Raw genomic sequence first — 288,358 nt, 5'->3', positions numbered from 1 at the left:
AGCCTTTCCCCGGCTTTTTAATTTTTACTCCCTTGGGTGTGTGTGTGTGTGTGTTCCCAAACATGCTCCCATTCCTAAATCTGTTGCTTCAATATGAGCCACTCATCTTGGACCTTCTTGACTTTCTGGTCCCCTTGCTCTGCTGCTGCTTCGTTTTTGCTTGTTTACAATGTCCTTCACAGCTTCTTTTCCTGCTGTAATATCTATCAGCTTCTAATACACGGAACACTGAGTTATAATACTGTTTCTGGGTCTGCAAGTGAACTCCACAGCTCCGCTACAATTGGCTAGTTTGAACCATTGAGGAACTGAGGCCTGGTGGCAGTTGACCAAAGGACAGAGCTGCTGGTGGTTGCGATGGGAGAGGCTGAGGGGGATCTGCAACAGAATCTTTGTGGGAGAGGATACATAAATATTCCTCTTCAATGTTATAGCAGCTGTTTTCAGCACCAGGCATTAAAAGGAGAGCAGATTCCTGTGTATGGACATGTACAGAGGGAAGCCAGGGTGGAGCAGGTGACAGGATGTTGGACTTGAGCCCAGATGGAATATGGCCCAGATTCAAATCACCATTTATCTAGATGAAGCTCACTGGGTGTCTTTGGACCAAATCCCTCCCTGTTGTGATCAGTAAAACTACATATATACTGACCTTTGCAACCTCCCCGCTCCCCATGGCATAGCTCTGAAAATGGCGAATACATTTTGCTTCCAATATCATGAAGACCCACTTAATAAATCCATTCTCTCCTTGCTTTCCAGAACACACCCACCCCACGCCAGCCATCGATTCTCCTGCAAGTGACCACAACATGGGATATATCTGAGTTAGTTCGCTTTTATTCAGCCATAGGCCAAACATGCATGTGTGGAAGACCTTTACACAGGTTTATCTGACAATGCTAGAGGAAAATCTTGAGGTTGCACTGCCATAGGCCATCATTTTTTACCCTGGGATTTCTCCACGGTCCTCTGGGTGAACTTCATAGGGAGGGCTTCGTGGTAAACCATGCAAGTGAAAGGGGTTCCATTGTTCCAGTCAGAGGATGGAATTGTCAGCTTGCTGTAGATGAAGTGGGAGTCGTTCTTGTTGTCCTTCATGACTGGCGTGTTGACATGGTGATCTTCAGGCACGGCGTTGTGATTCTTCAGCCACTGGATAGAAACTTCTTTTGGGGTGAACCCTGTGACCAGGCAGGTGAGCGTCAGCATTGCTGGCCGAGCACGGATTTCCTCGTTGTGTGGGGAGAAGAGGAACACTTTGGGAGCCTTTATCTTTCCTTTTTTGGGATGGGGTGGGAGAATGTATGAGAGAAAAGTGATTAAGATTAGAAACAATTAGTGGATGCCGCAGTACATTCCCAAAAATTGATCCCAAGAGGCCCGTCATATTATCTGAAACCGCATGAGGATTTCCCCAGAGTCTACCTGTGCTCTTCTTTCTGGTCAGGAAACAGTGCTCCCCACCCCCCGGGGGTATTCAAGGGTACACAGTACCAGCACCTTTTCTTTTGCCTTTAAAAAGTGTGGCACTTACTGTAATCACTTAATAACAGCACTGCTTGTCTCCATGATATACACAGGCACCCCGTTTCTGGGCACAATTCAAAGTGTTGGTGCTGACCTTTAAAGCCCTAAATGGCCTCGGTCCAGTATACCTGAAGGAGCGTCTCCACCCCCATCCTTCAGCCCGGACACTGAGGTCCAGCTCCGAGGGCCTTCTTGTGGTTCCCTCCCTGTGAGAAGTGAAGTTGCAAGGGACCAGCCAGAGGGCCTATTCGGTGGTGGCGCCCACCCTGTGGAACGTCCTCCCATCAGATGTCAAAGAAATAAATAACTATCTGTATTTTAGAAGACATCTGAAGGGAAGTCCTCCCCAAGAGAATCCTGGGGCTTGTGGTTTGGGCAGGAGTGCTGATTATTATCTGCTAAATACCTTGAAAAACAGTTTCAAGTACAGCAGTAGACAGAGTAAATCCTCAGCGACAACATTAACAAGCTAGAATGCATTTAGCTGAAGCCCTTGTGCACGTGGACTTCGGTAGGAAGAACTGTGTTGGGCTTCTTCGAGCCGGATGAATACATAAGATACCAAACCAAGATAGCAGAGATTTAAGGTAAATTTACACAGCCTCCTTTCTCTTAACAGATACACAGAGAGGGGCCCATAGCACACAGAATCCCAGCCTTTCCCGAGAAGGTATTGGTATGTTCAAATTCCCACATTGTTCTTTCTAGGTAGCTCCTTAAATGCACGGATTAGGCCATCAGGGCAAGGATAATGAACTGCCCTCAAAAGAACTGGCTCAATCCTTCATCTAGCTCAACCTATCAATAGACAGATTCAGGAGTTAGAAGGATCCTTAGCTGCAGATGGAAATAGTCCCAATGTTGCCTTCCTATAAAAAACATGCATAGCAGGTTTTTCAAGCACCCTAAAAACCTGTGAGCAGAGCCATGTGAAGGCGGAGACCTCCAGGTATCCAGCCTGGGGAGGATGAAGCTAGCCTGAATTACCAGGAGCTGCACTGGGATCCGGGGGGGGGGGCTGCAGGCGACCACGCAAAAGGCGCCCCCATTTGATTTGGGGAGCAGTCATTCCTGCTGCAACACAAGGCCACCAGCCCCAGGATAGGAGACCAACCCTGTTTCCCTCTTACCTGTCATCTTGGCAATGGTCCTATTGATGGGAGCAGCTAAGCTTGGATATTCCACCATGCAGGTGAATTCCTCACCCTGCAGCCACGATGTGACAGGGAGGGAGCTGGTAGCAGTGTACTTTCCATTAAGGTCTTCTTTCACTTCCAATACACCTGGGCTCACGGGTCCTGAATCTGCCCGTGACCAGGTGACTTTCAGCCCATCTGCATTTTCCAGATTCTCCACCACACAGGTGAGCGTGGGGTCTCTGTTTACGTACAAGTCTTTTGGGGTTGGGGGCATGATTCGCACGCTAATGCCAGCGGAGGTGCAAACAGTATCATCTGGGGATACAAACGCCATGTTACTTCTCCAACCACCCCTCCCCTCTCTGCTGTTTTAGGGGCTTGCATGCATCCTGTTAAGGAGGGCATTCCATGCTCCAGAGTAAAAGGAATCAATAACTCCACACCTGGTACATGTATTAAAGGAAGGAAGCTGGCATTTGGTGCCCGAGAATCAATAAAAGCTTCATATTCTATTGTCAGTAACCAAGCCAAGAAGAGGAAGAGGAAGAGGAAGAAGAAGAAGAAGAAGTTCCCTGTCACCCTCCTCTACAACTTCAGCTTCTGCTATCAAGACTATATTGTTTTATGCAGGAGTAAGTGTACACCATTGAGTCAAACTACATGTTGTAGAGGAAGGAAAATGACCTCTGATCCCACCCCCCCACCACCTGGAGAGGATAGCATATTAGCCAAGACTTTTCATGGACATTTGCGGCACTCTGGTGTCCACTATGTCTTCCAGAGTCCTGCTTCCAGTAGAAATGGAAAACAACCACTCTACCATTAAGGTCATGTGTACATTGCAGTCAATGGGAAAAAGGCTTATTTCAATGGGCCATAATAGAAAGCAGCGTGTGTGCACATGCGCGCGCACAAACACACATATGAATGAATTAGGAAGGACACTGTCTTGAAATGCTTAGTGCTTGAGAGGAGGAGGAGGAGGAGGAGAGGAGTTTGGATTTGATACCCTGCTTTATCACTGCCCGAAGGAGTCTCAAAGCAGCTAACATTCTCCTTTCTCTTCCTCCCCCACAACAAACACTCTGTGAGGTGAGTGGGGCTGAGAGACTTCAAAGAAGTGTGACTAGCCCAAGGTCACCCAGCAGCTGCATGTGGAGGAGCGGAGAAACGAACCCGGTTCCCCAGATTACGAGTCTACCGCTCTTAACCACTACACCACACTGGCTCCCTGTGGAGGATCCTCAGTAACGTCAAAGCAGTTGTCCTCCTCCCTCTTGCATTCCAGTCCATGCCCACCAAAACAGAGGACAACCCAAGTGCCAGCTCAGTCAACATTTCCTACCTTCGCATATCTTGGCTTTGCTTTTCACTTTGGTTTGGGTTGCTTCGTGGAACACCTGGCAGTGGTATGTATTCCCAGCCTGCCAGTCTTCTTTGCTAACGTTGACCGTGCTTGTGGTACTGAAAGTGTATCCACGGGCATCCTTCCTGGGTGGTGCTGTGACAGAGGATAGCATACCAGGTTGCCCACCCACTAGCCACTCTACCGTCACCCTACTGGGGTAGAAGCTGGAGATAATGCACAGCAGCTCAATGGTGGCATGTCTGGGATCGCAGGAGGAATGGAGCAGGCGGATTTCTGGGGCCACCGGTGGTTTTGCAGGAGAGTCTGGAGCGGTATAAGTTATGGGAAGGCAGGGATGGATTAACTTGTCAATTTTGATTTCTCTCAGTTTCTCCACCCCCCAATTCTCCATATCTCTGTGCAAATATTTCTAAAATAAGTACTTATGACAATTCATCTGCACTTTAATCTGATTTTCTCCTAACATGCTATCTTTGTGTACTATCTTGCCTAATATAAACATTTTTGCTAAGCAGTGCTCCCAATATAATGCCTTTTTAATATATTATTTATACTAATATATCCATTTATGTGCACATCTTTCCCTAGTAGATGCATTTTTATACACATTACTTGCCTGGAGAACCCCTGTGCAAAATTCGGATAAGTGTGAATTTGAAAGGATGGCTGTGTTTTCATTCAGGTGTTGTGAATTAGGTTGATTCATATTTAAATCAGAACTGAACTGATATTCTCCCCCATCCATATGTGAGGGGAATTAATACAACTTGTCTGTGGTCTAACCCCCTTCCCCGTCTCTTAGTGATCTTCACTTTGCCACCTATTTCCCTCTCCATGTAAGCTTTGAGATCTCAGTGGCTACTAGTTCATCTGCAATTCGCCTCTTTTGGTTCTCCTGTTATCATCCTGACATGCTGATCCCAAAGTTATGAACAGCCTCACCTTCTCATCAAGGAACTCCCCCCCCCCCATGGATCCCTATTCAAAGCTTCCCTCCCCCCTGTATTTATCATGCTTTGCCTTGCCTGCTTCAGCACAAAGGATGTCACAGGGTGATCAATCCTAGCCATTCCTTCCATCATTACAAGTGAGTGGGCCGTAGGAACACCCAACCACCCCAGAACCTAATTCATTCCACTGGTTCTGCAGGTTGACAACTCATATAAGAAATTAAAATGAGGGGTCATGAATGCCATTAGCAGCAAACACTGTGTGTGTATGTTTTGTGTTTTGGTAACATTGCTCCAAAATAAAGAAGAATGATCTATAAATGGCCACAAATCCCTCTAAATCAATCTAGCCTTGAAATGTATTCCAAAAAGTTGCTGCTGGCAACTGAAATCTGAAATGGTACAACCTGACTTTTTCTTATACCATTGTTGGTACTGAATGGAGGATTCCAAACTCATTCCCTTCACCCCAACCGTTATATTTCATCTGCAAGCCTTGTTGGGCAGAGACGTTTTTCTTTTTGGTGATGCCTGCCATGCTTCATGTGCCTTGGAATGAGACAATAATACTACCCCCCAAAATTGCATCTATTGCTCCCCTCTCTCCACCCAAGTATTTTACTTTACTTTCTTTAACTGCATTGATTGCATGTTTGAGAGTTAAAAAGCAAGCAGATAACCAAGGCCCAGAAGGACTCACGCTCAATGCCTTTGTTGGCTGTAAAGCCGGTAGCTGTGTGTGTGACATTGCATTCGAACTTCTCTGATTCCCAGGTGCTGGTTGGGATGGTGAGCTGGCTGGTGATGGTGTAGAGGCCACTGGATGAATCCAATAGTGCAGGGAAGGTCTGGATGCCGCTGGATATGGCTCCCGAATTCCACTGTACTGTGACTGGTTCAGGAAAGTAGCCAGAGACCAGGCAACCTATGGAGACCTGGGAGGTAGTAGAGGAGTCTTGGCTACAGGGAGGCAATGGGAAGACCGTTGGGGCTGTGGCACTTGCTGCAATTAAAGAGAGAAAAAGACATGTTGAAGATATGCTGTCCAGCAAATGTGTGTTCCATGGGCTGACTTTGGGTTACACGATAACATGATCTCATTCCTGCCCTCATCACAACGTAATAAGTGGTAATAAGTGTCTCTAGCACCACATCCATGCCAACTTAAAAATGGAAAGTGTAATTCTGGTGGTCAACAAAAGAGATTTAAAGACAAAGGCAAATCTAAAAAAAAAAGTAGTATAAACAATGACAACTGGGAAACACTGCCCTGTGAGTGCTCCAACTGGAGAACAGCCTTTACCAAAGGTATCATGAGCTTTGAAGACGCTTGAAGTCAGGATGAAAGGGAGAAATGTGCTAAGAGGAAGGCACGCTTGGCAAACCCTCACTATGATCATTTCCTGCCTGGAAACCTAGGTCCCCACTGTGGAAGGATGTGTGGATCCAGAACTGGCATCCACAGTCACTTACGGACTCATTTATTGTTAAAACCGTGTTTATGGATGACAATCTTACTCGGCCACAAGTGATCACCAAAGAAGAAGAAGAAGCTATGTTTGGGCCTGTGCAGAGCTTGTCTGATGCCCCGGGTGGGATTCTTCTTAGAATTAAGTTATGAACTCAAACAAAAAAACAGCTGGTACCTGGGAGGGTCTCCCAGTGGCTTAACCTTCCAAGGCCTGGAGTGAGTGTTAGTTTCCATAGGCAACAGTTGTCCTGGAGATCTCTACCATTTATGGCTAATTTTTAAGTGTTTTCCTTTACACAAGTCGACAGTGACTTCCCTGGTCAGGGAAACCATACATTTGTACATTTCACTTCACCACTCTGCTCACCCATATGTATCTCCCAGACGCAACGGAACACCATAACGGAAACCAGAGTGCACAGAAATGCCGTTTACCTTCCCGCCGCAGCAGTAGTACCTATTTATCTACTTGCGCTGGTGTGCTTTCAAACTGCTAGGTTGGCAGGAGCTGGGGCAGAGCAATGGGAGATCACCCCGTTGAGGGGATTCAAACCCCCGGCCTTCTGATCGGCAAGCCCAAGAGGCTCAGTGGTTTAGACCACAGTGCCACCGGCATCCCTCAGTTCATCCATAGTTCTGCTATTGCCAACCATTTCCAAACCTACTGGGCATGAAGAACACTGCTTAATTGATCTCCTGGCCATTTGTTTGAGAGAGGGAAGGTATCTATTGCACCAAAGCAGTAGCTTCAAACTTATTTTCTTAACCACAAGAGCTAGAAACTTTCTTGAAAACACTGAAAGCCTAGGATGGTGAATTATTTGCAGAATGCAAACAGCCCTGTTTAGCACCCACCAGCTGGCTGATTCTCTCCAAATTTGCCAACTACTTGACACCTGGCCTTGAGCTGCATTTGCACTGTTATTCAGTGAATTCCGCATCAATTTTTTTTGGCTTCAAGTTCTTAATGTATAACCAAACCAGATACATTTTTATTTTGAATTCTACATTTTTTTTTATTTTTAAAAAAGTTGTGGAGGGATCTTACATCCATGAAAAGGGGGCTTTGTGGTTTATGGAAAGCGGTAAGTAGGAAGTGTGTGGTTTTTGCCTAGTTTTCCCTGGTGGCAAAACTGTGTCTGGCCTAGGCCTAAAGGAAACTATGTCAGGGAGGAAAAATTCTAGCAGCAGGGTGGGGAACATTTGTAACCCAAGGGTCGCATTCCATCATGAGCAATGTTCTGGGGGCACATGCTAACTGGAGCCATGTTCAAAGTCAAAAGCAGCAAAGATGAGCCGAGCAAAAGATGGAAATCTTACTTTTGCACTTTCTAGCTTTAGAAAATTCAGAGGATTCTGTGCACACATAGATTCCCCCATCTAAGTTAAGCAAGAACCATTGTCATAATTCAAGGACACTTCCCAACCAGGCAAAAACACTCAAGGAATGGGATGTGGTAAGTCTGGGGAGGCTTGTAAAAGCTGGGTGGAGAGAATGGAGGGGCAAATTTGTCCCCTAAGCATGAGGTGCCTCACTTCCCCCTGGTTCACTAGTTGAACAACAACAGTGCTTTTTACAAATAATGCAGGTTGAAAAAATGAAGGCATTATCAGCATCTGAGACTTAGGTCTACTACCTCTGTGGGAACAAGGCCTTGCTGTCCGTTAGAGGGTGCAGAGCCTTAGGCCAAGAGGGTGCTGCCGGTCGTCTGTCCCATGAGAAAAACTTCAGGTTTCTCAACAGCTTGCAAATTGTAGACACGTTTGCACATAGCCAGTTCCTTTCCCCGCACAGGTGCCACTGAGAAAGTTAGGAGAGGAAGCTTTTCCTGCCATGATGGGAAAAACTTTAACTGCTTAGATACCTTGTTTCAGCAGTAAGACCAAGGAAACAGCCGTGTCTCTCTGGTGGCTGACTCACCAGGCAGCATACATAATAAAACAGACTGCAGTATGCAACAATTCAGTAAAATGATTAAATCAAGAACAGACAACCCAGCCAGTAGATAAAATCCAGGCATAAAATGGGACTGCCCAGCAATCTTTAAAAACCAAATATTGTGAGAAAGCATGAGTCCAACAACATGTTCTCAAATGCTGAATGTGAGTGTCATCAGCATGTGTGAGTGTTAAAGATGAGGTGTGTGAATCGCTGTCCACATAGAGATGTTTAGAAGTCTTGGGGATGCTGCTGAACAAAAGCAACTCATAATAAAGACAGTTTCAACAAGGCCCATCCCAAAGGCAAGGCAGGGACAGTGCTTTGCCAGAGGCAAGTTGCAGAAAGTAGGAACCATTCCTGTTAAATAATAGTGACAACTGCCAAACATCTCCTACTCTAGCTACAAGACCTGTGATGCCTTTCAGCCCCATGGAGCTTCCTTTCTGACCTTGCACAGCCCCCCCCTGGGGAGTCACCCACATCTTCTCTACCTTCCCCTCCTCAGCCAGAGCTGATGATCAAACCTAGGAGTTCCAGCACATGCTGACTCCAGCTTGCAACCACTGAAAACCACTCTCCTAATGTGGGGAGTCCATGCTTGTTTTAAGCTGCTATGCCCCTCTCTCCTCCCCGAGAAGCATGAGCTTCCCCAGGGCTGCCACTCTCAGGTGCACCAGATCCCACATTCCTTGTTCTCTAAACCACTCAACTACTCTACTATGGCTGGGTACACACCTCTGTCCTAACCAGCTCCGCCCCACTCATCCATTGCAGCCCACTCCAGAGAGAACCCAGGGCTCCTGTCTACTTCAACCCTTGCAGCCTAGCAAACCTTAGGGGTCTTTTTGCCCCAAAGAACACTTTCTGAGCAGGGAGTAGAACTTAGGCTCCTCAAAGCCATTTGTTTCCTAACTCTCTTGTTCCTTGGCTGAGCTGGCAGTTTCAGGTCTCAAAATATAAAGCCCTAAAGCATTACAGCTCAGGCATTGGGCAGGCATTCAAGTAGCCGAATGGCTCCCCCACAGCCCCACCAGCTTCTCGTATGGCTTCCCTGAAGCCAAAACCTGAGCTGGGAGCCAAGCTAAGGTAGCCTACTTGATCCAAGACAGCTTCCTTGAAGCCTACTATTCAAATAAGAATTGGGGGGGGGGGTCCTCCAGGCTGAGATTCACGCCTGGAGCAGATCCAGTCCCCATGAAGCCTGTTAAGCGTTTGAATGGTCGGGAATTTCCCAGTGGAGCATCAGGCTTGGACCAGACTTTCAGAAAGCACCTCCTGTTGTCTACCAGCTTCCTACATCTGAAGGGTCAGGAACCTCCTAGCCCTCAGCCAGCCCCTGCCCCCTTTCGGCTTCTTGCAGCTTGCTCTTGCTCAGGAAAGTTGGCACAGGCTTTAAGATACTTCCTTGCTCCTGAAGCCTGTTGTGGATCTGGGAGGCCAAAAGCACCATAGATGAGCGTCAGGCATGGGGACAGGCTTTCAGGCAGCTCCTCTGCCCCTGACAGGCTGGAACCTCCTGCTCATCTGGGTGGGGATGGTGGTCAGAAATCTGCCAGCTAAGCATCTGAGTAGACTTTCAGTCACCTTCCTTGCCAAATGAAGCCTAACATTCATCTGGGAAGTTTGGGAAACTCCCAGCTAGCATCAGGTTACAGCACGCTCTTCAGGCAGCCCCTTGTTCCCTGCCATCTTCCCTGAAGTTACCTCCCAGTTGAGCATCAGGCTAACGGCAGACATCCAGAGAGCTTGCCGACTGCTTCCCACTAGCTTATGTGAAATCTTACATTGATCCGAGTTAGCAAGAATCTTCCCACTGTGTGTTAGGCTTTGGGCAGACTTCCAGGCCTTGCTGCTCCCTACTAGCTTTTTTGTGTGAAGCCTAACACTCAGCTGGGTGGTCAGAAATCTCCTAGTCGGTCACTAGGCTTAAGGCAGCCATCCCCTCTCATCTGCTGCCCACCAGTTTTTGTTAATTCTAATGCTCTACTGGATAGTCAAACATCTCCCAGCTGAGCTTGGGACAGGCATCTAGGCTGTCCCCTCTCCTGGATGCTCCCTACCAGCTTTTGTGAATGATAGCACTTGGGTGGGTTGTAGTCACATACCTTCCAGCTGTACACCAGTCTGCTGATAGTCTGATAAGCCATGTATCTCAGAGCTGAGCACTTGGCTTTTGGCATGTATCCACATAGCCCTCCCCACCTTCTCAGCTGCTCCCCTCCAGCTTATGTGAACAGCTAGGTTGTTAAGAACCTCGTAGCTGAGTATGAGGCTTGGGGAAGGCACTTGGGCAGCCCACCCACCCAGCAGCACCCCACTAGTTTTGTGAAGCCTAACTCTTAACTGGGTGGTCAAGAATCCCCCAGTTGAGCACCGGGCTTGGAGCAGGCAATTGCAAAACCTTACACGTAGCCCTGCTTCTCAGCTACTTCCTCCACCAGCTTATGGGAAGACCAAAAGCTAGGTGGCAAAAACATCTCCCAACTGAGCATGCGGCTTGGGACAGCCATCCAGGCATTCCCCTCCCCACCAGCTTTCGTGAATTGCACCACTTGGGTGGGTTGTCAAATACTTGTGCGTAAAGCTTGCAGCAGGCATCAGGATGCTGCTCCCTACAGCTTTTGTGGCTCCTAGCACACAGCTAAGTAGTCAAGAATCTTCTAGCTGAGCATTGGGCTTGGGGCAAGCATTTCAGCAGCCCACCCACCCGGCTGCTCCCCACAGCTTTTGTGAAGCCTAGCTCTCACTTGGGTGGTCAAGGATCCCCCAACTGAGCATCAGGCTTGGGCCAGCCCTTTAGGCAGCCCCACTGGCAGCTCCCAAGCACCTTACATTCAGGGCTGGCTTCAGCTTTCCTCTGCTCCAGAATTAGCTTCCTTGAATCCTAATACTGAACTAGGTATTGAATCGTACAGTTGTGCATCAGGTGGGGCATAGCTCCAGTTCCCCTCCCTTGTTCCCCTCCAGGGTTCATGAAGCATACTGCTCAAGTATGAAACCAGGCGTCTTACAGCTGACATGGATTTTAGAGCACTCCTTTGCACTTGTCCAGCTTGTTGCAAGCCCTAGTGCTCAGCTGGGTCCTTGCTATCCCAGCTGAGGATCAGGCTGGGACAAGCTGTTGGGGTCGCTCCCTTCCTCCCCACCAGCTTCCCATAAGCCTTGCACCCCTTCAAGAGAGCAGGAGTCATTAGGCTTGGAGTAAGCTTTCCTACACTTTCCCTGGCCCACTAGTTGAAAGCCTGCTGCTGAACTGTGAGGTGAGGAATTTCACAGCTGATCTTTCAGTCTCCTCCTTCCACCCAGCCGATTCCCTGGAAGCCAAATGTTCATTGGGAAGTTGGGAAACCCCTAGCATTTGAGCAAGCTTTCAGGCAGCCTTCTTCTGTCCAACCTACCTCTTTGAAGCTCAACATCCCTCTGGGAGCTCAGGAGTTTCCCAGTAGACCATGAGGCTTTGGCCAGACTCCCAGGTAGCCCCCTGGCCCTCCTCCAGCTTCCTAGCATAATCCATAGCTTGGATGCAAGAAGCAGCTTGGCAGGTAGCCCAGCTGGGATATAGCTGAGTAACAAGCCTGGGAGAAGTTAGCAAGGAGCCCTGGGGCTTTTCTCACCTACCTTCTTAAGGCTTCTCTCTTCATAATCCATTGACACCTTTGCTACAGAAGCTGAAAAACTCTCCTACTGCCTAGGTAATAAAGGAATCTCCAATTCTTAATTCCATTCTTTTCTCAGAGTCTTCTTATCAAATTAATTTATTGATACCAAATATGTATAAAAAATAGTAACCAGCTTTTTGATCTCAAAGGATTTAACCAATTGTTCTAATATTTCTGGTGTCTTTGGCACTGGTCCAAACAGGGTTATTAACAAATGCTGCCATTGCAAATACTGCCATTAGGCCACCTCTGGAAAGTGGTACTGTAAGTATCTTTTAACGCAGCATATGTATAAAAGTCATCTTATTCAATTGGTCCAGAGTCAATGTACCTGCATCCACCCAACCTTCCATACTACAATTCCCCTGCCCCTCAACATAAGAACAAACCCTCTTTTGAACTCACCGATCCCAAGGTTGGAGATGATTGAAGCAACCAGACCTCTGTTGAATGACCCACAGTCTGTTTCTGCTGGGGAGTCATTTCCGCCACAATGAGGCCTTCAGAGTTCCCCCCTATGTTCTTAAGAAGTCCCTTTAAAAAGAACACTGACATCCTGAGAGCTGAAGGTGTGAAACTAATAATAATCAGAAATGAGGTCCAGGGGATATATTTGGGAGCCAATCACTTCCTCTTTTTAATCATCTGGTTTAACACCTTTTCAAAACCCAAAAGTTCCATTCCTCAAGGCTATATGAAGTACCGGAATTGGGCTGAATTTGGCCTGCAAAAACTCAAACCACTTTTTTTTCCTTACCTATGCACACATTAATTAATTAATTGATTAAACTTAACAGGGTTGGTTTGTTTTTTGACCAGGGGCAATCAAGGTGATGTATAAGACCAAGGTGAGGTAAAGATATACAGGATTCCAAAGTATTAAACAAACAGTATACCAGTAAATGGCCCAGTATACCTGGAAGAGCATCTCCATCCCCATCGTTCAGCCCAGGCACTGAGGTCCAGCTCTGAGGGCCTTCTGGCACTTCCCTCCAGGCGAGAAGTGAGGTCACAGGGAACCAGGCACAGGGCCTTCTTGGTAGTGGTGCCCACCCTGTGGAACACCCTCCCGTCAGATGTCAAAGATTATCTGACTTTTAGAAGGCATCTGAAGGCAGCCTTGTTTAGGGAAGTTTTAAATGTTTTTTGCTTCTTTATTCTGTTGGGAGCCGCCAACAGGGGAAACCCAGTCTGATAGGTGGAGCATAAATAAATAAATAACGATTTTGCAGGTAGTCAGGCCTCCAGTAACTCGCCTCTTTCACCAGTGAGTTCAAAATCCCATTGAATCAGTGAGGATGACTTCTGAGCAGACAGGTATAGGGTTGCGTGGTCAATTTTGGTGAACTTACTGGGTATGACGTTGTTGTAAGTGGAATTATTTCCAGCTATAAGGATGGCATTGTCAAAGCACCAAACTCAGGCTTGAGTGCCATTCTAGGCCTCACCCTCATTTAGTAACCATTTCTGTATCACACTTCATTCCCACTGATGGTTTCCAATTCTTACTTGGGATAGATTGAATTGTGAGGGCAATACGTGGTTTTTTGATGGTGGATATTCAGTGACATCCGCCTGCTTGTGAAACGTAAGACCACTTGTGGAACAGGACCTCTCTGGTTCCCCTTCTCCTGCCACCAGCCCCAACATGGCCCCTAAAATCTGCTCTGGAGAGTCCCTCAACCTTAAAGTACAGATTTTGGGGCATATTGAAAGCTGCAGTGGGAAGGAGAAGACCTGTCGTGTGGCCAGGTGTCTGCTTGCATCCTGCCTTCAATCGATAGGAAAATATACAAGGCATTATGCCGCATTTTATAAATCATCACCATCTATGACACATAAAACGCCCATCAGCAGTGGGAATGTAGGATGCTGCCTTATTTAGCCCAGTAATGCCCACACTAACTGGCAGTGGCACTCCAGGGTCTGGCTGGCAGGGGTCGGCCTCAGCCCTTTCTCAGGATACCAGGGACTGAAAAAAACAGACTGGCATCATCTGAGTTTGCATGTGCAAGCTGTAGCCAAATTACACATATTGTGCACAGAAAACTAAACTCCACTGGGAGTATTTCAGGGCTTCCTTAAGCCAACAAATTGAAAACTGGGAGAAAAGAGAGGGAAATATGCTTTCAGAAGCCTTATGAAACCAGAAAAATGACAAACCCACACTGTAGTTCCATGCAGTAGGGTAATTCCAAACCATCCTATAGGGAAAGCCCTAAAACTTCTCATGATGTAATCTCTCTCTCTCTCTCTCTCTCTCTCTCTCTCTCTTTCTCTCTCTCTCTCTCTCTCTCTCTCTCTCTCTCTCTCTCTCTCTCTCTCTCTCTCTCTCTAATATCTATCTATCTATCTATCCATCTATCTATCATCTATCCAGTACTTTTTTTCTGGGGGGACCCAGGGGTACACATATCTCTAAACATTTTGTGAATCTTTATACTTTTGTCCATTTACTGTATTTATTTTCCCCGATTTCAACTATAAAATGGCGATTTTCTTGAGTCAAAATGAGAGTACCCCTAAAAAAGCACTCTATCATCTATCTACCTATCATCTATCTATCTACCGTCTATCTATATCATCTATTTATTTAAAACTGCCGTTGTAAAAGCCTCCACATATAAGGACCTGCCCTTCTTTTTGTCAACTGCTTTGAGTTATTTTTTCTTACAATCAAGCACATATGAATTTTATGAAATATACAGGTTACCCCTAGAAGGAAAAATATGTGGGAGTGGGGGTGGGGTTAGAGCCTTTCAAATCCTCATGGATAAAAATCCCGAGAGAATTGGTGATTATACACTTATTTGTCTGTGACTTTTCAAAGGGTTTTGCCTTCTTGGAAATGCTCCCCTGACCTTCCGAGCCTTGAGAGAGAAACATTTAGATTCTGGCACATTCATGGGGGTGGGGAAAGAAAAAGGCAGGAAAAAAACCCCTCAGCTGGAAGATTGCTCCCATATCTCTGCCCCAGTTTGCTCACATCCCTGTTGTTCTGAGGAGAAGCCATCTAACCTCCTTACAGAAACCATCCGGCAACTTGTTAGCTTCTTCATCAGGCATCTCACATCTTAAGTTCCTTAAGTCCCTTAAGTCTGTGAGACAGGAGGGACCTCCACATAGAGGGAACACAGTGATTGTCCGGAAAACCACTATCTGACACGCCAAATGCATACCCTCCAACATTTCTCAGATGGAAACAGGGACGTCCTAAGGAAAAGCAGGACATTCCTGGGTCAAATCAGAAACGGGGACGGCTTCTGTAAATCCAGGACTGTACCTGGAAAATAGGAACACCTGGAGGGTCTGAAAATGCGGAGAGTGAACTATGTAGAGGAAGAGGTTGCAGACTGGAGGTCAAATGAAATGAGGTTAAGAAATCCACAAAATATTTATTGTGCGTACAGGTAGGGAGGGTTCTTGTGCATTGCCAGGAAACAACTGCAAGTATTTATTTTCTTTCACAAACAGCTACACAAGTATCCGACTCCTCTTCTGTATTTGGGGTTATACAGTGAGTTGCAGCAAATTCTTCCATGCAACCATATTTGAAATTGGAGACCTGAAGTGGAACTTCATCTACAGTAAGCTATTAACACGCTCTGTGCTTTTGCTAGAAGGGCTAAAATAAACCCTCAGAAGAACAATCTTGCTTAAAGTTGAAACCCCGCTCCCTCTTCCTCAGAAAGGTCACCCTTTCTCTTCTTATCTTTGAAGGCTAATTTTCAGCAGCACCATTGTCCCTCTCCGCACCTTTCTGAGCTGGCTCCATGATGACAGAAGAACATCTGCTGGAGAACAGGGCAGGAATGGGACCTCACAGGAACTTGAACATTTGTGAGATCCCTTTTTATGTCTCCTAAATGGTGTCCGTTCTTTCACTTCTGGGCTTTCTCTGAAGAGCTGTTCTTTCTAGTAAGAGCTGTCTGACAGTGGAATGGTCTCCCTCGTGAGGTTGTGGACTCTCCTTCCTTGGAGGTTTTCAAGCAGAGGTCGGATGGCTATCTGTCATGGATGCTTTAGCTGAGATTCCTGCATTGCAGGGTTTGGACTAGATGACCCTTGAGATCCATCTCAACTCTACAATTCTATGATTTTATGATCTCCCCCTGCTGTGTTTACTATGAAGGAGTCCTTTGCCTCTTAGTAAGGTAAAGGTAAAGGTAAAGGGACCCCTGAAGGTCCAGTTGTGACCAACTCTGGGGTTGCGGCACTCATCTCGCATTATCAGCCGAGGGAGCCGGCGTACAGCTTCCAGGTCATGTGGCCAGCATGACAAAGCTGCTTCTGGTGAACTAGAGCAGCACATGGAAACGCCGTTTACCTTCCCGCTTGGAGTGGTACCTATTTATCTACTTGCACTTTGAATTGCTTTCAAACTGCTAGGTTGGCAGGAGCTGGGACCAAGCAACAGGAGCTCACCCCGTCGCAGAGATTCGAACCGCTGACCTTCTGATCGGCAAGCCCTAGGCTGCATCCCTTAATAAATGCCTCTTTGTAAATGGAGCATATTCCTGAGAGGGAACTCCCCATGATTGACATAGAAAGCAGCATTGCTCACCTCACTTGTACTACAAGTAGGTGAATGAGAAGCTCCTGCCTCCTGGGCTCTGCCAGAGGAGGAGCCATTGGAGTCTGGCTGGTCCCTTGCAGGATGACCACCTTGGGCAGAGGTGACAGAAGCAGCGGGCAGACATAACAGCTATGGCACATCTCGGGGTTCATCCACAGTTACCTTTGCCCCACTCCTACCAAGCATAGATAGATGCTTAAAAGCTCCAAGTTTTTTATTTTTTTGTTTCGTTTTCACCCCAGAGGTTTCCCCACAAAATCCACTCTTTAGCGCTCATTTGGAAAAAATGTCCATTTGGGTTGCCGTGGAGTACTGCTTGCTCCAAATGAGCTTTAAAGAGCGAGTTTTAATGGAGAAAGCTCTAGAGCAAAAAGAAGTGTTCTCATCTGGGAGGAGTAGCTTCTATCCTATGCCCAGGTGGGGGCTACAGCCATAGCACCCCTCCAATGGGGTCCCCTCGGGGGTACCCCTTTTTGATGTAGGTCATATCCCCCCCGACGTGGTTTACCCTTAGATGCATTCCCAGCAGATGGGCTGAAGTGAAATAAACTGGTTTCACCAAATGCCTATGCCAAACTGTTCACATCTGTAACCAATAAAAGTTGTGGCTTATTTGAAACCAAAAACCAGGCATCCCCAATCTTCAGCCCCCAGATGTTTTGGACTACAGTTCCCACCATCCCTGACCACTGGTCCTGTTAGCTAAGGATCATGGGAGTTGTAGGCCAAAACATCTGGAGGGCCGCAGGTTGGGGATGCCTGCCATAAACTATATCCTGTTGTATTATTTGGTAATTTACTCCCTGGAGAACTGCGGGGTCACGGGGTCTTGGCATGCAAGGTGAGGAAACTGTGGCCCTCCAGAGGTTGTTGGACTACAAGACCCATCATCCCTGACTATTTGTTATGCTGCCTGCGACTCTTGTGAGTTGGAGTCCAACAACACCAGCAGGTCTGCGGGTTCCCAAACCACTGGTTTTAATGGGAATGAAGGACAACAAGCGGAATTTTCAAAAGAGGATGAAACTCCTTCCTGAAAGTATGTGAAGGAGGAGCATAAACAAACAAAAACCTTCAGAAGATGATTTTATTTATTTATGTTTTTTATTAATGTCTAGTAAATATAGTTATGACCGCAAAACATCCAATATATGAAAATAGCAGAAACTAGCTAAAAAATAGCTAGAAAGTAGCGGTGGCGCCGAGAGGACAGGAAGGCCCCTGGCAGCGGCAGCGGCAGGGTTGGCTTGAGCGAGGAGGGGCAAGTGCTCATCGGCTGCCTCTAGCCCGACAAGAGGAGGAGCAGCAGTCCTGTAACCTCCACCACAGCTGCCCCAGACTCCCCTCCCCAGGGAGAATGACGGAGCTCCAGTCTGCGCTGCTACTGCGGAGACAGCTGGCATGTCCATCCGTCTGTCGGTCAGTTGGGGCAAAACAAAATGTTTAGGTGTATGCGTCCCGCTGTGCCTGGTTGTGACCACAAAACATGTAATATTTAAAAGAGGATAAATGTCCTCAGTGCCAGTCATGGGGCTGAGGAAGAACAAATTGTTGGTGTTGGGTGGGTCTTAAAACTGATGGATCAAAATATTCAGTATAGGGAAGGACAATATTCAGAATAGGACATTCATGTAGAGTGCTTAGGTGGATTTGGCTAAAGAAGGACAGGTCAGTGTGTCCAATAGCTGGTTGAGGCTGGATGCCTGCTAGTGATGAGGGTACGTTGGATGAGCAGGCACAGTATATGGCAGAACATGGGGTTGAGAGGAGAAGTGAAGCTCTGAAATGGGGTGGGTCCAGTGGATACCCAGGCTGCAGTCATATGTATACTTAGATGTATGTCCCATTGAACTCAGGAGGACCTAATGCTGAGTAGATGCCCCAAACTCCTTTCTCAAGGCCTGTGTGACTGTCTCCACACCTTGGGTTGGGAGTCCTGCTTGCTCTTCTTGACAGTCACTGTGGAAAACAGATGTATACATAGGGCCAGTAGGCTTCCTGTCTTGGGAGTGCAGTCTCAGCAAATGACATATGACGAGTCCAGCTCCAAGTTCTAACAAAATTGCCTCTCTGTCATTCATTTGATGGGGTTTCATTGTCCCCCTACCAGGGGAGAGAAGCAGACAGCAGAGAGAAGCTTTGGTTGTTAATGCTGGAAACGGAGTCCCATCTCCAGCCAGTGACTTCTTCTTTGCACCGCTCAGAGTATAGGACAAGAGCTCCCAGGGAAATGCTTCTAGGACACTCATTGGAGCACATTCTTATAGTCAGGGCCTCCTGGCTGTTTTTTCAGGACCACCACAGCGGAGAAGAGCCATTTTACCTGAAGGAAGGAACGAGAGTGAGCAGAAAGGAAGACACAAAACAGAAGTGAGTGTGGAAGAAGAAAGATCTGCATGTTCTATTTGTCATTCGTGGTTCTGTCCTCCCTGTTTCCTGACAGCCACAGGTTGCAAGTTCTATGATGTATTATTACTTACCCTGTACTTATTACTTATAGTTATTTACTTATTTATTTATAAACCTCCAGCTCACAAGAAAATGTAAGAACATAAAAGAACCCTGCTGGATCTGGTCAAAGAGTGTACATGCAGTCTGGCCTCCTGCTCCCACAGTGGCCAACCAGATGCTGTAGTGGGTAGCCCAAAGGCAGGATTTGAATGAAACTGGTACTCAGAGGAACACTGTCTTGAACAATGAAGTTGTGGAACCTAGCCATTGAGGTTGGTAGCCATTGATAGTCTTTATCCTCCAGGAATTTGTGTTATCCTTTCTAAAGCCATCAAAAGTCTGGGGTCATCACTACCTCTTGTAGGAACAAATTCCATAGCTTAACTGTTTTACACTTTAGAATATTCATTTAAACAACCTTAAAATGTCAGTGACTTCCCTTCTCTTTCCATGGTTCATTTTGCATATCATAAATCCCTGCATATTTTACATAAACTAAACCATTCAGTTTTCCATTATTATATCCAACAAAACTTGTTTACAGTGTTGAAGTTTTCTTAATGCTGCCAACGTTTTCAAGTGTACACAACCCCCCCCCCCTATATTCAATAAACGTTTTCCAGTCTTCTTTAAACATATGTTCTTCTTGTTCTCTTATGCTATATGTTAGGTCCGCAAGCTGCACATATTCCATCAGTTTAAGTTGCCATTCTTCTTTCATTGGGACTTTGCTCGTTTTCCATTTGGGGGCTAACAAAACATGGGCTGCAGTGGCGGCATACGTAAATAACCTTTTCTGACACCTGAGAATTTCCGTCTGAATTATCCCCAAGAGAAAGGACGCTGTTTTTTTTTTTTGGGGGGGGGGTACTTCTAAGTACTAAGTACTTTTTTTCAATTCATTGTGGATTATTTCCCAATATGCTTTTAACCTTTTACAGGTCCACCACGTATGAAAGAACGTACCCTCAACCTCATTGCATCTCCAGCACCTTCCTATTCCCTAAACTTCTCTTGCAAACCAACAAGTCAAATATTTTCCTTCATCCCAGTCTTCTGATTTTAATGGGATATCTAATTGACTATTTGGCATCAAGGATAAGTAAAGGTATGTGCCGAGTCCTCCACAGAACCATTCACTAATGGACAATAAAGAGTACAAATATTTCAGCCTTATCCTTTGTTTCCACCCCCCTATCCCTGCGGTGTTTATTCTGCCTCTGTCACTCCACATTGTAAGATTCAAATGTAGACATATAACAGACCTTCCTCTCTACTCACTTTGAACAGTGTAATGGTGGCACTGTAAGAAACACTGAGGAGGAAGAGAATGAAGAAAACAAAGATGGTGACCCAGAGACGATCCATTTCCTCCTCTTTCTCATCGCTATAATCATCCATTGTTGACACAGCCACCTCTGTGAGGGGGAGAGAGAGAGAGGCGTCATTTCCAGTGTTCAACATAAAATATCCCATAACTTCAGTCATCCCTTCACCCAACACTAATATCTAATTGTACACATAGAATTATGCCAAATTATGTACTACTAATATTATTCCTTCTTTTTCATACAGTCTAGCATAGACTGCAAAATAAAAAAAATCCTTCCAGTAGCACCTTAGAGACCAACTAAGTTTGTTATTTGTATGAACATTTGTGTGTATGCACACTTCTTCAGATACACTTAATTCAGTGGGCCCTAATTGGAAGCTTCTTGGGAGAAAAGCAATGACAAAACTAGACAACATCTTAAAAAGCAGAGACATCACCTTGCCAACAAAGGTCTGTATAGTTAAAGCTATGGTTTTCCCAGTAGTGATGTATGGAAGTGAGAGCTGGACCATAAAGAAGGCTGATCGCCGAAGAATTGATGCTTTTGAATTTTGGTGCTAGAGGAGACACTTGAGAGTCCCATGGACTGCAAGAAGATCAAACCTATCCATTCTGAAGGAAATCAGCCCCGAGTGCTCACTGGAAGGACAGATCCTGAAGCTGAGGCTACAATACTTTGGCCACCTCATGAGAAGAGAAGACTCCCTGGAAAAGACCCTGATGTTGGGAAAGATGGAGGGCACAAGGAGAAGGGGACGACAGAGGACGAGATGGCTGGACAGTGTTCTTGAAGCTACAAACATGAGTTTGACCAAACTACGGGAGGCAGTGGAAGACAGGAGTGCCTGGCGTGCTATGGTCCATGGGGTCACGAAGAGTCGGACACGACTAAACGACTAAACAACAACAACAATATCTATATATCTATAAATGAACTGGGAAGAAGCTGCAATCTGGAAGCAGCCCTCCCCCTCACATTCCAGTCCATGCCCACCAAAACAGGAAAACCCAAGTGCCAACTTAGTCAGCTGCTCTTACCTTCGCATATCTTGGCTCTGCTCTTCACCTTTGTTTGTGTTGCTTCATGGAACACCTGGCAGTAGTAGACCTTCCCAGCCTGCCAGTCTGCTTGGCTAACATTGACGGTGCTTGTGGTACTGAAAGTGTATCCGTGGTCATCCTTCTTGGGCTCATCAGTCAATGCAACCAGCTGTCCGGCTTCTCCACCCACCAGCCAATCCACTGTCACCATTTGGGGGTAAAACCTGGAGATAATGCAGAGCAGCTCAATGGGGGCACCACCGGATCTGGAATCGCAGGAGGAATGGAGCAGACGGACTTTCGGGGCCACTGGTGGTTTTGCAGTTTGACCTGGAGTGGGAGACACTATAGGAAGGCAGGGATGGGTGAATCTGTCAGTTATGGTTTCTCTCAGTTGCTTATTTTTCAAGTTTCTTCACACCAATCTGCAAACCAGTCCTCATGAAAAGTCATCTGCATTTTAATTCAAGCTTCTAATCCACACAGCTTTGAATGAAATTTTGCCTAATATAAACATTCCTGTAAAGCAATGGTTTTAACGCAACTCATTCTTTTATATTATTTACACACACATAAAATGTGTATTTTTGTGCACTTTACTTGGCTGATTGCAATTGGTCTTGCTTTTTCCTGTAAGACCAATTGCAGTCGCTAACAGTCGTCAACAGGTTTACCATTCCTATCAGCCAATCACCCATTCCCACCACCCTTCTGAGTAATACCCCTCCCCACCCTCTCACTATATATAATGGTCTGGTGACTTCTGTTTCAGTGTATCTGAAGAAGTGTGCATGCACATGGAAGCTCATACCAATAACAAACTTAGTTGGTTTCTAAGGTGCTACTGGAAGGATTTTTTTATTTTGTTTCAACTACAGCAGACCAGCACGGCTACCTACCTGTAACATAGATTACAAAATCCATGATGCACTAACCCATATCTGCCAAGTCTCCTGTTTTTCGCGGGAAACCCTCGTATTTTGTTACTGTTTCCCACTGTCATCCCGAATTGATTAATATCCTGTAAAACCCCCGGATTTAGCTCCTGCCAACGGTCATATCCCAGCTCCCGGCTGTCTGCGCATATCTGGACATGCACAGAAGGGATTTCTGGTGCCCAGACATGCAGACACGGGCAGCCCGGCACTGGAAGTCGCTTCTGCGCATGTCTGGACATGCATAGAAGTGACTTCCGGTGCCGCTCTGCCCATGTCTAGGCACCGGAAATCGGGCAGCGCCGGCACCGGAAGTCGCTTCTCCACATGTCTGGACATGCGTAGAAGCGACCTCCGGTGCCGCGCCGCTGCTGATCCCGGATTTTTCAATCCGGGAGTTGAAGGGTATGCACTAACTGTATACCTGCAAGATCACCTATGACCTATATAACAATTAATATTATCTAAATTTTGCAATAGTGGCTTGGTGTTGGCTCTTTGGGAACCCTCTGTGTTCACCCCACATAATGATTGTGTCTTGTCCTACAGATTAACTTCACTCTGTTAGGACAGCTCTCTCTCTCTCTCTCTCTCTCTCTCTCTCTCTCTCTCTCTCTCTCTCTCTCTCTCTCCTTCTCCCTTTTCCAGCACTCTGCCTAAAGTACCAGTTCATCTAATTCTCATCAGTTTGTTTAGGAAGAACCTGTTGTGCAATGTGTTTCAACTCATCTGCAGAATGCTATTTGCCTTCCATGTTTTCGGGTAATATATCAATGAGGAATAGCAATATCCAGAGGTGTTCAAAACAGTTGCTTAACCGTTTCACCACAAGACAAAATACATCCTAGTCTTGACAGTTTCAGTGAGTCACAGAAGATGGCTAGATGGAATAATCCTGAATAAATGAGGAGCTGGGGATGTTTTTTTTTTAAAAAAAATGTTTTTATTAGTTTTCCAATACAAACAGGCAATTAACATAAAATCATAATCCATTTAAAAACAATAAACTAAAAAAAAGATCAAATTGTATTCCCAATTATTATTTATTTTCCCCCCTGGGCTTTCCATAGTCTGGACCTCTTGAAGAATCTCTTTCATGTCTTGTTCCTGCCTTCTTCTTGTTGTTCCCCTATTTTCCACATTCCCATTTTAACACTTTAAAGTTCTCCGTTGCTGGCTTTGCAATTCTCAATCATGTCCAAAATCATATATCCTTACATCCATCGAGTACATCTTTATTTGTAAATACGTATTTTTTCCAACTGTCTGTTTGCCAGTGCAGCATTTCCTAACTTCGTTCCCATCTCCCGATCCAGGCTATTATCTAAGTCTTCATTTACAGTTTAATGATGCAGCAACTCCCATGTTGTTAAGTTGTTAAGTTACTCCCATCCGGGCTGTTGTCCAAGTCTGCTGTTGGATGTAAGGCATGCTGTTTGCATATTGCAATGTAAATAGACTGTATTCCACAGATATGAATCATTTGATGATCAATCTGCTTTCAGAGACCACACATTCCCCCCTCCTGGGCCCTAGGAGGGGGGCTGCTAGACATCCATTCAGACTTCTCTCTCGCACTTAATGAAGAAATTCTGCAGATGCACTATATGTTATCCCAATTTATTGTCTCAAATCACTACAAAATCAGCCAACAAGCATCTCCCACTTCCTTCAAAACAGAGAGGAACTCGCATTTTTCCGTGCTGCGTCATATTAACAAGCACCATCTTGTTTCTTCTTTTCTCTTCTTTATGAAGTCTTTCAAACCAAGTAAAGCTGTGCAATTGAATATTTAATTGCAAATAGCGGTCCATCTGTAGTCCTCAAAATAAATTAGGTTTCTTAATGAGGCTTGGCATAGAAAACCAATTATACATATTGTAGAGGGGGAAAAAGTGTACCAATACCTCCGTAATCCAAACATCATGACGAGAATCTCTTTGAAGTCCACGCTTTGAAATCCGAGCCAGGGACTGTACAAATCTGCAGGTTTTTCCTCAGTCTTCTTTGGTCCAGACTATGTCTGTTTATTGTCCAAATCTAATTATTTTTATCAAACAGATATCCCCGGCTATGAGAGTGGCTTCGGAGAGTGCCGGTCATGTCATGCTCTGCAACCCAGTGTCCTGCCACCTGCACCTTGATGCAAGCTGACAATCTTGGACAATCTGCGGGTCTACGAGACAGTACTCCCCCATCCTGGGGAGTCTGCCAGGGCTAATTACCTCCATATCAGCCCTGAATTTCTGGCACGGCTGGGATCCGATTGTATGGGAGTCAGCCATTTCCCACCGCCGGAAACAGGAAGCCAGGAGCTGGGGATGTTTTAGCACAGCCTTAAATTAACCTGTTTTCTGAGGGATGTCCAGAAAGGCCACGCAGTGAGCTTCATGGTTGAGGAGGGATTTGAATCTGGAGTTCTAAGCACCAAAACAAACCATAACCAGTACATTAAGCAGACCACCTGCTAACATTGAAGCAAGGAGTAGCCAGGGAGCAGGTGTAGGTAGGGAATTGGTGTACGTGGCCGAGGCCGCACCCTTGCAGCATAGCTAGGGCAAGAATGCTTAAGTGGAGATGTTGTGTGTTTGGTTTGCAAAAAGAGGGCTGGCTGGGGAAAAGTGTACTTGAAAGTCCCATGTTCTCCCTTCTCCAGTTTTGCAAAATGTCAGAGATTTTGCTCTGTGGGTGGTACCGAGGGGATCCCCGACTATCATTTTGGAAAACATATCCTTTCTCTGCCTTTTTGCATTGTGTACGTATGTGTCTTGACTGGACCTTTCCCCCCTCATAACCCACCCAATAATATATGAACAATCCATTAATATGGCCAGGATATTTTGTGAATTGGATTCTTTCTCATGGCTCCATCAGACTTGTGCACTCATCTATCCAGGGTTGGCTCAGTTTGCTCACCCACCTCAAATTCAGGGTCAAACCAGGTTTATTATTAACCCTCCCCCCAATGTCTTACTGATGTGATGCTAAAGGTGTCAAATGAAATTTCTTCTGATTCTTTTTAACAGTTAATAGCCACTTAGAAGGCCTTTTTTTGTCAGGATCCTGGTGCAAGGGGAGGTTATTTTTTAATGTGGTTCTGGATTAAAATAACCTTTCCCTATGGTGCTTCTATTGTAACCATGGGGAGCAGTAAGGGAGAAAACCTCTCCCTATATAGGCAACAACCATTTTGTGCACATTCAAGGCACATGCGGCCGTGCAAACACTTGCTGTGTTTTGACCTGGAAGGGGGCGTAACGGGGGGCAGGGATGGTAACGGGGCGTAATGGGCTTACATGCATTCCGCTGTTTTGTTCGGTGACCTGCAATGCAGCCCCAGCAGCAAACTGTGGGTTGCCCAACATAATAATAATATATTATTATTATTATTATTATTATTATTATTATTATTATTATTATTATTATTATTATTTATACCCCGCCCATCTGGCTGGGTCTCCCCAGCCACTCTGGGCGTCTTCCAACAGAAAATGAAATAAAATAATCTATTAAACATTAAAAGCCTCCCTAAACAGGGCTGCCTTCAGATGTCTTCTAAAAATCTGGTAGCTGTTTCTCCCTCTCCCTCTCTCTCTCTCTCTCTCTCTCTCTCTCTCTCTCTCTCTCTCTCTCTCTCTCTCTCTCTCTTTTAATAAAGATTTTTTTTATTAATTTTCACATAAACACACAAATTAACACACATAAAGCAAACACACACAAAACTACACACATAACACAACATCTTGCATCTTATATTCCTCTATCTTAATATAATTCGCTCCGCCGAGCTAAGACTTCCCTCCCTCCCAACCTTCGGCTTCGTTTCCCACTCTTATCCCGCAGTTTCTTTTACCTACTTATTCAAAATCAGTTTGCAGGATTTATTTTAGTCCCGCAGGTGTCCTTAAACTTCTACAATTCCTCTCCATATATTCAACGAATTTACTCCATTCCTTTTGGAACCTTGTTTCCCCCTGGTAACGGATCCCGTAGGTCAACTTAGCTAGTTCTGCATAGTCCAACTGTTTTTTCTCTTTGACATCTGATGGGAGGGCGTTCCACAGGGCGGGTGCCACTACCGAGAAGGCCCTCTGCCTGGTTCCCTGCAACTTGGCCCTCCCCCCCATTGCATCACATTATATTTGGCCCTTAGAAACTATTCTTTGCTTTCAAGCCGTGCAGGTGTTTTGCATTCTCTTGCTTCTTAAGCCCTTTCACTGAGATGCACAGTAATCCAGATCAGGTGAGTTGATATGAAGGGAAGCTATATGTGCTGAAGGGGGGAGTGTTCACATATGTTGCTGCTCATTGGCCTCTGTATTGCACCTCCATACAGATAGCTCTGCACCTCTTATTGGAACAAGGTTCCAGCTCTGCGACAGAGAACGCTGCATAGTTTGCAGCCAACGCTAGCCATACTCAGTGTATACCTATTTAAATTAATGAACCTAAATTGCACATATCAATTTCAGTGGGCCTACTCTGAGTAGGCAAACCGATGAGACTTAGTAAAAGCCAGCTTCTTACATCATGTGCCATATATCAATATCTGGGGCAGGCAGAGGAAGGAGAGGCAATGCAAAATATTCCGATATGGGCAGGACTCCCTTCTACATATATGGGTGCCAAAAAAGGCCAACTTTGGGCTTTGATTTTTTTGGGGGTGTGGCAGATTCAAAAAATATAAAGAGCATTGAGCTATAATTATGTCGTTGGAATGCAGTGAACACTGCAGCTCTGCCATGATCTATTGGTTTGAACCACTAAGGAACTGAGGCCTGGGGGCAGTTGACTGAAGGAGGCAGAGACTAGTACCTAAATATTCCTCTTTAATGTTACAACAGCCTCTTGCTGTTTTCAGCACCAGGCATTAAAAGGAGAGCAGCTTCCTGTGTATGGACATGTGTAGATGGAAGCCAGGGTGGAGCAGATGACAGGATGTTGGACTTGAGCCCGGTGGAATTTGACCCAGATTCAAATCACCACTTAACTAGATGAAGCTCACTGGGTGTTTCTCCAAAAATAAGACACCATATTTTATTTATTTTTCCTCAAAAAAACACGCGGTGGCTTATTTTCAGGGGATGTGTTTTTTTTATTTATTAAGTATGGTACACTGCCTACCACTATGGCTTATTTTCGGGGTATGGCTTATTTTTTGGGGGGGGGTATGGCTTATTTTCGGAGAAACATGCAGGGCCTGTTGTGAGCAGTAAAACTACACATATACTGACACCAGACCTTTGCAACTTCCCCGCTCCCCATGGCATAGCTCTGATAATGGCGAATACATTTTGCTTCCAATATCACGAAGACCCCCTTAATCCATTCTCTCCTTGCATTCCATAACCCACCCACCCCACCCCAGTCATCGATTCCCCTGTAAATGACCACAACATGGGATATATCTGAGCTGGCTCTCTTTTTATTCAGCCATAGGCCAAACATGCATGCATGGAAATTATTTACACAGGGCTTATCTAACAATGCTAGAGGAAAAAATATGGGAGAGGCTGTTGAGGTTGCAATGCCGTAGGAGGGATGGCCATCATTTTTTACCCTGGGATTTCTCCACGGTCCTCTGGGTGAACTTCATGGGGAGGGCTTCGTGGATAACCATGCAGGTGTACGCATTTCCATTGTTCCAGTCAGTTAATGGGATTTTCATGTGGCTGTACATGAAGTAGGAATGGTTGTTGTTGTTCTTCATGACTGGGGTGTTGACATGGTGATCTTCAGGTATAGCGTTGTGATTCTTCAGCCACTGGACAGAAATTGGCTCTGGGGTGAACCCAGTGACCAGGCAGGTGAGGGTCAGCATTGGTGGCCGAGTACGGATTTCCTCAGGGTGGGGTCGGAAAAGGTACACCTCAGGAGCACGGGTCGTGCCTTTTTGAGATCAGGGACAATATATGTGAGAGAAAAGGAGAGGCAACAGTAGTTAAGTTTAGACCAAATGAGTGGACGCAGTGTTGACAATGAGAGTCCCTGTGATGTTGCTCTCTTGAACCCTGTCTCCAGACAGGGTTATTGCACAGCGCGCGTCTCACCTCTGGCCTGTTCATATGCACTTCATAACAGCAGTATGTTTCCAATAGTTGCTCCACCTGGCTGTTAGTGTCATTTGACTCTAAATATTATCTGGTAGATTCTTTGAAGAGCAGTTTATGTCTGTGCAGTAGACACAGTGGGGCAAATACTCAATTGCCAATGAGTTGAAGTGCCTTCAGCTGAAGTCACCATCAGTATGTAGATCTATGTGAAGATCTATAGCATGTGTTGGGCCTCTTTGAGCTGGATGAATGAATAGGAGCACACACTGGGACGGCAGAGATATGAGTTATATTTATACAGCCCAGTTTCTCAATAGATATACAGAAGTCACCCAGCCCACACAGAATCCCAGTCTTTCCCGAGAAAGTACTGGTATGCTCAAGTTGCAGCATGGTTTGAAGTTGAAAGGCGAAAATCTTGCAAGCCTCAGGGAGCAAGCTCTGCACAGCTCCTGAATCAGTTACCCATGTGGCTTCTTAAATGTGTGGAGTGGGCCACCAGGGCAAGGACATAAAGATCTGCCTTCATCAGAACTGGTTCAATCCTTCATCTAGCTCAACCAATGCCAGGTAAACATCAATAGACAGATTCAGGGGTTTGAAGGATCCATAACTAGAGATTAAATGGTTTTTATGAGAGTGGAAAGATTAATGGGAGAAGTCTTGTCCCCTTACTTACCATGGTTCCAGTGTTGCCTTCTGGTTAAAAAGAAATGCATTGCAGGTTTTTCTAGCACCATAAAACCTTTGAGCAGAGACAAGGGTAGAAAGATTGTGCAAACCTGCACAAGACCTCTACCAGACTGCCTGAAATTGTAACTTGTGTCTCTAGCGTAAACTGCAGATTTGCCAAGTTGTGTTTTCCTGCTGAACAAAGCCATCAACCCCGGGATGGGAGACCAACCCTGTTTCCCCCTTACCTGTCGTCTTGGCAACAGTCCTAATGATGGGAGCAACCAGGCCTGGATATTCCACTTTGCAGGTGAATTCATCTCCCTGTAGCCAAGTTGTGGCAGAGAGGGCCTTTGTAGCGGTGTACCTTCCATTAGGCTGTTCTTTTGTTTCCAGTAGTTCTTGGCTCACAGGTCCTGATGTTTGCCGTGACCAGCTGATTTTCAGCCCCTCTGTATCTATCAGGTTTTCCACCACGCAGATGAGTTTGGGGTCGCTGTTTAGATACAGGTCTTTTGGAGTTGGGCGTATGATTCTCACGTCAATGCCAGTGGAAGGGGAGACGGTGGCATCTGGAGGGGGAGGCACAAGCTTCATGTTAGTTCTCTATTTGATTCTCACTTCTTCACATCAGATGTCAAGGAGATAAAGAACTATACAACTTTTGGAATACGTCTGAAGGCAACCTTGTATAGGGAAGTTTTTAATGTTTGATGTTTTATTACGCTTTTATATTTGTTGGAAGCAGCCCAGAGTGGCTGGGGTAACCCAGTCAGATGGACAGGGTACAAATATAAAATAATAATAATAATAATAATCTGTTAAGAAGGGCATTCCTTGCTGCAGAGTAAAAGGGAGCAAAAACTCCAGACTTGGTACAAATATTAAAAGAAGGAAGCTGGCGTTTGGTGCCCTTTGGTGTCCTAAAATTAATAAAAGCTCCATGTTCCATTGTGAATAAAGAGCAGGAACACAGTTCCCTGTCACCCTTTTCTACAACATCATCTTCTGCTATCAATACTACATTGTTCTACCCAGGAGAAGGTTTCTCTACATGTTGTAGAGGATGGAAAATGTCCTCTGACCCCCCCCCCCCCCCCGAAGAGGGTAGCATATTTGCCAAGACTTTTCATGGACATGTGAGGCACTCTGATGTCCACTCCACCATGTCTTCCCAGAGTCCTGCTTCCATGAGAAATGGAAAACAACTACTCTACCAGTAAGAGCATGTGTTCAAGGCTTAATTCAATAGGCCCTAATTGAAAGCAGCTATATCTATATATCTATAAATGAAGTGGGAGGAAGCTGCAATCTGGAAGCAGCCCTCTCCTTCACATTCCAGTCCATGCCCACCAAAACAGAGGAAAACCCAAGTGCCAACTTAGTCAGCTGCTCTTACCTTCACATATCTTGGCTTTGCTTTTCACTTTGGTTTGGGTTGCTTCGTGGAACACCTGGCAGTAGTAGACCTTCCCAGCCTGCCAGTCTGCTTGGCTAACATTGACGGTGCTTGTGGTACTGAAAGTGTATCCGTGGTCATCCTTCTTGGGCTCATCAGTCAATGCAACCAGCTGTCCAGCTTCTCCACCTACCAGCCATTCCACTGTCACCACTTTGGGGTAAAACCTGGAGATAATGCAGAGCAGCTCAATGGTGGCATCACTGGATCTGGAATCGCAGGAGGAATGGAGCAGCCGGACTTCCGGGGCCACTGGTGGTTTCGCAGTTTGGCCTGGAGGGGTAGACATTATTGGAAGGCAGGGATGGGTGAATCTGTCAGTTATGGTTTCTCTCAGTTGCTTATTTTTCAAGTTTTTTTCACACCAATCTGCAAACCAGTCCTCATGAAAAGTCATCTGCATTTTAATTCAAGCTTCTCCTAATCCACACAGCTTTGAATGAAATTTTGCCTAATATAAACATTCCTGTAAAGCAGGCACCCCCAAACTGTGGACCTCCAGATGTTTTGGCCTACAACTCCCATGATCCCTAGCTAACAGGACCAGTGGTCGGGGGAGATGGGAATTGTAGTCCAAAACATCTGGAGGGCTGGAATTTGGGGATGCCTGCTGTCAAGCAATGGTTTTAATGTAACACATTCTTTTATATTATTTACACACACACACGAAATATGTATTTTTGTAGACATTACTTGGCTGATTAACAGCTTTGCACAAGTGCATGTTGGAAATGATGGCCATGTTTTGGTTCAAGTGCTGCAAATTATGTAGATTCATCTTTAAATAGGAACCAAATTGGTCTTCTCCTCCCATCCATATGTGAGGGGCATTAATACCACTTCTCTGTGATCTTAGTGGTCTCCATTCTGGGACCTATCTCCTACTCAATGTAAGCCTTGAGAGACCCACTTCAATAGAAGACTGGAGGGTGAGTGGCCACTAATTCATCTGCCATTCACCACCGTTGTTTCTCCTACTAATCCCAAAGTTTTGAACAGCCTCAAGGCACTTCCCTCCTATTAGTTGTGCAAGTGAATATAAGCAGTTCAAAGGAGCAGGTCATGAATACTATTAGCAGCAGTGTGTGGTACACAAGTTGGTAACATTGCTCTGAGAATAAAGCAGCAATAATATTTTTTTAAAAAAACTAAATCACCACAAATTTAACATTGAAGTGTATTTTTAAAAAATGCCGCTGGATGTTTCTGCACCTAGCCCCCGATGACTGAAATCTGAAATGGCACAACCCTAAAATCACTTTTAGTGCTGAATAGACAACTCTGAACTTGTCTCCCACATTTCGTTTGTAAGCCAGCGTTGAGCTGCAGCTGTGCTTAACATGCCTTGGTACTAGACAATAACACTACCCAAAGATACTGAATCCATTTCCCGTCTCTCCCAACCCTCGTATTTTACTTTTCTTTCTTCTGCCAGATTGAATGTCCATTTGAAGGTTAAAAAGAAAGCAGATAACCAAGGCTCAGCCAGACTCACGCTCAATTTCTTTGCTGATTCTGGAGCTGGAAGCTGCATGGGCGACATTGCATTGGAACTTCTCCGATTCCCAGGTGCTGGTTGGGATGGTGAGCTGGCTGCTGAGGGTGTAGAGGCCACTGGATGAACGCGATACTGCAGGGAAGGTCCGGATGCCACGTGTGATGGCCCCTGAATTCCACTGTACTGTGACTGGTTCAGGAAAGTAGCCAGTGACCAGGCAACCCATGGAGACCTGGGAGGCAGTGGAGGAGTCTTGGCTACAGGGCGGCAATGGGAAGACCGTTGGGGCTGTGGTTCTCGCTGCAACAAAATAATAATAATAATAATAATAATAATAATAATAATAATAATAATTTATTATTTATACCCCGCCCATCTGGCTGGGTTTCCCCAGCCACTCTGGGCGGCTTCCAACAGAAATATTAAAATGCATTAATTTCTTAAAGATTAAAAGCTTCCCTAAACAGGGCTGCCTTCAGGTGTCCTCTAAAAGACTGGTAGTTATTTTTCTTTTTGACATCTGGTGGGAGGGCGTTCCACAGGGCGGGTGCCACTACCGAGAAGGCCCTCTGCCTGGTTCCCTGTAACTTGGCCTCTCGCAACGAGGGAACCGCCAGAAGGCCCTCAGCACCGGACCTCAGTGTCCGGGCAGAGCGATGGAGGTGGAGACGCTCGTTCAGGTATACTGGACCGAGGCTGTTTAGGGCTTTAAAGGTCAGCACCAACACTTTGAATTGTGCTCGGAAACGTACTGGGAGCCAATGCAGGTCTTTCAAGACCGGTGTTATGTGGAGAAATACATGTTGAGGGTATGCTGTCCAGCAAATGTGGATCTATTTGTGTTCCTGCAATGCAGGGGGTTGGAATAGATGCTCCTTGGGGGGGGGGTCCCTTCCAATTCTACTATTCTATGATTCCATGAGCTGAGCTACAGGATCTCATCGTCTCATTTATGCCTTCATCACAACACAGTGAGTGGTAATAAGTGCCTCTAGCACCACGTTCACGCCAACCTGTTGGTGCTATGTTATCTCCCATAGGTGACAGTTGTACTGGAGGCTAATCTTTATATGTTTTCCCTTATACAGGGCGACACTGACTTTTCTGATCTAGAGCAGCATAGATATGTATGCTTCATCCCTCTGCTCACCCATTTCTGCCTCCTTTCAGCCAAGCAAGGGAGCCTGCCCAAATTTTGATTAAGATCTTATTAATCCTCAAGACAAATCCTTTCCTCTTAACAATAAGATTCTCAAACCCCATAAGGGGCCTGGTAAACATTATTTGAGGTAGCTCGTTAACCTGAAGACACTTGGGCACGTCCGAGTTCATTCTTATTTTTGCCATTGTCGACAAGTGCTAAGCCCACCTGGAATGAAGAAGGTTCCATGATTGATCTCACTGCTATTTGTTGGGGGGGGGGCAAGGAAATATCTGTTCACTTTCAAGCCTATTTTATCAGCTATGAGATTTATAAACCTGCTTTAAAAACAGCAAAAGCTTAGGATGCCAAATTATTTGCAGAATACACACAGCCCTGTTTAACACCCACTGGCAGGCTGGTTTTCTCTAAAAATTGCCGAATGCCTGACGTCTGTCCTTAAGCTGCATTTGCACTGTTATTCAGTGAATTCCACTTCAGCTTTTGGGCTGCAAGTTCATCATGTACAGTATGACAATTTCTTATTTTACATGGTACATTGACAAAACAGAGAGAAAGATGTGGCAACAGAGAGAGAGAATCGTGCAGCCATTAGATGGGGGAATCCTTTCATGCAAAAGAGAAAGGAATGTGAGAAAGTGTGGGGCTTGGGGAAAAGCAGTAAGGAGAAAGGGTGTCGTTTTGGTCTAGCTGTCACTGTGGTGGCAAACCTGCATCTGCCTATGCCCAAAGGAAAGGGAAGAAAGATTGATAGCAAAGGGCCACATCCCTTGTGGCCAGGCTTCTGGAGGCCACATATCATTGGAAGGCAGGACCAAAGGCAAAAAGGCAACAATGGTGAAGAGAGAAACAAATGCAATTCTTACCTTGGTAAATCCTAGCTGTAGAAAAGTCAGAATTCTGCACACACACGCCTCTCTATTTCCCCCACCCAGATAAGCAAGAGCCATTATCACAATTCACTGGCATCTTCCAACGAGGGAAAAACACTAAAGGAAAGGTCTGGGGTAGGTCTGGGGAGGGTTTTAAAAGTCGGACAGAGGGGCACATTTGGCACCTTGGCAAGAAGATCCCCACCTCCCCAGTGTGCTCACAAGTGGAAAATGAACAGTGCTTAAAAAAACAACACCAATGTGGGGATTTCTTTTGTTTTTTTAAAAGAGCATCAGCTGTGTGTTACCTCTGAGACCTAGGTTTACTACCTCTAAGAGAACAAGGTATTTGTGTCCATTAGGAGGTGTGGAGCCTTAGGCCAAGAGGGTGCTACTGGACTTCTGCCCCATGACAAAAGCTTCCGGTTGCTTAACAGATTGTAAATCACAAGTGTCTAGACTAGATACATTTACACTTGAGGTTGGCAGCTCCTTCCCTGCTTTTGGGCCGCGCTCAGGTGTCCCTCAGAAAGTTAAGGAGGGAAGGTTTTCCTGCCGCAGTGAGAAAGCCTTTAGCTACTGAGTTATCTTGGTTCGGAGTAAGATGAAGGAGAAAAGGTAATAGCCACTTTGGTGGCTGACTCACTACCCATCTGAGACCAAGTCGTTAGATTTAAGCCCCTTTCATCTGACCGAAACCAGTGGGATGAAGCAATCAAGATTTGAATTCTGGATCAAGATCTATAGCTGCAATCCTGAATGCACTTGCCTAGGAACACAATAAAAAAATTCCTTCCAGCAGCACCTTAAAGACCAACTAAGTTTTTTATTTTGGTATGAGCTTCGTGTGCAAAATAAAAAACTTAGTTGGTCTTTAAGGTGCTGCTGGAAGGAATTTTTTTATTTTGTTTCGACTACGTCAGAGCCATAGCTGCCAAGTTATCCCTTTTTTACAGGGATTTTCCCTTATGCTGAATAGGCTTCCTCGCGAGAAAAGGGAAAACTTGGCAGCTATGCGTCAGACCAACACGGCTACCCACCTGTAACTAGAACTAGGAACACAGTCACGTCCACACCATCCGCTCTTACATCACCTTAAAAGCCATGGCTTCCCCCAAAGAATGCTGGGAAGTGTAGCTCTGTGGGTGTGGGTGGGTGTCTCTTCCAATGGCTCCCAGCACCCTTAACAAACTACAGTGCCCAGGATTCTTTAGGGGAAGCCATGAAACAGTGCAGCGAGAGTGCTTTAAATGTATGGTGTGAATATGACATGGCTTCCTTGAACATTGACAGATTTGTGTCTTGAGTCAGCGCATGTTTCTCACTCTCTCGGGTGGCGTTTTTTGCTGGCATTGCCCACATCTCAAAACTCCATGCCTCCTTTTAGTTGTGCGAGTTCTCTCACTTCCTCTTCGTTCAGCACCAGCTGCAGGTGGCCTGCATCCTGCTTAGTGCCGTCTCACATACAAATTCGACTGAAACTTGGTAAGAGGACAATCAAATAGTGCTGGTCAACAGAAGAAACAAAAATGGAGAGGCAAGCAAACTGAGATTTTGAACTTAATTAACTGGCAGTAATAATATGAAGGTGAATCAGTTTATACAGCCAATTGCAACTTGTTTGGAGTTATAAATGTGTAAGATTATCTAGTCTACGGGGTATCAGCAGCTGGTGGTTTAAGGGCCCAACCTACTCAACAAATGTCAAAACATTGACCTGATACTTTCCTCCTACTGGATAAAGTGGATGTTCAACTATTCAGCTTATGAGCAATAAAAAAGGAAAAATTCTCCCAGTAGCATATGCTGTAAAATAGACAAAATTAAAACCAACCATGCAACATCTCAGTAAAATGATTAAATCCAGAAGAGACGAATCCACAACAGATAAAATCCAGCCATAATATGAAGCCAAGTCAGTTTGTATAGTCATTTGCAACGGTTTGTGAGCTCTAAATGTGAAAGGTGGTGGTTTCTGGGCCTAACCTACTCCCTAAATGACAATGCACCGGCCTGCTACTTTCTTCTACCCGATAAAGCAGAGGTTCAACTATTTGGCTTGTAAGTTGTTTATAATAAAAAAGAGCATATTCCAGGCAGTGTACGTAAATTAAATAGACAAAATTAAAATCAACCATGCAACAAATCAGTAAAATGATGAAATCAAAAAAGGCAACCCTACAATAAATAAAACCCAGCAAATTACAGCATAGGAGAACTTTCCTGCTGCCATGTTCCCTATGCCTTTAGTATCTCCCAAGCAGGCAGAAGTTCAGCAGGCATAGCTTTTCAAGCTGCTTTTGAAGGCACTGTGAGGTTGTTCCACCCCACCCCTGCCAGCTAGCAACCCTAGGCAGAATCTAGGAGCTATGGCTCCCAGCTCCCTAACCTATCCAGTCAGTTCCAGCTTTCTGAAATGCCTTTGTCCCAAAACAGGCATAGGCAAACTTGGCCAGCTGTTTTGGGACTACAACTCCCATCATCCCTGACCACTGGTCCTGTTAGCTAGGGATGATGGGAGTTGTAGTCCTAAAACATCTGGAGGACCGAGTTTGCCTATGCCTGTCCTAAAACCCACTACCATTCCAAAGCTAGGGACAAGCCCCTCTTGGTCTAGTCCTGGTTATGTCTGCTTCTCACACAGTAACCCTGGAAGTCTCACCTCCCTAGGAGAGAATTCAAAGGTTCTGGTGTTCAATACACATCTTCCGTATCCTGAGGATCAAACCTAGCTTGCTCTCACTAGGAATCATGCTAGGTTTAAATCACCACTAGGAATCATGCTAGGTTTAAACTGTTATGCTCCTTTTCCATCTCCCAGGAGTGTGCCGTTCCTCAGAGCTGCCTTTCTCAGGTGTACCAGATCGCATTTTCCTGCTTTTCTAAACCTCTTGATTACACTACCCTCCTGGGGCTGGGTACAGAACCCAGAAAGTGGTCTTTCAGTGGGTCTCCTGAAACTTTCCCTGCTACTAGGAGTTTTGACAAGCCTCCTGTCCTAACCAGCTCAGCCCACTCATTGATAGCAGCTCACTCGAGAGAGATTCCAGGGCTTCAGCGCTTGCGGTGCAGCAAAGCTTGGAGATCTTTCTGCTCCAAAGAACACTTTCTGAGCGTGGAGTAGAACTTGGGCACCTCAAAGACACTTGCTGCCTAACCTTCGGGTAGGAATGGGGGGGGGCGGTCCTCTAGGCTGAGCTTCAGGCCTGGGTCAGATTTCCCCCCCATAATCTCCTTGTTCACCCAGCCCCCATGAAGCCTGCTGCTCATCTACATAGTCAAGGATAACCCAGTTGAGCACCAGGCTAGAACCAGAGTTTCAGATAGCACCTCCTGCTACCTACCTGCTTCCTACACCTGAGGGCTGAGGAGCCCACCACTGTAACCTCCCAGCTCTCAGCCAGCTCCCCCATACCCTGGGCTACTCCTGGTTGGCTTCTCTGCAGCCTGCTGTTGCTCGGGAAGGTTGCGATCACTGTTTAACACAGGTTTTGTTTAGCACAGGCTTTAAGATACTTCCTTACTTCATTGCCGCTTTTCTGAAGCCACTTGTGGATCTGGGAAGCTCAAGCCCCACAGATGAGCATGGGGCAGGCTTTCAGAGAGTCCAACAGCAGCTTATTTGAAGCCTGTTGATCATCTGAGAGGTTTGGGGGGTCCCCCAACTGACCATTAGGCTTGGGGCAAGATTTCCTGTCGTTCTCTGCCAGGCTGGACCCTGCTGCTCATCTGGGGGTAGTGGTTTCAGGAATCTCCCAGCTAAGCATTTGGCTGGGGGAGATTTTCAGCCACCCTCCTCCCTGACAGATGGAACTCCTAGCTGGGCATAAGGTGAGAGCAAGCTCTCAGGCAGTCCCTTTGTTCCCAGCCAGTCCTGGAGCCTGCTGATTACATCTCTTGGCTGAACGTCAGTCTTGGGGCAGGCATCAAAGATGCCCCATCTTCTGGCTGCCTCTTACTAGCTTATATGAAGCCTAACACACAGTTGCATGGACAAAATTCCCCCCAGCTGAGCTTGTAGCAGCCACCCAGGCAGCCTCTATCCAGCTTTTGTAAATCCTAATGTTCAGCTGGGTAGTCAAGGATCTCCCAGGCTCAAAGAAGGCCTCCAGGTAGCCTCTCATCTGCTCCCTACCAGCTTATCCCCCAGGTGAGCATCAAACCTGAGCAAAAATCCAAGTAGCCCCACTGTTCAGCTGCTTCCCACACGCTTATGGCCAACAATAAGCTAGGTGGTAAGGACTCTCCCAGTAGAGCATGAGGCCCTTGGGCCAGCAATCCAGGCTGCTGCCCCACCAGCTGCTCCTCACTAGCTTTTGTGAAGCATTTCACTCAAGTGGATAGTCATGTATCCCCCAGCGGTGCATCAGCTTGTGGCAAGAATGTGGGTAGGCATGCCTACCCCCTCCAAGCTGCTTTCCCCCCAGCTTATGTGAACCCCAACACTTAGGTAGGTGATCAAGAATCTCCTTGCTGAGCATCAGGCTTTGGGAGGGATCTGGATGCCCCCCCCGGCTGCTCTCTATCAGCTTTTGTGACTCCTAGCACCTGGCTGGGGCTCAAGAATCTCCTAGCTGAGAACCGGGCTCAGAGCAGGAATAGAAGGTAGCCCCCCTCCTTGATGCTCCCCACCAGCTTACCCGAAGGCCAGCCTTCAGCTGGGTAGTCAAGAACCCCCTAGTTGAGCACTGGGATCAGGGAAGGCCTCCAGGCAGCCCCCCCCCACCACTCCAGATGCTCCCCAGCACCTGTAAAGGGCTGGCTTCAGATTTCCTATTTGCTCCAGGGTCAGCATCCCTGAATCCTGATGTTAAGCTCGTTACTGAACTTGGGCAGAGCTCGTTTTCCTCCTTGTTCCCTTCTAGATTTCATGAAGTCTGCTGCTATTACATAAAGGCAGGGAATCTCACAGCTGAGCATCCGATGGATTTTGCAGAAACTCCTTGTATCCAGCTTGTTTTAAGCCTAGTGCTTAGCTGGGTTTAGGGGATTTTCCTCCTGAGGATCAGGTTTCGGGCAAGCTTTCAGATAGCTCCCTTCCTCCCCACCAGCTTCTCAAAAGCCTTATGCTCCTTCTAGAGAGAGCAGGAGTCTCTCAAATTATCATTAGGCTTAGAGCAAGTTTTCAGGTACTCCCTACCTGCCAGTAGCTTAAAGCCTGCTGCTGAACTGGAGGGGTCAGAAATTTCTAAGCTGAGCATCTGGCTGGGGTAGACTGTCAGTCACCTCAGCCTCCGAATGTTCATTGGGAAGGGAGCTATCCAAAAGCCTGTCCTAGCTGACCATTACATTTGAGCAAGCTTTTAGGTAACCTTATTCTGCCCAATCTACTTCTTAAAAGCTCAACACTCCTCAGGGAGCTTAGGAGTTTCCCAGTAGAGCATGAGGCTCCAGCCAGACTTTCATGCTTTCCTCTGGCTTTCGGCTAGCTCCCTTCCTCCCCACCAGCTTCCCATAAGCCTTATACTGTTTTGAGTGTAAGGGATCTTACAGCTGACATGCATTTTATAGCACTCCCTTGCACTTGTCCAGCTTGTTGGAAGCCTAGTACTCAGCTGGGTCCCTGGCATCTCACAGCAGAGGATCAGACTGGGACAAGCTTTTGGGTGTCATTAGGCTTTGAATAAGCTTTCAGGTACCTTCCCTGGCCCACTAGTTTAAATCCTGTGAGGTGAGGAATTTCACAGCTGATCATCTGACTTTCAGTCTCCTCCTTCCATCCAGCCAATTCCCTGGAAGTCAAAAGCCTAGCATTTGAGCAAGCTTTCGGTTAGCCTTCTTCTGCCCTACATACTTCTTTGAAGCCCAGCACTTTTCTGAGGGCTCTGGAGGCTCTCAATAAAGCACCAGGCTTTGGCCAGACTGTCAGGTAACCCCCCTGCCCTCCTCCAGCTTCCTAGCATAATCCGTAGCTTGGAGGCAAGAAGCAGCTTGGCAGGTAGCCCTGCTGGGACATAGCTGAGTAACAAGCCTGGGAAAAAGCTAGCAAGGGCTTTTCTCACTTACCTTCTTTAAGCCTCTCTGTTGGCTGAGTGGTGGGAAGCTTTCGAGTTGAAAAGGGTGCTTGGCGAAGGCCCATGTGCCCATGTTGCTCCCTGCCAGCTGTTGCTCTGGCCTGGCATCAGAACTTATACTGAGTTCAGTATTGCCTACACTAACTGGCAGTAGTGGCTCTCCAAGGTTGCAGATGGGCTTCTCCCCCAGCCCTCCCGGGAGATGCCAGGAATTGATCCTGGGACCTTCCTCTACCACTGAGCTTCAGCCTTTCCCGTTTGGCTTTTGGAAGGTAGACCAGTCGCTCTTTGCCTGTCCCCTTGAAGTTCTCATTTCCAAGAGTCAGCTGAATGCTGAACTATAGGGAAGCTGGTGGGATACAGCAAGGCTACCTTAGCTGCCTTCTCCGAGCCTCACATGCAGCAGCTCTAAGCCCCATCTACTCCCCCAGCCTCCCTTACATAAAGATGTTCAGTTGGAAGATGGTAGCAAGGAAGACTTGCAACTCAGCATCAGCTAGGAAGCCCAAGGATCAACAGGAGACCCTTGAGTAAAGGATATAACTGCTTCTCCTTTTTCTCAGGCATTTTCTCATTCACTTCCTTCCCGGAAAGGCAACGACATTCCAAGGAGTCCCTTTTCCTGTGGGGTATCTATGTTCCTACCTTCCCATGATTCATAATGTAAAAATAAAGCTCTTTTTTAAAACCTCAAAGCAGTTTTCAAACAGTAAAATCACAATAAATCTACAACTCTTCTTTAAAACATACAGAAGTTTTAATACTAAACAGATTAAAATTACCTCACCGATCCCAAGGCTGGAGTTGATTGAAGCAACCGGACCTCTGCTGAACGACCCACATTTCTGTTGCAATGAGGCCTTCAGAGTTTCCCCTTAACCATTCTCTTATGAAGTGCCTAAAAAAAAGAAAATTTCCAGTTAGTGACGTCCTAATTGGCATGAAGGTGTGAAGGAAAGGTGTGAAAACAAACAAACAATTGAGGTCCAGGGAGCTAATAACTTCCTCTTTTTTCTCTCACATGTTTGACGCCTTTCAAAACCCAAAGATTTCATTGCTGAGAAAAACAGGTCTGTATGAACTACACAGTTCAGGTGAATCTCACTTGCAAAAACTCGAACCGTTTTGTTTTTATTTAGCCACGTTCACACTAATTAGTCATCGTGTTTCACCACATAACCGCCGCGCCCTATTTTCTTGTGTCCAAAAATTGGAAAAAAATATCTTTCATCATGTAATCAGCGCATGGTATAACTGTATTCACCAGCGGCATATGGACACACATTTATCTCTTGCAGCATCCATCCCTTGGGCTCCATTCCCCACTGTGCACCCACTAGGCCTCAGACCCCTTCCTTTCCTCCTCCAGCTGCCGGCGCCCCTACTCCCCTCAAAACCACGTTGAAGAACCAGAAGATACAGAAGTCTTGGTCATGAGCTCCCAGGCTACCCTGGCCACTTTCCTGGGCTTGGCTGGTAGTTAGTTAAGCTTAACAGGTGTTTGTTTTTCTGGTCTTGGGGCACTCAAGATATCAAGGATTCCAGAGGAACAAACAAACTCAGGCTGCAACCCTATGTGGACTTGGCAGGGAGTCAGGCCAGCTGTCATTCACCTCAACCACCGATGAGTTCAAAGTCCCATTGAACTCAGTGGGGTTTTCTTCTGAGTAGGCATGTACAGTGGTACCTCTGGTTATGAACTTAATTTGTTCCGGAGGTCCGTTCTTAACCTGAAACCGTTCTTAACCTGAGGTACCACTTTAGCTAATGGGGCCGCACGATTTCTGTTCTCATCCTGAGGTAAAGTTCTTAACCCGAGGTACTACTTCCGGGTTAGTGGAGTCTGTAACCCAAAGTGTTTGTAACCCGAGGTGTTTGTAACCCGAGGTACCACTGCATAGGTTTGCACCGTCCACCCTGGTGAATTTAGTGAAGTATGATTTTGTTTTGATTGGAACTTACACCCAAGTTATAAGGACAATGTCATCAAAGAAGCTAACTCAGGCTCAAGGGCCATGCTAGGCCTTCCTTAGTGCTAGGCCTCACCCCACATTTATTGATAGTAACCATTTTTATTTGTGGCAGATTTTGCTCCCTCCAATGGTTGCAAATTCTTACTTCTGATCCAATACTTCATATTGATTGAATTGTGAAGGCAATATATCTATTCTACAACAGGACTTATTCTGGTTTCTCTTCTTCCCATAGGAGCCAACTCCTAGGGGCTGAGGGGGCTTTGGTTCCCTCAATAAAATATTTGAGGACCCCCCCCCCAAGTTGATGGGCATTGACGTTCAAATGGTGTGCATGCACTGCATCATGTGATCGATTATGCACGGTGGGGCTTACCTAGGTCCCCCCAATATTTTATTCAAGTTGGCACCAGTGCTTCTTCTGCCCCCTCAGATCTGCTCTGGAGGGTACCTCAACCTTATGGAACATATTTTGGGCCATGCAGAAGACAGAGGAGGCCCATTGCATGAACAGGTGTCTGCTTGGTTCGTGCGCCTCAGTTTATGGGAAAATGTACTCAACAGCTTGAAATTTCATTTATCTATTTATTATTTAGAAATGGAATAGCCAAACAACACATAAAATGGCAACCAGCAGAATGTCTATCCCCCTGTCCCACACTCCAACATATTGCAAGATGTGCTTTTGGAACCAATTCCTCCCTTCTGCAAAAAAATCCACCCCTCTGAGAGGACTCGGGGAGCTGTGGTATTGACCCCCTTCACAGCCTTTTCAGATATTCATGCTGTTCTCCCACTTGCTGAGGCTCCTCATAGGCTCTTTCCCCCCTTCTGTACCTTGAAATTCATTTACTCTGCAATAGCTTGCCCTGGTTCCTGCTGCAAGGTGGGTTAGTAAACAGACTGCAGCAGTTTCCCTTTAAAATAGTGTTTTCAACTCAAAATGCTCTGGGTGCCTTTGGGGTGTGTTTGTAGGGCATGAATTGGCAACTATGTATATTTCCCAAAATCTCATGTTCCAAATTGTGGAGTACAGTGGTACCTCGGGTTACAGATGCTTCAGGTTACAGACTCCGCTAAACCAGAAATAGTACCTCGGGTTAAGAACTTTGCTTCAGGATGAGAACAGAAATTGGGCGGTGGCGGCACTGCGGCAGCGGGAGGCCCCATTAGCTAAAGTGGTACCTCAGGTTAAGAGCAGTTTCAGGTTAAGAATGGACCTCCAGAACGAATTAAGTTCTTAACCAGAGGTACCACTGTACTGCCCTTCGAGGCCCAGGAGTCTGTCCGGAAGGAAAGTTTTGCATACCCGCCAGGCGTCCCGGGAAAAACAGGACATTCCAGTTTTTGCGTGAGATTGTAGTGGCCGTTTTGGGTGCTGTGGTCTCACGTGCTCTCATGCCACGCTCTCACCCCGCAAAAATCACTTCGGGGGGAATAAGATTGCAGCATGGGTCACGTGACTTGCCCGGGAGCACATCCTGGAAGACAATTGTCCCATTTTTCTATTTGAAAAAGTTGAACGGTGTGGTTTTGGGTCTTGAGATGACGCCATAAAAGTCTAGAAATTCTGCTATGTGAGAAGTGGCTATTAACTATTTCGGACAGCAAGGTTCTTATTCTTATTCTAAAAAAAGACTCTCCACAGCAGTGGACAACCTTGTTCAACAGAGCTTTATTACTTATTTCTTTTCAAGCAAGGAATAAAGAGGTTAATTTCATCAAGGCTAAAATCCATAGCACACATTTCATCTTCTGATGCTTGCCACTGATAGCAACATGGCTGAAGGCTGGTATTGACGTTTGGGTAAGTCATCCCCAGAACAGATGTGTCCTGTTTATGCTAGCAAATGTGGCCAGGCATGCACTTCCACTTTCAGCCCAAAGCAAGTGCTGCTAGTCAGATGGAGACAGGCAGGTGTGATGTGTGGGGCTTTCAATAGAAACTCATTTTCCTATGTGCAGTGAGTCAGCTAAAAATGTCATAAGGCATGTGTTTGCTGTGGGAAACCAAAATGAATAGCAAGTTGGTAATGGAAACCCTCCTTTGCAAAAAAAAATACACTCCTTAATTTTGTGTAGCCAATATATGAATTAAAGAGAGGCTGACATATACAAAAATATGAGCCCATCACTTGGTTGACACAATCGCTCCTGAGTGTCCTGTCTAGTGTTTGGGAGCCTGAGATCCTTGGCACTCTGAGGATCTCCCAACTAGTCCTAAATCAGAGTAGACCTATTGAAGTAAAAAGACATAACTGAGTTTAAATGATTTAATAAGTCTACTCTAAGCAGTACTTAAAAGTAAAGGGACCCCTGACCATTAGGTCCAGTTGCAGATGACTCTGGGGTTGTGGCGCTCATCTTGCTTTATTGGCCGAGGGAGCCGGCGTACAGCTTCCGGGTCATGTGGCCAGCATGACTAAGCCGCTTCTGGTGAACCAGAACAGCGCACGGAAACGCCATTTACCATCCCGCCGGAGCAGTACCTATTTATCTACTTGCACTTTTGACGTCCTTTCGAACGGCTAGGAAGGGACCGGGCAACGGGAGCTCACCCCATTGTGGGGATTCGAAACACTGACCTTCTGATCGGCAAGCCCTACCTAGGCTCTGTGGTTTAGACCACAGCACCACCTGTGCTTAGTTGAATACAAAACCAAAAAACACAAACACAAATGTTCACCTGTGGTGTAACACATTTTGTTGGCATTGTTGCTTGCTCTACTGTGGGGATAGGTAGTTCTTTTTTCTATTTGTTCTTGGGAAGCTCTGAAAAAAATGACCTTTCAAGAGATGAAGAGTTTTTTTAAGTATAAAAAGGGTGTTTCTTGAATAAACTGAACCCTTTCTTCCCTCTGGAAGCAGTTTGGGATACACTTAAATATAGATAAGTAGTCACAGTAAGAATCCAGAAGGAATGTAAGATGTTCATGAGAAATATAAGCTTAATGTACAACAGGAGTAAAGGCAAACATTCTATTTGATATACGTAGTACAATACTCTGTCTACTGCATTCAGAGTTGAAATTGCAATATCCTCTTTTTGGGTTTAGACTAGGTAGGCAACAATGGCTAAAATGAAATATGACCACCACAGAGTCACAGCGATGAGTGGTGCATAGCTGCCAAGTTTTCCCTTTTCTCGTGAGGAAGCCTATTCAGCATAAGGGAAAATCCCTTAAAATAAGGGATAACTTGGCAGCTATGGAGTGGTGTGCAATGCTAGTCCTAAATCAGAGTAGACCCTTTGGAGTTAAAAGGGATAATTGAGTTTAATTAATTTCATTAGGTCTACTTTAAGTAGTACTTATTTGAATACAACACACACACACACAACGGAAGCAAAATTATAGCATACATGTTTGAAGGATAAATAACCAGTCCAATAGGTCCAGTTCAAATGGAATACTGGCAGCAAAGGGCCATGCATGTCTCGTCATATATTAGTCCCATTTAGTTTGATAGCACTTGCTCCCAGATACATGATGAGACAAAGCAAGACAGAAATGTCATCTGTCCAGTCAACCTTCCCCCAAAAGTGAATGGAGATATATTAAATCCTCGATTGTGCTGGTGATGAAAGAAACTGAAAGAATGTACAGTTTTTTATGTTAGGCAACTTATTGTCCCTCTTCAGATGACCCTTCACTTTGTTATTTCACCTGGAATTGGAAAACAACCATAATTAATGTCATGGAAGAAAATAATGTCACACAACCCTCCACTGTTTCACAGCCTCCTGTCCTGTTCACCACTGCCATTTAGTGATGTAATAAAGCTGTCTTTGAACAGCATAGGGAGGTTTTTTTTGGTTGGGTGGAAACAATGGTTTGGGGTTCCTGGAAGACTGGAACTGAGAGGAGGGTTATCTACATTGCTTAGAGCGCTCGAACTGTACAGGTTCTTCTTTAAATTGCTGAAATACAGTCGTACCTCGGAAGTTGAACGGAATCTCTTCCAGAAGTCTGTTCAACTTCCAAAACATTCGGGAAACAAGGCGTGGCTTCCGATTGGCTGCGGGACATTTGGGTTCCAAAGAACGTTTGCAAACCGGAACACTCACTTCCAGGTTTGCAACATTTGGGACCCAAAAGGTTTGAGTCGCAAAGCGTTCGACTTCCAAGGTATGACTGTATATCAATGCAGGGAGGGGAAAATGCCTTATCAAAGCTCTGAATATTTAATTTTTGACAAATATTCCTTCAACTTGTATAACCTGAACGCTTTGCAAAATAATTGTCTTTTCTAGAATCTTGGCTTGGCCTACCCCATGAAGACCATAGTACCTGCATGTAGCTTTTGCGTTCTCTCATTTCTCCCTTATCCTGTCTGCTACAAGTGAGGTACTATTGATCATTTTGCTTCAGGCTACCTCCCTCTGCCCCATATATCTTACCTTGAAGACAGTTACAGTGACACCGTAGAAAAGGCTCACGAGGAAAAGGATGATGAAAGTGGAAAGGATTGATGAGATGTTTTGGAGTTCTTCATCGTCATCAGTATCCACGATCACATCTAGGTAAGCTTTGGATGATACATGCAGATCAGATTCTTCTGTAGTTTAGAAACATGGGGAGGTCTCAGTGTAGCCAAGCGACACAGGGGACAAAACTGGGTTACATAAAGAGTGTGAGGAACTGCGGAAAAGATACTTAGGGAGACAAGAGAATTCTTTTTTGGGACAGATATTGATGGTGGTGGGTAACAGGTGGTGTTGAGAAAAGGCAAGGGGCGCTGATGTAGTGAAGGATTGGAATGGTAGCCTGCTGCACCGAGGGGCATCAAATATTGTGAATGGTTTACTGTCTCTTCCTTTGGTTGTGCTGGCAGCATGATGCTGATTTTGCCTACATCTAATATGCAATTAGGGACCCAGCTGGCGCTGTGGGTTAAACCACAGAGCCTAGGGCTTGCTGATCAGAAGGTCAGCGGTTCGAATCCCTGTGACGGGGTGAGCTCCCGTTGCTTGGTCCCAGCTCCTGCCAACCTAGCAGTTTGAAAGCAGATCAAAAATGCAAGTAGATAAATAGGAACCGCTACAGCGGGAAGGTAAACGGCGTTTTCATATGCTGCTCTGGTTTGCCAAAAGCGGCTTTGCCATGCTGGCCACATGACCTGGAAGCTGTACGCCGGCTCCCTCGGCCAATAATGCGAGATGAGCACCGCAACCCCAGAGTCGGTCACAACTGGACCTAATGGTCAGGGGTCCCTTTACCTTTTTAATATGCAATTAACGCAAAGAGCTGAGCTCATGTTGATGGAGCCATAAATCTTTTAGGAGTTCTGTATGGCACGGCCTGCTTGCTGAAGGGAGTCTTATTCAACATGATGCTCTCTTAACCACGAAGAGCCCTCAGGAATTTTGCAATAACTGCCCACCCAGCCTGCGTGAGTTTTGTGTTGTTCTTGACAAAACATTGTACACAGGATTGCATATTGTATTGTATTGTACAGTAAGTTGCAAGCGTATCCTGTCATACTGAACCTACATCTTTAAAGTAGTATACAGCTTTAACAAACCATCAGTGTACATTAAGGATTGTGCTGGTCCCAGGGATTATCCAAGAGGGAAAGTTCAAGTCCAGTCTGTAGGTCGAAGGTTCAGGCAGAGACAGTCCAAAGAAGCAGAAGCTGGGACCAGGACAGGGCAGGGCAGGGTGTCAGGTGAGGTCAGGAACAGGTACAAAGGCCAGGAACTAAGGCGAGTCAGGAGCGCAGCCAGGGAGACGATGCAGGAAAGCAAGGCAGGTCGAAGGCAGAAACACTGGCAGGGTCTGGCAACCAACAATGTTGCTCCCGCAACCTAGGGCGGGGTTTGGCCACCTTTTATCTAGACCGGGGTAACGGGCGGCCCTGATCCCCTGGCGACTCACTCCCTCGCCTTGCCTGGAGCTGAGCACTCCTCCTGCGAGTACTCAGGTCTCTCCTTCTGTCAGCCCTGAGTCTCTGCAGCTCGGTGGGTTACTGGACTGAGGAGCCACTTCAGCCCCAGCCGGCAGTGGGCCAGCTGCTGGTGACGACCCGGCTGCTGGTGACAAGGTATCCCCTGCATCTGGAACCAAGGCAGGTTCAGGCCCCAGACTCAGCTCAGCTGATGCTCATTGCAGGGGAAGCTGAGCAGACTGAGGCTCCTCAGGATCAGGCCCCAAACTCAGTTCAGCCCATCGGGCTGAGGGTCCCAGGCAGAGGGTCTGGTGCAGGTTGTGAGTCCCAGGCCATCACAAGGATAAAATACAATGGTACCTCAGATTACAGACGCTTCAGGTTACAGACTCCACTAACCCAGAAATAGCACCTCAGGTTAAGAACTTTGCTTCAGGATGAGAACAGAAATCGCACGGTGGCGGCAGCGGGAGGCCCCATTAGCTAAAGTGGTACCTCAGGTTAAGAACAGTTTCAGGTTAAGAACTGACTTCCAGAACGAATTAAGTTCTTAACCCGAGGTACCACTGTATATGGGAGGAGATGTCTCAACTGTGAGACACATTTATAAGAGTATTTCTTACCGGTATGAATCGAAGATGGGTATTATTTGGAATTTTCTAACCAATGATTTTCCTCAGAGCATGGATGCCCATCTTCCCAAAATAGCATTCCATTTAGCATTCTGTGTAATGCTTACAGACCTACAAATGGCCTCACATGAGTATCTCAGCTGTCATCAGTACTGTATGTGTGGCAAAATGAGAGAGAAAGTAGCTTGCCCAAAGCCACACTGCTATACTGTACGTGATTTGAGTAGAACAAACAACTCCAGCTACCCGAGGCAAGTGTCTGTGGGAAAAGGATGCTCCTGCTCCAGGAGCACTATCCAATTTAACCAGACTCCATATATGAAAGGAACCTAAGCATGAAAAGCACTCGTCCTCCCAAAAGATATTCCTTTGGGCTGCACCTGAACACCAACCAGTACTGAATAAATCAAAGTGCTCTCCTGGGCTCCACATTCTGCTGTGGCTGAGATGCTGCTGATGTTGTTTTTGGCTTTCTACAGCCTACCAGTACCAAGAAGAATTGGGAAATTGTTATGAGTGAGGAGGACAACTTTTGCTGAATGTGAATGAAAGTATTGGCCTAGTTTTTTTCACAGTCTTGCCTTCCTTAGTGTTGTTTGCAAGAGTGGAAAGGAGGTATGACACTATACCGCCAAACAGACATGTGTGTGTCCCCAGCCTTGTTTATCTTCCTAACTCCTGATATGCTAGAGGCAACTGCAATAAACTTTTGGAAACTCCCCCCCCCCCAATGACAGTGCTTGCTGTCCTGAGACAGTGACTATGGAAAAGAAAATCCTTTGTAAGATCTGCCATGGATTTGTTTTTTTTTGAGGGGGAGCAGATGGTGGGAAGGCAGGAACAATATATTCTATCTTCAGGGAATAGCAGCACCTCTGGGTCCCTCTAATCTTTTCTGTAGTCCTGTGAGTGCCTACATCTCTCTCTAAGGATAGTGGAAGATTTGACCTGGCCAAGGATTCTGAAGATCTGAGTTTGTGTGTGTGTGTGTGTGTGTGTGTGTGTGTGTGTGTGTCTGAATGATTTCAAGAAATTAGTTCATATCAATATTTCTGATTTAAACATAGTAAGAATAATAGAAGAAGACGTCTGCAGGATCAGGCCAAAGGCCTATTTAGTCTAGTATTCTGTTCTCCCAGTGGTCAACTGGATGCATTTGGGAAGCCCATGAGCAGGACTTGAATGCAACAGTGGTTCCCAGCAATTGGTATTCAGAGGCAGATTGCCTCCAATAGTGGAGGTGGAATATTATTATTATTATTATTATTATTATTATTATTATTATTATTATTATTACCCTGCCCATTTGGCTGGGTTTCCACAGCCACTCTGGGGAACATAGCCATTGTAGGTAGTAGCCATTGTCAATGATAACAAAAGCAACCATAACCTTTTTTATTTATTTTGTGCCTTATGTTTATATGCCTTGCTTGTTAATGAAGCTCTAGATCAGGCATCCCCGAACTTCGGCCCTCCAGATGTTTTGGACTACAATTCCCATCTTTCCTGACCACTGGTCCTGTTAGCTAGGGATCATGGGAGTTGTAGGCCAAAACATCTGGAGGGCCGCAGTTTGAGGATGCCTGCTCTAGATTCTTCCATCATGAGGCACCTAATGGACAAAGTGATTTCTGGAAACAGTAAGTCCTGCAAACACAGTCATGGAAGTTTGGGGGTCTAATGCTTCTATCATCCTCTGAAAATTCCAGATCATATTTGAGAAGATGCTCTGGGTGGAAGCTTAATTTCCCATCCAATTCAAAGGGGGGTATAGACCTCATCTCACGTTTGTGTGACTGGGGATTAACAGTAACTCCCTTATCACCATTTCTAACCACAAGACAGAATTATCTTCTTATGTTTGGATAAACTTTCTTTATTTCAAACTATTGCTTTACTTCAAAGAGATGTGGCCAGTTAATTCTACAACATTTAGGGTACATCACCCCTCTTTTCCTCCACAAAAAGGCCAATAATTAAACAAATGGAGACGCAAGAAGGGAAGGCAGATGCTGGCAGAATTAGGAAGCTGTGAAAGATCTGCAGGAGGCTTGAGAAGAATGGTTATTGGCAAGTGCTGGCGGTGTCGGAGAGCACGAGGGAGACGTTGACAATGGTTGGTTTACCCGTATTCTTGTCTATGGTCTTCTGAGACGTCTGGAGGGGCAACATCTCATGCCCTACCACACAAGTGTAAGCAGTTCCAGAATTCCACTCTTCTGCGTTGACGTTCAGCATGCTATAGGCATAATACTGCTTGGGTGTCTTAGACTCCTGGGTGGCTGTGTTGGTGAAGTATTCGGAAGCATCCACGGGCTCACCATTCCGCAGCCATTTGACAAAGAACTCACTAGGGGAGAAATCTTTCATCAAACAAGTGACGGTGGCTGTTTCCTGCAGAGCCAGCTGATCCGGAGGAGGAGGAAGGATGTAGATATGTGGAGCAGAGGGGTTGCCATCTGGAAGGATAAAGGAGGGAGGATGAAGAGAATATAAAATGCATTTTTTTAAAAAAAGTACATTGCTAATCATCTGTTTCCTTCCTTTCTTAACCATGACCTCATTTGTATGGTTTGAGAGAGTCAGATGAAGACATAAGATGAATGGAAGAAGACTTCTAGCAGGTGACCTGGACATTGACCAAAAATGATCAGATGCAATGGCTTTCTAAATCTGGATTTTTATTAAAGATTGTGATGACATGGTCCACTGCTCTGTGTGGGCATGTATGTAAAAAGAGTGGAAGCGCATAAGAGAGACAAAATAAAAAAATTCCTTCCAGTAGCACCTTAGAGACCAACTAAGTTTGTCATGCACACTGAGACAGAGAGACTATGGCTTACGTTCCCACTAAGCAAATGCAGACACATTCATCTCTTCATTGCTAAGGTGGGCTTAGAATGGGAGCTTCATCTACTCTAAGAGCAGTTTCGTATAATTTATGACCCATTAAGCCACATGGACAATACCAAGGATTTCTGACAGCCTGCTAGGGGCTAAATTGTAGTTCTGTTTTTGTTGTCTGTCTGAAAAAGGCACATTAAATGTCACAAAATACATGGCTGGTGGGTTGTCTTTGCCTTCATGGGCACAGCTTGTGCCTAAACTGAAGGCCACAAATACAGTTTCTATGCTGCAAATTAGTGGGACCTGAAATTTGTAAACAGAAGGGGTGAAATATTTTTGCTTTGGAAGTTGGAAACCCACATTTGAATTTCTTAAAGTTCACACTGGTTAGCCTCAGTCAGACCATTGTAACTCAGTTTGGTCTACCTTATTAAACATCCAGTGCAATAAAAGGAACTATGAAAATAATAAGTATGATTTTAAAAAAGTACTAACTGGAATTAAAGCAATTGAAATGGAGACATCTTTAGGCCTGCCAAAGGCTTACACTCAGGTATCAAATCAGCCATTCCCAAAATGCTACTCTCCTGATATTTTGGACTATGAAACATATCTGCTCTATTTAGCATGACCAATAGTCAAAGATGATAGACATTTTAGTCCAGAATAGATGGAGGCCACCAGGTAGGGGGAAATCTATACTTAATGATTGTTAGGGCAGAACAAAACTATTCTGAACACTTTCGTCAAGAAACCAGAGGCCTTCTTACTTGGGACAATGGGGGATGATATCCCCAAGAAAGATGTTGTTTTCTTTTTGCATGCCACAACAGCAGCAAGAATAGTATTGGCAAAGAATTGGAAGAATAAAGAATTACCAACTGTGGATGAATGGCAGAAGAAGTTGATAGAATATATGGAACTGTCTGAGTTGACGGGGAGACTTCGGGATCGGAGTGAAGAAGCAGTGGAAGAAGATTGGAAGAAATTTAAAATTTATTTGAAAAATAAGCACGTAATAGATTGATTTAATGATAGTGAGGGAGATACAAGGAGGTTGTAGATAATACAAGGGTTTGAAAATATGTATTGTTAGAAGATAAAGATATTTTAATTAAGAAGTAAGATATAGACTGAGTGTTTAAAGGATAAAATATAATAGATGTAGTAAAATGATAATATTGAAGCAAATTTAGAATTTATATAAGATTCAGAACTTACTAAATATGAAATATAAAGAAGCGCAGCAGGATGTGGGAGAGGAAGTCAATAGATTAGAAATAAGGTTTATAAGTAAGAATTTTTGTTTTGCATTTTTTGTATTTTGCATTTTTTGTGTGTTTTGTATTTCCTTTTTGTGTTTTGTATTTTGTATGTTTTTGTTGTTTGAAAAAATCTTTAATAGATACATTTTTTTAAAAAAACTATTCTGAGCCTTCTGGAAAGCCAAAGACCTAAAAAAAGTGACATTGAGGGTTGTTAGCCATTTTTGTAGGATGATGTAAAATAGACACCTACCTTGAGGCTTGCGCAGGGATCTGACTTCCATTGAGGGAAATAAAGCTGGGTGAATAATTTTGCATTTGAAAGTTTCCCCTTTGTTCCACTCATCTGCACACACCGTAGCTACTGCATCCTTGAATAGCAGCCCACTGCTCTCTTGTTCTTGGGAGGGTTTAAGGATAGTCTCTAGGGGTTTGTCATCATCTGCTCGTGTCCAGGTGACATTCAGCTCCTTAAGATCTTGGTCATCAGGTATGTTCGAAATTCTGCAGGTCAGAATGGCCGTCTTGGTTTGGAAAATATCAGCAAAGGAAGGCTGGATGGTCTCAACCTTGACAGGGACAGGAAGATCTAAAAAGAAGTAAGAAGAGCATTCAGTTGCACAGTAGGCCAACTTCTATTGGCACCTCAAAACCCATTCACCCTTAATTCCAAACAAATATTGCGGGTTCTCCTTCATGGAGAGCACGTGTTGCGGTGCGGGCCTAACAAACTACCCCTGAGTTGCTGGGGTGGCGGCTATGAGTTGGCCACCGTTCTGATTGGACCCAGGCTGTTGTTGGCGAGAAAAGCATGTTTCAATTTCTGAGGGACAGCCAGGGATATAAAAGGCAAGCACGTGATTTGTTCCTCCTCTTGGCTGCGTTCTTCGGATCACCCACCCTCCCTCCCTCCCTCCCTCCCTCTGTTTAGGCCACTGTGTTGACCTTGCTGTGCCTATCATGGGGTCGTCTGCTTGGCATGGGCCTGGTAGGAATTTTTTCCATTTGGCTGATTGGCTGGTGCCATCTGGTTTTTGCCTACTGCATAGCAAATAGTCACAACTTGTAAGGTTGGCGGTTAGGCATTGGTTATTTGGGTTGTATGAGGGGTATTGTTGACTGTGTTGGCCCCTCAAGTTAATGCCTGAGTGTTGGGGAAATTCCGGTCAGGAATACAGGGGCTCGATATGCAGTGTCCGTAACCTCTGGTTGGGGGCAAGGGCCGTGCGAGAGCCCCTGGGAGCCTGAGGGGAGAGGGGAGGGCCAACGCACCTGCCTCCCTGTCTCTCCCTGTAGGGTTTCTCCTTGTTGACAAGGCTAGTTTAGTTATGTCCTTAGGGGACAGTTGGAGAACCAATGCCTACGCAACCACTTACATATTTTGTATTTTAATAAAGTTGTGGCTAAATTCATGCCAAAAACCCAAAACAAAAATTCTGTCTGTGGTGTGAATTCTTTTGAGGGGTGGTTTTGGGGGACCTCAACACGCAAATGATTCAAACATCCAATGTACACAAGAGTTCTATTTTTTATGGCCAATTGAAATTGAGAATTTCCCCATCCTTTGTGTGCACCACATAGACGGGAGAAGGTCTTGTAGATGGGAGTCCCTGCCAGCAGCTGCACAAGTCTGTTTCCTTAGTGATCCACTGATCTGCCAGATCTAGTGTTTCTACACTGTGCTTTTGTAAAACGCTAAATACACAAAGTCTTCATTAGGGGAAATATTTAAAAAAAAAAACAAGGAGATTTTGTTTCTTTTTTGTCTATAAAAATAATGTCAGCATTGGCTCAGTAGAAAAGAATGGGGGCAATGACTACCATAATATCTCACGTAACACTGAAAACAAGGTTGGATCTACCCCAGCAGTATCCTAGAATATGCTGAAAGATACTGTTGCTGCAGTATGTGTCTTCAGACTTTGCCCTAGAATCTGTTTAGGTAAGATAATTCAGTATTCTAGAGCAAGTCCACCTCTGGTTTAGCCTGTAGGCATGTATAGATTCTGATGAAATCCTAGATGAGTTTTAGCGAATAAACTTGAATCTCTGCCATGTTAGTCAACAAATATTCCCAGAATGCAACCAAATATATCAAGTGCTTCTTCCTGAGGACAAAATTAGATCTGCCCCTGTTGCGCTGGAACGGCAAACCAGTTTCCGGATGGAGTTTTCAACTTACTGCCACAAATAAGGGGTTTGCTGATGTTCCTAATCCCATTGAATTTCTCGTTGAACACGTTGCAGGAAAACTTCTTGCCGTTGTCCCAGTCGCTCTTGGTGACTGTTAGCTCACTCCTCAGGCTGTGACTGCATTTTGAGGTTGAAATGGTAGTGGGGCCATCAGATTCAAGAACTGCTTCATCCCTCAGCCACTGGAGTGTGGTTTTCTGAGTGTGCAGATTAATAGCATTGCAGGTGATGGTGGCATTTAAGGGGGACCCCACAAAATCCGTTAGGCGTGGTGCGCTGATGATAATGTCAGGTGGAGCGGTCGGGTTCAGTGCTTGAGAAGGAAGGAAAACAGTGCAAAGTAACGGTTTCATCGCAGATGAATCCAGCAACCCAAAGGTAAGATATACAACTGGAGGTATTCCTATGTGGAGAGATCTGCAGACCAAATTCATGAGGTTGTCTTCTAGCAGATTGAGTGCCTGGCCCACTCTAGAGAAGCCTTCTCACATTAAATAAACTGGAGCGGGTCTTCATTTGGGGCAAACCAAATGTGAGTTGGGTTCAGCCAGCAAAGGCAGGGCGCAGCCTCAGAACAAATTTAAGAGTAAAAACAGAGCAGGTAAAGAGTTTGTTTCCCATGCTACGGGGTAATCATATGCTAGGGCTCATACAAACTTCTGCTTGTCCCACTGCTTCCCCCCAGGAAAACCCAATCTTTGCTGCTGAATAGGAGGAAACATCAGTCAGGTTTTCGTTGAATTGACATTTGCTCCAATTCAGCAGTGAAGAGCGACTTTTCTCTGGGAATGCAGTTGGGACAAAAGGAAAATTGCTTGGACCAATGCTTTCTAGACATGGGAGAAGGGGAAGGGGAAAGAACCACTATTCCTCATCTCAAATCAAGGGCAAGCTCCTCTCCCCTTAAAATAAATTAATAAATATCCAATGCAGGAATGTCTTAGTTCTGAACTGGACTTACATAATTGTTCATTGTGTCAAGACGATAAAATGACGTATAGCACTTTAGTTAATTGGATGCAAGATACATACTTAATGCTTATCTCCTGGTTTGTGTTGCTGTTGGCTGCTGGGTAATGTTGCTTTTTGAAAGAAAGAAAGAAAGAAAAGACAAATAAATTCACTTACGCTGACGAACCACTCGTACTGTCCTGTTTGTCGCATAGTGAGCAGCCGTGCAATAAAAGGGAACGAAATTCTTCCAAGCAGCACCAGAAATAACTGCCTGGGAGCTTACGATGAAAGCCCCATTGGAACTGATTGAAGGAAATTTCTTAATCTCGATGGTCCCGCCGTTGGCATTGCTCCAGGAGAAATTGACTGGGTCAGGCAGGAAACCCTTGGCCAAACACCCAATGGTGATTTTTGCATCAATGCACTCAGAAGACGGATTAAGTGGGAAAACGGTGGGGGCAACTGGAGAAACTGTGGGAGAGAAGAAAAGGAAAGGATGGAGTGTTTTTTGGAAGATGTAGAATCTTCAGCTGAGATTGGTTATCTGAAAGGCAATGAACCATTGATTTGTAGAGAAAGAAACATTAAAGTATGTTTGCTATTCCTGAGATGAGTTACTCTGATGCTGTTTTTTGACTACAAGAGGCATGTTTCAGGGTCCTGAGGTACCAGCTTATTTCTGTTTTTAGTTCTCAACTGCTCAACAGCTTCTTGGTCTTCATTGTTAATATGGAATATTGGGGGGGGGGCTTGGTCTGCTTTACAGGATTGTCAGAGAGTTTCTCATGACTTTCATGTAGGACAAGGCAAAAAATGTGGTACCTTTCAGATATTGCAAGATTACGAATCCCACCATTGGGCATGTCAGCTGGGAATGATGAGAACTGAGGCCTACCAACATCTGAAGGGCACCACACTGGCTACTCTTAATGTATATTAAGAGTATATAATCTTTCTTATTTTCTTTCTAGCGGACCATTCAGGAGGGCAGTGAAATTGAAGTGTCCACAGACCATGCTGAGACTCCCAGCTATAAAGAAAAGTCTGTAACTCAGGTGATAAACAAACAGAAAACGGAAAAAGGACTGAAATAGCACCTGCCCCCCCCCCACTCCAAAGAGCATTGCAAGGACTAAGAACGTTCGCAGAATGTCTTTTATTTAGAGAATTCTGACCCCCTTCAAGCTCAAAGAAATAATGATAAGGTTTGTAGACAAAGTGCTCCTCTGATTCTAACCCATCACTTCCAGCTACACAGCAGGTAAAGTCTCTAGTGGGCTAAAACACCCTGGGTTGTTCATGTGCAATGGGAAAACCAGTTTCTTCAGCCTCACTATGCTTAAGTATTTGTGCTTTTTTTCAATTTTTCCAATGCCACCTATTCTCTTGGAATGTTTGAGAACCTCCTGGTAGCTGGTAGCGGGGATTCAGGCATGCGATGTGCATCTTTACAGGATGAGCTTTAAGCCAAGGTTGTTGGCTTATGAAAGGTGATGTTGTGTACATCAGGGAAGACTGAAGTTTACGCTGGGGTCTTAAAGGTGCTTGATGTTGGAGTGTTGGAGTTAATAAATTTGTGCCTGCAGATGAAAAGCCAAGTCACGGCTGATTAAGTGTAAATGCTTGCATCTACAGCTCGATGGTCATGAACTCAACAACCTGTGCTGCAAATGACTCAGCCCATGCGAGAGTCTAACTAGCCTTGTGTTTGTAAGAAGTAGTGTGACTTGCTGGAAGCTAACATTCCTGTGTCGGATCTCTGGTGGAAAGTGTTTTTCCTGGAAAGACTTTAGTTGCTCTATCCTGAGAGGCAGGCAGAGGCAGGATCACTTTATACTTGTACATAGTTGTTCTTTTAGCTGTCAGTAAAAATATATTGTTGCTGCCCTTACTGAACTGCCTGGCATATTTTTTCTGCAAACCATGTCCTGGGTTCAATTGCACACTTCGCTGGTGTGCTGAGTGCACTCTGCCCATGGCTCAACAGAATAAAGACTCAAGCGATGCTGTTGCTGACATTCCCTAAACCTCCACCCCAGCCCACTATGTCCACAATCCTTGGGTTTATTTACTCACAAGATTCACTTACGCCACATGTGCCCGCTTGACCCACATGTGCCCGCTTGACCTATTACACTCATTCTGCAGTTGTAAAAAACACATTTAAAATTGGCATCGGACTCCCTTCCTATTGACAGCAGACAGATGCCGTTGCTTTGTAATCTTCATCTAGTAAGAGCTTGACATAGTGCAGCCTCTGAAACAAACTCAGCCCCTGGCTCCCTTCTGTTGATCTGCACCAGGTAAGTATTAATATTCAGGCCTCAGCTTTCCTCTGGTCTTTTCCTCACGGCTCTCTTTTCAACTCATTTTCCTCTAGCTCAGGCACCCCCAAACTTCGGCCCTCCAGAAGCTTTGGACTACAATTCCCATCTTCCCCAACCACTGGTCCTGTTAGCTAGGGATCATGGGAGTTGTAGGCCAAAACATCTGGAGGGCCGCAGTTTGGGGATGCCTGCTCTAGCTCAACAGCAAAAATCAACTCCTCACTTTATAACCTGCAGCCAATCCGAGTCTGCCATCGCCCAGACCAATCAGAATGAACTTACCTAATACTCCTCCTAATCAGTGCTGTTATTATTATTTTTAGAAAAAGAGGTGCAAGAACTTGTTCTCTTAGAACGGCAAAGGCACCCACCTGAAAGGTATCAGAACTGAGTTCCAGCTGAAAAAACAGTCCTGTTCTGAATACATCCTCTTCTCTCAGAGTCTGTCCCCATGTATTTACTTCTAAACGGGCTTGCGGCATAGTAATAATACAAGTCCTTGTGCTTCAACAGTCACAGGATCTCAGAATATATTTTCCTTTCAAAACATATACACAAAGGTCTGAAGATGTGTCCCAAGAGGCACACTTTTTTCATCCCCAAACTCTCCCATGCAATGTACGAAGGGATTTTAAAACACTTTTCATGCTGTACTACTGAAATCTATTTCGGTGAGCAGTATCTTGTGCACTTAGCAGCCAAATGCTTGGAAGAACAGTGCACAGTCCCCTCTGCTGTTTTGGGCCCCAGAGGACCAGCAGAAACCTTGCCAAGAGGGGAATTGGCTGTGATGCTTGCTCACCTCCTAGCTAAGCATTAAATCTCTGGGGTTACTGAGTGAGTTACAGAGCTCAGGTGTCCCACAACCTTTTCAGGGTTGGTACTGAAGGCTGTGTGTCTCTTGGCTGAGTGTGCCAAGCTTTGGGGAGGCTGAGACATGACCAGTTGCTCCTCTTGGCCTTCCTGATGCCATTCATCTCCCTTCTCAGATAAGCATCCCAGACTCAATGGAGAGAATCCCCAAATAGGACTGGAATACACTCCTGGGCTGAAAGTCGCCGCCAGTCTGTGTAGGCAATACTGAGCTAGATGGACTAAGTGGTCTGACTCAGTATAAGGCTGCTTCCTGTATTCCTAGGACACCCTGAATTGCTCTATGTGCAAAGCAATAGGTTTCTGAGCTGGGGGATCTCAGGTGGAGTTCATCTTGAGGCATTGGGGGCTTTCTGTAGGAGCCCCTTTGAATGAGACACTGGGATTCTGTTAAACTCCTTGGCTCACAAAAAAGCTCCCTTTTGTTCATAACAGACACAAACAGCCAAATTTGCTGCTTAGTTGCTGGAGACACCAAAAGATAGGATAAGGGCAGCATTTGGGAGTGAACCAGCTATGCTAGCTAAATCAAGGCTACAACTCCCTCTTAGTAGGCGTGTAGGCTTCAGAACGTTGCCTATGGAAGCATTTTTAGTAAGCAGCAAAGGGCCTACCGAGGGCTGGCACGTCGAGGTGCAGGAGGAGAAAGTGGTACCCAATGGGTTTTTGCCAGCTATCCTCTGCAGATGTATGGGGGCTCTGTATGTATTCTTTGTATGTAAATCCATAAAAAGTCTTGCCGGACAATGCCCAGTGTTCAGATTTTGGGAAATATCCCGCTGAATCAGTTAGTTTGCGCAAACTAATAAACGCTGGTCTCTCTCTCTCTCTCTCTCTCTCTCTCTCTCTTCTCTCTCTCTCTCTCTCTCTCTCTCTCTCTCTCTCTCTCTCTCTCTCCTCTGGCTCCTGAGTCTCATTGGCAAGATCCAGGAAGAACAGGGGTTTTTTTACTGCAGAAACCTGAGTTTCATGCAACTATCCCAGCTGTATGGTGGGATTGGAGGTGTGGGAAACCTCTCTGCACTTTCCCAGCTCTTGCAAAGTTAGCTTAAGGCCTATCCAAAGCAGTGCTTTGGGGAGAGGGGTAAGGAGCACCTAGTGTTTTTCAGTGGGCTGAATGGAAAGGCAAGGCTGAGCTTCCATTAACTGTGGTGAGGGAAAGAAGCGGGTTGCTACCTTATAGATTTACTGAAAGTTACTACTGAGCTCAGATCTTGCATGCCTGCCAGTACCATTGCAGGCTGTAGTTCAGGTGCCGCCTTTGCACTCTCTGCCTTTACTGAAGCCAGGAGACACACATCTCTCCTAGCTGAGTGTTTGATTTCAAGGAGGCTGGATACCCCAGCTCTCCTTCAGTCCTCCTACCAGCCTGGGAGTTGGATGGTGCCCTTCTCTGAAGCCCAGCGCTTAGCTTGAAAGCTTTTTCACCCCAGCCGAGCACAGAGCTTTGGAGAAGAGAAGGGTATCATCCCAGTACAGTGGTAGTTCTTAGCCTCTGCACATTTGAGCGTGGGCCCAACACTTCCCAAGGTGCCCATCAGCTCGGGTGTAGCTGCTGTAGATCCAAATGGCTTGCGTGATACTCAGCTGAGCACTGAGATCCTAGGAGCTTACCCCATGATTGTTCCCAAGGCACGGCTGAGCTGAAGCCTTCCCGAGCTCAGCAATGAGCTTCAGAAAGACACTGGCTTCTCCCCCAACCTCTGCACTATCTGCAATAGTCTAAATAGCTTGCATTTATCCCGGCTCAGAAACCAGTTACAGAGAAGCTATGGTGATGCCAGGAGAATTTCAGCAAAAAACCACCCAGCCCTCTGATACGGAGCCAAAAGAACTGGTGCATCGCAAGGTTGTATGCTTCAGGGAAGCTAGGTGGATTTTAGGACACTCCATTATTTCCAAAGCCACAGCCAAGGGGGGAGGAGAGCACTACCCACCTTTTCCCTAGGTGAGCACTAGGCTTTAGAGAGCCTCTGGTTGCTCTCCTACAGATGCTGCTGCTGTTTGAAAGGTTTGGTGCTGTTTCCGCTAAGCAGTGAGTGACTACCAGAGCAGCTAGAAGGGTGCTAGGTGCTTTCCTAACATTCCAAAGCTGCAAAGGATCAGGGAGCCACAAAGCTCTTGCGTACGCCACCCCCAGCTGAGCACTGGATACTAGAGAGGTTCCAACTGCTTTTCTTGCAGCAGTGCCAAGCTCAGAAGGCTATTTCTCCAGTTACTCTCCACAGTCTCTCTTATGCTCAGCAGGCAGGTGGCAATAAGCAAGCCTTAAAATAGGAAGCAATAATCAATGCGACACACCAGAACTCAAGTGGAAATACTAGTATTTATGCTCAAGCCTATTATAAAAAAGTTCCCTTCAACTTACCCCACCAAAGGCTGCCATTAAATGGTTGAGGCAGCCAGGTTCAAGCCACCACGGACTGTTTCTTTGTGAAAGTCATCTCTGCTGTATGAAGCCTTCAGAGTTTTCCCTAATGTTCACAGAAACTGCCCCCCCCCCCAAAGAAAATTGTAGCTAGTGATGTCCTTGGGACTAACATGACACTTTGAAAACAGATGCAGTACATTGTTGTGGTTGAGAGATGTCTGGGTTAGGGGCTATAATTGGAATCCCAAAGTGCCCACGTGAAAGTTTGGCTCAGAGAGAACTTCCTCTTTCCCTGTTGTCGTTTGTCTTGTCTTGTTTACTTGTTTTCAAACTTCAGAAATTTGGTTGGTGGGAAAATCTGCAAAACAGCCTCCCTCCACATTCACACACCCCACCCTCTTATTTATTTAATAGTTAACAAATAAACATTATTTATTTTAAGAAACGAATCAAATCCTGATTTATCACTTGCTGCAAGGAGTTGTATAAGCAAAGTATATGTGATAAAGAAACAAACTATTCCAGAGCATTAAAAACACTGAAAGCAGATACCCAAGGCGGGACTAGGCCTCACCCCCCAGAGGCTCTGAATTAATTTTTATTAACTAATTCCATATCTCTTTTCAGTGCTGCCAAATACTTTCCAATTTTCATGTCATGGAACTGGGAGGGTGCTATTTTCCCCTGGTTGCTTTGGCATCAAGATGCTCACACAAAGAAATCACATCATCTCCTGTACCATCTGAGGATTTTTAAAAAGTCACTCCTCATGTGAAGGGAGTCCTGCCCTGGGGCAAGTTGATTTTGGGTGCCATCAAAGATGGCAGAATGGCGGATGGAACGATCTGTTTCCCTGAAGTACCATTTGGGGTGACATTTCCTGTCCAAGCATAATCAATGTTAATGGGAGCTGTTGAATTATGCTCCACGCTAACCCACTGGAGGAAAATTACCATTTTGGTTTGCCGTTTCACGAATGCATGCGGCGACGGGGCAGGAAAAGAGCAATGGAACTGGCAATTTCAAAGTGAGGGGCTGGCACAGCGGAGGCGGGAAGTCGTAGTGAGCCCTCCTGAAGCAGGGGAAGGAGGAAGAAAGTGTGTCTTAGTTCTGTCACTAAAAATGACTCTGTGTGACATGCCCTCCAGCATTCCTCAGATGAAACTGTCCCTATTTTCATCTGAGGCATGTTGCAGAGTATGCTATGTACACAGACACAGGCAACATTGCCCATGTGGTCATGAGCCTTCTCTGTGGGGGGGGGGGTGTCATCATGATGAGGGCTGTCGGGGGTTTCCTTTCTAACTACACAACAGGTACATGTTTTCTCCATGCCAAACCTGATTTTTTTGGGGGGGTGGTGGTGGTGGGAATCAGGGCCGGTGCATCCATTTAGAGGAACTAGGCAGTTGCCTAGGGTGCCAAAATGGAGGGGGCATTGGCCAGCCTGCTGGGGGGGGGGAGGGAAAGCGTGCTCTTGCGAGAGGCGGTGGTGGGATGAGTGCCCCGAAAGGAGTGCTTCTTTCAGGGTGATGATCCTGTCACCACCTTTTGCAGGGGTGGGTGCCCACATCTCCCTTCTCCCTGGCTCACTGTGAGACGCGCCCGCCCGCCCCTGTGCCGCATCTCGCAAGAGCAGGCTTCCTTCCCCCCCTTTCCCCTCTCCTTCCTTCCTTCCTTCCTTCCTTCCTTCCTTCCTTCCTTCCTTCCTTCCTTCCTTCCTTCCTTCCTTCCTTCCTTCCTCCCTCCCTCCCTCCCTCCCTCCCTCCCTTCCTTCCTTTCTTCTTTCTCTCTCTCTCTTACCCACCCCTTCCTCCCTCCCTCCCTCCCTCCCTTCCTTCCTTCCTTCCTCCCTCCCTTCCCTCCCTCCCTCCCTCCCTCTCGCTATTTCCCTCTCACCCCCTCCTCCCTCCCTCCCTCCCTTACACTCTCTCTCTCGCTATTTCCCTCTCACCCCTTGGGGGGCACCAGAAGATGACCTGCCTAGGGCACAAAAACCCCTATCACCGGCCCTGGTGGGAATAACAGGTGTGGAGAAAATTTGTCCCGTGTAGAACTGGTAAATCTGGATTGCTCCTCACCAGGTACAGCAGGAATGAGTAATGACTGCTGCTAGTGCGAGGGAATGTGGTTATCTAGGCCTCTATCTGGCCTTTGTGACTCTCCCAAGGCCACCCAGTTATGACCCACCTTTGCACTTTCTTCAGGTGCTTTTGATTGGCTGGAATGTGTGATAAGGTAAAAGCGTATGGTCTGGTCCTGAATTGGGTTCCTACTGGATTGCCATTGAAAAGGAGTGGCACAAGGGGAAAACAGCTCAAATATGTGTTCTCTAGGCATGGCACAAGCAGGAGTGTGGATGCGTCCTAACTTTCAAAAGCTAAAGTATGTAATCTACTATTGAAAGAGGTTAGAAAAGACTTAAAGACTTGGACACAGACAGATCTAACATGGACTGGCCATTTCCCACATTGAAATGGATGGTTGCCCCAATGTTTTTATTTTTGTCTCTCCATTTATTTCCTTTCATCTACCCCCCCCCCCCCACTTGTTCAAAAAGTGGCAAAAGCTGTTCATCCAATTTGTATATTTAGGGAGACATTTGGGAAAAAACCTGAATATTTTTTATTAAGTTTGATCCCAGAAAATATACCCGAAGATAGAATAAATATTTTTTTGTATGCCTGTGCAGCGGCGAGATTATTTATAGCCCAAAAGTGGAAAGGAGAGGAACTACCAACGACCCAGGAATGGCAGATAAAATTAGTGGAATCCATGAATTTGGCAAGGATGACGGCAGCAATTAGGAACACACCAAAACAAAGGTTAAAAGTTGAATGGAAATATGTTGAAGAGTATTTTAAAAAAGAAGGTATAGAAACTAAATTAGTGATTTGTTTTGATTAAGAGAATACATGGGAATATATATATATATGTTGAGAGATGAAGTAATCAATTAATTAGTTAGCTTGGCATTTTAAAATCATAAGAAGTAAAGCAAGTTATGTGCATATAACAAGGGAAACGACATAACAGCGATTGGAAGTTGATTTTAAGACATGGTGAGCATATTGTTATGTTTATATTTTATATATATGTTTGGGGATTTGTTTAGATTTATTATTATGTGTATAGTTTAATTTGTTTAATTTGCCCAATGGATTTGAGAAGTATAGACTTAATTTAAGTTATGTATTAATTTACGTTGGGTGGCTTAAGTTTGAATTTATGTTATTTGTGTTATTTATGTTATTGTTTTTGTATCCCTTTTTTCGTTTGTTGTGGTTTATATTTTTTTTAAGGAATCAATAAAGATAATTTTTAAACTTAAAAAAAAATAGGGAGAAATCTGAGGCTGAGATCCTCAGTCATATACCATTGTACACAAAAATGTTCTGAAGTCCATCTTCAACCCATTTGTTGCAGCCAACTCCTATGTATGGCATAAAACACCTCCAATCTTTCCTCTGAGCCCATTCATACTACAACCTCTGTTCCACTCTGAGAAGGGAGGTTTAATAATAATAATAATAATAATAATAATAATAATAATAATTTATTATTTATACCCCGCCCATCTGGCTGGGTTTCCCCAGCCACTCTGGGCGGCTTACAACAGAAAAATGAAATAAAACAATCTATTAAACATTAAAAGCTTCCCTAAACAGGGCTGCCTTGAGATGCCTTCTAAAGGTCTGGTAATTGTTGTTCTCTTTGACCTCTGGTGGGAGGGCGTTCCACAGGGTGGGTGCCACTACCGAGAAGGCCCTCTGCCTGGTTCCCTGCAACTTGGCTTATCGTAACGAGGGAAGCGCCAGAAGGCCCTCAGCGCTGGACCTCAGTGTCCGGGCAGAATGATGGGGGTGGAGATGCTCCTTCAGGTATACTGGACCAACATATTTAATGTTTGGAAAGATGCAGGGATGTACAGGCGGGAAGGTTTTTTATTTATGATGGGGGCATGCACCTGATAGGCAAGCAAGTTATACATGAATTGGGGAAGAGGAAGATGCGATGACTGCACTTCACTTCATCTTGAACCCAACAATTAGTCCACAAGCAACCATGTCTTTAGCAACAGTGGGAAATTTGACTCTCAACATGAATCTGACTCCAGAAAATATGTTATCTACACAATGCTCAGTGATCTCTAATTAGGTCTGATTGATTCAACGAAACAAGTTTGTGAGTCGGGATTTGTGAATAGAGATGGAGAAAGCAGACAGGTGTAATACGTGGGCCAAAAAATGCTGCTAAGGCCCGTTTCCAGTAATATCAGAGAAAACACACTCAAAATTCTGCATTGATGGTATTTAACTCCACAAAAGGGCAGCCACATGGACCCATCCTCTTCTCCCCTGTGATGGAGTTGGTACACTCCATCAGCCCCTGACTGTATATGATAAGTGGTTGACAGGTAGCAAACATCAACCACTCTGGATGAATATTTTCAAGGAAATAAACCTCATAACACAAACAGACTGTGCCTTGCACACCACAGTTGGCTTTAATGATGAGCACCTTTATTGAGCATTGAGAAAGACCTACAACACAAAGAACTAATTACATTCTACACAAATACAGGATGGTTGACATCTGGCTTGAGAGCAGTACACGTGAAAAGGATCTAGGAGTCATGGTAGACCACAAACTTGACATGAGTCAACAGTGTGACGCAGCAGCTAAAAAAGCCAATGCAATTCTGGGCTGCATCAGTAGGAGTATAGCATCTAGAATAGATCAAGGGAAGTAATAGTACCACTGTATTCTGCTCTGGTCAGACCTCACCTGGAGTACTGTGTCCAGTTCTGGGCACCATAGTTCAAGAAGGATACTGACAAGCTGGAACGTGTCCAGAAGAAGGCAACCAAAATGGTCAAAGGCCTGGAAACGATGCCTTATGAGGAACGGCTTAGGGAGCTGGGTATGTTTAGCCTGGAGAAGAGAGGGTTAAGGGGTGATATGATAGCCATGTTCAAATATATAAAAGGATGTCATATACAGGAGGGTGAAAGGTTGTTTTCTGCTGCTCCAGAGAAGCGGACACGGAGCAATGGATTCAAAGTACAAGAAAGAAGATTCCACCTAAACATTAGGAAGAACTTCCTGACAGTAAGAGCTGTTCGACAGTGGAATTTGCTGCCAAGAAGTGTGGTGGAGTCTCCTTCTTTGGAGGTCTTTAAGCAGAGGCTAGACTGCCATATGTCAAGAATGCTTTGATGGTGTTTCCTGCTTGGCAGGGGGTTGGACTGGGTGGCCCTTGTGGTCTATTCCAACTCTATGATTCTATGATTCCTCCTTGTGGTGGCTTGGCAGCATATTGGGAAGAAATGGAAAAATCTGGGTCATCTTCAACTCTCTCCATGGAGCAGAACATGTGGATGGTAGTGCTGATGGAGTAAGTATGTTAAAGTATTAAATGTTCTTCAAGACTCAGGTGACTTTATAGAAGCATGGCATCCACTCTTAACCTTTTCTAACAACAACAAAGGTATCTGGCATCTGCCAGCTACCCATGTTCACCTGTGGTGTAACGCATTTTGCTGACATTGTTGCTTGCTTTACTGTGGGGATAGGTAGTTCCTTTTAATATTTGTTCTTGGGAAGCTCTGAAAAAATAACTTTTCAAGAGATAATTTTTTTAAAGTATAAAAATTGTGTTTATTGAATAAACCGAACCCTTTCTTCCCTCTGGATGCAGTTTGGGATACACTTAAAAATAGAGAAGTAGTCACAGTAAGAATCCAGAAGGAATGTAAGATGTTCATGAGAAATATAAGCTTAATGTACAACAGGAGTAAAGGCAAACATTCTATTTGATATATATGGTACAATACTCTGTCTACTGCATTCAGAGTTGAAATTGCAATATCCTCTTTTTGGGTTTAGACTAGGTAGGCAACAATGGCTAAAATGAAATATGACCACCACAGAGTCACAGCGATGAGTGGTGTACAATGCTAGTCCTAAATCAGAGTAGGCCCATTGGAGTTAAAAGGGATAATTGAGTTTAATTAATTTCATTAGGTCTACTTTAAGTAGTACTTATTTGAATACAACACACACACACACACACACACACACACACACACACACACTGAACAGAGGCAAAATTATAGAACACGTTTGAAGGATAAATAACCAGTCCAATAGGTCCAGTTCAAATGGAATGCTGGCAGCAAAGGGCCATGCATGTCTCGTCATATATTAGTCCCATTTAGTTTGATAGCACTTGCTCCCAGATACATGATGAGACAAAGCAAGACAGAAATGTCATCTGTCCTGTCAACTTTCCCCCAAAAGTGAATGGAGATATATTAAATCCTTGATTGTGCTGGTGATGAAAGAAACTGAAAGAATGTACAGTTTTTTATGTTAGGCAACTTATTGTCCATCTTCAGATGACCCTTCACTTTGTTATTTCACCTGGAATTGGAAAACAACCATAATTAATGTTACAGGTAGGTAGCTGTGTTGGTCTGCCATGGTCGAAACAAAACTAACTAACTAACTAAATATTCCTGGAGGGATTTTTTATATTTTGTTTCAACCATAATTAATGTTTGCCTGGACAAAAATAAAGCCATACAGCCCTCCATTCTTTCACAGCTTGCTGTCCCATTCACCACTGCCATTTAGTGATGGAATAAAACTCTATTCCAATAACATGGGGAGATATTTTTATTGGGCCATCAGGACTGGCAGGGCTCATCTACCTCACTCGCAGTTAGATGGTTAGATCTGCAGAGGCTCTATATGAAATTGTTGAAATAAAATACCCACACAGTGAGGGGGAGAGTTTAATCTGCATTTCTGAAAAATTGTCCTATGTTTACATGATATACACACGGGGATTGTCTAAGAAAAATAGTCCTTTGACTTATATACGTAACCCTAACGCTTTGCAAAATACAGTGGTACCTTAGTTTACGAACTTAATCTGTTCCTGAAGTCCGTTCTTAAACCAAATCCGTTTTTAAACTGAGGCGCGCTTTCCCTAATGTTGTCTCCTGCAGCCACTGCCCTTCCACTGTTCGGTTTCCATTTGTAGACCAAGGTAAAGTTCGCAAACCAGAACACTACTTCCGGTTTTGCGGAGTTCGTAAACCGAATCGTTCATAAACAGGATTGTTCTTAAACCGAGGTACCACTGTATCATATTTTCTTGAACCTTAGCTTGGTCTCACCCCCATGGAAACCATTGTAGTTTCTTACCCTACCAGCTATAAGTGAGTTACTATTAGTCCTCAGCTGCAAAGCACGATCAAAGGCCTTTTACTTCAGAACCCCCTCTTTCATTTTACCTTGATGACAGTCACGGTGACACTGTAGAAAAGGCTCACGAGGAAGAAAATGATGAAAGTGGAAAGGATCGATGACAGGCTTTCGAGCTCTTCATCGCCGTTGTCAGCGTCTATGAACCCATCTAGGTAAGCTTTGGACAATACATGCAGGTCAGATTCTTCTGGAGTTTAGAAAGATGGGGAGGTCTCAGTGTAGCGAAGTGACACGGGAGAGAAAAGTAGGTTACTTTTGTGGGGAACTGGGAAAGGAATGTGAAAGAGGCACACTGAGAAACAAGACAATTCTGTCCTTAGACTGGGCACAATCCAATCTTGACAACGCCAAGTGGCATGTGGAGTCAGGGATAAGCAGGGGAAAGAGGAGATGATTTAGCGAAGGGATGGAGGCATGCTACACCGAAGGGCAAAATCACAGATGTCGCAAATGCTTTAGTGTCTCTGCCTTTGGTTGTGCTGGCAACATGGTGCTGATTTGGCCAATATCCAACAGGAGCTGAGCTCATGTTGAGGGAACTATAGCACTTTTAGGAGTTCTGCATGGCACAGCTTGCTTGCTGAAGGGAGTCAAAGAGCCATTGCTCCAAATGATGCTCTCTAAACTCCATAGAGCCCTCAGTAGTTTTGCCATAAATGACCACCCGGCCTGAATGTTTTTTTGTGTCGTTCTTGACAGCATTGGATATTGTACTCTACTATAAGTTGCAAGCAGAGCCTATCATTCTGATTTTTGTTTTAATTTTTTTTTACAGTGTAATAAAGTGTTTAGGATCTGAGAGTGGACAGTAATATTGAAATGCGCTCTACAGAGGGAAGAGATGTCTCAGCCTTAAGGTGCATTTTTGAGAGTTTTTCTTATGAATCACACATGGGTTTCATTTGGAATTTTCCAACCAATGGTCTGCCACAGGGTATGAATCTCCACCTTCTGAAATGATTGAATGCTTTAGCATTCTGTGCAATGCTTATGAACCTACAAATTGCCTTCCCATGAGTATCTCAACTGTTGCTAGTAGTGCAGATGAGATGGAATGAGAGATAAAGTAGCTTGCCCAAAGCCACAGTATTCTTTGTGACTGAGCTGAAGGTTGAACTTACATTTATAAATTCAGAACTCAGCTCATTCTGTTATACTGATGTGCTGTATCTTGTGGACATGAGTGCAGTTACTAGCCTCCCATACCCCCTGTAGATTCCTTTCAGATTTTATCCTCAGCAATATGAGTGCACAATCTAAACCAGGAATCCCCAAACTTCGGCCCTCCAGATGTTTTGGACTACAATTCCCATCTTCCCCGACCACTGGTCCTGTTTGGGGATGCCTGATCTAAACCTTGGTTTAACAGAGGCAGATGGTGGGTTTAGTGAGGTAAGTTGTCAACAGAACAAATGACTCAAGTCACATGCTACAAGAGAAGGCAGTTCCCTCTCCAGGAGCACTAACTATTCAATTTAACCTGTCTCCAAATATGAAAGGGAGCTGAGCATCAATAGAACCCATCTGCTGGCTGTTCGCAAAAGAAATTGCATTTGGCTGCAACTCATTACCAAGCAACAATGACTGAAGTAATCAAGGCTTTCTCCACAGCCTCTACATTCTGGTGTGGACTGCTGCTGCTCAGTTACTCCTCTGCTCTCTACATCCACCATTTCTAAGAAGGAGTGGGAAATGGTTCTGAGTGGGAAGGAACAATGGCTGCACTTTTGTCAAACTGAAATGAAACAACTGGCTTAGTTTTGTCCTGTGTGTCTCTCTCGCTGTGCCTTGTGAGAGAATTAAAGTGTATTGGTGTGCAACTGGTATTCAGAGACATATTGCCTCCACTAGTGGAGGTGGAGCACAACCATTGTGGGTAGTAGCCATCGTCGGTCATAACAAATGCAACCATCACATTTTTTCCCTTTACTTTGTACTAGAGATTTAGATTACTTCCTATGTTAATGAAGCTCTAGATCTTTTCAACACAATGGACAAAGTGATTTTTGGAAATTGCAAAGCTACATTTTTCAAGTTTTAGATGATCATGGACAAAAAGATGATTCTTTTTTTTTAGATATATACAGTATATTCCTGCGTATAAGACTACTTTTTAACCCAGGAAAATCTTCTCAAAAGCCAGGGGTTGTCTTATATGCCGGGTTGTATTTCTTATATGGCGAGTATATCCCAAGCTCTATATTGTAACTGGAAAAGTTGGGGGTCGTCTTATACACCCAGTCGTCTTATACGCCAGAATATGCAGTACTCTAGCTTTTGCAAAGAAACCTCAAATATGCAGTTCACTGACACATGGGAAACTTCTCTGATGGCATCAATGCCACCATTATCATATTGTGCATTTGGAACTTGTTAAATGTGTGCTGTAGTGAACATAAATGGAAGCATCCAGTGTCCTAGGTCCACCTAAATTGTGATTGTTTATGCACACATGTTTAATTACTTTCTTTAGTCTTTGCTTTGAGATGCAGCACAAAAATAAAGATAAGATGGATCAGGGTTGCAGAATGATAAACCTGTGTGTGCTTGCAGAAACTGAAAAATCACTGCTTTCTATTTTATAAATATTTATTTGCGCGTCAGTGTGTTGATATTAGAAGAACTCTGCTATCACGTTGTTTTAATGTGTTTGTTAGGCTTATGGAAAGGTTTTTGCAATGTCATTGCTATGTGAGAAAGACTGGCGCACTTCCAGCTATTCTAGTGGGAAGGCTGTTCCTAGCCTGTGCAATTTGTTGGCTACTTCCACATGATGTCATCAGCATTAAAAGGCTACCCTGATCCCTCCTTTAAAATGGATTTACCTTTAACTTTTTGGGAAAAAATCCCCACTAAGTTAAAAATAAAAGTGTTGCCAAAATTGGTGTTTTTCTGTTGGTGTTAAGCCCCCTTTTCAAAGCACCTGCAATGTGTGGACATAGGGTTCCCTCTGAAGAGCCATTAAAGATGTCAATTTGTTTCTACAATCATACTTTTAAAAGCGACATGCAAGGCATGTCATGAAACATTCTCTGCATGGCCCTGAGCAGCTTCTTTTGGTTCTTCAGGGGAATTTTACACCGAAACATCCTTGGAGTGCTCTAAATTAAACAACGACGTCGGCACCATTATATCCTTAGGAGTGAAATAATAAATGTGTGGTCCTAGACACCTCAAACAGATATTCTCCATCCCACATGGAGGAATCAATCATTTAGAAGAAAGACAACTGTGATGTTTGTGTTTGTGGAGAAGTGAAAGTAATGGGAGACAAAGCTATAAGAGTAAAGGCCAAAGAGGTAGCAAGGGAAAGGTATGGTGAGGTTGACAAATCTGATACTTGCAATGCAAGCACACACACACACAAGGGAAGTATAGGTGTCTAATTGGGTGTCTATCATCCCTTGAAAATTCCAGATCATAGTTGAGAAGGTGCCGAAAGTGGAAACTTTATATCCCATCATAATGTTTGTATGATTGAAAATTATTTGTTTTTATCATTTTGTCAGAATTTCCAACAACAATCCAGATTTGTCTCCTTGTAGTACGATAAACTTTCTTTATTTCAAAGTATTATTTTATTTCAGAAAGGTGTGGCCAGTTAATTCTTCAACATTTAGGGTACATCACCCCTCTTTTCCTCCACAAAAAGGCCAATAATTAAACAAATGGAGACACAAGAAGGGAAGGCAGATGCTGGCAGTATTAGGAAGCTGTGAAAGATCTGCAGGAGGCTTGAGAAGAATGGTTATTGGCAAGTGCTGGCGGTGTCGGAGAGCACGAGGGAGACGTTGACAATGGTTGGTTTACCCGTATTCTTGTCTATGATCTTCTGAGACGTCTGGAGGGGCAACATCTCATGCCCCACCACGCAAGTGTAAGCAGTTCCAGAATTCCACTCTTCTGCGTTGACGTTCAGCATGCTATAGGCATAATACCGCTTGGGTGTCTTGGACTCCTGGGTGGCTGTGTTGGTGAAGTATTCGGAAGCATCCACGGGCTCACCATTCCGCAGCCATTTGACAAAGAACTCACTAGGGGAGAAATGTTTCATCAAACAAGTGACGGTGGCTGTTTCCTGCAGAGCCAGCTGATCCGGAGGAGGAGGAAGGATGTAGATATGTGGAGCAGAGGGGTTGCCATCTGGAAGGTTAAAGGAGGGAGGATGAAGAGAATGTAAAATGCATTGCTAACCATCTGTTTCCTTCTTTTCCTAACTGACCTCGTTTGTATGGTTAGAGTCAGAAAAACCTATAAGAAGAATGGCAGAAGCCTTCTAGGAGGTGAAATGGACAATCATCAAAGATGACCAGATCAGAGTTTTGATGCAATGGCTTTCTAAATGTGGGGTTTTTTTTTTTATTAAAGACAGTGATGACGTGGTCCGCTGCTCTCTCTATGTAAAAAGAGTGGAAGAGCATAAGAGAGACAGAGAGACTATGGCTTATATAGAAACGGTCCCATTAGGCAAGTGGGGTCAAACTCATCTCTTCATTGCTAAGGTGGGCTGAGAATAGGGGCTTCATCTATTCCAGGCATCCCCAAACTGTGGCCCTCCAGATGTTTTGGCCTACAGCTCCCATGATCCCTAGCTAACAGGACCAGTGGTCAGGGATGATGGGAATTGTAGTCCAAAACATCTGGAGGGCCAAAGTTTGGGGATGTCTGATCTACTCTAAGAGCAGCCTCATATAACTTATCACCCATTAAGTCATATGGACAATACTAAGGATTTTTGACAGCATGCTAGGGGCTAAGTTGATGTTCTCTTTTTGCTGCCTGTCTGAGACCCTTAGGCACATGGAAGCCCATACCGTACATGTCTGTTGGGCAGTCATTGGAAGGATAGCTTATTAATTCCAACAACGTTGCTTAGATTCAGATGGGTGTTAACTCCCCCTTCCACAAACTGGTGCGCTCCAGATGTTTTGGACCACAAAGCTCATCAGTCCCAGCCACTACGCCCCATAATCGGTGATTTTGGAAGTTATAGTCCAGAACATCTGGGGAGAACACCATGTTAGGATAGTTTGTGTTAAATGATTGTGAAGACAGAACGTAACTGCTGAAATCAATGACACCGAGGGTTGCTTAATCTTCTGTTGTGAGCTGATGTAAAATAGGCACCTACCTTGAGGCTTGCGCAGGGACCTGACTTCCATTGAAGGAAATAAATCTGGGTGAATAATTTTGCAGTTGAAAGTTTCTCCTTTTTCCCACTCGTCTACACACACAGTAGCTACTGCATCAGCGTATATCAGATCGCTGTTGTCTTCATCGTGATACGTTTCAAGTGTAGTGTCCAGGGGTTTGTCATCCGATGCTCTTGTCCAGGTGACGTTCAGCTCCTTAAGGTCTTGCTCATCGGGTATGTTGGAAATTCTGCAAGTCAGCTTGGCTGACTTGGTCTGGTAAATATCAGCATAGGAAGGTTGGATGGTATCAACCGTGACAGGGATGGAAAGACCTAAGAAGTAAGAAGAACATTGAGATCCATAGAACATTGAGATCCATAGAACATTGAGATCCAACCTGCTTGCACTTATGACAACCCCAACATATATCTGATTCAAACATCCTATTCCATAGCTTATGTCCAAGTCAGAATAGAGAATTTCGCTTTCCCACGATAGTGCCATATTCAAGGGGTGTGTGAGAGGGCTTGTAGATGGGAAACATTGCTAGTTGCTGCACAAGTTCCTTTCCTTGGTGATCCATAGATTTGCCAGAGTCAATGATTCTACACCAGGGGTCAGCAAACTTTTTCAGCAGGGGGGTAGTGGTCCACTGTCCCTCAGATCTTGAGGGGCGCCGGACTATATTTTGAAGGGGAAAGAAAGAAAACGAATTCCTCCCGCCCCTCAAAATAATGTCAGAATTGGATCAGCATAAAGTATGGAGACTATGAGTACCATAATATAGACTGAGGTCTCAAATAACACTGAAGCTAAGGTTGGAGCTATGTATCTCAGCAGTATCCTACCATATGCTGAAGGATAACATTGCTGGACTATGGTGCTTAAGTGCCTTCAGACCTTGCCGTAAAATCTGCTTACCTATTGTAATTATGCTTTGTAGAGGATTTTCACCTCTTGTTGAGCATTTTGGCATATGTACATTTTCATGAACTCTTACCTCAGTTTTAGCCCAAAGCTAATAATTCTACCATGTTCAGAATTCAACCATATACACTGAGCGCTTCTTCCTTTTGACAGAAATGAAAGATGCCCCTGTTGTCTTGAATGTTTCAACCAGCTTTCCGGTGCTCTGATGGAATATAATAACTTACCGCCACAAATAAAGGGTCTGCTGACGTTCTTTATCCCACTGAATCTCTCATTGGACACTTTGCAGGAGAACTTCTTGCCATTGTCCCAGTCGTTCTTGGTGATTCGTATCTCACTCCTCACGCTGTAGCTGCACTTTGAGATTCGTATGGTGGTGGGGTCATCAGATTCAAGAACTTTTCCATCCCTCAGCCACTGGATTGTGGTCTTCTGAGTGTGCAGATTTGTAGCAGTGCAGGTGATGGTGGCATTCAAGGGGGACCCCGCAAAATCCTTTAGGAGTGGTGCGCTGATGATAATGTTAGGCGGAGAGTCTGGGCGCACTACTGCAGAAGGAAGGAAAGTGGCAGAAAGTAAACAAATTTATTGCAGATGAATCTAGCAACTCAAGGAACTGCAGATCCAGGTCTACTGAGGAACCCTCATCCACAAGACTCATGAGATTGTCTTCTAGAAGGTTGTGCGTCTAGACAAGCATTTCCTCATCCATTTAAATCAATGGGCGGAAGGGCCGAACTGGATTCATCCCACAGAGTGAAGGCTCACTCTCAGAATGAATGAGAGAGTAAGAATGACAGTATAAGAGCATTGTTGAGCACATGACAAACTCATTTCCCATGCTACAAGGCAATCGTATCCTATTCACCTATACAGTGGCACCTCTACTTACGAATAACTCTACTTACAAATGTTTCTACTTACGAATGGAGCTCCGTCCGCCATCTTGAATGCGGTTTAGATAGGATTTTTTCTATTTACGAATTTTTAGATAGGGTTGCTTCGACTTACGAATTTTTATTCCAATGCATTCCAATGCATTTTTTTCGACTTGCAAACGTGCGTTCGGAACGCATTAAATTCGTAAGTAGAGGTACCACTGTATCTTGGATTAGGGGCCAGGTTTCAAACAGATTTGAAATGCTTGCCCTCTTTTACATAAATTAATATTCACCCTATGCAGAAAAACATTTACAGTACTTCTGAACTTAGGTAATTATTAATTGTGTTAAGATGACAGACCAGTATGTGATCCTTTAGGAACTAGCTAGTTATAGGGTTGCCATATTTGAAAGGGGGAAAAAGAGTGTGTGTGTGTGTGTGTGTGTGTGTGTGTGTGTGTGTGTGCGCACACACACACACACACACACACATGGCTGATGCAACAGGAAAATCCAGACATATGGCAACCCTAGCTACTTATTGGATGGAAGATTTATAGCTCGTCCTTATCACAAGAGGCCAGTTCCCATAAAAGACCATGCAGAAATCAAACATTTGGTCTTTTAAGAGTTCCCTAGCACTTTCTGACTCCTTTCTGCTAATCTCCTGGTTTGAGATTTCCCCTGGCTGCTGGGAAATCTTGTATTTTGTAGACAAATAAATTCACTTACTGGAACGGACAATTTCTTCTGTTCTGTTCCCAAGAGAGTGAATAGTCTTGCAGTAGAATGGATTAAAATGCTTCCAAGCTGCAGCAGGGACAACTGCCTGGGAGCTTGCAGTGAAAGTCCCACGGGAGTTGAAGAAAGAAGGAAATTCCATAAACTCGATTGCCTCGTCTTCATCATTATCCCAAGAGAAAGTGACTGAGCCAGGCAGGAAATCCTGGGCCAAGCAACCAATAGTGATGCTTCCATTGTGAGAGATACTCCCAGAAGATGGAATGAGAGGAAAGACATGTGGAGCAGATTGGCAAGCTGAGGAAACAAAAAAATTAGGTGTTTTTTTTAAATAAAAAAGATGCTTTATTTGTAGCTGGGATTGCTTATCTGAGCTGAGCTATTTTAATTATCTCTCAAAGTTTAAAATTGTTTTTAACTGCTTTTATTTATAACTTTAATATTTATTGTAAGCTGCTTTGAGGTTTTCCTACAATCAAGCAGTATATAATTTTTGTTAAATAAAATAAAATGCATAAATCCAGGCAGGTCCTTGGGTGCATTCTACCTCTGACTGCCCAAGATTCTGTGCATTTCTGACAGGTTGGACAGTTTAGCCAACTTAAAAAAAAACCCACTTCTTCAACCTTATTTTGGTAAGACCTTTACACAGGATGGCTTCTCCATCCACACTTCCACTTGTCCTGTCACTATCCCCAGGGGGGAAACCAGTTGTTTATCACTGAATTAGAACAAACACCATCTATCGTTTTTTTTCTGGGATTGTTCTGATTCAGTGGCGAACAGCGAGTTTTCTTGGGAGAAGTGGCGGGGGGGAATGCTAGGACCCATTCTCAGAAAGGGTGGGAGAAGTAGAACTCATGATTTCTAGACACAGGACAAGCCCCACCTCAACCACTGGACCCATTATACTGATCTTCACCAGACGAGTGTTAATAAAACAGTGGGTATGAATATTCAGGCCTCAGCTGTATTTTCGTCTCTTCCTCACATGTCTCTCTTCAGCTCCCTTTTCCCCATCTCAGCTGTCACATCCCAACGTCTTTCCTAACTGACAATTAACTCACCACTCTATAACCTCCAGCCAATCAGCATCTGCTATCACCCAGCCCAATCAGAATAAATGTACCTAACCCAGGTCCCACCTAAGAAATTCTCTCTCTCACAGCCCACAACCAATCACCAAGCATGTATTTCTGTCTGAAATATGTGCCATATTCTTACACCATGCCATTTTTAAACAGTCATGGCTTCCCCCAAAGAATCCAGGGAGGTTTAGTTTGTCAATGGTGCAGAGAGATGTTGGGAGACCCCTAGCCCCCTCCCAGAAGTATAATTTCTGGAGTGGTTTAACAACCAGTCCCTCTCGAAAGGGAACTTTGTCAGCGATAACACTTTGAGGTGAATGGGGGCCTCCTTTCGACTCTCAGCACCCTTAACAACAAACTACAACCCCCAGAATTCTTTGGGGGAAGCCATGACTGTTTAAAGTAGTATTGGAACGCTTCAACTGTATAGTGTGAATGTGGCCATACTAATAACAATACAAGGCCTCTCGAACTCTGGCAGTCACAGAAGTCACAGAATATTTTCCCCTTCAAAACACATATATACCCAGAGAGATATACAGCACTTCTGCAGGAAGGGACTTGAGACTGGTTCACCTCCTAGCTAAGTGCTGATTCCACAAGGGTACTGAGGAGAGCTCAGATGCCTCACAGCTTTTCCAGAATTGGTGCCGAAGGCTTATGTGTCTCTTGGCTGAGTATGCCAAGCTTCAGGGAGGTTGGGACAAGACCAGTTGTTGGACAGTGTTCTCGAAGCTATGAACAAGAGTTTGACCAAGCTGCGGGAGGCAGTGGAAGACAGGAGTGCCTGGCGTGCTCTGGTCCATGGGGTCACGAAGAGTCGGACACGACTAAATGACTAAACAACAACTTGCAGTTTTGTGGGTGCCTCACACACCTGCAAGTCACCCCTCACCATCAAGCCCTCACTGTGTGGAACAGTTGCTTTCAGAAACACTAGAGCAGGCATCCCCAAACTTCGGCCCTCCAGATGTTTTGGCCTACAACTCCCATGATCCCTAGCTAACAGGACCAGTGGTCGGGGGTGATGGGAATTGTAGTCCAAAACATCTGGAGGGCCGAAGTTTGGGGATGCCTGCACTAGAGAGATCTCTGCAGCTTTCTGAGAACTGCATCACTTACACCTGAGTCTACAACACCAGGAAGGAGTCAGCTGAGACCAGTCTTCCAAAAGATAAAACTCACACGAGAGAGGCTCAGGTGCTGTTGTGGAAAGCCAACTACCCAGAGGTTTGCAGAAAGCAAGGGTAGATAGAACCTAAAAACCCTTTAAATGAGTGTTGGTTCATCCCCAGCATTTTCATACTTCTCAGCTGAATGGAGTGTTTGGGCAAGCTAGCTGAGACCTCTTGAAAACTGGGCATAAGGCAAGCCTATAAATGACTCGATGACCCTTCAAACTCTACAATTCTATGACATACCCATGCTGGGCTTCCACAAGGGTAAAGGAAGGCAGTGGCTCACCCCTAGGTTTTCCTAAAGCTGCTCCTTAGCTGGCAGAGTTAATTTGAAGCCCCTACCATTCCTGAATCCGATCTGTAGTTGGGTGACTATCACAGCAGTCTTCAAGGGGAGCACTTGCTTTCAGAGAGCCACATTGTTCTCCTAGCCCTTTCAGGAAGGTCAATAGCTCAGTGGTGAAGCATTTTCCTATATTCCCTCCCAGGACTCCCAATTAGCCAAGGGGCTTACGCTCAGCAGAAAAGCTCATAAGAAACCCAGCAACAGTTGTGTGTTGGGGGACAGGGGTAGCTCAGTGGTAGAGCAGGGATAGCACAGGTCAGTGATGGAACATTTGCTCTGCACGCAGGAAATCCCATGTTCAACTCACAGAACCTCAAGGAAGGGTTGGAATATACTCCTGGGCTGAAACCCTAGAAAGCCACTCTCTGGGGTCAAGGGCTGAAGCACACTGCTTCAGAGAAACAAGAGAGCCTAGTGCTCTTCACTGGGCTGAATGGAAAGGACGGCACATATTCCTGCTTACAAGAATATCGGGGAGGAGAGGAAGCTGTTTGCTACCTTAAAAATTTACTGAAAGCTACCACTGAGCTCAGATCTTGCACGCATGCCAGTAAAGTTGCAGGCTGTAGGGAGGTTCAGGTGCTCTCTTTGCAATCTCTGCCTTTACTGAAGCCAGGAGCTACACAGCTCTCCAAGCCGAGTGTTTGATTTTAAGGAAGGTTGAGACCCCCAGCACTCCTCCAATCTTCCTAGCGGTGTAGTGGTTGGAGCTCAACACTTGAAAGCTTTCATATCCCAGCTTTGAAGAAAAGGAGGGAGGAGAGTGGAAGGCTCCCAGAAGTTACTCCTAGCCTTTGCAAATCTGCAGCCCAATGGGATGCCAAACTTCCCCCAGCTGACCACTGGCCATTGGACAGAATTGCTCCCCTGCTTCAGGTATAGATGCTGTAGATCTGAATGGCTTGCTTGTTTCTCAGCTGAGCACTGAGCTTCTGAGATCCTAGGAGCTTACCCCAAAGGCATAGCTGAGCAGAAGCCATCCCACACTTCCTGAGCTCAGCACTGAGCTTCAGAAAGACACCGGCTGCTCTCTCAACCTCTGCACTAGTCTAAGTAGCTCGCATTTATCCCAGCTCAGAGGTTAGCTACAGAAAAGCTATGAGGATGCCGGGAACATTTCCCGCCGGCTCAGAGAAGAGCCACCCGGCCCTGTTGCTTCCCTGGCCTAGCTTTAGCTGCTATGGATCTGAAAGAGCTAGCATCTCATGAGTAGGTGGTGTGCTTCAGAGAAGCTAGGTGGGTTCTAGGAGTTCCCCCTCCCGTTATTTCCAATGCTGTAGCTGAAGGAGCACAAATCCTCATTTCCCTAGCTGAGCACTCCTGATTATTGCTGCTAGCTGGATGCTGTTCTATCTGACTGGTGAGTTTCGGAGAAGCTAGGGGGTTGCTGGGTGCTTTCCCTAACGTTTCCAAAGCAGCAAAGGATCAGGGTGCCAGCCAGCTCTTGCCTACTCCACCCCCAACTGAGCACTGGATGGCAAGAGAGGTTCCAATAGCTTTCCTTGCCCCGCCTAGAGGCCATAGACACCTCAATGGACAATAGATGTAGAAGACTTGCACATCTCCCAGCTGAGCTTCTGCAGTGTTGCCTCCCAAAGGGGTGCTGCTGGCTGGGGAGGCTTCCTTCTTGTCACAGTTTAGGGATGGTGGAGGACATGCGATATTCCAAACACAAGACCTATTCAGTTGGGACCTTGCGCATCTCCCCATAAAACGCCGGCTCCCCGGGGGCATCCCCATTGCTGTGCATGTTAAAGCAGAGGGGTGAGGAGAAAGGTTACTGATACTAGGGATATTTACCAAATTGTGAGAATTGAAATCAATCAACATTACACATTAAATGTCCCAGAGAAGCAAGGTGCTTATCTGAGCATCTTGCAGGCAGCCCAGTTACTCCCTCCTCCTCCCCCTTAAGCTGTCAGCTGAAAAGTTTGCTTAAGTGTTGGGCTGATGGGCTGGAGGTAGGCTACCTTCCAGTGTGCTGCAAAGATCACACACCGCAGCTCCAAGCTGAACATGGGCCTAAGGTGGCTACTGGGGAGTTTTGTTATGTTTCAGTTTCTCTTATGCTCAGCATGGAGGTGGCAGTAATTGAGTGTTAAAATCTGCATTAGTTGGGAAGCCTATCAATATGAGAAACCAGAATTCAAATGGAAATACTAATATGTATGCCCAAGCCTATTACAACCTACATCCTTTCCATGAAAGTTGACTGATCCTAGAAAGAGTCTTTTCTTATGTTTCTATCTTCCCAAAGCCCGGAAGTAGGCCCCTTTCACTCACCGTATCAAAGGCTGACCTTGAACGGTCCATTTCTCCTGGAAAGTCATCTTAGTTCTAGTCTTCAGTGTTTACTCCTAATGTTCTCAGAAACTGTCTCCAAAAATGGAAAGTGATGGTAGATGTCCTTGGTGTAGACATGAAGGTCTGAAAACAGACAAACAACATATTGTGGTGGAGTGATGTCTGGGGTGGGGGCTATAATTTGCAACCAAAAGTGGCCACGTGAAACTGTTGCCGAGGAAGAACTTCCCCTTTTCTAGTTTATTTGTCTTGCCTTGTTTTCTTGTTTTCAAATTTTGGGGTTTCCCACTAACCAAATTTCCAGAGCTAGGGTTAATCTGGCAAAACAGCCCCCCCTCCACACATATATTGCCCCCTAAAATTTATTTATTCCTTTCTGCCAACAGCCTTATAAGAAAAGTATAAATGGTAAACCAACTACTGTATTCCCATACCCTCCAACATTTCTCCGATGAAAATAGGGGCATCCCATTCCATTATGATAATTTTACTATCTATACCCCACACATCTTACTGCATTGGATTCCTGCAGCCAATCAGAAGCTGCGCTTTGGTTTCTGAATGTTTTGGAAGTCGAACGGACTTCAGGAACGGATTCTGTTCAACTTCCAAGGTACGACTGTACTAAAGAGAAGGCAGCTTCCATTCCAGGAGCGCTAGCCAATTGAACCTGACTGCAGATACGAAAGGAAGCTGAGACTCAGTAGAACTTGACCACTCAGTCTTCACGAAATAAATTGCATTTGGCTGCAACTCAATGCCAAACATAGAATCATAGAGTAGGAAGAGACCACAAGGGCCATCCAGTCCAACCCCCTGCCAAGCAGAAAGCACCATCAAAGCATTCTTGACATATGCCTGTCAAGCCTCTGCTTAAAGACTGGTGGAGTCTCCTGGTGGAGTCTCCTTCTTTGGAGGTCTTTAAGCAGAGGCTTGACAGGCATATGTCAAGAATGCTGTGATGGTGTTTCCTGCTTGGCAGGGGGTTGGACTGGATGGCCCTTGTGGTCTCTTCCAACTCTATGATTCTATGAAAGACCTCCAAAGATGGAGACTCCACCACACTCCTTGGTAGCAAATTCCACTGCCGAACAGCTCTTACTGTCAGGAAGTTCTTCCTAATGTTTAGGTGGAATCTTCTTTCTTGTAGTTTGAATCCATTGCTCTGTGTCCGCTTCTCTGGAGCAGCAGAAAACAACCTTTCTCCCTCCTCTATATGACATCCTTTTATATATTTGAACATGGCTATCATATCACCCCTTAACCTTCTCTTCTCCAGGCTAAACATACCCAGCTCCCTAAGCCGTTCCTCATAAGGCATCGTTTCCAGGCCTTTGACCATTTTGGTTGCCCTCCTCTGGACACGTTCCAGCTTGTCAATATCCTTCTTGAACTGTGGTGCCTTCTTGAACTGTGGACACAGTACTCCAGGTGAGGTCTGACCAGAGCAGAATACAGTGGTACTATTACTTCCCTTGATCTAGATGCTATACTCCTATTGATGCAGCCCAGAATTAATATTGAAGTTACAATATTGAAGTAATCAAAGTGGTCTTCATAGCCTCTACATCAGGCATCCCCAAACTGCGGCCCTCCAGATGTTTTGGCCTACAACTCCCATGATCCCTAGCTAACAGGACCTGTGGTCAGGAATGATGGGAATTGTAGTCCAAAACATCTGGAGGGCCGAAGTTTGGGGATGCCTGCTCTACATTCTGATGAGGGTTGAGGTGCTGCTCCATTACTCCTCTGCCCTCTAGAATTTACCATTTCCAAGGAGCGGAAAATTGTTCTGAGTGAGAAGGACAACGGTTGCGCTTTCGCTGAGCATGTATGAAACAACTGGCCTAGTTTTGTCCTAGCTGTGCACCTCTCACTGTGGTTTGGGAGGTATGGCAAAAAGATTCCAGAGTTCCTCAGGAGGACAGTTTGATTGCTAAACCACCATGCAGATTGCAACCGTCTGGGGGGTGGGGCAGGGTGTGTGTCTCCTAACAACTCTCAGCACCCGTAATAAGCAACAGTCCATAGGCATCTTAGTGGGAAACCATGAAGGTTTCAACCGATATCGTGTGGCTGCAGTGTAGCTGCCCCCACCTCGTAAAGTTTGGCTCTTAGCACTGAACTACTACATACCTGACAAACTCTGTTGTTGTTGTTGTTGTTTAGTTGTTTAGTCTTGTCCAACTCTTCGTGACCCCATGGACCAGAGCACACCAGGCACTCCTGTCTTCCACTGCCTCATGCAGTTTGGTCAGACTCATGTTGGTAGCTTCGAGAACACTGTCCAACCATCTCGTCCTCTGTCATCCCCTTCTCCTTGTGCAATCTTTCCCAACATCAGGATCTTTTCCAGGGAGTCTTCTCTTCTCATGAGATGGCCAAAGTATTGGAGCCTCATCTTCAGGATCTGCCCTTCCAGTTAGCACTCAGGGCTTATTTCCTTCAGAATGGATAGGTTGGATCTTCTTGCAGTCCATGGGACTCTCAAGAGTCTCCTCTAGCACCATAATTCAAAAGCATCAATTCTTCGGCGGTCAGCCTTCTTGATGGTCCAGCTCTCATTTCCATACATCACTACTGGGAAAACCATAGCTTTAACTATACAGACCTTTGTAGGCAGGGTGATGTCTCTGCTCTGACAAACTCTAGTGCACAGCATTTCAAAATGCCCCCCCCCCGAGAACCAAATAGGTATAGCAACTTTCCAGGGAGAGTGATCAGAAACCGGGATTAGCCCTTGGCAACTAAGGACGGTTCGTATGTATGGACATTAGGTCTTCTTCATCTCTCTTAAGACTTTTGGTGGCTTTTGGCAGGTGTGTTTGCTAGGTGTACATAGGGCCCTGCCTCCTAAATTGTGGTGCTGGGTAGGCTGCTATGGCCATATTCACGGTGAGAGAAATAATATATGATCCAGGTGGAGGTGAGACCAGGCCTAGTCCCAATATTTCAGCTGTTAATAGGACTTCTTTCATAGCTGCATGGTATGCAGACATTTAGCAGGTGAAGCTTGTCCTGGGATAGATAAAAAATGGTGGGAGGTGCTTCATTTGCTGAATTTTTCTGTCTCGGGCTGCCATTTGAGTCGCAGGAGTACTGCTGGGGGGGGGGTGGAGACACATGGCACCTTAACCATATGGTCATTGTGCTGATGAGAGGTTACTATTTCTCTTTCTGGAAAGCAGTTATAATATCCCTCCCCCATTTGATTAATGTTATGTTTAATAGATTCCTTCCAGCTTTAATCTATTGCACATTGTTTTTCAGGGTAGGAATGAGTGGATGAAGTGCAGCAAGGCTGAAAACCATGCCCCCCCCGGATGGTTTGCTGCTGATTGCAACACAGGTAAGGCTGAAAGGCCCCCACCGACATTTTGGTGAGTCATCCTGAGAACAGATGCGCGCTGTTTTCACCAACAGCTGTGATCTGCTGTTTCCACTTTGAGCTAAAGGCGAGTGCTGGCGGTCAGAAGGGGATGGACAGATATGATGTGTGGGGCTTTGAATAGAAACTCACATTGATGTGTTCTGAGTCAACGTCAGATAACAAATGGTGGGTTTCTCAGTGCCTGAGAAAGCAACAACCATGTTTTGCTGATTTTGTACGAGCCGCACGCTCTATGAATTGAGCATATCTACCAGGGGAAACTGGGACACAGCTCAAACTGGGATGGGGCAGAATTCCATGCCTTTCCCTACAGTGTGTAGATCAGGCACCCCCAAACTGCGGCCCTCCAGATGTTTTGGCCTACAATTCCCATGATCCTAGCTAACAGGACCAGTGGTCAGGGATGATGGGAATTGTAGTCCAAAACATCTGGAGGGCCGAACTTTGGGGATGCCTGGTGTAGACTGACAGAGCCAACCACTGCCCCCCCCCAAACAAAAACAAATCCTCAGTAATGAGAATGTAAACCAGGGTTGGAGGCAAGTTCTGAAGCCGCTCCAGTGATAGCAACGTCTACAGCAGGCTTCCTCAACCTCGGCCCCCCAGATGTTTTTGGCCTACATTTCCCATGATCTCTAGCTAACAGGACCAGTGGTCAGGGATGATTGGAATTGTAGTCTCAAAGCATCTGGAGGGCCGAGGTTGAGGAAGCCAGCAAGGGTAGCCCTCCAGGCATCATTGGCTCCCATCAGCCCCAGACAGCATCACCAGTGACCAGGAGATGGTGGGAATTGTAGCCCAACAACATTTGGAAGGCAGCATGTAGATTTCTCTTGGTGTCAGTATCTGGTATCCTGAGGCAGCTGCAAGGTCCCATAAGGTGGCCAGGCAAGAAAAGGTGCAGGGCACCTGAACCACTAAAGGTTGTGTAGGAGAGAGGATAGTTGTGGGAATTTCATGCAGGTTGTCCCTGTTGAAATTCTTTCCTCTTGTTGTGTGTGCAGGAGTCCTTCCCACTTTTCATCTGGCACCTCTACTGACTCCGGTTCCCTCCTCACATATACATATACATATACATATACATATACATATACATATACATATACATATACATATACATATACATATACATATACATATACATATACATATACATATACATATACATATACATATACATATACATATACATATACATACATGTATATGTTTATGGCACTGTGGTCTAAACCACTGAGCCTCCTGGGCTTGCTGATCGGAAGGTCGGCAGTTCAAATACTGCGACGGGGTGAGCTCCCATTGCTCTGTCCCAGCTCCTGCCAACCTAGCAGTTTGAAAACATGCCAGTTCAAGCAGGTAAATAGGTACCGCTGCAGTGGGAAGGTAAACAGCATTTCCGTGCACTCTGGCACTCCGTGCGCCAGTAGCGGTTTAGTCATGCTAGTCACATGACCCGGAAAGCTGTCTGTGGACAAACGCCGGCTCCCTCAGCCTAAAAGAGAGAAGAGCACCACAACCCCATAGTCGCCTTTGACAGGACTTAACTGTCCGGGGATCCTTTACCTATGTTTATGTATGTATTATGTATGTATTATGTATCATGTATTATGTATATATTCTAGACCAGTGCCAGTGTGGTGTAGTGGTTAAGAGTGGTGGACTCGCGTCCCCGCTCCTCCACATGCAGCTGCTGGGTGACCTTGGGCTAGTCACACTTCTCTGAAGTCTCTCAGAGCCACTCATCTCACAGTGTGTTTGTTGTAGGGGAGGAAGGGAAAGGAGAATGTTAGCTGCTTTGGGACTCCTTCGGGTAGTGATAAAGCGGGATATCAAATCCAAACTACTCCTCCTCCTCCTCCTCCTCCTCCTCCTCCTCCTCCTCCTCCTCCTCCTCCTCCTCCTCCTCCTCCCCTCCTCCTCCTCCTCCTCCTCCTCCTCCTCCTCCTCCTCCTCCTCCTCCTCCTCCTCCTCCTCCTCCTCCTCCTCCTCCTCCTTCTTCTTCTTCTTCTTCTTCTTCTTCTTCTTCTTCGCAGCATTAGGTCACTGGATCTCACCATACGTTTCATTTCTCACAATGCCCCTGACATTCTGCAGCTTTGAGTTAAACTTTGTGAAACCTTGTAAGGTTTTACAACCCAAATGGAAAAAGAACAGGAGCCTGAAACTAGATAAGCCTTGGAAAGGGCTGTACGTGGTACTCTGAAGGATAAACGAGGTGGATTCAGTTGGTCCCTAGGCACTAGCCTAGGGCTCAGGACCGCAATACCTCAAGGACTGCCTCTCTCCATATGAACCTAACCAGACCCTGAGGTCATCCTCTGAGGCCTTTCTTTGTGTGCCTCCTCCACAAGAGGCTTGGAAGGTGGCAACATGAGAACGGGCCTTCTCTGCAGTGGTTTCCCATTTGTGGAATGCTCTCCCCGGGGAGGTTCGGCTGGTGCCTTACCCCTTTCACCAGGCAAAAACGTTCCTCTTCAACCAGGCCTTTGGCTGATTGATATGTGATGCCCATTTAAATGTGTTTGTTTTTGTTCTTATTTTTATTATGTCTTTTATGGTTTTTATATTGATTTTTTTTTTTGGTGCGAAAGTAAAGGTAAAGTATTTAGAGTTGGCTGCGATGTGACATAGAGAAAAAAAGGTTGCAGTCTGGTAAAAACGGCAAGTTGGAGAGAGGCTTAGAGTGCGATGATTTGTTTCTTTTTTGAATCTACAATTGTGATTATGGAAGAAGCAAGGCCCTCTTGAAGTGCCAATGTTGTGTGGCCTTCCATTGTAGGCTCAGGTTGTATATGTGTGTAAGGGCCTTATCAGTAGTGACACCCACCCTATGGAATGTCCTCCCATCAGATGTTAAGGAGATGAGTAATTATATAACATTTTGGAAACATGAAGGCAGCCCTGTACAGCGAAGCTTTTTTAAGGTTTAAGGTTTTATTATGTTTTTTTTATATGCCGTACACTTCCCAGAGTGGCTGGAGGAACCCAGTGAGATGAGTGGGGTACAAATAAAAATTATTATTATTATTGGTAATAGTAGTAGTAGTAGTAGTAGTAGTAGTAGTAAACCATATATTGTAAAAACACCACAGTCTTCACTGTTCCTCATTCCTGAAAGGAAAGATGAACCCCTGGAATCTTGCACCCCTCAAAGATTGGAGTGGCATGCAGCTCTGGTATGTGAAAATTTTACCACTAGTCCATGGTGAGTTACATACAGTAGACATATTTTAGGATGGAGTTGGGAAGCCTCAGACCTGGGGTCTGAATGTGGCCCTCCAAGCATTTCTGCTTGGTGCTCTGAACTCTCCCTACACCATACTCCCTCCCAAGCACCACCCCCTCACTGCTTTGCACTCTCCTGGGCTGTTTTTGTCCTTGAATGTGCCTTGATCTCTTGGTTGCTGAGATGGAGAATAAGGGCAGGCGTGTGAGTATGTGTAGAAGCTAGTCTATTGTACAAAGCTAACATTTTCATTTGTTGCTCTTTTGCCCCTGGCCCTGCCCGCCACTAACATGTGGTCCTTGAAAGGTTGCCCAGAATGGGATGTGGCCCTCAGCGTGATAAAGATTCCCCATCCCTGTTTTAGGAGAATTCCTGAAAAGAGGCATTTGTGTCCCAATGGGTGCCCTCCCATCCAGTGGTTTGAAGAAGACTGAGAATCGACAACAATGCATGGTTAATAGAAGTTTATGTAGCAGCTGAAGTTTGATATGTCTAATTTGAATGAAGACTTATACAATGGAGTGCAATAGCATACAAGGCGAAATTATTACAATCAGAAGCAATGGGAGGACAGAAATTAATATAGACAAACTCAGCACCAAACCCAGGGGTGTTATAGTATAATGTTTATACTGTGCACCCTTAGGTTCATTTTATAAATCAATGCGAATTGGTACAGTGCAATAGAATACAATACAATGCATTGCTTTTATACAGATTATAGTAACACAAAGTAATGCAAAGTGGTTCATGCAGTTAGCTATGACCATGCTAAGCAGCTGATTAGCACCAAATGAGCCTGACTGTGATCCTAGGAAAACTCAAGTTATAATTGTTGGTGCTTTGTGGTCCAGGAGCAGAGGACAATGTAATGCAAATGCAAAGTTTCAACCCTTCTCAAACACGAAACTAATGCAACCTTGAATAGTAATTCAGCACAACACAGGGAAACTTTGGCCGATATTTTGCAATATGCAAGCCAAGTGGGAAAGATAAAAAGCTGAGAACTTTTAATCTTCATTGATTTGACTGCTGGAGATTTAAAAATGCCCAGAACTCTCTCCAGTAGAATAGCCTTGGAAAGGGCATGTGCTTGGCTCCTCTCCTTATACATGGTGATAAAGGAAGGGGCCTTTATTGGTTGTACCAGCTCTGACCCCTTTTGATCACAGTTGCTTTGTACACATTTTTCTGTTGTAGGAGGGCAAATAATGGAGTCCTCATTGCAAGTAAGGGAAAAATGTGGACAAAAGGACTTAAATTTGGAAAGCAAAAAGAGCTACTCATCTTCTACTTTATCAGTACACTTAAGACTAAACGGTTGCTCTCTGGGATGCAAATTGGCAACATATCAATATGGCAATGCTTCTAGAAACTGCCGCTGTGGAAATAATGGCTCAGGATTTGGAGGAAATTAGTACAAAGCGTAGAGCAACGAAATCGCTTTGGAGCTTTTCACCAATTTGGACGGCTCCTGCTCAGGTCCAGTTTTCTGCAACCCATCACTTGCTAGAGTTGGAAGACACAGATACATTTTGTTACTCATGGGTGGTTGATGTGCTATTCATTGTTGTTTATTTCTTTCACGATTGTTGAGCTCCATATTGTCGGCACTGGCAAAATTGCTGTTTGTTGCTCAGTTTCCATGCACTTGCAATATTGATACAGAAAGTTGTTTACTATTTGTGATAATGTTCATGTAAAGTTGAGGTCGCTTTCTTCAGGGACCTGTTAACCATCTTTTGAAGCAAAATTGACTGTGTCAATTATTGCAAAAGATGCCAAAGCAAACAGTGAAGATAATGCTTTCTGACATTAATGCTTTGTTGGATCGTAGCAGACAAAAATTATAATGAAAAAAGACTGAGAGAACTATATAATGGAGAGAAAAAGCAGGGTCTTATTCTGCATATTCTTCATCGTGAGATAAGGAGGAAGGTTACTTCACCTGTGGAAACAGAAGAGGTGGGGAGAAGATTAAACAATCCATGCATGTTTATCTGAATGATTTGGGGATGGGAACAGAACACCTAAGACATTTGCTCTGCTGTTGCTGGAGAACAGTGAGTTAGAAGCCAATTGATCTCAAGCCCATTTTGTGACCGGCAGAGGACATTCTATCAGCACTAAGTAGTAAAACAAGTACGGTAGGTAGATGTGTATATCCATATTAACATAGGACTGCAAACACAAGTTTGTCCTCACTGGCACACTTAACAACATTTGTCAAATGTACACACACAAAACAAGTTAGGTGTGCACTTAAAAAGGCAATGTGCCAGTTGGAATAAACTCCTTGTGGAATACTATTCCTTAGGTGTATTGAAAAGCAACGGCCTTCCAATAATGCTTTATTTTAGTCTACCTTTTAAAACCCCTGTTTTACTATTATTTTAACATACCTCTACTAATAGAGAGTTATTTTTGTCAACTGTTGGTTGATCCATTGGCCTGGATGATTCTCTTGTAAATCTACGATTCCATGATGTGATGGTTACCATGTACTCAGTAGAAGGGCAAATGTCAAAAGACCATGAGAGATGGTGTCCACAATGAATTGTTGGGTGAGAAGTGAGGAAGCCAGTGCCTTCTAAATTTGTGTGGTGCTTCCAAGGTTTGACTCTATCCCAGGGTTTCCCAAACCTGAGTCTCCAGCTGTTTTTGGACTACAGTTCCCATCATTCCTGACCACTGGTCCTGCTACCTAGGGATGATGGAAGTTGTAGTCCAACAACAGCTGGAGACTCAAGTTTGGTAAACCTTGCTCTAGCCCAGGCACCCCCAAACTTCAGCCCTCCAGATGTTTTGGACTACAATTCCCATCTTCCCCGACCACTGGTCCTGTTAGCTAGGGATCATGGGAGTTGTAGGCCAAAACATCTGGAGGGCCGCAAGTTTGGGGATGCCTGCTCTAGCCCCTTCCCTTTTTTACCTTGATGAAAGTGACAAGTCCCCCATAGAAGACTGCAACTGTGAAGAGGACCATGAAAGTGGAAACTTTGTTCCAGACGCTGTTGGCCTCCTCGAGTTCACTGTACTCATCTTCATTTTCATTGCGGATATCACACAGAGCAGTACCCATGATGGCACAGTCCCAGGAATCTGCAGGATGAGGTGAGATGATATGGTTACTCCATGGAGAACAGATGGAGGAGAAAGTCTTCCAAAAAGCAAGAACAAAGTACAACAGCAACTATACGATGAAACAAATAAGAGACAAGCGTGCTTTGAAGCCATGTTTGTTTCTCTTTGTTGAATATAGACCCCACAAAGACCAACAGTGTTCCTAGGGCGACTTTAGAGGATCAGCATACAGTGTGGATTTTGTTTGTGCAAAAGCTGTATCTGGTTATTGGATCGGGGCACAAGATGCAGCTGAAGAAGAAAGAAAGAAACACCTCATTGATTATTACTTTAATATAGAACTGCAGGATACATTAACATTGTGTGATATAACATAATGGACATCCCATCTAGCGGAATGTGAAGACAGCAGGCAGGCCAAATCAAGATGTCAAGGAAATTGCATTGTCTTCGTAATGAAGTGAATTTATCTGGTGGTAAGGTACAAACGGTGCAGGTTAGATGTATTTTACCGGAAAGGGAATTGGTTCTTCTGACTGTGATGTTTTCAGAGGAGACGTGTGCTACAAGGCATGCGTAAGAGACTCCTGCTAGCCACTTGCTTGTGGGGACTTCAAGTACGCTCACTAAGGAACATCTTTGTTTTTCATGGTCACATTTCAGACCATGAGCATCATAACCCCTCAGCGACGTTCCTTTTTTCTCCTCCTCCCACTTCACAAAGATCTCTCCTGGGTAGAAGTCTCTGACCAGGCAGAATAAGGTTACATTGAGGTCATCATTGGAGGACTGTTGCTGGAGGTAGACTTTGGGGGGCTTCATTGTGCCTGTGTTAAGAAAAGGGAAACAAAAAATGTTGGAAGAACATATTTGAAATTTACCCCGTTTATCAGTCTTTCACTTTCCCCAGAAAACTATTGGAATTGCATTTGTTGTTGTTAGAACTGGGGTGGCTATCTAATAGTATTTTCAGCATTCTGAAAGGCACAACACCCATAATTCTTTGTGGAAATCATGAAAATGAAACTGGCATAAAACAGGTAAAAGTTCATTTGCGTTTACAAATCATTAAGATCAGTAGCTTCAATCCTGTGCTCAGGTGGCTTTAAATGTAGGTGATGGACGACTATGTTTGCTCAATATAATTTTGTGTTGGCTGCAGTCTGAATTAGCATATTGAGTAAAATGGGTTAGTACTTTGACTCAATCTCCAGTAACTTTGGTGTGTTCCTGAATCACTCTGTTTTGCTCTCAGTGTCTCATACGCTCCTGCCCACCCTTTTTATAAGTCCTCACCATTCCTTCGCTCAAAGTGTTGCTTGGTTTCTCCTAGGCCATTTTGGATGCTACAGGTGAACTTCACAGTGGTTTTCCATTCAGTCAGATTCACGCACAGTTGTCCGTAGATCCAAGAAGTGCCGTTGGTTTCGTTCAAGAGTTGGGTAGTCACAGCTTTTGTGTCGGCAGGTTCTCCATCCATTGTCCAACTGACTGTTGAGTTGATGGTTGCATTTGCAAGGGGCATCATGCATGTCAGAATGGCACTTTTGTTTATAAAGAGATCGTCAAAGGGCGGTGGCTGCATTTTGATAGCTGTCTCGTTAAGAAGTGGGGCCATTCCTTCAAAAACAAATCATCATCAGATTGAACGGGTTTGAGATGTGCTCTCCAGAAATTACCTTATCCGTTGGTTTATGGTGTCGTATTGTAATGACTAATCCAACCACAAGAAAACCCTGTGTTGGACTAGTCCAGGGGTCAGCAAACTCTTTCAGCAGGGGGCCGGTCCACTGTCCCTCAGGCCTTGTGGGGGTCCGGACTATATTTTGAAAAAAAAAATGAACGAATTCCTATGCCCCACAAATAACCCAGATATGCATTTTAAATAAAAGGACACATTCTACTCATGTAAAAACATGCTGATTCCCGGACCGTCCATGGGCCGGATTTAGAAGGCGATTGGACCTCATCCGGCCCCCGGGCCTTAGTTTGGGGACCCCTGGACTAGTCCATGAGTCTTAAGCAAAAGAGGTTTATGATTTGGATGCTATAACCAGTTCTATAGAAAATGGAAGAATCTTCCAGTTTGAGATGGGAAAGACAAAGTGTGTGTTTGTGAAACCAGCTCAAGAGAGAGAGAGAGAAAAAGATGTGGCCCAGCATTATGTCCAACTGATTCTCCCACCTTTGCGTGGAAACAGGAACTTGACATTCAGAATTATAGTCAAGTGCTCAGAGCCTGTGGTTATCACATTCCTAAAACATCTACTTCATCCCCCAATCAACCAATCAATTGTCACAACTATCAGCAATCTGCTGCCCTCACCATTTATCTCTAGCTAGCATGCAGTTATTAAAGGCACGGAATAAAAAAGTGGTATCTTAAACTTGCCCTCTGCCCTCCGGTTCCCTATGACATCTTAGGAGCTTGTATGAATAATGATAATTGTGGCTACTTAGTGGTAAGTTCCCTATTAGGATTGGGTTCCTTCTGTTTTCAATGTAGTTTACCTGAATACTTACCAGGATAATGCAAGTCCTTCTTAATCATGGTGCTGGTTGAGCTGTGATTCACAGTGCATGTATAGATTTCTGGCTCTTTCCATTCTTCTCCGCTGAGTGCCCAACTGCAGGTCTTCTGGAACTTCCCGTTAGCAAGTGGGACCAGAGCTGAGGAGTTAGTACTGCAGCTGAGCCTGTGTCCTTTGGCGGCCCATTCAATGTCTATATTTTGGGGATAGAAGTCGGTAGCAAAGCAAACAAGTTTCTGGCGTCCCCCATCTTCCGAGGTGTAGAATGCTGTCACCTGCGGGGGAGCTGGTTGCAGAAAATCTGAAATGAAAGGGTTGACCTTTTGGTTGCAAAACAGAACACGCACAGATAGAGAGCAGAGTTCCCTGTCAGTTCAAGTGCCTGGTTAATGAACAGGGCTGTCAAATAATCAAAAGTTTGGACACCGAGAAGTACGCACATTTCTTTAGAAGTAAAGCTCCTCTTCCCAATGATTTCAGTGGAAGCAACTTATCGAGGCTTGTTTCCAAGTGATGAACATACACATACATGTTCAGCACCTGATGACGGCTGCAAACACCACATTCCTGCCATAACACCACAGACAGAGCTATCTTACCTCCGAAGTCAGCACAGAACTGCTGCTTTTTGATGGAGGAAGTTTAGTGTTCATCTGAATGTTGAGTTGTGATCATTGAGTTTCATGCATGTGTGAACTAACCTTCATTGCGGTTAGAATTGCTGCTGAGCAATTCTTCGACTCTCTTTTTTTTTAGTGGCGGTGACCCAAACAACCATTTCTTCTGTGCCAAGGTTAAGCCTTCTTCTTTCATTGGCTAGTGGAGCATTTTCCAGCACCCAGACTTACCATACAAATGCCCACTGGCATTCTTCATAAGAGTTAAGGACTCATGACCCACAATGCAGGAATAGAGGGCTCTGCTTCTCCACTCAGATGCAGGGACTTTCAGAATGCTTTGGATGGTAAAAGTGGGGCTTCCAGCTTTGGCTGTTGGAGGCCCTGTGATATATTCAGAGACATCAATGTCTGTGTCATTCTTCTTCCACCTGATGAATATTTCAGCTGGGGAGAATCCAGAGACCTCACAAGCCAACCATGCTACAGCTTGGGACGTAGGTTGTATGAATTGTCTTGGCGATAGAATGACCAAGTTGAAAGACGGAGCTTTAACATGGTTGGGATCTATATGGAAGGGGATGAAAATAGAAATGCTCACAAGGTTGATATTAAATTAGAAGACACATGAAGAGAGAGCACTATGTTGTTGTTGTTGGGGAATAGTGAATCACACTACAGTGGTACCTCGGTTTTCGAACATCTTAGTTCATGAACAACTTGGAAATAGGTGTTCTGGTTTGTGATCTTTGCTTCGGAAGCTGAACGTGTTCCATTTTGAGTCCCGAGCTTCCGTTTTTACTGGTGTGCTGCTAATTTGAGCCCCCCCCCCGGTTGTAATTCAAGTCTTCCCTTTCCGTTTTCCTGTTGCGCTGCTAATTTGCATCCCCCCATTGTAATTGCAGTGTTCTGAGGTGATATTTGGAGCTTATATTTGGTGATTTTGTTTTTGCTATTTATTGTGCTTTTTTTGTTTTTGAGGCATTTTTGGTTAATTTGTTTTTGTGACTGTGTGAAGCCTAGCAGCTACTGATTGATTGATTGATTGTGTGACTGCACAAATGGATAAAAGCCCACCCCACCCCCACCCCATCCGAACAATGACTATCATCAGTGCAGGTAAGGGAAAAAAATAATTTCAATTTTTACCATCTACAATACTGTTTTATTTATTTTATAGTACAGTACATTGATTATTGCTTTCATTTTATGGATCAATGGTCTCATTAGAAAGTAAAATTCATGTCAAATTGCTGTTTTAGGGGTTGTTTTTAAAAGCCTGGAATGGATTAATCCGCTTTGCATTACTTTCTGTGGGAAAGCACGCTTTGGTTTTTGAATGCTTTGGCTTTGGAACGGACTTAAATTTGAGAACCAAGGTACCACTGTATTGATATACTGAAGACTGTATTTGATTTTCATGCTAAACTTTGAGATCTACGTCCATCTGAAGCCCCATTACTTTCTCATAAATTCGAGGCCTCGTCTGATGGTTGAGTGATGAGGGACAGGCACCACATACATTTCTCTCTCTCGATCCGTTGGTATGCAGAATACTATTTCCTTTGGAGTTATCAGGTGCTATTTCCATAACCAGTAGTTGTTCACTTATCGCACATTTCTTCCATCTCTTCCCTCACCTTTGTTTTTTTGGATGCTCTGCTTCACGTCTGGGAAGAATGAGCAGGGATGAGAAATTAGGCACTGGATTGCATTTCCAGAATCCCAGGCCTCTCTGGTGATGGTCAACTGGCTTTGTAAGCTCTGGGTGAGGTTTGTGTGGCTTGTGATGTTTGCTTTTTCGGCATTCTTGGTGTAGTTTATGCCATTCACCATCCAGGTGAGCGTGGCATGGTCCAGTTCGTATCCCACAACAAGGCAAACCAAGAGAGCTTTACTTTGGGTTAGTAGTTTCTCAAGAGGTGGCTTCAGGAGGTAGAGACTGGGAGGTGGGACGCTCCCTTTGCATGCTAGAGGGGAACAAAAGACAAAGGTGGATTTTTATGGTTTTTATGGAGTAAAGCAGAGTAAATACAGAGAAATGGGGCATTACTAGGAGAAGAGGAGAAGAGGAGCTGAGGGATGGGGGGAGGTCCCAACTTTTTCAACAACACATTTGGAAACTGCACCCAATCCCCCATGGTGCAGGGTTGCCATACGCCTGGAATTTCCCAGACATAGCCAGTGTTGGAAGCAGTGTCCCATGTCAACAGTGTCGTTTTGGGCGAAAATGCTCGACAACTTTGGGCAAAACTAAAAAAAAACTCAACAATTTTTGTGTCCGGATTTTCACTTTTTCAAATATGGCAGCCCTATGTGGTGAAGCCAATCATTTCCCCTTCAGACGTCCTATATTAGTCACGTCCTCAGAAATGTGATTTGTACATTCTATGCCCAACACATTATTGAAGTGCAGGCTGGGGTTGTCTACGGATAACACCTGATTCCCTGGCAGTCTGATTGCCTGAGATCTGACAGGAACCAGGGAAAATGTAGGAGAGCAGGACAGTAGAGCAAAAGCACGAATTTTCTCTCTGGGGAGTGAAATGGACTAAGGAGAGCATGAGAGGGAGAATGTGTGTGTGTGTGTGTGTGTGTGTGTGTGTGTGTGTGAGAGAGAGAGAGAGAGAGAGAGAGAGAGAGAGAGAGAGAGATATTCTGCAGTGGGCTTGGAAGATCACCTGTGCATTTGCTGATACTGCTTCTCTGGATGTCGCTTGTATCAGGTTGCGTTGCCTTGCAGGTATACACCTGTAGTGTGTTCCATTCCTTCAGGGGCACAACCAAGTTGCTCCTGGTATAAAACTGGCCAGCATTCTTCAGAAGGTTCGCAGGCTTGGGGGCCTCTTGAGCCTTCCCACTGGCCTCCCAGGTGACTTGGATGTTCTCTAGGGAGTTGCCATAGATGGAGCAGACTAAAGTGATGTTACCACTGTTCCCCAGTCCTGTGCTGGGACAGAGTGGGTCAGTGCTGAGAGTCAATGAGAGAGCTGTCGGCACAATCCAGTCTGAAGAGAAAGAGAGGGAAAGGCAAATCTATTTTGTAAGACTGTGGTGAGCGTTGGATTCTTCAAAACAACACTAGTGACGTTGGAATAAAACCACCAGTGGTTTGGGAATAGTATGTCCTATCTATATTCTTTTTCTTCCTGCTTTGCCTCTCCCATATTCAGCTTTGTATCTCAATCTTTTCACTATTGCTTTTGTCCATGGTTCAGCCATCAGACCAGCTGTCCCAAACCAAACAACTTTGTCTCTTAATTTCTATCCAACTCCACAAAACTCATTGGCTGCTCTGATGATGGGTGACTAACTAGGCCTGACTGAAGTGGCTTGCTTAATTTTCATTGTCATCACCTTGCCTACAAAGGTCTGTATAGTTAAAGCTATGGTTTTCCCAGTAGTGATGTATGGAAGTGAGAGCTGGACCATCAAGAAGGCTGATCGCCGAAGAATTGATGCTTTTGAATTATGGTGCTGGAGGAGACTCTTGAGAGTCCCATGGACTGCAAGAAGATCAAACCTATCCATTCTTAAGGAAATCAGCCCTGAGTGCTCACTGGAAGGACAGATTGTGAAGCTGAGGCTCCAATACTTTGGCCACCTCATGAGAAGAGAAGAATGCTTGGAAAAGACCCTGATGTTGGGAAAGATTGAGGGCACTAGGAGAATGGGACGACAGAGGACGAGATGGTTGGACAGTGTTCTCGAAGCTACGAACATGAGTTTGACCAAACTGCGGGAGGCCTGGCGTGCTGTGGTCCATGGGGTCACGAGGAGTCGGACACGACTAAACGACTAAACAACAACAACAACTGAGAGATTCTGCCCAGAAATTCTGGCAATTTGTTGTGTGGTTTATTGTTCAACATTACCTTTTCTCGAGATGTTCCTGACCACCTTTGTATTTGTTGCTTTATGCGCCACCTCACATGTGTTGATCTCCACTTCTTGCCATTGAGAGATGGGCATTTTCAACTGGTTGCTGGAACTGTATGTCCCGTCTGCCATCTTTCGTTCCACAAATGTCACCTTCTTGTTTTGTGGACCAGCCTTCCACTCGATGCTCACATTTGGGGGTCTGTAGTTAGATGCGATGCACTTCAGCGTGATGGTTTTATTTTCTTGGTCTATTGACTGCAGGAGTTCAACAGTAGGTGCTTGAAGCTGGTCTGTGAAGAAACTTCTGTTATAAGTAGCCATCATAAAATGGGAAATACGTAGTAGCATTGCAGGGTGGGTTAGGAAGACATCAAATTACCTGTATTAAGAAAAAGGAATTCCTCGGGAGCATAAGCAAAAGAAATGAAGAAATTCTTCATGAGTGAAGCAAAGTGGAACAGCAAACAGGACCTTGTGTGTCTTCCTGGCATAGGCAGTAGAAGTGTTGCTGTGTGATAGGTGGGAGAAGCTGACAGAACTGAATTCTGAGCATGTGCAGAAAGTTTGGCAGCTGGTCAAGAATCAGTTGGGTGAACCCAGCAATGCTAGGTGCAGAGCAGAGGTCCTTAGGTCAATGAAGTTAAGAGTTGCGTTGAATGAGGATATATTGTCTTCACAACTGCTTACCCCTAAAAGTTATCCTGTCTGTGTACTGAGTTCAGAGGACAAGACAATTATCTCTGGTACCAACAGACTCACCAAAGCCTGAACTCAGATCCACAAATGTGCCCAGTGTTTCTCAGGTGAATGTGTGGACTTCTCCTCATTGAAAAGCAGAGAAGTGAGGTGAGGTGGTAAGAATTGCTCTGCCTGTGGTGTTTTTTGATAGCCGTCTTGCACATGCAAGTCATCACCAGAAACATTTGTGCCATGAATATGCATGTAAACATGCCGTGAGGTTTTGCTGAGGGTGCTGCACACCACATCTGCTTGCATGGGCTTTAGGGTTAAGCTTCACACCATAAGTGAGATTCCAGGAGATATCTTACCGAGGCTAAGTTACATCCTGACTTCAAGTTCATTGTATATTAGGTTGCATCCTGCAAGTGTGTACTCTTGGTATGCGATCCTTTGCCCTGGTCCAAGTGGATTACCACCCCACTGTTAGTCTATGCTTTGGTCCTTGTTACTCATGCACCCCCTCCCAGACGCGGAGCAAGGTGGGGGTGGTGCGCTCCGGGTGCCATCCCTGGGGGGGGGGGAACACACACAAAATCCTGGCCAGGCCAGATCGCCCCCAGTCACGCTGCCACACCGAATCGCACCCCCTGGCCTGACCACTGCCACGGAGTGCGCCCACTGGCCTAGCCACCGGGCCAGAGAGCTCCCCTTGGCCTGGCCGCTGGGCCGGATCGCGCCCTCCGTCTGGGCGCGATCGCCCCGCAACCTGGGTCGGGAGTCACAGGGGATGGTGCGCCGTTACCCCGTGCTCCTGCCTGGAGGAGGCAGGCAGGGGAGAGGATGGGAAGCAGTCAGGGGAGCAGGAATGGGTGCCACACCCTCTCGATGGGCACTGCACTGCGCTCGCCGTCCCATCCCTCCCAATGGGCGATTTGCCCCGCCCCTATAGGCAGTTCGCCCCACTCCCAGTTGTCGGAGAGGCTTCCTCTGCCACTGCCCCCTCCTCACAGAAATATTGATTATTCAAAGAGCTCAGTTGGTTAGATTGTGGTGCTAATAACACTAAGGTTTGATCCCCGTAAGAGACAGCTTCACATCCCTGCATGCAGGGGGTTGGACTAAATGTTCCTCAGGGTCCCTGCCAACTCTAATCTATGATTCTATTATTTGTAGTTGCAACCACTGCAAATTAGGGGCATGCAAGCAGTCATGGTCCTGTTGAAGGGAACACAGTGGCTCAGTGTTGATTCTCCTCTATCTTATGTCTTCAGTGTTCTCCATCTACTCTTCTCTGAATCAAGGCACAGTTGCCTCTTCCTATATTGCTGAATTGGTGGCCACATCCCAACTGTAGTGTTGCGCTGGTGTAACACTGATACAACACTGGTTGCACTAGTGTACAGTGTGAAACACTGCATTGGCAGAAGAACCCTTGTACCGAATCCCAAACTTTTTACCATACCCTACTTTTCATTCCTTCATTCATCATTCATCTGAAGGCAGCCCAGTTGAGGGATGCTTTTAATGTTTAATCAATTATTTTATTTTATTTTTCTGTTGGAAGCCACCCAGAGTGGCTGGGGAATCCCAGCCAGATGGGCGGGGTATAAATAAATAAATTATTATTATTATTATTATTATTATTATTATTATTATATTTTATTTTATTTGTATGCCGCCTTTCCATAGTTAAAGCAACGCTCAAGGCGGCTTACAACATGACAAGATTTACACAATTACCAACATAACAAAAGTCATAAACAATAAATAAAACACATCAAAAAGTAACACAACCAAATGGAAAGCAATTTCCACATAAATCATAAAATCTAAAACTAAGAATACAGCATTAATATCAATCGCAATTTAAAACGACATAGATAAAAAATAAAAGCATTTTTTTTAAAAAACAACAACAAACCAACAAAAATGGTGCCTTCTCTGTCCAGCAGCAGCAGCAGCAGCAGCACTCCTTTATGGAGCCCGTCAGGCCCCGCCCCAAGCCAGGTGGAGAGAAGCAGGGCAGGGCCCTTCAGGTTCCCAGCAGGTCACTTGTTAGGACTTTTTAAATGAATATAGCAACTTGCAATATTTAGAGATAAGGGAAAGGAACAAGACCTTTTCCTGGGAACAGGCCTTTCTTAGCTTTGGTGCATCTATCTCTTAGCAATGACCATGTGTCATCCCCCCGAGGGCCATCTCTAGGCCCGGACTGGGTGGCATAAGGCTGGCCACCAGGGGCGCGGAAGGGGCGCCAAATGACTGGTGTCTGGGAGCAGCTGTTGCTGGTGCCCCCCCACCCCACGGTGGCAGTAGCGCGTGGCCATCGAGCTTTCTCCATGAAGCAGAATCAGCGAGACGCCTGCTGCCACTCTAGGCAGGAGTTTCGCTGATTCTGCTTCATGGAGGAAGCTCAATGGCCGTGCGCCACTGCTGCGTCCCGGCGTGGCCGCTGTAGAGAGGCGTCAAGGAGGGGCCGGTCCAGGGCGGGAGGCCGAGCAGCCCCCTCTGCGGGAGGTGGGCTTTGCGCCCAGGCCAGCCCCCTGCAAGGTCTCCGCCATCCTCCGTCTCCGCCCTTCAGCTGCGTGTTATTGCCGCCGTGGGGGGGCGGGGCGCTGGAGGATTCTTGAACCACGGCGCTGGGTACCCTTAAGACGTTACTGTCCCCACCCCACCCCGAATGATGTGACCTACTAAAAACGCAACCTTCTCTAGAGAGGAAAGTGTTAGAAGATAATCATTCATGCAAAAAACCTGACTGATCTTTACAACCTCAGCACCCACCTTGGGAGATTCACTTACCAATGGGTACCGTTTCACTCTTAGTGAGTGGCTGGCCGGACGAGGAATGGTGGACCACACAGATGTAGATGCCGCCCTTCCCCCCTGCTTCGTCTCTGCCAATTTTAAGGATGCTGTAAGTGGTGTACCCCTTCCCAGCTGGTGTCACTGGCCCGTTGTCATACAGTGTTTCATTCAGGATATTGTTGTCCTTCTTCCATGAGATGCTAATTTCCTCTGGGGAAAACCCATTCACACTGCAGACAAGAATCAGGGCCACGGTACTCTGGAGCGAGACGTCAAAGTTGGCTTTCGAAATGGTGATGGAGGGCTCCATGCTTTCTAAATTCAAAAGAGGGAGACTATCATTATTAATGAAGTGCCTAGATTTGTGCTAGGTGCTGGATTTTTTTTTAGTAGGGAAGCTTTTAATGTTTGATGCTTTATTTGTTTTTTTCCCTTTCCCCTCCATGTTGTGTTGGAAGCCACCCTGAGTGTCTGAGGTAACCCAGTCAGGCGGGCAAGGTATAATTATTATTACTTTGTGGGTGCCACACTGATTTCTCACCTCAGGCATCAGAACAATGTGGTTAGGCCACAAACACCAAGGAGAACGCCAGCCATTTCCTGGCACTTAAAGGTAATAAGGTAGAAAGTTTGTAATCAGAGCAGGAGGAGAGCTTGCTAGCTGAGTTTACTTCTAGCAGCCAGATCTAGGCATCCATACTTACCTGTCTCTTTCTTGATTGTTAATTCTCTGGTTACTTCTTCATAACAACCTCCAGCCACTTTGCAGGTGAATCTGATGCCCTTTCTCCATTGCTCCAAAGATACCGTGTGGGTGCTTTCCGTCTTCTGCACTCCACTGGCGTCCTTTCCCCCCCTTGTCTTCTGACCCATAGCACTGGGCTTGCCATCCACATCCCAGGCTACTTCGATGTTTTCAAGGTGGGAACCAACCACAGCACAAGTAACATTGGCTGTCCCTTCAAGCAGGTCTCTGTAGGATGGCTTGATGATGGAGACAGTGGGTTTTAGCAGCGAACCATGGCAAGCTGGAGAGGAAGGTAAAATACAGGGATTGGGAAAGATCCTTTAAAATCCTTGAATGTGCAAACAAACAAACAAACCCAAGATGAGGACGGACAGTAACTGTGCGTAGTTGGAAATGAACTCCTTTAAATACAGTGGGTTTTGCTTATCAGTAGATATGCAAGGCCTGTTTCATATGCAAATATTGGATGGATGTCCCTTTCCTGAGGTAAAGAAATGTGGGTAAAATAATGTTCCTACATTTTTTCCCCATTTGTAACATCTAGGCATAATAATAATAATAATAATAATAATAATAATAATAATAATTTATTATTTATACCCCGCCCATCTGGCTGGGTTCCCCCAGCCACTCTGGGAGTCTTCCAACAAAATATTAAAATACAGAAATCCATCAAACATTAAAAGCTTCCCTAAACAGGGCTGCCTTGAGATGCCAGATTCTAAAGGTCTGGTAATTGTTGTTCTCTTTGACCTCTGGTGGGAGGGCGTTCCACAGGGCGGGTGCCACTACCGAGAAGGCCCTCTGCCTGGTTCCCTGTATCTTGGCTTCTCACAGCGAGGGAACTGCCAGAAGGCCCTCGGCACTGGACCTCAGTGTCCGGGCAGAACGACGAGGGTGGGGACACTCCTTCAGGTATTTGGGATGGATTATTGGGATCGATTTGACTGTAGAGAGAAACTATCTGTATTCTCTCAGTCTACTTTGTCAATTCCATCCGTCACACTCCCCCCTCTGCAATATCCCTCCCTTTTAGGTGACCTGGTCTTAAGATGTTTATAACATAGCCTCTGTTGCACACATCCTGGCAAGCCCCTGATAATAATGCATAACCTCCACCCACCCACCATTCCCTTCTCCTTAAGAGCTGGTAGTTCTTACCCTGGCACTTGCTGGTGTTGTACATTATGATGTCCGGGCTTCTGCCTATTCGAGCCACTTTGCATGTGTAGAAGTCCCCTCTCTCCCAGCTCTCTTTGGTGATATTCCGTCGGACAAATCCGGAGTAGCTACTGCTTTCCCCTTGGTCCGCCACCAGTGACACCTGCACACTGCCCTGCTCCACTCCTCCATTCCTCAGCCATTCAACAGAGGCTTTCCCAGGGCCAAGGCTCCGGAGGAAGCATACCAGCTCTAGGCTGCTCTCTGTGGCCTGCTCACCGCAGCTGGGGGTTAAGATGTTCACTTGGATTGGCTTTGGATCTTGCGGGATGCAATCTGAGAGCAGAGAGCAGATTTTTGTTATGTTTGCTGGATAATTCATATAAGAAAGCCTACAGAAAACCTATATAAGACGAGGCAAGATAGAAAAACAAAGTATGAAAACGCTAACAAACATAACCTAAAGTACCGCGTTTCTCCAAAAATAAGACACCGTATTATATTTATTTTTCCTCAAAAAAACATACCATGGCTTATTTTCAGGGGATGTCTCATTTTTTCATTAAGTATGGTACAGTTTAACCTACAAGGTTAAACTGCCTATCACTATGGCTTATTTTGGGGGTATGGCTTATATTCATTGAATGCTTAAAAACCCTGCTATGGCTTATTTTATGGCTACGTCTTATTTTCGGAGAAACAGGGTATTAACACAGTGGTGGAGATCCTGTGGTTCTTCAGATGCTGTTTCACTCCTCTCTGCACCACTCAGTCTGGCCCAATGGTCAGGATGATGGGGGGTAAGGATCCAGCAACCTCTGGAGGAACACAGGTTCCCACCCGTGCAGTTTAAAACAACATCAGAACACACAATGCCCTCCAGATCTCAAGAGTTGGGGATTAGGTTTCTATTTTTAAAGTGTCCTCCTTTCAAAAACAGCATGAGAAAAAGAGGAAATCTGGGGAGATTTATGTGCATTCTTTCATATTGTGTGCATCTTTAAAAAAAATATTAAATAGCAGCTGCTGGAGCATGGGAAAGTGGGCTAATAGGATTTGCATGTGGTGTGTACACAGAGAGGAGATTAATCATTTCCCTCAAGACTGTGATCCTGACAAAATCACCCCATCTTGAAGCTGCTACTGCGCATGGGAGGGAACATAAGATTGATGTCAGTGGTAGCTCCCAATTCATGCCAAGTAGCAGCTGGAGAAGGGAGGGGGTGGAATTTTCAACTGGATCACAGTGCAGGAGGAAAAGGTTGCCTGTTTCTTGCAGCCTCTAGTAGCTGATTTTTAACATCACTTTTAAAAAAGGATGCACCGAACCATAATCCCTGTATTTAATGTCAAACATCCTCCGGCTTTCAAAGATGTCAGGTTCATCTTTCAAATGCCCATGATAATAGCGTCAATTGTATGCTTCACATGAACATTTTATAAAGTTGACTGGAAATGTATTGGGGAGGGTGGAATGTCACCTTAACGGCGGTTGCTCTTTGTCACATCATGGTTGGCAACACGGCAGAATGTGATAAAGCATGTTGTGACTCAAGGATGTGCTTTTAGCCTTCTGGCATCAGTTCCCTGGAATGCCCATCCTTGGAAATGACGGAAGCCCTAACACTGTTATGCTTTCAATATATGTTGAAGCTGTTTCTCCCGTGCCTTCCCTAATTAGTGCATTCTATTTCTGCAGCTTTCGGTTTTTGTTGACTTCACATTTCCAACTTTGTTTCATAATCTGTATTAGATCCAGATTTTAAGAATCATGTCTTTTTAAAAAAAATCATGGTGGTCGGTTTATTTATTTTAATGCTGCAGTGAATTAAAAACATGGGTACAATTGGCTCAAAAGAATAGCTGACTTTGTTTGTGTGTGGCATTTCTTAAGATCCCACAATCTGCTTTTGCCCCCCCACCCGTCGCTGCCACCCCACTCTAAGTATCTTACCATGGTACCGGATAGTTGCTGATGTTTGTGGTTCCCCATTTCCTGTCTTCTGGTTCACAAAGCACTGATAAGGTGTTGTTTTAAGTTCTTCGAAACGGACTGTCAGCTGACTGGCACGGTAGGATTTTCTGCCTATTTTTTGTGCTGGGAACGTTTTTACATGACTGTTGCTGGGACGCCACTCAATAGTTGCAAAGTCTACAAAATTTGCAGCAAAGAGGCAGGCGAAGGTTACATCTGCCTTGCTTTCATCGAGGCAGCAAGGCTTCAGGGGGAACATCACAGGAGCTTCATTTATATCTATAGGGAAGCAAAAAGAGAGGGCAGGTAATGGGGAATACAAAAAGACCAAAATAAATCTATGTTTACACTACAGTAGCTTTTACAAGGTACCCAGGTGGCACTTTGGGTTAAACCACAGAGTCTAGGGCTTGCTGATCAGAAGGTCGGTGGTTCGAATCCCTGCGACGGGGTGAGCTCCCGTTGCTCGGTCCCAGCTCCTGCCCACCTAGCAGTTCGAAAGCGCATCAAAGTGCAAGTAGATAAATAGGGACCACTCCGGCGGGAAGGTAAATGGCGTTTCCGTCTGCTGCTCTGGTTCGCCAGAAGCAGCTTTGTCATGCTGGCCACATGACCCGGAAGCTGTCTGTGGACAAACGCCGGCTCCCTCGGCCTATAGAGCGAGATGAGTGCCGCAACCCCAGAGTTGGACACGACTGGACTTGATGGTCAGGGGCCCCTGTACCTTTACCTTTTAGCTTTTACAAATCTCCTATAGATTCCCCCACTAATGTTGCTGTTACTAGTAGTCATAGGGAAGTTTTCACATTCTTAGTTTTCAAAGCAATCTAGCTGTCAGGGACTAGGCAGAGGAGGAATGGTGGAGACCGCTTTCCCATCATGACCCTTCCAGGGAGGAGGAAGAGGAAGACAGTGTAGGTTTACAACAGGGGTTTGAGGGAGGTCACAGCTCAGAGGCAGATGAGGAGGAAAGCTGGGGAATAATAAGAGAGGGGGAGGCAGAACCAGAGAGGCAGCTGGCTGACATGGTGTCATTAGAAAGCATCCCAGACCCTCCATCTCCCAGAACCCGGTGAGCTTTAAAAGTAGGAGAGCAAAGAGCTCAAAGGCAGAGGGCACATAGCAGCACCTGTTGAAGTGATGAATGAAGAAGTGGGAGAGATGGGGGGTTGGGGTGGAGTTTCACTTGGGACAACACCATTATCCAAGAGGCTGGGTTCTATAGCCTCTCTCTGTAAAGACTGAAATAGAAAAGGACAGTAAGAAACTTTTCCTTGTCTTTATACTTTCTTGGGCAACCAGCCAGGAGCCACTGACAGCATTCCTGACAATAGCAACATTTAGACAACATTTCTCAGCCATTTTCCATCCTCGTAATCCGCCTGAATCCTCATCAATATCCCTGTATTTTCATTTGTCCAGAACCACAGCACATGGCTTGATTTAACCTGATTTTCAGCTAAGCGTTACAGAGGTCACACAGAATATTACCTGGTGGAACAACAATCCATGTGGCAAGCAGCACATCAAAACCTTCCTCCGTTAACTTCAATGCTCCTCTTCCCACTCAGTTCATGACAGAAATGGGATTAGTTGGTTGAGCTCTATGATCCTCCAGAAATTATATCTACCACAGTTTATCAGAAAGCCATGCCCTAATGCTACAGAACTTTAGTTTGTTGAAGACTACAAGACATTTCCAATATAGGACCTAGGGTTGTATTTCATATTATTATTATTATTATTATTATTATTATTATTATTATTATGCTTGCACACCAACAGAACACAAAAAGCTATACATTTACGTCATTTGTTACAAAGAAACAGAATTAACAAAAAGAAAATAAACTCATATATTTTGACAATAAATCTTCTTAAAGTACATCTAACTTCCTGTCATCTCCATACTTAATTTCATATTTACTAACTTGCTGCAACTCCTTCATGGATCACTGCCTTGTCATGGCGAAGGTGCTTGAATAACTCAGAGAAGCTATGAGCTATGCCATGCAGGGTCACCCAAGACGGAGAGGTCATAGTGGAGAGTTTTGACCAAATGTGATCCACAGGGCCTCCCATGCTACACCTCTGTGAACAGCCAGCATCTTGTTTTCAGTTTTATCCTGTGTTTAATTCAAATCAGCCAACATTTTGTGAACTGCCCAGAGGCCTTTGCTGTATATAAATGCCAACCAATAATTCAATGTATCTAGGTCTTTGTAAATGGGCATCCTTGCCACCTTGGCTTCATGAGTTGAGAAAGCTTTGATGGTTTTCTCCTTGTGGCACTTCTAAGCAGGAAGTCTGATTTAGAATGATGAGCTATAGTAACCACCTCTAGGAATCTGCTCCTTACGTACTGCAAGATGGAGACTGGGTCAACATTACTTGTCAGCCCATGACTGACAGGCCCACCACACACACCAACAACTTCACTTCCATGGCTCCCCTATTCAAAATGGAACCCTCACCAAATAAAAGAAAAGAAAACCATCCCCAAGAGTGGTTAAGATGACAAAAAGTTCATTTGGCTTCCCACCCTGCAAAGGTCAATCATTTCTCTTTTCCTTTGCCTTTCAATAGCATCTCCACATTCTATTGCTTTCCACCCTGGACATAGTTTTGTAGTGACTAAGGAGTCTCCCTCTCAAGTAAAGCACTAACAAGCTTCCAATATCAAATGCAGTAAGCACACCTGCCATCTTGAAATTTAGTTAGCCCTTCCAAATTAATTCCAACAATAAACTATCCCTGTCTGCCTTTGGTTGAAATAGTGACTTGGGATTCAGTCATACCGGTAATTACAAGTAGCAACTACAGCAAAGGTAATAATTCACAGGCAAGATGCTGTGTCAGTGAAGAATATATCTTTATTGCAGTATTATATAGCAATCACAGTATAAATGAGAAACATTCTAGTCGGTACATGTTGTGCAATGATTCTCTGTCTGTTGAAAGTTAAAAGTGCAATATTCACATCAAGGCTGTCGACCAGGTATACAACTATAGCTGAAATGAAACATGAATACCAAAGAGATGCCGGAAAACACGCATATACACTCGGAGAAGTGAAGCAAAATTGCACCATAGCTCTAAAGTGTAAACAGTGGGTCTAAATCTAGTTCAAGCCAATGGGTATCCTGAGGTCATGATGCAAAGCAAGACAGAATGGCGACCCTGTCCCAATGCATCCTTCCTTCCTTCTCCAAAAGTGGACGAAGAAGTCAAGTCCTTTATTATGTTGCTGGTGAATAGACAAGTGTCTGTCCGTTGGCAGAAGATCCCTTCACGCTGCTATTTCACCTGAAATTGGGAAAGAAGAGGAACTAATTTCACTTCTGAAGAAGTGCACCATGCAAGGACCTTCCCTTTTGCAGCCTCTCATCCTGCGTAATGTGGACTACCCCTACGATGTCCGAGAATGCTGGGCTCATGAAATAAAGGGTGAGAGGAAAGAGCAATAGTGGGCAACAGTGGGAGTGGGTAGAGGAATGGACGGGGAAGAAGAAGCTGAGACAAAGTGGAGAAGAGCAGCTGAGGAATGAAGGTTGGGAGTCACAGTAGAGGAGAGAAGCCATGGTAGAAGAGAACGGAGAGGGAAGTGGACAGGCAACAAAGTAGAGAACAAGTGAGCACCAGCTACTGACTGAAGCTTGACTTGCAGAATGGTTTCACAAAATGGCGCCTGTCCTTGGAGCTTGTTTTGGCCTATTCTTGTGAAGCCCACTGGCCCTCTTGCCCTCCCGGTTCCACTTAGTATAAGAGAATGGCTATTGCCCGTTTCACTTTAGCACACTGCCTTCCATTTGTTTTTTACCTTTATGATGGTCACAGTGGCACTGTAGAACAGGCTCACGAGAAAAAGGATGATGAAAGTGGAAAGGATGGATGAGATGTTTTGGAATTCCTCATCGTCGGCGTCCACGATCCCATCTAGGTAAACTTTGGACAATACACGGAGGTCAGCACTTTCTGGATGGTGATTTCTTAATGCAGCTAAATGACACAGAGAGCAAGAGAATGTTGCACAAACAAGGTGAGGGCCGAGGAGCTCAGGGGGGGGGGAATGGGAAAGAGATGATTTGGGAGGCAGCAGAGTTCTGTTTATGCAATGATTTTCAAGTAAGTGACAAATTATTGCTCAGTGGTGCCTCAGGCACACCAGAATTCTGCACTTGTGGTATGAATGAGGGGTGCAAATGAAAGATCTACCTACATATCTATGTAAATTCATGGGAATGAAGGTTGCAGGCGGTTGCATGCTGCTATGAGGGGCAAAATGGCAAAGCAACTAAAGTGAGCTCATGCCCAAAGAGTTGAATTCATGCTTCTTGGAGCCATATTTTTTTTTAATGAACTCTGCATAGCAATACCTACTTAATGAATGGGGAATGAGATGTTGCAAACTAACTCTGTTAAGCCCTCATGAATTCGACAATAATTTTCCTCCTGGCCCTGATGTTTTTGTGAAGTCCTTGGAAGTACTGCATTCCAACTTGCAAAAACCGCCTGTTACAATACAGCTATTTATTACAGAGTCATAATATGATGTGATATAATTTTTGAAATTGATTTTGCAAAATCCACTCTGCAATGAAGGGAAGAGAAGATGTCTCATTTTGGGGATTTCCCTGCGTGGGAGGTTTTTTTTATTTTTAATGTCTCACTATTTAGTTGTATGTGTCACTCATTAGATGATTGTTTTCTACAATTATTGTGAGTTATTTTAGCATTTTATTTTTCACTCTCCGGGCACACAGCTTAGCCCGAGGCCCCACCCCGGCAGCAGTATTTTAGCATTTTATGTAGGTGTTCTAAGCCTACCAAGGACTTTACAATTAGTATCTCATTTATTATCACAGCTCTGGGTCAATCAGGATGTGAGATAAAGCGGTTTGCCCTAACATACCCAATGAGATTGGGGCTGAGGACTAAACTTACAGGTAGATCTTCTGGGCTTAAAGTATAGCACTCTATTATCCCACCATACCAGCTTATCATGCAGTATTTTATGTGTATCCACACATGAATGTCCACGTGCGTGTGTGTGTGAGAGAGAGAGAGAGAGCGAGAGCGAGAGCGAGAGAGAGAGCGCCTTATTTCCTTTTGTGGATTTCCTTTGGATTCACCCCTGGTTACAAACATATGTAATGCAAACTGCGGTTGATTATATGTCATCTAAGTCTTGGTTAATCAGAGAGTGGTGGCCACGTATACCAAATACGAAAGGAAATTGAGTATAAACATAGCCCATTCATTGAGACTCCCCAATGTGGCAACTGGATTGCAACTCAACAATGCAAAATGTGGAAAACCCTCCACCTTGCTGTGGAATGGCTCAAGAGTGGGATTTTGGCTCAACCTTATTCCACAGCTTGCCATGGCCAGGAAGGAATGGGAAACAGTATGGGTGGTAAAGGAGGACTTCTGCATCCTGGTGCCTGTTGGTCTTCATTTAACTGAACACGGATGAGGCAACTGAAGACGTGCTTGTCTTTGTCATAGCCAAGCATTCCTCCCCGTGGGGTTGAGGGATAATATATAGTGTAAGGATGACTTATGTCTTCAAATGGGCAACTTGTTTCTGTCCTCATTCTCCCCCTAGCTCCTGCTAGCCAAAAATCAACGGCAGAGGATGCTTCCAGGGTCCTTAATCTAAATGAGGTGTAACTGCCGCCCAATAGCCATCAGTATGGGAGGGATGCTTTTAGAATAGGATGCCGAGGTTCAAGAGAAGCAGCACGTCTGTGTCCCTCCCATCCTTAATTTGATACTGTAAGCGATTGCTGCTTTCCATATTGGTGGCAGAAGGTTTGAACTGGCCAAAGAGATTGTAGTCCACAGATGCGTATCTGTGTCAATAGTTTCAACGCAACTTTCTCCCTCAAAAACTAATGATTACAAAAATGTTACTACTTTGTAGTAGTGGATGAGATTACTATTTATGTCACCAGTGCTCTGGATTCTTTCATCAGCACGAGTCTGGATGAATTAAGTGATTTATGAACTTTCTTTTTTTAATTGCTGTTTCGAAAGTTATAGATTAACTGTGGAACTTTGTTGCTAGGTATGCACCCGAGTGTCTTCAAGAGAACCCCTCAGTGTCATCCATTGACATGTGTGGGAGACTACCTAGGAGGTGGTGGTGGTGTGATCAATGATGTAAGGTTTTGGCCATTTGCTACTTGATACATTTGTACCGTGGGGAACCCAAATGGAAGAGCTGCCTTGCTATCATCCAGTCACATGATTATTTATATGTACACACATTTTGCTATTGCCTTCAGCCTTCTGTTTTAAATTCTCAGTCAGAAATCAAGATAAACTGAATCAGCTTCCGCAACCCGACTAAACTTAAGACCACAACGTGTTGTGCATTATATGTGTAGCCTCAGATATTTATGTATTTTGCACCAGCATGTTAATATTAAAATGACTGATCTCATCGAATCCCTTGCGCACCATTTTTAGTGTGTTTCAAATGCTCTCTGAAATCTCTCTTAGCGACTTGTTCACCATGTATCATGTGTGGATATAGGTAATTGCTTGTGAACGCCCAATGAATGATACACCCCGTTGCTCATATCATATATATATTTTAAAAGTTGTATAGGGCAACCCCTGCATGTACAGAGTGTTTTCCTTCTGTTCTTAAGATGCCAGGGGGAGGTTGAGTTGAGAATGACCCTAAACTACACAATGTTGGAGCTGGATAATCAATGTCATTAGATGCAAGAATAGGTGGCACCTAACTTTATTAACCTGCTATTTTCCATCCCAGATGTAGGGATAGAACAATTTAGAAGGAAAGAGTTGTTGGGATGTGTATTTTAATAGGGAGATGAGGAAATGGAATAAAGAGCTAGGATATCAAAGACCAAGGCAGTGGCAGGGGTTTGGGAGGGGAAGTACGACTGCAATAAGTCGGTACTTGCAGTGCAAACTCTTGCATTTCATTCAACTTCTGACAATCTCATGCTCACAGCATCCGCAGAATAGCTAAAAGGGTGCTGTGGGTGGAATTTTCAGAGGGGCTTTATTTCCCATTGTATTCAAATGGGAGTTAGCTGTCTCATTCCATGCTTGCGCAACTGAAAGTTATTATTAACTGTCGTATCAACATTTCTCACAAGAAGCCAGGTTTTCTTTCATTGTTTGAAAAAAACAACAATACTTTATTGCAAACTATTTCTTTCTTCCAAAAGATGTGGTCAGTTAACGCTTTAACATGTGAGACACATCTTTCCTTAGAATCAAACCCCAATTTTCAACTGAAGAATCAATAATGAAGCAGGAAGAGGCACAAGGAGGAAACAGATTCCGGTGGTAATGGGAGCATGGAGGATGCATGAGAGAAACTATCATGGTGTTTAGTTGCAAGTTGTGGCCGTATCGGAGAGCATTAAGGAGACGTTGACAACAGTTGGTTTACCCGTGTTCTTGTCCACGGTCTTCTGAGTGCTGTTCATGGGCAGCGCCTCATGTCCCACGACACAAGTGTAATGGTCTCCATGACTCCAGTCACTTTCACTGATGTACAATATGCTATAGACAAAGAACTTTCCTTGTATCTTGGGCTCTTCTTTGGGTTCACTGGTGTAGAAATTTGCAGGATTCACTGGCTGATCATTGTGGAGCCACTGCAGAAAGATACCTTGGGGGTAGAAACCTTTCACTAGGCAAGTGAGGGTGGCTGTTTCTCGCAGAGCTAGTTCTTCCGAGGTAGGGGGGAAGACGTAGATGGCTGGGCTATATGGGGTGCCACCTGGAAGGTGAAAGAAGAAGAAAAGGAATGAAGAGACAATAAAATGTGCATTCCTTATAATTTTTACCCAGGATTCTTTTTGTTTCATGAGACCTGACTTAACCTTTGGCTTCTCAGATATATAGGATTGGCTGTTTTGAGAGAGACAGGGCACTTTAAGTAGCAGAGTGAAGCCTTTCAAAAAGGGAACTGGGCAAGCCAGATTGGCGAGGCAGCAAAATGGATCAAGTCCTAGTTTTGATGCAACAGCCATTTATGGACCAGAAATGGACCTAGTTTTTACTGAACAGTTGGATCAGATGGTTCTCCCTAAAGTATAGGAGGCAATGCTAAGAAGATTGACACTGCTGATACTAGAGTAGGACGCCTTGCACTAGAGCAAGGTGGTAATACAGGTCCTGTCCGACAGCAGAGGAGTGTGGACTGAAGTTCTCTACATGGCCTTCATCAAGTCGTAGTCACTCAGGCTGACCTAGTTCAATGGTTTCTAATGGTAAAAGTTCCAAAAGCAGCTGTCAAAATAATAAGTAAGGAAAGTGCTTGCTGGGATATCCTAATAGGAGCTCATAGGCTCCAGTAGCTACTGAAGTAAGGGCATCATTGAATACGCAGAGTTTTTTTTGAAGGCTGCTGAGTTTCTACCAAATGCTTTCACTTCAGGTGGCAACTATTCTGAGGGCGGATGAAGAGCCTGACAGATCTAGGGATCTGTGAAAACAAACAACGCTAATGCGTAATCTTCCCATGGGATGATGTAAAACAGGTACCTACCTTTAAACTTTTCCAAAGTTTTGTCGATAGGTTCAGGAAGTAAGCCTGGGAAATTAACTTTGCACGTGAAGGTTTCATGGTTGTCCCACTCTGTGGCACACACGGTGGCTGTAGCGTCAATGTAAGTAAGCCCGTTAGCCTGATCTTCTGGCTTTCCAATGATGGTCTTCAGTAGTGTATGGTCAGATTCTTTTGTCCAGGTAACATTCAGTGTCGAACGATCCTGTTCAACGGGTATGTTTGAAATTCTGCAGGTCAGCTTGGCTGACTTGGTCTGGAAGATGTCAGCGTAGGATGGTGGGATTGTTTCCACACGGGCATCCTGGTTACAGAAATAGCCAGCTGAAGAATGACATGAGATAAGTGAGAACAAGGTTTGGTTCCACAGTAATTAAGACAACAGAACACACCAATGTTCCATACAGTGTTGGCAATCAATGCTTTATACACCCAACTTCCTTATGCCCAAATCAAATTCTCTTAACCATTGCTAAGTACTGGCTATATATAATGTGCGGCTTGACCCTAAGATCAACTGAGAATTTCCTCTCACTACTTGCGCACTATATTTTGCAGGAAAGAACTTGTAGAAATGAGCTCTTGTGTGTTCCACAAATATGGAAGTCCATTACTTTGGGGACCCACCAAAGCTGAGAATCTTTTGAGAAAAGCTACAGATTTTCTGTTTGGCCTAGTTTTTGAAAACTACTAGGATAGGGCTTTCAGAATTATGGCACAGCCCTTTTAAATAGCAAATTTGAGCTAGGAGATTTTACATTTGTAGAACAATATCAACATGGGTCTTTAGCATAGAGGAGAATATTTCATACATTGGTATCAGAATATGGATGAACTGAGATCTCAGCCAACATTGAAATCATTGTTTCTCTCCCTTCCTAATCATTTTGGGTATAGGCTGAAGGATACATGTTTTTTCTATTTAAAAAATAGGGTTGCATTGAGCAGTGGAACTGGGACTGGAGATAGATTATTCTTATTCTGAATGGTCAGATTTCTTATAAAAGAACAGTGAAGCTCACCTTGACAAAAAGATTGCCTGTTGATCTTCCGTGAGTCGTTGAAGTCCTTGCCATTCACCACACAAGAGAAGAAAATGTCGCTGAGCCAATCTGTCTTGGTGACTATGAGTTCACTCCTTATGCTGTAACTACTGCCATCTCGGACTGGCTGGGCGGTGGTGAGTACCTGTCCCTTCTTCAGCCACTGAAGTGTGTACTTACTGGAGGGAAGGTTAACTACGTTGCAGGTGAGGGTGGCATTCAGGTAGCTGCCAAAAAAGGCTTCAATGGGTGGTGCAAGTACAGACATCTCAGGTGGAGGCTTTTCGACTGATGTATCTATTTGAGAAAGAGGGGGAATTGCAAGAAAGAATGAATTATGGCAGGTGGGTACCACACTCTTAACAGAAAAATGCAAATGTGTAAGGAATGGAGTTACATATACGTGTATATTCAGCTGTATTTAGGAATACATGTTCGCCCAACTCACATGATTGTCTTTTAGCTGTATTGGGATGTGTACTGGAGAAACATGTTTGCATTCTTTTGACTCAATGGGAAGCAGGGCTTCATTTGAGTCACGGCTAAGCTGGGCTGAGCTTTCAGAGTCACAGCTCAGACATGGAGCAAATGGAAGGAATGTGTACGGCTGGGCATGTGCAGAGCACATTTCCCATGCTACAAGTGAGGCATATCCTACTCAGCTAGGACAGAGGATGCAGCTTTGATCTCGTCTTTCAGAAACAAATCAACACCTCTGAAAGTATGTGCCACAATAGACAGTCTCTGACTACTTGTGTCTAATCTTTTGAAGACCGCCTGTGTTGTTATGTTGGGAATGTTGAAGAAGACGAGACAAATACATTCACTTACCACAGCCACGGGCTACTTTTTCCACTTTGTTTCCAGAAGGATGGTCAGCCTTGCAGTAAAATGGAAACTCCTTTATCCAATCAGCAGATGGGACGAGTGCCTGGGAACTTGCGGTGTAACGCCCTTCGGAGTCGAGTACTGAAGGAAACGTCTTGGCCGTGATTGTACTGTCGCTGACATTGTTCTTATTGCTCCAGGAGAAAGTGACCGAGTCAGGAAGGAAATTCTTGGCCAAGCACCCGATGGCGACCTTTTCACTGCTCTCGCTCCCAAGAGAAGCAATGAGAGGGAAAAGAGATGGGGCAGCTGGGGAAGCTAAGGGAGAAGAAAAGCAGAAGGATGGAGGGTTTTTGGAAGGTGTTAAAAGTTCAGCTGGGGTTAACTAACTGAACGGAAGCGAACCGTTGCATTGTTGGGAAAGAGAGACGAGGGTATCAAACATGTGTATATGTGTGTTATTAGATGGATTGTTGTATTGTTGAGGTGTTTTTCAACACAAAATCGACATTTTGGATGTATGTGTGTTTAACCCCATTCTGCATGAAATATACTCAGTCTTCTCTGTCTCTTTCCCTCTGTAAGCAGAATTCCCTTCCTCCTAGTTCTCAACCATGACTTATAGCTAGTGTAGGGTGTTTAGGAACCTGAGCTATGAACTTGGGAGTCTAGTCAGTCCAGACATACGTGACCTTCCTCTGGACCACTTCTGAAATGAAATGATATTGTTGTAAGAATTGCACAGTTAATGAACAGACAACACCTGGGGAAAGTGTATAAATATGTAGAGCATTATTACTGAATAGCATCAGCTGGAGAAACGCAAAGCCTAATATTCCCCTTTCATCACTGATGAATAACAACAAGCCAAAGCTCTGAAAGAAATGTTGGTCATGCTTCCCTATAATAACCATCAGAAAGGCTATTTACTCTCAGTGAAGGAGCAAGAAGCACCAGAAAAGCTGTTTCATTATGTCCGTTATCCAGAGGTCCATGTTAGGAACTGTTTTTTTATAACAACCATGAAGCACAACCTTATCCTTGTCTACTCAAAGGTATGTCCCACTGACTATAATGGGGCTTACTCCTAAGTAAGTGCATATAAAATCTAAGCAGAAATGAGCTGGCAGCGAGAAGAATGCAGCGGGACTAGAAACATTGTGGGGCTGTTCGTTTTGCTTTCTGTGGAGTTCACATCTGGCTTATTCTGTTGTATGGTATTTGCTTCATCACAACACTTCTAGAGAGTCAGCTGCACCCTCTGAAATGGTCACATTTTTTTTTTTTAAAAAAGTGGGCAATGTCAGGCTCAGTAAAATGGAATGAAGATGTCGAGGAGACGCTCACGGCAATGTGCAGTAAGCACGCACACTTTCTTGCAAAATCACGAGCCCTTTCATATCCCGATTACCGTTCAACACTGCTATGTTATACAGTACCCTTCCGTACCAGAACAGCATAACCAGCGAAAGAATCAAAATGATTTTGTAAAAGGAAACCCAATCACTTCAAAGAAAGCTAATACACTTACAGACAGAAATCAGACAACTTTCATTCTACTACACTTATTGGCACCATGAATCTCCTTAGCTATATCTAATGGAGTAAGCCCTTGACCCCTCTTAAACCATCAAAGTGAATCTGCGCTGTGTTGCAAGTTAATATTTCTGACTCTCTTCCCCCCCCCATATAAAGCACAAAGCAATGATTAAATAGTGATTATTCCCAGGTTAAACTCGGAACTATTTCAGACGGGTTGTCGTAGCTTTTTACTCTGCACCAACGAAGGGCAGAGCAGCAGCCACAGGCACCCTGACCTGCTTCTCCATTCGCCAACTAGAATCTGTGAGACTCAAACACATTCGTAGTTATGGTTGCTAACCGACCAGGAAAACTGCTCTGCTCTTCTCCCGTGCCTTTAGCAGCAAGTTGATGTGCAGAAATCAGCAGGTGACCTTTGTCACAGCAGGAATGTCAGCTGTTAAGGGTGCAGCTACTCTGGTCTGTTGAAATGGCGGCAACTCTGCCCAAACGAAAGAAGTGGTGTACAATCGAATACAACTATGCTGAATGAGAGAGAACCAAACCCCATCCCAATACAATAGCTATATCTAATACAATCTCAAGTCTGAAGCTGCCCAGGAGGCAACATGGGTCATCCATGCCTGGTTCAGTAGCTGTCCTGATTGCGCATTATAAAGGTTATAATTTTCCAGCTAGTCTTACGCTAGTACTGGCAAGCCAAAGGAGTTGCAGAAACTATGCTGGGCTGGGAGATTTGCAGGTTTGTGGACATTGGAAAGGAGGCACCTTTCCCTCCCCCACCAGCCATCCTAAGCAGTATAGAATGGGGAGACTTGCATGCTTTCCTACCCTGAGCTGGGCATGGGAGAGCCAGGAGGAAGCTGGCTGAGCCACTAACCTCCCTGCAAATGATGCTGAGATATGCCTCTCAAATGTCCCCCCACCCAGCTCCTGGTGCTTGCAATCACTTGGGGACGAGGCTGAGTGGCTCCTAACAGGTTTCTCAAAGACACTACTGAGCTGTGCGGATTGAATACCTTAAAAATGGAGTGCCAGGTTTTAGGGAGGCAGGCAGAGGTGGGTGAGGTGGAGACAGATTGCTTACCTCAAAGCCTTTCTAAAACCTAGACTGAACTGAACTTCACAGCCACTATTGAACATAGGAACATAGGAGGCTGAATTATACTGAGTCAGATCATTGGGTCCATCCACCACGGTACTGTCCACATTGCCTGGCAGCAGGTCTCCAGGATTTGCACCATCCCTAAGCTCTTGCGCCATGAACTAAGCTCTTAAAACAGCTGGGAGAAATTAATTGCTCTCCTCAGCTTGTCTCAAATCTGCTTCTGAGTTAGCAAACTTTCTGCCTCCTGGTTAAGTGTTAAGCTTCAGGGAGGCTAGGCAGGGGGCACAGTTGCTTTTTTTCCAGCCTTCTCAAAGCTTGTGCCACACAGCTCTCAACAGGGAACCATGCAATTATTTCAGCTGAGTATATGCACTCGGGGACGACAAGGTGAAGGAGCCACCCCCCCCCAAGCCAGTGCTGATCTTGGAGGTTTGCAAGGCTCCTAGCTGAGAATCAAGCTTCGTGGAAATCCCTGTTGCATCTCCAACTCTCTTATATAGCTCTGAAAAAACTCACCTCCTAGGTGAGAGGTGGGCTTTGGAGAAGCAAGGGGGCTGCTGGTGCTTTCCCCATCATTTTGAACACAGATCCCTCCCGGTAGCTGAACACTAGGCTTCAGAGAGATCCTGGGTGCTTCCTGCACCATAGCTACAGCTGCTGGAAATCTGAGAAGCTTGCCTGCATCACAGCTCAACGCTGGGCTTCCATGAAATTAGGGGATGTCATCACAGAAGCCAGAAATGAAGGCAAACTCACCCAGCTCTTACCTAGCTAAGCCCTGGGCTTCAGAGAAAGCCCAGTTGCCTCTCTGTCCCAACTCCAGCTGCTATAACCCTGAAAATATTTCTTCTCTCAGGACTGAGCGGTGAGCTTCAGAGAAGCTGGAGCTTTGCCTACCAGCCATCCAGTTTTTCTCAGCTAAGCACTAGGCTTCAAAAAGACTCTGGGTGCTCCTCCAACTCAGCTAGAACCGCTATAGATCCCCATGCTTGCATGTATATTGCTAGCTCAGTGTTCTCTTTCCTACAATCTAAGGGGCTTCCGAAAGCTTCCCCCATCATTCTCAGAGCCAGAGCTGATCAGCAAGCCCTCCAAGCTGTTCCCCAGTTGAGCCCTCGGCTTCAGAGAGACTCTCATTTCCCCCTCTGCTCTTGCTGCTATGGATTGGGAAAGCTTGCATAAGAAAAAGCTAGGGGCTTTTTGCCACTATTTCCTAAGCTGTATGTCAGCAGGAAAACGCACAGCTCTCTCTCAGCTCAGTGCTTGGCTTCAGAGAGACCCTGGTTTGCTCCTTGATCCTCATCTCTGGGTGCCATTGATCTGAATAGTTTGCAAGTCCCCCAGAGGAGCAGCCAAGGGAGCTAGGCGGTTGCCAGATCCCCTGCCACAATCATTCTTGAAGCTTCAGCCAAGATGGGAGCCATCCAGCTCTTTCTCAGCAGAACACTGGGCTTCAGGCTTTGGCTGGCTGGTCACCCTGCCCTAGGTTTAGCTGCTATCAGTTTAAAACTGAAACAGATTTGAGACACGGTTTGCATGGATCTCAGCTCAGTGCTGGGCTTCAATGCAAGCCAGTGGGTCTCGAGAGTTTCCCACATAGTTCCCAAGGCCAGAAATCTATGGGGAACAATGGAGCTTTCTCCTAGCTGAGCATTTGGCTACAGAGAGAATCTGGCTACAGCTTCCAGAGGCAGGAGTGGCTTACATTAATCTCAGATGAGTCTTGGGGATCAGAGATGTCAGTGGGCTACCAAGAGTTCCCCCCATCATTTCCAAAGCCAGAACTGAGGGGTGGAACTGCCCAGCTCTTACCCAGCAAAGCACTGGGCTACAGAGAGACTACAGTTACACCCCCAACCCAGCTACAGCTTTGGGTGACCTAGGGAGCTGCTGGAACCTCAAGAGCCCCAGCAGATTCCTGGGCCACCCAGTCCTGCCCTGGCTAAGTGGTGGCCCCAGTTGTCACTGCTGTAGCTCTGTTAAAATTCCCTAGCTCCTAGCTGGGCAGTGGGCTTCAGAAAAACTAGGGGACTGCTGTTGCTGCTGCTTTCCTTACCATTCATTCCCAGAGACACAGTTGAACGCCAAGCCATCCAGCTCTTCCGCAACTGAGTACTGGGCTTTATTTTGCCCTTCTAGCCTCAGCTGTAGCTGCTACAGCTCCAAAAAGATTTCCTAGCTCCTAGCCAAGCGGTCAGCTTCAGATAAGCTAAGCGATTGCCAGTGCTTTCCTTGCAATTTTGGAAGCCGTAGCTGAGCACAGAGTCATTGAACTGTTCCTCAACTGAGCGCTGGGCTTTAGTTTGCTCTTCTTGCCACAGCTGTAGCTGCTACAGCTCTGGAAATATTAACCAGCTCCTAGCCGAGCAGGGCAATTCAGATAAGCTAGGGGGGTTGCTTGAATGTTCCCATCATTCTCAGAGCCACAGCTCAGTACTGAGCTGCCCAGCTCTTCCCTGTCTGTGCACTGGGCTCAATCCCAGCCCTGGCTTTAGCTGCTATAGCTCTGAAAAGCTGTGGATGACCGAGGGAGCTGCTGGAACCTTCCCTATCATTCTCAAGAGCAACAGCACAGTACTGAGCCACCCAGCCCTGCCCTGGCTAAGCAGTGGGCTTTAGGATGCCCTCTCTGCCCCGGCAGTAGCTGCTATAGCCCTGAAAGGTTCCAAGCTCCTCAAAGAAGCTAGGGAGCTGCTGGAACCTTCCCCATCATTCTGAAGAGCTACAGCTCTGCAAAGAACTATCCTGCCCTTCCCTGGCTAAACAGTGGGCTTTAGTTTGCCCTCCTTGCCCTAGCTGTAGCTGCCATAGCTCTGAAAACATTTTCTAGCTCCTAGCCAAGTGGTGGGCTTCAGAGAAGCTAGGGGTTTTGCTGGAACATCCCCACCATTCTCAGAGGCACAGCTCAGCACGAGCTGCCCAGCTCTTCCCTGGCTGCGCACTGGGCTCAGGGCTGCTGTCCCAGCCCTAGCTTTAGCTGCTATAGCTCTGAAAAGGGTTCCTAGTTCCTAGCTGAGCTGTGGATGACCGAGGGAGCTGCTGGAACCTTCCCTATCAATCTCAAGAGCAACAGCACAGTACTGAGTCGCCCTGCCCTGCCCTGGCTAAGCAGTGGGCTTTTGGTTGCCCTCTCTGCCCTGGCAGTAGCTGCTATAGCCCTGAAAGGTTCCAAGCTCCTAGCTAAACCATGGGCTTCAGAGAAGCTAGGGAGCTGCTGGAACCTTTCCCATCATTCTCAAGAGCTACAGCTCAGCACACAGCTATCCTGCCCTTCCCGGGCTAAGCAGTGGGCTTTAGATTGCCCTCCCAGCCTCAACTGCAGCTGCCGTAGCTCTGGAAACATTTTCTAGCTCCTAGCTGAGTGGTGGGCTTCAGAGAAGCTAGAGGTTTTGCTGGAACGTCCCCACCATTCTCAGAGGTACTGTCCAGCTCTTCCCTGGTTGTGCACTGGGCTCAAGGCTGCCGTCCCAGCCCTAGCTTTAGCTGCTATAGCTCTGAAAAAGGTTTCTTAGCTCCTACTTGCTCGGCGGGCTTCAGATAAGCTAGGGGGCTGCTGATGCTTCCCACAGTGTTCTCAGAGACACAGCTGAGCGCCAACCTATCCAGCTGGTGCCTGGCTAAGTTCTGGGCTTTAGGTTGCGCTCCCTGCCCCAGCTGCAGCTGCTATAGCTCTGAAAACATCCCGCAGCTCCTAGCAGAGCGGTGGGCTTCAGAGAAGCTAGGGGGCTGCTGGTGCTTCCCAAGCCATCGCTGGTCACAGAACTATCCAGCTCTGGGTTCTGGGGTTTAGGTTGCCCTCCCTGCCCTAGCTGTAGCTACTATAGGGATCAAAACTGTTGGAGCTCTGCGAGACTGGTGTGCTTCCCAGTTCAGTGATGGGCTTTGGAGAAGCTAGGAGGGTGCCATAACCCCCTTGCCTTGTTACCAAAGCCACAGCTCAGCAGAGAGCCCTCCAGCTGTGCCTGGCTAAGCTCTTGGCTTCAGCAAGGTTCAGGTTGCTCCTTAACCTCTGGCTATAGCTGCTAGAGATCTGAAAGGCTTGCATGCATTCCAGCTCAGTATACCAACTCGGATAAGCTAAGGGATCTCCGGAGCGATTCCCCTCCATTGCTCCCAAAGCTGCATCTCAGTCTGAAACTCTTCCCTAGCTAGGTATTGAGCCTCAAAGAGATACTCATAGCTAAGGCCACTATGTATCTGAAAGATCTGGTGTCTGCTGACTGAGCAGCAGGCTTCAGAAAAGCTTGGGGATCGCCAACTGCTCCCCCCCCAATTACTCTCAAAGTCTCAACTGAGCAGGAAGCCAGTTGGATCTCCCCATCACTGTTGAGCACTGGCCTTCAGAGATGTTCCTGTTGTTCTCCCTGCTCTGGCTCTGGCTCCTGTAGATCTAGAGCTAAACCCCTGTAGATCTAGATCTAAACCTGCTAGAGGCATGGAAGACATGGCTCCCGGTCCCTGCTGAGCATTGGTAATCACGGATGTTCCATGCTAGGCTCCCAAAATGCTGAAGAAGAAGAAGGCTTGCTTCTTTTCAAGCTTTGGGGATGCCGGCTGGGTCTAGTTGACCACCCAGGCACTCCAGAACTAGTAGTCAGTTGGGTAAAGGGTTGGATAGCCCCTCATTGACCATGGGATGCCGAACATCCGAATCAGTTGGGAAAACTACTGTTAAATACACCCCAGTAAAGCCTTGTATTAATCCTCATATTACAAATTTCGATATCATGCCAGTTAAAGATGTGGGAAAATCCCTACAAGATTATTCGCTGTTAAATAAATAAATAGTCTAGCAGTGGTTTGTTATTGTAAGCTTTCCTGAGTTAACTTGATATAAATTCTGATAATTAAAAATTATTCCATTGGTCGGTGAAAATTCCAGTTAAGTCTATCACTTATCTGAATCAATCAATCAATCAAACTAAAACTACTACAAAGAGAGGAGGAAGTTTCAATCAAAAGCAGAAATATACTCCACAGAGATAAACTGTCTTAAAACTCTGACCGCATAGGACAAAATAATAATAATAATAATCCAGTTATAAACTCAGAAAAGTTACTCAGAAAAACCAAACAAAAGCCAACAATAAATTATAATTTCCTGCCACAAATTCATTCACTCTTAAAACCTGTGTCTCATAATTTCACAAAAATAAGCAACAGAAGAGAACACTACTAAAATATCCCAATATATTTTCATGTAAATTGTTAATAAATATTAAATTTGTTCAAAGTAGATAAAAATAATAATTGACATATTCTAACTTGTAGTAAAATAATAATAATAATCAAATAAAATGTTGAAAAAATAGGAATAAAGTATTTTTTCCCTTACCATTTAAATGTATGATTTCGACACGAAAAACATTCACAAAGTTCTAGAGTCCAGAGCCAATTGCTTACGGAAAAAGACATAAGTTTTTTTCTTCTTTAAACCAAAAAATGCTAAATCTGGGTTATTTTTTGTGGGGAAAACAGAGATCTTTCAAAGACAGGTGTTATTCTGTTGTTTTCGAAACATTCAGGGCTATTTTCAACCATGTGAAACCACTGTAGGTGCTAGAAACTCCATGAAATGGAACACAAGGTCTTAAAATAAATCAAAACCGAGAAACGAATCTTTGGCCACCTGCTGCCTTAATCCCCCCCAATGTTCCTGTTTTGTTAATCGGCCATTTTTTTTCCACAAAAAAGAAGAAGAAAAATAGATCCAACCCTTCAAAATCTTTTCTTGATTGTGCTAATTATTTTAGATCATGATGCATATTAATTAGCACTCCCATTAATTTCACAGTGCATGAGCACAAGGAGTAAGATGCAGTTTGCTCAAAGGCTTAATCTGAGCCGGGAGCCAGAGAAACATAAATTCAATTGCAGAATTCAGCCTCAGAATTAAACAAACTAACAAACAAAAGACTAGTAAGTCTCTAAGCATGTTAAAAGTACCTTCCCCTCACCACTGAGGAAACCTAAGCAGAATCCACAGGTTGGTAAGAGTCTAATTTAGAGAGAATAAAGGGGGGCAGATAAAGAAATAACTCAGCGGCGTATTAAAAGTTTGTTGTGAAGTGAATTTTAGGAGAGAAACTACTTCACCTGATGCACACAAGGACTTTATTGATCTGGCAAAGTGGGATTTTTCCTCTGAAATTCATTCCGTGACACACACTTACTCTTTAAAGTGTCGCATGACTTTGTCACTTCTATAACTGCCACCTAGTATTATGCTTGATTGAAAGATAGACAGACAGAGAGTAATAAGATGGGATAATAAGATGGGATGAATCCTGATTTACTGAAGGGTAGACAGGGAAAAATGAACAAATTAAAGAATAAACAAATTGGGGGGATGACTACTGAGAAAGAGTGGATAGAGAGATTTCTAAATTATGCATTTGTTATAAGAATGCAGTTCTATTTGTCCATTTAAACTTTTGATCCACTAAGAAATAGAATTAGACGCTACCAAGGCACAAATCCCCCCCCCCCCCGGCAAGCTTAAATCTATATGACACATATAATTGCAGCTTTTAAGTTCCTTTAAGACTTTCAAAATGCATTGGAGATTGACAAAACCAAGCATCCTGTCCGCTCAGTTATGAAGGAAATTAGTTCTGAATTAGAAAAATATTGATTTACCTGAACTAACGGTGACCAAGGTCCCGGGTCCCCAGTAGTCTAATCCATAGTTGACACACTAAGACAATTGCCTGGAGATGCTGTATTTAACAAACTGTCCCCTCAGCTCAGTTCTTTGGTAATCTATTAGAAGGAGTCTAACAGATTCTGATTCTAACAAAAATTCTTCTCATATATTCCCCAATGTTACCCCAATCTTTTTGCAAGTGCAACCTTTCTAGAATATTGCAATTGTGTACATAGCAAAACATTTTCAGGGAAAGGGTAAAAATATAATTGTAGGGATGGAGAAAAGACTGTGGCAGAATCATTTTGGTCTTTGGTTTACGAGCTATATGGGAAACAAAGTATTAAATTCTCACTGAAATAGACCTCAGTAAATCCAAAGAAAGTTGCCTTAGGCAATCAGTATTTACAAGGAAGACCATTGCAAAGAAGTACATGAGAGAAATAAATATTTTTACCTGCTGTAACAGTGACGAAGGTGCCTTGTCCCCAGTAGTCAAACCAGTTATCACACTGGAATATGTTTATGGGGAGATGGCGCAAAAACTTGCATTGATCAATCAACTATTTTTGAATTGCTGAATAATCTTGTCTACTCAATTACTCCAAATGGGTTTTTAAAGGCTGCACTTCTATGTACACTTACTTGGTAGTAAGACACATAGAATTCTGTGGCACTTACGTCCGAGTAAACATGCATAGGACAAGCCTGTAAGATTTACTTTGCGGTTTAAGATTTTTCAGAACATGGGCAGGGAAAAAAAAGTCTAAACCTACTTTAAATCTCAATCCTAAACACACATATTGGAATGAAATTTAAATGAAAGGTATATTTTCTAAGTAAGCGAGTTTGAGATAGCAGTTTATATAAGAACAGAAGAATTATCTTTCCAGACCGGACCAAGGGTCGCTCCGTTCCAGAACTTGTCCAGACATTCTTACTGATATTTCTCTGGAACAGTCTCATTAAACTGAATTGGACTTCCCCAGAGTAATATCTGTAAGTCTCCCTCAATTCCCAGAACATGCCCCCCAACAGGAACACTTGAGTTTCAAAAACATAAAACACGGGAATGACGAACATTTCAAAGACATCACTTAAAAAATAGGAAGAAACTCTGCATTTAAAGAATACAGGTGAGAAAATGAATTAAAATCATACCTTCAGTGACGTAGACCATGGTCCCTTGTCCCCAATAGTCAAAGTAGTCACAATGACCCAACTCTTTCTATCCCTTGCACAAAAACCTAATGTGGAATGCTTCTGTCCTTTGGAACCCGCAAAACTATCCCTTAAAGGATAGTTTTAAAACACCCGCAATATAAATATGGAGGATTTTAATTGGCCTAAGATGCAGAACCTAATTAAATCTGGATTGTTCGAGACAACTGAATACTTTAAGAAAAACAACAAAGAACTTCTTGGCACTGTAAAGAGAGGAAGGCTTTGTAGTCGCAAAAGCTTTTTTAGACTTTGTGGCTTTTGCCACCATAAATTTTCATTTCTAAGCCTGCAGAGGACTCTTTGTTGTTGTTTTTTATGCGAAACTATCATAGTTACCCATCCAGCATAAGACGTTTTAAAGAAAAGGTTGTGGAATTTAAACACATACATTTCTAAGTTTTAGAAGGCATTTCTTTGAAGCCCCTGTTTTGTTACTAACTTAGTTTGTGCCATGGGCTGGACTGATGCATAATTAAGATATCTATTTTAGTTTAAAGAGATTATTCGGGCATAACTAGGTTGAGAAAGGCAGTCAGTTTGAGGTACCAGGCTGTTTTTCTACCCAACAGTCACTTTGGAAAAAAAGACAGAAAAACCACACACAACTAGACAGAAGGAAAACATTGAATTTAACTTACCACTGCTGACTGTAACCAGGGTGCCTTGTCCCCAGTAGTCAAAAGCATAGTAGTCACAGTGATACTAATTCCCGCCCTGAGTGACTAAAAACCTACTGGTCTCAAAGCTCAAGATGCCTCCTACGTTGTCCTCCCAGTATATACAGTATTATGGTTATTTACACAACTATATTTTCCTTCTGTTTTAATTGAAACTGGATTTTCTCTTGCCATAAAGAGACAGAAAACACTTAACCGCCCGCTACCCCCGCATTTAGGACATTTTCCTTTTAACCCAGTGAAGATCTTATTGTAAAATATAATAGCTACTTAAGTCAAAGGGAAACATGGAATAGAAAATCCTTACCTGGAGATACCGTCACCATAGTCCCTGGTCCCCAATGATCAAAGGCAGCATAGTAATCACATTGATTAACCTGCCAGTGTCGTGCGAACAAAAACTAAATAATACTTTCCTGTTGCCAAGACTTTAAATGGAATTGGTATTTGACATTCTCTCCGACATCTGTGTATCTAGATTTATTGGCTCATTTAAATATTTGTCAAGTTTGTACTGAAATACACCACTGAATGCTCAGTGTAATGGGACTATGATTTATTTATTTTAAATCTTGTATTCCTGGAATCTATGGAACATTTTTAGTTACAGCTAAACAAATATATTTAGGTTTGATCCAAACCATAATCCAGTGTAAGGGTCTATGGCTTTGGGGACAACCTTAACTTTTAAAGAATGAACATTGCAATCGAACGGATTGAAATAAGTAAGAATATGTATGATTTACCTGAAGTGACGGTCACTAGGGTCCCTTGGCCCCAATGAGTGAAGTAGCCATAGTAACACAGCACTTAATTCTGTACTGAGAGGTGTGCAAAATCCTAAATAGAAATTGCTAAAGTACTGGTATATTCCCACCCTCCTTTACCTGCTGAGACTGTGATGAGGGTCCGGAGCCACAGGTGTCAAAATAACTAATATTTTCATTGAATATTAGCTATCCACTAAGTGGTCCAAGTTCAGTCTGATCAGCATACTAACAATATATAAGATTTTTTTCATCCAGCTAAGACAGGGGTCATGCCTATATTTCATTTCTTCTTGAGTACACTCAAAAAAAGATCAAGATCAAATACTTTGCTTGCACTGTAGATAGAATTAAGCTGTGGCACTAGAAAAGCAAGACTTTCCACAAGAATGAGACATATTTTCCCTAGAGCTTAGAGAACCCAGAAAACAGCAACAGAAGAATGAACCAACGCTGGTAATGGAAGAATAAAAAAAAATTCCAAGCAGCTTTTCTAAAGACAGAAATAACAAGGATTTCCTCCCCTTACCTGTAGTGACAATGACTTGGGTCCCTGTTCCCCAGTTTCTCAAGCCATCACACTGGTTACATCTCTTTCTTAAGATGCACAAGAAGTTGACCCACCCGGTTTATGCAGGGAATTAGGGGGCTTTCAAGATTAAATGTATTACCACACTCAGTGGTTGCGGCCCTCAATATACTGATTTGTAAACAAATCCTAATGACTTTTGGAGAATTTACCCATAAGGAAGAATGTTTAGATGTGAGGCTTAGGCTTCCATCTTTTAAATAAAAAAACTATTAATTATACATGCTTATAATAATTTAATTCATTGGCACCCCTAATAAAGAAATGGAAATTCTCAGATTTTGCCCAGGATAGACTGTAATCCAGACTTCAACTATTCTGCCACAGCCCTGCTGACAAGAATCAGATACTCTAGCTTGCACCGAATAGGTTGTGAACTGCAGCATTTATCTATGGAATCTCACAAAGAATTCTATTCTTTAAAAAGAAGAAGTGTATTTAGCATTGTAGCTCTCGAAAGAAAACAAATGAAACAATTGACTCCTGTTCCTTATGAACCTTTGACAGTAAATTGGGGTTGACGGTGACCCATTTCTCCAGAATTTAAGAGAACAGACAGAAAGTATCATATTTTCTGCAGTGATCTGACTCAAACATTTGAGATATAATAAAAATATTACCTGAAGTGACAATCAGCTGAGTTCCAGGTCCCCAGACATCGAAGTACCAGTTGCACACAGATTGTTCTAACTAGCAACTTGGCACAGAAACTTCATTCTGCTTGGACCTTTTGGCAACACTATTTTGGTCTAATGAAGAAATGCCCTACCCACACATTTTGGCTTCAAAGCAATTTTCTAGATCTGTTTTCAACCTTTCCCAAGGTTAATTTCAAACTAAGCTACGTAGAAGACTAGCAGTGTTTTTCACAATTACAAAAAGATTAGACAACATAAAAAGTCCTCTGACCCTCCACTTATTTTTTCAGAATTAATTGAGCATTAACTGAGACTTAGGCATTTACAAATGGTCAGATGTTTGTGCAGTTCACTGGTGAGAAAAATATTCAAAGAAATCTCTTAAAGATGGTTAGCCAAACAGATGTCTCAGCAGTGAAACACATACATTTTAAGCAATGTTTGAACAAATTTTTGGATGTGGGTCTTGGTGAAGTTCTGCACAGAGGATTGGAAGAAGCCCTTAGTCATCACTATCTCAAAACAATTGTGTTTCATATGACACAGATATACTGAGATAATGAAAAAAAAGGTTACAATATTAAGTGAATAAGATTAGGAAAAGCTCTTTACCTGATGTTACGATCACAGTAGTTCCTTGGCCCCAATAATCAAACGGGTTGCACATTAGGGTTGTTTTGTACTTCCTCTCTACAAAAACCACTTAGTACCAACATACCTTCGCAACAATCTCACTTTAATTTTTATATTTTATTTCACTATAGATGGAAGTAATTTGGGCTGAAACTTGTCTGCAGAGTGCTTCCAAAAACTTCAGGAAGACTGCCACCAAGTAAGAAATTTCAGGAATGAATTCACTGAAAGATTTTCCAGCTGCCTGGGATATTTTAAAGCCTTTCTAGACCATTCCAATGTCTATTGGCCTCATCAATATATTGGGCAATGTGCTTAACTCCAGCCTCTCACTTTAATGCAGCATTTATTACTCATAAACTACGATCTCAGTTTATATATATGGCAGAAGTGGGGAACACTCTGAAGGCTTTTCCTAATAATTGGCATAGCATTGATTATTCCAAAATGCCTTGGATCTTTCCTCCCTTTCTATATAAATAAGTCTTTAATATTAACCTGGGCTGTATTTGACTGTTTGAGCTTTTCTCTATATTACAATGTAATGAAACACAGAAAGTTAAGCTGATGATCAACATGAACATCCCTAACCTAGGAAAACAACCTAGATCTTAAGAACTATACGAGTAAATAACATTTCAACCATTGTTTAGTGACTTAAAAGCATGCAGTTTTAAAGCCAGTGGCAGCCAGCGATAATTGCAATGAAATTCATGCAACTGAAAATTCGTACAATACCTTGTAAAAAACAACACAGACATTCTGTGGATTTGATGTGCAGTGGCTTACCTGATGTGACAGTTAGCAGGGTGCCTTGTCCCCAGATGTCAAAAGCACCCCAGTCCCACAGTAAATCTCTCCCCTCCGAAATATGTGCAAAAATGCACCCACAGGTGGAAGTGGTTGCTTCTTGCTCAAGACCCTGGCCAGATTTAGCTGTGCCCCAACACATGTGGAACAGGCGGGAACTTTTCTGATAGTTCAATGCCCCTTGCCTGAATAAGGGTTCTGTGGCATCTAAGCCATATTGCACAAAAATGTAACATTAAGAACAATAAAAGCAGCAAATAGGCACTAATTTAGGACCTAGGAAGATGCTACAGTATACCCCATTCTGCAACGTTGCGACTAATTTTGTGTTTATATGTGCAAAAAAAAGCAGCCTATGTGAATCTATGAAGTTGCAATGAGTAAAAGGAAGATATTTGTCTTACCAGAAGTAACGGTGACTGCTGTCCCTTGGCCCCAGTAATCAAAAGCATCGTAGTAGCACAGTTGTACCACTCCTAACTGGGTGTCTGCAAATTCTGTTTCCTTGGTTTGAATTCATGGGTGAAGCTCGCCATGAAGGCAGAGTTATTTTGAGTAGATAATGTGCATTATCTTGATGGACTTTTAAAGCTCCAAAACAAGGCGGCGATCCTATATACACCATGCCAAGAATAAGCCTTGCTGACTTACTTCTGAGTAGAAGTGCATAGGATTGCATTCTAAATAGTGTATTTTGGCAAACTGACATCTGTTGCTCAGCCTTTCAGATTGCTGACCAGAGTACTTTGGAACGCTAAAAATACTTTCCTAGAGTGACCTTCATGAAACTGAGTTAAAGCGGGGGGGTGATGCTCAAGAGACTGGAGAGTGGTGATCAATCATTTACAACAGACAGGGCTTAAGCTGGTTTGGGGGGAGGAGTTCAATAAAATCCAGAAGAAATCATGACATAAATTTACTTGCTATAATTGTGACTTCCTTTCTCCTAGCAGCTGAAATAGTCATAGCATATAATTCACACCACCTTGAGCTCCTTCAGAGAGCAGGGGTATATAAATGAAATAAACAAATGACATAAATAAACAAATTTTCTTCTGAAAGACATGCGAACCCCATTATGTGTGATGTACTTGAGCAAAAGGCACTGGTTGCTGTTTAGTTTGCTCTTGAACCCGTCTTACAAAGGCCTAGATTTTTCTTGGACAATAAAGGCAGCCCAGACAGAGTTCTTGGAAACTGTAGGAGGAATTTTGGGAGATGAAACTGCACCTTTGTAGTCCAGAGGTACAGTTGCACCTGCCAATTTTTCTTCTTCTTCTGTCCAAGGTTTAGGAGCCCTGCCCTCCTGGGTTGTATCTGCCTCCTCCCTCCCTGCCCCCCCCACTAAAAAGAGCAATGTAGCCTGTGTGTCATAAGGACATTGAGAAATAAAGGTAAGACATTCAGAGGGATTAAAACCACCACAGATCATTCTTAGAATTCAAGAAGTCACCAAAACGAAACCACAAAAGTTGCAAGAGTGGAGTAAAGAGAATGAACAGCAACTCTTTTACCTGATGTTTGTCACCAGAGTTTCTTTTCTCCACTCAACAAATTCCCAGCTACACCAGCTGTTTGAGTTTTCCTTCAAGCCTTGCATTTTCATTAGATTGCACATCAGCTAAATCTAACAGGAGATCCATGGTTTTCCCACCTCTCTCTGGCAGCCCTACTCTTTTTCTGATGGAAATACCCTTCTCCCCAAGCTACCATTTGCTCTGAAAATGAAAACTTTGGCCACCTGTTTCAGACACATTTGGACACCAAAACTTTCCATCTCTTGAAAAACACTGATTGGTTCATTTCATGCCTCCAGTTCCCCCAGCCTTCCATTCCCAGTTAGCAGACTGCCTTGGCTAGTCAAAATATCTTGGCAATATCTTTATCATGATAGTCTGGTTTGAGTCAATAAACATAATTAACAATGTACTCTGCAACAGTGGTTAGATAATTATATGTAGATTGATTTACCTGTTAGCTGATGTGTTGTTGTTGTTGTTGTTTAGTCGTTTAGTCGTGTCCGACTCTTCGTGACCCCATGGACCATAGCACGCCAGGCACTCCTGTCTTCCACTGCCTCCCGCAGTTTGGTCAAACTCATGTTCGTAGCTTCGAGAACACTGTCCAACCATCTCGTCCTCTGTCGTCCCCTTCTCCTAGTGCCCTCCAACTTTCCCAACATCAAGGTCTTTTCCAAGGATTCTTCTCTTCTCATGAGGTGGCCAAAGTATTGGAGCCTCAGCTTCACGATCTGTCCTTCCAGTGAGCACTCAGGGCTGATTTCCTTAAGAATGGATAGGATTAGCTGATGTAACAAATGGTATTTCCTTAATACAGTGGTATGTTAAAAACACAGCTTGTTTGCATTGAAATGGCATTTCACAAAAAAATCTAGGTAATAATCTCTAAGAAATTCTTGGAAAGTGTGGCAGAGAGAAAGGGGAAATGATTGTGTGTGTGATGTTGGCAGATAGATAAGGATCCAGGTGGGGGGGACATGAGAGCTGCAGGTATCTCTGAGCCAATAACTGTGGTAGCACAGGTCATAACTCTAAGGGAGAAGATCAATGAGACCACATTTGATGGATCAATAAATGATCATTGCAGAGTTACTTTAGAAAGCAGAAGAGAACACCATTGCATGGTACAGCAAAAGGTTTCCTGCCATTAACCACAAACATTTTTTTTAAAAAACCAACATCTCTAAGAAACATCTGGGCATAGTCTGAAATAGATACGGCTCAAAAGAGCCTGACCACAGACTTTATCTAGAATCTATCATGCTTCCTTTGTATTTTTTTTTAAAGAAGGCTCCAATATGCCCTCTCCTCACCACAGATAATTTGTTCTGTTCCTTTCTAATAGAAATGAAATGATTTCTCCTTTTCATTAGATAACAGCCCAGTTTTGATAGTTTTGTATTGTTTTGAGTCGGGAGATTCGTTTTTGCACCTGAATCCCAATATATGCATTTATTCTGAGAGGTGGTTCAAAAGTACAACAATCACATTGAGAAATAGGGGTCTTCAGATAATTATCAGCATCCTTAACAAACTTCAGCTCCCAGTATTCCTTGGAGGAAGCCAGGGCTTTTTTCAGCCGGAACTTACCAGAACCCTCCAGAACCCAGTCCCAGCACCTCTCAGGTGGGTGCCATTGCCATTATAAAAGAAGAAAGGAGACATTCATGGTGAGTTCCGGCACCTCTTTTCTAGAAGAATAGCACTATGACTATTTAAAGTAGTTTTATATGTCTAGCATTTTGCTTCGAGTAGTGGCAAACCATAAGCCTTTGGGATTTCACAAGCAGCCCGTAAAAGCAGGGAGCATTCAGCTTTCTATCCGCTTGTCAGAGTATACTGCCGTCAAACATGGAGATTCCGTTTAGGCTTTTTTCCTTCAAGAATTTGTCTAATCAGTTAAACTATTGCCAGTCACCATATGTTACGTGGCATGGCAAAGGGCCAGCTGACCAAAGACCTCTGGTCCAATGCCTCTCCTCAACTGGGTGGTGTCTGAGGAATTTCAGATTTCTCAAACATTGGGGTCAGAAATCTAAAACATGAAAAATATCAAAAAATGTAAAAGGGGGGCATTATTATAGCAACACAAAAGCCCCCCCATATTGTTTGAAAGAACTAAAGATAATTCTGAAAGTCGTACCGTAGTAACACATTATTAAGACAATTCCCTCACAGAGCTATAATTCCAAGAGTTCCATGTGAAGAGGGATTGTTTGTTAAATCACTCTGGGAACTATAATTCTGGGAAGGGAATAGGGAACTCCTAACAACTTTCAGAAGGCTGATCGCCGAAGAATTGATGCTTTTGAATTATGGTGCTGGAAGAGACTCTTGAGAGTCCCATGGACTGCTAGAAGATCAAACCTATCCATTCTGAAGGAAATCAGCCCTGAGTGCTCACTGGAAGGACAGATCCTGAAGCTGAGGCTCCAATACTTTGGCCACCTCATGAGAAGAGAAGACTCCCTGGAAAAGACCCTGATGCTGGGGAAGATTGAGGGCACTAGGAGAAGGGGACGACAGAGGACGAGATGGTTGGACAGTGTTCTTGAAGCTACGAACATGAGTTTGACCAAACTGCGGGAGTGCCTGGTGTGCTCTAGTCCATGGGGGTCACAAAGAGTCAGACACGACTAAATGATTAAACAACAAAAACTTTCAGCACCTTTAACAGACTAAACTTCCCAGGATTCTTTGGGAGAAGACATGACTGTTTAAAGTGGTATCATAGTACTTGAAATGTATGGTGTGAAGGTGGCCTTGGGTAGACAAGGTAGCTGAGTACCCTGATTTGTTGAGGCATTTCTTATACCCATCAACATTTTACTTAAAAAATTTATACAATTCATCCAGACAGGCCCCATGTTAAAGGTAGCTAAATGGAACTTTTTCACAGGCAGCACTCATTGGAGTCCCAGATCCAAGGAGCCCCTCCCTTCCTCTCATCCTGCCTCTGAGCTTCCAGAGTTCATCTGCTCAGCTGATGATGCAAACAGAACGCAGGAACGATTGGATCTTTGCTTGATCCAGCCAGTGGCGTCGCTAGCCTTCTGGCTGCCCCCCGCACCTGAGCTGCCCCCTTCAGAGCGGAGCCCGGGGCACCCCGCCCCCCTATTGCAATACCCCTGGATCCAGCAGTTCTTCAGCTCTTTTGATCACCTGCATTACACTGAAGACAAACAGCAATAGGCATCGATCCTTGTTCTTTGTCGCAGTACAGATGCACTTAACGGAGTGGATCTAGAGGCTTCCTCTCTTTATGTCCAAATATGTTTTTGTAGGGGAATGCACCACTGTGCCCCATCCACAATGAGTCAAGCCTTGACAAAAACCATTGTTTTCCTTGTGCATTCTTGAATGTGATGTTTGTGGACACTAATACTTAGCCAGCTCTCAGGACGCACCAGATCAGTCGTTCCAAAGTAATATGCTCAGTTTCGCTGCAGTCTTCTTTGTAAAGTGTGAGTGTAGTCCACCAGCCATGACTCGTAGTAACTGTTTGCTCTCTGAAGATTTTTCGTCGCTCACAAGCAATGTTTTCCTATAGCCCCTCATCATGGTGCCCTTCAGCTGGTGTCTCACTGTGATCCATAGCAGAGCAAAAACCTGTTTCGGGGGGCGGGGGAGGACTGTAGCTATTCTCACCTGTGCATAGATGGGTAACTGATCTCTCAGTTTATGGATCTTTACCTTCAAAACAGACTCAGGCTGAGTAACCTTTTAAATAAAAGCTGCCCTGTAAAGCATATGGCTTTCCTACACATTACCTTTTAATGGAGCAACTATTTTAATAAGACACTGGTGTGAATAGGGCGGCTGCCACAAAGTTTGGCAGTCAGCATACTGCCCTTTCCGAAGGAGCAAGGAAAGAGGAGCCGCAATTAAGTGACAGAGTTGCATCATAATGATTTATGTGTATTATTATTCGTTTCTGGGGATTGTCTTTTGATGCTCTGTGATGGATTTCAGGATGATGGCACTGAAAATCCAGACTTCAGCCTGCCCATTTGAGGGAGGAGCTTTTGGTACCTTCCAGAGAGAGCACCCTCTTTGCCCTTGCACACATCCCAGCAAGCAGTTTTTGTACTGAGATGTAGCACTGTGCCCCCGCTATATTCTCCCACAATGGTTCGTACTAGAACTAAATCCTTTATCGGTGAGTGAGGCAAAGTATCATCGTTTTGGATGTGTTTGTGATACTTCAGCCCTAAGTGATGAATTCTGCCGTGGAAAAAAAACACAGCATGTGATGGTAAATGCTTCTATTATTTACACAAGTCTCTTCTCTTGGCTTATAAAATAAGTCAATCTCTTCATCATCCACAATCCTACACGGGTGGAGATTTTATCAATAGACTCCAATTTTGTATCATCTTGCGATCCTTGGATAAAACAAACAAACAAACAAACAAACAAACAAACAAACAATGTTTCTAGCCCTTACAATTGAACTTTTATTAAGGGTAAAGATCAGAATTAGCTGTAATGGGATTTTAGGAGTGAGGATGTTGATTAGTGTCTGATAATTGCCCTTTCCCTGGGCATTCTGAAATGCCACATGTTGTTGCTGATCATGTTGGTATCCCACTTCCAACAAGGAAGATGGAAGAAGATCCCTCATTTTATCCTCACAACAACTCTGTGAGGCAGGGGCGTAGGGAGACGCTGCGACACCCGGGGCGGCGAATTGCCATACACCCGGGGTGCAGTCTCGCTACGTAACGGCGCATGTGTGTTATGTAATGACGCATGCCTTGTTATGTAGTGCCAGATCCAGCGTGTGCGCAGTCAGCACGGGGTCACAGTGGCGTCACCGTGACCCTGTGCTGACAGCGCACGCGCTAGATCCGGTGCTTGCACAGTCCAATCGGGGTGCTTCTGGCCTGCGGCGGCTCCACGGAGCACTGCTCGCGCACGGCAGCCTATTAAGGCAGTGTTTCTCAACCTTTTTTGGGCCAAGGCACACTTGTTCCGTGAAAAAAATCACGAGGCACACCACCATTTAAAAAGTTTAAAAATTTAACTCTGTGCTGCCGTATATTATAATTATGACTGTAAGAAACACTTGCCAAATATTGCTTTCCGGCGGGTCAGTTTTGCTTATTGGCGGCCGCCAGGCACGTGACAATGCAAATCGCCCTTCTTGTCGCTGCACGTCGTGGCACACCAGCCAGCGTCTCACGGCACACTAGTGTGCCGCGGAACAGCGGTTGAGAAACGCTGTGTTAAGGGGTGTCGCATGTGTGCAGAACACTGTGGAGCCACCGCATGCCAGCGACACCCCGAATGGACTGCACATTTGCGGGCTGAGGCGAGGGGTGGGCCAGGGAGGCCGAGTGTCTGTCACCCCCCCGGGCATCGCTCAGGGTGGACCGCCCCCTGCCCCCTGCTTCTTCCGCCCCTGCTGTGAGGTAGGTTAGCAGGGGCCTGAACCCAGAGCTTTCCCAAGACAATCCCCATTGCTCTATTCATTAAGTCGCTCAGCTTCACTAAGTAAGGGCTCTCAGTAACAGAATGCCAGTGCTGCCATTTTGAAAAATGGCCTGCTTTCCAGCACACCCTTAAAAGTATGCCCTCTCTTTCCTCTCAGTGACAACATAAATCACATGTAAACACACATCCTTTATGTCTACTTAGCCACCTATCCATCTTTTCTCTATATATCCTTCCTTAAAAATCTATATAACACAACTTACCACCTAATGAAACATCAGTCTTTTCCTTGCTCCCTTCTTTATCTCTACATATGCCCCTTCTACCTTGATAGTCATAGCTTCTGTGGATATACGAAGCTCACTTTGCCACCAAATAAACCCACAGAGAAGGAACTAGGGAATAAAACAGCCATTTATTTATCCCCCACCCACCCCCTTTATCAGGGTCTAAAATTAATCCTAAACAGGAAGCCTGTTTCTGCTTCCTCCCACATTTGAAACAGGAAGCCAGAAAAGACCCTAAGGTTGATTTTGGAGACGAGATGAAGGGTGGGGGGATGTAATGAATGTTGGGGGATGGGGCAACAGAAAGGGAGAACATCTGCTATGCTTTCTTGAAATTAGCTAAAAAGAAAGTGGAGTTTTCAGAATGGGACTTCGGGACAAGTAATCCAGCCATTTTTGAGGTAGAAGAGCGACTACCAAGTAACATTCCCCTGAGATTTCATGTGACCAAAACATCGTAACTAGCGAAAGTAGAAACCCTGATCAAACCTCTCATTTTTGGCACCCTCATTTCAGATATTCTTCTTAACTGCTTTATACAGTGGTTTGTTTCTTTTTACCAGGAAAAAACACCCTGAACTAAATGCAATGATGCAAATGTAGCAATTTATTCTTTTGGCACTAACAATCACACCACATCGGGCGGCAGGGTTTAAATGAGCTAGAAGATGCAGGGTCACACTGCATCAAACTAGGCATTTTCTAGATAACATACAGTATTGTGGTTTCCTCTTGGTATTTGTATGAGTAGAAATCACTGTGCTGCCCGGGGCTCACAATGATACAAACCCTGACTAAAAACTCCCCCTCTGCTCTGGACCACAGCCTGTAATATCCATGGATACCCTAAGTTGAAGTGATGGGTCAAGGCGGAAAGCTGTCTGTGAATAAACACCAGCTCCCTCAGCCTGAAAGTGAGATGACTGCTGCAACTCCCTATGGACAGAAACCAGGAGTGCCATTTTGCTTGTATGTCTTTGGCATGCTGATAAGACAACTCCTTCCAAACCTCCATACAGAGACATCCCGTTGGCTTCCACAGGTTCCCTGTTTGGATATATGATGGCATTTTGGAGGGCCAAAGGTACCCCACTTATGCTCTAGATGGTGAGGTGTGTCTCAAGCACACCCAGCTCAATAAGGACAAGGGATTGGAAATTTAGTTCTTTGTTGAAAGGCACTTAGTTACTTCAACTCCTAAGGTGCAGGTGATATACACAACACTCCTCCTAATTAGCTAACTAATTCTTCATTAGCTACCATCTCAGGACTATTTAATTGCTCATCTTCTAACATTGTGTATGCCATCAAATGCCAACAGTGCCCTTCAGCTCTCTATATTGGACAAACAGGCCAAACCCTATGCCAAAGGATAAATAGACATAAATCTGACATCAAGAATCACAAGACAGAGATACCAGTAGGAGAACACTTCAATCTCCCAGGACATTCTATACAAGATCTCAAAGCTGCTGTTTTATTACAGAAAATTTTCAGAAACAGACTGGAAAGAGAAGTTGCTGAATTGCAACTCATTAGCAAGCTTAAAACCATGGAGCTTTTCTTAGCACCTCAACCCTTGCTCCCCCCCCCGCAAGACCAATTGCAGTCATTAACAATCGTTAACAGTCACCAACAGGTTTACCACTCCTATCAGCCCATCACCCATTCCCATCACCCCCCCACCCTCTGAATATACATAAGGGTCTGGTGACTTCTGTTTCAGTGTATCTGATGAAGTGTGCATGCACACGAAAGCTCATACCAAAATAAAAACTTAGTTGGTCTTTAAGGTGCTACTGAAGGATTTTTTTTAATTTTAATTCTTCAGTAGTTGTGCTCCAACCGAGATAGCTGGAGCCACAGCGTGACCATGCATCTTCTAGCTCACTTAAACCCTGCTCACTTAAACCAGAAGCCTTTAAACTCGGATTAACGGGAAGAAATTACAAAACTTAAAAATCTTATTAAAGCCACTTCCGCGCCTGCGTCGGAGGTGGGATTGTGGGCTGCCCGACTGTACCATCGCGTAGGGGCTGCAAGCTCAGCCCCTACGCAATGGTAGGTTCCCGCCTGCATCACCAGCCAATGAGGTTGGTCGGGGCGGGGCCACGACTTTTAAAGGGCTCTGCAGGCGGGAAGAAGCTCCCTCTTTCTTCCCCTGTTCGCCGGAGCGAACAATTCTCCTTCGTTCAGCGTTGCATCCTCTCTTGGTTTGCCCCATCCGTTGCCTCCAAACCCCTTGTTCACTTTGCTTTAGTTTATTTTACAGGCCTGTTGTTGATCGCCGTTGGGGACATCGTTCGGACAGCGCGGTAGCGGCGGCAGGGTCCCGCCGGTCAGCCGGTCAGCGCCAGTCAACTGTTGCGCTTTATATTTGTCTTGCAGGTCTCCCTGAGGGAGAGCACGCCGCCAGTCAGCCGTTTCTGCTCCCGGGAAATGCGCCGCGACCCCGTGCGAGGATCGCCCGCCTGCATTTTACCGCCAGCCAGCTGTTTAGGCTCGCGCTGTTCTGAAGCTTCCCGCTGCCTTTAGGTTTGCCGGGTCGAGGCGGCTGCCTCCCCGCAACACAAATTATCCCTCCAGGGGCATCTTTTACCAAGGAGAAGACCTTCGGCTGCTGCAGGGTCGAGGCGGCTGCCTCCCCGTAACGTTCCATCTGGCCCGCTGTCTTCTGGCCTCCACTTTAGCGGTCGATTGGTGAGCTGGCTGCTTTTGCGGCAACGATTTGCATGCTTGGTTTCCTGAAAGCTTCCCCCCCCGTTAAATCGGACGAAGGGGTTACCAGTGGGGTGCTTGGGTTTTGTTCGTTTTGTTTTGCTTCCCCGAGTCTGCCCCTCTTTGTTGTTCGATTTGTTGTTGTTTTCCTTTGTCTGCCCCCCTTCTTTGTTACTTCTTTATGTCTTTTTAGCGATCATTCATAAGGCTGTGTGTTCTCCTTTGTGCGGTGCAGGTTCCTTGAGGTTGCCACTTGTGGTGCTTTATTTACAATTGATAGTGAGGGCTGCTAGGCGCGATCGGCGCCATCTTGTTTGAGGGCAAGGAAGCTGCCATTTTGGGAGGGTTCTTCGGCACACGGGGCCGATGCCATTTTGAGGGTGGCTTGCTAGTGAGCTCCACGGGGCCGACGCCATTTTGGGAGTGGTCTTTGGGGTCCGTTTGCCCTGTATGCTGCCCAAAAGGGGCCATTTTGAGTGTGGCCACGTGCGTCTACTGGCGGCCGCCATTTTGAGAGGGACTTTTTTGTTGCTCTCGTTTGGCAGTCATTTTGAGTGTGGCTTTTGGGTCACCAGCATCGGCAGCAGCCCATTTTCTGCGCCTTAGTTTAGGTCTCAATTACTGGATTAGTTGGTTAATCTTAAATTGCTTCTGGTTTTGATTTAGGCTATCAGGGGAAACACATTAATTGTTTACCTTGTCTGCATAGGAAATTACTTGGCAGAATATAATTAAGTTAGTGGCGGACTTGAATTGCATTTCTTTAAGGGGTAGCTGAGTTTAATTAGATTTAATTAGATTTGCGCTTTTAAAATTAACGTTAAGCCTCCATTGCATTACATTAACCAGTTGATTGTAAGATAAAGTATTAATTCACTATTTATATGATACGGAGTTTCATTAATTCGGATTTTTTTTTTTGGATGGGGCATAATTGATTGGGCATACTTCTCTCGGGTACATTAATTAATTAATTAATTAATTAATTATCAAGGTAAAGTGAATTTAATATTGGCCTGAAATTATCCAAAGGGAATTAATTTACAGATTTCTGGTATCTAGGTGAACAACCAGCACCATTCGCGTGACTCAAAATCAATAATTATAATAAGCGGACAAATATTAGAGAATACTTTGATAGTTGATATACAATAATATACACACAAACAAACAAAAATAAGGAAATAATAATTAGGACATTTAATAGTTAGATCTAACAAGATACGCATAACTAATAGTATTAACAAGTAATTAGATAAATAATAAGCAATTAATTTATTCATCTTTAACATTCTATATAATCTAAGTTTATTAGTCAGGGCGTAGCAGCATCTGTCAATGGCTCCTAAGCGTGGAGGCAAGGCCCCTGCCAAGGGCCCAGCAAAAAAAAAGATAAGACAGAGGTATTGGCACGCGTTGTCTTTGCACTCCAGAATTCACTTCAGGACGCCTGCAAACAGCTGGCACCTATTGCCAAGTCTCTGACAACAGTAGAGAGCTCACAGGGGGAAGTTTTTACCCAGGAGGAGGTTGAGGGGTCACAGGCGTATATCGAAGACACGCCTTGCACTTCAGCGTCCTTATTTTCCAACTCCAGTTCAGAAACAGGCAGTGAGGTGAGTCTGGCCCGGCAGACGCGGGCTCAGAAGGCACGCGCCAATGCCCCCAATCCTCAGGCACCGGGTTCAGAGGATCAAGCGTCGGGCTCCTCTATTAGGTCTGTGCAGTCTTCTGCAGGTCACCGGGGGGCCCAGTCGGGGCAAGCTGGGGTGCTACAGGGGGCCGGGGATTCCGAGACATCTGGGGATGACGGCACCCCCAGATCTGCAGGAGGTACCGAGAAGGAGCCACGGATCGAAGAGGAGCTTCGTCAAGGAGGAAAAGCCAAGAAGAAGTCCAACAAGCGCAAGAGGAGCAGGGACGACTCGGATGATTCAGGTACGTCCTCCGACTCGGATGGCGACATCCCAATGGAGGATTACTGGGGGATTGCGGAAGACCAGATTGGCCTTCCTCTCTGGATACACAGGCGGAGATCGAGCGCCCATCGCAAGGGATTTAAGGGGACATTAGAATGGAGGGATGGCGCCTTAGTGCCGGATTCAAAGTATGCCACCAACTCGGACACTGACATTATTTTGGGGTCCCATTTGTCTAATAAGAAAAGGGAAAAAATTCTGAATGGTGATTTTATCGATATTTTCACCCTTTTACCTCTGGCGCAAACATTGGGAAAGGGTGAAAAGAGGAAGGATTACGGCAGGCGCAGATTTAAGACCCCTCGCGCTGACCATACTTTCGAAAATTGGCTAGTGGGTATCCACATCTGGGCTGCGGTTATCTCAGCTGCATACCCTAAGAGGGCTATGCACTTGTGGGCCTACGTAGCTGACGTTATGTTTGCACATAAGATGGCGGGAGAGGCGGCTGCATTAAATTACGATGAAGACTTCCGCAGGAACGCGTCCCAGAATCCAAAGACCCGATGGGATCTGTGCCATCAGCATTTTTGGAGTAACCACGTGGTCCCATATGTAGAAAGGAAGCAGACGGATCCCCCTAAGTCAGGCAGGTTTGAGCCCAGGAGGGACCCGCGGCGCAGGGTCTGCTGGGAATATAATAAGGGCATTTGTCAGCGGCCCAACTGCAAGTATACGCATGAATGCGAAAAGTGTTTAGGTCAGCACCCAGGAGTGTCATGTTTCAAAGGGAAGCAGTCCTTTCGTGGTGGTCGGGGCAATTCACACCAGGGCCCCAGACACACATCAGGCGCCCCCCAGGGAGCAGGGAGTAATAGGTACTAATAGATCTCTTACTCTGGCCTTTTCCCCTATAAAGCTTGGCCCCCTAAAATCCCTATTAGATCTCTATCCCAACAAAAGTGCGGCTAACTACCTTTGGGAGGGGTTCTCCTCCGGTTTTCGAATTCCAGTAAAAAGCCCACCCCTTTCGAGCAACCCCCCCAATCAGAAATCCGTTAGGGAAAGACCCGATATAGCGGTTAAGAAAATTAACAAGGAGATCACGGCAGGTCGGGTGGCAGGTCCTTTTGCAGTGCCACCTATACCTGAGCTCCATATTTCCCCATTAGGTATGGTCCCAAAGAAAGTGCCAGGTGAATTTAGGCTTATTCATAATCTCTCTCACCCAAGAGGTAGATCCGTAAATGATAGCATACCTCAAGAGCTGTGCACGGTGAAATATGCCTCCTTTGACCAGGCAGTGAAGCTTGTAAGGCAATTTGGTAAGGGCGCCTTGATGGCGAAGTGTGACATTGAATCGGCGTTTTGCCTCCTGCCTGTCCACCCGCAGGACTTCAGATGGCTGGGTTTCAGGTTCAATGGGGCATATTTCATCGACAAAGCCATGCCTATGGGTTGTTCCGTGGCATGCTCTGCATTTGAGGCCTTTAGCACGTTCTTGGATTGGGCGCTTCGCTTTAAAACTGGTCTGTCGGGAGTTTCACATTATTTGGACGACTTTCTCTTCGTGGCTAGGGCAAATAGTCCGGAGTGTGCAGGCCTTATGCAAGCATTCTCGGCCCTTGCACATGAGCTGGGGGTGCCGTTAGCAGCAGAAAAAACCGAAGGGCCCGTCTTGCATTTAACTTATTTAGGCATAGAATTAGACACAGTGGAGCAAACCTCACGTTTGCCTGCGGACAAAATTAATGGCCTCAAGGAGACTATTAGACAGCTCATCCCCTGTAGGAAACTCACCCTTAGACAAATCCAATCTCTCCTGGGTCACCTGAATTTCGCGTGTAGGGTAATATCACCGGGCCGCCCCTTCTGCCTGCGATTAGCCAGACTCACGGCAGGTCTAACAAAACCGTTCCACAGGAAGCGACTCCCTCGCGGTGTGAAGGCCGACCTAGAATCCTGGCTGACATTCCTGGAGAATTATAATGGGGTATCCTTATGGTGTGATCCTTCCAGTAGTGATGTATGGAAGTGAGAGCTGGACCATAAAGAAGGCTGATCGCCGAAGAATTGATGCTTTTGAATTATGGTACTGGAGGAGACTCTTGAGAGTCCCATGGACTGCAAGACGATCAAACCAATCCATTCTTAAGGAAATCAGCCCTGAGTGCTCCCTGGAAGGACAGATTGTGAAGCTGAGGCTCCAATACTTTGGCCACCTCATGAGAAGAGAAGAATCCTTGGAAAAGACCCTGATGTTGGGAAAGATTGAGGGCACTAGGAGAAGGGGAAGACAGAGGACGAGATGGTTGGACAGTGTTCTCGAAGCTACGAACATGAGTTTGACCAAACTGCGGGAGGCAGTGCAAGACAGGAGTGCCTGGCGTGCTATGGTCCATGGGGTCACGAAGAGTCGGACACGACTAAACGACTAAACAACAACAACAATCCTTATGGCAGGACAACATGGTCTTGCGTTCCGACTTTCAGGTGCAGTCTGACGCGGCAGGTTCTTTGGGTTTTGGAGTCTATTTCAAGGGTAAATGGTGTGCACAGCGTTGGCCGGCCAGCTGGCAGGGTACAGACATTACACGCGACTTAACATTCTTAGAATTCTTCCCTATAGTGGTAGCCGTGCATTTGTGGTCTGAGGAATTCAGGAATCGACGAGTCTGCTTCGGAACCGACAATCAAGCGGTGGTCAGCGTCCTAGCTCGCCAATCATCAAGATCTCCAAGAGTGTCATCTCTCTTACGCCATTTTGTCCTACTGAGCTTGCGATTCAACATGCAATTTTCGGCCAAATTTGTGCCGGGGCTTAATAATAACATCACAGATGCTTTGTCTCGCTTCCAGATGGACCGCTTCCGCTTGTTGGCACCAGAGGCACGCCTGTGGCCAGAGCCGTTCCCGGAACACCTATGGAACCTTGGGAGCGCGAAATTCTAAAGGGAGTATTTGTGTCGGTTGCCCCCTCCACCCTTAGCTCTTATAAACGGGCCTGGTCGGATTTCACTAAGTTCAGACAAAAAGGAGCCGCTGATCATATCCCTGGCCCGCCTACCCAGGAAGAGGTTATGCAATACATAGTGCATTTGAGGAATCTGGGTCGAGCCGCAAAGACCCTTAACATTCACACAGCAGCCATAACATTCTTCTCAAAATCACTTTATTTCATAGACCCGTGCGATAACTTCCACTTACGCAGGGCTATGGAGGGCTGGCGTCGGCTCCAGCCTCCTGCCAGTGATAATAGGCGGCCTATTACATTTGACATGTTGGCTCAGATACACAAGCAGCTGAGGGCCCTTTGCTGGTCAAAATTCGAAGCACGCTTGTTTTCAGCAGCGTTTTCGATAGCCTACTTTGGGGCACTTAGAGTAGGGGAGGTGGTCTGCGAGGACCACCCAGACGGCATCACACGGGGCATTTTAATAGGGGATGTGTCACTGTCCGACTCCCAGGTTTTAGTGCACATCCGATGCTCTAAGACTGACCAGAAACGAAAAGGCGCCGTCATACGCCTCCCGCCGACAGGGGCTACAGGTCCGTGTCCAGTAAAAGATACCAGGAGGTTCCTTCACCTGCGCCCGGCTGGCCCGGGCCCCCTGCTTATTCATCTGGACAAGGCCAGGCTTACCCGCCATCAATTCACCAGGGTCCTGCGCAAGGCCATTGCCTCCTGCGGGTATAACCCCAGCGAATTCTCAGCCCACTCTTTCAGGATTGGTGCAGCTACTTCAGCCATGCACTTGGGCCTTTCATCCGAGAGAATTCAGGACTTGGGAACTTCCGGTCTGGCGCCATTGAAAGCCGGAGGGGAATTTTCGGGCTCCGAGGTTCCCGGCGCCTCAGAGGGGGGTAGTGCCGCTTGGGCAAAAGCGGCCACCCGGAGAACCCCCGAATTGGGCTTTTCGGGGACGTGGGTACCCAGCAGAGCTCCTTTGAGTCCAGTTCGCCGCCCGACAACCCCCTTTTTTGGGGGAAGACGTGCGCAGGCAGAGCGGACGGAGCCTTGGGTCTTTTTGTTACCTCTGAGGCGGTAAGCTCCGTGCCGGCGACAACGCGCGCTAGATGCCTCCAAAGAAAGAAATCTGGACTTGTAAGTAAAGAAAATTTATAAATTTGGACGAATTTGGGATACAGGAGGGGAATTTAAAAGAAAACGGAGGTCGTTCCCCCCCCTACCGAGGTACCATCAAGCAATTGCAGAGCCTGCAGCCATATCGCTGGAACGGGACTCTGGACTTTGCTAAAAAAGTAACTTGTACCCCTCCCCGGTGGTAGCGGAGCCAAGGGGAGATGAAGGATATTTAATATGGATCTCCGCACGTTTTGGATATAAATAAGATCAAACTCTCCGATAGAGGAGTGACAGAAGCCTGGATGTACCGGCCAGCCAAAAAAGGATTTACTCTCGGGCACAACAGCCTATGCGCCATACTGTAATTTGAGAAGACAAAGGACGGAGATAGTCAAAACAACCAGACATGCTGTGTGAGAAAGAGATGCAAACTGTGTGGGAAAAAGTGCGAGAGGTGATGCAGGGAGTTAAAGAGTATACGAGACTGACAAAGTTATGTATTGAGAATCTACGCCAACCTCTCTCCTCTGACAGCATTGACGCCCAGACTGAAATTTCAGAAAATAAAAACTTTAACTTTTCAAGACAAGAAGACCGAGAGGACTTACAGTTATCGGACTTACAGTGTCTCCCAGTGAGAGAGGGAGAGCAGGTTCCTGGAAAAAACAATCAAGCTGTGCCACAGAATGAAGTGATGGCCCGGGTTCGAACCTCCTTTGTGAGAGAGGGGAGGCAAGAACCGGGCGAAGAACACGCTAACTGGGAGAACAAGAAAAAGGAACAATTGGACTGGGGATGGCAGGGGGGTTGGTGGAGCGAAGAAGCTGGGTTGAAGTGGGTGAGAGATGGAGTGGGTTGAGAGGAATGGTAAACAAAGGGACGGATTAAATGGTTTGGATTTGGACTGAACATAGGAGCTGATTGGGATACCCAGGGGAATGTCATCCGGTGGAGGAGGGGGGATATTAGGTTTTTCAAATCGTAATTGGAGGGAAAGATTATTTGTTTTGATAGTTAGAATAATTTTAGTGAAAATTTAAGAGGCTAAAGGGTGTAATTAGAGGCTTAATTAAATTGGTGATGTGGTTTAAAGATGTTAGAATGTTAGAATGTTAAATTGTATATGTTAAAATTCTTTTTCGGTGAACAATTGGAGAGATTTTAATTCAATTAGAAAATTGCTAAATTGGGGTTATATTTAGGCTCGGGAAGGGAGGAGCGGGGAAGTCAATGTTATGACAATGTGATGAATAATAGATTGGTTTTATTTTCTTTTATTTTCTTTGTTTTTTGCTTTTTGTTTTAGCTATTTTTTGCTTTTTGCTTTTTTCTGTCGTTTTGGACTTTTTTTCTTTTTATTGTTGATGATTGGCTATATGGTTATATGGAGATAATGATATGAATGGAAATCTTAAGTTGAAAATGACAATAAATATAATTTAAAAGAAAAAGAATTCAGGACTTGGGGAGGTGGAAATCAAATGCATACAAAAGGTACATTCGTATGTAGCATCGACCGGGTAGCCACCGCTGATCCCCGGTTGTCATTCTTTGTTTTCCAGGTGGCCAGATAATGCGTGTTTGGATAGCCGGGCACAGCATAGTCCATTGGGCCCGCGAAAGGGCGATAGAGGTGGGCCTGGGGAACGGGCTGGGCCTCCCAGAATCCGTGAAAGTGTCTTGGATCGCAAGGAGAGGCATGAGGTGGAACGAGTTGTTGCCGACCATGAAAAAGCCGGGCTGCTTCACTCAGCTACCCCGACCTGCTGGTGCTGCAGCTCGGGGAGAATGACCTTGCCTACCGTAATGCAGTGGACTTGAAATTGAAAATATTCAGTGACTTTGATACCCTATTGGATTCCTGCCCGGGGATGACGCTGCTTTGGTCCTCCTTGTTGGAGAGGCACATTTGGCGTGATGGACGTTGCCCTATCGCTCTGAACAGAACCAGGCGGCACCTGAATTCCTTTGTGATCCGCAGAGTGTTATCCTTGAATGGCCGAGTCGTCTCACACCCAAGTTTGAAACAGAGTGAAGCAGCCCTTTATCGCTATGACGGTGTACATCTGTCGCCTCTGGTGAATGATGTCTGGCTGGAGAATATTATTACGGGAATCCGAGATTGGTTACGTGTTAGAGTTCATAACTAGGCGAATAAGAGATTAGGACCACAGCCCCTCAATAATGTTGGAGTGTTAAAATAATTAAATATTAAATTTGAATTGGGAAGTAGGGTGGTAGTACATGTGAGCGGATTGGCGGCGAGCCTGGAGGGGCTCGAGTGGCGGTTAGGAGTTGGAAATTTGCATAACAATTAGATGGAGGAGGGGCAGGTTACGTCAGCAGCTGCCCATATTTGGAGAAGTAATTCCGTTTAAGGATTCCGGGGGCGAGGCTTGGTCCTGAGCATGGAGTTGCCTTGGCCGTAAGGCACGCCCCTTCGGTGGCCACAGGAGGAGCTCTAGTTGATCTACGTCGTGGGGCTCCTTTCTGGTGGTTAACTTCTCACAGACTTCAACACACGGGTTGGAGTCGGATATAGTCTGTTAGGTTCCAACGCCTAAGCCAATTCCGCTCTACATGCATAATTAATAAAGTTGTGGCCTTAACCACCCAGTTAAATCTTAATCCCTGTGTCATGAGTCTTTATTCAGGGGAAGGAGGGCATATTGCCACACAATGTATGTGACAACAGCCACAAGAATGTTGCTTGCCCAGAAGTGGAAGGAGGAGAAGGTACCAACAAAAGAAGAATGGATTACTTAGACATAGCTGCCAAGTTTTCCCTTTTCTTGCGAGGAAGCCTATTCAGCATAAGGGAAAATCCCTTTAAAAAAAGGATAACTTGGCAGCTATGCTTAGATCAGGCATCCCCAAACTTCGGCCCTCCAGATGTTTTGGACTACAATTCCCATCATCCCTGACCACTGGTCCTGTTAGCTAGGGATCATGGGAGTTGTAGGCCAAAACATCTGGAGGGCTGCAGTTTGGGGATGCCTGACTTAGATGATGGGGCTATGCTGAAATGGCAAAGATTATTGTGAAGATCAGAGAAGAAGAAGAAGTTTGGATTTGATATCCTGCTTTATCACTACCCAAAGGAGTTTCAAAGCAGCTAACATTCTCCTTTCCCTTCCTCCCCCACAACAGACACCCTGTGAGGTGGGTGGGGCTGAGAGACTTTCAAAGAAGTGTGACTAGCCCAAGGTCACCCAGCAGCTGCATGTGGAGGAGCGGAGACGCAAACCCGGTTCCCCAGATAATGAGTCTACCACTCTTAACCACTACAACACACTGAGAAAAAGTTTGACCAGGAATGGAAGAAATTTACAGACTATTTAAAAGACCACTGTAAATATATTAAAATGTTAGCAGACTTGATATAACATTTATGAAAGAGTATAACTTGGATAAACAAATTAGGATAAATAAGAGGGAAAACAAATAGTCTGGAGAAATATAATAAGATGCAAGAAATCGGGGGTGGGGATTGGAAACCAGGGGCGGGGGGGGGTGTTATATTGCATTTTTGGAAAAGTATTGAATTTATAAAATATTGTGATTATAAAATTTAAAAATTTGAAAAATATATATAATAAAAACCTGCCGCCTGATGTGGTGTGAGCAGAAAACTACCAACTTCTCCTGCATACCAGCTCCAGCGGCTCCTGTTGCTTTAAGCCCCTCCTTGTCCATGGAGATTCCAATAGCCTACCGTAACTCTTTTTGGGACTGTCACTTCTTCCTCTGAGCCTCCCTGCAACTCTTCTTCCACCTCTTCTCTCCCATCTCTGATTGCCTGGACTCTTCCTCTTGACTCCCCTCTTTCACCAACCCTGGCTCCTACCTCATGGGTGCCACAGAACCCCACAAATGACTTGCCCCTTCCCCCAGATCATCCTCCTGCCCTCTACATCCTCTGCCTACCCCACAGACTCCTGCCTGTCATGTGATGACAGCCTGACCCAGATGGCCTAAACCCATGGTTTGCTTAGCCATCACAGGGTTCTCTTCTCTACTGAGCTTGTCATCTGACTTCACCAGCCATTTGGAACTCGCTGGATTGCTTTTACAAAATATCAGATGAATGCATAAATAATAATAATAATAATAATAATAATTTATTATTTATACCCCGCCCATCTGGCCGGGTTCCCCCAGCCACTCTGGGCGGCTTCCAAAAAAACAGAAATTCTAAAATACAAAAATCCAAGAAAATAGTTAAGAGCTTTGCATGTTTAACCCTCCAGTTCCTAACTAATTCAATGATCTCATGTGGCACAGCTGAGGAGGAAAAGCCTTTCTTGTTTCCTTGGAGAACTGCTGTCAGATCTTGGCTAGATGGACCATTGAATTGACTCCTTATTAAGGCAATCATCTTACTTTTCTAAGTCACATTAGAATGTGTCCTCGTCTGATGGAATTCAAAGGACCATGGCAATGAATAGCTGAATATAACTTGCCAACCTTGCTGTGTAAAAAGGAACAGCTGCTTTGGTAGTTGGCAGTCCAAGCAATTTTTATACAGAGATGTTTCACTGTGGTAGCTATCATCCTCCAACAGTAAGGCAAGATCAAATCCAAGATCGTCTACCAGCACTGAAGCATCCCACAATGGCATCTTCGAGTGCGAAAACCTCTGTCAGCACTTGAGTTGGAGAAACATCATTATGGATGCTGGGGGAAGGTGCCAGGAATCCTGAAACCACATATGTCCAATTCTGCAATGGAAATAGATTGTGTCTGAAAGTGAAATGGGCAAACCTTCATCTCTCTTCCTTGTGTTGTTCTGTTTCATAATATTAGCAGGGATATGTGTGTTGTCCACATTTCCATGCAAGCAGTGCATTTGAAAGTAGAGAACTTAGCATCCAGAGCATATTAGTTTTATATTTTCTTTTTAAAGGACAAGTTTTAGCTTTTTATGAATATGGGTATAGGCTCGAAAATCTTTTTAATTAGTTTTTTTTAAAAAAAAACTTATATTCTTAATCATTTTTATATTAATATTTGACTAGAATAATTTCATTTATAAAGAAATAAAGTGATAAAAGACAAAGAAAAAAAAGGTGTGGGAAAGAATGCATAGAGTACAGTGTACATACACTTAGTAGGCTCAGAAATCTGAGGACAATCTTGGACAAAATTTGTAGCGGGAGCTGAGTGTCCTGAATAATAATAATAATAATAATAATAATAATAATAATAATAATAAATTTATTTAAACCCCGTCCATCTGACGGGGTTTCCCCAGCCACTCTGGGTGGCTTCCAACAGAGTTTTAAAAACTCTGCCAGGTTCCCTGTACCTTCACTTTTTGCAGGGAGGGAACCAGGCAGAGGGCCTTCTTGGTGGTGGCGCCTGCCCTGTGGAACGCTCTCCCGTCAGATGTCAAGGAAATAAGCAATTACCTGACTTTTAGAAAACATCTGAAGGCAGCCCTGTTTTGGGATGTTTTTTAATGTTTGATGTTTTATTGTGTCTTAAAATTCTGTTGTGAGCCTCCCAGAGTGCCTGGGGCAACCCAGTCACAGGGGCGGCATACAAACAACAACAACAGCAACAGCCTCCATTTCGCCTGGAGCTTCATTCTGTCCCTTCAGGAGGCTCATTGACACATCTTAACTCCCACAGAGCCTGGGAACAAAGGACCCAAAGGCAACGCCATTTCAAAATGGTGATTTGCAATTCAATAGCTCTCATGTGATCTAAGCAGGCCCGGCTCTAGGTAGACCCCCGGTGGCGCAGGGCACCATGGCGCCGGCCCGCCAGAAAGGCGCTGCGAGCTGCGCCCGCCCGCTGGCTGGCCGGTCCGCCGGTCCGCCGCGCAGCTGCGCCTGTGGGAGCCGCGCTGCGCCCACCCGCCCACCGCGCTGGGAAACGGGGCGGGAGGGTGCCAGAGAGATCGCGCTGTGCCTGCCCGCCCGCCCGCCGCTGCACCCACCCGCCCACCGCGCTGGGAAACGGGGCGGGAGGGCGCCGGAGAGATCCGGCGCACCACAGCGGCAGGGGCGTTTAAGACGGCCCTGGATCTAAGGTTAATCACACATGTATTAACTAGCAGAGAATAACAGCAATTATCAATGCATCGAAGAGCTCAGAGAGCTCTTATTGTTTTTCCGTAGCTTCAGTGGAATCTTCCAGTTAAACCCTTTCAGCAATACAGAGATACCTCGGGTTACAAACACTTTGGGTTACAGACTCCACTAACCCAGAAGTACCAGTAGTACCTCGGGTTAAGAACTTTACCTCAGTATGAGAACAGAAATCGCGCGCCAGCAGCACAGTGGCAGCGGGAGGCCCCATTAGCTAAAGTTATACCTCAGGTTAAGAACGGTTTCAGGTTAAGAACAGACCTCAAGAATGAATTAAGTTTGTAACCAGAGGTACCACTGTACACATAGGAATTCTTCATTTCAGTGTCAATTAAACAATTATTATTATTATTATTATTATTATTATTATTATTATTATTATTATTATTTTAGTTATACCCCGCCCATCTGGCTGGGTTTTACCCGCCACTCTGGGCGTCTTCCAACAAGTACCAAAATACATTAAAATATCACAGATTGAAAGCTTCCCTAAACAGGGCTGCCTTATTATACTTAACATATTGTCTCACCCCAAATATACTTGATCTGTCACCACTCTCTACAAGTGAGGGTCTCCTGCAGATAGCATATTATCAGGATTGGACCTGTTGGGATTCCTCCTATTAAGTCAGGTGCTGTCAGGAGTATGGGCAGGAGTCAGGCTCTGGGGCCTGTAGTGCTTTGCAGGACTGGGGCCTGCCTCAGCTTGTGCTGGAGAAGCAAGGAGTGGCCACTCAGGTGAAGACCTCAGCTCGTGCTGGAGAGGCAAGGAGTGGCCACTCAGGTGAGGCCACTTGATAACTCACTGCACCTGGTGGCCAGAGCTGGGAGGGATAAAAGATCAGCATTTCCCTTCAGCTCTTTGCCACAGCAACGCGATCCCTGCCTTGTTGCATTTGGCTTCCTGTTCCTTGCTCCTTCACCTCGCTCCTTGACCCTTGGACCTTCGCCTTGCTGACGCCTTGCTCCTCAACTCCCAGACCTTTGCCTCCGCCTTGCTCCTTGACCCTTGGTCCCTCGCCTCCGTGATGCCCTGCTTCCCAACCTTCGATTCCTTGACCCTGCGACTGTCTGCTCATGGACCCTCAGTCCTGCACCGTCCGGACCCCGTTCCTGCTTCCACACCACCATCTTGTCCCCGGTCCTGACGTCCTCAGGCGGGCCTGCTACCTCCCGCCGACCAGACCCTGACAGGTGCCATCTCTGTTGTCTTTTAGGCAGTGGCAAAGCTGCCTGCTCCAGCACTGGGAGCAGTGTACATCTGGGGGCGTGGCTGGCATGTGTCCCAGGGGGTGTGATGCGCCGCCTATGGGGGCGTGGCATGTGTCGGGTGCGCGCCAAGCGCCCTGGGGGGTGGTGGCAGCCACAATGTCACCCCCCCGGGATGGCACCTGGGATGGGTCGCTCCCCCCACCCTCACCTTCGTCCGCCAGTGCTTTTAGAAGAGGAGGAGGAGGAGTTTGGATTTGATATCCCGCTTTATCACTACCCGAAGAGTCTCAAAGCGGCTAACAATCTCCTTTCCCTTCCTCCCCCACAACAAACACTCTGTGAGGTGAGTGAGGCTGAGAGACTTCAGAGAAGTGTGACTAGCCCAAGGTCACCCAGTAGCTGCATGTGGAGGAGCGGAGACGCAAACCCGATTCACCAGATTATAAGTCTACCGCTCTTAACCACTACACCACACTGGCTCTCTTTTAGGTACCTACTGAAGCCTTCTTTAAATAAGCCTTTTATGTAGACACCTTTCCCAGTCTGCATCTGTGCTGGAATTGTGTTTAGATGTCTTAATCTATTTTATTGTTTGTGTCTTTGCCTCCCTAGACTGCTTTGGGAAGAAGGGTGGGATATATGCTTTTATTTGCTTTTTTTGGCATCTGATTTATTTATTCCCTACTGCCACTTCATAGTTTCAGCGATTTTTGTCTCATCTAATTTTTTGCTTTACTGAGAATCTTTAACAGTCCTTGGGAGGGTGAGTTATCTTGGAAAGTGGTTTAAATCTTCATTAAACAAACAAAAGGCCTCCCTTTCTCTTGCCCCTTCCCTCAAATTTCATTCTTTACTTCCTTCAACTTCTCTACTCAAGTGACCTCTGCGTCTTTCTCAGCTTCCTGCTTCAACGGTGGAAGGAAAGAGAATGAAAACAGGCTTCCTGACTAGGGATTAATTTTGGATGCTGAAGGGGGGAGGTGTGGTGGGAAAGAGAGGTGGCAGTTTTATTTTTTGTGGCAAAGCATGTTTCATGCATTTAGAGCTGCATATGAAAATCCAAGTAATTTGACATCTTTTTAAGACAAAGAATGATAAGGCAGTGAGGAAATTAAGGAAGAGAAAGTTTGGTGCTGAGTAACATTGGTAGTCAAACAGAGCACTAGATATTTACGAGTGGATAATACAGGTAGACTTGGTATTTTGTTGTGTGCTTGTATGTGTGAGAGAGGGTGTGTGTGTTTGAGTGGAAAAAGAGAATAATAATGTACTGTACACATGCTGCTCGCCCCTCAACTCTTATTTACAAATGTCAACTCAGTACAGACCAGGTGCTAGATGGCTTAAAATAATTCAGTGCAATGACTGAATTAAAAGGCTGTTTTGCTTCATGAGAGGAGAGACTGATATGTGTTTGCCCCTGAAGAACGGCAGATCTATCAGCAGGTGAGGTGCCTCAGCTGTGTTCTGTTTTTTGTCTATCTGATCCTATTCTGTGTGAGCTGTTTGCCTATGTTCTTAATGTGCTGGGAAAGTTTAAGTATGCATTTAAATAATGGACAAGACCTGAGAAGCATTTCCTGCCTCTTTCTCCATTACACGAGCCCCAGATTGTTTTATGTGGAAAGTTCTGGAGATTTATGTAAAAAACATTGGACGTCATGCTTACGTTCGTGTTCAAGAAGACAGAGTAGCAGGTGCTTGGGCTATTATAATTCTGGACTAAGATTCATTTATTCAAGATTGATGCCTTAGCATTGTCAAAGTGGAGATGCCCTGTGGTCTGTTGGTCTACCCGTATTTCACAGGCATCCTTCCTTTCCAAACGTGGGGGATTTTTTGTAAGGATGTTTATCACAGTGCCGTCCCAGTTGCCACTGTGATGTGCTCCCATACAAAAACTGTGTGATGGGAAAAGAGTGGGAAAGCATCAAGGACTGGAGGGAACTGTGGTTTCACATTTCCATGAATATTTTATTGTTTCAGTGCATCTGAAGAAGTGTGCATGCACACAAAAGCTCATACCAATGACAAACCTACTTGGTCTCTAAGGTGCTACTGGAAGGAATTTTTTTATTATTGTCTGGAGATAAGAGATCTGAAGAAATTGATGGTGTGTTTTAGGTCAGATTTGTTTTTTTTTTGTTTTCAAATAATATTTATTAATTTTCAAACATTTTGACACAAAAACAAAAAGAAAAGCAAAAATAAAACATAATAAAAATAAAAATAAAAAATTCATTACATTAACTTGACATTGTGGACTTCCTCAATTCCCCCCACACTGGGTCCATTTATTAAATCTAAATTAAGCAATTTTCCTTTATCATCTTAAATCATTCGGACACAATTTTTCCATTATTTCCCAACCAATTCTAATCTACTCAAAGAAAAAAAAAAAGACATCAACTATCCTTAACCTATAATTCATTAATTAATCCAAATCTAAGTTTATTTCCCATCCGTCTCTAATTCTTCCTTTAGCCTCACAATTTATACCCCCCAAATTTTCCATACATTCAAATGTTATTTCTTCTATCATAATAACCTTTAACCACATTTATCTAATTCTACCCCCCCTCCCCCTGGACTCCAGATCTCCCAGATGTATCAACCAGCTCCATAAAATGTCCCAGTTTCGGACCATCTTAATCAATCAGAAAATAACCCATTGTTACTCCTCACCCTATTCCCACTCTTTTGCCACCTGTCCACCACTCCCCCTTCTTTGTCCCCTGCTGCCCCCCACCAATTTTCTAACTGTAGCACAATACCATCCAGCTATTTTTCCACTTTTCAGCCCTATCACATTCTCCCCCCCCCCAGTTAAGCTCAGGCCCCAGCATGGATCCTGCCCTCCCTCTCTCACTGGGAGGACATTATTCCTTGCTGGTTCTTCTTTGAGGACTCCTTGAATCAAACATAAGACTTGTTCCCCCTCTCCCACTGGGGGAGCAATATTCCATACATCTTCCTCCTCTTTTTTAAGTTCAGTTATATTGTCCAGGACGGATGGATCTTCCTCCTCTTCTGCAAAGTCATTTACAATGCCCCCGGATGGTGCTTATTCATCTTGCTTCAGTTCATTCTCTACTGAGACCAATCCAACTTCACTTTTTTAGGTCAGTTTTGAAATGGTATGTTATGTTTCCTCCTAGTGCTCACAAAAGAACATATACCCACCACTTCACTGTCAACTGTGGCTGTAGAGTGGCTGCATTTTTTTGCGGATATATACAATTGTCCCACAGTGGTCTGTGCCCTCACAAAACCTTAAAAGCTTGCTCAGACCTGGGTTCTTTCTGGTGCAGGGAGGGACAGACAAAAGGGGAGTTGTCAGTTTTCTTAAATAAAGAAAGATCAGGAGGGAAAACACCAGAACCTCTATTTAGGAGCGGAGAACCTATAACCTGTCAGATGTTGTTTGATTCCAACTCTCTTCGGCCACAGCCAGCATATGGTCAGGGATGATGGGAGTTGTATTCCAGCAACATCGTGAAAACCACAGGTTATCTGCTTCTTCTTTAAATATATGGTTTTTGATGGTTTCCCTCCTGATTACATCTGCCTTGATTTTTTTTTTAAAATATGTTTTGTAACATATTCCTCTCTCCCTCCTATTTTATTTGAGAAGAATATTTTTCTTGAAAAGTAGTATAGAGATATGTTAACTAAAGAAATAAAATTTGATAATAAGGTGATTTTTTTTGGGTGATTTTTGTGATTTATCCATTTTGGGAAAGAGGTGTTTAAACTGAACAAATGAAATGAAACTATTAAAGTTTTCCATTGTTTGGGCTGGCCCTAGAGCTTAGAGAGGAGTCTCTCCAGTGTGAGTGAATGAGTTTGTAACTGTCAAGGAATGCTAGAAGACCAAAATGATACAGGTCCAAACCAAAACCACTGGGGGAAAACCTTCCTTGTTAAAGAAAAAACCCAGATGTATCTGATAATAATGCTCTGATTTTGACAGAAAATTACCTCCTGCAGCTCTCAGGTTTTACTGATTTTATGTAAAATTGCCCTCAAATCCTAAATTTAATTTAACCCTTAATCCTAACTCTAACCTCAATTTTTAACCCACACTATTTATGCCTGGAGATGTCTACTTGTAAACAAGATATTTAGTAGCAAAAAATATACATTGTGAGTTCCAACAACTGCTTCTCTGTTGCAGAGATCTTTTGCACCTGAACATGGGACAATAAAAATCATGTACGCAATATAAGAAGTAAATTTAGGAGCAGCAGCACAACTGGATCCATTTCCCCATTAATAATCTGCGCAGGTTTTTGATAGGGCACCAGTCACTGTGATAATAACCCCTGCTGTAATCATATCCACCACGATACACGGCTTGACATATCCTAGTGTTTGCATGTTTGCATTCCTAAAATCAACATAAAAATATTTTTGTTCAGAGAACAGCATAGTTTTTTTTAAAAAAAAGACAGCAACATCTCTTTGCCACTTGAATGTGGCCCACTCAAGGGGAACAATTCATATATGCAATGAAAAACTTAGCATTTGCTTTGCTGTTGGTTGGCTGAGCAGGTTTTTGCTACAGTATCCGTCACTGTGGAGCCCCAGTTATACACACCATGGTAAAAGGCGTGACAAAATCTCCAGGATTCAGGAGCACTAAGAGTGGTAATCCATTCTGACTTTTGCCTGTGACATAAAATAGTGGTTTTTTTCCTTAGATGGGATTCTTAAATGTGGTCATAAAACCACTTATCCCAATGAAGTTAATGGGGCCATATTCTGGCTCAGCTGGTTGTGGGCAGACAGAATGAAGAACATTTCCTTTCAACATTCATCTGCAATGTTTTCCCTCCTGCAATACTGCCTTATTTCAGGTCTGTACTTCAAGTGGTTAAGTGTTGTTGTTTAGTCGTTTAGTTGTGTCTGACACTTCGTGACCCCATGGACCAGAGCACGTCAGGCACTCCTGTCTTCCACTGCCTCCCACAGTTTGGTCAATTTCATGTTCGTAGCTTCAAGAACACTGTCCAACTATCTAATCCTCTGTCGTCCCCTTCTAGTGCCCTCCATCTTTCCCAACATCAGGGTCTTTTCCAGGGAGTCTTCTCTTCTCATGAGGTGGCCAAAGTATTGGAGCCTCAGCTTCAGGATCTGTCCTTCCAGTGAGCACTCAGGGCTGATTTCATTCAGAATGGGCAGGTTTGATCTTCTTGCAGTCCATGGGACTCTCAAGAGTCTCCTCCAGCACCATTATTCAAAAGCATCAATTCTTCTGTGAAGAATTGATTAAGTATAATGGTTCAATTGACACAGAAATGAAGAATGCACATGTATTAATTAAGGTTTGAAATGGAAAATGGGTAAATGTGTATTGCTAACATTGGTGTTTTTCCACAATGTTGTTGGTATTCTAAAGGACTCTGAGGGTCCTGCTAAGTTAATGATGAACTTACTCGTTGTTGTTCTCTGGTAGGTAACATGTGAGTGTTGTAACCTTCGATCAAGTGATGAAGGTATTGAGTTGCAAATCTCCATTTTGAAGGGAGTTGCCTGTTTCAGTCTCTCTGAAGGCTACAGGGAGAAAAATGCAAGCAAATGGCTCTCCCAAGAACTGCAAAAGCCCGGGGCTAGAGGCAGGATGGAATGGGGGAGAGAACAGTGTCTTGGCAAGAGCACCATTCATGTATATAATGTGTTGAGATGGGGCATCTATTCTGAAATTGGTCTGTGGTCCCATGAGAATAAGATATTTGATATCTTCTGGTAGGATTTTAAAAAGGTTTGTATAGACGTGGGTGGCACTGTGGGTTAAACCACAGAGCCTAGGGCTTGCCAATCAAAAGGTCGGCAGTTCGAATCCCCGCGATGGGGTGAGCTCCTGTTGGTCGGTCCCAGCTCCTGCCAACCTAGCAGTTTGAAAACACGTCAAAGTGCAAGTAGATAAATAGGTACTGCTCTGGCGGGAAGGTAAACAACGTTTCCATGTGCTGCTCTTGTTCGCCAGAAGTGGCTTTGTCATGCTGGCCACATGACCTGGAAGCTGTACGTCGCCTCCCTCGGCCATTAATGTGAGATGAGCGCTGCAACCCCAGAGTCGGTCACGACTGGACCTAATGGTCGGGAGTCCCTTTACCTTTATAGAACTGGTAATTCCAGTTTGGCTCTACATAAGCCAAAGGGGTTAGGTGGTTGTGCTTAAGTGATTGGTGGGAGTCTGATAGCTTTCCTTTGAATGTCCCTATTTCAAGTTTCCCATTGGACCACTTTTTATGTTTTCAGGTGTGTCCTACGAATTCTATTATAGAGAGCCAGCACTTGTGGTTGTGGTTAGCATCTGTCTGTCTTGGGAGACAATAGAGGAGTGTGCCTTTGGGAGTGAAGTCACACTGCTAGAAGGCTGAGACTGATATGGGAGAGACAGGTTTTGTTGCAGCTGGGGCAGATGAAGCCATCTGGTTGTGCTGTTGCATGGCGTTTCTTGTCTCTGCTCTCCTCCTAGGGGTCATTCCTCCTCTGCAGTGGATGGACAGTTGGCTGTTTGGGTGGAGTTTTGACATTCTTTATGTTGCTGTCATAGCTCCCATAGCAATATTGTGGTATATTCCTGTCAGGAGTGCCAGCTTGGCTCCGCAGCCATGGTTGCCAGGGGTCGTATGTTCCATGCAGCATGCATGGCCATGGCACTGACATTTGTGGGTGCCTGGTCCCTTCATGGAGAATTTTGTGGGTGCTCAGGCACCCAGGGCCCCAGGGAGCAGGCACCTGTGATTCCTATACACAAATTTTGGTATTGCTGAAATAGATGTTTTCCCAACTGGGGGCTAGGAGCATGCAAATGGGTACATTAGCTATGTCCTATCATGTCTCAAGTAAAAAAAGAGAAAGAAATGAAAGCCAGAGTTTATATAACTTTTAAAATATAGAGCTGCTTGCAAATAGACAGTCAACCTAGAATTCCCAGGCCTTGGCTAGGGGAGAAGCTTGACATATCTTTTTGATCCATCTTTTTTGATCCAAAGTTTACAAGGCGGGCAGAGAGAATCCACAAAAGCAGCCCTATTTAGGGAACTTTTTAATGTTTGATGTTTCATCATATTTTTAATATTCTGTTGTGAGCCAACCAGAGTGGCTGGGGAAATCTTCTTCTTCTTCTTCTTCTTCTTCTTCTTCTTCTTCTTCTTCTTCTTCTTCTTCTTCTTCTTCTTCTTCTTCTTCTTCTTCTTCTTCTTCTTCTTCTTCTTCTTCTTCTTCTTCTTCTTCTTCTTCTTCTTCTTCTTCTTCTTCTTCTTCTTCTTCTTCTTCTTCTTCTTCTTCTTCTTCTTCTTCTTCTTCTTCTTCTTCTTCTTCTTCTTCTTCTTCTTCTTCTTCTTCTTCTTCTTCTTCTTCTTCTTCTTCTTCTTCTTCTTTGCATAAACAATGGTTTTTGCAAGAAAATGTGGTTTAAGATTTGATTTTAAAAAACGACCCCTCCCAGTACAATTCGGAACTAAAATTTGATCCCGCCCACTCCCCCTAAATTCAGATTGCTGCAGTTTCAACAGTAGGCCAATATATTTTCCTGCCTGCCTGAGCTGCACTTAAACAGAAGCACAAACATAGTGGTCCCAGGTTTTTGATAGGCCTCATTTCACTGTGCTGCTACCCCATCTGGGCACAGTGCTGCAGCGCTGTGCAAAATCCTCCAGCGTGACTTATGTTGCAACCTGCTTCCCCTTCAGCTGGAGTGGATGTTTGTTTTGTGGTTAGGGTAAAATCGCCCCCTGTTTAATGTGGGGAGTGGTCATTGTGGTTAGGGTATGGAATTTCACAGAATATCATCCTCTCAGGTTTCTCAAAACACACATTTGGGGCTCCTATCTCTTGAAAGGCAGGAGCGAAAGGCAGGGGTGTGCTTGCTTTCAGGAGAACCAGGAGATACGGATGGTGGTGCCTACAGAGCTGTTAAGACCATGTTCATGGAAGACAATCTTACTTGTCGACGAGTGATCGCCAAAGAAGAAAGACTTCCAGGACTTCTTTTCAGCCAGAGTACACCAGAGCTCCCCTCTGTTCCTTTGTCAGCTGTGGTGGTTCGCCATGACCCTGAGGTTTGCTTGGCCTTCACTAGGGACTGAGCTAGACTGCGGCAGCTAGACTGGTGACTGGGAGCAGCTGCTGAGACCACATAACACTGGTCTTGAAAGACCTACATTGGCTCCCAGTACGTTTCCGATCACAATTCAAAGTGTTGGTGCTGTTCCCTCACTGCGAGAAGCAAAGCTACAGGGAACCAGGCAGAGGGCCTTCTCGGTAGTGGCACCCACCCTGTGGAACACCCTCCCATCAGAGGTCAGAGAAATTAACAACTACCTGACATTTAGAAAATACCTAAAGGCAGCCCTGTTTAGGGAAGTTTTTAATCTGTGATATTTGATGTATTTTTACTCTTTTGTTGGAAGCCGCCCAGAGTGGCAGGGGAAGCCCAGCCAGATGGGCAGGGTATAAATAATAAATTATTATTATTATTATATTATTATTTTAGTGTGGCAGGACCTGCCCTGTGGAAGTCCCTGCCTGTAGAAGTTCAGCAGGAAGCAGTCCTCTCTCCCTTCAAATGTATTTTAAAAACCTTGGTTTAGACAGGATTTTACAACATGATTCTGCACCCCCTTTTTGCCGATAAGTATTTATGGATGCTTTTATGGAAGTTGCTATTGATTTCCTTCTTATTTGCAATGCTTCCCCCCCCCGGGGGGGGGGACTGGACGGGACGCAGGGTTATGCATAACCCTAAATGTTCTGTGAATCCTGATTTGAACTATAAAATCACGATGGTGATTTTATTGAGTCAAAATGACAGTACCCTTGAACATTTTTTAAAGAGAAAAAGCACTGCTTTCAGTATATGTTATAATAATAGAATCATAGAAGTGTCAAGTTGGAAGGGACCCCGAAGGGAATCCGCTTTCCTTTTAAAAAAGGAAAAGGAAAAAAAATGAAAGTGCAGATTATAAATTCACAAATAAATAAAGCAGAGCTCTCTGTTAGCAAGAAAGGCTAGAACATGAAACTGATCTTTTTATCCCCTTCAGTTGCGCTACAGTGAGTTGCCTGTTCCCTTTCCGGGAATGATCCCGTGAAGCTCAGTAGAAAGAGACTGTAGCTTATTAGAGCTCAGTTTCATGCAAATGCCCCATCTTCAAACACACATCCGCTGCATCTGCAGGTATGGCTGAGAGAGATTCCCGTGTGAAACCCTGGAGGAACTGCTGCCAATGTGTCAACAATAAAGTGAGGTGGACAAAAGGTCTGGCTGTTCTCAATAATGGATTTGAAGGAATTATGCAGAGCGATGACAACAAAGAGCTGAATTGTGTATGCCAGGCATCTCCAAACTTTGGCCCTCCAGATGTTTTGGACTACAATTCCCATCTTCCCCAACCACTGGTCCTGTTAGCTAGGGATCATGGGAGTTGTAGGCCAAAACATCTGGAGGGCCACAGTTTGGGGATGCCTGGTGTATGCCAATCCAGAAATCGGGTCCTCTCTAACAAGAGGGCACGTGTTGCGGTGCAACCCGGCAACCAGACCCTGTGTTGTGGGTGGGAATGTTTGGGTGGCCACAACACCCTATTGGAGGTCCCTCGATCCTGGGTGCAATTTGACCAATGGGATGCCATCTAAATTGATCGAGGGACCTCTATTTAAGCCCATGCATGTGCCCCTGAGCTTCCTCTTTTGGGCTCAGTGCATCAGAACAACCCGCCCACCTCTCCCTATATTTAGGTATTGTGCGCTTGACCTTGGTATGCCGCCGTGTGTCATCTGTCGTTGACACAGGGGCACGGCAGGAATTTCCCCCACTTGGCTGATTGGCTGGTGCCACTTGGGTTTCGCCTGCTGCGTAGCAAATCATCACAACTTGTAAGGTTGCAGATAGGCTCTGGTTCAGGCGATAGGGGTGGCAGAGCACTCTGGCCATCCCTATGCAATGGGTGTTCCGGAGTTGTGCCCTGAGCCTGAGTCCAGGGGACATCTGGGTGGAGGACTAGCAGGGCTCCTGCTTGCCACTGTCCCAGGTGTTCACCCAAGGTTGACCTATGGTTGGTGCCCAGGGTCAGTGCCACCTGCAAGGGTGCAGGGGGCTAGTCGAACCAGAGCCTATGCAACCATTCACTTGATTGTAATCAATAAAGTTGTGGCCTAAATTCTGCCAAAAGCCAAACCAAAAATTTGAGTCTTGTCCGAATTTATTTCGGGGGGTGGTTAAAAGGTCTACACATGCAAAAGGAGAAGCTGGTCCAAGGGAAAACACCTTCTTTGCTCACATCCCTGCAAATGGTTTTTGCATTGGAATGTAACACTGTGGCTGCTATAGTATCCACAATGACTTCCGCTGCTGCAAAAACCTTTATCAGCACCCGGCACACTGGTTGTTAGAGGAGGGAGCCTGAAACGTTGCAACCACAAATGACAAATTCTGCAGCTGAAGGATCTTCTTCTTCTTCTTCTTCTTCTTCTTCTTCTTCTTCTTCTTCTTCTTCTTCTTCTTCTTCTTCGCATCCATTCATTTACAAATTCTTCCTCTGCCTGACACAATAAGCAGAGCTGTTTTTCATTCATGTTTCCATTGCAGATCTTGGATTTGCAAATTTTTTGATGCAGTGCTCTGAGAATCCTGGGCACTGACTTCATTTTTGTAAGGGCAAGTTTCTAGCTCTTATCGTGTAGACAGTCGTGTAGGTCAGGGATAGCCAATGGAATGTCCTCCAGATATTGTTGGACTGCAACTCCCATCACCCCTAACTAGCATGGTTAGTACTCAGGAGTGATGGGAGCTGGAGTCTTGCAGGTTGACTACACCTGTAGTGGATGGAATTGCAATTGTGCATGGAGAAAGCTTTGAATTAGATTTATAGCTTGGTTTAAATATCTAGAATACCTCCTGGTGCTCCACATGAGGAGCAGAAATCAAATAGATTATGCAAAATGGTTAAATGTGCATAAACAGTGAACGTGGTCTAGATGGAACACCACCAGAAACACAAAAATTATACTTCTCGGCGGAAGGCCATATGCTACCTTCATACACAACATATTTACACTCAACAGAACCAGATATATTTCCATAGTAGAGTTTGTGATTGGTGGCTGCAGAATTCCATACATTCTCCCTTCCTCATCCATATACAAAAGGATGGTTTTCTGTCTTGAGTGCTGGTAAGCATTTTAGTACTGGCACAAACCATTGTGTGGGGGAATTGGCTACCACAGTGTTACTTCTCAATACAAAAACTCCTTATGGAGATACACACAGGTATGGGTGATGCTATCTTTTGGCACAGGCAGGTCCTTTCTCAAACTGGCACATGAACCTCTGGCCCCTTGACATCTACCACAGGTTCCCACAAAACCACTCCGAAGAAAGCAACAAGGTTTAGTAGGGGAGACGTTTGTGGGTCTGTTTTGGTCTGTTAAGAAATATATAAAATGGCCACTACTCTGGTTGTCTTTCCAGTCCATCTGTAGTTAAAACCATCCATTCTTGGAGGTGAGCAGTAGATTTTTTCCACATAGGAACCAAGCTGATAATCTGCTGAAACACCACCATGATCCATTATGCCATTATGTTTCTGAAATACTTGTTGGGTGTAGAAGAGACAGAGAGAGCAGCTTCCTGTATCTGTTACACCTGTTTTTGCTCCTTTGTGGTGTTGAGGCCATCATTTGGATTTTGTGGTCAGTGATTTATTTACCCTACCTTAGTTTTGTTTTGTATTATATGCTGAAAACTACTCTGTGGTCACTTCATCGTGCTGCAGGAACATTTATAATTGTGGCTAGTAAATAAAAACAATGCACACATATACCATTTTCTCTTTGAAGCAGACTCTTACTGAATGCCAAAGATTTAAGTTTTATGTATCTTCTTAGAGAATGGTTAATGCTCAGAAGAGCTATGCAATTCCTCGGGCACTTATATACACCTGTTAAATTATTCTGGTTACCATAATTTTAGTCTCCAATCACTTAGCGACTGACCTAAGGTCACCCAATATCTCAAAGCCTAACCTACCTGGATGGCTCAGTTGGCTAGAGCTTGGTGCTGATCCCCATATGGGACTAGGCGCGTAGCAAGGGAGGGGCGTAGGGGACGGGCTGCTCCTAGCTCCAGTCTGGCGGGGCCAGCGCCCCCAGCCCTGGCCCGCCCCTGGCCTCCTCCGCCTGAACAATTGCCATTTGAACTTATTTACCTGTTTGCCATTGTAGCATGTTCTAAAGCGGAGCGTTGGCCGAGCACCGCCGCCGGCCGAGCAGAGCAGCAGCGCCAACCCGAACAGACTGTGCATGTGCAGACATGCACAGTCTGTCCTGGCTCGCCCTGGCGCGTGCGTCGTGCCCCGGGCAGCCAAGTGGCACTGTTCGCCACTGTATGGGACAACTGCATATTCCTTCATTGCCGAGTTGGGCTAGATGATCCACAGGGTCCCTTCCAACTCTACAATTCTAGGATTCTGCTTCACAAGGTTGTTGTGAGGATAGAATGGGAATAGCTGAAGAATCATGCCCACCCCCTTGAGCTCCTTGGAGGAAAGGAACTAGAGTGAAGGAAGACTCTAGTTTTTTTGGGGTGGCAGAGGACAGAATATCTTGGGCCATCACTGCTAACTATTGGCTCATATGCAGCCAGCATAATAAATCTGTTGGTTCCCTCTCATTGTCTCCAAAGAGTATTTGTATGGGATTGTACCACTGTGACCCAGCCCCTATCCACGGTGAGGGGAGCCTTGACAAAAACTTCCTCTGCTCTCAGCTTATGGGAGTTGCTTCCTGCAAATAAGTGATGAGGTCCTACAGCTATGCACAGCTTTGATGGTGCACAGGGTAGCTTTCCTCAGTCTGTTCGGTGTCATTGCAGTTTCCCTTGCAACGTTTGAACGTAGCCTGTCAGCTACTGCTTAAGATGACTGCTGTCTTTTCAGGTTTGCCCAGGGCTAATACGCCATGTTTTTGTTCAGCAATATCATGGTCCCTCTCCCAGCTGAATATTAACTTATTCTTAAAATTTATACCCCCACCCTTCCTCACAAAGGAGTCCAGGATGGCAAACGGCAAGCAACAAAATGATTTTTAAAAACCTCCTTTGGCATCTGGACAGGTTGTCTTAATGATCTGAGAAGTCTGTCTGATAGGAGATTAATAGGGTATGTGCTGCTTGTTGCTTTTTAAAACAAATATTCAAGGGAGAAAAATTGTCCTCTGGAGGCTTTGACATCTTCCCAGAGCATTGTGTGTGTGTGTGTGTGTGTGTACACACACACACACACACACACACACACACACACACACACACACTGTATTGTCAGTCAATGTTCTTTGATGGGTAGGTTTTCATATGGTATTTTGGATTCGAGTCCAACCTCAGCTGTGATCAACACAGTATGAATGAATGGAAATGAGTTTCTTTCAACTAGTTTATGGTGTGATGCTGCCTGAGCCAGAGAACACAGTGAAAATGAGTCCATATGCACGCCTGTCTCCCGCTGTCTTATGGTATGGTAGCTTAGCAGGGCCCTGCCAAATGTGCAGAGGCGACTCATCCCTGGAGTGCATAGAGAAGATAAGATATCTTTATTGTCATTGTCCCCTTGCGGGAACAACGAAATTACTCGGTTGCTACATCCACTCAGATAAAGCATTCCGCATAATCCAAAATTACAAAACCTAATTAAAAACAGTAAATATAATACAAATAACAAGTAAAATAAGATGACTTCAAAGTCCAGGCTTTCCATTTAAGGCCAAAATCGCTCTAGAGAAGAAACTGTTCCTGAGACGGCTCGTTCTTGCCTGCATAGTTCTATATCTCCGTCCCGATGGCAGGAGCTGAAAGAAATGGTGACCAGGGTGCGTTGGATCTCTTGATATGTCTAGTGATTTTCTATGGCACCTGGTGGTGTAGATTTGTTCTAAGGTGGTGAGTGAGCAGCCAATAATGCTCTCTGCTGTTTTAATAATTCTGCACAGCCCTGCTCTGTCCTGAGAAGTACAGCTTCCGTACCACACACATAAACCGTACGTGAGCACGCTCTGTATGGCACAGTGATAGAAGGCAAGCAGCAGCTTTTGTGGAAGATGGTTTTTCCTTAAAATTCTCAAAAAATACAGTCTCTGCTGTGCCTTCTTCACAAGCCCCCTTGTATTAACACTCCAGGACAGATCCTCCTGTAACTCAATGCCTAGAAATCTAAACGTTGTTACCCTCTCCACACAAATTCCATCAATCAAAACTGGCTGGACCTCGTTCTTCTGTCTCCTAAAGTCCACCACAAGCTCCTTTGTTTTCTTTGTATTTATGAGCAAGTTATTAACTCTGCACCACTCTGTCAGCCACTCCACCTCATCTCTATAGTCCGTTTCACCCTCCTTATCAGAGATGAGCCCAATCACGGTTGTGTCATCTGCAAATTTGACAACCCTATTTCTAGGGTGGGCAGCGACACAATCATAGGTATAAAGAGTATAAAGGAGCGGACTAAGCACACATCCTTGTGGTGTTCCTGTGTTAGTCCTAAGCATGTTAGACATATAAGGGCCCAGCCGGACCCTCTGGAAGCGATTTGAAAGAAAGTCCAATATCCACCCACAGAGTGATAGCGGGAGCCCCAGATTTCCCAATTTAGTTATCAGATGTCGCGGTAGAATGGTATTGAATGCCGAGCTGAAATCTACAAAAAGCAGTCTGGCAGAACTTGCAAGACCCAGCAATAGTAACATTAAGCTATGGTCCATGCTCCCCTGTCAATCAGCAATGTGACCAATGGGAGGCTGAGGATGATGTGGAAGCATAACAGAAGGCGATATCCATGTTGCTTTCTTAGGAGTGGTTTTGTGGGAACCTGTGGTAGATGTCAAGGGGCCAGAGGTTCATGTGCCAGTTTGAGAAAGGACCTGCCTGTGCCAAAAGATAGCATCGCCCATACCTGCGTGTATCTCCAGAAGGAGTTTTTGTATTGAGAAGTAACACTGTGGTAGTTATATCCCCCACACAATGGTTTGTGCCAGTACTAAAATGCTTATCAGCACTCAAGACATCCTTTTTGTATATGGATGAGGAAGGGAGAATGTATGGAATTCTGCAACCACCAATTACAAACTCTACTATGGAAATATACCGGTATCTAGTTCTGTTGAGTGTCAATATATTGTGTATGAAGGTAGCATATGGCCTTCCCCCAAGGAGTAGAATTTTGGTGTTTCTGGTGGTGTTCCATCTAGACCAAGTTCGCTGTTTCTCCGTCATCCAACAATTATGGGGAAGGTCATCATGCAGTGACTTTTCTACCTCAAAAATTGGTGTATAAATTGACTCCAGATCTTAATTTCGTTCATCTCATTCATCTGCTTAACCACCTTCAAGGTCTTTGCCAACTTCCTGCTCAAACTGTGCAAGGAAACAGAAACAGAATGGGCTTCCTGTCTGAGATTAATTTACGGTACTGTTAGAGACATGCCAGTTTTATTTGCTAGTGACTTCAGTGGCATAGTTGGCTTTGAATATGCAGAGATGTAAACAGCAGTCACAGTAAATGTGACAAATTTTGAGGTGAAGAATTCTCAGCTGGACACAAGATAGATGGGAAGAGAGCGATTCATCCCAAGTTATATAGGGAACCATATGGAGTTTCTTTTTAAAATAATACATTTGTACATGAATATTTGTATGTTGAAATTGAGTAGTAGACGGCTACACAGAAGCACAGGAGTGATCATGTTTTTCTGTTGCTGAGGAGAGAGGTTAATTTCACACATATGCTGCAACTTTTTTACAGTTGTCTTTTTCAAAATGGAAACTCGGTGTAGATCTGCATCTTGAATTATTTACAATATATAAATATATTCAAAGATTATAAAGCTCTTTTGCTGTGTGAGACAAGAAGCCAACAACATCTGCTTGAACATCACCAGGACATAATAAGGTGAGGTATCTTTACTGTCCTCCTTTTGACTCTTTGAACTTCTCTGATGTTCCCCTTTGAGGCGCCCTGAAGATCTTTCAACTTCCTTCGAAACCTGAGATGTGAAGCAAAACTATTAGTGCAAATCATAGACAAGATTTGGACAGATCTATCATCTATCAATCATCTATCTATCTATCTATCTATCTATCTATCTATCTATCTGTCATCTATCATCTACGGTATCTAATCTCATCCTTTGAGAACTGTGTGTGGAGGAAAAAAATCAGATATAGAGAAGAGATCAGATATAGAGAAGAGATCAGATATAGAGAAGAATCAGATATACGATGCCTTATGAGGAACGGCTTAGGGAGCTGGGTATGTTTCGCCTGGAGAAGAGAAGGTTAAGGGGTGATATGATAGCCATGTTCAAATATATGAAAGGATGTCATATAGAGGAGGGAGAAAGATTGTTTTCTGCTGCTCCAGAGAAGCGGACACGGAGCAATGGATTCAAGCTACAAGAAAGAAGATTCCACCTAAACATTAGGAAGAACTTCCTGACAGTAAGAGCTGTTCGGCAGTGGAACTTGCTACCAAGGAGTGTGGTGGAGTCTCCTTCTTTGGAGGTATTTAAGCAGAGGCTTGACAGGCATATGTCAAGAATGCTTTGATGGTGTTTCCTCCTTGGCAGGGGGTTGGACTGGATGGCCTTTGTGGTCTCTTCCAACTCTATGATTCTATGATTCTAAGAGGATGAAGAATATGTTTAAGAAGCTCATGTTCATTCTTAAGTTTATGTTGAAAGAGAGAGAGGCATTTGCTTGCGTAATTTTGATTCAATGTGCATGGTCAATTTGTTAGGGAACAATGCATCTAGCACAGTTTATCTCAGTTTATCTCATCCTTTCATTCTGAACACAGAAGATTTTGTAAGGGCGTTAATCACTGTGCTGCTACCCCCGTATCTATCACAGTGATTCACTCCCATACAGAAAATTGGAGTGTGTGGTGGGAAAGTATAGGCAGGATATCACAGATTGCTCCAATAAAGGGTTTCTTAAGGGACAGTGACTTACAAAGGTTAACGGCTATTCCATTTCCCTGAGATGAAATGTTGAAGGAATTGATGGCATACTCTTGATAAGTTTGAAAAGATATGCTAGGTCCCCCCACAAAAGTTCACAAAGTGCTTGCTACTTCTGGAATGTGATTTAATGATGTGCTGTCCCAGTCTGTTACACCGTGCTCTGTAAGCTCAGAAAAACCATAGAGCCTGTTCAGATTGGAGTTCTTTCTGGGGCAGGGCTGTAGCTCAGTGGCAGAGTCTTCACTTTGCATGCAGAAGGTCTCAGGTTCAATCCCCAGCATCTCCAGGTAGAACTGGGAGAGTCTGAATTCCTAGAGAACAGCTGCCAGTCAGTGCAGACAGCAATGAGCTAGATGGAACAATGATCTGACTTGGTATTTATGAGGCAGCTTCCTATGCAAAATCCAAGTGTTCGGCATGTGACTGAAACTGTGTCTTGAGCAATTAGCTCTCTCATCCCGAGTTGAGCACGAAAAGAAAAAGGTGAGCAATTGCCCCTTCCTTTCTATTTTTTTTAATTACCAAATTTCTATTTGCATATTTGCTACCCATAAATTATATTTACCTTGGTGACTATGTCTATTGCAAAAATGAACCTACATTATGTGTGTGTGTGTGTGTGTGTGTGTTTATAATTATCACCATAATAGTAAGAATCCATAAAATAAAACAACATTCCTCTTGGAAGAGGTGCAAGCTCGTAGGGTTGGCTCCTCACTAGGAAGTTAGTTGCACTCAGATTCCCCACTGGAATTAATGGGCATTAAATCACTGCTAACTTTTCACATTAATCCCAGTGGGACCTACGTAAATGCAGCCAGCTTTATTGTTTAGTCAGGTTGGCCACATGTCCCGGAAATCTATCTGTGGACAAATACCAACTCCCTCAGCCTGAAGCGAGATGAGTGCTGCACCCCATAGTCTTAACTGTCCAGGGGTACTTTATCTTCACCTTATCTTGCTCAAGAGTACTGAGTTCATCCCTAGTATGCTTGCATAGGATTGCACCCATAATATACATTTCCTTGACATATTAGATTTTTTTTAAAAAAATTGTTTTTAATGAACTATAAGGGTCCTTTACCCCTAAACAGGGTCCAAAGAGAAATAGTACTCCATGTATGAAACAGAATAAATGATTTAGCAGGAGCAGCCATTTGAAACAGTTGTCTGTACATAATCTGAGGAGGTTTTTGACAGGAGACCCATCATTGTGTAGGGCCAGTTATCCACACAGTGCTACATGGCTTGGCAAAATCTAGAGGATCCTACAATAATGCTCATTGAGATCTTCCATCCACTTAGGCTTTTGCTCATGGCTCCATTTAAGACCAATAGAATCTCTTTTACCTCAGATGGTTGGTAGCAGTTGGCATGGTTTCCTTTGAACACTCTTACTCCATGTTTTTCATCTGGTCACATTCCATAGTTTCCAAATACCTCAAACTACATGTTAGAAAACCAGCACTGATTAATTAAACAAACAAACAAACAAACTGATGAACACGTGACCTCGGACACGGTTGTGTGAATTCCCCTCAGTTTGTTGTGTGTATGAGAGAGAGAGAAAGAGAGAGGGAGAATGGTGAGGTAAGAGAGACTGAGGAAGTGGGAAGCTCTGAGGTGTTGAAGGCTTCCACACAACTCATTCTCCTCTGAGCCCCACTAATTTAAAATTATTTCCTTCCCAGTATGTTTGTTTACGATTCTGGCCATGGGGACTGCTCTGGGCGTCTCTGGGTATACAGTTGGCCTTCTGAGTCACCTCTTGCTGAAAGCAACCTCCATGCCATGCCAGCCCCTCAAAGACACCAAACTTGGGAGCGCTTCCAAAGTAGGCTTTAGCACAGCACAGTGAACTGCCACCAGAAACAAAAAAATATCAGAATGCATAAAAAATAGTCACCATAGATTTTTGATTGATGTATTAGGGAACGTGTAGCACTTTAAACAACCACCACCACAATTTGCCAAGTCTCTTTTCTAACTAATTCTGTCCCACATGGAAAAAAAAATATCACTTCATGTTTGCAATTGGAGAAAAGGATCCAGCCACAATCAGATTTCATCCAGTTGTTGGTTGGTAGAGCAGCTTTTTGATAGAGCATCAATCACTGTGGTAGCTCCCGCTATAATAATAATACACCATGATACAAGGTTTGACAAAAATCTGAAGGATTCGACAACACTTTCAAATTTATCCTTCGTTTTCCATTGTAGAAAACCAGCATCAAAGTGCTTTCATGACTCCATTTCTTCCATGAATGTAGGTCTTCTAGGAGATGGTTGACTGTTTGGGCAGATGGCGTTTGGGACATGGTTTATGTTACTGCCATAGCTCCCATAACTATAGTTAGCACCATGATATGTCCCTATGCCAAAACCATTGTAACAGGTTTGCCGACTGGTTCTGTCTGAGAAGTAATGAGGAAGGACTTTTAGCTATGTGTCAGCCTAGTCCGCAAGTTTTGAAACAGCAACCCTGCAGGTTTAGATAACATTCAAGATATAGATAAACTGAGAGCTGAAAACGAATGGAAATCTCATTGCCTAGAGGAGGAGAAACGTCAGGGCTCTCTTCGATCTGTGAAGAAGCATCTAAAGTGGCCACTGCTCAACTTACTTGCGTGGTGGGAGATGTCCAAGCAAAACCTCTTAATTCACATTTCTTCACAAAGCTTTTGTCCTCACCTTCGCCAGCATTCACTACTGTGGATGCGGTTGGCTTTAGGACAGGGATAGGGAACCTTTGACCCTCCAAATGTTGCTGGACTCCAGCTCCAATTCGTCCCAGCCAGCATGGCCAAAAGTCAGGGAAGGATAGGAGTTGTAGTCTAATGCCTGTGGAAGGCCACAACCTTTGCATCTCTGCCCTAGGGGGATTTGTAAAAATCAGTGTGCATATGCATTGCATCTGGCACATGAAGATTTAAAGGTATTGTGTATAAAACCTGAAATATCCTTCAGAGTCAACATTTGATGTGAAACGATTTGTGATTGAAATGGGGAAGCAGTGGTGGAATTACCACATTTCAAATTGCTACTGTTTTAGCCATGTGACACATTTTGCTGGCTAATGTTGCTCTTACAAGCTTTTTGATACACTTCATTTCACTGTGGGAGCTGCTACTCCATCGTACATGATGTTACAGAGCTGTACAAAATCCTATGGAAGGACTGGTTAGTGGAGGTGTCACATGTTCCTCATGCAATGATCTCATGAAGGATTTTTGTGGGTAATTTCAGCCCATCTGGTGGTCAACCAGCTTAAAACAGTCTACCGGTCATGTACTAGGGCCTGTCAGGTGCTATCCTTGGTTGCCCAATTTTGGATTTTTACTACTACTACTACTACTACTACTATTACTAATAGTATTATTTATACCCCGTCCATCTGGCTGGGTTTCCCCAGTCACTCTGGGCGGCTCCCAACAGAATATCAAAAACGGAGTAAAACTTCAAACATTAAAAACTTCCCTAAACAGGGCTGCCTTCAGATGTCTTCTAAAAGTCAGATAGTTATTTATTTCCTTGGCCTCTGGTGGGAGGGTATTTCACAGGGCGGGCGCCACTCCTGAAAAGGCCCTCTGCCTGGTTCCACTTATCACAGTGAGGGAACTGCCAGAAGGCCCTTGGCGCTGGACCTCAGTGTCCGGGCTGAACGATGGGGGTGGAGATGCTCCTACTACTTGCCCTGTTTTTGGCATCTTCTAGGGATTGCCCCTGAACTGCTGGTTGTTTGAGGCGATTGATTGTGTGTAAGGGGGGGGGATGGGAAATACAATTTTCAGAGGAGAGTGCTTGAGAAATTGATTTTATTCTTGCAACTGGACATCTGATGTGAAACTTGGAACCATTTGCAGCTGATTTTTTTGGGGGGAGGGCAGCAATTACCACATTTCAGATTGCTGCAGTTTTAGTGGTATGACACTTTCTGCTGGTTAAAACTGTACTTGATAGGCTTCTTTTCACAGTGGTAGCTGCCACCCCAGGGTCCTACACCATGCTGCAGGGCTGTGCAAAATCCCATGGCAAGGCTGGATATTGAAGGGACCACCTGTTTCTCATGCAGTGCTCTCGTGAAGGATCTGCCTAGAGCAGGCATCCCCAAACTTCGGCCCTCCAGATGTTTTGGACTACAATTCCCATCATCCCTGACCACTGGTCCTCTTAGGTAGGGATCATGGGAGTTGTAGGCCAAAACATCTGGAGGGCCGAAGTTTGGGGATGCCTGGCCTAGAGCATTGTTGACCAACTGGTGGCCGACCAGCTGAAGCTAATCCACTGGTCATGTATTTGGGCCTGTTAGCTGCCATCTTTGTGTTGCTCGATTTTGGATAGTAACTTTCCCTGGTTTTGGCATCCACCTGAGCTTCAACCCTGAACTGCTGGCAGCCTGAAGCAGTGGATAGTGTATCAGGGTGTGTGCTGGGGGAAGGAATACAGATTTCACGGGGACAGTGCTTGAGAATTTTATTTTATTTATTTAACAGAATGTATACACCGGTTAATCATCAAAACCTCAGAGCAGTTCACATAATATATAATATATTAAAAGTGCTGGTAAGATCAGATGTCAAATAAAATCAGCAGATTTAAAAATACACCTTCTAATACAAAATGGGATGCTAGTATTTATTTATTTATTTATTTATTTATTTATTTATTTATTTATTTATGCATGCCCTTCCTCTCAAATGAGAAGGATCAGTTCCTTGCACACGTGGAAGGAACATTATGTTTTACTTGGAGGAAGTGAAAAAACAGTCCCTCTAGATTTTTGATTGGCCTGCTAGAAAAACAGTCTTTTTTTTTAATTGCCACAACTCTTTCCCACTTAAATCTGTCCTGCAGAAAAAATGATTGTTTCATGTATGTAAAATGTAGGATTTGGATGTAACTTGATTTGATCAAGATTTGTGTTGGTGCAGCAGTTTTTGACAGAGCATCAATCACTGTGGTAGTTGCCAGAATATGCACCATGATACATGGCTTGGCAAAATCTGAAGGATTCAAGAACATGTTCAAATGCCATTGTAGAAAACCAGCACCGAAGGGTTTCCAAGACTCAAGTTCTTCCATGAATGCATGTTGTCTGGGAGATGATGGATGGATGGATGGATGGATGGATGGATGGATGGAAGAATGGCTGTATGTTCTTGGCATAGCTCCCATAACTATAACAACACCCTTACATTTCCCTGTACAAAAGCGTCTGTAATGTTGGTGTGAATGTTTTGCCTTCCAGTTCTGTCAGCGAATGAGTGAGCAAGTCTATCATGTCACCAGCACCCTCAAGTCAAAACTAACAGCAATGTTTAACTTATTCATCATTGTTATGAATCCTTTTAAGTTTGTATGCTGCTTTTCCATATAAATATGCTGTGGATGTGGCTGACTTTAGGACAGGGATAGAGAATCTGTGGCCTTCCAGATGAGGCTGGACTCTAGCTCCCATCAACAGGGCCAGCACGCCCATGTGGCAGGGTTAGGCGACTGCCTCAGGCAGCAGGATCCACAGATACGGCCTCCAAGGCTGCCAGATCTGCCTCCTCCTCAGCAGCCCCTGCCCAATGCTGCCTCCACAGCAGGCTCTCAGTGAATAGGAGACACTTCTAGTCTCCTCCCACCCGCTGTTCCTGGGGAGGCAGAACAGCACCTGTTTGCTTCATGCTGAACCTTCTAACTTCTGGCTCAAACGTAGTGAATGGAGTAAAGCTGTCAGTTCTCTCTCTTTGTCTCCACTGAGTTTTTGCATACGCATGTGAATGGAGCACCATGAATGGAGCCTTGACAATAACTTCCATTTCTCTCCGAATTTTTTTTGAGGCAGTGATCTGGGTGCTCTAGCTACGCATTGCTGCACTTGTATGTAGAGGAGGTTGTGGTGACCTAGAACTCTTCATTTTCCTATGCAGCCTTCCCAGAAAGCTTTGGATATATATTTGTTCACCTTCTGAAGATAGTCCAGAGCAGGGGTAGGCAACCTAAGGCCCGGGGGCCAAATGCGGCCCATTCGCCTTCTAAATCCAGCCTACGGATGGTCCGGGAATCAGCGTGTTTTTACATGAGTAGAATGTGTCCTTTTATTTAAAATGCATCTCTGGGTTATTTGTGGGGCATAGGAATTCATTCATCCCCCCCCCAAAATATAGTCTGGCCTACCACATGGTCTGAGGGACGATGAACCAGCCCACGGCTGAAAAAGGTTGCTGATCCCTTGTCCAGAGCTATCATGGGATATATTGGTACAATAGCTTGACATCATGTGTCCCCCACTGTGTTATGTAGTTCAACAAAAACCCATATAATACCTTATTTTTTAAAAGGTTGAAAATTCACCATGATTCAGAGAGCAAGGTGGAACACACACACACACACACACACACACACACACACACACAGAGAGAGAGAGAGAGAGAGAGAGAGAGAGAGAGAGAGAGAGAGAGAGAGAGAGAGACTTGCAACACTGTCGTTTGGGGCCTTCTTACTGAAATCAACAGGACTTAAGTTATTAGTAAATTGCCCCATTGTTTTCACTGGGTCCTAAATTCAACTGACATTGGCTGCACTCCTAATCTCACTTACCTGGGAGCAAGACCCACTGAATTCAGTAGGGCTTACTTCTGAGTAGAATTAGTCCAAGACTGTGCCCAGACGTGAAGTAGGACAATATCATGTTCCTCAAAGGAACATGTTTTGTTCACCAAAAGGAAAGGAGTGAACGCTCACACATTTGAAGAAGAGCATTTCAAGATTTAGCAACTTTCTATAATAAGGTGCATCACAATCTTGTGGCAATGTGGTCATGCGGTTTGGCACACTGTTGGCACAGATTTTTATGGGGCATGGCTGCCATCTACCGGACAAGCAAAAGAGTGAAAAATCCTTTTCACCGTGACTACCAATAGCTGCTGGTTTTTCCTTTTCTTAGCAACATCACAACGAGCGATAATTGGGTTAAGCAAAGAGGTCTCCCCACCTGACGCTTGGCGGGAAAGAGCTGGTCTTCCCTGGTTGCTCTTTCAGAAAGAGGTGACACATAAATTAAACACTTTCTGTTGCAGAAGAGTCTTGCATGTGAATAGGAAAGTCAACACACAGACTTGGCCGTAGGCATTGTGGTGTTCACAGTGCTCTCCTTTATGATGATGGCTCCTCTGCAGGCAAGACCAAGGAAGCCCTGGGCCTAGTTGTCTACCATCACTCAACCAACCCAACTCTACAGTTTGCTGGGCCTTAGGATGGCCTCCTTCATCTCTTCTGTTCTTCAGCTGCTGGACAGCTGCTCCCAACCTCACACAGGGCTGTTTGACATCCACTGCACATGCAATACTAATTTAAAACATACCACTTCCCCCAAAGGTTCATGGGAACTGTAGTAGCTACAATTTTCTGCATTCTTAACAAACTACAGTTCCCAGGATTCTTTGAGGGAAGTCATGTGTCTTAGATATTCCCTAGATATGGTTTGTGCTTGGCTGTGCTGGAGGGAGGATGAGGGAAAGGGAAGCATTGTCAGTATAATAAGGATTTGGGTGGGGGTTTTTTGTAATTCACATATATGCTATAAGTATGTGTTTCATGAAATTTAATAAAAATAATAAACACCCCTCACAAAACACCAATAGGATTAAGTCTTGCATGTACTAAACTGTACTTAAGTAAGCCACTTGTATATTTTATTTATGAGGTTGTACATCTTCCTGTTCACCAGAAATATGGCAAATACGGATTATTTTGCAAATTCTGCAGATGGAAGTTCATTATGCATACTGAGGGAATAGGCATGCATTCATTTGTATGGCTTATGATTAAACTGGGCTTTGAGTCGTCTTCACTTCAAGGCATGTGTAGAAATTTGCAGTAAGGATTTAGTGATACTCCTGTGTCATTTTAAAATTATTATGATGAAGACCAAGTTTCAAAGGAAGAATGGTATATCCCAACAGAACAGAGTCTGAGGGCCCACGGTATCTTTGCACCACAGAGGAAACAAGTAGTACTATGCAAAATTGGTAAATTTGCATTTGGTGTGAACTGGATCCTCCTCCCTTTATAACAAAGATTTATATGTAGCTAACAAACCCAGGTGGCGCTGTGGGTTAAAGCACAGAGTCTAGGGCTTGCTGATCAGAAGGTCGGCAGTTCGAATCCCTGCGACGGGGTGAGCTCCCGTTGCTCGGTCCCAGCTCCTGCCCACCTAGCAGTTCGAAATCACATCAAAGTGCAAGTAGATAAATAGGGACCGCTACGGCGGGAAGGTAAACGGCGTTTCCGTGTGCTGCTCTGGTTCGCCAGAAGCAGCTTTGTCATGCTGGCCACATGACCCGGAAGCTGTCTGCGGACAAACACCGGCTCCCTCGGCCAATAATGCGGGATGAGCACCGCAACCCCAGTGTCAGACACGACTGGACCTGATGATCAGGGGCCCCTTTACCTTTACCTTTAACAAAGAAAAATGACCGAAAGGCAGATGGTGAAAAGAGATAGACAGAAATCCAGTTCTCCCAGATAGTTCAGATGCTGCTTCTAAATTCTGTTGCTCTAATCATATGAAGAGGAAAGGCACCTCATGGTTTCTTTTCCACCTGAAACAAATTGAACCCCCCCTCCATATTTGGCAAGTCTGTTCACCTTCTTCGGTGGGCGGCATTGCGGGCAGTCCTTGGGGCCTCAACTGTAGACCGGCAAATGGCAGGCTGGATCATATGCCTGCGGCACGTCCAATCGTGGTGGGACTGTGAGGGTGTGTCCCTGGGCGTGGGAACAACTGCTCAATGGTGGCACTTGGCTCCACACCCAGGGCCAGGATAAATTCCCGCTCTCCCTGGTCATTCAGCCTCCTTTTGTTTGGCAAGGCCCAATTGAGCTGATTTTCAAGAAATCATAGGGTGAAAGTATCTCCCTGTTGCTCCATCTACTAAATAGTTACCCTGGTAATTTGTTTGGTCTCATCCCACCTGCCCTGTCATCCTCATGGGTCTTTACCAGCTTCCTCCTTTAATAGTATGGGCAGAAACAGGAATCACGTGGGCTTCCTGTCTGAGAATAAATTCGGATGCAGAGAGCGAAGAGAATACTGCAGAGTCAAGAGGAACTTATATCAAAATGGATAAGTAGATGAACAGAAAGTTTTATAGGAGTGTGCTTGGATTGCTGATCATCTGAATATACTAGAATTCCTCCTGGTTTTGAAGATCACTGTTTTGTTTTTTAATAGACAATTTGGCATGGATCTCTGCACCTTGGTATTTTTTGATGAATCGCCTGGATTGAAAAGGTTTTGGATTGAGAGAGAACCACACTAATTCGGCCCTAGAGAACTTCAGATCCATCAGCAGGTGAGCTGAGTTGTCCTTCCTGACCATCGCTGATTTTTCTGTATGAGCTGAACTATTGCTCCCTCAACTCCCTACTGATTTTCTAAGATCTGTCTTAGGGATAAGTACCTATATGGGATGTAAATATGCTTATTCAAATTACAGCCAAGAGTTGGACCGCAATATTCCCCCCCCCGCTCTCTCTTAGTACAATACATGACCCTCCAGATGTGGAAAATCATGTAGCTAAATAAAAAAAAGTTCATGTGTGAAGAAGCAGGAGAGCGAAAAACATACGCTTGGCCCACTTTGATTCCAGACAAGCAGTTGCTTTGTAGATGTACACTCAACATGTTATAATGTCATAGAATCATAGAACTGTAAAGTTGGAAGGGACCCCAAAGGTCATCTAGCCCAACCCCATGTGAACTGTTACTGCTTCCTTCTCCATTGGTGTCTTTTCTTTGTGAACATGGATGATTTGACTAGGATGCATGTTACAGTGCTACTCCCAGGATCCACAGTGATGTATTCCTCTACAAAAAAACCATTGACTGTGAAATTGAAATCGTGAGGGATACCATGCAAGCCTCCACTCCAAATGTTGATGGAGCACTCTTCAGAAATTTGGAAAGGATATGGGATGTTCCTTCTCATAAAAGAATATAGACAGATTAATACCATGTGAATTTATTTACATATGTGATCTCGATATGCAGTCTATGGATGTGGGACTCTACACGTTGTTACTCTCTGGTACACAGCATTGTTCCTCAGCACTCTATATTTTGTCCCCAGCGTCAACCTAGGGAAGGCAATGAGGTCTCTTCTGATTTCTAATTTTAAGTGTTTCTTATAAATTTCATTGTTACAAAACAACAACCCAGATTTGGTGGGTATGATAAATCAATGAATGTAGTTCTCCTTGGTCTACTGGATGAAAAATGGAGTTTTAGGCTTGAATAGTGTCATTGTCAGGCACCCCCAAACCCAGCCCTCCACATGGTTTGGGACTACAATTCCCATCATCCCTGACCACTGGTCCTGTTAGCTAGGGGTGATGGGAGTTGTAGACCCAAAACATCTGGAGGGCCGAGTTTGGGGGTGCCTGGTCATTGTGGTACTTCCTATAGCCATGATGCACTCTTTATCGCAGGCAGATGTCGGTGGATTTCAATTCCCATCATTTCCTAGCCATGCTGGCTGGTGCTGATGGGAATTGAAATCTAGAAACATCTGGAGGGCTGCATCGGACAAAATCCACGCCCCGGATCCCTTTAACAGGATACCCTTAATAAGGAAGCGCAGGCGGAGGCTACAACCTCGCCTCCATCCAAACAAAGGTTTACCCAATGCCTAACCTCACAAACCTGTGACCATAGCTTCAAGGTAGGCAAAAACCAAATGGCTGGAGCCAATCTGCCAAGTGGGGGAAAAAATCCCAAAAATATGACGACCAACATTAGTCCATAGCAAGGTCGTAGCGCAGCAAAGCAGAAAAAGAGGCAGGGGGTGGGAGATCTGGTGAAGGGTGCGAGAGGACAATCTCCCCACCGTACCATGGTTTAAATTCCCTGCGGCCCCGCCCCCACTGGTGCTGATTGGTCACTGGGGCGTGCCCCTTGAGCCCCTGCCCAGCACTGACGGACCCGACCGCAACGCCGCCCACTGAATCAGGTGAGCGGACCTATCAAATCATCTGATGGAACATGACATCATAGTTCTTCATCTAGCCTGGAGGTGTGTCTTCAATGACTTTAATGGAATTCATTGTGTGCCATCATGAAGGCATGTTGCTGGTATTTACGCAAAGACAAATGCTTTAATCAACTTGACAGTTAGCTTCATCTATGTCCTGAGTGCTCACTGGAAGGACAGATCGTGAAGCTGAGGCTCCAATACTTTGGCCACCTCATGAGAAGAGAAGACTCCCTGGAAAAGACCCTGATGTTGGGAAAGATGGAGGGCACAAGGAGAAGGGGATGACAGAGGACGAGATGGCTGGACAGTGTTCTCGAGGCTACGAACATGAGTTTGACCAAACTGCGGGAGGCAGTGGAAGACAGGAGTGTCTGGCATGCTCTGGTCCATGGGGTCACGAAGAGTCGGACACGACTAAACGACTAAACAACAACATGTCTCTTGGAAACAGAATTCCAGCAGTTCCTGAGCAGGTGGTTGAGACTGATTGTGGTTTTTGCACAGATGCTTGATTGCTCCGGCTCACTGTGCCGCGCACAGTAGTATATTGCTGTGTCTGCAGTTTCCAGAGATCTCAACTGAAGATATACTTCATTTTTGGAGGTGTCCCTGGTGATGCTGATTCGACTTCCAAATGTTGGGCTGTATATGGTACCAGCACCATCTTCCGTATCTTGAATACGCCCCATCCATTTCAGACCCTTCCCTGGAGGCTGCCGGATCCAATGCCAATAATTATCACCAACTTGAAGCCCAGAAACTGCACAGGTCAGTTTGAAGGAGTCTCCGGGCTTCACCAGTCCTGGACCAGACTGGGTTATCTGTGGAGTGGAACACGTACCTATAAAAGAATGCAGAATTTGTGTCATGATCAGGAATCTTTTTGTGTTCTGTTAAACATTTTGGTTTTATACAAAGGATAAATCCTCACCAGGAGAGAAGCTTAGGAGAATGAAAAAAAAGCAATGGGAAACTCATATTTCTTTCTTTCTTTCTTTCTTTCTTTCTTTCTTTCTTTCTTTCTTTCTTTCTTTCTTTCTTTCTTTCTTTGTACAAAACAAAAAGGGACTGAGCCAGGTCACGGAGCAATGCTGGATGGTGCTATTTAAGCACAAAGGGCCTGGTCAGGTGATTTGCATAGAGGGTGTTCAGTCGCATCTGGTCCTGCACTTAAGAAGCAGAGCAAATGAGATGAGACCTGCTTACGGGAATGACTCCAATCAAGGGGTCGTGGGGCTAGGGGAGACACTCCCCAGTCTTTGCCTTCTACCCCAATTGCAGCTTTCATTCACAGTACATTGTACCTTGCACCCCTGGTGATGTTCTTAATAGGAGCATAGGAAACAGCCTTCTACTTTGTAAGACCAATGTCCTTCTATCCCAGTATTTCATTGCTGGTTTGCATGGCAGAGCTCCTATTGATGCTATTCACCCTCCCATGCCCTTAAGGCAGTATCATTCCAGTACATTTGGGGGTGGGCAGACAGGATGGCTGCTGCGACAAGGTAAGAATAGTGAGGTTCTTCCCACTGCAGGGCTCCATAGCAGTTATTATTATCATTTTCATTATTATGATATGTACTCAAGGCAGCTTACAGATAAAAGCAAGAACCACTAAATACATCGAGAAATCAAACGTAGAATCATAGAGTCATAGAATCATAGAGTTGGAAGAGACCACAAGGGCCATCCAGTCCAACCCCCTGCCAAGCAGGAAACACCATCAAAGCATTCCTGACAGATGGCTGTCAAGCCTCCGCTTAAAGACCTCCAAAGAAGGAGACCCCACCCCACTCCTTGGCAGCAAATTCCACTGTCGAACAGCTCTTACTGTCAGGAAGTTCTTCCTAATGTTTAGGTGGAATCTTCGTTCTTGTAGCTTGAATCCATTGCTCCGTATCTGCTTCTCTGGAGCAGCAGAAAACAATCTTTCACCCTCTTCTATATGACATCTTTTTATATATTTGAACATGGCTATCATATCACCCCTTAACCTTCTCTTCTCCAGACTAAACATACCCAGCTCCCTAAGCCGTTCCTCATAAGGCATTGTTTCCAGGCTTTTGACCATTTTGGTTGCCCTCTTCTGGACACATTCCAGCTTGTCAGTATTCTTCTTGAACTGTGGTGCCCAGAACTGGACACAGTACTCCAGGTGAGGTCTGACCAGAGCAGAATACAGTGGTACTGTTACTTCCCTTGATCTAGATGCTATACTCCTATTGATGCAGCCCAGAATTGCATTGGCTTTTTTTTTTTTAAAAAAAATATATTTTATTAATTTTCCAATTAAAACCAATTATATCACATTCATTATTTCAAATTATACACATATATATATCAATCAAACCGAATGTTATGCCAAATCGTCTAAAGAATTTTTTATTTGGGTTCCCATGCTTCAAGAAATTGGGGATTCCTCGCAACCGTCCACTGCCGTCTTTTTTCTAAAGTTCAAATCGTCCTCCAAGTTCATAATAATCCAGATCTTCCCCTTACAGTCACATAGATGTTTTCCACTTTCAACCGATTGTTTCCCAGCTGCTGAGATAAATATCAAACAAGGTTTCACAAATGTTCTTTCTCCTGTGTGGGTTAATCAGTCCAGCCTCCCCATAAATCTTCTTAGTCTGGAGCTCCCTGTTGCGTCGAAGCAGCGCCATCTTAAAAAACTCAAATCACTTTCGTTTTCTCTCATAGCCATGAAGATTAACGATCTTTATAAAATTTACAGCTTTTCCAGGCAGAAGACCCAAACATCAAACCATAAACTCTTGGTAAATTAATGGATCTCCTTGCCCTATAGCTGAACTTAGCTTCAGGTCGCTGCTCCAATTCAAAGTGCGTCACAGCTCATAAATCCTCCGAACGCGTCCAGGACTCCTTCCGTCCGACTAGGGGGGGGGGGCTTTTCTCATCGGCAACTCCACATCTTTAAAAAATATGCTCAGTAACAACAGTTTATAAAGTTCAACTCACACAGTCTTTTGCTTCTCTTTCACTCCAAACAAGCCAGGACATCGCGTCTGGGAAGGTACGAAGTAACTCATATGAAGAAAAAAAAAAAAAACTCCATTCCCTTATCGCTCCGTCCCCATCAATCCTTCTTCCAGATGATATACAGCCTTTAACTCCTCTCCCTCAGCAGCATAGATTTCTCAGCAGTAAACAGCGCTTCTTCCCCTCCTTCTGAAGTATGTCCATAGATTTAAGCCTAATTATCTTCTTTAACCATGGAAATCCCCGCCATGCAGATTAGCATCCGGGAGTCCTGGCCCTCGTAAGTGCTTTTCAGCCCAAGCTCCCCCCACTCCATAAACAGTCGGAGTGGGTCTGGGGGCATCGCGGGCCAGCGGCCCCTCTCCGTAACCCCCGGAGAGGGTAGGGGGTTGCCATTTACTCCCCTAGCAACCGCCAAATTCCTTACGAAGGTCAGAGGGATGGAAAACAGGTCCGCCATTCCTGCCGGCGGAAACCGGAACCTGAATTGCATTGGCTTTTTTAGCTGCTGCATCACACTGTTGACTCATGTCAAGTTTGTGGTCTACCAAGACTCCTAGATCCTTTTCACATGTACTGCTCTCAAGCCAAGTGTCACCCACCCTGTATTTGTGCCTTTCATTATTATTTTTTGCCCAAGTGTAGTACTTTACATTTCTCCCTGTTCAAATTCATCTTGTTTGCTTTGGCCCAGTTGTCTAATATGTTAAGGTCATTTTGAAGTGTGATCCTGTCCTCTGGGGTATTAGCCACCCCTCCCAATTTGGTGTCATCTGCAAACTTACTCAGGATGCCCTCAAGCCCATCATCTAAGTCATTCATAAAGATGTTGAATAAGACTGGGCCCAAGACAGAACCCTGTGGCACCCCACTAGCCACTTCTCTCCAGGATGAAGAGGAGCCATTGATGAGGGTATGGTTAGCCAGCCAGTTACAAATCCACTGAATGGTAGCATTGTCTAGCCCGCATTTTACCAACTTCTTTATAAGAATATCATGGGGCACCTTGTCAAGGGCCTTGCTGAAATCAAGATAGGCTAAAATACAATTAAACATTAATATAATTTAAACCAGGCACCACCAAACTTGGCCCTCCAGCTGTTTTAAATATGTAGAAAATAAGGAAATAATATGGTGTTAGAGATAGCAGTGTGTAACAGGGGAAAAATAAATCAGAAGTGGAAGTTGGGGGAAGCCCAGGAGAGGTGGGAAGAGGGAATGTAAAATGGAGGTTATGAATATGTGATATTTGTAAGAATTGAAAAAGAAAATGGAATAAAATTTTTAGAAAGAAAGAAAATGTCATAAAAAGGAGTGGAATGGGGCAGGATGGAGGTGGAATGGAGTGTTTGCAAGCTTTTTCAGTGGTGTTTCATGGATACACGATTTCACTGATGCATGCAATGCCTTAGAACAGGCATCCCCAAACTCCGGCCCTCCAGATGTTTTGGCCTACAACTCCTATGATCCCTAGCTAACAGAACCAGTGGTCGGGGAAGATGGGAATTATAGTCCAAAACATCTGGGGGGGGGAGTTTGAGGATGCCTGCCTTAGAACGTAACCCCCGTGTAAATGGGAGATTGCCTGTATATGAAATCTGTTTAAAACAAATCAATAATTACAATAAAAACGGCACAGTACCAGCCCTTTCCACTGCAGCCACAGTAAGCTCAACTCCCCACAAACCATTAAAGGCTTTTATTCTCCTCAAATCGTTTGGCTCACATCTGATTTCAAGGAGGGGCAAGTGACCTTGCACTGACTCAGGTTTTTCTTTCAGGCTTCCCTTTAGGGCTTCTGGTTGGCCACTGTCAGAGGCTGAACTAAGTGGACCTTTGGTATGACCCAAATTCTAAAGGTGGTTTTGCTGTTTTTTTTGTCTTGTTCATGGTTATGAAGCTGCACGACTTTTTGGGATGTATCTGTGACTTCAAGATTAAAATGTAGTTGAATATAAATGAGGATAACAGTGCATCTCAGAATCACTTGGTACAATCAGTTGGTTGGGTGAAAAGAAAGATAATGTGGATAAGGTATAAAGATTTATTAGAAAGGAAAACACCTAATTTGATTTCACCTCTAGAGGCGAAGGTGCAAAAAAGGTTAAATATGGAAACCAGATGGCTAAGATATAGAGATATTCTGATAGAAGAAGAAGGCCAGTTTAAGTTAAAAACTAATAATAATAATAATAATAATAATAATAATAATAATAATAATGGCTAAGATATAGAGATATTCTGATAGAAGAAGAAGGCCAGTTTAAGTTAAAAACTAATAATAATAATAATAATAATAATAATAATAATAATAATAATAATTTATTTATACCCCACCCATTTGGCTGGGTTTCCCCAGCCACTCTGGGCAGCTTACAATAGAAAAATGAAATAAAACAATTAAACATTAAAAGCCTCCCTAAACAGGGCTGCCTTCAGATGTCTTCTAAAAATCTGGTAGCTGTTTTTCTCTTTGACATCTGATGGGAGGGCGTTCCACAGGGCAGGCGCCACCACCGAGAAGGCCCTCTGCCTGGTTCCCTGCAACTTGGCTTCTCGCAACGAGGGAACCGTCAGAAGGCCCTCGGTACTGGACCTCAGTGTCCGGGCAGAACGATGGGGGTGGAGATGAGCAGCTAAAAAGCAATTTGGATGACTGGCTTCAATATCATCAGATAAATGAGTTCTTTAAAATGGATAAGAAAAATGGCTTTTCAAAAGAAAAATCCAAGTTGGAAACAGAGTTGTTAGAACCAAAGTCAAGAAATCTTTCCAGAATGTATAATTTGTTGTGGAGTGGCATAGAAAGGATGAACAAACAAAGAAAGTTATGATAGATTGGGCGAAAGACGTGGGACATAATATTATGATGGAGGAGTGGGAAAGGTTGTGGAAAAAGAATATGAAATTTTCAGCGTGTACTATTTTAAGAGAAAATATTATGAAAATGATGTACAGATGGTACTTAACACCTGTAAAGCTAAGATTTACCATAACCAAAATACTAAATGTTGGAAATGTAAGAAAGTAGAAGGAACATTTTATCACATGTGGTGGACTTGCCCTCTAGTTAAGGCATTCTGGGAAAAGATTTATAATGAATTGAAAAAGATGTTTATAAACACCTTTATTAAGAAACCAGAATCCTTTCTACTGGGCATAGTAGGAAAAGTAATACCAAAGAAAGACTTGAGCTTGTTTTTGTATGTCACAACCGCAGCCAGAATATTGATAGCAAAGAACTGGAAAACACAGGAGATTCCAACGGTGGAAGAATGGCAAATGAAAATGTAGGACTATATGGAACTTGCTGAATTGACCGGAAGACTACGTGAACAGGGAGAAGAAGCAGTGGAAGAGGAGTGGAAGAAGTTCTGAATTTATTTTAAAAAGTATTGTAGAATTGATGTAGGAAGAGAATTATAAGTAATTATGAAGTTGCAGGTTAGAAAAGGAAGTTGAGTTTTATTTTGGAAAAATTGTTTAAGGATATAATATGATAAAAAATAAGAAATGGATGTTGTAAATAGGTTAGAAAAGTAAGTTTTAGAATTTGCCGATAATGATTTGCAATGAGCCGCGGAAAGGGGGAACCCGAGGAAGTCCTATTCTTTCAAATGTGATGAATTATTGTATATATATTTTCTTTTTTGTTTTGTTTTTAATATATATATTTTGGGTTCTAAGAATTAGGTTGAGACAATTATGAAAGAATGTATGGAGATGTATTGTTGTATAAACTAATAAAAATCATTTATAAAAAAAATACAATAACAATCCCAGAAGGAAGAGATAAGACTGTCTTCCATTCTCACACTCTCAGACATTCATGACACTCATGTGATTTACACCAAACATACCAATCCTTGCTGAAGCAGCAAAGGACAGCTAAAATCCTAACATGAGCATCTATTGTACATTGCTTTCTATTTTCTAACCACTTCCTCCTTTTTGTACAGCCTCTGCTTCAGTCTGTCCCACTGTGCCTGTTGCACAGTAATACATGGCTGTGTCTGCAGCTGTCACAGAGCTCAGTCTCAGAAAGTACTTGGTTTGGGAAGAATCCACAGAGATCGTGATTCGGTTTTGGAATGATGCAGCATAGTATGATCTTGCAGTCCACCCTCCCATCCATTCAAGCCCTTTCCCGGGGGTCTGTCGTACCCAGTGCCACCAGTAGCTGCTTGTCACAGAGCGCCCAGTGACCGTACAGGTCAGCTCGAGGGTCTCTCCTGGTCTCACTGCTCCTGGTTCAGATTCCTTTAATGTGACCTGGGAGAAAGCACCTGAAGGGATTTGGGGGGAGGGAAATACAAGGAAAACCAGAGTTAGGCAGTAGGCCCAGCCAGAACTTTAAGGCTATTTCTTGTGCAGTTTTATCATTGCTAATATAACTCAAAGCACATGGGTCATGTGAATTGTCATACCCTTAAATATCATATCTAACATTCAGGATAGTTCATTATAAGTTGTGGAAGGGTTAGAGAATGTTTTAGGAGATACTTACTTGGGAGCAAGGATAAGAGAAAGAGAGGGGCAAAGAGCATCACCAACATCGGTTTTTTTTTTATCCCCAGAGGACAAAAGTAAAAATAGGAATGAAGAACAATAATACTGGAATGGAGGCCACTTTTCTCCTCAGCTGCAATGAAGCTCAGTTACCAAGGAGCCTGTTATTTGAATTTGGGAGGCAGTGAGAGAATTTGCATAATGCAAAAAAGGCTACGCATAATAAAGGCAGGAGCACCATTTAGAACCAATAGGAGTCAGCATTAGTTCTTGTGTTTAGATGAGCACATTGAGTGGATGTCTTGTAAGCATAAAACATAAATATTGTATCATATCCTCCAACATTACTCTGATGAAAACTGGGATGTTTGTCTTTTGGTATGGTGCTACCGTGCGAGTTAGTTGGCTTGCATGAGAGTGCACCACCACTGCAAGCACAAGTGCCAGGTCATCCTTTTCTCCAAGCTCGACGGTGCTGGAGGGGGGAAAACAGGACATTCTGGGACAATTAGAAGCCAGGATGGCTTCCATTATTCTAGGATGCCCCAGGACACTTGAAGGGTATGTAATATAGCACTATGTGGAATAGGATGGAACAGTCACAAAAATGACACAAGACACCTGTCAAGGAGTGGAGGAGAGCACAGATCAGATTGTGCTGCAACATCCATGAAGCCTTAACAATGGAATTGTTTGTTGATACCCTTTGCTTTTGATGGGCTGTAGGCTATGTTGGCCTCTAGAAGGGGACAAGTGTGCAGATCCATTTTGCCCCTCCACTTCCAATAAAGAGTCCTTATGTGGAAGTCATTTCATGTAAAGCCCGGGAGCTCGTAGCTTTGAGTCTCCTTGCCTCTAAGAACCTCTCCTGTGAGACTTTGAAGGTGGTTGTCAGTCTGGAGATTTAAGACTTGTCGTATGCTTTGGAAAGGATTGTCTCTGCTGCCACCTGCTAGACAAGGAGAATATAGCTGAGGGCTGGTCTGAGAGATCATAAAAGCGATTTATTTCATACGGTTTAACAAGCCTGGGTGACACTGTCATCATTATTGAACCTAACAAGAGAGAGGCAATAGCTTTTAATAAAATTTAAAGTGGGAGCTGACTCCATAATTGTACTGATCTTACCTAAGGACGTTCTTTTAGAAGCATAGGAAACCGCTGTAAACCTAGTAACACTACTCTCCATCTAGTTCAGTATTGTCTACACTGACAGGCAGGAGCTCTCCAGGGTTTCAAACTGCAGTCTCTCCCAGGGGTTGAATGTGGCAGGAGCCTAAGCTCTACCTGTCAGCCACAACCCTTCCCCCAACTTTGCTCCATCAACTAGTTATTTATGAATCAAACTATCAACACTTGCTGGGTTTTCTGGAGTAAATGAAATGAATGAAAATGGTCTTGCTTAATCACTCCCCCCCCCACTCTCACAGGGTTTGCCTTTTGTGCTGCAGGCTGTTGTCACTGCTTAAAAGGCAGCTTTCCCCCTAAGCCTTGAGTTGTGTCTCATGCGCTCATCAATGGCTCTCGTGGAGCTTAGTGTCTCCATGATCTTAGCGGCTGATTTGTGCTTGAAAGCATGGATTCTACAGCAACAGAATCTGCCATTTATCCTGATTCTCTTTTCTTAATGCAATTCTCCTTCCTTGCCGCAGTTTGTGTCAACTTGGGATGTGGAGAGTGGAGAGAGAGGAGCACACCTTCAGTGATTTCAAAATGATGTGCTTTCTTTTAAGGAGAACTGGGCATCTATGCTGCATTGCTTTCTATTTTCTAACCACTTCCTCCTTTTTGTACAAGCCTCTGCTTCAGTCTGTCCCACTGTGTCAGTTGCACAGTAATACATGGCTGTGTCTGCAGCTGTCACAGAGCTCAGTCTCAGAAAGTACTTGGTTTGGGAAGAATCCACAGAGATGGTGATTCGGTCTCGGAGAGATGGTGCATAGTATGTGCTTCCAACCCACGCTCCCATCCATTCGAGCCCTTTCCCGGGGGTCTGTCGTACCCAGTGCCACCAGTAGCTGCTTGTCACAGAGCGCCCAGTGACCGTACAGGTCAGCTCGAGGGTCTCTCCTGGTCTCACTGCTCCTGGTTCAGATTCCTTCAATGTGACCTGGGAGAAAGCACCTGAAGGGATTTGGAGGGAGGGAAATACAAGGAAAACCAGTGTTAGGCAGTAGGCCCAGCCAGAACTTTAAGGCTATTTCTTGTGCAGTTTTATCATTGCTAATATAATCCAAAGCACATGGGTCATGTGAATTGTCATACCCTTAAATATCATATCTAACATTCAGGATAGTTCATTTGATAAGTTGTGGAAGGGTTAGAGAATGTTTTAGGAGATACTTACCTGGGAGCAGGGATAAGAGAAAGAGAGGGGCAAAGAGCACCATCAACATCGTTTTTGTTTTTTTATCCCCAGAGGAGAAAAGTAAAAATAGGAATGAAGAACAATAATACTGGAATGGAGGCCACTTTTCTCCTCAGCTGCAATGAAGCTCAATTACCAAGGAGCCTGTTATTTGAATTTGGGAGGCAGTGAGAGAATTTGCATAATGCAAAAGAGGCCACGCATAATAAAGGCAGGAGCACCATTTAGAGCCAATAGAGCACATTGAGTGGACACTCAATACTCAATAGAGCACATTGTAAGCACACAACATAAATATCATATCGTACCCTCCAACATTACTCTGATGAAAATTGGGATGCGTGTCTTTTGATATAGCGCTTTATATCATTAAATATAGAGTGGGTTGTGGAAGGGCGGGGAAGAAATCTAATGCAGGGTTTGGTTTGGGTTTTAGGCCACAGTAGTTGCTGAATAATGGGGGCAGGGATATTTAAATAGGAATAATAGGATTGGGCATTAGGCCCCCATTAAATAGGAAATCCCTTTCGTTTTCCACCACTCTGGCCTGTGTCTTGAATCTCCCTCCCACCCACCGCTTTCTGTTAGTGTAGCCTGGCCTTGCTTGCCCTTTGGGGGGCCGCTTGCTTTGCAAGGGCTCAGTAGGACTTTTTTTTCCAATTGGCTGATTGGCTTTGCCACTTGGTTTTCGCCTACTGCGGGCAACTGTCACAACTGTTAGGTTGGCGGTTAGGCTTTTGGTTTATGAATCTGATTGGTTGAGGGGGAGGCATACATATGCCCCCCCCCTCATTTTGCTCCACATAGAAGTATTCCGTTAAAGGAATCCCGGGGCTTATGCTCTTGTCCTTACATCCCTGCCATAGGCGGAGCTGAGGGGGCCAATTCTAAGAGTACGAGCCTTGGGGAACATTCTTGGGAGAGGGGAGAATGCTGGACCCAGCTACCTCCTCTCCTAGGGGTGTTTACTTGACTTCCCACTAGGAAGTCGGAGCTGGAATTGTCCAAAGGGGACAATTGGTGAGTCCTGTCCCAAAGGGGGGACAGATGATTGAGTCCTGCCCTGAGAAGGCAGATGATGGAGTCCTGTCCCAATGGGGGCAGATGTTTTGAGTCCTGTCCCTAGAGGGCAGATGAAGTGAGTCCTGTCCCTAGAGGGCAGATGAAGTGAGTCCTGTCCTAGTGGACAGATGTAGGTCCTTCTTATTGAAGGACGAAGGGTTAACCAAAAGCCTAAGCCAACACTCGATTTTAATTTGTATTTTAAATAAAGTTTTGGCCAAAATTAATGCCAAAAACCAAACCAAAATTTTGAGTCTGTTGTGAGTTTTTTGGTAAGATTTCTGTTAGCCTCGTCACACAAGGTGCTACCATGCGAGTTAGTTGACTTCCACGAGAGTGCACCACCACTGCAAGCGGGTCAGTTCGCTGACCGGCGAAGCAATAAACCCTTTTGATTCCTCATTGCTGTGTGGGGTTCCTTCCTTTAGCCCACTGGAGGCACACCAACTGTAGGGGGGCAGAGGGGTCTTCCACCCCTTAATATTTGTTTGAAGGGGGCCCAGTCCCCCTCCATACTGGTGTGAAAAATGCACCTGCCTGCACAGTGTTGGATGCCGCCGCATGGACACACACACCTGGCGCAAGATTGTACCAGCCTGTGCGGCATCTCCTGATGCCCTGGGGACCAGCGGGGCCTAGCAGAACGCTACACCTGTCTGTGGGGTATCAGGAGATGCTGCAGGGATTGGAGCACCTGGTGGAAGGTTGCACCAGCCTACACAGCATCTGCCAATACTGCGGGGACTGGCAGGGCCTAGTGGAAGGCTACACCAATGAGCCTAGTGCTGGGAGAGGTGTGTGATATCACGTGACGTCACACACATCCAATGAGTGTGGTCCAAACCCCCCAACGATCCTTCTCAACATTTTGCCCTGAAAGGGGGTGCAGATCTTCAGCCCAAATTTAGCTGGATTCATTCAATGGATGTCTGTTGGTGACGGGGATCTATCAGTTCCTGTGCAAGGGGTTGAGTCTGAGGGTGGATCTTGCATGGTTTCTTCCTTGCTTTGATTCACTGTGTCTCTTGCACAGTAATACATTGCAGTGTCTGCTGCTGTTGGGGAGCTCAGCTGGAGATACACTTCATTTCTGGAGATGTCCCTGGAGATGCTGGCTCGACTTTTCAGGGCTGAATTGATCTCAGTGGTTCCTCCATTTGCAGTGTTGCGAATTAGTGCTACCCATTCCAGCCCTTTCCCTGGAGGCTGCCGGATCCAGTGCCAGTAATAATTATCCAACTGAACCCCAGAAACTGTGCATGTCAGTTTGAAGGACTCCCCAGGTTTCACCACTCCTGGACCAGACTCGATTATCTGACGAGTGGAGCAGATACCTACAAAAAGAATGCAGAAATTGTGTCATAATTGGGAATCTCAGCATTGAGTTTAGCATTTTTGTTATTATTCCAATGGATAAATCCTCACCAGGGAAGATGCTTAGAACAATGAGGAAAAGCAACATGAAACCCATCTCTCCTTCCTTCCTTCCTTCCTTCCTTCCTTCCTTCCTTCCTTCCTTCCTTCCTTCCTTCCTTCCTTCCTTCCTTCCTCTCTCTCTCTCTCTCTCTCTCTCAACTTTAGCTTTAGTAAGGAGTGAATGGGACGGAGCCACAGTGGACAATCCTATTTAAACAGAAGGAGGCTGGTAGGGTGATTTGCCTAGAGGGCGTTCTGTCTTGCCTGGTCCTGCATTTAAGAAGCAAAGCGGAGAAAAGGAGACCCAATCGCAGGGGTGACTCAAAGCTATCCATTGGGCGTGGGGGTTGGTGGGGCTCCCCAAATATTGCCTTTTACTGAATTGCTCTTCCACCTTTCATTCACGCCATACTTAAGCAGGTTCTTTTTTGAATATAGGAAGCCTCCTAGTTCTTTTAGGATCCTAGGAAAATCACCTAGTAAGTCCATCTAGCTTAGTATTACTTACACTGACTGGCAGCAGCTCTCCAAGGTTTCTAACTGGGGAGAGGACCTTTTGCTGGTGCTCTTTGCTTGTGATTTGCTATGGCCTCTTTGAAGGAGGCAAAAATGCAGATCCCTAGTAAGTGGAGGGAGAGAGAGTAAAGTGTGCATAAAAAACCCCATTTATTTGTGAAATGTATTAAACTAGGGAAAGGTTTGTATTGGGCAATATCACATACAAAAATAAAGATATGGCTGTCATGGAGGTCAGGAAGAAGGATAACTCATCCTCTGAATAATCAGTGGATAGTAGATATGCATAAAAGATGGGTCAGCCATGCAAAAATAAAGGCCAGATAAACCAATTCATCTCCCCCCCCCCCACACTAAAGTTACCAGTTACAGGTAGGTAGCCGTGTTGGTCTGACACAGTCAAAATAATAATAAAAAATCCTTCCAGTAGCACCTTAGAGTTTGTCTAAGTTTGTCATAGGTATGAGCTTTTGTGTACATGCACACTTCTTTCAGATACCTAAGGTTAAAATACCTAAGATAACTAAGGTTACCAGATATTTTAAAAGGAAGCCGACACTTTTCAATTTCCTACTAAATAGATGGATTTTGTCAGGGGACTGATTTGTAAATCCGGAGACTATCCCCAGGAAATGGGGATGCCTGGTAGCCTTACCCCACACCTCCCATAAATAACTTCATTTCTTCTGTGGGAGAGGTTACATGCAAGATCTGAAATCCAGCTGCCCTCTTATCTTTGGGGCTCCTCTTTGCTTCAAACAAACTTTCTTGTGGGACTTTGCAGGTTGCTGCGAGTCTGGTGATTTAAGAGGCTGTGGTTTTCTGTAGGAAGGAACATGTCGTGGTGGATGCCTCCGCCGCCCCCTTTTGTTTTTTTTTTTTTAATAATTATTTATTAAATTTTCCAAAATAAACACATTTAAAACATTATACAAGACAAACAAACACATAAACAAACATTCAAAAATACAAACATCCCAAAAAACATGCTCCGCCGAGCTTGACTTCCCTCCCTCCCCTCAAAAGGTTTTCTAATCAGTTCTTATCTCGCAGTTCCTTTGTATCTAATCTTTAGGGTCAATTCGTAGGATTTATTTCACGCCTGCAAGTGTCTTTAAACCTTTACAGTTCATTTCCATATAGTCCACAAATTTACTCCAATCCCTTAGAAACCTTGTCTCCCTCTGGTTTCGAATCCTGCTAGTCAGTCTCGCTAATTCTGCATATTCAATCATCTTTGTCTGCCAGTCTCCAATTGTCGGTAAGTCCTGGGTTTTCCATTTTTGGGCTAATAATGTCCTCGCCGCGGTTGTCGCATATAAGAAAAGGGTACTATCCTCCCTAGTTATCTCTTGGCCTATCAGTCCTAACAGAAAGGCCTCTGGTCTTTTGGGAAAAGTATATTTAAATATCTTTTTCAGTTCGTTATATATCATTTCCCAATATCCTTTAACCTTTTCACATTTCCACCACATATGATAAAAGTCCCCTTCCTTTTCATTACATTTCCAGCACATTCTGTTACTCATTCTATACATTTTCGCTAATTTCACTGGAGTTAAGTGCCATCTTTTGGACAAGGGCGATTTGGCTGAGGGCCAGTCTCAGATGATCAGTAATAACAACCAAACTCCTTTGGTTGTCTCAGCATCTGATTTCACTGCGGTTGTTATGGACTAACAGGCCAGATGCTAGAATGAGAGACACATTCCACCCTGAGTTCTGAATAGCAGCTTGTTAGTGCAATTCTAGACAGGTCTTCTGAGGAGCAAACACCAGATAGAGATATATCAACATCAATCCAATGCCTTGAAGTGGGCTTATTTTCTAACCACATCCTCCTTTTTGTGCCAGCCTCTGCTTCAGTTCCTCCTACTGTGTATCTCGCACAGTAATACACAGCGTTGTCTGCAGTGGTCACTGAGCTCAATCTCAGAAAGTACTTGGTTTGGGAAGGATCCACAGAGATGGTGATTCGGTTGCGTAAAGACGGAGCATACATTGTGGTCCCAACCCAGTAGCCCATGCATTCAATCCCTTTCCCAGGTCTCAGCCGTACCCAGTCCCACCGGTAACTGCTTGTGACGGAGACCCCAGTGACTGAACAGGTCAGCTCAAGTGTTTCTCCTGGCCTGACGGTCTCTGGCCCAGATTGCTTCAGCATGACCTGGGAGAAAACACCTGCAGGATTTGAAAGAGCAGGGAGAAGAGAAGGAAAAGCAGAGTTAGGGCTTGGTTTGCTCAGTTAACCCAAAACACATGGAAAGGGTTGTTTTGCACTCTTAATATTCATGCCTAAAATCTACAGTATTTCATTTCAAAGTATGTGCAAAGGAATAGCCTACCTGGGAGCAGGGCCATGAGGAAGAAGGGGAGAAAGATGGGTGTCATTTTTTTTTTATCCTGGGAAGAGAAAAATATTAATCAGAATAAGAAAAGTAGTGGAACTGAGACAGCTTTTCTCTTGAGCTACAGGGACATGGAAAGAAGGAGGAGGCTACTATTTGAACTTGAGAGAATTTGAATAATGAAAAAAAGACCACACACACACAAACACACACACACACACACACACACACACACACACACACACACACACACATATATTTTGGTAAGTGGGTTCCCTAAAAGCCCATAAAGCCAGGAACATCATTCAGAAAGAGCCTACTGGGGTGATTTCCATACAGTGTGTCCATTCTCTTCTGGTCCTGAATTTAAGAAGCAAAGAGAATTAGAGGGCACCCATTTGCAAGGATGACTCCAAGCAAGTAGTGTGAAAGGAACTCTCCCCAAGGATTGCCTTCCACTCCAATTGCTCCTCCATCATTCATTCATTCATGGAGGGACTCTCCCCAAGTATCGCCTTCCACTTCAATTTCTCCTCCATCATTCATTCATTCATGGAGGGACTCTCCCCAAGTATCGCCTTCCACTTCAATTTCTCCTCCATCATTCATTCATGGAGGGACTCTCCCCAAGTATTGCCTTCCACTTCAGTTTCTCCTCCATCATTCATTCATGGTACATTGTACTTTCCTCCCCGAGGAGGGCGACCAAGATGATAAAGGATTGGAAAACAAGCCTGATGAGGTTGAGGGAATTGGGTCTGTTTAGCCTGGTAAAGAGGAGAGAGAGAGGAGATATGACAGCCACCTTCATATATCTAGAGGGCTGTCACATGAAGGAAGGAGCAAGCTTGTTTTCTCCTGCTCCAGAGAGTTGTACCTGAACCAATGGATTCAAGTTACATGAGAGGAGATTATGACCAAACATTAGGGAGAGTTGTTCAACAGTGGAATGGACTCCCACGAGAGATTGTGGATGATGTTTTTTGTTAAGAACAAAGGAAACCACCACCTTTGGGTTTTTTTAATGAAACATTTTTTATTGGTTTTACAGATACAAAATATAAATGGACACAAACTTTAAAAAACAAATCCATATAAACAGATTCTCCGAATCTTGAGACTCCCCCCCCCTCATCCCCTCCACGGGGTCATATTTTAAAAATCTACAACTGTATATTCATCCATACTCCAAATGTTATATTAAACCATATTGTCCATAATATTTTTACACTACAAGTGAGTTAAAATCCTGCTCTTGTTTCCATCTGCTTACAATGGTCTAAATAATCCACCCCCCGTTCTTTTTATATATAAAAAAAATCCTCTTGGTTTATATGAGTTTTCCAGCCAGCTTCGGCATCTGGGCATAGAAATCTAGTAAGTCCGCTGTCTGTCTAGTTCAGATTTCTGTAGCTGTGACGGATCTCAGCTAAAGTTAGAATTCATTTTTTGCAAGCATCCCTGGTGATACTGATTTGGGTGCTAAACATTAAACTGTGTAGGGAGAGATTTCAAGCAAATCTTCCAGCCAGATTAGGGCAATGGATGTCTGTTGAAGGCAGAGAGCTGGCACTCCCAGTGCATGTGGCAGAGTTTTAGGGTGATTTTTGCATGGATGCTTCCTTGCTTTGGTTCACTGTGTCTCTTGCACAGTAATACATTGCAGTGTCTGCAGCTGTCAGGGAGCTCAGCTGGAGATACACTTCATTCCTGGAGGTGTCCCTGGAGATGCTGGTTCGACTGCTGAGTGCTGGATTGAGCTGAGTTGTTCCTTTATTTGCTGTGCTCCGGATGAACCCTATCCACTCCAGCCCTTTTCCTGGAGCCTGCCGGCACCAGTCCCAGTAATAATCACTGACTTGTACACCAGAGACAGAGCAAGTCAGTTTGAAGGACCCCCCGGGCTTCAGCAGTCCTGGACCAGACTGTGTTATCTGTGGACTTGAGATGATACCTGCAAAAAAGAAAACTATTTGAGTCATTATCCCTTTTGTGCTGGGATCAACATTATCAGTTTCCCGCTAAACAAAAATCCTCACCAGGGAAGATGCCTAGGAGAATGGGAAAAACCAAAATGGATCTCATCTCTGTCTGTCTGTCTGTCTGTCTGTCTGTCTGTCTGTCTGTCTGTCTGTCTGTCTGTCTCTTCTCTTTGTTCAGACTGAAAGGGACACAGCCAGGCCATGGAGTAACTTCAGGTGATGCTGTTTAAATAGAAGGCGCCTGGCTGAGAAATTTGCATATGAGGCACTGAGTTAAGAAGCAGAGAGGATAAAAACCGGGTGCTCTTGCAGAGAGGACTCCAAGTGGCAGTGTTTGTATTTCATGGTCAAATAGCATCCTCAACTCAGAATAATGCACCATCTAATTCTGTGCTGTCTATATTGAGGGCTTATCCACACTTGCCTTTCCTCTGGGCTTTCCAGGCAGGGCCTGTACTTTGGCCTGCACAGTGTTGGAAGGCGCCACAGGGACGGACACACCTGGCGCAAGATTGTGCCAGCCTGCGCGGCATCTCCCGATGCTCTGGGGACCAGCGGGGCCTAGCAGAAGGCTGAACCAGTCTGTCAGGAGATGTTGCAGGGATTGGAGCACCTGGCGGAAGGTTGCACCAGCCTACACAGCATCTGCCAATACTGCTGGGACCGGCAGGGCCTAGTGTAAGGCTGCACCGGCCAGCCGAATGCTGGGAGATGTGTGTGATATCACAGGATGATGTATGCATGACATCAGACGCATGCAATACGTGTGGTCCCTAAGCCTTGGGGGCAACCCAGCACCATTGCAATATGCTCTCTCTCTTTCTCTCTGCTCCAGAGATTTCCCTGTGAAAACTTGCTCTTTACCCCTGAATCAGAGCAAATGACAAACCCTGGAAAGCCCACATCACTTTTTGTTGTGTATCTGCTTTAAAGAATGGGTTTTCGTGTGGGATAAAAGGTATGTGTGTCTAAACCCTGGCTGGCAGTAACTCTCCAAGGTTTTAGGCAGCAATTCCTTCCCAGTCCTATGGTACCTGGAGAAGCCTGGGTGTGAATCTGGGCCATTTTTGCCTGCAAAGCCCTGAGCTACTGCCCTTCTGAAAGTTGTTTTGGTCTGCATTTGAAGACAAGTGGAGCAGAAATGTTTTATGGCAAGCAATCAAGCATAAAATATTGAAGCAGTTGAGGAGGCTGAATGAATCTCTGCACAGTTTGTGTCTGGATCCTCCATTGCCTTGCCTCAGAGTGCTCCTCTGTGCCTTGCACAGTAATACACAGCGTTGTCTGCAGCTGTGAGGGATCTCAACAGAAGATAGAATTCCTTTTTGGAGGCGTCCCTGGTGATACTGATTCGGGAGCTAAACTTGGAACTGTAGTATCCGTTTCCTCCTGCTGCCACACTCTGAATGCCGCCCAGCCACTCTAGATGTTTCCCTGGAGTCTGTCGGTTCCAGCCCCAGTACCAGCCACTCACTTCAGCACCAGAGACAGCGCAGGTCAGCTGGAGGGACTGTCCGGGCGTGACTGCTCCCAGGCCAGACTGGGTCAGATGCACACTGCAGAAGACACCTGAACAAAGCGAGAGAAATTAGTACCACTCAGTGGAGTGTCTGAGCTGGGTTAATAGGATTGCATCCTAAGACATCGGTTAAGAAAGTTTAGGGAAGGGTAGTGCTCCAACCTCTTCTCCCTTCTGCAATCATCCCAAATTATTTGGACCCTTCCCTGATATTGAGCCATTTCTCTCTCTCTCTGTCTCCCTGCCCCCCATTTCCTTTGCATTCTATCACCCATTGTCCAGAAGCATCTTCCCATCCCCAATACTCTAGGGGTGGCATATTTTTTTGTTGGCAAAAGTGATTTAATGTCACCATGAATTGTCCTGAAGTTAGTTCATCTTAGGCTCCAAGTGTTTGGAGCCAATTTATAATATACATTTTGTCCAATGTGTATTAAAATCCTCACCTGGGCAGATACCCAGTAAAAGGAGAAGAAACTTCAGAGATCTCATTTCTTTCCCTTCTCACTCACTCAGTCCTCCCTCCTTCTGAATCAATGGAAGTCAGCCAGGCTGTGGAGCAAGTCTGAAGGGCTGTATTTAAAGAGGAGGAACCCGCACAGCAGACTTGTTTAAAGTGAGCACAGTGTATGAAACAAGGAGGAGAAAAGGAGACTTTGCTCCTTAGATGGGAACAACACAATTTTAAAGCTGGGGTTTAAAGTTATGGGGCTGTGGCTGTGATATGGAGGTTCTGAAGGTGTGGGAAAATGTACACTTGTCGGTGGGCTAAAATAGTTTATTGATTGCAGGGCCGTTTGACCATCATTCAGATACAAAATCCAATTAATAATGCAATGTGCAAAACATCACTGACAAGAAGTAGGTGGAAATAGGAAGACTCTGTTTCTGAATCAGCTGTACAAATAAGAATGTTTCAGCCTGGTGTCCAAAATACAACAGTACTCTTTAGAAAGAGTATTCCATAGCCCAAAAATATATATGCCTCTCTAGAGGAGACTGCTTGGTTGATTTGCAGGCAAGGCGTATAATATAGTGATATGCTTGGGAAGCTGACTGCCTGTTTGCTTCTGAGCCCAATTAAAGGTGCTCACAGTAAAAGAGGTGGTATGCCTCTCAACACTCGTTCCTGGAATTCAGAAGTGAGGAGGATGTTCTTATGCTCAGGTCTTACTTGTGGGCTTTCCATAGGCATCTTGTTGGCCATTGTGAAAACAGGATATAGGCCTATCAGCAAAGGGGCCCCTCACTTCCCTGGGGAATGCAGTCTTTATGGCAACCACTAAGTTATGGAATTCCCTCCCAAGAGAGGTGCTTCTGCCATCTTCACCATACAGCTTTTGGCAAATGTTGAAGATGGACCTATATTCTCTGGCCTTTGACACCAGATATGAGGGTTTTCAGGGCCCACCTTATACCCGTGGTTGTGATTGTAATTGGTTTTAACTGCTTTTAATTTAATTTAAGTTTAAAATGGTTGTAATGGTGGTGATAGTTTGAAGAGGATAAGCAGAAAGTCCTCACAATTTCAAAGCGGACCTTGCCATCAGTAAAAGGAGGATAAATTTGCTCGGTTCAGTCACCTCCATTACTCATTTGTTCCGAACTCGAGTTCCATTTTCCTCATTTCTGTATCAGTCTGATATTTGTGTGTGTGTGTTTACAAAAAATCATGTGTATGTTTTGCGTGAAATTTCCCTAACATAATGCATTGCTGTATGTCACTGTGAGGGACAGGGGATATTGTGAAGTCCCTCCCCTCCTGAGTTCCAGCCCATCCCCGAGCGCAGGGGAAAGCAGGGAGAGCTCCATCTCAAGTGGGGAAGCAGGAAGTGGGGTCTGAGGCTCAGACAGGGTAGCGGAGCCAGCGTCCCAGGTGAGACAGGAAGGGGGAAGCCAGGGGGGCAGACCTGTCCCCCCAACTCCGGAATTGCGCAGAAAACGTAGGGGGAAGAGGATGGGTCTCCCCAAGTTGTTATGTTGGAGAAAAACGCGCCAAACGCCATTCGGAGGTTCTGATTCAAGCGGATAAGATGTGTCTCTGTAAATAGCACTGCCTTTAGCACTGTAAACACGCAGCACCAATAAAAAGATAAAATGCAGAGCTGTGTAGAGTCGTTACTCTGAAGTAGCCCCCTCCGGCCACTGTGACAGTCACTTTTACCAACATTTGCATTTCATACACACTTTCCCCCGATATATGAAGTTTCAAGCCCTTCTTAAAAAATTGAAGAATTGCCTTGCAAAACTGGGAGAAATGCAAATTTCAAAGGGTTGCTGTGTTTCAGATTACATCCTGTTTCAAGAAGTGCAAATAATGTTGATTTGTATCAAAATACAAACTGAGCCACATTTCTGCCTCATCCCTATCTGCAGGACGTAGCCCTCTCTTCATATGAAATGCTGCCACTTGCTGGTGTATAGCTGCATGCACAATACTTTTAGCTGAATAAAAGGATCCAATTGTTCAGAGTAATCACATTTTTTTCCCTTCCACTTTCACAGTAAGCACAAGCCTATCAGGTTTCCAAATGAGTCTTGCAAGGCTCAATTATGTATTTCCCTTTTTCTACTCCAGAAGGGTCGGAAGAGAGACTGGTGAGGGGAGTAGCTGGGGTGAGTCCTGAGGGCCACATAGAAAGGTTTAGAGAGCCACATTTAGTTCCTGGGTCTGTGGTTCCCCACCCCTGCCTTAATGGGACTCTGGTATAATTGCCTGCAAAAACAGATTCCTATTTAGATGGAACATAAAATCCCTGGACCAAATGAAGAAAATGGTGAAGCGGTCATGCAGAGCCCATTTTGAATGAAAAGGTCACCAAGTGTCCGGGAGAAGTTCCCTGATGTAGAATAAGATGTCTCTGTCAGAGAAATGTTGGAGTGTGTGACTTCATTGCAGATCTCCTCCTGTTTCCCCCCTGCTCCTCCTGAGACACAAGTTGGGCAGTCACCATTCCGTCGTTTGACAGCAACACTGAATTCACTCCCTCAAGAGGTAAAAAACGGTAAAGTTAATTCCAGTCACAAACGACTCTGGGGTTGCGGCGCTCATCTCACAATGTTCAAGGCCATGTTAAAGAGGAAAGTGCACATTTTGTCAGGGAGGAAGCAAGATTTGTTTTTCTCAGGCAAACTGTTACTCAAGAAGTATCAGAAGGAAACGCTTCCTCCTTTTTGTACAGGCCTCTGCTTCAGTCTGTCCCACTGTGTCGGTTGCACAGTAATACATGGCTGTGTCTGCAGCTGTCACAGAGCTCAGTCTCAGAAAATACTTGGTTTGGGAAGAATCCACAGAGATCGTGATTCGGTCCCGGAGAGATGGTGCATACTGTGTGCTCCCTGTCCAATATCCCATCCATTCGAGCCCTTTCCCGGGTCTCTGTCGTATCCAGGGCCACCAGTAGCTGCTTGTCACAGAGCGCCCAGTGACCGTACAGGTCAGCTCAAGGGTCTCTCCTGGTCTCACTGCTCCTTGTCCAGATTCCTTCAATGTGACCTGGGAGAAAACACCTGAAGGGATTGGGAGAAGCAAGGAAAACAGGAATTAAGCAGGGTCCCGCCTCCAGGCTTGAAAAACTTCTTCGTAAGCAGCCGCACCATGGCTCTATTAGTCCAAAGCACACAGATCATGTTAACATTATACAATTAATATTCAGGGCTATAATCCAGGGTGTAAAAGGCAGCGAGCATTTGGGGAGATACCTACCTGGGAGCAGCGTGAGGAGGAAAAAAGGGACAAAGAGCAATGCCATTTTTATTCTAAGAAGGGAAAAATAATAGGTTTTTTAAATAAAAAATTAATAATCACTGGAACTAAGTCAGCTCTTCTTCTGAGCTGCAGTGAAGATGAAAGACTCAGGAGGCAACTATTTGAAATTGGGAGTAGTGTGCAAATTTGCATAATGTAAAACACACAGAGAAATGCAAACTTTGGTAAATAGGCTCTCTGAAAGGCCATAAACCAGGAGCATCATTTGGAGTTGGACGGTTTTGCGTGACGAGGTTACCAGATATACCCCCTAAATAACTCACATTACACACAGAATTTTAGTTTGGGTTTTGGGCATTAATTTGGCCACAACTTTATTTTAATACAGTTAAATGTGAGTGTTCGCTTAGGCATTGGTAAATCCATCTGTCCCCCACCTGGGACAGATCAGCTCCAACTTCCCTAGACATATAGGGAAGTCAAGTAAACACCACATGGGAGAGGAGGTAGCTGTGTCCAGGCACTCTCCCCTCAACCATAAATGCTCCCCAAGGCTCGTGCTCTGTAATGGCCCCAGCCCCGCCCATTGTGGGGGTGTATGGACCAGAGCCCCAGGATTCCTTTAACTGAATAGTTCTATGTGGAGCACCAATTTTAATGAGGGGTAGGCACCTCCATGCCAAACCCCTCCACCAACCAGAATTATTAACCAATGCCTAACCACCAACTTAACAAGTTGTGACGATTTGCTAAGCAGTAGGCAAAAACCAATGGCAACAGCCAATCAGCCATATGGCAAAATTCCTACTGGGCCTTGCAAAGCAAGTGGCCACATGAAAGGCAAAACAATGTCAGGCTAAAAACCATTAGAAAAAGGCAGTAGGCGGGAGGGAGATCCGAAGCACTTTGCAAAAGTGAAACTAACTGCTGGACGCTGAGGTTTTAAGGGTCAGTTCCTGTCAATCAAAATCGCTACATGCTTTTTAACCCAGCAACCCAGAAATGTCCTATCACACTCAATCCCTCTCATCTGACACCACCCAGAACCCCTGGATATGTCTTTTAACCCTTCCGCAACCCTCGCTCTCCTTGATTGGAGGATGTGCTTTAGCATCTGTTCTTTCCCATGTTGCTGTAAGAGTGTTGGGAGGAAGAAATGCAAAGATATAATCCATATAAATAGAATATCGTGGAATGGAACAATACAGAAATTATAGATCTCCAGGGGGTGAAGGAGAAGGCACAGACCAGGCAGTCCTGGCACATAAAATCCAAAACAATGGGTCTTATGGCTGATGCTCTTTGCTTGTGATTTTCAATGTCCTCTGAAAGGAGGCAAAAATGCAGATCCCTAGAATGGGGAGGGGGAGAGGGCAAAGTGTGCATAAAAATACGCTTATTTGTGAAATGTATTAAACTAGGGAAATGTGTGTATGGGCAATATCACATACAAAAATAAAGATGTGGCTGCCAAGGAGCCCCGGTAGAGGGATATCTCATCCTCAGAATAATCAGTGGAGAGTAGTTATGCGTAAAAGATGGGTCTGCCATGCAAAGAATAATGGCCAGATAAACCAATTCATCTCTCCCCACCCCCAATAAAGAACTTCAGTTCTTCTGTGGGAGAGGTTACATGCAAGATCTGAAATCCAGCTGCTCTCTTAGCTTTGGGGCTCCTCTTTGCTTCAAACAAACTCTCTTGTGAGACTTTGCAGGTGGTTGCCTGATGAGGTTGAGGGAATTGGGTCTGTTTAGCCTGGAAAAGAGGAGAGTGAGAGGAGGTATGACAGCCACCTTCATATATCTAGAGGGCTGTCACATGAAGGAAGGAGCAAGCTTGTTTTCTCCTGTTCCAGAGAGTTGTACCTGAACCAATGGATTCAAGTTACATGAAAGGAGATTATGACCAAACATTAGGAAGAGTTGTTCAACAGTGGAATGGACTCCCATGAGAGATTGTGGATGATGTTTTTTTTAAGAACAAAGGAAATCACCACCTTTGGGTTTTTTAATGAAACATTTTTTATTGGTTTTACAGATAGAAAATATAAATGGACACAAACTTTAAAAAACAAATCCATATAAACAGATTCTCCGAATCTTGAGACTCCCCCCCCATCCCCTCCACGGGGTCTTATTTTAAAAATCTACAACTGTATATTCATCCATACTCCAAATGTTATATTAAACCATATTGTCCATAATATTTTTACACTACAAGTGAGTTAAAACCCTGCTCTTGTTTCCATCTGCTTACAATGGTCTAAATAATCCACCCCCCGTTCTTTTTATATATATAAAAAATCCTCTTGGTTTATATGAGTTTTCCAGCCAGCTTTGCCATCTGGGCATAGAAATCTAGTAAGACTGCTGTCTGTCTAGTTCAGATTTCTGTAGCTGTGACGGATCTCAGCTAAAGTCAGAATTTATTTTTGCAAGCATCCCTGGTGATACTGATTTGGGTGCTAAACATTAAACTGTGTAGGGAGAGATTTCAAGCAAATCTTCCAGCCAGATTAGGGCAATGGATGTCTGTTGAAGGCAGAGAGCTGGCACTGCCAGTGCATGTGGCAGAGTTTTAGGGTGATTTTTGCATGGATGCTTCATTGCTTTGGTTCACTGTGTCTCTTGCACAGTAATACATTGCAGTGTCTGCAGCTGTCAGGGAGCTCAGCTGGAGATACACTTCATTCCTGGAGGTGTCCCTGGAGATGCTGGTTCGACTGCTGAGTGCTGGATTGAGCTGAGTGGTTCCTCCATTTGCTGTGCTCCGGATGAACCCTATCCACTCCAGCCCTTTTCCTGGAGCCTGCCGGCACCAGTCCCAGTAATAATCACTGACTTGTACACCAGAGACAGAGCAAGTCAGTTTGAAGGACCCTCCAGGCTTCAGCAGTCCTGGACCAGACTGTGTTATCTGTGGACTTGAGATGATACCTGCAAAAAAGAGAACAAATTGTGTCATTATCCCTTTGTGCTGGGATCAACATTATCAGTTTCCCGCTAAACAAAAATCCTCACCAGGGAAGATGCCTAGGAGAATGAGAAAAACCAATGTGGATCTCATCTCTGTCTGTCTGTCTGTCTGTCTGTCTGTCTGTCTGTCTGTCTGTCTGTCTGTTTGTCTGTCTGTCTGTCTCTTCTCTTTGTTCAGACTGAAAGGGACACAGTCAGGCCATGGAGTAACTTCATGTGATGCTGTTTAAATAGAAGGGGCCTGGCTGAGAAATTTGCATAGGAGGCATTGAGTTAAGAAGCAGAGAGGATAAAGACGGGGTGCTCTTGCAGAGAGGACTCCAAGTAGCAGTGGTTGTATTTCATGGTCAAATAGCATCCTCAACTCAGACTAATGCTGACCATCTAATTCTGTGCTGTCTATATTGAGGGCTTATCCACACTTACCTTTCCTCTGGGCTTTCCAGGCAGGGCCTGTTCTTTGGCCTGCACAGTGTTGGAAGGCGCCACAGGGACGAACACACCTGGTGCAAGATTGTGTCAGGAGATGTTGCAGGGATTGGAGCACCTGGCGGAAGGTTGCACCAGCCTACACAGCATCTGCCATTACTGCTGGGACCGGCAGGGCCTAGTGTAAGGCTGCACCGGCCAGCTGAGTGCTGGGAGATGTGTGTGATATCACGTGATGATGTATGCATGATGTCAGACGCATGCAATACGTGTGGTCCCCGATACCTTGGGGGCAACCCAGCACCATTGCCATATGCTCGCTCTCTCTCTCTCTCTCTCTCTCTCTCTCTCTCTCTCTCTCTCTCTCTCTCTCTCTCTCTCTCTCTTCTCTCTCTCTCTCCTCCAGAGCTTTCCCTGTGAAAACTTGCTCTTTACCCCCAAATCAGAACAAATGACACACCCTGGAAAAGCCACATCACTTTTTGTTGTGTACCTGCTTTAAAGAATGAGTTTTCATGTGGGGTTAAAAGTATGTGTGCATAAACCCTGGCTGGCAGTAGCTTTCCAAGATTTTAGGCAGGAATTCTTTCCCATTCCTACCTGGAGATGCCTAGGAGTGAATCTGGGACATTTCTTTCTGCAATTCTGCATTTGAAGAAGAGTGGAAGAGAAATGTTTTACGGCAAGCAATCAAGCATTAAATATTGAAGCAGTTTAGGAGGCTGAATGAATCTCTGCACAGTTTGTGTCTGGATACTCCATTGCCTTGCCTCAGAGTGCTGCTCTGTGCCTTGCACAGTAATACACAGCGTTGTCTGCAGCTGTGAGGGATCTCAACAGAAGATAGAATTCATTTTTGGAGGCGTCCCTGGTGATACAGATTTGGGAGCTAACTGTTTTATCCATTTCCTCCTGCTGCCACACTCTCAATGCTGCCCAACCACTCCAGACGTTTCCCTGGAGTCTGTCCGTTCCATCCCCACCCCAGTACCAGCCACTCACTTCAGCACCAGAGACAGCACAGGTCAGCTGGAGGGCCTGTCTGGGCTTGACTGCTCCCAGGCCAGGCTGGGTCAGATGCAGAAGACATCTGAACAAAGCGAGAGAAATTAGTACCTATACCATAGTTTTCTAAATGAGCCTTGTGAGACTCAATTTTGTATTTACCTTTTTCTACTCAAGAAGGGTTGGAAGAGAGATTGGTGAGGAGAGTAGCTGGGGTGAGTCCTGAGGGCTACCTAGAGAAGCTTGGAGGGCCACATTAAGCTCCTGGGTCCAATGCTCCCCACCCCTGCCTTAATGGAGCTCTGGTATAATTACCTCCAAAAACCAAGAAGGCAAGCCTTCAAAACATTCCAAGGTAAATGTGTTTCTGTATTTGGGAAGCGAGAGATAACATAGGTATGGCATCCATTGTTGGAACCCAAACATAGCAGTCCCAATAACTAAGGGAATTCGTAGCCCATTAGATCTGGGAAGTCCAGAGGTACTGGATTGAGCTGGTACCCAGCTGGGAGAACACCATTTCCCTCACAACTCTGCCTTAGTGATTCCCTCTCTCTGAGTAGCACACACTAGAGGTGCCATCACTTACGGTCACTTTGCAACCAGTTTTGAAGCCCTTTACTCTGCACAGCCGTTCACTGGTACTAGTGATGCAAAGCAGTGTGTGTGGGGGGGGGGTCAGAGAACTGTCTTCCCACCCCAGACAGTATAAGGACTCACAATTTCTGATTGGGGAATGATGATGACTGCAACACTTCTCTCATAATAGCCAGTTCCTGTTCTCTCCCTGTATGCGAATTTGAACCATGCCTGAGTAATGAAACCTGAGACTGTGCTATGGGAATAAGTAAGTTTTCAATGGCTTTTGTGGAAATCTTTTTTAAAAAAAACACAAACAAACTTTATTTCAATTCCTCAAAATATTACATCCAAATACAAACGAAAAAGAAAAGGAATTAAAAACATAAGACATAATCCAGACAAACAGGAATATAAAATAGAAACAAAGACATTAATAAAAAAGCGAATAATACAATCCAAATAATATATAATACAAATAATAATACAATAAAGGGGGAAAAAGAAGAAGAAGAAAAAATAGGGAAAAAAGAAAATAACTTTGATACAATATTTTAAAAAAAGAAGGAAAAAAAAGATTATAAAAATGAAAAAAATACTTCCTATTGTTTGCATACCGCTTTCCTTTACTTAATTTCCTCTATCTTACTTTATCTAAGTTGCTATTTATACATATTCTCTATATTTCCCTACATATCCTTCAGTCTAAACAAATCACCAAATTGATATTTATCCCTTCTTTCTTCAAATAGTCCTCAAGATATTTCCATTCCCTTTTACAGCTCTGTTTGGGGATATTTCTAATCGCTGCTGTCATTTTGGAGAGAGTAATAAATTATACTAATTTTTCCTGCCATTCTAAAATGGTCGGGACCCTTTCCCACTTCCAATTCTGCGCTATGAGGAGTCTGGCTGCTGCACAAGCATAGAGGAGTATGTTTTTCCTATCATCTGGTAGATTCTCTGGTACCATACTTAGCAGAAATAATTCTGGTTTTTTATCAAACATTATTTTTAGCATCTTTTTAAATTTCTCATATACCGAATTCCAAAATTCCTTAATTCCTTAATTTTGTGGAACTCTATGGGACAATGAATGTGTCCTTCATCAACCCTCATTGCCTGCCATAGTGATGGGATATATTGTGTAGGTTTATGGATGGATGCTTCATTGCTTTACTTCACTGTGTCTCGTGCACAATAATAGACAGCGGTGTCTGCAGCTGTTGGGGAATTCAGCTGAAGATACACTTCATTTCTGGAGGTGTCCCTGGTGACAGAAATCCGACTACTGAATGCTGGGTTATAATAGGTGCTTCCTCCACCTGCAGTGCTCCGAATACCACCAATAAACTCCAGGCCTTTCCCGGGAGGCTGCCGGTTCCAGACCCAGTAATAATCACTGACTTGGAAACCATAGATAGCGCAGGTCAGTTTGAAGGACTCGCCTGGCTTCACCACTCCTGGGCCAGACTCAATTAGCTGTGGACTGGAAAGAATGCCTGCAAAACAGAAACGGCAGATATTAGACTAATAAGACTTCACTTTGGATTGAATTCAATATTTTTGTTTTTACACTAAGCATAAATTCTCACCAGGTGAGACGCTTAGGAGAATGAGCAAAATTGACAAAGATTTCATATTTCCCCCCCTTAATCACTCAGTCCTTTGTTTATTAGAAACAGGGTGTATGAGTCTCAGTCAGGTCATCAAGCACCATTGGATAACACCCTTTAAAAAGGAAGGGTGTATTTGGCGTATTTGCATAATGGGAAGTCCGTACAATTCTGTTCTGCATTTAAGGATCAGAGGCCAAAAGGAGGTGCTCTTTCACCCTCATTGCTTGCCCTGATGCTGGATGTATTACTGGTTTTTTTGCATGGATGATTCATTGTCTTGCTTCGCTGTGTCTCCTGCACAATAATACATTGCTGTGTCTGCAGCTGTTGGGGAATTTATCTGAAGATACACTTCGTTTCTGGAGGTGTCCCTAGAGATGGCGATTCGGCTGCTGAAAGCTGAATGGTAGTAGCTGCTTCCTCCCCCTGTTGTGGGCCGAATGTTACCCATCCATTCCAGACCTTTCCCTAGAGTTTCTCGCATCCAGCCCCAGTAATAACCACTCACTTGGGCGCCAGACACAGAGCAGGTCAGTTTGAAGGACTTGCCTGGCTTCACGATTCCAGGGCCAGATTGGGTCAGCTGAGGACTGGAGGAGATACCTTCAAAAGAGGGCAAATATTAGAACTCATAATATGGATTCTTTCTGGGTTGGGTTCCAGATGCTTGTTTTTACAGCTAGCATAAATACTCACCAGGTGAGACACTTAGAACAATGAGGAAAATTAGCAAAGATCCCATGTTTTTGTTTTCCTTTATTCACTCCTCTGTTTTTTTATACAGAATGTAAGTGACTCAGCCAGCCCAGGTCTCACCATGGGAGAGGACTATTTAAACAGAGGTATCCTGCTTGGCAGATTTGCATAAAGAGAATCCAATCTAGTCCAGTCCTGTATTTAAGAAGCAGAGAGGCTTAAAGGAGGTCACAGTTGCTAAGGCTGCAAATTTAATACTGTATTCTATTGACATGGATAAACCATCTTCTCAAAAAACAAGGTAGCTGTCATTACATATTTTAGGATACTCCTTACATAGGAAGTATACAGTGGTGTACTTGAAAATACGTCTCTTTTTTAAAATGAATCAAAGCAACACAAAGTGAAATGATGAATTCATGAGTATATAATAATGTTATGCTGTAATATAAGATTGGAAGTAATGAGAAAAATGAAAGACGGGTAGAGAAAAGGCGAAATTTAAAAAGAAGAAGAATGATGATAGCAGTGGAATGCTTGAGGAGGTTTGGAGGTCAGAGCGAAATCTGGAGAGATGCAGCGGGTGGACAAGTGGAATGTGTTCCATGCTTGTAAAAAATAAGAATGGTAATTGTTAATGATATGAAGGATGTATTATGATTGGTAGATTCTGTTAACATTTATTGGTTTATTTGTCTATCTGTATTGGGTATGGGGGTAAAAGTGGAAACTAATAAAAATTATATTACAAAAAATATGAATCAAAGCAGGTACCAGTGAGTTTTGAGAACTATAAAATATTGAAGACACAGAGAAAGGAAAATTACAGAGCAATGCATCTCATTGTCAGGATATTCACACTGAATGTCCAAAGACAGGATATTCTGTCCTTCTTGCTGCCTTTTGCTCCCTATGTAAGAGGGGGCATGTTGATGCCCAATTAAAGTTGTGCTTGAAGCCTGGATTTCCCTCTTGTTTTCTGTCAAAAGTTATTGTGTCTGCCCCATAGGGTGGTGGTGGTGGGGGGGGAGTGCTCTCTTGGAGTCAGCAACAGCATAAAAATCAGGAGTGTACATGTGTATGAAAGAGTGTAGTGCAGGCATCCCCAAACTTCGGCCCTCCGGATGTTTTGGACTACAATTCCCATAATCCCTGACCACTGGTCCTCTTAGCTAGGGATCATGGGATTTGTAGGCCAAAACATCTGGAGGGCTGCAGTTTGGGGATGCCTAATGTAGTGGGTAAGGGTGTTGGGCTTAGCGGAGGACGAGGGACACCCGGGATTTAAAACAGAAGCTGGGCTGACCTCTGTAGATTCGGGATGTCCCACTCAAAGGGGGACAGTTTGCTGGTATGCCAATTTTTGTGTCTCCATGTCTGCATGAATCCGCAGTAAAGTAAAGCAGGTTCTCCCATAAAGGAGAACATGGGTTGCGGAAGGGTTAACAAGACATCCCTGGGTGGGAGAGGCGGGTCAGTTTGGATGGCCACATGTGTGATTGGTGGGTGTGCTGTTGCTGGGGAAATTTGCTTGTAGCAAGTGATTGATTGACAGCCTTACCCTATATATGCTTAGAGAGCAGCTTTCAGTTCCACTTTTGCTGCTCGCAATGAATCTCCCTCCCACCCTCCTCTAATTTTAGGTGTTTTTGCATTGACCTTGCTGCGCCTCTCATGGGGCCGCCTGTTTTGGATCAGGGGCTTGGTAGGAATTTTGCCACTTGGCTGATTGGCTGGTGCCAGGTGGTTTTTGCCTACTACGGTGCAATAAGTCACAACTTGTAAGGTTGGCGGTTAGGCATTGGTTCAAATTGGATGGTTGAGGGGTACGGATTTTGGTTGGGCCTGCCTCTCATGGTTGCTGCTGCCTTTAGGGGTATTCCTTTAAAGGAATCCTGGGGCTATACATGTAGTCCGCGTATCCCCGCCAGGGGACAGGGACAGGCATGAGCCTCGGGGAGCATCTGAGGGTGAGGTCAAGGGTGTGGGCCCCTGCCCCGATCTCTCCCAGAGGGTACTTACCTACTGGCTCCCCTACTAGGCTAGTGGGAGTCAGATCTGTCCCAGGTGGGGGACAGATGGCAAGAACCAATGCCTAAGCAACCACTCACATTCAGTTGTATTTAAATAAAGTTGTGGCCAAATTAATGCCAAAAACCTTAAACTTAAAATATTGTGTGAGGTGTGAGTTATTGGGGGGGGGGTGTCCTGGTACCTCGGCACGCAATGAATGGATCCTGGGGTGGGGCTCTGCAGATGAAAGGGTAGTGCCATGCTAAGGAAAATGTCCAATAGCTTACATAGAATGTTATGAGACAAAATAAGTTGGCCCCTGCAGAAAAGAGGTACAGCCAAGTACACTTGCCCCAGACCTCGGAGGGTTACGGTAAATATAAAAGTAAAGGACTCCTGGACGGTTAAGTCCAGTCAAAGGCGAGTACAGTGGTACCTCGGTTTATGAACACAATTGGTTCTGGAAGTCTGTTCATAAACTGAAGCGTTCATAAACTGAAGCGAACTTTCCCATTGAAAGTAATGGAAAGTGGATTAATATGTTCAGACAGTCCGCGGAGTACTTAAACTGAAGCGTTCATAAACTGAAGCAAACTTTCCCATTGAAAGTAATGGAAAGTGGATTAATCCGTTCCAGACGGGTCCGCGGAGTACTTAAACTGAAATGTTCATAAACTGAAGCATGGGTGTAATTGGTTCCGGAAGTCTGTTCATAAACTGAAGCGTTCATAAACTGAAGCGAACTTTCCCATTGAAAGTAATGGAAAATGAATTAATCCATTCCAGATGGTTCCGCGGTGTTCATAAACCGAAAATTCATAAACCGAGGTGTTCATAAACCGAGGTTCCACTGTATGGGGTTGTGGCGCTCATTTCGCTTTCAGGCCAAAGGCATTTCCAGGTCATGTGGCCAGTATGACTAAACTGCTTCTGGCACAATGGAACACCAAGAGGGAAGCCAGAGCACACGGAAATGCCATTTACCTTCCCACCGCAGCAGTACCTATTTATGTACTTGCGCTGGCATGCTTTCAAACTGCCAGGTTGGCAGGAGCTGGGACAGAGCAACGGGAGCTCACCCCGACACAAGGAATCGAACCTCCGACCTTCTGATCAGCAAGCCCAAGAGGCTCCGTGGTTAGACCATAGTACCACCCACATCCTTTCCCCGGAGGGGTCAGCCTCCAGGGACCGGCTGTTTTTTGATTTGAGTATATAACTTTATTCTAACAAGACTCCCACCCCAGGCATCAGACAAGCCCTGCACGGGCCTGAAAAAAGTACTGTTAACTCATTCTCCCTCCCTGCAATGGTGGTGGGTATTTTGCTTGTGTTTGTTCTATCCAGACCATGCAGATTATTTCTTTGGAGTTCTGGTCGAAACAGAGAGCTGCCTGTGTCCCTGCAGACATTCAAGTCAGAGTGTGGTTTTTGCTTGGATGCTCCACTGCTTTGCCAAACTGTGATGCTTTTGCACAAAAGTACATTGCAGTGTCTGCAACTGTCAGGGAGCTCAGCTGGAGATAGACTTTATTTCTGGAGGTGTCCCTGGAGATGCTGGTTCGGTTGCGGAAAGTTGGGTTGTAAAAGGCATTTCCTCCATTTATTGAGTGCTGAATGTGACCCAACCATTCCACCCTTTTCCCTGGAGGCTTGTCAGTTCCAACTCCAGTAATAACCACTGACTTGAACACTAGAGACAGTGCAAGCCAGTTGGAGGGACTCTCCAGACTTAAGCTCAACTGGGCCAGACTGAGTCAGCTGTGTACTGGAGAAAAGGGGCAGAAATTAAAGAGTTGAATATGGCGTTCACTTTTTAATTAGTTCAATTGCTTTTTAAAAAGATCTGATGCATCAATCCTCACCTAGTGAAACAGCCAAGAGACCAAGAATAAACAACATGAGAAATTTCATCTCTGCTTCTCACTTACTCCTCTGCCTCCTCTGTTCTGTACAAAAATTTAAACCAGAGAAGCTTCCTTTGGAGATTTGCATGAAGGCCATTGGGTGCTGCATTTAGCAAGTGAATAAGATAAAAGGAAGCACTCCTGCTGGGGTTCCCAAACTGGAAGGTCAAGCACAGAGAATTCAACCTGAAGCTGCCCTATCCCGAGTCAGACCATTGATCTATCTAGAGGTCTACTCTCTACCTTTCCCAGCCTGACTGAAGATGCCAGTAATTGAACCTGGGACCTTTTGCATGCAAATCACATGCTTTGCCATTGAGCTGTAGCTCTTATTTATCCTTCAGGCTGCTCTCTATTGTTGCTAACACCAGGCCAGGCTCCTCATCAACCGCATCAACAGTGACACAGCCACCATTTTGGAATGGCCGAGTTCAAATACAAGGGGAGAAGGCATCCTGTTCAAAGACCAAGAGGGCTAGGGGACACTTTTGTCCCAAATCCCTTTGTCTGACAGATAGGAGAGCAGCTGCCAGCCAGTGTAGACGTACTATTTGCTCTGCCACTGAGCTATATCTCTTACTTACCTTTCAGCCTTCTCTCTATTGTTGTTCTCTCTATTGGACACTGGTGGCGCTGTGGTTTAAATCACTGAGCCTCTTGGGCTTGCCAATCAGAAGGTTGGCGGTTTGAATCCCTGTGACAGGGTGAGCTCCTGTTCAGTGGCGAACGGAGCCGCTTGGCCACCCGGGGCAGCAAACCTGAAGGCACCTCCCCAGGGGGCGGGGGTGTCCGTAGCGCACATGCACATGTGTCACGATGCACGACACGTGTCACGGCGCATGCGTGCTACGGAGCAACGCTGGCGCCCCTCCCTGGCCCGCCCCTTGCCTCCTCTTCAACCGGAAAAAGGAAAGCGCGCGCCAAGCAGGTTTGTGAGCAAGCCATCGGCGCGTGCTTTTTACCGGGTGCTGGGGCTTGGCTTGGGCATTGCAGGGGGCTCCGAGTGTCACCCTCCCCCATGTCACCCTCCCCCATATTGGAACCCGGGGTGCCCCGCCCCTTACGCCCCCTTGCTATGCCCCTGCTCCTGTTGCTCTGTCCCAGCTCCTGCCAACTTAGCAGTTTGAAAGCATGTCAAAGTGCAAGTAGATAAATAGGTACCACTCCAGCGGGAAGGTAAATAGCGTTTTCATGCACTGCTCTGGTTTTGTCTGTGGACAAACGCCGTCTCACTCGGCCAGTAAAGCGAGGTGAGTGCCGCAACCCCAGAGTCGTCCACAACTGGACTTAACGGTCAGCGTCCCTTTACCTTTACGTTTAAACACTCAGCATAGTTAAAAGCTAAGAATAAACGGGGCACTCAGCATTTCGTATTGAAGGGATGTTATGGAACCATGGTACCTGAACCAGGAAGTGTTCTGAAGCTAATGACAGGTGGTTTTATTGAACTAGATATGTAAAATGCATACCATCAGTGCCAGTATTAATTCAGATGTTGGACCTCAACTCCTGGTGGCTGAAAAGTACTGCATCTTTTACAATGTACTTTAACAATGTCTAGATGTCTCAGAGAGATGGACAGACAGGCAGAACACCAGGAGAATGCAAATGGGTGTGTGCTCTCATATATAGAGAGGACAGGGTCTCTGTATCTTTTGCACTATTCACTCCAACAATCACTTCGTGCGTTATTTCCTCTAGCTCCTCCTGTCTGACCATAAAACTTTGGTGACATTGGCCAGGTTCCCTGATTAAGAGGGAGGAAACAAAAGCAACACAGACTTGAAGCCAACAGTTAATTTAAGATTTACGGGGAGAGGGAAGGGAAACAGGTGGCGGCACCAAAAAGGGCAATCAGAACCCAACATGACGACAGATGGAAGTTCATCAACCAATTCACTCTGAGTTGAGACCTCTAAACTTTGGCCCAGCCCATTGTGCAAATCTGCAGATTTCCCATCTTGGTTTTCGTATGGGTGCGTAGCACTGTGGCTCCCACTCCATCCACCGTCACTGAAGCCTTGACAAAAACCTACCGTTCCAATGAGCTTGTGGGAAGTACTGAGTGTAAGCATGGGGTGCACACTCTGTTCCTGTTGATAGGGCATGCCTTCCAATTGTCCCCATTTTCAAGGAACAATCCCGCCTGGAATTACGGAAGCTGTCCTGGCTTCTGATTTGATGTGGCTATCCAATCGTACCAACCCACAACACAGGGTTTGATTGCCAGGTCGCACTCTTTGAGGGAGGACACGATATCTCTTATTCTGTATGTTAGGTCCACAAGCTGCATATATTCCATCAGCTTACGTTGCTATTCTTCTTCAGCTGCGACCTTGTCCATATTCCATTTTTGGGCTAACAAAACACGGGTTGCAGTTGTGACATGCATATACAACCTTTTTGGACACCTGGGAATTTCCGTCTGAATTATCCCCAACAAAAAGGACTCTGGGTTGTTGTTTTTTTTTGGAAAGGTACTTTTAACCCCCCCCCCCCCAATTCATTATGGATTACTTCCCAAAACTCTTTTACCCTTTTACAGGTCCACCACATATGAAAGAACATTCCCTCAATCTCATTGCATCTCCAGCACTTATCTGATTCTGTCTTATACATCTTAGCAAGCCTACTCGGAGTTAAATACCATCTGCAAATCATTTTCAAGAAGTTCTCCTTCGAGGAATAACATGCTGTCAACTTCAAATCACTTCCCCAAAGTTTCCCTCAGAGATTAAAATCTGTATTACGTTTTTATATCTATTGCCCAGTGTGTCATAGAGGCTTTGACAAGCTCGTCTTTTGTTTCCCAGTCTAATAACAGATTGTACATTTTAAATAAAGTTTTATCTTTGTTTTGTAGAAGATCTTTTTCAAACTGTGTTCAAAATGTTCTGTCAATGTGAGACACCTCCTTGATCTCAAAAGCAAAACGTGGGGCTTTCGGTGCTTTACGGTGGTATTGGTATTGAGGGAAATCACTGTGCGTTGTTGTTGTTGTTGTTTAGTCGTTTAGTCGTGTCCGACTCTTCGTGACCCCATGGACCATAGCACGCCAGGCACTCCTGTCTTGCACTGCCTCCCGCAGTTTGGTCAAACTCATGTTCGTAGCTTCGAGAACACTGTCCAACCATCTTGTCCTCTGTCGTCCCCTTCTCCTAGTGCCCTCAATCTTTCCCAACATCAGGGTCTTTTCCAAGGATTCTTCTCTTCTCATGAGGTGGCCAAAGTATTGTAGCCTCAGCTTCACGATCTGTCCTTCCAGGGGGCACTCAGGGCTGATTTCCTTCAGAATGGATAGGTTTGATCTTCTTGCAGTCCATGGGACTCTCAAGAGTCTCTTCCAGCACCATAATTCAAAAGCATCAATTCTTCGGCGATCAGCCTTCTTGATGGTCCAGCTCTCACTTCCATACATCACTACTGGGAAAACCATAGCTTTAACTATACAAACCTTTGTCGGCAAGGTGATGTCTCTGCTTTTTAAGATGCTGTCTAGGTTTGTCATTGCTTTTCTCCCAAGAAGCAGGCGTCTTTTAATTTCGTGACTGCTGTCACCATCTGCAGTGATCAAGGAGCCCAAGAAAGTAAAATCTCTCACTGCCTCCATTTCTTCCCCTTCTATTTGCCAGGAGGTGATGGGACCAGTGGCCATGATCTTGGTTTTTTTTGATGTTGAGCTTCAGACCATATTTTGCGCTCTCCTCTTTCACCCTCATTAAAAGGTTCTTTAATTCCTCCTCGCTTTCTGCCATCAAGGTTGTGTCATCTGCATATCTGAGGTTGTTGATATTTCTTCCGGCAATCTTAATTCCGGCTTGGGATTCAGCGTAGTTCCCACAATGATACAGACACTTACAAAAACCTCCCTGCTCTAGATATAACTATAAATATCCGTTGGGGATATTTATAGTTATATCTATATCTCTATGCACAGATTAGGGTTTCCCAAACTTGGGTCTCCAGCTGTTTTTTGGACTACAACTCGCATCATCCCTAGCTAGCAGGACAAATGGTCAGGGATGATGGGAACTGTGATCCAAAACCAGCTGGAGAACCAAGGTTGGGAAACATTGGCAAAGATAAAATGTACATCTGAATTTAGGAGAATGGATTTTGTTGTTGTTTAGTCATTTCCGACTCTTCGTGACCCCATGGACCATAGCACGCCAGGCACTCCTGTCTTGCACTACCTCCCGCAGTTTGGTCAAACTCATGTTCGTAGCTTCGAGAACACTGTCCAACCATCTCGTCCTCTGTCGTCCCCTTCTCCTTGTGCCCTCAATCTTTCCCAACATCAGGGTCTTTTCCAGGGAGTCTTCTCTTCTCATGAGGTGGCCAAAGTATTGGAGCCTCAGCTTCAGGATCTGTCCTTCCAGTGAGCATTCAGGGCTGATTTCCTTAAGAATGGATAGGTAGGATGAAAGTCAGTTGGGAAAACGGCTACCTTGAAGGACAGCCTCGTGTCCGCTGTATGGCTTGGACTATATTTCTCATCTTCAGACAGCACAAATATGTAGTCCAAAAAACTGAAGGGCATCTGGTTGGAGAAGGTTGAGCTACCACTACAGGACCATTCCCAAGAATTCTAGCCAAGGCACCCCATGTTAACAAAATGGAGGTTTATTAAAGCAACAAAAGCAACCAACATTATTCCTTACAGAAGAAACTCCCCTACAGCTCATTAAAAACAAAACAAATCAAGAATGCTATGCAGCAGAATAAGGATAAATTGGGAAACCATGGAGGGGTGGAGCTGGTGGTAATTAAAACATGCATGTTTTAAACCTTGGGAAAACCCTTAAATAAAAATTAAAACAAAACCCAAACTATTCACCGGGGTTTACCGAGCCCTGGAATTTCCCTGACCTTCAAAAGGACCTTCTTGTAGGTTGTGTGTTGGGAGGGAATCCACAGAATGTCACAGTCCAACAGCAAATGAGGGTTGTGGAAGCAGATGTGGGGACATGTCGGTACCTGCCCCACACCTGATATGTGGGTTGGGGAAAATGGCATGTGCACATGCTTGGCCTAATTAGACCCATGGGCTGGAGTTTCCACATACCTATACCAACCCTGGGCAACGTCTCTTCTGACCTCATACTCTTCTTTCCACTATGGTGTGCTCTGGAGGGCTTCAAACATCATCTGGAAGATGCTTCTTGAAATGCCAGTGCTGTAATGGGATCCTCTGTCTTTCTGCCAGAAATGAACCGTGCTTCTGGAAGATGGGTTCTGGTCTGTGGGCCTCTTAATCAGTTTGAGCTACAGAATATGTGTACAGCCACCTCTCTAGGGCACAACACCTCCTTCCATAACAGGCTCAGCATCTCTGAACTCTTCAGCCCCTTTTAACATGTCCTCTTTCTCAGGACAATTGGCAGTGGTGAATCCTTGCCTCTTCTTTTCTCTCCAGGCAGCTTTCTTTGTGCCGTGGCTTTGCAACCAAATGTGCATCCCATACTTTAGGTGTAATATCCTCTCCAGGACTGAGCCAATAATAGACATCCTCTTGTCAGAATCCTTGTGGGAACTGGAAGAGGCACGCCTTCCCTGGGGTCTCAGGATGGCTCCAGACTTCAGGCAGGATCTATCTTTAGGCCTGTGTTCCACCTTCTGATCCCTACTGTCTTCTTCAACTTGGACGTTGTTGCTGTCCCAGTCTCCTGCACTCTGCCACTCACATACGTTGCTGAACTGGGACTGGCCTTCTGTTTGCGGGTAGCATTGCTTGCAGGGGGTCTCTGGCCGTGTCTGAGAAGCATCCTTAGGGACCAAAATGGAGAGGCTCCCAGACTCTCTTTCTACACCCTCACCTTCGGTTTCCAAGTGAATCCAATCCGAAGGAGGGTCTGGCAATTCACTGTTTGCATCCAAAGAAGATGCAGACAAGTCTCCAGAGGCCTCGGATTCTCCTGAAACTCCAGAGCTCTCACTTGAAGCACTTCTACTTTCTTCTTCAGACTGGATGTCTTCCTGGTCCTGCAGAACCCGAGAGCTATTATTGGTATTGAGAGATGGACCAGCTGCCATGCCTGAACATACCCCACGAGGGTATTTGCTGCCCCACCTGCTCCTTGGTTCTCGAGTACATGGCACTGCAGGTGTCTTTTGTCCCTGGGTCTTATGTCCCTGGGTCTGTAAGGGCAGCCCTTGGCTTTCCTCTTTGGGCATCCCCAAACTGACCCTCCTCCTGTGTAACTGGCTGCTGAGTCTCTCCTGACGTTCTCTGGATGCCTTCTTGACCAGTTCAGCCACCGTATCTTCGTAGGCAGTGTGTGAGGAGATGACAAGACAAGGAAGTATGAAGGACCCCAAGGCTCTCTGGGCAATGTGGGTCCTGAGCAAGTGATCTCTTGCTATTTCAGAAGGCTTAAGGAGATTGTCCCCTGGGACTTCCTGCTTGGGGCAATCAATATCCATTTTGCCTCCCACAGAAGGCAAATCCAAAGACCCCTGAGTTCCATTATTTCCTGCAGTCCCACACTGGAAGGTCTTTGCGCCCCTTGGGACCCCCTGTTGCTGCTGACACTTTTGATCTGCACCCACCACACATGGAGATTTGGTGTCTATTTGAAGAACTGCAGTATGGCACACACAGGGCGAAGCAGTAGCATGTGAGATATCTAGAGGCCGAGGTTTCCTCAGTCCTACTGGAGGCTGGTTGTTCTGTACCATCCCCTGGAGGCTGGATTCGAGCTGCCACGAAATACTGCATTTATCCCCAAGAAATCTTTCAATGCAAGTACATGGAATTGGCTCGTTGCTTTTGTCTAGAGACCTGAGCCCCCGGGATTCAGGAACTTGGTTGGATCTAGGGCTTGCATTGTAATCGCTGAGCTGTGTGGCATGAGGGAACAGAACTTTCTGTTTTTGCTTCTCTGGCTCAAGAGGAAGCTCCGAGTCCTGTTCTGGTGGCCCTTTCTGCAGATGTACATGCATAGTGGATTCCAGTACCGCCTTGTGCCTCAATGCCCTTCCTTTAAGATAGGAAGGTCTGCCCAGGCACTTTCCGGGTTTCATCTCCTGGTTGCCTCCTTTGCCTCCGCCCTCTGGGATCACCATAGAGGGATGGGCTTTTGGAGAAAAGAAATGAAGGGGCTTCTTCGTGGCCCCACAAATACTGATTTTCCCACCACGCTCTACCTGAAGCCGCAGTTCAGTCCGGAAGACTGGTGGCTTCTTCCGCAGGCCTGATTTCATTGTGGCTTGGGATTGGTCTCCAAGTCCTCCTGTCAGTTTATAGCCCCTGTGATATCTGGGCTGCAGATGAAGCAAGAATACCTGTGGGGATTCTTGGATTCGTTTCAGAAAGCCCCACCTGAAGGTCGCAGCCTGCCTTCTGGAGTGGGCTTCCCCATGTTGCTTAGTGTCTTGAAATGGCTTCCTACTACACCCAGCCTCTTCAGCCTCAGGAGCTATCACCCGAGACCTCTCATTGGCAACTCTAACTCCTTCTTCTCCCTGCGGGCTCTCTGTAGCTGTGACTGAGGGGTGCTCACCAGGCACACCCTCTTCTGCTTGGGGACTTTCCCTTTCTGAAACTCCTTCCTCTTTGGATGATGGGCACTCAGACAGAGTGCTCTGCTTTTCTGCAATCTCTGAGCTCTCATCCCTTTCACCTGTGGCCTCTTGGCTTCCACCAGCAACTGCTTTCTCCTCTGGTGTTGGTGGGCTCCCAGGAACTATGCTCGTTTTCTCTCTGTTCTGTGGATTTTCACCCATAAGGCCAATTCCATCATCTTCCTGGGAGCTTCCTGTAGTTGTGACCCAGGGACTCTCGTAAATAATTTCCTCTTCTGCTTGCGGGGCCTCTCCATCCTCTGCAACATCCATTCGGATCTCAGGAGCAACATCCATTTCCTCTGATGCTTGTGAGCTCCTGGAAGTCACACTCTCACTCTCCAGATCCTGTGGGCTTTCACCAGCAATGGTCACCTCCTCCCCTGTGACCTGTGAAACCTGTTGTTCAGCAACCCTTGCATGTTCAGTGGCTTCTAGACTCCCAATAGTAGTGGCCACTTCTTCACCCTCTTTTGAGCTATCTGGGCTAGTGGCCACTTGTGTGTTCTCATAAGTGAGGTCCTCTTCCTCTGTGTTATGTGGACTCCTCTCAACTGATTCCTTGTCTGTAGCATGTGGTATCTCAATATCAGCATCTTTTGTGGCTTCCAATCCGGTGAACCTGGCTTCTTCTGTGGTTTGTGAGCTTTCTCTGGTAGCTACTTCTTCTTTAACTATGTGTGGGGTCTCCCCCATATAATTTGATTCCTCTGTGCCCAGCAGAATCTCCAAATAAGTATTATCTGCAGCCTCGGGTCCCCAAATGTCCAGGGCATCTGTGGCCTGTGGGCTGTTATTAACTTCCTTCCTGACTTCTAGCAGCTCATTTATCACAGAACCTTCTGCTGACATTTGTGGTCTCTCACCAGTGGTGTACTTTGAGGAGTATAGGCTTATCTCAGGAGGAACTCCATTCTCAATTTCCTGTGGGATTCCATCAACGATGCTCATTTCCTTGTCTCTCTGTGTTGTCTTGGTACTAACGACAACTTGCTCCATGGCCTGTTGCTCTTCCCAACAGAGAATCTTTTCATCTTCTGCAAAGAGACTCTCACCAGTGACACTTTCTTCTTTCCCAGTGTCTGGACCCATACTAATGATTTCCTTGGTGACCTGTGGACAAATAGGAGGAAGGGACTTAGGAGGAGGTGGGCAAAAAGCTCTCATGGATTTCTGCACAACTCGTGACAAGCCCCAATGGTGACAGGTTTTCTTATGTTTGGTATAGGATTCTAATTGGTCCTGAGCCTCATCTTGAGACGCTGCACAGTCAGTCATTTTGTCATCCACTGATGCCATTGTCACCAAATGCTCCTTGTGGGTGTTCATTTCTGGTTTCTCTTTAGCTTCACTTCCATCTAGGTGAACATGCATTGAGTCTATCCCTGTGAAACATTCATCCATGTGTGGCCAGGTTGCAGAACTTGCATTCAAGATTTCACTCTGTTGACTAGGTAAATGCTCTGGATACTCATGCCTGATGTTCAGCTCCCCCTTATCCACTGCTTCACCCTCCACAAAGGGCAGAAATATGCTTCTGGGCTTCACTTGGCTGTAAAGAGGGGCGAACTTCTGGAAAGGGTCATCAGGTGTGACCTTGAAGCTTCCCATGGGCTGGAGATCTGTTTCTGTGGACTTTCTCCTGAGGCTATGGTGATCTGTAGAAGCAGCTGATGATTCAGAAAGAGCTCCTTCAGGGACTTGTCCTGCCTCTATATCCTGGTGTGGGCTGGCCATTTGCTGTGCCCTGTAAGCTTTGGGTCCATGTGTGAAGATGTTCTCACCCACAAACGTCGTCTGCCTTGCCTCTACCAGCTCTTCTCTGGCTACTGGGATGGGAGAGGAGAATCTGCCCAGAGAGTCACAGCTTTTATTTTGGTACTCTGTATTTTGTAATTCCAAGGGACCTGTCCCAAATGCAGGGTTGAAAAGCTTGATAGATTCCAGAACCTTCTTAGGCAGCCTCCATTGTCTCTGTAGCATCATCCTGTGGATGTGGAATTCCAACTGACTGTAGGTGCTTTGGGGAAGGAACGGTGGTTTCTGTAGTAGAATGTAGACATGGGCTTCAGCCTTTTGAAGACTGGGCAGTGGGGGAGCCTGTGACTTGAAGCCATGCAAGGATTTCTGAATAAGACTAGGCAAGCCCCATTCATGCTGTAGCTTCTTTTTTCTAATGTGGAGTTCTAAGGCTTGCCTTTCTTGCTCCAAGAGGAATGGTGTATTTGCTTCTGAAAACATGAAGGTGGTTGTTTTTCTGGGAATGGAAGGCTGCAGTGGTGGCATGTGCCTTGTTCCACCCATGCCCTTCATGCCCCAGAGAGACAGCAAATGGTTGCGTTGCATGGCCGACTCAGCCTGGTCCATGCCTTCTGTCCACTCAGATGGCTGGATGTGGTTGTGTGGCTCCAGAAGCCCATGTGTGGGGTACACCGAAGGCTGACTAGGCATTGTCCTTCTCCCTCTCCTAGTTCCACCCTGTTTCCCTGCAACAGCCACAATCTCTGGGGAAAGTGGCCTGAGGGACTCAAGGACCCTTTGGGGTAAGTGCCATCGGTGAAGCATGATTCTTCTCAGCAGATTCTGCTCTAGTTCTTGGATGATGGCATCACTGAGGAAGGAGAGCTCAGCCAGAAGAACACTCACCTCCATGTGCTGCCTTGTCCGGTGCTGCTGCGATTGGGGGACAACTGGGAAAACAGAATGGAGAGATCTCTGGACAAGGCTCGGCAACCCCCAAGCATGCTGCAACCTCTTTTTCCTCACATGCCATTCCAGATCCTCCTGAGTCCTCTGGTCAATGAATGGGATCTCTGCTGAGGTGAAGTCAAACATGGTACCCTTTCTGGGCAAGGTGGAAAAGGGCACCTGAAGGGTGTCCTCCTTGTAAAGATAGGATAAAGGTTTTCTGCAGAGCGTGGACAACCCTTGCCTGTGTGCCAAACCTTTGCTTGCAATGTTGAGTTTGATATGAACGGTGATGTCTTGCTCTGCGAAGGGAACCTCATAGGATCGAGGCTGCTGGGCTTTCAAACCAAGTGGGACAACTTTAGGAAGGTCATGTTCCTTGACTTGGTGGCCAGCTGACTGAGGCAAATGAAACATGGGGTCAACAAGCTCCAGTGAGATTTCAAGAGTCTCTTGGTCCACAGGTCTTTTCAGGACTTGATGCTGGTTGCACTTTGGATTTGGCATCCCAGAGAAACTTGGTGCTTTGGCAAATGGAAGGCTCCCCAGAATCCTCTTCCCTTTGTAGGATGCAGACATCTCCTGACTGCCTTTGGGCTCCTTTGTCAGTGGAGTGGAGTGGTCGAGGGAGTCCGTGACTCGATTAGGGATGCCCCGCCCCACCTTACCCTCCTTGGTCTCCAAGGTGGCCAAAGGCAAGGAGCTCCCAGGGGATACCCTCACTTCCCCTCCCGAGTACAATTTAGAGGACGCATGGGGTGCTGTTGTTGGTGTAGGCAGGTGGAAATTTTGCAAAGACTCTTGTATCAGTATGGGCTGGCCCCACGGGTGTTGAGCCCTCTTTCTGAGGACATGGGATTCCAAACACTGCTCCTCATTGGCAGGAAGAAAATGTGTCCTTGCGTGGACAAACTCAGTGGTGTGATGCGAACAAGATGGGGGATCTAGCAACTCAGGAGCACTGGGCATTATATTGCTCACGGGTTGAATGTACAGTGTAGGGGGGCCCCATAGGAACTGAATGCCTTTATACTTAACATTCATATCCACACAATCTGCCTTCCACCGGAGATTTGGCCTTGGCCTGCTAAGTCGCTGGGGGTAACTGCTGTGCAGTAGGGTCAGCTTGGGCAAGGGGGCTTTCCTCTCCTCTGGGACAATTATTCTTTGGGAATTCGCTATTAGCTGAAGTGGCATCTTATATCTGGCCTCAAATGACTTCTTACCAGTTGTAGTCTGGGGGTTTGCTTTGGAAGGAGGGGGAGATTTAAGGGCTGTTTCCGTGGATGTGGATTCCCAGTGTAGAACATGCCAGTGAACCTTCCCTTCTCTCTCACCCTTGACGCCGCTGCCTCGGCCTTTTTTCCTGTGTGCAGACGATGCTATATCTGTGGTGAGGTGAGAGGCCACCTTCATGTGCTTGAGGGCCTCTGGGACTTGCCTTGGCAGCCCACAACGCCGCGTGCAAACCATCTTTTTCATGTGTTGCTCCAGTGTCTTGCTCTTTGCCACACTCATGAAAGGAAGAAGCCGAGGCCTCCCTCTTTGTGTAACCTCCCTCTTTGTGGGGCACAGGAAAGTGGAATCCATACCAAGAGGTAAAAAGGCCCTGAATGACCTGAGGACGACTGATGGAAGACCAAGTTTGTGTTGAACTCTTTTCATGACCAAATGCTGTTCCAAGGTCCTTGGAGCCTTAGACATAAAGGGAGTGTCTGCGGTAGCGAATTCAACCCTAGGAGACTTGATATTTGCTTGTGAGACCACTGGTAAGGAACTGGGAAAATGTCTTGCTGCTTTAGGGTGGAATCTCATGTCCTGGTGGTTCTCCTTTTCACACGAAGAGGATGCTTCATTTTTCCTATGCCTCAAAGGAATGTGGTTCTTCTTGCTGAAATTGGATAACTCAGGCAGTTCAGTAGAGGGGCTGTGATCTGCCCAGCTATTGAAAGACAGCACAGAAGATGTGCTAGAAGACGAGCAAAAGGGATCGCTCATTTCCCCACTTCTGTCATCAGAGCAGTCATAACGTTCATTCACAGTGAACATGGAATGGTTGTCGAGATGGCTGGGACTCATGTCATACTTCCTGAAAATGGAAACAGCTTGCTGAGCAGAATGGAGTGGCTTCTCCTTCTGCCTCTTGCCTTTGGGAAGGGGTTGCTCCTTTCTGGATGAAGGGCTTGTTTCTGGGCCCAGTTCTGGCTGGCGACAGTTTGGGGCTAGTTCACTGTTGCCCCATGGGGAAATGATGTCATCTCTTTGAAACGCAGGGTTTAATCTATAGACATGGACTTCTTCAGCCTCCATGGCTGCCCTGTCACATAAGGCACAGGCTGTATTGTCACATAGCAATCTGCGGATGGAGGAATGGCGACTGCCTCCATTTTGTGGCTCTCTCTCCTGGTGGTTGGTACCTGTAAGCCAAATGAAGGCACTGGTGAGAGTTTCTCCACCCCCAGGTTGGTATTGAGACCTTTGACTCTCATATTTTGCCAGGAGCTGGCCGGATGAGGAACCCGACAGGGAAGACAGGGAAGACGAGGACTTAAGAGGCCGGGACCTGGGGGTGGGACAGTGGGGAAGGCTTGAGTTGGGTAGTGCTGGAAGTCCTGCCTGCTGCCAAGCAATGAGTCATACAGAACCAGAAGAGGAGGACCTAACTCCCACATGGCAGTCATTGTCTGTTGGGGAGGGCTCCAGAGTGAGAGTGTAGAGGGGAAAGGTTGGGCCAGAGCTAAATTTCCTGCAACTTCTCAAGCTGAAGGAATCGAGCCAGGGAACACTTCGCTGTGTTACTTTCTGTTTATAAAAAGCCAGTTGCATTCCAAGCGTCTGGCCTCTTCTTTACCTGCGGGGACCCGACACTTCCCCGTCAGACCTCATGACATAATTATATGTTTATTAGAAGTATTAGAATACTGTACATATACAGTAGTACCTCGGGTTACAAATGCTTCAGGTTACAGATGCTTCAGGTTACAAACTCCACTAACCCAGAAATAGTACCTCGGGTTAAGAACTTTGCTTCAGGATGAGAACAGAAATTGTGTGGCGGCGGTGCGGCGGCAGCGGGAGGCCCCATTAGCTAAAGTTCTTAATCCGAGGTACCACTGTATACCAATTTGTGGACCTAAGAGGCACTGGTTTTATTTCAGAACAGCAGTGAATCTGTGGCCTTCCAAATGTAGTTGAACTGCAGTGCTCATCAGTCCTAGCAAGCATGTCCAATGGTCAGGGGTTATATGGGCATTGTAAGCCAACTTCTAGATTGCATTGACTAACTCAACTCAACTCTAAGTATTTTTGTTAGATGATCTTCTGCTAGTTCTCCTGTGTGTATTCTCTCTCCTCCTATAATTTCAAGTTTTGAATATGTTTTCTTTTGTTTTTTAAAAGATTTTTAAGCTGTGTTTTATTATATTGCACTTATCTTATTAAATAAACCCAACCAACAAACAAGGGTGTGTATTTACACTTTCATGGATGCTGTGAAAGACCACATGAATGACCAAATGTCAGCATTGAGTTTGGCTCTTGAAAATAATAATAAATCACCGGGATGAGCTGGTTCCTGCCTTAAGGGCTTACCTTCTTCTTTTCCAACAGCTGTTTGGGGATGGCTTCTGTGTTCAACATGTTCCTTCTAGGAAGAGAGGAGGCAGCAAAGTTATTCAAAGGGAAGAACCCCTAAATGGAAATACCACCTTACCAAACAGGGTACCATCAGGCAGAATGAGGCATGTTCCAAGTTCCATCCCTGGTATCTCAAAATAGGACTGGGGAAAATCCCTGTCTGAAACCCTGGAGAGCTGCCACTGGCCTGCTTTGACAGTACTAAGTTGGATGGGCCAACAGTCTGGATATGTATAAGGCCACTTCCTACATTCCTGTCTCCTGGTGGCCAAAGCATGCAATACTGTCAGGTCATTTTTGACTCCTCCCATCTCACTTAGAAGTTCATTCAATATGGAAGTTTGTGTCAATGCATGACTCAAATGGCCTGTTAAAATGCCATTTTCATTATGATCATGGCACCACACTGTTAGGATCTCCTACACACGAGTAGGACCCTGGCAGAGACACATGCCCGACTGGCATGTTCCCTCCCTCCTGGTCGATCGTTCGGGAGCTTCAAAAGCTTTCTTCAGCCTGAACATCACAGCGACTGATGCCAAAAAACATCAGCACACTTACGGATCTGCAGAGTTTGCCCAGTTGCGTAACAGAACTCAGCAACTAAGCATTTTGAGTAATCTACTTTTATTTACATATAAAAACACACAGAGCACTGGAACATGGCTCCCTCTCTCTCTCTAGCATCAGGCAGCAAAGAGAAAATGAACAAAGGACAATAGTCCTACTTCACGGCACACAGTAACACAAACATCCTGTTTCCGTCATGTCCCACTCTGTGGAATGAAAACATACACAGTCATGTGATAGATAACAATCCCATGAATGCAAACACGGGCAATGAATCTTCAACACACACTGGTGCTTTCTGCCCATTGAAGGCCCCTAAAACATGGAACCCCATCCCCATGAATGCTCATTAAGTAGTATCTGTCATTCTCTCAGCCTTGCCTTTTGATAGTTAAGATGTGTGTGATTTCTGCGAGATCATCTGTATTGTCATATAGTTATTTTATTTTGGATTTTGATATTATTTGATTATATGGCTTTGACCTGCTCTGGGAACTTTTGTGCTGAAGGAAAAGTTAGGAAATCTCTTAAATGAATTTGTAATGACATATCACTATTGTAAGTTGAGAAAACAAAATGTGGTGGAGGTGAGTCAACTTTTCTGTATTCTCACATAATTGTTTTATTTTGGATTTTGATGCTATATGGCTGTGACCTGCCTTGGGAAGGTTTCTGCTGCAGGATGGGTAGGAGATCTCTTAAATAAATGAGGAAGTAAATATTGCTGTTGGAAACTGGAAAACCCCCAATGTAAGTCAACTTCAGACATGAACAATGGTGCCACTGAAACTCACCATCGGTGTGCCACTCTCAGAGGGGAACCAACTGCCTGGCTGTTGCTCCAAAAAGTGGGGATTCTCAGTGATTTCAGGTTCGACTGAAAAGGACAAGGTGCTTCTCCATGCTTGGCCAACTCTCTTGCACCACACAAAGGAGCCACATAGGATCATTTGGAAGAGGCTGATGAACAGAGCCAGGACGAGAGTAGCGTACAAGTTGAAGTAGCAGTCCAAAGGGAAAAAGCAATTGATAAGGGAAATCAGTCCCATCTTTGTGGAGCAGACCTGAATGCAGCTTGTGCACCCAAGAGATGATATGTATTCCCCCAGACAGTGGCAGTTAGCTGTGTTTTAAAGCAACGTTCCAAAGAACAACACAAAGAACCAACAAAAGAACCTTGGGAACAACCTGGGTTCTCTCCAGGCATGGATGCTGCTGCTGCCGCCTGCTTGGACTTAATTGCATTCCATCAGAGCAGTGGGCAAACAGGTTCCAGCAGTCTTATGATCAGTGCAAACCTGCCCGTCAAAATGAGCACATGATGATTCCATGTCACCGCCCCCTCTTTTGCTGTGAACCTGAAATTAGCAATGAACCAGATCAAGCCAATACGTTCATTTCTCAATGGAGCAGTCAAACTAAACAATGCATGTGGCTTGGTGCTTGCGAGTTCAAATGGAATTCAGCCCACCGCAGGGGACTGCATGCTTCCTATATCCACATCCCCAGTGGATGGAATCTGATAGTCTGGCACAGAATTTACCACCCTTTTGAGCTCTTCTGGATAGTGATGGAAGCTTTAAAACAATGGGTGGGTGGTGCTAACCCACTGATAGCCCAAACCTAGTCTCTCCTGCCATGCTCTCTCCTCAATGTGGTGTAGTGGTTAGAGGGTCAGACCAGGATTGGAAATACTTGGCCTCTCAGCCTAATCTACCTCATATGGTTGCTGTGGGGATTGAACGAGGAGTGAGAGAACCATTTATGCCACTTTGATGCCCGTGGGGAAGAAGGTGGGGTATAAATGCCATAAATAAAATACCTGTAATTAATTGATTAAATAATAAATAAACAAAACCATTAGCCTCCAATAAACCTTGCATCAAAATGTTTATCTGGAGCCTTCCAAAGGGAAGCAGGAGTATGAAGAGGGTTTATTAGGGATTGAAGAACCTGTGGTCCTCCAGATATTGTTGGACAACAGCTCCCATAATCTCTGGCCATTGAATATGGTGGCTGTTGGGGCTGCTAGGAATTTGTAATTACAGTGGTACCTCGGGTTACAAACACCTCGGGTTACAAACACTTTGGGTTACAGACTCCACTAACCCAGTAGTACCTCAGGTTAAGAACTTTACCTCAGGATGAGAACAGAAATTGCGCACCAGCGGCGTGACGGCAGAGCACATTATCTTATAAAAGATAATCGGGTTGCGGAAGGGCTGGAAGAAGTCCTCAAGGTTTGGGGGAGGGCTGGCTGAGGCAGGCTGGATAGCCTGGTGGGTGTGGCAATAAGTAATGTCCAGTTGATTGACAGGAGGGCCCCTATATAACCTCAGTCCCCTTTCGTTTTTGGCCACTCTGGCTGGCGTTTCGAATCTCCCTCTCACCCGCCGCATGTTTAAGAAGGTGTTAGCCTGACGTTGCTTTGCCTGTCATGGGGTCGCCTGTTGAAGGGGCCCAGTAGGAATTTTGCCATTTGGCTGATTGGCTGTTGCCACTTGGTTTTTGCCTACTGCTTAGCAAACTGTCACAACTTGTTAGGTTGGCGGTTAGGCTTTTGGTTAATTTGGTTGGAGGAGGGGTGTGGCCTCTACATGCCTACCCTCTTCCTAACGTTGCTCCACATATAAGTATTCCGTTAAAGGAATCCTGGGGCTCTCAGCTCTAGTCCTTACATTCTCTCCATAGGCGGGGCTGAGGGGCCATTGCAGAGTTTGAGCCTTGGGGAACATTCCTGGCGAGAGGGGGGAATGCTTGGGCACAGCTACCTCCTTTCCCATGGGGTGTCTACTTATCTTCCCCAATTGCATGGGAAAGTCGGAGCTGGTCCTGTCCCTAGTGGACAGATGGAGATTGTCCTGGCCCAAGTGGTCAGATGGAATTGGTGGTCCTGTCCCAAGCGGGGCAGATGGAAATTGGTCCTGTCCCAAAGAGGGGGGCAGATGGTTTAACCAAAAGCCTAAGCCAACACTCAATTAAAATGTATTTAAATAAAGTTGTGGCCAAAACAATGCCAAAAACCCAAACCTAAAATACGTGGGGGATTTCGGTCAGCCTCGTCACGCAATGGGAGGCGCCATTAGCTAAAGTGGTACCTCAGGTTACGAACGGTTTCAGGTTAAGAACGGACCTCTGGAATGAATTAAGTTTGTAACCACTGTACAACAGTTATTACCTGCACTTGAAGCTCTCAGGTTAGTTTACAGAAACCAGTCAGCTTTGAATGTCCTGTATAGCTCTAGAGGTATTCCTAATTTACCCATATTTGTAGCCCTGTATCTGGTGCTGAGGGGACCCAGGTGGCGCTGTGGTTAAACCACTCAGCCTAGGGCTTGCTGATCAAAAGGTCGGCGGTTCGAATCCCTGTGACGGGGTGAGCTCCCGTTGCTTGGTCCCAGCTCCTGCCAACCTAGCAGTTCGAAAGCATGTCAAAATGCAAGTAGATAAATAGGAACCGCTACAGCGGGAAGGTAAACGGCGTTTCCATGTGCTGCTCTGGTTTGCCAGAAGCGGCTTTGTCATGCTGGCCACATGACCTGGAAGCTGTCTGCGGACAAACGCCGGCTCCCTCGGCCAATAATGCGAGATGAGCGCGCAACCCCAGAGTCGGTCACGACTGGACCTAATGGTCAGGGGTCCCTTTACCTTTATCTGGTGCTGAACAGTTGGGCTGTTTGCCTAACTTGTACTTCCTCAACCAGTAAGTGAGCTGAAACACAGATGTCCTTTGAAATCCAACCTTTTCTGATTTTTGTGATGCTTTTCTTCAAACCCAAAAGTTTACACTTAAAGTTGGGCAAATGGCATACTGGAAAAACCCAAAATTTACAGATCCAGCTCCCCTTACTGCAGAGCTGTTCTTATTACACGACAAGATTCTAGAGCCCAGCAATGTCAGATTTCAGGCCCACCTTCAGCCTGAGTCAGTTGTGTATAGACTTCCATGGTTTTGTTCCTGTGCTCTAGTTAGGCCTTAGAAACTAAGAATTGGGATCTCTAAGAATCTATACTGGGACTGCTGCTTTTTCACTTATTCATAAATGTCCAGGAGTTAGCAGTGAACAGTGAGGTGGCCAGTTTTGTAGGTCATGCCAAATTATTCAGGGTTATTTGTTGTTTAGTCATTTAGTCGTGTCCGACTCTTCGTGACCCCATGGACCAGAGCACGCCAGGCACTCCTGTCTTGCACTACTTGGTCAAACTCATGTTGGTAGCTTCGAGAACACTGTCCAACCATCTCGTCCTCTGTCGTCCCCTTCTCCTTGTGCCCTCCATCTTTCCCAACATCAGGGTCTTTTCCAAGGATTCTTCTCTTCTCATGAGGTGGCCAAAGTACTGGAGCCTCAGCTTCACAATCTGTCCTTCCAGATTCAGGGTTATAAGCAAATCAAAAGGATCTCTCCCAACTGGATGATGGTAAAAGGCACTAGCAGAGGATAGTGTCCTTAAGAAATATGGTTCATGTTACACATATTCCATGGAGGGTTGCTGAACTTTATGCTTCAAAAGTGTCTCTCATTGCTCCTTTCAAGGTTGTGTTTGAGAGTAGCAGTCAGTCATGGTTTCTGGCCTCCAAGCAGCGCTCCATGGAGTTATGGCTACTTCCTCCTTCTTGTTCCCAGAACACCTCTGGATTTCAAAAGGGACAAGCTTTCCTTTGACATCACCCCCCCCATCATCTTGGCAACCTGCCAATTCTTCTGTCTCTTTCCACTGCTTGTTTGGGGAGGGGGAGGGAGTGCTTTTGCATTGCTAATGACTCTTAATGACTCATTGGGCCCCCATTGTTCCCTGATGTCTCTGCATTTACGCAGGCCATTTTGCATAAACCAATCCTGGAATTTCTTGTCTGGCACAATTCTGCAGCTTGTATTTTCCCTTCATATCCTAAATATCATCTTAATACTACTGTTTATTAATTTCTACCATTCTCTAGCAGACTCTTGTGCCCTAGATCTATGGCAGTATTATCTGTCCTCAAACAGAATGGGCTACAATTTAAATTTCATGCAAAGGAACAGTACTAAGATCCCAAACACCAAGAGATCTTTAAGTTTAATAACCTATACATGAATTGCACAAACTACACCTGAGTGAAAAGTGTGTTCCAGAGTGGCTTCAAGGACTCTTGGATCATCAGTCAATTTTACCACTATTCATGAACTGAATTGACTTCTTGTGCATTATTTCCGTAGGTCACAGAACACTATAGTTGAGCCAAACCAGCACATAGTGGTTATTTCTGTGTGTCCCCCACCCACTGCTAAGAAAAATCACAGATGAAACGTACCCCTGAGCACATTGTGACTTAATAGGGATTTAAGACAGGAGAGAACTTTTTTTTTTTAGCTTGAGGGCCTAGTGGGCAATCTTCTGGCTGTGATGGGTAGGACAATGGATACAACTCTTATATTTGTACAATAGGTTGCAATCATACAAGTCTCATAAAATCCATAAAATCTCTCTCCATCTGGGCTACAAAGCAGTATCAGTACAGTTCAATGACGCAATTCCAACCGGGCAATGAGCAAGCGAACAAAAACCAGCTAAAAAGGTGACGTAGGACCAGGGATTTGTGTGGCCATTTGTGTGGCCTGTGAAGATTCCTAAGGGCCAGATCACCTCTCAATGGGTTGGCGCCAGAGAGCACCAATAACTTCTTGTGAACCAATGAAGGTGAACACCAGGACCAGGAGGCACATGGGCCAGCCCCAGTAGAAGATGGGTGACCACTCAGCTTAGACTTGAATGGAGTGAATGTGCAGTTGCTCCCCTAGAGCTGCCTTCAGTAGTTACCTTACAGTAAAGTCAGACTGGTTGTCTAAGGCAGGATTGGGGGACTTTTTTCATCACAATGGCTGCATTCCCTTCTGGGGGACTGTTAGTACTTGTATTTGTTAGAAAAATGTATTTTACAAAGAATAAATTGTACTGGGGAAAAGAAAACCAGACGAAAACACTTAAGGGGTATGTGAAGCAGGGCCGACGAGGGGCATGTGTGTGACCTGGTGAGGGTTGCAAGTACCAGGTAGAGGGTCTTGGCGGACTGCATTCGTCTCTGTTCCCCACCCATGCTCTAAGGTGACTATTATATTTACCGGTAAGCGCTGCAAACCCCCCAACACAGTACTGCTAACATAGAGATTTATTGATAAAAACGTATTACATTACAAAACAATTTAAGAATGCTTCATACAGAGTAATAAAGGTAAGTGATAGGTTTGCTGAGCCTTCAGCATCTCGACAACCATCAGGGGAAGGTGGAGCCTGGTGCTCTTTTTCCATCACCACCATTTGATATTCATGGTGCTGCATTTTTTTTAAAATTAAAATAATAATCATTGTTTTCAAGGCATCCTACACACTTCACCGGAGCAGCTTATTGTTTTCTCTTGGCCTCTTTGTCAAGGGGACTGGATCTAGCAGGTTGCTCTGCTGAGGATCCATTTTCAATCCTTAGTGCTCGCCCTGCCACTCACTCAACTGCTGCTCCATCTTTGTCGCTTGTCCCGGTGCTTTCTGGACTTTTTAAATTTCTGTCTGACCTGCTGCTTGAACTCGGGTCCTTGCTGCTTGACCTGTTTCTTGACCGGCTGCTCAATCTTGGATTTCTACTGCTCGCCCTGCTGCTTGAATTTCGGCCCCTGCTGCTTCCCCTGCTGCTTGACCTGCTGCTTGAATTTCGGCTCTTGCTGCTCCCCCTGCTTCTTGACCAGCTGCTGAATCTTAGAGTTCTGCTACTTGCCCTGCTTCTTGACTTGCTGCTTGATCTTGGTTCCCTACTGCTTGACCTGCTTCTTGATCCACTGCTTGATTTTTTATCCCTGCTTCTTCCTCGGAGCCTTGACATTATGCTCTGCTTCCAGCTCCTGAAATTTATTCTCCCCTTTCTGGGTTTAGATTCCTGATCCCACCGGACTGATCTCCCTTCTCTTTTCTCAGGAAGCCTCGTTTCACCAGCACCCCCACTCTGCTTCCTCTTGTGCAACATGCTTTGAGTCATATTCCTTTCACTTTTCTTCCTAAATTTGGCCTGGGCCAAATCATTTCTCTCTCTCTGACTTTCTCCGGGGTGGTTTCCCATGCCGCTTGTTGCATGGCCAATGCCGGTGCCTCCTTTCTTGGACTTCCCTTCTGAAATGACCCCTTGCCTTTCAGTATTCTGCATCCAGATATTCATCCCATCCCGCAGGTGCATTTTTCTCTCCAGGATTTTACCAAGTATAGACAGTTTCCCATCTGTTTTCACGGTGTGTTTTGAAGATACACCACCCACAGGGTGAGGGTGGGAGCCTTTCTGCACCAGCTGCTTGTCCATCCCCTGTTCTAAGCTGGGGGCCTCTTCCCCTCTTGTTGTCTTAGCTACCTGTTTGAGCTCATATTTGGTTGATAACTCTTTTTCACCAATAGTTTCTTTATGGGATGCCTGTCTTCTCCCACCCAAAATTCCTTCTCCATTTCTGTCTCTTACTTCTCCTTCTCCATCTCTTATTTCTCCTTCTCTTTCACCTCCACCATCGCTTACTTCTTCTGCTTCTCCTCTTTCTTCCTCCTCATCCTTCCCCCTAGCTCCTTGGTGTTTCCCAACTTCAGGATCTATTGTGGATGCTTCTCTATCAGCATTTCCTTCTCCTTCCCTGTCACTCCCCAAGATCTCTGTCTGTCCAAAAACACGGTTTTCCTCCCAGAAGGCCACTGTTTCGTGGGATACAGAGAGTTGCCTGGAGAGCTCCAGAGCTTCAGTCATTTCATCTGCAACTGACTGAGGTGCGCGGAGGTGTTCGAATTGTTCAGAAACTGCTTGCCTTGCCACATCGAACAGTTTTGTTTTGCTTAGGCTGACCCTTTCATCTGAGGTCTCTGAGGAAGGCACAGCATCCCCTGGAGAAACGTGGGGTGCTCCTGCTGTCAGAGAATCTGCAGATCTCATGCTTCTGGGCTCTACCATGGGCATCTCCTCTGCACCTTCACTACTGACTCCTTCCTCCTTCCTCACACACAATCTCTCCTTGCCTGTTCCTTCGCCATCATCCCAGTCTCCGACTCTCTCCAGTTCACATTCTGTGCTGTACTCAGAAGATGAGTAGGCACCACCTTCCTCCCTTTCGTTCCCCATATTATCACTTGTCTGTAGCAGGGAACCATCTGTGGGCTGCATTTGGAATTCAACTTCTGTGTTTGCAGAATCTTGATTTTGAGATGAATGCGACACCTGCTGGTTGGATTGTTCTTGATCTTGGGAGTCTTCACTTGAGGTCTCCCTTTTCTCAGAGTCTTGGATACCTTGGTGCTCCATGGGATCCTCACTTTTTGGGGTCAGGTTACAGCAAGTGGATTCAGAGGACCACCCTTTTAGCTGTCCAGGTGCTTGACCCCCTTTGTCACTGCTGGTGGTTGTATCTTCAATAATTTGTTTGGGTACTTGCTTCCTTTTCTCACTGTCACAGCTTTGTTCTGCCGGGCTATAATACACGGGGCCCACCGCATGCTCATGGAAACATTGAGACTCAAGGGCATGGGATGGATGTGTGGTGGGATCCAAGGCTTGCTGGGAGACAAGCGTGTTGTACTGTTGAGTGTCATCTGCCTTCAAAGGCTCAAAATATGCCTGGGAAAATTCATGTTCTGAGAGTGAAACATCCTTCATACGTTCACCTAAGGATGGAGCAGAGATTTGGGATTCAATATTTTGTGATATCTGAGATGTGGCACCTGCTTCTGCCTCCTGTGAGAGGGAAGGATCTTTATTCTCTCCTGAGGATGAAGAATGAATCTGGAGTCCAGTATTCAATGATGGCTGAGAAGAGGAGTCAGCCTTATCTCTGTCTCCTGAGGATGAATCAGAGTCCTGGCATTCAATATTAGCTGATGTCTGAACAGAAAAATCTACCTCTGCTTCCTTTGAAATGGAAGGATCTTTTCTACTTTCTCCTGGGAATGAAACAGAGTCCTGGGGCCCATTATTCTCTGATATCTGAGAAAAGGACCCTGCCTCTGCCTCCTTTCCATTTTCCTGGGAATTTTCTTGCTGCTCCTGCCTCCACCTTTGCTCTGCAACTAATTGTAATGATGAAGCTGAGCCTTTTGTGGATGTTGATGAATGACATGAGCAGGGACAGTTGAATATCTCACAGGACTCCTCTGCCTTGCCAGGAATTTGTGGATACTGCGCAGCATGATGTAGATTCAGTGTAAATGTCTGCAATGTACTCACTTGCGGTGCTTCTCTTTCACCCTCCGAGCTGCTGCTTGTCCCTTGGATTAATGTGAAATGCTGAACTTTTGTGTGAGGATAGAGAGATCCAGTATCCTTTTCATAATCTAGCCAGGAAACCACCCTGTGCTGTATTTTACAGAATAGCTCTGAGCTGTATGTGGGTTGATCTTCTGACCCTGAGCTGGCTTGCTTTTCTGCTCCTGTTTGAAAAAAGGTGTTTGGCACTTGGAGGGTCTGAGTGCCAAAATAAGTCAAAGGCTCCTCCTCCATTTCATCAGCTTCTGGGATAAAGGCCCTCGTTGACTTCTGAGCCAGCTTAGGGAAGTACCACTGGTGCTCTATGTTGTGTTTTCCCAGGTGTTCTTTAGATCCTGAGTGTAAGAAATGCGGGTGCTGGGAGGAAGCACGAACCACCTTTGCCCCATGCCATTCCTTGGCACCAGCTCTCCATTCATCAATAAAGTTCTTTTGTTTCCTTCCAGCAGTGCTCACTCCCACTAAAGATCGGGGGCTCTCCTGTGGCTCCAAGGGGGGTGGAGCAAATGCACGCACCGATTTCTGAATAAGGGCTGGCAAGCCCCACTGGTGCTGGATCTTCTTGTGCTGGATGTGGTCTTCCAGAACATCTTGAGCACCATCAGTGAGGAAAGGCAACTCTGCCACACAGTCTATAAAATAGGTAATAGATGAGGTTCTTGCCAGAAGTCTCTCCTCCACATTCTCCCCCAGAAGTTGGGTAGGAGAGTCTTGATAAAATGTAGAGTTGTGGGGATGAGTTTGGGACCTGATTTCCTCAAACTGAGAAGGTGGCACAGGAAGTAGAAATGCTCTAAGCATATCTTGAGCATGTTTTGGAAGCCCCCATCTATGCTTTGCAGTCATACTCCTCACATGAGCATCTAGACACTCTGTTGTGTCTAGACTGAGGAATGAGAGAGTCGGAGTAAGAATGTATACTTCCCCTCTGTCCCATGAAACTCTGTTGGCTATATTCTCTCCTTCCATGTATGGTGGGTGCTTCTCTGATTCAATGAGAACTGGAGCAAAGGCATACAGAGACTTCAGGACATTGGAGGGTAGGCCCCATGCATGGTGGAGTTTCTTGTGCAGGATGTGAAATTCCAAAAGGTTCTGGGCCTCATCCGTGAGGAAAGTAAGAGTCACCTCAGGCAATAAGAAAGTAGTCACTTGATCCAATACAGGTGTAGCTGCTCCCTTTTGCACATAATTGAGCTTCCTCTCCAGTTTCTCTATTGCCTTTTTTCTTACCCTGGCCTCTTCTAGTAAGTCTTCCTTGTCATCTTCTGAATGGGAATTGGCTTCAGGCTCCTGGAAGGATTTGCCATGAAAAGGTGTTAGAGACCTTGCTTCACCCAACCCACTTTGGGAAAAGGGTCTGAGTTGCCGAAATGCCCTCAGCGATTGTAAAACCTGTTCTGGAAGGTGCCACCTATGGTGTGTAGTCATCCGCCTCACCTGGGCATCCAGGTTCTCCTGTAAGTCTGGGCTGAGGAACCCGAGACTCCGTGAAATAATGTGTGCTTCCTCTCTCTCCCATGGGTATTTCATGCTCATGCTTTGCTTGTGTTTCTCTGTCTCAAGGTGAAAAGGAGCAAAGGCATGCAGGGACTTCAGCACATTGGAGGGTAGGCCCCAAACATGGTGGAGTTTCTTGCGCAGGATGTGAAATTCCAGAAATTCCCAGGTCTCATTGGTTAAGAAACCAAGTTTCACTCCAGGCCATAAGAAAGCAGTTACATTAAAGTGCATTGATGAGTCTGCTCCCTGTTTCAATTGGTTGAAGACCTCCCTATTCCCCATTGTCCTTCTCTTGACTTTGGATTCTTTCATGTCTTCATTGTCACCTTCTGTTTCAGAGTCATCTCTAGCCACCTGGGAAGATTGGTACTGAGAAGGAGAAAAAAACTGTGCATGCTCGGATTCCAATCCTAAAGCATGTCTGGGAAGCAGAAATCTTCCCAGTGATTGCTGAACCCGCTTTGGAAGGCCCCATCTGTGCTTAGCCACCCTCCTCCTCTCATGAGCTTCCAGGCGATCTTTTGTGTTTGGACTTGGGAAGAAAAGATCCCAGACAATCTCTTTCACTTCTACCTTATCCCATTGGTGTGCCTTAGTCATTCTCTCTTTTAAGCCTTGCACATGCATCTTAGACCCATGGAGAAATGGGGCAAAGGCATGCATGGACTTCAGCACAGAGGAGGGCAGGCCCCATGTGTGCTGGAGTTTCTTCTGTCGGATATGGAATTCCAGAACATCTTGCACATCATCTGTGAGGAAGGCAAGCTTTGCCCCAGGCCATAAGAAAGTAGTTTCTTCAAAGTTCACACCTGTGGTTGCTTCCTGCTTTCCTTGAACAAAGCCCCATCCTTTCCCTGCTGTCCTTCTGTTGCCCATTTCCTCCTCCACCAAGTCTTCCTTGTCATCTTCAGTCTGGGAATCAGCTGTAGGGACTTGAAAGAATTTGCATGGGTAAGGCCGCATAATATCCCTTCGAGATCCCAAAGGTTGTCTGGGAAGTAGAAATCCTCCCAGTGATTGCTGAACCCGCTTTGGAAGGCCCCACCTGTGCTGTACCACCCTCTTCCTCATGTGAGCTTCCAGGTGCTCTTTTGTGTTGGGACTCAGGAAGGAGAGACCTGGGATAATTACTTGCACCTCCATCCCATTGCATTGTGTTGCCTTTGTCTTGTTCCTTCTTGTGTGTTGCATCTGCTTCTGTATCTCCAGGGGGTATGGGCTGAAGGCCTTCAATGACTTCAACACAGAGGATGGTAGACCCCATGCATGCTGGATCTTCTTTTGTTGGATGTGGCATTCCAACAGGTCCTGAGTGACCCTTGAAAGAAAAGGTAGGCTCACCTCAAGGCTTAAGAAAGCAGCTCCTTTAAAGTCTGATGGTACAGTTACTCCCTGCTTCCCTTTGGGAATGTCCCATCCTTTTCCTGCTGTCCTTCTGTTGCCCATTTCTGTCTCTACCAAGTTTTCTTTGTCATCTTCTGAATGGGAATCGGCTTCAGGCTCCTGGAAGGATTGGCCACGAAAAGGTGTTAGAGACCTTGCTTCACCCAACTGACTTTGGGAAAAGGGTCTGAGTTGCCGAAATGCCCTCAGCGATTGTGAAACCTGTTCTGGAAGGTGCCACCTATGGTGTGTTGTCATCCGCCTCACATGGGCATCCAGGTTCTCCTGTAAGTCTGGGCTGAGAAACCCAAGACTCCGCGAAATAATGCGCGCTTCTTCTCTCTCCCATGGGTATTTCATGCTCATGCTTTGCTTGTGTTTCTCTGTCTCAAGGTGAAAGGGAGCAAAGACATGCAGGGACTTCAGGACATTGGAGGGTAGGCCCCATGCATGGTGGAGTTTCTTGTGCAGGATGTGAAATTCCAAAAGGTTCAGGGCCTCATCAGTGAGGAAAGGAAGAGTCACCTCAGGCAATAAGAAAGTAGTCACTTGATCCAATACAGGTGTAGCTGCTCCCTTTTGCACATAATTGAGCTTCCTCTCCAGTTTCTCTATTGCCTTTTTTCTTACCTTGGCCTCTTCTAGTACGTCTTCCTTGTCATCTTCTGAATGGGAATTGGCTTCAGGCTCCTGGAAGGATTTGCCATGAAAAGGTGTTAGAGACCTTGCTTCACCCAACCCACTTTGGGAAAAGGGTCTGAGTTGCCGAAATGCCCTCAGCGATTGCAAAACCTGTTCTGGAAGGTGCCACCTATGGTGTGTAGTCATCCGCCTCACGTGGGCATCCAGGTTCTCCTGTAAGTCTGGGCTGAGGAACCCGAGACTCCGTGAAATAATGTGCGCTTCCTCTCTCTCCCATGGGTATTTCATGCTCATGCTTTGCTTGTGTTTCTCTGTCTCAAGGTGAAAGGGAGCAAAGGCATGCAGGGACTTCAGCACATTGGAGGGTAGGCCCCAAGCATGGTGGAGTTTCTTGCGCAGGATGTGAAATTCCAGAAATTCCCAGGTCTCATTGGTTAAGAAACCAAGTTTCACTCCAGGCCATAAGAAAGCAGTTACATTAAAGTATATTGATGAGTCTGCTCCCTGTTTCAATTGGTTGAAGGCCTCCCTATTCCCCATTGTCCTTCTCTTGACTTTGGATTCTTTCATGTCTTCATTGTCACCTTCTGTTTCAGAGTCATCTCTAGCCACCTGGGAAGATTTGTACTGAGAAGGAGAAAAAAATTGTGCATGCTCAGATTCCAATCCTAAAGCATGTCTGGGAAGCAGAAATCTTCCCAGTGATTGCTGAACCCGCTTTGGAAGGCCCCATCTGTGCTTAGCCACCCTCCTCCTCTCATGAGCTTCCAGGCGATCTTTTGTGTTTGGACTTGGGAAGAAAAGATCCCAGACAATCTCTTTCACTTCTACCTTATCCCATTGATGTGCCTTAATCATTCTCTCTTTTAAGCTTTGCACATGCATCTTAGACCCATGGAGAAATGGGGCAAAGGCATGCATGGACTTCAGCACAGAGGAGGGCAGGCCCCATGTGTGCTGGAGTTTCTTCTGTCGGATATGGAATTCCAGAACATCTTGCACATCATCTGTGAGGAAGGCAAGCTTTGCCCCAGGCCATAAGAAAGTAGTTTCTTCAAAGTTCACACCTGTGGTTGCTTCCTGCTTTCCTTGAGCACAGCCCCATCCTTTCCCTGCTGTCCTTCTGTTGCCCATTTCCTCCTCCACCAAGTCTTCCTTGTCATCTTCAATCTGGGAATCAGCTGTAGGGACTTGGAAGAATTTGCATGGGTAAGGCCGCATATTATCCTGTCGAGATCCCAAAGGTTGTCTGGGAAGTAGAAATCCTCCCAGTGATTGCTGAACCCGCTTTGGAAGGCCCCACCTGTGCTGTACCACCCTCTTCCTCATGTGAGCTTCCAGGTGCTCTTTTGTGTTGGGACTCAGGAAGGAGAGACCTGGGATAATTACTTGCACCTCCATCCCATTGCATTGTGTTGCCTTTGTCTTGTTCCTTCTTGTGTGTTGCATCTGCTTCTGTATCTCCAGGGGGTATGGGCTGAAGGCCTTCAATGACTTCAACACAGAGGACGGTAGACCCCATGAGTGCTGGATCTTCTTCTGTTGGATGTGGCATTCCAACAGGTCCTGAGTGACCCTTATGAGAAAAGGTAGGCTCACCTCAAGGCTTAAGAAAGCAGGTACTCTAAAGTCTGATGGTACAGTTCTTGTCTTCTCTTGCTTTCCTCTTACCCTTCTCTTGGCTTCTTCTGGTGAGTGTTCATTGTCATCTTCAGTCTGGGAACCATCAGTATGCCCATGGCAAGATTTGCATTGATAAGATAACGGATCCAGTTCAGATCGAGGAAGTGATCTGGGCCGTTGAAATGCCCTCAGCGATTCCCGTACCCGCTTTGGTATTTCCCATCTGTGCTTTGTGGTTATATTCCTCATGTGAGCCTCTAGTCTCTCCTTCATATCAGAACTGAAGAACATAAGATTACTGATTATCGTTCTCACTTCTACCCAATCCCAGGGGTGAATATTTGTTATGTTTTCTCCACGATGGTTCTCTGGATCAGGGGGAAATAGGGCAAAGGCACATAAGGACTTCAGGACAGTGGAGGGAAGACCCCACATGTGCTGGATTTTCTTCTTTCCAATGTGGAATTCCAGAAGATTCCAAGCGTCCTCTGTGAGCATAGGTGGCTTCACCTCAGGTGATAGAAATGTAGTCAGTTCCACACCTGTGCCTGTGGTTGCTACTCCATTTCCTTGGTGGATAGCTCCTGCTTTGGGTGTGAGTAGCTTCGAAGGCTCTCTTCCCTCAGAAAGAGTAGGGATTTCATCTTGCTCGTAGGACGTACGATGATCTTCTGAGAGCTGTGTATGATGCTTTTCTTCTTTGAAATGGGACTCAAGTCGAGTGGGAGCAATTGCCCTCAGAGTATCCTGAATCAGTTTGGGAAGTCCCCACTGGTGCTCCATGGCCCAGCTCCTCATGTGGGCTTCCAGGGCATTCTTGACATCTGGACTTAAAAAATGCAGGGCCTTTGGAAGGGGGATGACCTCTAACACAGACTGTGGTACATGGACAGTCTCTTTCTCTCGATATCCCAGTTTCTCAACGGTGACATGTATTGATGTTCCTGCTTTTTTCCTCCTCCGTAGCTCAGGTGGAAGGGGGGCAAAGGCATGCAAAGATTTCTGCACAAGAGATGGCAGCCCCCACTCATGCTGGATTCTTTTGTGCCGTATGTGAAGTTCCAGAAGATCGCAGGCTTCCTTTGTAAGAAATGTTGTTACTGGCTCTTGGAATACTTCCGTCAATTGGAATTTAGCCTCCATAGTGTTTTTCTTGAGGTGGTCTTCCAAAAGATTCACATCTGAATGTTTAGGAAGTCTTACATTTGAAGCAGGGGCCACTGATGTCTCTGAAGAGGGTTTGTGTGCAGCGTCTGCAAACATCGACTGCGGGGATCTAGTCATAAGCAACTCCCTCACTTCATGCTGGAAGATTGGGGGCTCCAGCTCCTGGACCCTAATCTTCACTTGGCAGATTTGGAATGGGGAGCATCTTACCTGGAACAAGTGCATGCTGGGCAACTCCCCCCAGAAAGTGAAATGTTCCCCTGTTGAAGAGAAGCTGGCAACATTTGGAATATCTCTCAACCGCATCTCCCTGTGCTTCTTGGCCAAGTGGTGGTTCATCCTGTCTAAACTATGGGGCTTCAGCATATAAAGAACTTGAGCTGACTGTGGGGAGGCAGCAATCAAACCAAATGTTTTCCTGTTGCTTACTTCTTGGTGTACAGTACTCAATCCTGGGTGCTTGTATGTTATCCAATAGCAAGGGCAGTAGCGGTCTTCCACTGGAGCAAACTTCTGGAAAGGGTCATCAGGTGTGACCTTGAAGCTTCCCATGGGCTGGAGATCCGTTTCTGTGGACTTTCTCCTGAGGCTATGGTGATCTGTAGAAGCAGCTGATGATTCAGAAAAAATTCCTTCAGGGACTTCTCTTGCCTCCATATCCTGGTGTGGGCTGACCATTTGCTGTGCCCTGTAAGCCTTGGGTCCATGTGTGAAGATGTTCTCACCCACAAACGTCGCCTGCCTTGCCTCTACCAGCTCTTCTCTGGCTACTGGGATGGGAGAGGAGAATCTGCCCAGAGAGTCACAGCTTTTATTTTGGTACTCTATAGTTTGTGGTTCCAAGGGACCTGTCCGAAATGCAGGGTTGAAAAGCTTGATAGGTTCCAGAACCTTCTTAGGCAGCCTCCATTGTCTCTGTAGCATCATCCTGTGAATGTGGAATTCCAACTGACTGTAGGTGCTTTGGGGAAGGAACGGTGGTTTCTGTAGTAGAATGTAGACATGGGCTTCAGCCCTTTTGAGACTGGGCGGTGAGGGAGCCTGTGACTTGAAGCCATGCAAGGATTTCTGAATAAGACTAGGCAAGCCCCATTCATGTTGTAGCTTCTTTTTTCTAATGTGCAGTTCCAGATTCTCTCTGACCTGAGCATGGATGAACTCTGTCCTCACTTCTAAGAACTCAACAGCAACTTCTCTAGCTCTAGGAAACTTCTCCCCAGTTGTAGTCTGGATGTTTGCTCTGGAAGGAGGGGGAGATTTGAGGGCTGTTTCCCTGGCTGTGGATTCCAAATGTAGAACATGCCTATGAACTTTCCCTTCCCTCTCACCCTTGACGACTCCTCCTCGGCCTCCTTTCCTGTGTGCAGATGATGCTATATCTGTGGTGAGGTGATAATCCAGCTTCATGTGCTTGAGGGCCTCTTGAACTTGCTTTGGCAACACCCCGCATTGCATGTGAATCATCTTTTTCATGTGTTTCTCTAGTGTCCTCCTCTTTGCCCCACTCATGAAAGGAAGAAGCCGAGGCCTCGTCAACACAGGAAGCTCCCTCTTTGGACGGCACGGGCAAGTGAAATCCATACCAAGAGGCAAAAAGGCCCTCAGTGACCTGATGATGACTGATGGAAGACCCAATTTGTGTTGAATACTTTTCACAACCAAATGCCACTCCAGGGTCTTTCTCACAGCCTTAGCCACAAAGGGAGTGTCCTCGGCAGCAAATTCAACCCTAGGAGACTTGCTATTTGCTTGGGAGATCACAGGCAAAGAGCTGGGGAAATGCCTTGTTCCTTCATGGTGGAATCTCATGCCCTGGTGGTTCTTCCTCTCATTCAGAGAGGACCCTGAATTTTTCTTATGCCTCAAAGGCATGTGGCTCTTCTTGCTGAAATTTGATAACTCGGACTGGTCAGAAGAGGGACTGTAATCTTCCCAATTAGTGAAAGACACCTCTGATGATGTGCTAGAAGAGAAGCCAAAGGGACCACTCATTTCCCCACTGCTGTCCTCAGAGCTGTCATAACATTTATTTATACTTAACATGGAATGGCTGTCGGGACAGCTGGGACTTATGTCATATTCCCTGGAGATGGAAACACCTTGCTGAGCAGAATGGAGTGGCTTCTCCTTCTGCCTCTTGCCTTTGGGAAGGTGTTGCTCCTTTCTGGATGAAGGGGTTGTTTCTGGGCTCAATTCTGGGTGGCCACAACTTGTGGCAGGTTTACCGCTGCTCCATGGACAAATTGTGTCATCTCTTTGAGCAGAAATGGCTGGCAGGCTGGTGCTCCCCACATAAGAGGCAACGGGAAGTGATGGCCTTTGCAAAGCAGGAAGCCCAGGTTTTGATCCATAGACATGCAGCGCTTCCTCAGCCTCCATGGCTGCCCTGTCACATATGGCACAGGCCACATTGTCACATAGCAATCTGCGGATGGAGGAATGGCGACTGCCTCCATTTCGTGGGTCTATCTCCTGGTGATTGGTACCTGTAAGACAAATGAAGGCACTGGTGAGCTTTCCTTCACCTCCAGGATGGTATGGAGCCAACTGGTATGGAGACAGTTATATTTTGTCAGGAACTGGCTGGATGAGGAGGAGTGATGGCAGCCTCCCACCCAAGAGCTCCCCAGGGAAGACAGAGGAGACGAGGACTTAGACTCTGTTGGGATCCACAGAATGCTGTGTGAAATAGTAAGTCTGCAGGCCTGAGTGTACTAGTAAGGTGAAACTGGCTGATGCAATACTTTCTGTAGAAGTGCTGGGTCAGAATGACTCAGCAGTAATGTGCTGTTAGTTGATTGGCTGTCAGTGGTTTAAAAGGGAAACCTATCCAGAAGTGTTTGTGGTGGTGTTGTAGAAGGGTGTGGTCAGTGAGAGGTTTAGAGAGTGTCTCAACTGCTTGTGTATGAACTGCCTGTAGATATTTGTATATAGCTCACAATAAATATACTGCACTAAGGAAACTGGAACTCTTAACATCTCTGCTAAAGCGCCGTGAAGGAATTCGCGACAGACTCTGGGTCCTGGTGGTGGGAGGTGCTGGAAGCAGGAGGGTGGAGTGATCAAGGGAGGGAGCGGATCAGAGGAAGAAGGCCCTTCCATAATTTATGCCCCAAAATGGAAGGAAGAAACAGTTCTAACAAAGGAAGGTTGGCAATTAAAACTAATGGAGTACACAGACATGGCGAAACTTACCAGAAGAACAAGAAACCAAGAAGAAAGACTTTTTCAAATGGAGTGGGGGGAGGGGGGGAAGAATGATTGACTATCTGAAGATACATTGTAAACAAATTGAAACAGCAGGACTGATATAAGCACGTGCAATAAGGGAAAGCTAGGGAGAACATAAGGGGAAATTAGTAAACAGGTATGAATTGGATATGCAGTAATAAAAATAAATAAAACTAGGAGGGGAATGAGGTCAAAGGTACATTGGGTTTATAAAGTGTTTGTTTTTGTTCCTGTTGAAAATATTTGTGAAATGTGAAAATGAAATATAAACTATAAAATAAAGAAACAAAGCATATTTAAAGCAAAAAGAGAAAGAGGGGAGGCGAGAAGGGATGGAGGCTGACAGGGTACACTGACCATTCCACAGCAGGACAATTCCAGCCTTGCTGGCTCTCCTCCTCTTACACCCCCTCTTGGAGTGACCTACATGTTGTCGAGCAATGAGTCTGACAGAAGCAGAGGAGGAGCTCGCTGCCACATTGCAGTCCCCATCTGCTGGGAAGAGCTGTAGAGGGGAAAGGCAGATCCGAAGGCCAGTCTCCTGCAACTTCTCAAGCTGAAGGAGTCGAGCAGGGAAGACTTTGTTGTGTTACTTTTTGTGAATAGAAAGCCAGTTGCATTCCAAGTGCCCGGCCTCTTCTTGACCTGTGGGGGCCCAACACTTCCCCGTCAGACCTCATGGCATATTTATATATTTATTAGAAGTATTAGAATACATATACAGTATACCGATTTGGAGACCCAAGAGGCACTGGTTTTATTTCAGAGCAGCAGTGGTGAACCTGTGGCCTTCCAAATGTTGTTGGACTCCAGTGCCCATCAACCCTAGCAAACATGTCCCAATAGTCAGGGGTAATGGGCATTGATAGCCAACTTCTAGATTGCATTGCATTTACTAACTCAACCCTAAGTACAGGTACTTTTGTTAGACGATCCTCTACGAGTTCTCCTGGGTGTATTTCAGTTTTAAATAAGGTTGTTGTTGTTTAAGATTTTTAATTTGGGTTTTATTATCTTGCAGTTATCTTATTAAAGAAAGCCAAGCAACAAATGACAAGGGTGTGTATGTACAGCTTCATAGATGCTAAGAAAAGACCATGTGAATTATCAAATTTCGGCAGTAGGTTTTGCTCTCTCTCCCTCCCCCTCCCCCTCCCCTCCTCCCTCCCCTCCCTCCCTCCCCTCCCTCCCCCCCTCTCTAAAATAACAGGGAAAAGTGGGTTCGTGCCTCAAGGGCTTACCTTCTTCTTTGCCAACAGCTGCTTGGGGGTGGTTTCTGTGTTCCACATGATCCTTCTAGGAAGAGAGGAGGCAGCAAAGTTATTCAAAGGGAAGAACCCCTAATTGGAAATACCACCTTACCAAACAGGGAACCGATCCATCAGACAGAGAGAGGCATGTTCCAAGTTTCATCAGGGTATCCCAAAGTAGGACCAGGAAAGATCCCTGTCTGGAACCCTGGAAAGCTGCCACTGGTCTGCTTTGACTGTACTAAGTTGGATGGGCCAACAGTCTGGATATAAGGCCACTTCCTACATTCCTGTCTCCAAAGCATGCAATACTGTCAGGTCATTTTTGACTCCTCCCATCTCACTTAGAAGTTCATTCAATATCGAAGTTTGTGTCAATGCAAGACTCAAATGGCCTGTTAAAATGCCATTTTCATTATGATCATGGCACCACACTGGTACAGTGGAACCTCGGTTTATGAACACCTCGGTTAACGAATTTTCGGTTTACGAACACCACAGACCCATCTGGAATGGATTAATTCACTTTCCATTACTTTCAATGGGAAAGTTCGCTTCAGTTTATGAACGCTTCAGTTTATGAACAGACTGCCGGAACCAATTACACCCATGCTTCGGGTTAAGTACGCTTCAGGTTGAGTACTTCGCAGACCCATCTGGAACAGATTAGTCCACTTTCCATTACTTTCAATGGGAAAGTTCGCTTCAGTTTATGAACGCTTCAGTTTAAGTACTCCGCGGACCCATCTGGAACAGATTAATCCACTTTCCATTACTTTCAATGGGAAAGTTCGCTTCAGTTTATGAACAGACTTCCGGAACCAATTGTGTTCATTAACCAAGGTACCACTGTACTTTCTTCCCTAAAGCATCCATCCCCATGAATGCTCATTTTCTCAGCCTTGCCTTTGACAGTTGAGAAGTGCGCCATTTCTGTGAGATCATCTGTATTGTCATATAATTGTTTTGTTTTTGGATTTTGCTATTATTTGATTATATGGCTGTAACCTGCCCTGGGAATCTTTGTGCTGAAGGAAAGGTAGGAAATCTCTTAAATAAATTTGTAAGTAAATAAATTTGCTGTTGTAAGTTGAAAAAACCAAATTGGTGGTGGTGGTGGTGGGGAGGCTGAGTCAAATTCAGACATGAACAAAGGGGTCACTGAAACTCACCATCGGTGTGCCACTCTCAGAGGGGAACCAACTTCCCAGCTGTTGCTCCAGGGAGTGGGGATTCTCAGTGACTTCAGGTTCGACTGAAAAGGACAAGATGCTTCTCTATGCTTGGTCAAGTCTCTTGTACTTATGCAAAGGTGCTACGTTGGATCATTTGGGAGAGGCCGATGAACAGAGCCAGGGCTAGGGTAGTGTACAAGTTGAAGTAGCAGTCCAAAGGGAAAAGCGATTGATGAGGGAAATCAGCTCCATCTTTGTGAAACAGACCTGGATGCGGTCTTTGCACCCAAGAGATGGTATGTATCCCCCAGACAGTGGCAGTTAGCAGTGGTTTAGAGCAGCATTCCAAAGAATATCACAAAGAACTAACAAAAAGAACCTTGGGAACACCCTGGGTTTTCTCCAGCCATGGATGCTGCCGCCGCCGCCTCCTTCTTCACTGTCCTTCAGAACATGCTTTTTTCTTTGTTATTCTGGAAGCCACAGTGATACACCTCCATACAAAAACACATGAGTCTATGGCTTGTTTTTGTTTTTGTTTTAAGAACCAGATAGACACTACCAGAGAGATGAACAATGTTTGCATCTAAAGTTAGTTCTACTCAGAGTAGGCCCACTGAAATCAATAAACCCAAGTTAGTCATATCCATTAACATCAACAGCTCTGCTCTGAGTGGATTAGTATTGGACACAACCCAGAAACTTGTAATCTTAGCTTAACATTTATTTGCATAGGATAGGAAAGACTGTGTGTAGTGCAGTTGCATGTATTGCTGTAAAATGCTGTGATAATTTATCTTAATTTCAGGAAGGCAATTGCTTCATACATTCATGGTTCCTGCATGGCATTACACAGGTAATAACAATGATTCCGTTTATCTAATGTCTTCATTCTGGGATAAGTGAGCAGTGTGACTCTCATGCAGGATAATGTACTCAAACATTATGTGAATGGAACAAAGTTGAGAAGCTGCAACTTGTGTGGAGCGGAATGACCAAGATGATATGGAAACCAAGCCTTATGAGGAATGGTTGAGGGAGCTGAGTATGCTTAGCCTGGAAAAGAACAGACTAGGAGGAGATACTATAGCTATCTGCACTTACGTAAAGGGCTGCCATATGGAAGATTATTTTATTATTATTTCTTGAATTTATATACTGCCCTATACCCAGAGGTCTTAGGGTGGTTCACAGAATAAAATCAAACCATCAAAGCACAAAATACATAATCAAAATAAAAAAACAAACCAATGCCCCCCCCCCACATTTTATAAGGGCATAAAATGGGGTGAGCTTGTTTTCTCCTGCTCTGGAGGGTAGGACTTGAACCAGTGGTGTCAAGTTATAAGAAAGGAGATTACAATTAAACCTTAGGAAGAAATTCCTGACAGTAAGAGCAGTTAGACTGTGAAATTACTCCCTCGGGAGGCTGCAGACTCTCCTTCCTTGGAGGTTTATAAGCAGAGGTTGGGTGGCCATCTGTCATGGATGCTTTAGCTGAGATTCCTATATTTCAGAGGATTGGACTAGATGACCCTTGGGATCCTTCCAACTCTACAATTCTAGGATTCTAACAGTCAAAGCTAAAGTGCAGTCAAATGTCTACTCAGAAAAAAAGCTTCATTGTGTTCCAGAAGAGTTACCCCATCCCCAAGTAATTGTAAAGGGAACTGCAACATAGTTCTTAACTTTTTCTCCTCATTAGCTCTTCTTTGCTGTTCAGCTCAGGCCTCAGCAAAATAATGTAACATTTTGGAGAAAAAATACTACCCAACAAGCCAGCACTGGAGGCCAAGATGGAGAAGATCTCCACAGCCACCATATATTTCCCTTTGGTACTCAGGTAGGTTGGAACAAATGACAACCAAACACTGCAGAACATCAGCATGCTGAAAGTGATGAACTTGGCTTCATTAAAACTGTCTGGCAACTTCCTTGCCAGGAACGCCACAGTGAAGCTGATGATGGCCAGAACTCCCATGTAGCCCAGAACAAGATAAAACATGGTGACCGACCCTTCATTGCATTCTGCTATGATTTCTCCAATTAGGGACTGCGTGTCCGAATCTGGGAATGGGGGAGAGGTTGCCAGCCAAAGCACACAAATGCCTGCTTGAATAAGAGAGCAGGTGAGAACAATGGAATTGGTCAATCTTTTCCCCACCCACATTCTCATTCTGGACCCCGGCTTGGTGGCCATGAAAGCAACAACCACTGTAATGGTTTTGGCCAACACGCAAGAAACAGCCACTGAGAAGATGATGCCAAAAGTGGGTTGTCGGAGAAGGCAGGTCACTTTCCCAGGTTGGCCAAGGAAGAGCAAAGAAGAGAGGAAGCAGAGCAGGAGGGAGACGAGGAGAGCATAGGTGAGGTCCCTATTGTTGGCTTTGACTATGGGGGTATCTCTGTGCTTAATAAAAGTTATTAGTGCCAAAGCTGTGATCAGGGAAAAAGAAACAGTAACTGATGTTAAACTGATCCCTAAAGGTTCCTCGTAAGAAAGGTAGCTGGTAGTTTTGGGGATGCAATGATCTTGGTTGTTGCTTGGATACTGATATTCTGGGCAGTTCACACAGTCAACCATGTCTGGAAAAAGAAGAAGAAGAAGAAAGTCTCATTTCAATAGGAATTCACATCTGATGAGGAGTACATTTTGGCTTCCGAGTTTGTTACTATAGATATTTATCACTGCTATTTTACTGTATTTTATTGGAGTGTTCTGATTTAATGGTTTCTTCTTTTGCAGGGTTGTTTTATTGATTCTGGGTTGTAAGCTACCCTGTGTTCCAGAAGAGAGGAATGGTGGAATATAAAAATATTTAAGACATAAATAAAATAAACTTTATGTGTGGAAGCAAGATGGAAGCTGTTGCTCACACAAATTATCATCTAACTGCTGCTTGTATATACAGTGGTGCCTCGCTAGACAAATTTAATTCGTTCCACGGGTCTTTTCTTATAACGAAAAATTAATCTAGCGAATCCCATAGGAATGCATTGATTTTTTTTTGATTTTTTTTTTTGCCCATAGGAACGCATTAATTGAATTTCAATGCATTCTTATGGGAAACCGCAATTCGCTAGACAAATTTTTCGTAAAACGAATTCGTCTAGTGAGGCAACCTCCACTCGAAAAATCCTTTCGTTAAGCAGAAATTTCGTTAAGCAGGGCATTCGTTAAGCGAGGCACCACTGTATAAGATTGCAATATTCCCATTGAGCTTTTTTCATTTTGGGGCTTTTCTTTTTTTTTTTTAAAATAAAAAGAGCCCAACTTGCCATACGACTTCTGAACACCTTTGTTACGTTTTGAAACTTCCTGCAGAAGACTGCTTACATTATGGGTAGTGCCTTCCAGAAGCATTTGGTCTACACTTCCCATCAGTCTGGCTAGAATATCCAAGGTCAGGAATGATTGGCGCCTAGCATTGCTGTGCTTATTGCAGATCTTGCCAATGAGTTAAGTTGGCAATTACTCCATGTCTCGTTTCTTCATTATTGTTGCAGGGGCAAATGATTATTTGCTGCTTGAACGAAAATTAAGTGAGGGGATAATTGCAACACATCACCTACCCTTCTGGTTTGAAATCTTCCCTTCTGGACATGGAACACAATCATAGCAGCAAAATTTATCCTTTTCCCTCTTTTTCTTCTGATAACCATGGCGGCAGGAGTTACTACACACAGAAAGGGGTGGCACCTTTCAGTACACATCATTGGAGTTTAGGGTAGAAGAAAGAAGAAATATTTTGTTGCTCATAAGCTGACATACAAAATAAGCAAATAAGCAAACTGTTGACATGAACTTAAATGGAACATTACAGATTCATGCATACATCCACCCATCTCCTGCTAATGCTTCCCAGAATATGATATTGTTTTTGCCATCTATTGCTGGGCTAACATAGGGGCATAGGAAGCAGGGGCGTAGCAAGGGCAGGCGATGGGGGTGGGGCGCCCCGGGTTCCAGCCGGTGGGGGGTGACAGTTGGTGTGCCCCTCCCCATCCCTCGCCTCCGCCCACACACGCCGTACCGACATACGTGGTCCATATGGGCTGCCGCTGGCGTACGCCGGCCTTGCGGCCTGGGCTGCCACTCTCACGCGGCACCCCTTTACGGGCCGCTGTGTGCAAGCGGCAACCCCACACGGACTGTGCATGTGCAGCATCCTGCGCGTGCGCAGTCCATATGGGGTGGTGCACATGCACAGTCCGTACAGGCTGCCGCTGCCATGCGATTAGTGCGCTCCCCGTGACTTCAAAGCCAAGCTTTGAGCCTCCCAGTAAACATCACACTCGGCATGATGGACAGCTGCTGCTGTCGTCCACCACGCAGAGCGGGCTCGGGAGGCCTCCCAGTAAGGAGCCCGCTCGGTGAGGTTGGCGGCAACTGCCGCACCCGGCACACCAACAGGGCTCGGGAGGCTGGAGCCTCGGCTTTGGAGTCGCGGGGGGGCACACTACCCCTCTACGTAGAGCGCATGCGTGGCGTCGTTACATAACAATGAATGTGTAATGATGCTACGCATGTGCGCTATGAGCGGTGCCCTGCCCCTGGGTGCACAGCAATTTGCCGCCCCAAGTGACGCAGTGGCTTCCTACGCCACTGATAGGATGTTGCTAAATACTGAGCCAAACCCTTGGTTCCTCCAGCTCAGTATTGTTCACAGTGACCGGCAACAGCTCTCCAAGATTTCAGACAGGGATATATCCTGGCCATACCTGGAATTGCTAGCAATTTAACCTGAGACCTGCATGCAAAGCAGATTCTCTATCAACAAACTATGGCTAGGGATGCGATAAGGCAGTCATTGCCATTCCTATCTATCTCACAATCGGCTCTATTTCCATTCCACTGCAGTTTGGTTTCCACAAAACACCATTTTATTTGTCACACTGTCCACTATTTAATGCAATTCACAAAAATATTTACGCTAATTACAAATTTAACATAAGTAAACACTTAATTTATTCCACGTCATTAATTTCAGTGCAAGGTAAACACAATCTAAATGGAGTGGGGCAGAAGTAATCAATCACATATTGCTTCTGAGTAGAAAACAAAACAAAAACCAGTATTATAAAAGCCTGGATTATTTTCCATTTGGGTGTAGAATAAATTAGTCCAGATTGATTATTTCCACTTCTGTTTTTAATTTTCATCAGGATTCTCTTACATCTCTAGCTGAGGGCCCTTCTCCCAAAGGTGGGTACCAGATAAATTAATTTAATAACTTAATCCAGTGTCTCATTCCATGGGAAGAGGGGTGTCTACTGGTGTATCATTTTCTCATTTTTTCTTTTTTTAAAAAATCAGATTCACACTCCCTTATCAAAGTTTATTGTTATAGAGGATATTATTTTTTATTTCACTTGAACAGAATACTGCACATTCCCCACTGTTAGGTGCTTTAGGGTTACAGCTCTCTTTGTTTTTCTTAACGCAATAGGCGGTATTGTCTTTATTAGAGAGACATATCGTTCATCATCAAGTGAAACCGAAGAGAGAATTCTTAGGTCTTAAATCAATATCCTAGCACCCATACTTGGTTAAATACACTGGGCCACACAATTAAATCCTCATCAAGGATTAGCTCTTCTCCTTCAGGAGCTCTGGGCTCCACACTTCCGACTTTCACTCTCTGGAAGGAGTTGTTTGGGAAAGTGACTGTGCTCATGATGTCAAATCCACCTTCCATTTCTCTTTTGCCATTAAAGGACACTGTTTCTCCAGCTGAGTTGTTAAATATTATGTCTTGAAGAATCAGGTGGAGCTAGTTGAAAGAGAAAAAGAAACAAGGGGAGAGCAAAATAATTGGCTGGATCCAGAGTTAGGCATGCATCTCTGGAAACTCATGACACTGAATTCATGAGTTCCTGAAAATTCCTGATGATTTGAATGGGTCTGGATAGGCGTGCCTGAACAAAATTGTGTTGGTGCTGACCTTTAAAGCCCTAAACGGCTTCGGTCCTGTATACCTGAAGGAGCGTCTCCACCCCCATCGTTCAGCCCGGACCCTGAGGTCCAGCACTGAGGGCCTTCTGGTGGTTCCCTCATTGCGAGAAGTGAGGTTGCAGGGAACCAGACAGAGGCATAGCTGTCAACCCCCGGATTTGAAGATCAGGTATCCTATGGGGCTGTCAACTTCTGGATATGAAAGTAAGGGCGCTGAATAAGGGAATTTCCAGCAAAAAGGGGGGAAAGTTGACAGCACTGGACAGAGGGCCTTCTCAGTAGTGGCACCCACCCTGTGGAACGCCCTTCCATCAGATGTCAAGGAAATAAGCAGCTATCCTATTTTTAAAAGACATCTGAAGGCAGCCCTGTTTAGGGTAGTTTTTAATATTTAATGCTGTATTGTTTAAGCACTCAATTGGGAGCCGCCCAGAGTGGCTGGGGAGACTCAGCCAGATGGGCAGGGTACAAATAATAACTTTTTTTATTATTATTATTATTATTATTATTATTATTATTATTATTAGGTGCCATAGTTAGCAAAGTGATGGTACCTGCCTCATGTCAATGTTATGTTATGTCCTGAATTAGGTCTCACTTCTTTTACAATCACGCTGCGGCATTCTGCAATATCTGCAGTTTCCCAATGAAAAGCAAGAGAAGCCCCACATACAGTGCATTGAAGTAACCTAATCTTGAAGTAACCAATGCCTCAACAACTGTGGTGAAGCTCTCCTGGTCTAGGAAGAGTCTTAGCTGATGTACCAGTTACAGCTGGTAAAAGGTGCTTCTACCCACTGAGGTATCTGGGTCTCCAGAGGCAAAGCTGGACCAAGACTCTCATCGCCTCTGACTGCATACCTGCTCATTCGGGGGGGGGGGAATTGAAACCCCATCAAGGGCAGGCAGCTGACCAATTTCGCATACAGGGTAGCCTAGGGCTGCCAGAGGCCAGCACAGATGTCACTTAAAAGGGCAGTGTGTGTGTGGAGACGGGAGGAGAGCTGGGGTGTGGGTGGGGCAGTGTGGGGCTCTCCTCTCCTCTCCTCTCCTGCTCGCTCTGTGCATCAAATCATTCTAAAACTTCATTTTTCTTGGCGCTTTTGCATCACAAAAAACTCAACAAGTTTAACAAAATAACCACCCTAACAACTTTTCTGTCTGGATTTTCATTTTTTGAAATATGGCAACTGGTAGCCACTCACCCACATTGCATCCATCTCAGGTTATTTTCCCATCCCACCACGGGGCTCTCATGACCTTTCCTTAGCCATATTGCCAGGGGGACTCCCTACAGGGAGCCTCCCCCAGTCATCCTGACCAGCACTTCGCCCAGCGATAGCGTCAGCAGCGAGTCAGGAGGGAGAGATGAGGACTGGAACGGTATGGAGTGAGGGCTCCGAGATGCTTCTGAGCCCTTACACCAACTCAGATGGCCAGTAGAGGATGGAAGGCTAAGCGACACAGCGGACATCCCAGCCAACAAATGGGAGATGGGACGCAGCCCCTTCCGGCGCCCGATTTGAGGCGCCCACCCAGATGTAGGGCTAAGGGGAGGCGTTTCGTGGTCCCCAAGCTCTTATGTTGGACCAGAAACCAGAAGGCGGTATTGCTGGATTCTGGGAGCGACTAGGCACTCATGTTTTCTGATATCTCTGCAAATAGTATGCACAATAAACTCTTAAAGACAGAGCGGACTGGAGCATCTTTACTCGGGAGTAGCTGCAACAATCCCCTGACACATATCATGGAGAAATAGAGTTCAGTGTCATCAGCATACTGACAGCATCTCGCCTCCAATCTCAATACCATTGAGGATAAAACAGTGTCCCATGCCCCCCCCTCCCACAGCTTAACTGCCTGGGCCCCACAAAACACTCATGCAATGCTACTCTCTAGATAGGACCAGTAACAAAATGCCCCCAGTTCCCATTCCATGGAGCTAGTCTAAGAGGATACCCTGGTCAATGGTATCAAAAGCCGCAGAGAGATCAGGCAGCAGAAGCAAAGTCACTCTCCCCTTGTCCCGTCTTCTGTAAAGGTCACCCAACAGGACAACTCAGTTTGGCAAACACCTTCTCTTGTCATGCAGCAAGACCTAGCCTGAAAATGAAGCTATTTTTTCAGTGTAAAGGGACCCCTGACCATTAGGTCCAATCGTGACTGACTCTGGGGTTGCAGCGCTCATCTCCCGTTATTGGCCAGGGGAGCCGGTGTACAGCTTCCAGGTCATGTGGCCAGCATGACTAAGCCGCTTCTAGCAAACCAGAGCAGCACACGGAAACGCCGTTTACCTTCCCACTGTAGCAGTACCTATTTATCTACTTGCACTTTTACGTGCTTTCGAACTGCTAGGTGGGCAGGAGCTGGAATCGAGCAACGGGAGCTCACCCCGTCGCAGGGATTCGAACCGCCGACCTTCTGAACGGCAAGCCCTAGGCTCTGTGGTTTAACCCACAGCGCCAGTGAGGGATGCTCAAAAGTTACAGCTTCCCTTCTCCAAGCCCCTAGAAAAGGAGAAAACGTGAACTCACATATTTCCATCAGTGTGTTGGTGTGTCTAACATAATTTTACCATTAGGAAAAAGGCATATTGTATTAGCCTTTTCGTGGCAAATAAAAACACAATTCTATAGTGTAGACATTACCTGCCAAGGGTGGAGTGTAACTCTTTCAGCCTCCACAGCTGCTCTGAGTTTGGCTGTAGATGAGTCCATGGCATGCAGTACATGGGCCACAACATAGACGGCATTATAGATACTGTAGCTGTGACCAGTCATACGCATTTCAAAAAGAGGCCCAGGAAGGCTCTCCAGCCTTGCCTCTCCAGTACATGGTTCATCGACCTCTTTTGGACAATGAAATGAGCAGTCAAAGACTTGCTCCCATATATCCTTGATAAAACCGTCTCCTTCTGCCCAGCAAGGCTCTACAGCCTGAAGGAATGTCTTGAAGGCTGGTGGTTCATGTGAATGAATTGTGAATGAAATAGCCCCTTGGAACACTTGCAGATCTGAGCCTCTTTGAAGGCTAGTTAATGCAAAATCTATCTGGGCTGTCAGAATCCACACCTTTTCATGAGATGTGGCATTATTACGTTCAGGATTTCCAAGAAGAATAAAATAGCTCAGCCATATAATGGACAGTGTCTCTCCATAGAGAACAAATGTGTTGACTTTGTTAAATGTGAAAGGTTTATAAATACTCTGGACCTGGTTGTTAATTTCAAACATATCATTTAACCGGGCTTGTTGTGTAATCCTTTCTGTGAAAGCGGAACAGATCCCGTGCTGGGAAAGCAGTGGCTCCAGGGTCTGCAAGAAATGCTCTCCACTCTCATCGTTGACAGTGAAGAACCCAACCCATGTCCATCTGAAATGCTGAAGTAAGCGGACAATCCCAATGTACTGGCGGGCTTCGTTGGGGACCATATGGTAGAAGGAAGGGGACTGCGTTGCATAACTCTCCTCTGGGGCAAATGAGCCATAAGTGAGCTGAAATAAAATGTCGTGATTTAAGAGATTATTTAGGAGGAATGCCAGAATGAATCTGCAAATAAGGGCTTTCAGTCTGGGCAATGAATATTTTTCTAGCTAAACCTGATATGAATTCAGAAAACCTGAATTTTAAAGAAGTGTTTTGTCTGAATTTTCTCAGCCTGTGAAAATGTAATATTTTTTGAACTAGTCATTGGAAAGATATCTGGTATAAATTATTGACTGCATATTACCCATATATGGATTTTAATATGTAAATATATTTATAATAACTGATTTTATGCATACTTTGGTTTTTTATAACTAACTTTTTAAATCATTAATTCTACTGCATTGAGATATTTATGAGTAAGCACACAAACTGCATTAAATAAATATACGAATTGCATTACATAAATAAATATATTTTCCCACCGTGTTCCCTTCCTTAGGCTAAGTCCCATTTCACTTTTTAATATCAGGCAAATTAATTGCAGCTCTCCTGCCTTTCTGAACAACAAAAACCACTTCCAGAATAACACGAAGCGATTGCAATTTCCGTAAATCCTCATGCACAGAGCTTACCTGTGGAATCTTATAGCAATCCAAGATATCTGCCATGCGGTATGAGATATCAGAGCCGAGCCCCCCTATGATGGTCATGAGGTTTTTCTGTCTGCCACATTTGTAGTTGGGCACAAATTTCTGTGATTTGAAGAGCAGATCCAGAGTGGTGCGGTAAGTCCTCTGCGCATCGTAGTAGCTATCACCGATGTGGAACCCCAATGTAGCATTGGGCAAGATTCTGGGATTTTCATTAATTTCCTTCACAGCAAATGCCAAGGCAAGGACGTGCTGGTAGAATTTTGTTATCACACTGCCAACAGAGAGGCATGCTTATTTGGAAGCAAACGTTGCAAGCTTGGCTAACATTGGCTTTAAATAAGACAATCTTATTTTGAAACAAACTCCTACAAACATCACGACTAGGGAAGGGCAAAGTTACTTTATTTGCACTTTCTGAAACAATATGCAATCCAAAATGCTGCTATCCTTTAAAATTCACACCTCTCTGAATTTTGCAATGCAATATATACAAACACATTTACTAGGATAAGATGTGAATAAAAATAAGGCCTATGCACAGTCATAGAATCATAGAATCATAGAGTTGGAAGAGACCACAAGGGCCATCCAATCCAACCCCCTGCCAAGCAGGAAACACCATCAAAGCATAGTTGACATATGCCTGTCAAGCCTCTGCTTAAAGACCTCCAAAGAAGGAGACTCCACCACACTCCTTGGCAGCAAATTCCACTGTCGAACAACTCTTACTGTCAGGAAGTTCTTCCTAATGTTTAGGTGGAATCTTCTTTCTTGTAGTTTGAATCCATTGTTCCGTGTCCGCTTCTCTGGAGCAGCAGAAAACAACCTTTCTCCCTCCTCTTTATGACATCCTTTTATATATTTGAACATGGCTATCATATCATCCCTTAACCTTCTCTTCTCCAGGCTAAACATACCCAGCTCCCTAAGCCGTTCCTCATAAGGCATCATTTCCAGGCCTTTGACCATTTTGGTTGCCCTCCTCTGGACACGTTCCAGATTGTCAGTATCCTTCTTGAACTGTGGTGCCCAAACTGGACACACTACTCCAGGTGAGGTCTGACCAGAGCAGAATACAATAGTACTATTACTTCCCTTGATCTAGATGCTATATCCTATTGATGCAGCCCAATACTCCTATTGATGCAGCCCAAAACTCCTATTGATACAGTCCTCCCAGTCCATCCATCAATCTGCCCTCACAATCAACCCAACCTCACCTGCCTTCAATCCAGTCCACCTGCCCTCTTACCGACTGTAGGCTTTCTGAAATAGTTTAGTTGATAAATAATCAACTCATAAGGATGGGTGAAGCTGTCAATTTTGGTTTCTCCTTCTTCTAGTTTTAACACATTTCTCCACATTTTCACATATGTCTGCAATGGTTTTTTTTTTTAAGCCATCAAGACAATTCATCAGCATTTTGGTGCAAATATATCCAAATATACAAAATTTTCTATGCAATTTCCCTGAATGCACACATTTTACAAACCATTTCCCCCTAATACATTTTTATGCCATTTTCATTAGCATGTGTATTTTAATGCATATTTTGGGCTACTGTATGCATGTCCATACCAAACTACCTGGCTGGGGAACTGCATTGCAATTTGTTTTGTTTTTTAGAAAAGTGCAAATTTAAAAGAATGGCTGGGTTCCCATGTTGTTTTTGAAAGTGAAAATTACTTGTGAATGGGGAAAGACTATAGCTAGGTGGTAGAACATTAGCCTTACATGCAGAAGATCTCAGTTTCAATAACTGGCATCTCCACATAGGGCTAAATCAGAATTGCCTGAAACCCTGGAAAGCTACTGCTGGTCCTGTAGACCAGTGTTTCCCAACCTTGGGTCTCCAGCTATTTCTGGACTACAACACCCATCATCCCTAGCTACCAAGATAAGTGGTCAGGGATGATGGGAATTGTAGTCCAAAAACAGCTGGAGACCCAAGGTTGGGAAACACTGCTGTAGACAATAATGAGCTAGATGGACCAGTGGTTTACTTAGACAGCTTCCTACGTAACTGTTAACTACTAGCTTCTTCTTCACACACGCACACAGCATGAGAAGGAGATGTGATGATGTGGACACTCCACACCAAAATTCTCTTTCCTTGCATTACAAATGCTTAGGTTTCAAAGCTCACGTGACACAGGAAGGAGGGGATCCTTACAGTGGGACATCAGATTTCAGCTCTTGTGAAGGGTGTACCTTGAAGGAAACTGGGTTGAAAACGTAAATGATCTGAGAGGAAATCCCACCGATGAGGAGGTCTCCTGGCTGGTACCACTCATGCGGAACAGGGAGGGGGTCAGTTGGACGGCACTTCAGGGCATTTGCTTTGCACGCTAGAGGAGGCAGCAGAAGCAGCAGCACTAACCACACCATCTGATGGCAAACCAGAGCAGGTCCTTCTTTGCCCATCTACAGTGCCATTGTTGGCATCAGAAAGTTTGAAAAAGTTACAGCCAGCCACTTCTGCCAAGATCCTTAATTAAGTATATAAATGTATCAGCGTGTATCAGCCTTATCTTTAAGATCAACGAGGCTAGAAAAACATGCCTTGGATGTGCCCGAAAATGTCCACTGATTTCAAGCCAGAAATATACAAGGAAAGGGGGGGGAATGATCAGAGCCCAAACTGACCAAACCTCACATGCCTCTCACCCCTATTCGGAATGGCACACAGTGAGGTGGGTTATAAGTAAAGAACTTTCAGACTTATTTGTTGCTTGCTTTTCTAGAAGCTTTTCCTTTGAACGAGGAGTGCATTTCAGATAATTTCAGGGGAAGATAATTACTTCTGCAGGGTTTTGTCTCAGAGGATCACCCTCAGTTTTTCCACATCTGATCACTGCTCCATCTGGGAATTAGGGCGAAAACTACATGTGATGTAAACCATGTAGTTTCATACTGGTGCAAGCCATCTTTCACCAATAGCCAGTGCACTCTTGACTGGTGTAACATTAGGGTATGTGTGTTGGGATAGGGAGATTTATCCCTTTGCCCCCAATTGGCCAAATCATCTTTGTTAAACACACAACATTTTAATATACATAAAATGTATGTTTGAATGCATTGTATTTAAAATGCTTGTAATGAGAAGTTTACATTAGAAAGGAGCTTTCATTACTGTATAGCGAATACAGTAAAGCAGCTATGGTCAGCAGACAGCTGAAACCTGAGAAGTCAGATTCTCAGAAGAGAGATTGCTAGCCCAGCATGTTGCGAGGAGCCTCCCAGCATATTGCAGTCTCTCTCTGGGATCAGCGAGAGGTTCCTGAACTGTATAAAAGTAATTAAAGGACTGAACCTCATTGCCTGCTACTTGATTGCAATGTGTTACTTTGTTCCTAGCAATGTTTATATGTAGATAGTTTTAAGACTGTTCTGTAGTAAAGCATTGAAACTTATTCTTGGGATGGAAAGGTCATTTATTTCTAAACAAGGTCCAGATCAGAGATTCAGCTAAACACCTCTAACAATCTGCAATTGGCAGTTGCAAAGCCGTGAGATTGGCAGTGCTGGTTAGGCGGGTGAGCGGCTTTGGGCAACACTCCCACCCTAAATAGCTCAACAACTCTGGGCAATCCCCCCCCCCCAAAAAAGCTGAATAACTCTGGGGAATCTCCCCACATTTTCTTAATTTTGAGTCCCCAAAAATAGGGGTCGTCTTATACACGGGAGCATGTCATACACTGAAAAATATGGTAAATATAAAAGTTCCCTCTGCCATCATTTCACCTATTCAAGCCAGTTTCTACCACACTAAGGTTTTTGATGGGTGATATATTGCTGTGGTAATGCAGGAAGCTTCTTACACAGTAGTAGACAGCTGTGTCGTCGGGTTTCATGTTATTCATTTGCAGTTCCAACTTGCTTGAAGGGTTGTTCCTTGAGACAGTGAAGCGTCCTTTCACCGAGGGGGCATAAAACTGCTTGCTCCCGTCAGTGTATATTAAGGCGATCCATTCCAGTCCCTTCCCGGGAGCCTGCCTCACCCAGTGCATGGGGAAGCTGTGGAAGGTGAACCCAGAGCCCTGACAGGAAAGGTTAAGGGTCTCTCCGGGACTTTTTACACCCCCTCCTGACTCCACTAACTGGACCTCCAGTTGGACACCTGAAAAGAACGAGAAATTTTAGAATGTACTTCAAATGGAACAGTACTCTATATTATTTTGCTTATTGATTATTCTGTTTCTTATTTCAACTTTCTTATCTCGACCTTCCTCAGGATGGTGTACCCACTACCCAGTCCTATCTCTTCCCATTTTATCCCCCAAACAACCCTGTGAGGTAGATTAGGCTGAGAGACTGTGGGTTGGTCCATGGCCACCCAGTCAGCTTCATGTCTGAATGTGGCCTCAAACCCTGGGTCCCTCATCAATACCTTAACCACTACTCTACTCCACACTTGCCCTCAATGGAGTGCTGTTGCACCATATCAGGAGGAAAAAATACCTTTGAAGATGGCTGCAAGGATAACAAACTGCAGCCACCATGTCATATCACTTCCCGTAAGTTTTGACAGATTGTCTAGAAAGTGGTCACAGGCAAGCAGGGCTGTGTAGTTGCGGTGAATACAGTGGATTTAAACAGGAAGTTGTCTAGGTATTTTCATATGTCTGTGCATAAAAGAGGCTTACAAGCCCCCTTCGGAAATTCAGATATGGAGGAGAGGGAGACGTCTTTGTTTATTGGCCCTGCCCCTGGTATTTTAACTGCCACTACAGCTGTCTGAAGGAAGAGCTGTAGGAAGTGTCCTCCTAGCCTGGGTGTTGTCACCTGTTGTTGTTTAGTCGTTTAGTCGTGTCCGACTCTTCGTGACCCCATGGACCATAGCACGCCAGGCACTCCTGTCTTGCACTGCCTCCCGCAGTTTGGTCAAACTCATGTTCGTAGCTTCGAGAACACTATCCAACCATCTTGTCCTCTGTCGTCCCCTTCTCCTAGTGCCCTCAATCTTTCCCAACATCAGGGTCTTTTCCAAGGATTCTTTTCTTCTCATGAGGTGGCCAAAGTATTGGAGCCTCAGCTTCACGATCTGTCCTTCCAGGGAGCACTCAGGGCTGATTTCCTTAAGAATGGATAGGTTTGATCTTCTTGCAGTCCATGGGACTCTCAAGAGTCTCCTCCAGCACCATAACTCAAAAGCATCAATTCTTCGGCGATCAGCCTTCCTTATGGTCCAGCTCTCACTTCCATACATCACTACTGGGAAAACCATAGCTTTAACTATACGGACCTTTGTCGGCAAGGTGATGTCTCTGCTTTTTAAGATGCTGTCTAGGTTTGTCATTGCTTTTCTCCCAAGAAGCAAGCGTCTTTTAATTTCGTGACTGCTGTCACCATCTGCAGTGATCAAGGAGCCCAAGAAAGTAAAATCTCTCACTGCCTCCATTTCTTCCCCTTCTATTTGTCAGGAGGTGATGGGACCAGTGGCCATGATCTTGGTTTTTTTGATGTTGAGCTTCAGACCATATTTTGCGCTCTCCTCTTTCACCCTCATTAAAAGGTTCTTTAATTCCTCCTCGCTTTCTGCCATCAAGGTTGTGTCATCTGCATATCTGAGGTTGTTGATATTTCTTCCAGCAATCTTAATTCCGGCTTGGGATTCATCTAGTCCAGCCTTTCGCATGATGAATTCTGCATATATGTTAAATAAGCAGGGAGACAATATACAACCTTGTCGTACTCCTTTCCCAATTTTGAACCACTCAGTTGTTCCATATCCAGTTCTAACTGTAGCTTCTTGTCCCACATAGAGATTTCTCAGGAGACAGATGAGGTGATCAGGCACTCCCATTTCTTTAAGAACTTGTTGTCACCTGCTCGGCCTCTAAGTCTGAATTAGGGGGAGAGATTGCTGCAGGGAGGCATTGCTCTGAAGAGTGGCTATTCTGCTAGACAGGCAGAATCTGCAAAGACAAAACTATCTAACAGTGTGTTAGTTTCAGGCTTGTAACTTGAAGTTTGCTTCTCCCTCCTCCCTCCCAATTCTTTCCCCCTTGTATGCCTAACAGTAGTTAGGCTATCTCTGTCCAGATAGGGGTGCAGCTGGGCCACCTGGAGATGACAGGAGTTGTAATCCAAAATATCTGAAGGGGAACAGGATGGGGAAATCTGGTCTGGCTTGTGCCTAAGGTTAAACATACTCAGAATAGACACAGTGATGTCAACAAGAGTAATCAACATACAGTGGTGCCTCGACTTACAAATTTAATCCATTCCAAAGGCACCTTCGTAGGTCGAAAAATTCGTAAGTCGAAAAGCGCAATTGGAAACGCGATTTCCCATAGGAATGCATTGGAAACGGAAAAATTCGTAAGTCGAAGCAACCCCATCTAAAAAAAACCTATCTAAAACCGCTGCGGGTTCTGTTCGGATGTCGAGAAATTCATAACCATGCGGCCATTGGCCCCACTCGTAAGTCAAAAAATTCAGTTGTCGAGTCGTTCATAAGTCGAGGTGCCACTTTACTTCTATAAATTCATTGGGTACAGTCAGATGCAACTTATTTAATTGACCAAACTGGTATTTCTGATCTTCCCAGAGAGTGCATCCTTACAATACTGAACGGCCACCAAGGAAAACAAGATCAGCAGCAATTTCATCATGGAATTGAAGAGATGGCCCAGTTAGAAAGGGAATATGACTCTTCAACTGGGGGAAAAGTGAGCATGGAAAATGTGTGGGCTTTATAGAAGGGATCCATCCTTCAGGAAGAGTTTGCATAAGCCCTTCCTTCAGTAGTCAGTGAAATATAAAGCACCTCTCACAAGGAGAGTTGGATACAAAAAATTACCAAAATAAAGATCACACTCAAACCTTATAACAGCTATAAAGATTACATGGTGTGTCCATGGTGTGGCTACTGAGACCACATAACCCCAGTCCTGAAAGACCTACATTGGCTCCCAGTACGTTTCCGAGCACAATTAAAAGTGTTGGTGCTGACCTTTATAGCCCTAAATCAGGCATCCCCAAACTGCAGCCCTCCAGATGTTTTGGCCTACAACTCCCATGATACCTGGCTAACAGGACCAGTGGTCAGGGAAGATGGGAATTGTATTCCAAAACATCTGGAGGGCCGAAGTTTGGGGATGCCTGCCCTAAATGGCCACGGCCCAGTATACCTGAAGGAGCGTCTTCACCCCCATCGTTCAGCCCAGACACTGAGGTCAAGCACTGAGGGCCTTCTGGCAGTTCCCTCACTGCGAGAAGTGAAGTTACAGGGAACCAGGCAGAGGGCCTTCTCAGTGGTGGCGCCCACCCTGTGGAATGCCCTCCCGTCAGATGTCAAAGAAAAAAACAACTACTGTACTAGATTTTTAGAAGACATCTGAAGGCAGCCCTGTTTAGGGAGGCTTTTAATGTTTAATAGATTATTGTATTTTATTTTTCTGTTGGAAGCTGCCCAGAGTGGCTGGGGAAACCCAGCCAGATGGGCGGGGTATAAATAAATAAATAAATAATAATAATAATAATAATAATAATAATAATAATAATAATAATAATTTATTAGGATCTGGTTAGAGCAGCCTTCGTCAAACTTGGTCCTCCAGATGTTTTTGGCCTACAACTCCCATGATCCCTAGCTAGCAGGACCAGTGGTCAGGGGTGATGGGAATTGTAGTCTCAAAACATCTGGAGGGCTGAGTTTGAGTAAGCCTGAGTTAGAGTTATCTAGTTCTTTCCTTATTAGTTGCTCCCTACTGTTCAGCTCAGATGTCAAGGAAATAAACAACTACCTGACTTCCTGACTTTTATTAGACATCTGAAGGCAGCCCTTTTAAGGGATTTTTTTTTTAAAAAATGTTTGGTGTTTTTAATATTCTATTGGAAGCTGCCCAGAGTGGCTGGGGAAACCCAGTCAGTTGGGCAGGGTATAAATATATTATTATTATTATTATTATTATTATTATTATTATTATTATTATTTCATTCTCTTTATATAGTTCTTCACCCAAAGGCCACTGTATGGTTTACAACATAATAAATAACATAGTAATCACACAACTCAAGAAAAGATTAAGCAGAGCAATAGAAGGATGTGCGCTAAGTAAATAGGAAAAAAACACACAAATGCAATGTGAAGAATTGGAAGTTATCTTTATTTAGAAAATTGAGAAATAAATTCATATGACTGTAAATTGTGGTTTTGTATGCTGTGTCTATTTTTTCCTCCCCCCCCCATCTCTCTTCCTTTTCTCTTTTTTGTTCTAACCATTTATTTCTCTTTCTTGATCTTATATATGTATGTATGTATATATATATGTATATTTTAACCAAATAAAGATGATATAAATAAATAAATAAAATAGTAATCACACAACTCAAGACCTTCAGAACATAAAAACACAATAAGGGCTTGCCAGATCAGGCCATTGGCCCATCTCATCCAGCAGCCTATTCAATTAGATGACTGTGGGAAACCCACAAACAGGATTAAACCAAGCAGCACTTCTCCTTTTAACAGTTCCATTACAGTAGCAACAAATAAAAGTCACTTATCATTTTATTTAGCATCTATTATCTTCACCCACTGTGAATATCAGTGGTGCTAAGTCCCATCAGGATTTGGGGGGGGGGGCGCACAGGGATGAGGTACTGTCAGTATTGATTCCATCCCATTGCAGAACTTCAGGTTTGTGCATTTAAAATAGATCAAAGTGTTCTGCTGCCCTAGTGCAATGTATCCACTTTAAAAAAAAAAAAACCTGTACTGTTGGTTGTTAGGAAAGTGATAAGGAAATGATTCGAAAAGTGTGGGATCAACTAATTTTTGATATGTAGATATATAAGTACCATGCAAGCCAGCCAGGATTGGGAATGGAATATGTTAATTTTCCCAATCTGAAATTCATTTCTTTACATTTCTGCAGTAATTTGAAAATATTTTTTTTCTTTAAAGACTCATAGAAGTTCATCAGCGTGTTAGTACAAAATTCACCTGGTCAAATTTTCTCCTAATAAATTTGTGTGTACACATTTTGGTGAGTAATTTTTTGTGTGTGATCTTTACTGGTCTTTCCATTTTTATACACATTTCTGCAAGCCTATGCATTTTTCTGGACATTGGTTGGAGAACTGCATCAAAAGTGGGATAAATTTCTGAATTTTAGGGGATGTCTGTGTTTTAGTTCTCACATTGCTTTGGAAAGTGTGGATTTGTTATATTTGCATTGAAATGGGAACTGAATCAAATTTCTTATTCATCCCCAAACAGGATGAATTCTCATTATTTTATAACTTCCGCACAAACTTATCAGAACGAATGCTCAGTGAAGACCAAATACAATCTAACCTCCATGGAAGCTTGGTTTGGTGCAAGTGAATAAGGAATAAAGCTCAATAAAGCTCAATCTGGAGGGGTCTTTCAAACCTCCAGAGTCTTGCACACCACAGTCTTGTTGCAACTTGCACTGGCAATTCCAAACTACATAGCGAACCTTGTATCTAGTGTGGGTCATAAAACTGCAACCGGGCAGTGATCATGATCTTCTGATAATTTTCATAATTATGGAAATGTGTTTCAATAAATGATCGAACATAGCACTTCATCTTGTCCTCCTGTCAAGCCAATGGCTTCACTTTAGGGTATGATTTTCTTGTTGGAGTTTGCTCGCCTTGGATATCTGGGACCTGTCACTCACTTGTAGTCTCTTTGAGGAGCATCACAGTCTTGTGGCCAGATTCAAGTACAGTGGTCCCTCGGTTTAAGTCAGTGATGGGCAACCTTTTGAGCTTGGTGTGTCAAAATTCGCCAAAAAACCGAGCATAACTCGGGTGGTGTGTCACTTCGAGAAAAAAACCATAATTTCACGATATTTATAGTTTAAATAATAAAAATGTATAATTGTAATATATAACTGTATTTAATAAATCAAAAACTAATTATTTAACCAAACCAAACCAAAAACCCCTTATTTATCACAAAGTGCCCAGAGTTGCTGAGCTTTTTGGGGGGAGCTGCTGACCAAAGTTTTGGAGGTTTTTGGGGGGTGCAAAGGTTGCTTTGCTTTGGGGGGGGGAAGAGAACAGAAATAAATGACGAATAATACCTTCGCTGGAACTAACACACAGCACCGACATAGTCTGCCAAAGCGCCAGAAAAAACAGCACAGAAAGGGTTAAAAACCAATCTCTGGCTACCAGCAACAACAACAAAAAAAGGATCCGGGTTTTAGCTGTAGCATGAGAAGGAGCGGGAGAACAAATGGGGGACGACAACAACAACAACAACCCGAATGGGCCGATGGGGCGCGTGCCAGCAGTGAGGGCTCTGCGTGTCACGTCTGACACGCGTGTCATAGGTTCGCCATCACTGGTTTAAGTACACAATTGGTTCCGGAAGTCTGTATTTAACCTGAAGCGTACTTAACCTGAAGCGAACTTTCCCATTGAAAGTAATGGGAAGTGAATTAATCCGTTCCAGACAGGTCCACAGAGTACTTAGACTGAAAGTACTCAAACCGAAGTGTACTTAAACCGATGTATGACTATAGAGACAAACATGTTTTCTATCTAAAATGCTTCTGGCACAGTGACTTTGCAGAGGTAAGTTATCTCCCCCTGCAGCTATCTAAATTACTGTCATTAGTTCACCTGCCCAGAGCTGCAGTGGTGTTTCAGGAAATAGCAACATTTAGCAAAAGCACTATCTCCATAAGTAGATATAGAAAACAAGCAAGCCTCCTGTCACTGCAGAGTGACAAAATGCAGGCAAGGTGTCTGCCCGTTTGAGCTGCGAGTGTGTGTTGCCATTTTGCAGAACAGACTTCAGAGTCTGCATTGGTTGTCTCTACTAGCCTGCTGGGGCACGCATTCGAATTCTGCTGACGCTAAAGATAAGTGTGTTGTTTTCCTTTATTGGCACCACCCAAAGTAAGGCATTAATGTGAGGCTGGATGCTGGAGCAAGAGAATGCTAGAGAGGAAGTTTGATATAAAGATCTTGGGTCTACATGTGTTGCTGCTGCTGCTTCAGCTTCCCAAACAATGTAAAGCAGATACCAGGAAGTGCCACATGAACGATCCCCTCCCTGTTCCACATGAGTGGTATCAGCCCGGGAGCCTCATCATTGGTGGGATAACTTCTCACATCTCTTACCATTTCCATGAACTATCCTTCTATGGACTTCCTAATCATGAGTTGTTCGAGGTTCCAAAGTAAGCATTCACTTCCCCCCCTTAATCCGCTTCATCTGAGCTTGTTCTTCATGCAAGTGATAGGAATTGATTTTAGTTTACTTTTACTTCTATATACCATCTTCCTCCAAAGAAGGATGTTCTTCTCATTACAGGGGATTGGAATGCTAAAGTAGGGAATCAAGAGATAAAAGGAACAACTGGAAAGTTTGGCCTTGGAGTTCAAAATGAAGCAGGGCAAAGGCTAATAGAGTTCTGTCAAGAGAACAAGCTGGTCATCACAAACACTCTCTTCCAACAACACAAGAGAAGACTCTACACATGGATATCACCAAATGGGCAGCATCGAAATCAGATTGATTATATTCTCTGCAGCCAAAGATGGAGAAGCTCTATACAGTCAGCAAAAACAAGACCTGGAGCTGACTGTAACTCAGATCATCAGCTTCTTATAGCAAAATTCCAGCTTAAACTGAAGAAAGTAGGAAAAACCACTGGGCCAGTAAGATACAATCTGGATCAAATCCCTTATGAATACACAGTGGAAGTGAGGAACAGGTTTAAGGATTTAGATTTGGTGGACAGAGTGCCTGAAGAACTATGGATGGAGGCTCGTAACATTATACAGGAGGCAGCAACGAAAACCATCCCAAGGAAAAGGAAATGCAAGAAAGCAAAATGGCTATCCAACGAGGCCTTACAAATAGCGGAGGAGAGGAGGCAAGCAAAATGCAAGGGAGATAGGGAAAGATACAGGAAACTGAATGCAGATTTCCAAAAAACAGCAAGGAGAGACAAGAGGGTCTTCTTAAATGAGCAATGCAAAGAAATAGAGGAAAACAATAGAATGGGGAAAACCAGAGATCTGTTCAAGAAAATTGGAGATATGAAAGGAGCATTTCGTACAAAGATTACCATAATCAAGGACAAAAGTGGTAAGGACCTAACAGAAGCAGAAGACATCAAGAAGAGGTGGCAAGAATACACAGAGGAATTATACCAGAAAGATATGGAGGTCTCGTACACCCCAGGTAGTGTGGTTGCTGACCTTGAGCCAGACATCTTGGAGAGTGAAGTCAAATGGGCCTTAGAAAGCACTGCTAATAACAAGGCCAGTGGAAGTGATGATATTCCAGCTGAACTATTTAAAATCTTAAAAGATGATGCTGTTAAGGTGCTACACCCAATATGCCAGCAAGTTTGGAAAACTCAGCAATGGCCAGAGGATTGGAGAAGATCAGTCTACATCCCAATTCCAAAGAAGGGCAGTGCCAAAGAATGCTCCAACTACCGCACAATTGCGCTCATTTCACACGCTAGCAAGGTTATGCTTAAAATTCTACAAGGCAGGCTTAGGCAGTATGTGGATCGAGAACTCCCAGGAGTGCAAGCTGGATTTCGAAAGGGCAGAGGAACCAGAGACCAAATAGCAAACATGCGCTGGATTATGGAGAAAGCTAGAGAGTTCCAGAAAAACGTCTACTTCTGCTTCATTGACTATGCAAAAGCCTTTGACTGTGTCGACCACAGCAAACTATGGCAAGTTCTTAAAGAAATGGGAGTGCCTGATCACCTCATCTGTCTCCTGAGAAATCTCTATGTGGGACAAGAAGCTACAGTTAGAACTGGATATGGAACAACTGATTGGTTCAAAATTGGGAAAGGAGTACGACAAGGTTGTATATTGTCTCCCTGCTTATTTAACTTATATGCAGAATTCATCATGCGAAAGGCTGGACTAGATGAATCCCAAGCCGGAATTAAGATTGCCGGAAGAAATATCAACAACCTCAGATATGCAGATGACACAACCTTGATGGCAGAAAGTGAGGAGGAATTAAAGAACCTTTTAATGAGGGTGAAAGAGGAGAGCGCAAAATATGGTCTGAAGCTCAACATCAAAAAAACCAAGATCATGGCCACTGGTCCCATCACCTCCTGGCAAATAGAAGGGGAAGAAATGGAGGCAGTGAGAGATTTTACTTTCTTGGGCTCCTTGATCACTGCAGATGGTGACAGCAGTCACGAAATTAAAAGACGCCTGCTTCTTGGGAGAAAAGCAATGACAAACCTAGACAGCATCTTAAAAAGCAGAGACATCACTTTGCCGACAAAGGTCCGTATAGTTAAAGCTATGGTTTTCCCAGTAGTGATATATGGAAGTGAGAGCTGGACCATAAAGAAGGCTGATCGCCGAAGAATTGATGCTTTTGAATTATGGTGCTGGAGGAGACTCTTGAGAGTCCCATGGACTGCTAGAAGATCAAACCTATCCATTCTTAAGGAAATCAGCCCTGAGTGCTCCCTGGAAGGACAGATCGTGAAGCTGAGGCTCCAATACTTTGGCCACCTCATGAGAAGAGAAGAATCCTTGGAAAAGACCTTGATGCTGGGAAAGATGGAGGGCACAAGGAGAAGGGGACGACAGAGGACAAGATGGTTGGACAGTGTTCTCAAAGCTACGAACATGAGTTTGACCAAACTGCGGGAGGCAGTGCAAGACAGGAGTGCCTGGCGTGCTATGGTCCATGGGGTCACGAAGAGTCGGACACGACTAAACGACTAAACAACAACAACAACCATCTTCCTATGGTACAAGCTGGAAAAACACAAAATATACAGGAAAGATCGCACGTTTCATAACAATATGATCCAAAACAAATGAGTGATAATAGAAAAGACCACTTTAAAGTAAAGTTATATCAAATAAAGTAATATTCAATGATCCATATGGAATATAATAGTATATAATAAAATAAACTTTTCAAATATCAGTAAATGATAGTTGTATAGATATCCACTCTAAATAAATACAACAAATCATTACAAAACTGTTATCAATAGAAATAAGAAATGCACAAAATACTGCAATAAAAAGATTGGCTTCAGCTACAAGGTCATGTATGTATGTACCTGTATTCAATTTCTTCTTTTTAGGCTCCTTAGAGAGATGAAAAACAAGGTATTACAATGATGTGTGCTTCAAACAACGGCTTCTTCAGAACTATATCCAGTTCTGTTTTTCTTGTAAAAGAGGTGCCAGAACACACATTGAACACCTCTCTTGCATTCTTATAAAGGAAATGGTGCCTACCTGAGAGGTGCCGGAAATGAGTTCTGCTTGGGAAAAAAGTCTCCAGGATTAAATCACTGGAGGAAACTAATAGACTGGAAAGTTTAGGATTTACTGTTGATTCAAGGCATGAAAACCTTTGTCAGTGTTATGATGTTATTTTGTCTGTACAGGAAGAGTTTTATTACCTCAGGAACAGCAGTAACTGGATACTTTCAGTAGAAGTGCACAGGGGCGTCACAATGGGGGGGTGATGGGGGGTGGTCCGCCCCGGGTTCCACTCTGGGGGGTGCCACTTGGCGCCCCCACTCCCGCGACTCCCAAGGTCGCACTGTGTCAAGCAGACTTTTTACCGGGAGGCTGGAGGCTCGGCTTGGGAGTCGCGGGGGTAGGGGCGCCAAGTGCCCCCCCGGCTGCGCTGATCAGGCTTTCTACCTGGAGTTTTGTAGCAGGAGGCACGCAGCTTTGGAGGCGCGGGGGACGGTGATATCCCGCCACATAACAACGCATGCACCGTTACGTAACATGCATGCATCGTTACGTAGCGACGCATGCGTCGTTACGTAGCGACACCGCACCCCCCAGGTGCATGCCAATTTGCCGTCCCGGATGTCGCGGCGCCTCGCTACGCCCCTGGAAGTGCAGTATCATCATAATCAGCAAGATTTTTGTCCCTACGGCAAGCAATTTGGTCATAGACAGGATGGAGCAGAATTGTTCTAAGAGTTTGGCTGCCTTAAGTGCTTCTTTGCTGAAAGAGCACTCAATCTCTCTCTGCAGTGTGGTGCTAAAATTCTACCAGCACATCCTGGCCTTGGTGTTTGCCGTAAACGAGATCAATGAGAATCCCAGCATCTTGCCCAACGTCACTCTTGGGTTCCACATCTATGACAGCTACTACGATGCAAGGATGACTTATCGGACCACTATGGACCTGTTCTTCAAATTCAGAAGATTTGTCCCCAGTTACACATGCAACACCCAGAAAAACCTCATAGCTGTCATTGGGGGACTTGGTTCTGATGTCTCCGTCCATATGGCAGAACTCTTAAGCCTATACAAGTATCCACAGGTAGGATTTATCCTTGGATGAATGGGGGAACGTCACTAATTTAATTCTTCTCCTGGAATGCTGGGAGTAATTTTGAGGGTCAGAATCAGCAGAGGAATGGATGTGAGAAAATCAGAATCTTAATCTGATGCTTAAATTCCCCTGAAGTTTAGTGGTGCCATTTCCAAAGTGTGCAGCAGCTGCAATATCTCCCCCCTTTCTTTTTAAAGAAAAAAATTGAAATGAACTGTGGCTTCATTTTAAAATGAACCATGACTTCATTTTAAAAGTAAAAGAAAATGAGAGGTGCTAGTCATCAGACCACCTCATATACCAGTCTACATTTTAGAGACCTTTAATAGAATTTTGGCCTGCTCCCAAAATTGTGAAGGTGTTTTCCCACAGCTCTGATAAACAGCTGATAAAACAGCTCCTGTCACAGGTCGACAGTCTCAGATGCTCCTCTTAAAATATTTGTGTTTTTCCCTTTAGCTCACTTATGGTTCATTCACCTCCAAGCAGAGTCGCACAACACATTTGCCTTCCTTTTACCATATGGTTCCAAGTGAAGCAAACCAGTACATTGGGATCATTAGCTTGCTGAAGCATTTTGGATGGACCTGGATCGGGCTCTTTGCTGTGGACAATGACAGTGGAGAACATTTCACACAGGTCCTGGAGCCATTGCTTTCTCAGAATGGAATCTGTTCAGCCTTCACACAAATGATTCCAAACCAAAACAATGCAATGGATGTCACTGCAGTTAACATATTAGCTTCTCTGATTTATCTAGCTTTCTCAGAGAGCAAAGCCACTACCTTTGTCATCTATGGAGATTCTATGACCATTCTATGGGTGAATACATATGTGCTCATAGGAGTTCCTAGCTACAATGAAAGCACATCACTTGGAAAGATATGGGTTATGACAGCCCAGCTTGATTTTACATTAACAGGCCTTCAGAATGGATGGGATTTTCAATTGTTTGAAGGTGCCCTGTCCTTCACAATTCACTCTGATGAGATTCGGGGATTCAAGGAATTTCTTCAGATTGTAAAACCTGGCTGGAATCAATAAGATGGGTTTCTCAAGGACTTCTGGGAGCAAGCATTTAATTGTTTATTTCCAGACCCCCAGGAGCTGATAGAGGTTGATGGAACTTGTACTGGAGAGGAGAGGTTGGAGAACCTTCCTGCGACTATATTTGAAATGCACATGACTGGCCACAGCTACAGTATCTATAATGCCGTCTATGCTGTGGCCCATGCTTTGCAAGCCATAGGGTCATCTAGATACAAACACAGTCCAATGATGAGTGGCAAAAGTCTTCAAGATCTCCAGCCCTGGAAGGTAGTATATTCATAATGAAATAAACTCATTTACATGAAGCAAATAGAACAAAATCACACAGCTTCCAATTTTATTCCTAATAATAATAATTATAATTACTATTATTCAAATTAAACTATAACCACCATGGCATACTGGTTCTCTTGCCTTAAATATAAACTATATTTTTAGATTTTTTGTAAGAGGAAACCACATAAGTAATGTTGTCAATGAATTTTGACATATTTACTCCAATAGGTTTTTATCCCATTCCTAACCACCCTTGTTCTTTTTCAACTAGCTGCACCCATTTCTTGATGGCATTTTGTTTAATAACTCAGTTGGAGAAGCAATCTTTTTTCATGATAACAGGGAGAGGAGAGGTGGATTTGACATAATGAACATGGTCACTTTCCCAAACAAATCCTTCCAGAGAGTCAGAGTTGGAAGGGTGGATGCCAAGTTTCAGGAAGGAAAAGAGTTCAACATTAATACAGACCTAATTGTGTGGCACAGGAGTTTTAACCAGGTTTGGATTCTTGATAAGCTTCCAGTTTGTGCCTTCTGCCATGTTGGTTGGAGATACAAAATGATTCTTGTCCCCCAAAGGATATGTGTTCGTAACTTAGATCAGATGTGTCAGAGGTCGTTGTTGCGGCTACTCTAGAGTAATGACGCTCCACATTCTTGTCTTTAGATGGTTTTATTTAGTGCAGTCTATTTACAGTGAAATGAGCGTGTAGAACATGTCTGCTCAGTCCGAGGCAGAATCCGGGAATGGACCACCCCTCGTCTTCTTCCAGCATAAGAGTCTCGGGACGGCAAACCTTCTTCCCCGCCTTCTTCTGCGTAATTCCGGAACCAGAGGGGAAAAGGGTCTACGCTCCATGTTTTCCTTCTCCCCCCTTTCCCCCTCTCTTTCTTCCTCCCTCATGTGTAGCAGGGGCTCTCCTGTGTTGCCGGAGCCCTGCATCCCTCTTCCTCCTTCCTCACTGGACTCCTCCCCCTCCCCGCTGGCGTTGCTGCTATTGGAGGAGCTGCTCTTGATGATGGGAGGGGGAATCTCTGTATTCTCTTCCCCTTACAAGATGGATAAGGAATGCCAATATGTACTGAAATGTCCCTACTAGTCTTTTAGAAGACATCTGAAGGCAGCCCTGTTTAGGGAATCTTTTAGTGTTTAACAGACCATTGTATTTTAATATTTTGTTGGAAGCCGCCCAGAGTGGCTGGGGAAACCCAGCCAGAGGGGTGGGGTATAAATAATAAATTATTATTATTATTATTAAACCATTCTGAGACGTGTGGTTCTAAAAAATTGACTGCAAAAATAATGCATTGTTTGCTCAGGACTGTTTTGGCACATTGTAGCATGCTCATATTGAATGTACCGTGTTCTGAATTCTTCCATGTTCATCATGTTCTTACGGAGTAAAGAGTAAACAGAGAGATAATCATTTTCTACTAATCTTTTCTTCCCCTTTATGGGCAGGTGACCCCTGTCTCTGTGTGCAGTGATTCCTGCCATTCTGGTTACCAGAAGAAAAAGAAGGAAGGAGTGAAGTTTTGCTGCTACAGTTGCGCCCTGTGTCCAGAAGGAAAGATTTCCACCCAGAAGGGCAGGTCTCAATGTCTTTGTCTTCTGGGTGCTTTCAGTTAATATGTTTGGTTATGAGTGGGAATTAATCAAGTTATGGTGGCATCATAGGTTCAGTTTCTACACAGAGAATAAGGGCAGCTTAGTCCATTTTGAGCAGGCCACAAACCTCAGTACTGTTCAAGTTACTCCCTCTTGTTTAACCTATTTTTCCCAAGGATGATTTGTTTATTTATTTATTTCCCTTTCTTTTATTCTTCCTTTCATTTTTTTAATGTTTTCAAAGAGGTTTCCATTAAAAAAACAACCTATGAATAGAAACTCACAAAGAACAGACGAAAATGCTCCCGCAATCCAATTAAACAAATGATAGCCTTCGAAAGTGTGATGACGTGGCTATCTGTGCCTCCAAGCGGAGGGAGTTCCAAAACTGGGGTACCACCACTAACAAAGCCCTGTGTGAGGATCTCAGTGCGACCACGAAGAGCCCTCCCCAATGATCTCAGGGCTCCCCAATGATCTCAGGGCTCCGAAAAAATGGCTTACTGTCGGGACAAGGCAGAAATGGCTCCTAGCACAGTGTCTGCATGCTGAAAGATGTCTCCCCCCCCAGCTGCACATGCGATATCTCTGCATATACCTGCGACAGTTTCTTATGCCACCTGAAAATTAGAATTTCCATAGTAGTAACATACACAATAACTGGCTTGGTGTTATGCCAATATCACATACAAATTCATAAAATAATATGACAAATAGTAGTGAAATTTTTGTATAATTTTATTTTGTTGACAAGTTCTTTATTTAAAAATAAATAAATACTGTGTTATAGTACGGGCGGAAGGGGCAGAATGGGAGCAGACTGTGGGGTGGAAGGGGGCAGGGCACGCTTATGTACACTCTGAAAATGTGTGCAGGGGTGGGGAATGGAAATGGTGCGAAATGGTTACTGCATGTATTTAATGTAAACCATTTTGAGATTTTTTTTAAAAAAAAATTACGCCGACTACACATTTGATGTGCAAAATTAGCATTGTGATGATTGCTCTTTATTGCTTCAGACATGGATGACTGTTCCAAATGCCCCGACGATCAGTATGCAAGCAAGGACAGAGATCGGTGCGCCCCGAAACTGACAATCTTTCTGTCTTATGAGGAACCCCTAGGGATCTGTTTAGCCTTGGTTGCTATTTCTTCTTCCCTCATCACAGCCGTGGTGTTAGGAACTTTTATTAAGCACAAAGATACCCCCATAGTCAAAGCCAACAACCGGGACATCACCTACACTCTCCTGGTCTCCCTCCTGCTCTGCTTCCTCTCATCTTTACTTTTTATAGGAAGACCTCAGAAGTTGACTTGCTGTCTCCGACAATCTTCCTTTGGAATCATCTTCTCTGTAGCAGTTTCATGTGTATTGGCAAAAACCATCACTGTGGTTGTAGCTTTCATGGCCACCAAACCAGGGTCCAGCATGAGGAAGTGGGTGGGGAAAACATTGGCCAGCTCCATTGTCCTTTTCTGCTCTTTGATTCAAGCAGGCATCTGTGTAGTATGGCTAGCAATTTCTCCCCCACTCCCCAATTTGGACATGCAGTCAGTACCTGCACAGATCATATCGGAATGCAATGAAGGGTCTGTCACCATGTTTTATCTTGTTCTGGGCTACATGGGCCTTCTGGCCATCATCAGCTTCACCGTGGCTTTCCTGGCAAGGAAGTTGCCAGACAGTTTCAATGAAGCCAAATTCATCACCTTCAGCATGTTGATGTTTTGCAGTGTTTGGTTGTCATTTGTTCCAACCTACCTGAGCACCAAGGGAAAATACATGGTGGCTGTGGAGATCTTCTCCATCTTGGCTTCCAGTGCTGGGTTATTGTGCTGCATCTTTGCCCCTAAATGCTTCATCATTGTGCTGAGGCCTGACTTGAACAACAGGGAGCAACTAATAAGAAAAAAGAATTAATCAGCTCAGCTTTTAATCAACTTGTCTGATATCACAGAATTAAAGAATAATACATTCCTGTTTTGTGTATATCTTATGTGAGCAGAGTTAGTGGCATGTTTAGGGAAGTTTTTAATATTTGAAGTTTTATTCTCTTTTTAATCTATTGGGAGCCGCCCAGAGTGGCTGGGGAAACCCAGTCGGATGGACGGGGTATAAATAATATATTATTATTATTATTATTATTATTATTATTATTATTATTATTATTCAGGCCGGGACTTAGCTCTGAATATATGCCTATTAAATTCTTTGTATTTACAAATTGCATTAACAAATAGAACCGGAATATGATAAATTCATATGAGTAAAATGAATAAATAAACTTTTAAAGATTTCATGGGATATTATTTCATATGTGTAATGAATGGGTTCTTTCCCACAGAAGCGAGACAACTCCAACAGCAATTAACACAGGTTTATTGCTCAAAACACACAATAACTCTGGAGCTCACTCACTCAGCATCTGCTTCCAAGTTAACTGTTGCCTAGTCTGAGTTCCTCCCCTTCCTCTTTCCCCATTTAAAGCCCAATTTCTGCTTCCTTTCCTGTTCACGCCTGTGCATCATGGGATGGGCTATTTCCATTGGCCCTCCCTCTGAGTCTGAGCTTAAACTTCCTCCCTCTGAGTCCGAGCTTAAACAATATGGTATAATTATATACTCAAAAGAAAGAGACAGGAAAAAGTACATTGAGATTAGACAAAAGGAAAAAGAATTGGAACAATCTCCAGCTGATAAATATTACTTGGCAAATTAAGATGCTCCAGATACAGTTAACAATGCAAGAGATAGAAATGAAATTGAATTACGGTAAAGAAACAACTTTGAATTTGCCTGGGATATTCAAGAACTGGGGAAATGATAAACTGGGATATTGGAAATATAATCTCACCCTTTATATACCCAACTGTGCTTTGCAGGTGAGAGTTGTCTGCAGATACCCCTTCTTTAGGAAGTCTGTTTTGGTGTAACTCAAACGCAATTTAAAGGCTTGCTTTCCCTCTGCCAGGCTTAGCTAGCAACATCCCTGCTCCAGAATGGAGTTCGGATCTGGTATATATACCCTGACTTCACTTAGCTTGATGGTCAATTTCTTGTTTATAGGATTGCTTCTTAGGTTTCCCTTCCTATGCCCTATCCAACGCCACCTCCTGCAAGGCAGACTGGATGCTATAGGGATACTTAGCTGCTACAGTGTAGTGTCAAGTAAATTTCTTCTTCCACCCAATCTTTGGGGACATCTTCTTTTCATACCAGCATGCCACAGATTGCAAACAAGAAAAGAACATACATTGCTCCTTTAATTAAGGACTTCTCTGCTGCCATTACTACTGCAGGCTTCCCAATATAGATCAAATAAGTCATATATACAGGCTAGGGGAAGGGAAATAAATCAATTCAGTTTGCATTTAAAGATTAATCTATCAAATCTGCACTTTTTGAAAACAATATGAAGACCAAAACACAGCCATCCTTCAATATTTACACTTCTCTGAATTTTGTGATGCAGTTCTCCAACCAACTAATGTATACAAAAAATCTAATATCAGGGAAAGTGTGCATAGTATGTTTATATTAGTACAGTGGTACCTCGGTTTATGAACACAATTGGTTCCGGAAGTCTGTTCATAAACTGAAGCGTTCATAAGCTGTATATATATACATACATGCACACACACACACACACACACACATCAAAACTGAACAACAACATTTATGTATTAGGAGAAATTTGCACTAAAATTCTGATGAATTTTCATGAGGATTTTTACTTTTTTAAAAATCTGCTTATTGCTGGAGAAATGTGGTGAACTGATTTTGTTGTTGTCGTTTAGTCGTTTAGTCGTGTCCGACTCTTCGTGACCCCATGGACCAGAGCATGCCAGTCACTCCTATCTTCCACTGCTTCCCGCAGTTTGGTCAGACTCATGTTCGTAGCTTCAAGAACACTGTCCAATTGTTTTAAGATTTTAAGATTGTAAAAATGAGAAACTGAGACCAGCAAAATTAAAAGATCCTTCCATCCTTAATATAGGCCTTAATTTTCAGAATTTTAGGGACAAGAGGAACTATAGAAGAGAATAACTGGAGAACAGGCCAACTGAAAAGAGGTCTTAAATAAGCAAAAACTACTAAGGTTTCATGCAAATGAGCTAAATCTGTCACCACTGAAGCAGATCCAATTCTTCTTTTTTAAAGTTAATCATTTTCTTAATCAATATAGTAATAAAAAGGAAACTCATTCTCATTTCCAAACCAAGCACAGTTCCAATCCCATTCAAATACAAATATTTCTCTTTCAAATATTTTATTTATTAAATTTGCACTCCACCCTTCGTCTGTAGATCTCAGTTCCCAACATAAAACCCCCCACAAACTGCATGATAAAAGTAAGAACAAAAACCAAAAAACATTAAACCCTTCACTCATCCCTTCCCATTTCCATATGTTCCTGAAAATTGCTGGTGGTCTTTAGCCATGTTCAATGTAGTTGCATATGACATAAAGCTAAGCTATGTTATATAAAACTTGTTTTTTCGTCTGTTGTTTCTTCAGTCTCAAACTTAATCAGCCCCACCCCCAATTAACATCAAGCCCCACAGCTTCATAAGCCATGTTTCAACCAAACTTCCTTGCTGACATTTGTTCCCTATGAGGGCAACTGTTAACCACCTGCCATTTATTTCACCACAAGCAGCAGAGAAGAGTGGGAGCTGGGAGCAAAACACCCTAAACAGGGGGGGGGGGACGACGACGGATGGACGGACAAAAAACTGAAGAACTAATTATTCCCCAATGGAAGTGGTGAAATCACTATAATTTGCTCACATAGTCCAAACTCCAAAGGCTTCCTATAAAGCAATAGAAAACTATCAATACAGAAGTCTGAAAGTGAACATAAATAAACCCATTTGCCATGGGCAGCTGGGAGTAGGGGCAAGAAGCAGGCAGGGCTCTGTCAATTCCATTTCTGACATTTTCCTCGTTTTCTGTGTTAACTTAAAATTGAGAGCACTGGCAACCTCCATTAATACTCATAGCATACATTTGTTGACACTAAAAGCAAGATGGATACATTTCTCTTAAGAGGTGTATTGGCAAAGTCAAGCACCATCCTGTTTTTACTGTTTTAAGTCAGCCAGTTGGTATGAATGGGCAGAGTAGAGAGTGGGTCTAGAGATGAGCTTTGCTGCTAGGATGCTGTTGCTGATGTTCCTCTTTCTGCTCTCTGTCAAGGTGTGCATAGCAGATACTATGAAGTGCCCTGTTAGTAATCCCTTCCCTGTTCCTCATGAGTGGTACCAGCCAGGGGACATTCTCATTGGTGGGATGGCTTCTCAGATCATTTACGCTGCCAGTGAAGCTTCCTTCACAGAACATCCTTCTGGGAGGCTATTTGATGTTCCAGAGTAAGAAACCATTCCCCTCCCCCCATGCATATTCTGAACTTTGCAAGAAGAAAGACAAATAATTTTTTGTATGAGTGATAGCATGCTCAAAGAAAGTTCATGTATCCTGTTCATGTTTGTTGGAGGATGGGGATACATGATATGATTAAATGTTTTTGGGAGCAAATATACAATGAGTTAAAAAGACAACTAAAGTATACATTTCCAAAAAATAAATAAATATGGAATTGTTTTTGTTAGGATTAATGGGGATGAGTTAATACCTACATCTGTAATAATGGAATATAAATGAGTTTTGGAAAAAGAGAAAACATAGCGAAATGAAGGATAAAGAGCAGGTAAAAGAGAAGAGAAGATAGAAAACCAAATGTGAAGGAAGGTGGAAGTCTGGTTCGGCGGAACCAAAGGAGATAGAAGATAAGAGAAGATGTTAAGATAATAAAGGGGAATGGGTGGGGGTTTGGGGGTTATATTTCGGGATAGAATGGTTAGTGTTGTTAACAATTTTATTTTTTGAGTGTATATCGATAGTATTTTATTGTTGACAGTTACCTTGTATAAGAATACATAAGTTTGTATAAATGATTATGTATGAAAAACTAATAAAAAGCATTTTTTAAAAAAGAAAGACAAATACTTTTTTGTATGAGTGATAGCATGCTCAAAGAAAGTACATGTATCCTGCCCCAATCACTTTCTGAGAATAGTTCAAATTATTAACCCCACAGTAAATATGGGGTTTGTTCTCACGTAATAAGAACTCCTTTTGTTTTAGAATGTAACAAAGGTTGGGGAGAAAGATGACACTTTTCTTTAATTGGATCAAATGTATCTGGAGGCACTAGGATCCTCAAAAAAAAATGTTAGCGCTAATTAAATTAAGACAAGTCCCAATTTTTATGGACTAGCTGGAAAGCAAGTTGAAAACGGATGTACACTTAATTCGGCCGGATTCAGAATAGAGCTCCAACAATTTAAGAAGCAACCCTATGCACAAGAGGTTGGTGTAAAGCAAGCTGGTGTAAATTAAGACGGCAAAAAGTTATGTCATATCCAAACCCCTTTCAGTGTTGGGGCTGCTGCTCTGTCTAAGCCTGGCAGAAGGAGAACAAGACTTAAAAATAGTATTCTGTGCCAGAAATGATATTAGGATCCAGCTTAAGCCTCCCATTTCTCATCCAGCCTCTGGAATGCCTCCTTTTGGGGATCTATACTGGCTTCTATTCAACTGGCTGAGCTAGAACCAGAGAGTTATTCAAATTTGTATTCGGCTGAGCTGGGACTAAGCTGGGAATCATCTGGCTGAGACCAGTACCTACTGCATCCTAAGTCGCTCATGCCTGTGGATCTTGCCATAGGATTGCTGGTTTAAGTTTCATGGGGCAGAATGCTCCTAGTTTTATACATGGAGTGGTGGCAAGCTATATCTGTGGGTATTTGGGTACCTCTCATTTTCCATGCTGCTATTCCAGTGCTTCATTAATTATATTTGGGCTGAAGAGGAAGTATTTATTAGTACAGAAACACCGGTTAGAAATAAAATGATTTCCAAATGAGTCTGTTGCAGCAAAAACATTAAAGGAGTTTAACCCTACACAGAGTTGGCCCATTGAAAATAATGGGCATCACTTAGATAAATTTATTCAGTGGGTCTGTTCTGCATTGAACTTAACAAACGGAGTTTTGTAGGACCCTTAAAGACTAACATGTTTATTATGACATAAGATGTTATTGACAGCAGTCCACTTCATCAGATGTATGAAGTGTTATTTTAGTTGCAGGTACTGGGGTCACGAAGAGTCGGACACAACTAAACGACTAAACAACAACTGTGTTTGTACACATGCTGATGGGAACATGAGGGCAGAAGGATATGAGAAACAGAAAAATACAGAAGCTGATAATTAGGTTACATGCAGTGAACTTGTTGCTAAAACAGACAGGCTGGCATTAGCATATGTAGTTTGAAAAGAAAATCTTTCTCCAGTCTGCAAAATTCAGTCTGCAAGTGAAAGCATTCGGCTATGTAATGAAATGGAATTGCACAGTTTCTTGTTGCAGTTCACCTTTGATATTCTAGAACAACCACATTAATGTCAGTTACAGAACAGAACACTGGATGCTAAAGTCCTGTCCCCCAGCTAGTTTTGAAGGTTGTCATTTGTGATGTCAGAATGGTGGACATTAATTCCTTTGTGCAGAGAAATAGAAGGACCAGTTAGAAACAGATGTTACCACTTCAACAATTTAATGCATTGTAGAACTCTTTCCTGAAATAATAATAATAAATTGTTTCTATTCATAGAATGGTAACAAAATTTTACCAGCACATTCTTGCCTTGGCATTTGCTGTGAATGAGGTCAACAAAAATCCCAAGATCCTGCCCAATGTAACTTTCGGGTTTCACATCTATGACAGCTACTATGATGCAAGGATGACCTATCATACTACTCTGGAACTTCTCTTCAAATCACATAGATTTGTCCCCAACTACAAATGTGGCTCCCAGAAAAACCTCATAGCCATCATTGGTGGACTTGGCTCTGCTACCTCCTTCCATATAGCGGACATTTTAGGATTATACAAGATTCCACAGGTAGGACTATTGCACTGGGAAGTATACATTTTTTATTTCATCATTCTGTGAGCACAGGTAGGACTATTGCACTGGGAAGTATACATTTTTTATTTCATCATTCTGTAAGTAATTTTAGTTCAAAATGAGAGAGGAGGGAAGAGAGAGAAAGAACTAATAGAAACCCTCCCATAAATTTCCTAACACCTTGCCCAAATTCCCCCCAAATGCTACAAATTCATTCATGTAGTAGTTTCTTTGTAAGAGTCTGCCGAATTGTCCCATCCAATATCTGTCCTTTTTATCTTTTTCTTTTTAGCTCACATATGGCTCATTTCCCCCTCAGGAGATTCATAACACTCAGATAACTTCCTTCTACTGCATGGTCCCTAATGAAACCCAGCAGTATGTGGGAATCATCCAATTACTTCAGTATTTTGGTTGGATGTGGGTTGGCCTCTTTGCTTTCGATAACACCAGTGGAGAACATTTCTTGCAGACCCTGGAACTTATGCTTTCACAAAATGGAATCTGTTCGGCCTTCACGAAAAGAATCCCACAACAAACCTATCTGGATGACTTGGATGAAATTACCGATATAGCCTCAAGTATATATGTACCTTTGAGTGACAAAAAAGTCAGCGTCTTTATCATCTATGGAGAATTTTTGACAATTGCATGGCTGAGAACTGTAATCTTTTTACGAGATCCTGGAAAGAAGGAAATTAAATCATTTAGAAAGGTGTGGATTATGACAAACCAGTTGGATTTGCTATCTCCTGGATATCAAAGGGGGTGGGATTTTGAACTGTTCCAAGGTGCCATTTCCTTTACAGTGCACTCAAACGATCTTTTACAGTTCAGGGAATTTATTGAGGTTGTAAAACCTTATTGGACTGATGGAGATGGCTTTCTTAAAGACTTCTGGGAGCAAGCATTTGACTGTATATACCCAAATCTGAGAGGGTCAGTGCCATTTGAT

General features: G+C 44.7%; 5 protein-coding genes, 1 long non-coding RNA gene and 4 gene segments (V, D, J or C); 3 read left to right on the top strand and 7 right to left on the bottom strand.

Moving 5' to 3' along the window:
- The window catches only part of LOC118078105 (immunoglobulin heavy constant gamma 2-like), a 20,553-nt gene extending 3,777 nt beyond the window's left edge, over positions 1-16,776 (bottom strand). The window contains 6 exon segments of the C gene segment in view: positions 169-182; positions 951-1,280; positions 2,661-2,984; positions 4,015-4,341; positions 5,689-6,029; positions 16,625-16,776. Coding sequence covers positions 169-182; positions 951-1,280; positions 2,661-2,984; positions 4,015-4,341; positions 5,689-6,029; positions 16,625-16,776 — 1,488 coding nt within the window.
- A 33,701-nt stretch (positions 16,777-50,477) lies between these two features.
- LOC118078115 (Ig mu chain C region-like) lies at positions 50,478-61,647 on the bottom strand. The segment is given in 5 exon segments: positions 50,478-51,076; positions 52,983-53,318; positions 54,912-55,235; positions 56,051-56,347; positions 61,445-61,647. Coding segments are annotated over 2 exon segments (426 nt in total).
- Positions 61,648-72,270: 10,623 nt separating this feature from the next.
- LOC118078114 (Ig mu chain C region-like) lies at positions 72,271-127,009 on the bottom strand. The segment is given in 5 exon segments: positions 72,271-72,868; positions 73,857-74,192; positions 75,015-75,338; positions 76,404-76,709; positions 126,318-127,009. Coding segments are annotated over 5 exon segments (1,380 nt in total).
- Positions 88,395-189,451, bottom strand: LOC118078110 (uncharacterized). Of its 3 annotated transcripts, XM_088655666.1 has the most exons (16): positions 189,316-189,451; positions 188,794-189,094; positions 127,019-127,071; positions 105,412-105,711; positions 103,458-103,793; positions 102,253-102,576; positions 101,543-101,863; positions 98,053-98,349; positions 96,859-97,185; positions 95,818-96,147; positions 94,409-94,744; positions 93,553-93,861; positions 92,326-92,649; positions 91,542-91,856; positions 90,878-91,047; positions 88,395-89,893 (listed from the first exon to the last, which is right to left on the bottom strand). In XM_088655666.1, exons 1-16 carry the CDS (start codon positions 189,362-189,364, stop codon positions 89,885-89,887), a joined length of 4,101 nt encoding a protein of 1,366 aa, XP_088511792.1. In that variant the 5' UTR covers positions 189,365-189,451; the 3' UTR covers positions 88,395-89,884. The 3 variants fall into 3 exon arrangements, with proteins under 3 accessions (XP_088511792.1, XP_088511794.1, XP_088511793.1); XM_088655668.1 differs by lacking the exons at positions 127,019-127,071; positions 188,794-189,094; positions 189,316-189,451 and adding an exon at positions 130,899-131,272; XM_088655667.1 differs by lacking the exons at positions 127,019-127,071; positions 188,794-189,094; positions 189,316-189,451 and adding an exon at positions 123,846-125,138.
- Positions 108,286-130,876, bottom strand: LOC118078113 (immunoglobulin heavy constant mu-like). The segment is given in 7 exon segments: positions 108,286-108,738; positions 109,253-109,377; positions 112,868-113,200; positions 113,972-114,313; positions 115,012-115,329; positions 115,864-116,178; positions 130,474-130,876. Coding segments are annotated over 7 exon segments (1,605 nt in total).
- On the top strand, positions 169,266-188,800 carry LOC132593064 (uncharacterized). The gene is made up of 4 exons (XR_009558490.2): positions 169,266-169,712; positions 180,008-180,128; positions 186,590-186,667; positions 188,029-188,800. It is a non-coding gene; the product is annotated as an uncharacterized LOC132593064 (long non-coding RNA).
- A 46,605-nt stretch (positions 189,452-236,056) lies between the features above and the next one.
- Positions 236,057-252,267, bottom strand: LOC148684131 (uncharacterized). The gene is made up of 3 exons (XM_088654872.1): positions 252,253-252,267; positions 249,965-250,019; positions 236,057-247,978 (listed from the first exon to the last, which is right to left on the bottom strand). The coding sequence occupies exons 1-3, from the start codon at positions 252,265-252,267 to the stop codon at positions 236,397-236,399; spliced, it is 11,652 nt and encodes a 3,883-aa protein (XP_088510998.1). The 3' UTR covers positions 236,057-236,396.
- A 565-nt stretch (positions 252,268-252,832) lies between these two features.
- On the bottom strand, positions 252,833-260,758 carry LOC148684130 (vomeronasal type-2 receptor 26-like). Its single transcript, XM_088654947.1, has 4 exons — positions 259,753-260,758; positions 256,695-256,922; positions 254,722-254,848; positions 252,833-253,734 (listed from the first exon to the last, which is right to left on the bottom strand). The coding sequence occupies exons 1-4, from the start codon at positions 260,533-260,535 to the stop codon at positions 252,833-252,835; spliced, it is 2,040 nt and encodes a 679-aa protein (XP_088511073.1). The 5' UTR covers positions 260,536-260,758.
- Positions 260,759-276,112: 15,354 nt separating this feature from the next.
- On the top strand, positions 276,113-281,349 carry LOC118078111 (vomeronasal type-2 receptor 26-like). Its single transcript, XM_088654871.1, has 4 exons — positions 276,113-276,481; positions 278,091-278,318; positions 279,282-279,408; positions 280,448-281,349. The coding sequence occupies exons 1-4, from the start codon at positions 276,113-276,115 to the stop codon at positions 281,347-281,349; spliced, it is 1,626 nt and encodes a 541-aa protein (XP_088510997.1).
- Positions 281,350-284,588: 3,239 nt separating this feature from the next.
- LOC132593063 (vomeronasal type-2 receptor 26-like) overlaps positions 284,589-288,358 on the top strand; it is an 8,471-nt gene continuing 4,701 nt past the window's right edge. The window contains exons 1-3 of the mRNA XM_088656115.1: positions 284,589-284,800; positions 287,106-287,397; positions 287,696-288,358. The exon at positions 287,696-288,358 is cut by the window's right edge and continues 201 nt beyond it. Coding sequence (XP_088512241.1) covers positions 284,589-284,800; positions 287,106-287,397; positions 287,696-288,358 — 1,167 coding nt within the window. The remainder of the gene's footprint in view (positions 284,801-287,105; positions 287,398-287,695) is intronic.

The sequence above is a fragment of the Zootoca vivipara genome, chromosome 12 (assembly GCF_965207765.1).
Source record: "Zootoca vivipara chromosome 12, rZooViv2.hap1.1, whole genome shotgun sequence".
Lineage (NCBI taxonomy): Eukaryota > Metazoa > Chordata > Lepidosauria > Squamata > Lacertidae > Zootoca > Zootoca vivipara.
This window is presented reverse-complemented; position numbering and strand designations above follow the sequence as displayed.

Bases quoted from the DNA above. Each gene is read 5' to 3' on its own strand.
- LOC118078110 (XM_088655666.1), bottom strand. From the start codon at position 189,364: ATGTTGGTGATGCTCTTTGCCCCTCTCTTTCTCTTATCCTTGCTCCCA. The intron at 189,095-189,315 runs GTAAGTATCTCC...AAATCCCTTCAG, and splicing joins TCTCTTATCCTTGCTCCCAA to GTGCTTTCTCCCAGGTCACA. The intron at 97,186-98,052 runs GTAATGTTGAAC...CTTTCTCTTCAG, and splicing joins CAGGAACATCTCGAGAAAAG to ACTGGATTGTGCCGACAGCT.
- LOC148684131 (XM_088654872.1), bottom strand. The intron at 247,979-249,964 runs GTAAGCCCTTGA...TTTGTCTTACAG, and splicing joins AGCTGTTGGCAAAGAAGAAG to GTACCAATCACCAGGAGATA.
- LOC148684130 (XM_088654947.1), bottom strand. From the start codon at position 260,535: ATGGTCCCCAACGAAGCCCGCCAGTACATTGGGATTGTCCGCTTACTT. The intron at 254,849-256,694 runs GTATGGGTGCTA...GTGTACTGAAAG, and splicing joins GGCCCAGTGTATTTAACCAA to GTGCCACCCCTTTCTGTGTG. The intron at 253,735-254,721 runs GTAGGTGATGTG...TTCTTTTTCCAG, and splicing joins GAAGATTTCAAACCAGAAGG to ACATGGTTGACTGTGTGAAC.
- LOC118078111 (XM_088654871.1), top strand. From the start codon at position 276,113: ATGGAGCAGAATTGTTCTAAGAGTTTGGCTGCCTTAAGTGCTTCTTTG. The intron at 276,482-278,090 runs GTAGGATTTATC...TTTTTCAACTAG, and splicing joins GCCTATACAAGTATCCACAG to CTGCACCCATTTCTTGATGG. The intron at 279,409-280,447 runs GCAGGTCTCAAT...TTATTGCTTCAG, and splicing joins AAAGATTTCCACCCAGAAGG to ACATGGATGACTGTTCCAAA.